This window comes from Pongo pygmaeus, chromosome 19 (genome assembly GCF_028885625.2).
Source record: "Pongo pygmaeus isolate AG05252 chromosome 19, NHGRI_mPonPyg2-v2.0_pri, whole genome shotgun sequence".
In the NCBI taxonomy this organism is placed as follows: Eukaryota; Metazoa; Chordata; class Mammalia; order Primates; family Hominidae; genus Pongo; species Pongo pygmaeus.
The window spans coordinates 82,713,337-83,001,694 of NC_072392.2; the positions used below are offsets into that span (position 1 = coordinate 82,713,337).

The 288,358-nt window shown below is 41.7% G+C and overlaps 6 protein-coding genes and 1 non-coding gene across 17 annotated transcripts; 3 read left to right on the top strand and 4 right to left on the bottom strand.

Moving 5' to 3' along the window:
- Window positions 1–12,685: 12,685 nt before the first annotated feature.
- MILR1 (mast cell immunoglobulin like receptor 1) lies at window positions 12,686–42,812 on the top strand. 4 transcript variants are annotated; one of them, XM_054459251.2, is made up of 10 exons: window positions 12,686–12,896; window positions 12,989–13,030; window positions 16,325–16,594; window positions 21,130–21,414; window positions 24,633–24,743; window positions 29,231–29,320; window positions 30,221–30,277; window positions 30,373–30,441; window positions 31,561–31,641; window positions 40,072–42,812. In XM_054459251.2, exons 1-9 carry the CDS (start codon window positions 12,797–12,799, stop codon window positions 31,611–31,613), a joined length of 1,077 nt encoding a protein of 358 aa, XP_054315226.2. In that variant the 5' UTR covers window positions 12,686–12,796; the 3' UTR covers window positions 31,614–31,641; window positions 40,072–42,812. The 4 variants fall into 4 exon arrangements, with proteins under 4 accessions (XP_054315226.2, XP_054315227.2, XP_054315225.2 ...); XM_054459252.2 differs by lacking the exon at window positions 40,072–42,812 and adding an exon at window positions 32,367–32,505 and having other exon boundaries at window positions 12,700–12,896; XM_054459250.2 differs by lacking the exon at window positions 40,072–42,812 and having other exon boundaries at window positions 12,700–12,896; window positions 31,561–32,460.
- A 3,860-nt stretch (window positions 42,813–46,672) lies between these two features.
- POLG2 (DNA polymerase gamma 2, accessory subunit) lies at window positions 46,673–66,843 on the bottom strand. Of its 2 annotated transcripts, XM_054458015.2 has the most exons (8): window positions 65,478–66,843; window positions 61,894–62,020; window positions 61,666–61,771; window positions 59,814–59,987; window positions 54,745–54,885; window positions 51,952–52,032; window positions 49,326–49,426; window positions 46,673–46,876 (listed from the first exon to the last, which is right to left on the bottom strand). In XM_054458015.2, the coding sequence occupies exons 1-8, from the start codon at window positions 66,037–66,039 to the stop codon at window positions 46,711–46,713; spliced, it is 1,458 nt and encodes a 485-aa protein (XP_054313990.2). In that variant the 5' UTR covers window positions 66,040–66,843; the 3' UTR covers window positions 46,673–46,710. The 2 variants fall into 2 exon arrangements, with proteins under 2 accessions (XP_054313990.2, XP_063512375.1); XM_063656305.1 differs by lacking the exons at window positions 46,673–46,876; window positions 49,326–49,426 and adding an exon at window positions 50,120–50,474.
- Window positions 60,534–60,969, top strand: LOC129017434 (ATP synthase subunit f, mitochondrial-like). The gene has a single exon (XM_054458017.2). It carries the CDS (start codon window positions 60,544–60,546, stop codon window positions 60,808–60,810), a length of 267 nt encoding a protein of 88 aa, XP_054313992.2. The 5' UTR covers window positions 60,534–60,543; the 3' UTR covers window positions 60,811–60,969.
- A 1,870-nt stretch (window positions 66,844–68,713) lies between the features above and the next one.
- DDX5 (DEAD-box helicase 5) lies at window positions 68,714–75,397 on the bottom strand. Its single transcript, XM_054458014.2, has 13 exons — window positions 75,190–75,397; window positions 73,787–73,952; window positions 73,332–73,428; window positions 73,091–73,224; window positions 72,911–72,976; window positions 72,534–72,675; window positions 72,292–72,452; window positions 72,031–72,203; window positions 71,541–71,651; window positions 71,260–71,321; window positions 71,107–71,166; window positions 69,646–69,870; window positions 68,714–69,420 (listed from the first exon to the last, which is right to left on the bottom strand). Exons 1-13 carry the CDS (start codon window positions 75,231–75,233, stop codon window positions 69,017–69,019), a joined length of 1,845 nt encoding a protein of 614 aa, XP_054313989.2. The 5' UTR covers window positions 75,234–75,397; the 3' UTR covers window positions 68,714–69,016.
- A 106-nt stretch (window positions 75,398–75,503) lies between these two features.
- CEP95 (centrosomal protein 95) lies at window positions 75,504–107,955 on the top strand. 5 transcript variants are annotated; one of them, XM_054458010.2, is made up of 20 exons: window positions 75,504–76,230; window positions 77,692–77,820; window positions 79,243–79,350; window positions 83,299–83,409; window positions 85,775–85,880; window positions 88,400–88,515; window positions 90,478–90,603; window positions 92,716–92,909; window positions 95,797–95,909; window positions 96,098–96,227; window positions 97,134–97,287; window positions 99,322–99,461; window positions 100,954–101,046; window positions 101,878–102,010; window positions 102,828–102,997; window positions 103,108–103,182; window positions 104,575–104,727; window positions 106,607–106,753; window positions 107,045–107,116; window positions 107,610–107,955. In XM_054458010.2, the coding sequence occupies exons 1-20, from the start codon at window positions 76,212–76,214 to the stop codon at window positions 107,784–107,786; spliced, it is 2,466 nt and encodes an 821-aa protein (XP_054313985.2). In that variant the 5' UTR covers window positions 75,504–76,211; the 3' UTR covers window positions 107,787–107,955. The 5 variants fall into 5 exon arrangements, 4 of the variants coding, with proteins under 4 accessions (XP_054313985.2, XP_063512374.1, XP_054313988.2 ...); XM_063656304.1 differs by lacking the exon at window positions 101,878–102,010 and having other exon boundaries at window positions 75,513–76,230; window positions 100,954–101,050; XM_054458013.2 differs by lacking the exons at window positions 107,045–107,116; window positions 107,610–107,955 and adding an exon at window positions 105,215–105,273 and having other exon boundaries at window positions 75,513–76,230; window positions 106,607–106,686.
- TRNAT-AGU (transfer RNA threonine (anticodon AGU)) lies at window positions 100,828–100,901 on the bottom strand. The gene has a single exon. It is a non-coding gene; the product is annotated as a tRNA-Thr (tRNA).
- A 4,730-nt stretch (window positions 107,956–112,685) lies between the features above and the next one.
- On the bottom strand, window positions 112,686–230,732 carry SMURF2 (SMAD specific E3 ubiquitin protein ligase 2). 3 transcript variants are annotated; one of them, XM_054458018.2, is made up of 20 exons: window positions 230,509–230,590; window positions 182,242–182,299; window positions 175,187–175,225; window positions 166,891–166,999; window positions 161,955–162,088; window positions 159,593–159,658; window positions 154,596–154,680; window positions 151,908–151,991; window positions 149,250–149,452; window positions 146,954–147,038; window positions 140,410–140,568; window positions 130,734–130,929; window positions 129,465–129,568; window positions 127,014–127,128; window positions 125,231–125,409; window positions 124,258–124,395; window positions 121,038–121,158; window positions 117,030–117,231; window positions 115,688–115,763; window positions 112,686–115,372 (listed from the first exon to the last, which is right to left on the bottom strand). In XM_054458018.2, the coding sequence occupies exons 2-20, from the start codon at window positions 182,297–182,299 to the stop codon at window positions 115,273–115,275; spliced, it is 2,253 nt and encodes a 750-aa protein (XP_054313993.1). In that variant the 5' UTR covers window positions 230,509–230,590; the 3' UTR covers window positions 112,686–115,272. The 3 variants fall into 3 exon arrangements, with proteins under 3 accessions (XP_054313993.1, XP_054313994.1, XP_054313996.1); XM_054458019.2 differs by lacking the exon at window positions 182,242–182,299 and having other exon boundaries at window positions 230,509–230,642; XM_054458021.2 differs by lacking the exons at window positions 175,187–175,225; window positions 182,242–182,299 and having other exon boundaries at window positions 230,509–230,732.
- Between the last annotated feature and the right edge of the window lie 57,626 nt (window positions 230,733–288,358).

Consider the following 288,358-nt stretch of genomic DNA (forward strand, 5'->3'; position numbering starts at 1 on the left):
AAACAAAAGAGGTTTAGGCTGGGCAAGGTGGCTCACACTTGTAATCCCAGCACTTTGGGAGGCCAAGGCAGGTGGATCACCTGAGGTCAGGAGTTTGAGACCAGCCTCACCCACGTGGTGAAACCCCATCTCTACTAAAAATACAAAAATTAGCTGGGTGTGGTGGTGGGCACCGGCAATCCCAGCTACTCAGGAGGCTGAGGCAGGAGACTCACTTCAGCCCAGGAGGTGGAGGTTGCAGTGAGCCGAGATCATGCCATTGCATTCCAGCCTGGGCAACAAGAGTGAAACTCTATTTCAAAAACAAAAATAAAAATCAGCTGGATATTATGGTTGGCATCTGTAATCCCAGCTACTCGGGAGGCTGAGGCAGGAGAATCACTTGAGCCTGAGAGATGGAGGTTGCAGTGAGCCAAGATTGTGCCACTGTACTCCAGCCTGGGTGACAGAACAAGACTCCATCTCAAAAAAAAAAAAAAAAAAGAAAAAAGGAAAAGAAAATAGGTTTAATTAAGTTGCGGTTCCACATGGCTGGAAGGTCTCAGGAAGTTTACAATCATGGAAGAAGGGGAAGGTGAAGAGAGTACCTTTTTCACAAGGTGGCAGGGGTTGGGGGTAACCACCACATAATTTTAAACCATCAGATCTTGTGAGAACTCACTATCACGAGAACAGCATGGGGGAAACTGTCCCCATGCTCCAATCACCTCCTACTAGGTCCCTCCCCTGACACTTGAGGATTACAATTCAAGATGGGATTTGGGTGGGGACACAGAGCCAAACCATGTCTTTCCGTTCCTGGCCCCTCCCAAATTCCACGTCCTCTCACATTTCAAAATACAATCAGGCCAGGTATAGTGGGTCACGCCTGTAATCCCAGCAGTTTTGGAGGCCAAGGCAGGTGGATCACTTGAGGTCAGGAGTTTGAGACCAGCTTGGCCAATATAGTGAAATCCCATCTCTACTAAAAATACAAGAATTAGCCAGGCATTGTGATGTGCACCTGTAGTTCCAGCTACTCAGGAGGTTAAGGCAGGAGAATCGCTTGAACCCAGGAGGTGGAGGTTGTAGTGAGCCAAGGTTGTACCACTGCACTCCAACCTGGGCAACAGAGTGAGACACTGTCTCAAAAAAAAAAAAAAAAAGAACCACAATCATGCCTTCCCAACAGTCCCCCAAAGTCCTAACTCATTCCAGCATTAGCCTAAAAGTTCAAGTCAAAAGTCTCATCTGAGACAAGGCAAGTCCCTTTTGTCTATGAGCCTGTAAAATCAAAAGCAAATTAGTTACTTCCAAGATACAATGGGGGTACAGGCGGTGGGTAAATTCTCCCATTCCAAGTGGGAGTAATCGGCCAAAACAAAGGGGCTACAGGCCCCATGCAAGTCCAAAACCAATAGGGCAGTCATTAAATCTTAAAGCTCCAAAATAATTTTCTTTGACTCATGACTCACATTCAGGGAATGCAGATGAAAGAGGTGGGCTACCAAGGCCTTGGGCAGCTCCACCCCCCATGGGTCTGCTGGGTACAGCCCCCAGAACTGCTTTCACAGGCTGGCATTGAGTGCCTGCAGTTTTTCCAGGCACATAGTGCAAGTTGTCAGTGGATCTACCATTCTGGGGTCTGGAGGATGGTAGCCCTCTTCTCACAGCTCCACTAGACAGTGCCCCAGTGGGGACTCTGTGTGGGGAGCCCACATTTCCTCTCTGCATTGCCCTGATAGAGGCCCATGACGGCTCCACCCCTGCAGCAGACTTCTGCCTGGATATCCAAGCATTTCCATACATCCTCTGAAATCTAGGAGGAGGTTCCCAAAGCTCAACTCTTGTCTTCTGTGCACCTACAGGCCCAATACCACATGGAAGCTGCCAAGACTTGGGGCTTGCACCCTTTGAAGCAACAGCCTGGGCTATACCTTGGTCCCTATTAGCCATGGCTGGAAGTGGAGCAGCTGGGACGTGTGGCACCATGTCCTGAGGCTGCACAGAGCAGCAGGGCCCTGGGCCTGGCCCAGAAAACCATTTTTCCCTCCTAGGCCTCCAGGCCTGTGATGAGAGGGGCTGCCATGAAGATTTCTGAAATGCCCTGGAGACATTTGCCCCCTTGTCTTGGCTATTAACATTCAGCTTCTCTTTACTTATGCAAATTTATGCAGCCCAGTGGCTTGAATTTCTCCCCAGCAAATGGGTTTTTCTTTTCTACCACATGGTCAGGCTGCAAACTTTCCAAACTTTTTTTTTTTTTGAGATGGAGTTTCATTCTGTTGCCCAGGCTGGAGTGCAGTGGTGCAATCTTGGCTCACTGCAACCTCCTCTTCCCAGGTTCAAGCAATTCTCATGCTTCAGCCTCCTGAGTAACTGGGACTACAGGTGCACACCACTGCACCCAGCTAATTTTTGTTTTTTTTTTTCAGAGGCGGGGTTTCACCTTGTTGGCCAGGCTGGTATCGAACTCCTGACCTCGTGATCTGCCTGCTTCGGCCTTCCAAAGTGCTGGGATTACAGGCGTGAACCACCGTGCCTGGCCCCAACTTTCCAAACTTCTATACTCTGCTTCCCTTTTAAATATAAATTCCAATTCCAGATTATCCCTTTTTAAATGCATATGACTATATGCTGTTAGGAGTAGCCAGCCCACCTCCTGAACACTTTGCTGCTTAGCAATTTCTTACGCCAGATACCCTAAATCATATTTGTCAAGGTCAAAGTTCCACAGATCCTTAGGGCAGGAGTAAAATACCACCAGTCTCTTTGCTAAAGCATAGCAAGAGAGACCTTTACTCCAGTTCCCAATAAGTTCCTTATCTCCATCTGAGACCACCTCAGAGTGGATTTCATTGTCCATATCACTATCAACATTTTGATCAAAACCATTCAACAAGTCTCTAGGAAGTTCCAAACTTTCCCACATCTTCCTGTCTTCTTCTTGGGTTTGTTTTTGTTTTTTGAGACAGAGTCTCACTCTGTTGCCCAGGTGGGAATGCAGTGGCATGATCTCAGCACACTGCAACCTCCGCCTCCCGAGTTCAAGCAATTTTCATGCCTCAACCTCCTGAGTAGCTGGGATTGCAGGCATGCACCACCATGGCCAGCTATTTTTTTAATTTCTAGTAGAGACAGGGTTTTACCATGTTGGCCAGGCTGGTCTTGAATTCCTGAGCTCAAGCAATCCTCACACCTTGGCCTCCCAAAGTGCTGGGATTGCAGGCATGAGCCACCATGTCCAACAGTCTTCTTATCTTCTTCTGAGCCCTCCAAATTTTTCCAACTTCTGCCCATTACCCAGTTCCAAAGTCACTTCCACATTTTCAGGTATCTTTATAGCAGTACCCCACTCCTGGTACCAATTTTCTGTATTAGCCAGATTTAACACTGCTATAAAGAACTACTTGAGGCTGGCCTCGGTGGCGCATGCCTGTAATCCCAGCGCTTCGGGAGGCTGAGGTGGGTGGATCCCCTGAGGTCAGGAGTTCCAGACCAGACTGGCCAACATAGTGAAACCCCATCTCTACTAAAAATACAAAAATTAGCTGGACATAGTGGTGGGTGCCTGTAATTCCAGCTACTTGGGAGGCTGAGGCAGGAGAATCGCTTGAACTCAGAAGGTGGAGGTTGCAGTGAGCCAAGATTGCATCCCTGCACTCCAGCTTGGGCAACAGAGTGAGACTTTGTCTCAAAAAAAAAAAAAAAAAAGGACTACTTGAGACTGGGTAATTTATGAAGAAAGAGGTTTAATTGAGTCACAGTTTTGCATGGCTGGGGAAGCCTCAGGAAACTTATGATCATGCCAGAAGACAAAGGGGAAGCAAGCACCTTCTTCACAAGGTGGCAGGAGAGAGACAGGCAGGGGGAACTACCACACTGCCACACACTTTTAAACCATCGGATATCATGAGAACTCACTGTCACGAGAACAGCATGGGGGAACCACCCCCATGACCAAATCACCTTCCACCAGATCCCTCCTTCAACACTTGGGGATTACAATTCGAGATGAGAGTTGGGTGGGGACACAGAGCCAAATCATATCATTGGGTATATAAAATTTTCAAACAGCATCATCATTCGAGCTAGAACATTTTTGTTGCTTTTTTTTTTTTTTTTTTTGAGACGGTGTCTTGCTCTGTCACCCAGGCTGGAGTGCAGTGGCGCGATCTCGGCTCACTGCAACCTCCGCCTCCCGGGTTCACACCATTCTCCTGCCTCACCCTCCCGAGTAGCTGGGACTACAGGCACCCGCCACCACGCCTGGCTAATTTTTTTGTATTTTTAGTAGAGACAAGGTTTCACCGTGTTAGCCAGGATGGTCTCGATCTCCTGACCTCATGATCTGCCTGCCTTGGCCTCCCAAAGTGCTGGGATTACAGGCGTGAGCCACCGCGCCCAGCAAGCTAGAACATTTTTAAATTTTTTAACAGTTATTGTTCATCAGGGGTTGAGGATTTAACACCATGAATAATACTATTAGTATGAAGAGAAATTCCCTTTTTATGGAGACCATACATTACCCAGTGGCCATCAATTTGCAAGAATTTATTGGAAAAGTTCAAGGCCCATGTTAAGGTCTTTTGAATCATGCCAGGATTCAAAAGACCACACCATCCACTTCTTTTTCTTTTCTTTTCTTTTCTTTTTTTTTTTTTTTTGAGACAGAGTTTCACTATTGTCGCCCAGGCTGGTGTGCAGTGGCACAATCTCAGCTCACTGCAACCTCCGCCTCCCGGCTTCAAGCGATTCTCCTGCTTCAGCCTCTCAAGTAGGTGGGATTACAGGCATGTGCCACCACGCCTGGCTAATTTTGTATTTTTAGTAGACACAGGTTTTCTCCATGTTGGTGAGGCTGGTCTCGACTCCCGACCTCAGGTGATCTGCCTGCCTTGGCCTCCCAGTGTGCTGGGATTACAGACGTGAGCCCGGCCATCCATTTCTAAACATCAGCAAAACCTTGGAAAATGTGAGAATAGTGTGATTAACAATTTGTATGAGAACTTCTCTCTCTTGATAAGTATAAGTAGTTTTGTAATATAGGTCAGTTTAGTTAGAGACAAAGTGGGGGCAGTGGTGAAATCTATTTTTAAATCTTTTATTTATGTATTGAGTTATATATTTATGTTCTCCTACTGATTGTTGTTGTTTTTTAATAGAGACAGAGTCTTGTTTTGTTGCCCAGGCTGGTCTAAAAATCCTGGCTTCAAGGAGTCCTCCAGCCTCAGCCTGCCAAAGGGGTGGGATTACAGGCATGAGCCACCTTGCCTGGACAGTAAGTATTTTTTATAATACTTCTGCATTTCTCATTAGAAGTTTGTGAGAATTAAATGAGATTATCAGTATGAAGCTCTTAGCACAGCAAAAAGGAATATAGCAACTTTATTGGGTGTTACTATATTTACTGTCAGTCTTATCAATATGGTAAATTACTGCAGATCACACTAACATGGATTTGGCATGATTTTGAGAAATGTGTCAGGTCTATGGGGAAAATGTTTTCTTTTTCAATTTAAGACTTCACCTCTGGTTTATTATGCCACTGTTTTTTTTGTAGTTGTTGTTTTTGTTTTGGTTTTTTAAGATAGTGTCTTGCTCTGTTGCCCAGGCTGGAGTGCAGTGGCACAATCACAGCTCACTGCAGCCCTGACTTGTCAGGCTCAAGCAATCCTCCTGCCATGGTCTCCCAAGTAGCTGGGACTACAGGCACGTGCCACGAAGCCCAGTTAACTGTTTCAATTTTTTCAATTTTTTTTTTTTTTAGAGTTGGGGTCTCACTCTACTACCCAGGCTGATCTCAAACTCCTAGGCTCAAACGATACTCCTGCCTCCTACTCAGCCTTCCAAAGTGCTTGCATTACAGGCATGAGCCCCCACGCCCAGCTGATTAATATTATTCCACTTTTGACAAATCCATCTTCCAGGGCCTTGCTAAAGAGTTCCTAGCAATGTTTGCTAACAGCTGTAAGCGGTATTTCCCTTGGTTTCCTCTGTTGTCTTTAGATCAGATCTGCGGTCAGCAAGCTTCCTGCTTGCAGCAGAGAATTCTAGACATGTCAGCTGTTCTGAAAGGTCCCCAGTCCTCCCAGGCACGATGGATCTCAGGGGCGCCATCCCTCCCTCTGCCCAGGCAAGCATGGAGGACACGCTGGTGGGGAAAGTGTCAAAACTGTCATGCTTACAAAACCTCCAATTCCCTTTAGCAGAAATTCTAGCACTGAGAGTTATCCCATCAGAGATTAAACTTGTAGGATTCTTTCCATCCTCGCTTCTTTGCTGAGAGAAATTGCCGCTGATGTCACAGTATGAAAAGCACCATGTCATCTCTTTTAGAAGGGAAGTGCCTGAGGAGTAATTTTTACTGTAAGAGGGAATAAACGCTTTTTGTGAACTGAGGGTTACAGATGATTTGCTACCAGGCAGTGGTGGACAGGTAGGGAGGAAGTGGGATGAGGGCAGCAGGCCCCTGGTGGTGGCAGGGTGTGGCCCCTGGGGTGGCTGACCACCAGGAGGTGGGGCCTGGGGAGCCTGGAGTGAGTCAACGCTGGGGTGGGGAGGATGTCCTAGGAGAATCTGGACGGGCAGGGAACTGGCATCCCTACAGAGATGACACCTGTCTTTGGTTTTTTGTTTGTTTGTTTGTTTGTTTCGTTTTGTTTTGTTTTGAGACAGGGTCTCACTCTGTCACCCAGGCTGGAATGGAATGGCGAGATCTCAGCTCACTGCAACCTCTGCCTCCCAGGTTCAAGTGATTCTCATGCCTCAGCCTCCCAAGTAGCTGGGATTACAGGCGTGCACCACACCCAGCTAATTTTTTATATTATTTGTGGAGGTGGGGTTTCACCATGTTGGCCAGGCTGATCTCAAACTCCTGACCTCAGGTGATTCACCCACCTCAGCCCCCCAAAGTACTGGGATTATAGGCATGAGCCACCTCACCTGGCCTGACGACACCTGTCTACAGGAATGTGCAGGACCTACCTACAGGGTTAACCCTGTGTGGAGACAAGAATCAGTAACCCAGGCGACCCTGCCTGATCATAGTTCCTTTCACTTGGGAAGCCCTTCCCATCATTTCCCACCTCCCACTTCAGACTGGTGAGACTGGAATATGTGGCATTACTTTGTGTACACTTCATAGAACCAGGAGAATTCTGGATCCTGTAGAAGTGAACCAACCACAAGCTACTTCACATTGTAATTTAGGGATTCTGAGACCTCAAGTCAAGAAAGTTCTGATCGTGGGCACTGGGCAGACAGAGACAGTGGAAAAGAATTGGGAGACCAGGCTATGACTTCAGACAGATGAGGGAGTTTTGTTTGTTTTATTTTTATTTACTTATTCTTTATTTTTATTTTTCGAGACAGGGTCTCTCTCAGCCGCCCAGGCTGGCGTGCAGTGGCAAGTCATAGCTCACTGCACCCTCGACCTCCCAGACTCAAGTGATCTTCCTGCTTCAGTTTCCTGAGTAGCTGGGACTACAGGCGCACACCACCACACCCGACTAATTTTTATTTTTAGTAAAGACAAGGTCTCAGTATGTTCCCCAGGTTAGTCTTAAACTCCTGAGCTCAAGTGATTCTCCCGTCTTGGCCTCCCAAAGTGCTGGGATTATAGGTGTGAGCCACTGTACCCCACCCACACAGGGTTTGAATCCCAGCCATGCTACTTCCTAGCTGATTTTCCCCAAATGTATAATGGGGACAATAACCCTCTAGAGAATTACAGGAGATCATGAGGAAAAAGCATTTCACACAAGACCTAGTCAATACACAACAGCTGCCACTATGATTATGAACCGAAATTCATGATAAACTGCTTCTAACAATGCATGCTATCCTCAACAAAGAATGTATGCAGGGGAGGGGGTGCTAAAGACATTCCTGGGGGCAAGGACAATAAGCGGAAATTAATTATATTCATGCCTGTTGGATGTTTTCTTTGGATTTTGTATGCTGTTTCAATTTTTATAATTTTTTTCTTAAGGAAAAAAACATATTTTTTTCTTAAGGAAATAGACACTGGTCAGGCACGGTGGCTCACGCCTGTAATCCCAACACTTTGGGAGACAGAGGCAGGCGGATCACCTGAGGTCAGGAGTTCGAAACCAGCCTGACCAACATGGTGAAACCCCATCTCTACTAAAAATAAGAAATTAGCCAGGCATGGTAGCGCATGCCTGTAATCCCAGCTATTCAGGAGGCTGAAGCAGGAGAATCGCTTGAACTGGGGAGGCGGGGAGGCTGAGGTTGCAGAAGGCCGAGATTACAATATTGCACTCCAGCCTGGGCGACAAAAGTGAAACTCTGCCTCAAAAAAAAAAAAAAATAGACACTGTTGTTGCAAGCCTATGGGTTGCCTGAGGGCAAGTATAGGCTCCAGGTGGGTCTTTTGAGGAAAGAATCTTGTTTTTACCTTCCATGTAAAGGTTACTTTATCTTTCTCAATACCTCAGTGGTTTTGAACCCAAGCCTCTGGGAAATGTCCCAACTGCCTGTCCTCACTCGGTGCACCATACTACCAGGCTTAGAGGAGGCTCTTTCTCCTTACGGAGGACCAAGGAAAGATGTCAAGGTCTACCATTATCCTATCTTTCCTCCTTCTCCATAATAGGAATATTAATGTGGAAAGAAAGAATTGAAAGAAGAGCAGCCAGGCGCAGTGGCTCATGCCTGTGATCCCAGCACTTTGGGAGGCCAAGGAGGGCGGATCACCTGAGGAGTTCTAGACCAGCCTGGCCAACGTGGTGAAACCCCGTCTCTACTAAAAATACAAAAATTAGCCGGGCGTGGTGGCAGGCACCTGTAATCCCAGCTACTTGGGTGGCTGAGGCAGGAGAATTGCTTGAACCTGGGAGGCGGAGGTTACAGTGAGCCAAGATCGTGCCATTGCACTCTAGCTTGGGGGACAAGAGTGAGACTTCATCTCAAAAAAAAAAAAAAAAAAAAAAAAGAGGAGCTAGAATAAGAAAATAAAAGCTGGAGAGAATGTGGAGAAATAGGAATGCTTTTACACTGTTGGTGGGAGTGTAAATTCGTTCAACCATTGTGGAAGACAGTGTGGTGATTCCTCAAGGATCTAGAATTAGAATTACTATTTGACTCAGCAATCCCATTACTGGGTATATACCTGGAGGATTATAAATCATGCTACTATAAAGACATATGCACACGTATGTTTATTGCGGCACTATTCACAATAGCAAAGACTTGGAACCAACCAAAATGTCCATCAATGATAGACTGGATTAAGAAAATGTGGCAAATATACACCATGGAATACTATGCAGCCATAAAAAAGGATGAGTTCATGTTCTTTGCAGGGACATGGATGAAGCTGGAAACCATCATTCTCAGCAAACTATCACAAGGACAGAAAACCAAACACCGCATGTTCTCACTCATAGGTGGGAATTGAACAATGAGATCACTTGGCTACAGGGAGGGGAACATCACACACTGGGGCCTGTCAGGGGGTGGGGGGTTAGGGGAGGGATAGCATCGGGAGAAATACCTAATGTAAATGATGAGTTGATGGGTGCAGCAAACCAACATGGCACATGTATACCTATGTATCAAACCTGCACGTTGTGCACATGTACCCTGGAACTTTAAGTATAATAATAAAAAAATAAATAAAAATAACATTCTACTCTCCAGATATAGCTATTGTTAACATTTTGAGAAAATATCCTTCCAGATAGTTTTTCTCTTTCTTTCTTCCTTTCCTTTCTTTTCCTTTTCTTTTTAAATTTAGAGACAAAGTCTCATTATGAGTCTCCCAAAGTGCTGGGAATACAGGCATGAGCCACTGTGCCCGGCCTCCAGATAGTTTTTCTATGTATATAAATTATGCACTTTCTTATTAGAAAAATGATTTATGTTATTACAACTGTTAATAATACCTTTTCTCTTTTCTTAAGTATATTGTGATTCTCTTACCACATCACGAAATGTTCTTCTACATCACCATTAAAAATTCTTTTTTTGTTGTTTTTTTGTTTTTGAGACAGTGTCTTTCAAAAGTGCAGTTCTGAATCAAGGCAGCCTTGGGGTCTTGTTATTATGGCGAGCCCTCCAGTGCCAGGAGAACTGAGGTAGGAGTAAACAAGTAAACTCAGATCAGCCTTTGAAATAGAGTGTGTGAGGCCAGGTGAGGTGGCTCATGCCTGTAATCTCAGCACTTTGGGAGACTGAGGTGGGTAGATCACTTGAGATCAGGAATTTGAGACCAGCCTGGTCAACACGGCGAAACCTCATCTCTAGTAAAAATAAAAAAAATTAGCTGGGCGTGCTGGCAAGTGCCTGTAATCCCAGCTACTTGGGAACCTGGGAACCGCGGAGGTTGCAGTGGCCCGAGATGGCGCCACTGCAGCTGTTACTCAAGTTTGAAAATACTAGAAGTTGCCAATATATTTTTTTTCATTGCCAGACTTGTCTGCAATTTGTACTGGATCTGATAGAGAAACCATTTCCATGGGTCTATACAAAAATGTGGAGCCGGGGGTAGTGGCTCACGCCTGTAATCCCACAACTTTGGGAGGCCGAGGCAGGCAGATCACCTGAGGTCAGGAGTTCGAGACCAGCCTGGCCAATGGGGTGAAATCCCGTCCCTACTAAAAATACACAATTTAGCCAGGCATGGTGGCACGGACCTGTAACCCCAGTTACTTGGGAGGCTGAGGTAGGAGAATCCCTTGAACCCAGGAGGTGGAGGCTGCAGTGAGCCGAGATAGCACCACTGCACTCCAGCCTGGGCAACAGAGCGAGACTCCATCTCAAAAAATAAAAAAAGACAGAAAGAAAATGTGGGTGCGGGGAATGATTCTGTGGTTGTCTGTTCTTTTTCCAGCTGACCAGCAGTGGTAGCCAAAAAGTGACAGGATGCTGATGAAAAACATTGCAGACGTGAAGAAAAGAAAAAGTTGATGGAATTTTGCACATGTATCTGACAGTTCACCCATCCAAACTTTTATAAAGTGCTGTAAAGTTGTTGTAGTAAGGGTTGGGCATGGTGGCTCATTCCTGTAATCCCAGCACTTTGGGAGGCCACACGCAGGAGAATCGCTTGAGCCCAGGAGTTCAAAACCAGCCTGGGCAATATAGTGAGGCTTCATCTCTACGAAAAAGTTAAAAACCTAGTAGTGTATGGTGGTTTGTGCCTGTGGTCCCAGCTATTAGAGAGGCTGAGGTGGAAGGATAGTTTGATTCTGGTAAGTGGAGGTTGCAGTGAGCCAAGATGGTGCCACTGTGCTCTAGCTTGGGAGACAGAGCGAGATTCAGTATCAAACCCCCTAGCTAGAGGACGCTAGCTGGGTGACCCTGAGTCAATAAGGAGGGATTTGGTTACACCTTGGGACCTAAGGCACAGAGATGAATGTCCCAGCTCAAGGCTGCCCCAGCCATTCAACTCCTTGCTTCCTCTCTTGGTGGACCTGCCAATTCTTGCACATGTCAACCAGCTGTCTTGCCCACCTAGCCCCATAGTCATACCTTTCTATCCTTTTGGTGACCTCCACTCCATCAAGAAGTGGCTCTGCACATTCTATTTCAATTGACATTTTTTTTTTTTTGAGACAGAGTTTCGCTCTATCACCCCGGCTGGAGTGCAGTGGTGCAATCTTGGCTCACTGCAACCTCAACCTCCCGGGTTCAAACGATTCTTCTGCCTCAGCCCCCCAAGTAGCTGGGATTATAGGCACGCACCACCATGCCCAGCTAAGTTTTTTGTATTTTTACTAGAGATAGAATTTCGCTGTGTTGGCCAGGCTGGTCTCAAACTCCTGACCTCGGGTGATCCGCCCGCCTCAGCCTCCCAAAGTGCTAGGATTACAGGCATGAGCCACCGCACCCAGCCTGCATGTTCTATTTCAAAGGCTGATCTAAGTTAACTCCTACCTCAGATCTCCTGGCACTGGAGGGCTTGCCGTAATAGCAAGTCCCCAAGGCTCCCTTGATTCAGAAATCACTGAGGCAGCAGCACCTTGTATAAATATTTCTCAGACTTCACTGTGCGTAAGAATTGCTCGGGGCCCTTGTTAAAAAAAAAAAAAAAAAAATCAAAGTCCTGGACTTCAAACCCAGTAAGTCTGGAGTGGGGTCTAGGAATCAACATTTAACAAAAGCAGGCATTTTTGGCCAGGCACAGTAGCTCACACTTGTAATCCCAGCACTTTGGGAAGCTGAGGCGGGAGGATCACTTGAGCTCAGGAGTTTAACACCAGCCTGGGCAACTAGACCCCTGTCTTTACAAATAAAAATAATTAGCCAGGCCTGGTGGTGCACACCTGTGGTCCCAGCTACTCAAGAGGCTGAGGTGGGATGATCACTTGAGCCCAGGAGTTTGAGGCTGCAATGAGCTATGATTACAGCACTCCACTTCAACCTGGGTGACAGAGTGAGGCCAGTCTCAAAAAAAAAAAAAAAGCCGGCATTTTTGATACAATATTTGTACGTATCTGCTTAAGACAGTCGGTTTGCTTCCAAAGACTAAATCAAACTTCCACCAAACTCCTTTTGGCATAGACTGAGTCCAGAGCAAGGAGATCAGATGGGTTTACACAGACAATGTAACAGTCAGATTTGCTTCTTCTCTTTCCCAGCCAGCATGGGACGGTGTGGGAGTACGGGGGGAAGGGGGTGGGGGAGCGGGGAAGTGGCAATCTATCAAATATCTCTCTTCTTACAGGAACTCACAGAGGAAGACAGATTGGTAGAACGAACCAGTATTGTGCAAAGCTCGTCCAAACCCTCTGATTTCCTTAACTTGGCGAAGAAAAAGAGGAAGTTCTCCGAGCGACTCACCACTGTGATGCTACTATGCCTTCTGACCCCGTCTTGGACTTCATTTGGGAGAATGTGGAGCCATTTGAACAGGCTCCTCTTCTGGAGCATATTTTCTTCTGTCACGTGTAAGCCCCCCTTATCATTCTGAGGCTCGAACATCCAAGCCAACGCGTCATGTGGAAAGTGAGCTTTATTGTGTTCCTTTTCTCTCTTTCAGGTAGAAAAGCTGTATTGGATTGTGAGGCAATGAAAACAAATGGTAAGTTTCATTTTCTTCTTTCTTATTGAAACCATTTTCATTGAAGTGGTGAGACAGTCTGATTGCAACATAAGCGTCCATTCAAAAGTGTTTCTGAGCTTTTATGAACAACCAAAGAACAGTCTTTTCAATTACCTATCATTTAAAATAAAATGATTTTAGGGAGGGGATTGCAGCGTTTTTTTCTGAAACTCAGTGAGAAAAATATTGAAATTGTTTTCACAATGAAAGTTTTCTAACTTTCCTTGTTATTGTTGTTTTATGGTTGTTGTGTTTTAACTAGAAAGGCAACACACAGGCTGGGTGTGGTGCCTCAGGCCTGTAATCCCAGCACTTTGGGAGGCTAATGGGGTAGGATTGCTTGAGCTCAGGAGTTTGAGGCCAGCCTGAACAACATAGTGACACCTCGTTTCTTAAAAAAAAAACAAAATATTGAATTTTTGTGAAATAATTCAAGCAACACTAGAAATATACATTGGGAAGCGGTCTAACTCTGGTTCTACTAGTTACCAGCCAGCAGCCTGAGCTTATGACATACCCAGTTTGACCTTAATGTTCTTTCTTTCTTTCTTTCCCTCCCTCCCTCCCTCCCTCCCTTCCTTCCTTCCTTCCTTCCTTCCTCCCTCCCTCCCTCCCTCTCTCTTTCTTAGATGGAGTCTCGCTCTGTCACCCAGGCTGGAGTCAGTGGTGCAATCTCGGCTCACTGCAACCTCCGCCTCCCAGGTTCAAGTGATTCTCCTGCCTCAGCCTCCCGAGTAGCTGGGACTACAGGTGTGTGCCACCAAGCCTGGCTAATTTTTTGTATTTTTTGTAGAGACGGGGTTTCACATTATTAGCCAGGATGGTCTCGATCTCCTGACCTTGTGATATGCCCGCCTTGGCCTCCCAAAGTGCTGGGATTACAGGCGTGAGACACCGTAATTTCTTTCATCTGTGAAGTGGGCTAATAAAAGCACCTACCTGGTAGGCTAGTGTGCAGATCAAATGAGACAATCCCTGCTCCTCGTCACAGTGCCAGGCATATGGTAAACCATCCATAAGTGATAGCCAAGGTGGTTGTAGTTACTGTATAAAATGTAAAAGTTCTGTTACAATCCTCCTCCAATCCTTCTCCCCTTCCTACTTCCAGAAGCAGCCGTTATCAACAGTGATTTTGTATTCATTATCTTTTTTTGTTTGTTTGCTTTGAGACAGAGTTTCACTCTCGTTGCCCAGGCTGGAGTACAGTGGCGCAATCTCGGCTCACTGCAACCTCCGCCTCCTGGGTTCAAGGGATCCTCCTGCCTCAGCCTCCCGAGTAGCTGGGATTACAGGCACGTGCCACCATGCCTGGGTAATTTTTGTATTGTTTTTTGGTAGAGACGGGGTTTCACCATGTTGGCCGGGCTGTTCTTGAACTCTTGACCTCGTGATCCTCCTGCCTCGGCCTCCCAAAGTGCTGGGGTTACAGGCATGAGCCACCACGCCAGCCTTAGCTCCTCTTTTTCAATAGCTGCATGGTATTTTAAGAGTCAGCTGTGATTCATTTAACCATCCTTATTTATTGTTCCGCTTTTTGGGGGCAATATAAACAATGCTACAATAAACATCCTTGTACAAAACGTCCTTTGTGTGTGCATGAGAGCTTGAAAGCATCTCTGTAGAATGAAATTCTAGAATTGAAATTGCAAGGTCAGAGGGCATAGACATTTAAGTTGTTACAGACCCTGCTAAGTTGCCCTCCCAACAAGGCTGATCGTATCCTATCAGTCACCAACGGTGGGTGAGTTTCCCCACCCACTCCCCAACGGTGGATATAATCACTTTTACTTTTAAATTTTATTTAGGGTTTTTCTTTCTTTCTTTCTTTGAGACAGAGTCTCTGCTCTGTCGCCCAGGCTGGAGTGCAGTGGCGTGATCTTAGCTTTCCACAGCCTCGACCTTCCAAGCTCAATTGATCCTCCCACCTCAGCCTCCTGAGTAGTGCCATACATGTATGCACCACCATGCCCAGCTAATTTTTGTATTTTTAGTAGAGACAGGGTTTCACCATTTGCCCAGGCTGTTCTCGAACTCCTGGACTCAAGAGATCTGCCTGCCTCAGCCTCCCAAATTGCTGGGATTACAGGCGTGAGCCACCATGCCTGGCCAATCATTTTTAAAATTTGTGCCAATCTGATGAGTGAAAAATGATATCTCAGTGTTGTTTTAATTTGCAGTTGCCTCATTACTTGTGAAGTTGAGCATCTTTTTCATGTTTACTGGCCACAAAAGCTCTAGCATTCCTATATAAAAAAAACTTAAGGATGGCTATTTGGTTGGAAAGGTAGTTTAGGTCTTGTCTTAAAGTTGAGTTTATATGGCGGGGCACAGTGACTCACACCTGTAATCCCAGCCCTTTGGGAGGCTGAGGCAGGCAGTCACTTGAGGTCAGGAGTTCAAGACCAGCCTGGACAACATGGTGAAACCCTGTCTCTACCAAAACTACAAAAATTAGCTGGGCATGATGGTGTGTGCCTATAGTTCAGCTACTCAGGAGGCTGAGGCAGGAGGGTCAGTTGAGCCTGGAAGGTGGAGGCTGTGGTGAGTCAAGATGGTGCCACTGCACTCCAGCCTGGGCAACAGAGTGAGACTCTGTCTCAAAAAAAAAAAAAAAAAAAAAAGTTGAGTTTATATAAGACTGAGAAAATGTTAATTGTCCAGATCAAAGAGTGGGAGGAGAGTTTGTTGCATTTTTAAAAGCATTTTTGAAGAGTCTAAATCTGTCTTCCACCCAAGCCATCCATTGGTCCCAGCTATGTTTTTTTTTTGTTCTGTTTTGTTTTTTAAAAATTAGAGATGAGGTCTCACTTGTTGTCCAGGCTGTTCTCAAACTCCTGACCTCAAGTGATCCTCCCACCACAGCCTCCCAAAGTGCTAGGATTATAGGAGTCAACCACCACACCCAGCTTCAATAACTTTTTATTTATTATTATTTTTATTTTTATTTTTTGAGGTAGTCTCACTCCGTAACCCAGCCTGGAGTGCAGTGGCATGATCTTGGCTCACTGCAACCTCCGCCTCCCGGGTTCAAGCAATTCTTCTGCCTCAGCCTCCTGAGTAGCTGGGATTACAGGTGCCCGCCACCATGCCGGCTAATTTTTGTATTTTTAGTAGAGACAGGGTTTTGCCATGTTGCCCAGACTGGTCTCAAACCCATGGCCTCAAGTGATCCACCTGCCTCGGCCGCCCAAAGTGCTGGGATTACAGGTGTGAGCCACCTTGCCCGGCCAGGATCTTAACAAGGACTTTTTCTTGTGTCATTTTGTTTTTCAGAATTCCCTTCTCCATGTTTGGACTCAAAGACTAATGTGGTTATGAAGGGTCAAAATGTATCCATGTTTTGTTCCCATAAGAACAAATCACTGCAGATCACCTATTCATTGTTTCGACATAAGACACACCTGGGAACCCAGGATGGAAAAGGTGAACCTGCGATTTTTAACCTAAGCATCACAGAAGCCCATGAATCAGGCCCCTACAAATGCAAAGCCCAAGTTACCAGCTGTTCAAAATACAGTCGTGACTTCAGCTTCACAATTGTTGGTAAGTAGAGTGCCTGTTCCTTGGAGCCCCTATAATTTATAGGGTCCTTTCTGGTTCTCTGAGGGGCTCTCCATGATCCTTGTGAACACTTAAGAACCTGGAAATTATGTTACTGCGAGCTTTATTCTTTTTTTATTTTTTTTTTTATTTTTAGACCTGGTCAACAGGGAAGTATCTTTTAGCTTTTTAATTTTTGAGATCTCTATTCTTTTGTTTTTGAAACAGAGTCTCACTCAGTTGCCCAGGCTGGAGTACAGTGGTGCAATCATGGTCCACTGCAAACTCCACCTCCTGGGTTCAAGGCATTCTCCTGCCTCAGCCTCCCGAGTAGCTGGGATTACAGGCACCCATCACCATGCCTGGCTAATTTTTGTATTTTTACTTGAGACGAGGTTTCACCATGTTGGTCAGGCTGGTCTCGAACTCCTGACCTCAGGTGATCTGCCCGCCTCAGCCTCCCAAAGTACTGGCATTACAGTGGTGAGCCACTGTACCCAGTGAGTTCTCTATTCTTAATCATTCCATTCCACCTTCTCTTTCAAAGACTTTCGAACATGTCAGATAATAGTCTTATATCTTTAGGCAAAAGTCTTATATCTCAACAATAATTGTTGAAGTCTTTTCTAGAAACTTTATTCTGTGATTCCCATTGTGCGGGCAAAAATCACTTTTTTTTTTTTTTCTGAAGCCTTGGGCCCCTTGGAGAGGGTCTTCGAAGCCCCAGGCCTTTCCCACCACTTCCTTAGTGTCAGGGGCCCCATCCGCTAGCACTCTTCCTGCCCAGCCACGTCTCACTACTTCTGTGTTTTTCTGTCCCATTTTCCCACCCCAAGCCTGTTACTGCCTAGCATTAAGGGCCTCATCCGTGAAGGTGACCTTGATAATGGACTCCTGTGACAGGAGAGAAGGCTTCTAGGTAACACATGTATGTTATACCTGGAGTCTTCAAAGCATAGGGACCCTGACTTCCTGATAACTCTTGAGTGGTCCTCTATGTCTATGCTATCCAGTACGGTACTGTTTAAATTTATTTGTTTTATTTTCTTTCTTTTTTTTTTTTTTTTTTTGAGATGGAGTCTTGCCCTGTCACCCAGGCTGGAGTGCAGTGGCGCAATCTCAGCTCACTGCAACCTCTGCCTTTCGAGTTCAAGCAATTCTCCCACCTCAGCCTCCCGAGTAGCTAGGATTACAGGCATGCACTACCATGCCCAGCTAATTTTTGTATTTTTAATAGAGACGGGGTTTCACCATGTTGACCAGGCTGGTCTTGAACTCCTGACCTCAGGTGATCCACCCACCTCAGCCTCCCAAAGTGCTGGGATTACAGGCGTGTGCCACTGCTCCTGGCCAAAATTTATTTACTTAATAGCATATGTCACCCAGGCTGGAGTGCAGAGGCTACTCACAGGCAATCAAAGCCCATTGCAGCCTCAAACTCCTGTTCTTAAGAGATCCTTCCACCTCAGAATCCTGAATAGTTTGGATTACAAGCACATGCCATAATTAAAATCAAGTCAATTAAAATTAGATGAAAAAAAAATTTCACTCCACAGTCTCAGTTACATTTCAAGGCTTTGGTAGCCACACCTGTAGCTGGTGGCTGCCACATTGGACAACACAGATGTAGACCATTCCCATCATCATGGAAAGTTCTACTGGGTGACATTGCTGTAGCTCAGTGATTCTTAGCTTTTTAGGTTATAACTGTCTTAATAATCTAATGATAGCAATGAATATCTTCTCCAGAGAAATGCTCATAAAACTACATATACAAATTTCTGCATAAGGTTTTAGAGAATGCTACAGACTCCAGGTTAGAACCAATTATCTTGGCCAGGTGCAGTGTCTCACAGGAGTAATCTCAGCACTTTGGGAGGCTGAGGCGGGAGGATCACCTGAGCCCAGGAGTTTGAGACCAGCCTGGGAACTATATGGAGACCGTGTGTCTACAAAAAGTTAAGAAATATATATATGTAGCTGAGCGTGGTGGCATGTCTATAGTGCCAGCTACTCAGGAGGCTGAGTTGGGAGGATTGCCTCAGCCCAGGAGTTCAAGGCTGCAGTGAACTGTGACTGCACCACTGCACTGCAGCCTGGGTGACAGAGAGACACCCTGTCTCAAGAAAAAAAAAAAAAAATCCCAGTGATCTTTGGACATAAACTGAGTATATTCCTTGTGAAAGGAAAAGGAAGAAGGAGGGGGAAAATCCCTGCAATCATGGTACTGGAATACGATGGATTTGGGAGGGCAGGAACATAGCTGATGGTATTCTCTAGTGGTCAGACTCCTGCTGTGCTCGGCAATAAGCCCGTCAGATCATATGTTTTCTGTGCACGACCTTCCTGCAATTTGTTAGGGTAATTACACAGTCCGGTAATAAAACTATCTTGGTAGATTATAAAACTGTATCATCTTCAGTTAGGCCAGATCAATAGGCACTACTACTCCATGCAAGCAATTGTACTACTGGGTTTTTAATGAGGCCTAAAACATAGTGTTGTGCCCAACCCAATAAGGGTTGAAACTATGAGCCATAAACACAAATTCATTAATCACTGATTCACTCATCAATTTTTTTTTTTTTGAGATGGATCTTGCTCTGTTGCCCAGGCTGGAGTGCAGTGGCACCATCTCGGCTCACTGCAAACTCTGCCTCCCGGGTTCACGCCATTCTCTTGCCTCAGCCTCCCGAGTAGCTGGGACTATAGGTGTCCGCCACCACGCCTGGCTAATTTTTTTTTTTTTTTGTATTTTTAGTAGAGACGGGGTTTCACCATGTTAGCCAGGATGGTCTCAATCTCCTGACCTCGTGATCTGCCCGCCTCGGCCTCCCAAAGTGCTCACTCATCAAATGTTTAAAGAGAAAACAGGGCCGGCTGCGGTGGCTCACGCCTGTAATCCCAGCACTTTGGGAGGTCGAGTGGGGGCAGATCACTTGAGGTCAGTAGTTCAAGACCAGTCTGGCCAACATGGTGAAACCCTGTCTGTACTAAAAATACAAAAATTAGCTAGGCATGGTGGTGGGCACCTGTAATCCCCAGCTACTCGGGAGGCTGAGGCAGGAGAATTGCTTGAACCTGGGAGGTAGAGGTTGCAATGAGCTGAGATTGTGTCACTGCACTCCAGCTTGGGTGACAGAGTGAGACTCCGTCTCAAAATAGAAAAGAAAGTAAATTAAAAAAAAAATTGTTTTTAAGTGTGGACTCTTGAAGTCAGTCCTGACTCTGCCATTTACTAGCTGTGTGACCTTGGGCAAATTTCTCAATCTCTCTGAAGCACAGTTGGTTCATCTGTGGAATGGGCATGATACTATCCACACTACAGGACTGTCGTGAAGGTCAAATGAGATCATGTGACCTATCATGCCTGGCACATGATAGATACTTAACAACTTTTCTTCCTTTCCTATAATATTGTCTTATTAATGCATTATATATATATTATATATATATAATGTATAGCTGGGTTTTTCTGTTAGGTCATAGAATAAGCTATGATCTAACGGAGTGCAGCAGACCCATTTCCTGTTGAGAATTTCTCTTGAATCTAGTTAGCAGGGTTACTTCCTGCTCTTTGGAGGAAGTGAAAGATAATTGTGCAGCTGAGTTCTATAAATAAAAGTACAGTTAGAGAAAACGATATTTTGGGGGCTGGGCGTGGTGGCTCACACCTGAAATCCCAGCACTTTGGGAGGCTGAGGTGGGAAAATCACTTGAAGCCAAGAGTTTGAGACCAGCCCGGGCAACATAGCGAGACCCTGTCTCTACAAAACATTTAAAAATTAGCCAGCAGTGTGCACCTGGAGTCCCAGCTGCAGGGGAGGCTGAGGGAGGAGGATCGCTTGAGCCTGGGAGTTTGAGGTTACAGTGAGCTATAATCGTGCCACTTCACTCCAGCATGGTTGAAAGAGCAAAACCCTGTCTCTAAATAAATAAATACATTGAAAATGTATTTAATCCCAAAATGATATTTTTGGATTAAAAAAAACGCACTGTAAATTTACAAGGATTGAGAATAAAAACACTTCTTGGGCCAGGTATGGTGGCTCCTGCCTGTAACCGCAGCACTTTGGGAATTCAACGTGGGAGGATCACTTAAGGCCAGGAGTTCAAGACCAACCTGGCCAACAGGGTAAGACCCCATGTCTATAAAAAATAAACATAAAAAACCACTTCTCAACTTCATACTTAGAACTGGATCATTGACAAAATTATATTCATTATTAACAATAAATAGATTGTGAATTCTAGGAAGGGAAAGCTTGCACCCCAATTCCTCAAAGCAGAGAGATGCCCTCCACTCTCTGGCTTTCTCAGCACTGGGCTGAGAACCTCGGCTAACCCCACACTGTGCGGGTTGGCCACATGCCCATTGGCCTTTCCCAGTGGGCCGTGAGCTTCTTGACTTCTCAGGAAGGGGGTCGTTCATCTTGGTTCCACAGCCTGGAATGGAGTAAGGGTTCCACTCATATTTGTGGTCTGAGTGAGCGCACCCAGTCTGTTTATCCTTTTCATGTTCACTTTCATTCTTCCAGACCCGGTGACTGCCCCAGTGCTGAACATTATGGTCATTCAAACAGAAACAGACCGACATATAACATTACATTGCCTCTCAGTCAATGGCTCGCTGCCCATCAATTACACTTTCTTTGAAAACCATGTTGCCATATCACCAGCTATTTCCAAGTACGACAGGGAGCCTGCTGAATTTAACTTAACCAAGAAGAATCCTGGAGAAGAGGAAGAGTATAGGTGTGAAGCTAAAAACAGATTGCCTAACTATGCAACATACAGTCAACCTGTCACCATGCCCTCAACAGGTAAGAGTGACCTGAGTTCTTTCAGCCAGGTCTGAACTCGCTTCCAGAAACTGCAGCTGCTCCTCTGCCCGCACATTTCCCACCGTGGCCACCTGACCTTCCGGGTCCTTCTGAAGGTGGATTTGTCAAGGTAGAAGGATAGAAGGAAAACTAGGTCATGTGCAGTGGCTCACACCTGTAATCCCAGCACTTTGGAAGGTTGTGGCTGGCAGATCACTTGAAGGGTCCCTTTGGTAGAGTCCATGCAAACTCTCATGGGGTTGCTTTCTGCCATAAAGGAACCACAGAAAGGCCTAGAAGCTGGAGCAGGAGGGAGACCTGTGGCAAAGCTTTCTGCCCTGCCCTTCCAATTTGCATCTGTCTTGGGACTGCCAGGTCTTTTGGTTTTCTTTGTTTTTTCGTCATCTTGTATGTCTGCCTTTCTTTCTTTTCCTTCCTTCCTTCCTTCCTTCTTGTATGTCTGCCTTTCTTTCTTTTCCTTCCTTCTTTCCTTCCTTCCTTTCTTTCTTTCCCTCCCTCCCTCCCTCCCTCCTTTCCTCTCTTTCTTTCTTTCTTTCTTTTTCTTTCTTTCTTTCCTTCTTTCCTTCCTCCCTTCCTTCTTCCTTTCCTTTCCTTTCCTTTCCTTTCCCTTTCCCTTTCCCTTTCCTTTCCTTTCTTCTTTTCTTTTCTTTTGTCACTCTGTTGCCCAGGCTGGAGTGCAGTGGTGCGATCTTGGCTCATTACAACCTCCACCTCCCAGGTTCTAGAGATTCTCGTGCCTCAGCCTCCTGAGTAGCTGGGACTACAGGCACCCACCACCAAGCTTGGCTAATTTTTGTATTTTCAGTAGAGATAGGTTTTCACCATGTTGGCCAGGCTGGTCTCGAACTCCTGGCCCCAAGCGATCTGCCCACCTTGGCTTCCCAAAATACTGGGATAACAGGTGTGAGCCACTGCGCCTGGCCATCTTGTACTGATTTCTAATACCATACCCTCCTGCTTGGCTATTTATTGCTCCACTGTTAACAATGGTGAGTCCAGACTCCTGCACCACCCTTGGCTCAGGACAAGAGGGGCCCCTGGCCAAGCCCTGTGTTTGGTGGGCTCTGGTCTGGTACCTCCGGGCTATGCACCTTCCCCTAGGCTGAGGGGTTCAGGGAGCCATGGGGATGCACCCACCTGGACCCTATACTCCCACTTTTCTGCTCCACACTCTGGGTACCTGAACCCAAATCCCCTGCCCAGTCAGATCAGAAGCCATTTCCAGGGCCTGTACTAGTCTCTCCCCCAGCTCATCCTCCCGAGGGTGGCCCACAGTGAGGGTATGAGCATCCCTGGACCTGAGCCAAGGGAGCTGTTTATGGGGGGTGTGGATGGTGTTTGCACATGTGGGCTGGGGCGTCCACATGCGTGCAAGGCCCCTTAGGGTGCAGGTCAGAGCCCAGGTGGGGAGCAGGACAGCCCTGGACTTCAGTGGGTTCTGTCCGTGCTGCCACATCCTGATGCCAAACTCTGGGAAGTGAGAATTCCAGATTCAAACCTGACCTTCCGGGTCCTTCTGAAGGTGGATTTCTCAAGGTAGAAGGATAGAAGGAAAACTAGGTCGTGTGCAGTGGCTCACACCTGTAATCCCAGCACTTTGGAAGGTTGTGGCTGGCAGATCACTTGAGCCCAGGAGTTTGAGACCAGCCTGGGCAACATGGCAAAACCCCTGTCTCTACAGAAAATAAAAAAAATTAGCCGGGTGTGGTGGTGCATGCCTGTGGTCTCAGCTACTCAGAGGATGAGGTAGGAGGATTGCTTGAGCCTGAGAGGTCAAGGCTGCAGTGAGCTGTGATGGTCGTGCCCTGCATTCCAGCCTGCGTAACAGAGCGAGACCCTGTCTCAAAGAAAAAAGAAAAAGAAAAAGAAGGAAAAGAAAAACTGGGTTAGCAAAGGCACAAGGCACACTTGGACATTGACCACTTCACCCAGCCACGTCCTCAGAACAGAGCCCACGCCCTGGTATTCAGTGAGTGTGGTCCAACAAGTGAGGCAGCCTGCTGGAGTCAGGCACTTGGCTATGAGTCACGGCCCTTCCATTCACTGGCTGTGTGACCTTAGGAAAGTCATTTCACCTCCCTGAGCCTTACTCATCTCATCTATAAAATGGGAGTGATGCCAACGGGATAAATAAGGCAACACGGGCGAAGTGCCTAACAGAGTGTCTGGCCTGCAGCTAAAACTCAACAACTGGCAGTTGTTTGGATGACATGAAACGTGCTGCCAGGGCTCAGGGCCTTGCCCAGTAAACACCCAGGCTTTTCTGGGGCTCATGACCCCAGAAATGTTGCTGGTATTCGTCCTGTTAAATTTTGTGCTGCTTTTCTCTTCTTTGGATGGCCCCTGTGGAAGATGTGCTTGGTCATGACTTTTTAAACTTTATTATTTTTATTTTATTTATTTATTTATTTATTTTTTGAGATGGAGTCTCACTCACCCAGTCTGGAGTGCAATGGCACGATCTCGGCTCATTGCAATCTCCGCCTCTTGGGTTCAAGCGATTCTCATGCCTCAGCCTCCCAAGTAGCTGGAAATATAGGCACGCGCCACCAGGCCCAGCTGATTTTTATATTTTGGGTAGAGATGGGGGGTTTCACCATGTTGGCCAGGCTGGTCTCGAACTCCTGACCTCAGGTGATCTACCCACCTTGGCCTCCCAAAGTGCTAGGATTACAGGTGTGAGCCACTGAGCTCAACCTATTTTTATTTATTTATTAACTTATTTATTGAGACAGGGTCTGGTTCTGTCACTCAGGCTGGAGTGCAGTGGCACAATCATAGCTCACTGTAGTCTCCACCTCCTGGGCTCAAGCGATCCCCCTGTCTCAGCCTCCTGAGTAGCTGGGATCATAGGCACATGCCATCACACCTGGCTAATTTTTATTTATTTATTTATTTATTTTGTAGAAACAGGGCCTCACTATGTTGCCCAGGCCGGTCTCAAACTCCTGGCCTCAGGCAGTCCTCCCACCTTGATCTCCAAAAGTGCTGGGATTACAGGTGTGAGCCACCATGCCCGGTCAAGAACTTTATTGACTAATAAGTCCCATGAGTTTTAGATGTCATGACCATTTGGGAACCTGGGTGCATGTACATTGGTTAACTTGGGAGCTATCACCTTTTCTAAAACACTTACTGGCTTAATGTCATTGGAAAAGAAAATGCTATGGTCACCAATGGATGCGGTCTTCTTCCAGGCGGAGACAGCTGTCCTTTCTGTCTGAAGCTACTACTTCCGGGGTTATTACTGCTGCTGGTGGTGATAATCCTAATTCTGGCTTTTTGGGTACTGCCCAAATACAAAGCAAGTAAGTTCTTTTAGTCGCTTTACCACCCATTTTCCCATGGGTTTGGGATACAGACAGCAGGACAGAGGGTGAGGAGAAAGAGAAAAGGGGATTGGAAATAGAATAGGGAGAAAATGAAAATAGGAGGAAAAGATGAAAAAGGGGGCGGGAATGGAATAGACTTCCTGAACGGTTCATGCAGAGGGTAATTCTTTCTCCAGGGAAAGCCTTTTCTGATTGAGGGCAAGCAGAGCTGGCTTCACAGACGTGCAGCTTGTGCAGTCACACAGGGCCCTGTGCCAAGAAGAACTCCACATTTGGTATTTATTTATTTATTTATTTTTGAGACAGAGTTTTGCTCTCATTGCCCAGGCTGGAGTGCAGTGGTGCGATCTCGGCTCACTGCAGCTTCCGCCTCCTGGGTTCAAGCAATTCTCTTGCCTCAGCCTCCCAAGAAGCTGGGATTACAGGGGTCTGCCACCACACCCAGCTAATTTTTTGTATTTTTAGTAGAGACAGGGTTTCACCATGTTGGCCAGGCTGGTCTTGAACTCCCGGCCTCATGTGATCCGCCCACCTCAGCTTCCCAAAGTGCTGGGATTACAGGTGTGAGCCACTGCTCCCGGCTGCATCTTGAAATTCTTAATAATTTTTTGTACACTCTTTTAAAAATTGTTAATGGTGGTAAAATATACATAACACTAAATTGGCCACTTTAACCGTGCTTAAATGCATAGTTCGGTGGCATTAAGCACGTTCCCATTGTCATGCACCCTTCTCCACCATCCATGTCCAGAACTTTTTAATCTTCCCAAACTGAAACTCTGTCCCCATTACACATTAGCTCCCCATCCCCTCTTCCCCCGGGCTCTGCCAACCACCATTCTGCTTTCTATCTCTATTAGTTTGACTAATGTCTTCAGGACATTAATCAAAGTGACTGGCTTATTTCACTTTGATTAATGTCCTAAAGTTTCATCCATGTTGTCATATGTGTCAGAATTTCCTTCCTTGATAAGACTGAAGAATGCCCCATTGTACATAAATATACCACATTTTGTTTATCCATTTATCCCCCATGGGTACCCGGGTTGCTTCCACCTTTTGTCTATTGTTTAATAATGCTAGGAACGTGGGTGTGCAATTATTAATGTTTTTAAACAAGAGGCCCTTTTCTCTTCCTTGTATGACTGCTTGTGAAAGATGTACTTGGTCATGACTTTAAGAACTTGTGTTCCTTTATTTTTTTTCTCTCTCTCTCTTCTTTTTTTATTCTATATTAAATAGAGACAGGGCCTCACTATGTTGCCCAGGCTGGTCTGGAACACTTGGGCTCAAACAATCCTCCCACCTCAGCCTCCCAAAGTGTTGGGATTATAGATAGGCGTGAGCCACTGTGCCGGGCCAAGAACTTGTGTTCTTAATTAAACACAAGTTTAAGGCTGTGAACACTGTTTGTTTCGCACTGGGCGCTGCGAGTGGTGCGGCTGCTCCTGACTGCAAGTGCCTCAAGCGAGAGCTTTGCCTTGCGTGACTCTAGATCTGCCACATACTTAGGGGAGGCTCAGTGCATGAGGACAAACAAGCGTCATCCCATTAGCACAAAAGACACCTTCAAAAGGTTTACAATTGTTTGGGGCTGGAAGTATTAAAAATATTATGTTGGTGCATAAGTAATTGCAATTTTTGCTATTACTTTTATGGCAAAACCTACAATTACTTTTTTTTTTTTTTTGAAATGGAGTCTCACTCTGTTGCCCAGGCTGGAGTGCAGTGGTGCAATCTCTGCTCACAGCAGCCTCTGTCTCCCTGGTTCAAGTGATTCTCCTGCCTCAGCTTCCTGAGTAGCTGGGATTACAGGCACCTGCCACCATGTATTTTTAGTAAAGACAGAGTTTCACCATGTTGGTCAGGTTGGTCTTGAACTCCTGACCTCAGGTGATCTGCTCGCCTCAGCCTCCCAAAGTGCTGGGATTACAGATGTGAGTCATTATGCCTGGCCCACAGTTACTTTTGCACCAACCTAATATATACATATTCTTTCTTTCTACATTTCTATGCTTTCTAGATTTTCAATGTAAAAGTATAATCTATTCTACTACAAGATTTTTTTAAAAAGCTTTATTAAACACACCAGACTCAAAAAAAAACAAAAACAGAAACAAAAAAGCATCATTTCTCTCTTCCCCACCTTAAGTGCTACATACAGCAGAAAACTTGTCAATGTTATTAGAAGCCTCAGTTACAGCTTTTTTAAAAAAATGTTTTTTAGAGACGGGGTCTCACTGTGTCGCCTAGGCTGGTCTTGAACTCCTGGACTCAGGCGATTCTCCCACCTCAGCCTCCCAAAGTGCTGGGATTACAGGCGTGAGCCACTGCACTCAGTTTTCATTCCTCACGTCTTATGGCCACCACTGGTTAAGACTTCAAAGTGGTTTTTTCATTTGGCACATGAGTGCGGAAGGATATGAAGATTTACACAAAAGACAGTTTGGGTCTCAGCACTGGTGCCCATCAGCAAGCTGAGGGCTGTTGGACAAGCCCCTCAGGCTGTTGCTTCTGAGCCTCAGTGTTCTGAGTTGTGGAATGGGCCATGGAGATTTTGTCAGAACTGGCAAGAGAACCAATTAAGAACCATCTCCAGAGAGTCACAACTCAGAGAAGTCAGGGACTCAGTTGACATAAAACTTGAACACAGAGGTCACAAGTTATACATCTGATGCATCTTTAAGATTTTATTTTATTTCGTTTCTTTTTTTTAGAGATGGGGCTTCACTCTGTTGCCCAGGCTGGAGTGCAGTGGTGCCACTATAGCTCACTGTAACCTCCCACCTTAGCCTCCCTAGTAGCTGGGAATACAGGTATGCACCACAACTCCTGGCTATTTTTTTTTTTTTTTTTTTGAGGCAGAGTCTCGCTCTGTTGCCCAGGCTGGAGTGCAGTGGCACAATCTCCGCTCACTGCAACCTCTGCCTCCCAAGTTCAAGCGTTTCTCCTGCCTCAGCATCCTGAGTAGCTGGGATTACAGGCGCCCACCACCACGCTAGGCTAATTTTTGTATTTTTAGTAGAGATGGGGTTTCACTATGTTGGCCAGGCTGGTCTTGAACTCCTGACCTCGTGATCCGCCCACAACGGCCTCCCAAAGTGCTGGGGCTGGTGAGCCACCGCGCCTGACATTTTTTTTTTTTTTTTTTTTTTTTTTTGTGAGACAGGATCTCACTTCCATCACCCAAGGCTGGGGTGCGGTGGCGCAATCGTGGCTCACTGCAGCCTTGACCTCCCAGGCCTCCTCCTGCCTCAGCTACCTGAGTAGTTGGGACCACAGGCGCGCACCACCATGCCCGGCTAATTTTTTTTTTTTTTTTGTAGGTTTCACCATGTTTCCCAGGCTAGTCTTGAACTCCTGGACTCAAACCATTCTCCTGCCTCAGCCTCCCAAAGTGCTGGGATTACAGTTTTTTTTTTTTTTTAATTACAAAATTCTTTTTAGAGACAAGGTCTCACTATGTTCCCCAGGCTGGTCTTGAATTCCTGGCCTCAAGTGATCCTCCCACCTCAGCTTCCCAAAGCACTGGGATTACAGGCGTGAGCCACTGCACCCTGGCCCACATCGCATATGTCTTAAAAACATGTTTCTCCTTCTTAGAAAAAGTCCAGGTTCTTGCAAAAGTGGCATTAATATTTTTGATCACTGGCTGGAGCTACAATAGAATTCAGTTAGGCTGGCCGGGCACAGTGGCTCATGCCCATAATCCCAGCACTTTGATCACCTGAAGTCAGGAGTTTGAGACCAGCCTGGCCAACATGGTGAATCTACTAAAAATACAAAAAAATTAGCCAGGCATTGTGGCGCATGCCTGGAATCCTGTCTACTCGGGAGGCTGAGGCAGGAGAATCGTTTGAAACCAGGAGGCGGAGGTTGTGGGGAGTGGAGATTGCACCATGGCACTCCAGCCTGGGCAACAGAGCAAGACTCCATCTCAAAAAAATACAAAAATTAGCCGGGCACGGTGGTGCACCACTGTAATCCCAGCTACCCAGGAGGCTGAGGCAGGAGAATCGCTTGAACCCAGGAGGTGGAGGTTGCAGTGAGCCGAGATCACGATGGTGCCACTGCACTCCAGCCCAGGTGACAGAGCGAGACTCTGTCTTAAAAAAAAAAAAAAGAAGAATTCAGTAGGCACTTTACACTCTCTTGAAGATATTACAAAGCTTCCACAGACTATTCTTTTCAGCAAAGGAAAGAAAATAAATCTGGCTAGTTCAGGCAAAATCTGATAGGCAAAGCATGTTCCTCTGAAAGCCAGAAAAATAAATCAGAACAGCCCCTGGCTTGGAGAAGCCGTGTCTAGACTCCCTGTTGAGTCTATAGTTTTCCTTTGTTAGACAACAGTTTGGGCCATTGGAGCAAGTCACTCTTTGTTTCAGAACTTTGGGGGAATTCTGCTCCTTGGCCGAGGAGATGAGAATTGGTTTAATTTGATGATTCTGTACCAATTTACGTAGGAAAAGCTATGAGAAATAATGTGCCCAGGGACCGTGGAGACACAGCCGTGGAAGTTGGAATCTATGCAAATATCCTTGAAAAACAAGCAAGTAAGAGAACTTTGTTGCGTGTTTTGAGTGGTTTCAGGTTTTTGTCTTTTTATTTTGTTAAGGTTGTACAGACATACGGGAGTGGGGGGTGGAGCAAAAGGGATAGAGTTCAGTGTCTATTGATGCCCAGTCCCACTTTCTAGGGGTAATAACCAGTTTTTTAAATCTTTCCACAGATATTCTGTGTGTATAATAAACAAATGGTAGTGATTGTAGCATATTGTAGGTATGACTTTCTACACCATGATTTTGTTTTTTTTTCATGTAACAGCGTATCTTGGAGATCTTTCACATCTGTTCAGAATGACCCACACTGTGTTTCACAGTTTTTCATGGTCACCTCTCAAAGCAGGCATTGCATATTGCTTTGTAGTAAACAAGACCCAGCGCCTTGGCTGATGTATTAGTCCATTCTCATGCTACTATAAGGACATACCTGAGATGGGGTAATTTATAAAGGAAAGAGGTTTAATTGACCCACAGTTCCACAGGGCTTGGGAGGCCTCAGGAAACTTACAATCATGGTGGAAGGGGAAGCAAACACATCCTTCTTCACAAGGTGGCAGGAGAGAGAAGAATGAGAGCCAAGGGAAGGGGGAAATCCCTTATAAAACCATCAGATCTTGTGAGAACTAACTCACTGTCACTAGAAGAGTATGACAGAAACCACCCCCATGATTTAATTATCTCCACCCGGTCCCTCCCATGACATGTGGGGATTATGGGGACTACAATTCAAGATGTGATTTGGGTGAGAACACAGCCAAACCCTATCATCAGCTGACAATGGAACAATCCCAGCCAACATGGCCACATTCCAGACGCATTGCTGAGCAATTTACTGAACTTTTCTAGCACAAACGCCACCAACCCCCAATTTATGTCATTCTCATTTTACAGAGGAGGAATCTGTGCCAGAAGTGGGATCAAGGCCGTGTGTTTCCACAGCCCAAGATGGTGAGCATGTTCTTCAGAGTCTATCCTACTGCCCTCATGCGCTTAGAAATTCAGATAATTGGCCCAATAACTCCTATTCCTTATCTTTTGCCCAGAGGCCAAACACTCCCAGGAGCTACAGTATGCCACCCCCGTGTTCCAGGAGGTGGCACCAAGAGAGCAAGGTGAGCCACAGGTTGGGATAAGAGGTACTAGTGAAATGAGACAGGTGGTCCGTCTGATGTCATTATATTCAGGGGCTTCAGGAGCCCGTTAATGGGGTGGATGGGAGCAACGCAGGCACACCGCAAGGAACCAATGGCAACCAGCACCCCAGCTCCTAAAAAATCTCATCAGGAGATGGAGGGTGAGGAAGAGGGAAAGATGTGGTGGGGGAATGTCATAGAAAAAAACCCAGAGAGGAGGATACAGGATCACTACTCAAACATTTCCTTCCTTCCTTTCTTCCTTCCTTCCCTCCCTCCCTCCCTCCCTCTCTCTCTTTCTTTCTTTCTCTCTCTCTTTCTGTCTCTATTTTTTCTTTCTTTTTCTCTTTCTTTTCTTTCTTTCTTTCTTTCTTTGTCTTTCTTCTTTCTTTCTTTTCTTTCTCTCTCTCTTTTTTCTTTCTTTTCTTTCTTTCTTTCCTGCCTTCCTTCCTTCCCTCCCTCCCTCCCTCTCTCTCTTTCTCTTTCTTTCTCTCTCTCTGTCTCTATTTTTTCTTTCTTTTCTTTCTTTCTTTTTCTCTTTCTTTTCTTTCTTTCTTTCTTTCTTTCTTTGTCTTTCTTCTTTCTTTCTTTCTTTTCTTTCTCTCTCTCTCTTTTTTTCTTTCTTTTCTTTCTTTCTTTCCTGCCTTTCTCCTTTTTTTTTTTGAGACTCTCACTCTGTTGCCCAGGCTAGAGTGCAGTGGCACAATCTCAGCTCACTGCACCCTCTACCTCTTGGGCTGAAGCAGTCCTCCCACCTCAGCCTCCTGAGTAGCTGGGACTACAGGTGTGCACCACTATGTCTGACTAATTTTTTTTTTTTTTTGGTAGAGACAGGTATCTTGCTATATTGCCCAAGCTGGTCTCGAACTCCTGGGCTCAACCAATCTTCCTGCCTCGGCCTCCCAAAGTGTTGGGATTACAGGCATGAGGCATTATGCCCAGCTAACATTTTCAAGAATAAATTATTTAACACAGTCCAGGAAAAAATTACTTAATACCTGGTTCTGTCAGTCCACCCAGCTACTAGAAATAGGATTTTTAAAAACAGCCTTGCTGGTCACATATCCTAAGTAAATTATTTTCCCTCTTATATTTCAGAAGCCTGTGATTCTTATAAATCTGGATATGTCTATTCTGAACTCAACTTCTGAAATTTACAGAAACAAACTACATCTCAGGGTAAGATGCTTTTTATGAAGCTGATTTGCGTGAACAAAAAGCAAACTTGAGGCCGAGGCAGGTGGATCACTTGAGGTCAGGAGTTCGAGACTAGCCTGGCCGACATGGCAAAAACCCCATCTCTATTAAAAATACAAAAATTAGCCAGGTGTGGTGGTGTGTGTGTGTAGTCCCAGCTACTCGGGAGGCTGAGGCAGGAGAATCACTTGAGCCCGGGAGGCAGAGGTTGCAGTGAGCCAAGATCGTGCCACTGCACTACAGCCTAGGTGACAGGAGCGAGACTCCATCTCAAAAAAAAAAAAAAAAAAAAAAAGATATTGATGTTCATTGATGTTCATGATTTAGCTAGCCCTCCAGATTTAGCTAATGCCAAAGGTGTGCCTTGATGTGCTGCCTTTCCCGGTCATGTTCCAGGGAGAGAGCCCACGGAGTTGAATTGTGGGGAGGGAGAATGTTTTAGTCCCCTAGGGCTGCTGCCACAAATGACCACAAGTTGGTGGCTTAGAGCAACCATTTCACAGTTCTAGAGGCCAGAAGTCCAAAACCAAGGTGTCTGTAGAGCCGTGCTCCCTCCAAAAGTTGTGGGGAGGACCCTCCTTGCCTCTTCCAGCTTCTGGAGCTCCAGACATTGCTTGTGGTTGCCTCCCTTCAACTTCTGCCTCTGTCTTCACGTGGCCTTTTATATTCTCTCTTGTCTCTCTCTCTTTTTTTTTTTTTTTTTTGAGATGGAGTCTCACTCTGTTGCCCAGGCTGGAGTTCAGTAGCGCGATCTCGGCTCACTTCAATCTCCACTTCTCCAGTTCAAACGATTCTCATGCATCAACCTCCTGAGTAGCTGGGATTACAGGCACCCGCTACCACGCCCAGCTAATTTTTGTATTTTTAGTAGAGATGGGGTTTCACCATGGTGGCCAGGCTGGTCTCGAACTCCTGACCTCAGATGATCTGCCTGCCTCAGCCTCCCAAAGTGCTGGAACTATAAGCCTGAGCCACCGTGCCCGGCCCTGAATCACTTTAGTAAATAAAGGGTCTCCCAGAATAAATTCATCTGAACATGCATCCTTCTCTGAGCCTTCTGACTCTTCAATATTCTGCTCACACCTGTCTGGCATCTCCATGATATTTTCCACTGGTCAGCACTGTCCAATAGAAATATAATGTCAGCCACATGGGCACTTGGCACTCTTTCTAGTAAACACAATAAAAAAATGAAAAGATGGCCAGGCACGGTGGCTCATGCCTATAATCCCAGCACTTTGGGAGGCTGAGCTGGGTGGATCACTTCAGGTCAGGAGTTCAAGACCAGCTTGGCCAACATGGTGAAACCCCATCTGTACTAAAAATACAAAAAAATTAGCTGGGTGTAGTGGCGGGCGCCTGTAATTCCATCTACTTAGGAGGCTGAGGCACGAGAATCGCTTGAATCTGGAAGGTGGAGCTTGCAGTGAGCCGAGATTGTGCCACAGCACTCCAGCCTGGGCAACAGAGTGAGACCCTGTGTTAAAAAAAGAAAAGACAGAAAAGAAAAGAGAAAAGAAGAAAAGAAAAGAAAAAAGAAAAGGAAGGAGGAAAGAGAAAAGAAGAGAAACAGGCGAAATGAATTGGAATAATATATTTTATTTAACACAGCATATCCAAAATCCTATCATTTTAACAAGTACAACTACCCTATTTCCCTCAGAATGTAGCATTGCCTCTGGTTTGCTGTGGATCCTGTATTGGACCACTCAGCTATAGAGTCCTGTGGGATCCAAGCTTCAAGGAGACCCATCATGCATGTTTAGGGCCAGTTCCAGATGTCCTTGACATGACACTAAACCTCCATTTCCTTTTTTTTTGGAGACGGAGTCTGGTTCTGTCGCCCAGGTTGGAGTGCCATGGTGCGACCTTGGCTCACTGCAACCTCCGCCTCCTGGGTTCAAGCGATTCTCCTGCCTCAGCCTCTCAAGTAGCTGGCATTATAGGCATGTGCCACCATGCCTGGCTAATTTTTGTATTTTGTAGTACAGACAGGGTTTTGCCATGTTGGCCAAGCTGGTCTTCAACTCCTGACCTCAAGTGATCCGCCCACCTCGGCCTCCCAAAGTGCTGGGATTACAGGCATGAGCCACCTCGCCTGGTCCTCCATTTCCTGATCTAGTCTTATATCCACGCTCACCACCTCAGCACGCTCAGACCCACGCTGCTGTGGGCTCCTCTGGCTCCTGAAGGAGTGCACCCACAGACGCTGCAGTCTTTGTGTGGCTCAGCAATTGCTGCGCACATCAGGAACTGCCTTTCCCCTGTCAGGCTCCACTGAGACCTGACCCTGGTTATTAAGCTATAGGGGAGACAAGGATGGATCTTAAAGAAGACAAGCAAAATGTAGTGAAACAAATAGAATGGTGGTTCTCAGGGGCTGGGGGCAGGGGACAACGAGGAGTGACTGGCTAACGGGTACAGCGTTTCAGTTTGGGAAGACAAAAAAGTTCTGGAAAAAAGATGGAAGGTGGTGATGGTTGCACAATAATATGAGTTTTTTTGTTGTTGTTTTTTGAGACAGAGTCGCTCTCTGTTGCCCAGGCTGGAGTGCAGTGGCAGGATTTCGGTTCACTGCAACCTCTGCCTCCTGGGTTCAAGCGATTCTTGTGCCTCAGCCTCCCAAGTAGCTGGGATTACAGGCACCCACCACCATGCCCAGCTAATTTTTGTATTTTTAGTAAAGATGAGGTTTCACCATGTTGGCCAGGCGGGTCTCAAACTCCTGACCTCAGGTGATTGGCCTGCCTTGGCCTCCCAAAGTGCTGGGATTACAGGCATGAGCTATTGCGCCCGGCAATATGAATGAATGTTTTTAATACCATTGAATTACACACCTAAAATTGGTTAAAATGGTAAAAAATTTTATGTTATGTATAACTTACCACAATAATTTAAAAAATATTGTGAAGCACCTGCCTCATGTGAGGTCTTCTAATAAGAGGGGCTGTTCTCCTTCTCAAGAGAGCTTGCGGGCATTGGGAGTTTCATATTCTCAAATGTCCACATCCCAAGGCCTACCCCACCCCTGTCAGTGTCAGAAGTTAGCAGAGCAGAACTGCTAGATGTGCTCATTCCATCTCCTCCATGGTTGCCCCACCCTTTCGATCAGATCCTGGAATTGGCTTTCAGCACAGCCTTCTGGCTGGCTGTGATAAATGAGAGTGGCTTAAACCCTGTCCTCAGGGTTTCACAGCTTGCCCTGAACCCGTAGCCTCTCATTTCCTCCTTGCAAAGCTTTTTTTTTATTTATTTATTTTTTATTTTTATTATTTTTTCTTTTTTAAATTATTATTATTATACTTTAGGTTTTATGGTACATGTGCGCAATGTGCAGGTAAGTTACATATGTATACATGTGCCATGCTGGTGCGCTGCACCCACTAACTCGTCATCTAGCATTAGGTGTATCTCCCAATGCTATCCCTCCCCACTCCCCCCACCCCACAACAGTCCCCGAAGTGTGATGTTCCCCTTCCTGTGTCCATGTGTTCTCATTGTTCAATTCCCACCTATGAGTGAGAATATGCGGTGTTTGGTTTTTTGTTCTTGCGATAGTTTACTGAGAATGATGATTTCCAATTTCATCCATGTCCCTACAAAGGACATGAACTCATCATTTTTTATGGCTGCATAGTATTCCATGGTGTATATGTGCCACATTTTCTTAATCCAGTCTATCATTGTTGGACATTTGGGTTGGTTCCAAGTCTTTGCTATTGTGAATAATGCTGCAGTAAACATACGTGTGCATGTGTCTTTATAGCAGCATGATTTATAGTCCTTTGGGTATATACCCAGTAATGGGATGGCTGGGTCGAATGGAATTTCTAGTTCTAGATCCCTGAGGAATCGCCACACTGACTTCCACAGTGGTTGAACTAGTTTACAGTCCCACCAACAGTGTAAAAGTGTTCCTATTTCTCCACATCCTCTCCAGCGCCTGTTGTTTCCTCACTTTTTCTTGCAAAGCTTCTAAGGCAGCTAAGAGAAGCCAATTAACTTCACAATCCACATAATTAGCATTGCCCCAAACCTTTCAAGTGCTGGAATGCTGGCGTCCACTAGTGCCTCATTTCTTTCTAAACCTCATTCCACATGGCAAGGGAAGGTCTTAGGAATTATGGAGCTGTGGCGTGCTAAGGGTTCTCACTGCCTACCTATCACCAGCAAGGGAGTCCTTGTTGCCATCCATCCCTAGGGGGTAATTTTGTTCCCTGAGGCTGCTTTCTAGGGCCTTCTGGTCCCTTGTTTTATCCTGGACTAGACCTGAAAGCAGAGCCTGAAATAAGGCCTTCTATGCAAATCATTTATGTAGGAGGTGGCCCTAGGAAGCAGGCCCAATGCGCCACGGGAAAAACCAGTACCAGGGTGTTTTGCTGAGTTGAGCACTGTGGTGGGCAGCTGGACGTGAGCCCACTGGAATCTTCTGAAGAGCCCAAGAGCCTCTTCTCAGTATTGTCCACTTGAGGATTGATAATGAGAGGCATTTATCCATTGGTGTCCAACCCTCACTGGTTGAGGATCACCCCAGGAAGCGACACCTCCCCCACTTCTAGACTAGCATGTGGGTATTCCAAGCAGGCTTACCTCAGTGTCTCACCCCAGGCACTGCAAACACCCCAGGACAGAAAGTGAACATGTGTATTGTGCAATTGAAGCAAGACACTATCAGTGCAAAATGAGTAGACCCTCAGATGCTGCTGGGTCAGAGGGAAGGCCCAGGGATATGACACAGGACACAGAGGTGGCAGATACACCACCTCCCAACATTTCCTCTATCACAACAACTACAACAATGGCAACAACAGGGGTGGGTGTGGTGGCTCACACCTATAATCCCAATACCCTGGGAGGCCAAGGCAGAAGGATTGCTTGAGCCCAGGAGTTCAAGACTAGCCTGGGCAACTTGGCAAAACCCTGTCTCTACAAACAATACAAAAATTAGCCAGGCGTCACTGCCACTAAAATTAGCATGTCTGTAGGCCCAGCTACTCAGGAGTCTGAGGTGGGAGGACTGCTTGAGCCTGGGAGGTCGAGGCTGCAGTGAACCGTGACTGTACCACTGCACTCCAGCCTAGGCAAGAGAGTGAGGCCCTGTCTCAATAGATAAATAAATACATTAATTAATTAATTAAAAATGACAACAATAATATCTGATATGTATTGAGCTTATAGCATGTTCCAGGTACTGTTATTAAGTGCTTTGTGTACCTGTCCGCATATAGTCCCACAATACCTCTTTGGGGCAGGTACTCTTTTTTTTTTTTTTTGAGATGGAGTTTCACTCTTGTTCCCCAGGCTGGAGTGAAATGGCGCGATCTCAGCTCACTGCAACCTCTGCCTCCTGAGTTCAAGTGATTCTCCTGCCTCAGCCTCCTGAGTAGCTGGGATTACAGGCACATGCCACCACACCTGGCTAATTTTGTATTTTTAGTAGAGACGGAGTTTCACCATGCTGGCCAGGCTGATCTCGAACTCCTGACCTCAGGAGATCCACCCGCCTTGGCCTCCCAAAGTGCTGGGATTACAGGTGTGAGCCACTGCGCCTGGCCTGGCCTGGGGCAGGTACTGTTATTTCCCTCTTTTCATACAAAAAGAAACTGATGCACAAGGTCATTCAGCTAACACCTGTTGGAAACAGGAAAGGGACTCAGATCTGAGTGACAGCAGAGCCCACACTTCTTTTCCTCTTTTTTTTTTTTGTGAGACGGGGGCTCACTCCCTTGCCCAGGCTGGAGTGCAGTGATGGGATCACAGCTCATTGCAGCCTTGACTTTCCAGGCTCAAGCAATTCTCCCACCTCAGCCTCCTGAGTAACTGGGACCACAGATGCACGCCACTATGCCTGGTTAATTTTTGTATTTTTGTAGAGACAGGGTTATGCCATGTTGGCCAGGCTGGGCTCAAGCAATCCTCCCACCTCAGCCTGAAGCCCAGGCTTAAGCTACTGGGCTCAAGTAATCCTCCCATCTCAGCCTCCCAAAGTGTTGGGATTACAGGTATGAGTCACCATGCCGGGCTAAGCCCACACTTCCAACCACTACCTTGTTAACATTGCAGATGGACACCTGGATATTCAGGGCTTATCTGATCAGAAAAGTCATCAGATCAGAATTATCAAGATCAGCAAGGATGCAGGGACCTGGGGCCCACACATGCTCACTGAAGATGCCCCTTTGTCAAGGGGCAAAGCCAATGGGAGGAAAGTGGGAGAGAGATCAGCCAAACAGGCAGAAGGAAGCACCGTCATGAGTTGCTTAATGACAGAGATAGGGTCTGATAAATGCGTGTCATTAGGCAATTTCACTGTGTGCACATCAGTGTATTTACACAAACCTAGTTGATGGTAACCTATTGCTTCTAGTCTACACACCTGAAAGCACGTTACTGTACTGAATACTGGAGGCAATTGCAGCACGATGATATTTTTGTATCTAAACATAGAAAAGGTGCAGTAAAAATATGGTATTATTTTAGGGGCCACTGTCACATACCTGGTTTGTGGTTGACTGAAACGTTGCTATGCAGTGCGTGACTGCCTCTGAAAAATGCATGCAGAGGAGGAATGGGCATTTGGGCAATGGTTATGGACAAGGAGGTAGATTATGTGGGTGTTCAGGCCTGTAGGCAGGATTCATGATTGTGTGAGGCCAGGGGACGTCCAGGCAGGCACAAGAACATATGTTGGCACATACAGGCCCTGGCCAGGTGGTAGAATCTTTTTTTTTTTTTTTTTTTTTTTTTTTTGAGACAGAGTCTCTCTCTGTCGCCCAGGCTGGAGAGTGCAGTGGCGTGATCTTGACTCACTGAAACCTCTGCCTCCCAGGTTCAAGCGATTCCCCTGCCTCAGCCTCTCGAATAGCTGGTATTACAGGCATGCACCACCACACCTGGCTAATTTTTGTATTTTTTGATAGAGATGGGGTTTCACCATGTTGGCCAGACTGGTCTCGAAATCTTGAGCTCAAGTGATCCACCCACCTTGGCCTCCCAAAGTGCTGGGATTACAGGTGTGAGCCACCGCACCCGGCCAGGTGGCAGAATCTTGACTCCGAGAGAGTTCTGACAAAAGAAATAAAATATCATCGCCTTGAAATAATATTTAGCATTTTAAAGGTAAGCTTTCTCCATTCACACTTTTGACACCAAATGTGTGGGTTTTTTCCACACCAGAAATCAATTCTCCAACTCTCTGGACACCAATAATTCAATCCTGACATTAACTATCAGGAGTTACTATCAGACCCCATAGGTTAACGGCTCAGTCCTACAAGACTGACCCCCAACTCAGATGCCAATCACAAGTCGAGGCCTCACATACTTCTGACCTACCACCCCCTCCTTGGGCTGGATAACTTGCTCAAATGGCTTGCAGAACTCAGGAAACCAGTTTCATTACTACTACTGGTTTATTATAAAAATGTAAAGACCAGGTGTGATGGCTCACGTCTATAATCCCAGCACTTTGGAAGTCCGAGGCAGGTGGATCACTTGAGTTCATGAGTTTGAGACCAGCCTGGGCAACACGGTGAAACCCTGTCTCTATTAAAAATACAAAAATTAGCCAGGCATGATGGTGCACACCTATGGTCCCAGCTACTCGGGAGGCTAAGATGAGAGGATCACTGGAGCCCAGGAAGTCGAGGCTACAGTGAGTCGTGATCCCGCCACTGCACTCGGGCCTGGGTGACAGTGAGACCCTGTCTCAAAAAAACAAACAAAAAGGCATAAAGGATGCAGATGAGGAGGTGCACAGGGCGAAGTCCAGAAGGGTCTCAAGCACAGGCGCTTCTGTTCCCGTGGCATGGGGAGTGCCACCCTTGGGGCATGCGGATGCATTCACCAGCCCGAAAGCTCTCCCAGCCCTGTGGTTTAGGGGATTGGGGGGTTTCACCATGTTGGCCAGGCTGGTCTCGAACTCCTATCCTTAGATGATCCACCTGCTTCAGCCTCCTAAAGTGCTGGGATTACAGGCCTGAGTCACTGCACCTGGTTGACTGTTTCTTTACTTTGTGGCCCAACAATATATTCCAGGTTCATCTTGTCCTTGTCTTGACCCAGCTCTGGAGTCAGCTGTATTTCCAGGAGCTCTACTTCCTTTAAGAAGAGCTCTGTATTTAGAAACTGGGGCCTGAGTGCGATCTTGGCTCACTGCAACCTCTGCCTTCCGGGTTCAAGCAAATCTTCCACTTCAGCCTCCCAAGAGTAGCTGGGACTACAGGCACACACCACAACGCCCAACTAAATTTTGTATTTTTTGCTAGAGACGGGGTTTCACCATGTTGGCTAGGCTGCTCTTGAACTTGTAAATTGTATTTTGATTTTATATTGTTGTTATGTAGAAATAATCTTTTTGGTTGATTCTGTGTCCTGCATCCTTGCTAAATTCAATTTTAATACTATCTGTAGATTTTCTTACAGTCTGGAGACCAGAAAACTACTGTTGTGACTGTTGTGTTGTTGCCTCTGCCACAGCTGCCTCACACCCAGAAACAAGCCCACAGTGGAGGAGGAGAGCTTTGCCACTGCAGACATTTGCTTCTCAGCCACAACATTTTGCTTTCCAAACCCCAGCCTGGGCACCTCATTGGTGGAAGATACTCACATCCCTGATCCCAGGAATACAGTGACTATAATTTTTTAGGTTTCTGACCCCACCAAATAGGAGGATGGTTAAGATGTGGCATGAAACAGCCCATTAAAATATCTACCACACTAGCCAAAATATCAATCAAGAGTGAGGGTAATACACATTTTAAAGCAAAGACTGAGAAGGTTATCCAATCACACATTCTCACTGAAAGAACTACTAAGAACTAAATGATGTACTTTATGAAGAAGGAAACTGAATACAGAAAAAGTGTGTAGGATTCAAGAAGCATATGAGGAAACATAAATGAGAGAGTTGCATAAGGTTCAGAAACATTATAAATTTATCATTATTTTAAAAATGTGGGCCGGGCATGGTGGCTGATGCCTGTAATCCCAACACTTTGGGAGGCCGAGGCTGATGGATCACTTGAGCACAGGAGATCAAGACCACCCTGGGCAACATGATGAAACCCCGTCTCTACTAAAAAATAAAAACATTGGCTAGGTGTGGTGGTGCATGCCTGTAGTCCTAGCTACGCAGGAGGCTGAGGTGTGAGGATCACTTGAGCCTAGGAAGCAGAGGCTGCAGTGAGCCGAGATTGCACCACTGCACTCCAGCCTGGGTGACAGAGCAAGACCCTGTGTCAAAAAAAAAAAAAAAAGGCATGGTATTTGTATATGATTGAACAAGCAGAACAATGGAACCTGGGAGGTCAAGCATTTTAAAGGTAAGCAGCAAGTCCGGATGTAGTTCTAAATATATATAGTAACTTAGTATAGGATAAATACGGCATCTTAAATCAATGGGAAAAAGATGGATTATTCAACATATTGTAAAAACTTGAGAATCACATTAAAAAAGTTGGACCCCTACCTCATTCTTTACAACAAAATTAATTCTGATAGATGCAGTCACAGAAGTGCTAGAAGAATATGTGGGGGATTTAAAAATAATCTTGAAGTGGGGAGGACTTTTATAGGTATGACTCACAATCCAGAAGACATAAAGGATTGTTAAATTTAATTAGATAAATCATTTAGTTAGATGAAACATTTTAAAATTACATTTAGAAATCATAAACTAAATCTAAAGAATAACTAGGGGCTGGGCGCAGTGGCTCACGTCTGTAATCCCATGGGGCAGGTGGAGCACCTGAGGTCAGGAGTTTGAGACCAGCCTGGCCAACACGGTGAAACCCCGTCTCTACTAAAAACACAAAAATTAGCTGGTGTGGTGGCACATACCTGTAGTCCCTGCTACTGGGGAGGCTGAGGCACGAGAATTGCTTGAACCTGGGAGGTGGAGGTTGCAGTGAGCCAAGATCGCGCCACTGCATTCCAGCCTGGGCGACAGAGCAAGACTCCATCTCAAAAAAAAAAAAAAAGAATAACTAGGGAGAAAACACCATGATGTGTTGCATAATAACATTTCAGTCATTCATGGACCAAATATAAGACAGGGGTCCCATAAAACTATAATACCATGTTTTTACTGTACCTTTTCTATGTTTAGACACATTTAGATACACAAATACTTACCATTGTGCTACAATTGCCTAGTGTTCAGTAGCATGCTGTACAGGTTTATCTCTAGGAAGAATAGACTATCCCACACACCCTAGGCGTGTAGCAGGCTATGCCATCTAGGTTTGTGCGAGTACACTCTATGCTGTTGAAACAGTGACTTCCACTGTTAAGCGATGCATGACTGTAGTTTGAGCCCAGGTCTCAGATATTGTATGAAGTTTCATAATATTATGAGCTTTTACAAATCATTAAGAGAAAGACCAATAATCCAGTAGAAAACTGGGAAAAGGTGGCATCTGCAGGGTAACACCAGGGCAGCACAGAAATCTTGCTGGGATGAGGAGCTGCAAACATGTGTGGTCGACTTTTTGGCCTTCTGCCTCTTCTACTCTCAGGGATGGGGGATTACGACCTAAAGAAGTTGTCTTTTCTCAGTGTTACTTCTCCCTAAGGATTTAAAGGGGAGACTTGGCCAAAGGAATGATCAACAGTGGATTTGAGATGCCTGGAGCTTATTTCCTTCTTTCTCCTTAACTGTCCTGGAAGGAAATGGACTAGTGCCTTACCTCTGACTCTTCCGCAGCACACACCCACCACCAGAGACAGTAACTGAGATCTGCAGTAGCACAGAAATTTACAGGTTAGAAAAATTAGACACCTAAGGATTTCATGACTCCAGACCTGTTTCCTTAGCATGATACCACACCAGTAGGAGAAATACAACTTAAAAAATTTCTTTGTAAATAAATTCTATAAAATTTTGGGTAAAAATTTATCATAAAAAAATTATTAAAAGCAATTGGGTTGGAAGGAAGTTCTGTCAAAATACAATCCAGGTGTGCAGTTCTCTGATAAATTTGGCAGTGGTTACTACTGAGGCAGTCTTTCAAAAAAAAGCATAAGAGGACTTTAAGGGGTGATGAAAATTTTCTACATTGCCTTTGTGAAGATGGTTACACATTTGTCAATACTCATCAATTTGTACATTTAAAAGAGGTAAATTTATTGTATGTAAATTGTATCTTAATAAAACTGATTAAAACAGACATACAAACCCCAGACCCTCTGCAGTCCTGAATTTGAATGGAAAATATTGGTGTGAACTCATAATTTATTTTTTGTTATTATTATTATTATTTTGGAGATGGAGTCTCACCCTGTTGCCCAGGCTGGAGTGCAGTGGCACGATCTCGGCTCACTGCAACCTCTGCCTCCCAGCTCCAAGCAATTCTCCTGCTTCAACCTCCCAAGTAGCTGGGATTACAGGCACCTGCCACCATGCCCAGCTAATTTTTGTATTTGTAGAAGAAATGGGGTTTCACCGTGTTGGCCAGGCTGATCTCGAATTCTTGACCTCAAATGATCCACTCGCCTCGGTCTCCCAAAGTGCTGGGATTACAGGCGTGAGCCACTGTGCCTGGCCTTATTTTTTATTTTTTTTGAGACAGGGTCTTGCTCTGTTGCCCAGGCAGGAGTACAGTGGTGTGATCCAGGCTCCCTGCAGCTTCGACCCCCCAGGCTCAAGCCGTCCACCCCGATCAGCTCCCCAAGTAGCTGGGACTATAGGCCTGAGCCACTATGCCTGGCTAATTTTCAAAGCTTTTTGTTTTAGAGATGTGGTCTATGTTGCCTAGGCTGGTCTCAAACTCCAGGGCTCAAGTGATCCTCCGGCCTCAGCCTCCAGGGCTCAAGTGATCCTCCGGCCTCAGCCTCCCAAAGTATTGGGATTACAGGTATGAGCCACCACATCTGACCAATTTTTTTTTTTCAGGGAGGAAATACACACTCTCCTATATTTGCTAGCTCTTAATACTGGAAAGGCCTAGCAACAAAGACTGCCTTCTATCAATGAGCATTCCTAGTATCCAAAGTATGCTGTCCACTTTTTTTCCAATAAAAAAAAAACCCCAGAGCTCCTTGGAATAACATGGAAATATACAATCTCTACAGTAGTTATTAGATAGCAAGGAAATTATCAAAGACTAGTAAGGTGTGTCAAAAAGACTTGAGGCTGGCCAGGCACAGTGGCTCACACTTGTAATTCCAACACTTTGGGAGGCTGAGGCGGGCGGATCACCTGAGGTCAGGAGTTCGAGACCAGCCTGGCCAATATGGTGAAACTTTACTAAAAATACAAAAAATTAACCAGGTGTGGTAGCAGGCGCCTGTAATCCCAGCTACTCAAGAGGCTGAGGCAGGGAGGCTTGAACCCGGGAGGCAGAGGCTGCAGTAGGCCAAGATCGCGCCACTGCACTCCAGACTGTGTGACAGAGCAAGACTGTCTCAAGAAAAAAAAAAAAAAAAAAAGACTTGAGGCCAACTTGAAGAGGTTCCCATTGGCCAAAGATGGGACAATTTGAGCATCAAAAGGAATAATAACTTTAAATAATCCAGCATTTATCCTACCTTTCCCATACCTCTAAGTAAGCAAATACTCGGTGAGAAGCTTTTCTTCATAGAAGTACTCTAGCAAATGGCCAGGTGCAGTGGCTCATGCCTGTAATCCCAGCACTTTGGGAGGCCGAGGCGGGCGGATCACCTGAGGTCGGGAGTTCGAGACCAGCCTGACCAACATGGAGAAACCCCATCTCTACTAAAAATACAAACAAAATTAGCAGGGCATGGTGGCACATGCCTGTAATCCCAGCTACTCGGAAAGGCTGAGGTAGGAGAATCACTTGAACCTGGGAGGCAGAGGTTGCGGTGAGCTGAGATTGCACCATTGTACTCCAGCCTGGGCAACAAGAGCGAAACTCCATCTCAAAAAAAAAACCCCAAAAAAAAAAACCCAAAAAAAAGTACTCTAGCAAACAAAGAAGGAAGATAGAATATCACCATTTTGCAAGCTTTAAAGCTTTAATGAACCCACCACTTGAGGTATTAATCAATGGTTGCTGGCAACCCCAAAAAAGAAACAACCAGACACTACTACCACTTCCTTTTTTTTTTTTTTTGAGACAGCGTCTCACTGTGTCACCCAGGCTGGAGTACAATGGCGTGATCTCGGCTCACTGCAACCTCTGCCTCCTGGGTTCAAGCGATTCTCCTGCTTCAGCCTCCCAAGTAGCTGGGATTACAGGCGCCCGCCACCACGCCCAGTTAATTTTTTGTATTTTTAGTAGTTTCACCATGTTGGCCAGGCTGGTCTCGAACTCCTGACCTCAGGTAATCCACCTGCCTCGGCCTCCCAAAGGGTTGGGATTACAAGTGTCAGCCACTGGCCAACTCAGTGCTATTCTTATTTCATCTCCTACCACTTAAAAAAGTTTTTTTTTAAAGAGAATTATAAAGCAAGTCTCAGATACCATAAACATATGTATCTGTCAGACAAGGATTTTTTTAAAAAGAAAAATATAAACATACTACCACTATCATACCTGAGAAAATTGTAAGTAATTCCTTGATATCATGTAGTATTATTTTTTTAATGTGATAATAGTGTGGTTATTAACAAAAGATCCTTAAATATTTCCAGATTAAATGGTATCTGCTATCTGCCTTGAAATAATATTCAAGGAGGCCAGGCGAGTTGGTTCATGCCTGTAATCCCCATATTTTGGGAGGCTGAGACAGGAGGATCACTTGAGCCTAGAAGTTTGAGACCAGCCTGGGCCACATAGTGAGACCCTGTCTCTTAATTAATAAATAAATGTAAATAAATAAATTACTGATATAATATGGAAGGGTGGTATTAGTGGATGAGGTGGGACTGGCCAAAGGTTGATTGTTGTTGGTGCTAGACGATCAGTACATAGGATTAGTACAATTATATGTCTGCTTTTAAAATTCTCCATAACAAAAAAAGCATAAAATAACCAAAACAAGCCTGGGTGCAGTGGCTCAAAATTGGTTATCCCACCACTTCAGGAGGTCAAAAAGCAGGAGGACTACTTGAGGCTCGGAGTGAAAGACCAGCTTAGCCAACATAGTGAGACCCTGTCTCTACAAAAAAAATTAAAATTAAAATAAAAAAAAAAGAAAAACCTACCAAGTAAAATCAATTAAGATAAGTTAGCCAAACTTTTGAAATATTTTACAGGAACTATCAGTTGGAATTTTTGTCAAGTTGGTAACAATGGGATATTTTACATAATCATATCAACACATAAAAGTTAAAAGATTTCTTATAAACATAGATATTAGACAGGAAACAAACTGCAATAGATGACATCTAACATATATTTTAGTTGCTTTTCAAAAATCCATAAATACTCTAAGTTTTAAAAGTTTAGTTTTAGGTTAATTTTTGATATCTGACAGTATAAATGTGGCAGATTCCATAAAGACTTTTTCCTTCCTGGTAACAAAGCCCATTTCTGAGAGAGTAAGATACTATTGCAGCCTCAAGGCATAAATTGCGTTTGATCTAAATCAGATCATTTTCATTCCCTTGCATAGTGATTTAGTTTTGACCAAAGAGATGTAAAGACATCTTCCGACTGGGATGTCTGGAAAAGTTTTTACTTTCCTAATTTAAAAGGGAAGAGTCTTGGCTGACTAGCTCTTGTCTCTTCAACTTTTCTCCTAACTAGAATGATAATTAGGCTGGAAATACAGCAGTCACCTATGATCCTGAAGCAACAATTATAAAGATAAACACCAGTGTACTAAACATGGCAGAACAGAAGGGAAGTGCCTGGGTCCCTAACTATAGAAACAGTAATACTAGCTTTGGACAGTCTACCCTCTAGAGTTCTTGTATATGAGAAAAACAAACCCCAATTTGCTTAATCCAGTATAGTAGATTTTTGTTTCTTATAGCTGAACATATTCCTGATACAATGAAAGACATCAAAAATATAAACACTGAATGAAAGCAAGCACCACAAATGTCCACTTCATAAGTGCAAAGGGGCTAGAAATAAATCTAAGTGAACATAAGACAACCAAATTAGGAGAGAAGAACATTTATTACACAAATATAAAAATCTATACATTCTTAGCTGATGATATATACTTAATCAAAAAGTCTTTTAATTTGGATATATGCATCATTTCCTTCATTGTGGTGTCTCTGCTTCTCAGATGTATTAATCCATTCTCCAAAGTAGTTTCAGTAATCAAAACTGTGAAGAGGATACTCATTTCATCATACCTAAGAAAAAAGTAGTTAAAGACACATGAGCACAAATGTAAATGATAAATTCCTCCACGTTGCCAGATGTAATTCAGTGTTCATGCACTCTCAAGAGTCACAAACTCAGGGCTTGAGAGTGGACCAAAAAAACCCAACATTTTTAAAGTTTCTGAGTCGTATTTAAAGTAAAATTTTCAGACAGTTTCTAACTTATTGCTAGAGCTGAAAAGTCATAAAAGAAAACAAAATCTGAGAATAAACACTGGTAACTCAATACATCATTTGGGGTGATATCACAGATGAATCTCATAATAACCTCAGCCTTTTGGTTCTTGGATGCAATCCAAGAACAATTATTTTAGACTGAAGTCTCTTACAATAAACAATATTACAATAAAGATGCAATTCAGTATAACAAATTACACCAAAATCATGTTTCATTTATTACTGAGTATGCTAGCTTATAGCTTCCAGTTCAGCAATAACCAAACATATAGACACACGGCTGACCTTCTGTATGCTTATCAAGTCACACTATCTCATTACTGTTTATTTCCTTTGTAGGACTCCATCAGAAACTTTTTATTTCTCTGTTTATTTATTGCCTATTTTGTCCTACTAGAATATAAGCTTAACAAGAATAGTATGGCCGGGCGCGGTGGCTCACGCCTGTAATCCCAGCATTTTGGGAGGCTGAGGTGGGCGGATCACGAGGTCAGGAGTTCGAGACCAGCCTGGCCAACATAGTGAAACCCCATCTCTACCAAAACTACAAAAAATTAGCTGGGCGTGGTGGCAGGCACCTGTAATCCCAGCTACTCGGGGGGCTGAGGCAGGAGAATCGCTTGAACCCGGGAGGCGGAGGTTGCAGTGAGCCGAGATCACACCACTGCACTCCAGCCCGGGCGACAGTGTGAGACTCTGTCTATTAAAAAAAAAAAAAAAAAAAGTAAATTTTTCTATCTTGTTCACTACTATATCAAAGCGCATAAAACATAGTATGTGTTTAATACTATTTTCATAAAAATATCCTGGGACAATAAAACCTTTATCATATAAAGAACAACTGCAATTTGATAATGTCCACATGGCTCAAAGGATAAGATTTTAGAACCTGAGAGGACAAGAAAGTTCAAATGCTGCCCCTTCATTTTACACATAATAAAACCATTAGATGCTCTAATTATAGAAAACTACTTTTCTTTGGACATCATCTGAAAGGTGTTTTTTTTTCTTTTTTGAGAAGGAGTCTCGCTCTGCCGCCCAGACTGGAGTGCAGTGGCTTGATCTCAGCTCACTGCAACCTCTGCCTCCTGGGTTCAAGCAATTCTCCTGCCTCAGCCTCCCAAGTAGCTAGGACTACAGGCACAAGCCACCATGGCCGGGTAATTTTTTGTATTTTTAGTGGAGACAGGGTTTTGCTATGTTGGCCAGGCTGGTCTTGAACTCCTGACCTCAGATGATCTGCCCGCCTCGACCTCCCAAAGTGCTGGGATTACACGTGTGAGCTACTGCGCCCGGCCTGGAAGGTGTATTTTAACAAATTTTCAGAGAACTGAAGATCAAAACACAATGCTTCACAACTTTTCACCCAAAAGATACATATTCAATGCAAAAAGTTTTAAAAAAATAAGAAGAATGGATTAGTTTATTTAAAAACAACAATTAATGAAATAGCATGGGGTAAGACTAGACACAGCTCAATTAGGAGATGATTTCAATAATCTAGGCAAGAGATATTGGTGACTCTAACTTGGGTAGTGGCAGTGAAGACAGAGATGGATTTGAGATATATTTAGGAAGCAAGCTGACAGCATTTGGTGATAGACTGGATGTAGAGAATAAGGAAGAGGGAGGAGTTAAGGATGATAGCCAGTTTCTCTGTCTTGAGCAATTGGGTGAACAGAGGTGCCAATCCCTTAGAAGACTAGAATAGACTATCCCTCCAGAATATAATTCCCTTCCACTCAGTCTCAGAATGGACCACAATGCCAGCAAAGAAAGGCATTCCACTCATATTCCTTCAGTCTTGATTCAACACATGCTTTCCACATACATACTTTCATCCATAAATGGATAAGCTGAGGTATACATACTTCATGACATTTAGTCTTGGAACTGCACATAGCATGTGCTCAAACATACTTGCTGCATACTGTTCCCTGCTAAGGCAATTAACTAAGTACACATAATTCTGTAAAAGGGAAAGTGAGGAATAATTTAAATTATTTTTTATATATAAATTTAGAAGAGATGTTTCTGTAATTCATAAACATAATAAAAAACTCTTGAATAAATACACTCTTTAATGAAAATACAATTCTTACTTTAATTCTGTAAAAGGGAAAGTGAGGAATAATTTAAATTTTTTTATATATAAATTTAGAAGAGATTTGTTTCTGTAATTCATAAACATAATAAAAAACTCTTGAATAAATACACTCTTTAATGAAAATACAATTCTTACTTTGAATAAAGTTGTTCCAATGAGGACTGCATAGTTTCCAAATAACCAGGCCACACAGAAATCCCATTTTCTAGTAACTCATTAAATAGCCCTTGACAAACCTAGAAAGAAATAGAAAAACTTCAAATATGAAAGAAATAATGGTAGGTAGAATGATTATTCTATTTTTGTGAAGCCACAAATCACCCTCTTCAATCTCTAAAATGGGTATGTTTCTTTAATTATGTGATGCTAATAATAACTTCCATATCATATACTTTATAAATTGTATACTTCTTCTGAAAATGAAGTAATTAAGCATAGCAAAGCTGAGTACTAAATGCCAATCTTCTGAGAAATTGCATACCAAGTAAGAATTTTTATTACCCTTAGTATCATTCAAAACACAAACAAAATCAAAACGATTCTGTCAGAAAAAAACCAGGAGATCCAAAGGGCTGTATGAACTCACAGCCCTCATCTGAGAGGTGAGACCTGAGCCCTAGGTTATACCACCAAGTCAGGAAGAGGCAGAAGAGCCAGGAAAGAAAAAGGATGAGGAAAAGGAGAGTGGTACTCCAGAAGCCAACCACGGAAAATGTTTCAAGAGACTGATCGACCAATTTCACTGGAATGCTGGAGACAAAGCTTGACTGGAAATATAGAAGTAACGATGAATAAATGACACAGTAAACTTTACTGTTTTCTTTACAAGCAATAGGGAGGCAAAACAAAGCAAAATTTAAAACCCCCTTAACAGTCTAGCACCAACAGTCCAGAGCAGGGTTCCTCACCCTTGCACTGCTGACCCAGGGTGTTCAGCAGCATTCCTGGCCTCCAGGAGAGGCCTGCAGCACCCTCCCACTCTTAGGACAACCACAAATCTCTCCAGACGTTATTAAATGGTGACTGAGCTACAGCATCCTAGGAGCTTTCTAGCTTATAAGGGTATTAGGGAAGCTTCCATACCCTGGGAGAAAATGTGGGACATAAGCCATTATCTTCTCCTTCTTTGAGCTCACTATCTCCCATCTTCCCAGACCTCTCCACAAAAGCCAGGGTCAGAAAGCTGGGGGACTCTCAAAGTCTTTAAATCTTTTTAGTGTCCGCATTCAGGTTTGGGCTGGGTCTCAATCACCCAGACAGAAATGATGACTGCTGAAGGAGTCTCTGGAACGAAATGAAAGCCATCCCCCATGGCCTTTCTTAAGAGTATTTAATCATTAGAACAAATTAGAAAAATCAAAATAAAATTATAGATCTAGAATATCTGAATATAGTCAGTTACCAAAAGTGTTAAGTTCAAAGGGGAAAGGCTACGCACGGTGGCTCACGCCTGTAATCCCAGCACGTTGGGAGGCCGAGGTGGGCGGATCACTTGAGGTCAGGAGTTGGAGACTAGCCTGGCCAACATGGTGAAACCCTGTCTCTATTAAAAATACTAAAAAAATTAGCCAGGTGTGGTGGTGTGTACCTGTAATCCCATCTACTAGGGAGGCTGAGGCAGGAGAATTGCTTGAACCTGGGAGGCAGAGGTTACAGTGAGGCGAGATCGTGCCACTGCACTCCAGCCTGGGTGACAGAGCAAGACTCCGTCTCAAAATAAATAAATAAATAAATAAAAAGTTCAAAGGGGAAAGAAAGAATTCATTAACATGTGTACAAATATTTTAATTACTATGTCTACTCACTCACTAAAAAGTGAAACTATGAATGGGCATGAACAGCAAACCCACTGAACTATATTCAGCTTCTTTAACACACTTCAAAATTATATATAATCACGGTACTTACCCACAGTTCATTATTTAATTAAAGCTTTTTTTTTTTTTTTTTTTTTTTCTGAAGCAGGGTCTTGCTCTGTCACCCAGGCTGGAGTGCAGTGGCGCCATCTCAGCTCACTGCAACCTCCACCTCCCAGGTTCAAGTGATTCTTGTGCCTCAGCCTCCTGAATAGCTGGAATTACAGGCACACACCATTATGCTCAGCTAATTTTTGTATTTTTAGTAGAACCAGGTTTTGCCATATTGGCCAGGCAAATTAAAACCTTTTTTTTTTTTTTTTTTTTTTGAGATGGAGTCTCTCTCTGTCGCCCAGGCTGGAGTGCAGTGGTGTGATCTCAGCTCACTGCAACCTCTGCCTCCTAGGTTCAAGTGATTCTCCTGCCTTAGCCTCCTGCTGGGACTACAGGCGCATGCCACCACGCCCAGCTAATTTTTGTATTTTTAGTAGATGGGGTTTCACCATATTGGCCAGGATGGTCTCGATCTCTTGACCTCGTGATCCACCCGCTTTGGCCTCCCAAAGTGCTGGGATTACAGGCGTGAGCCACCGCGCCCGACCTAAAACATTTTAAAAAGCAAATGAATCAAAATAAAATTTTAAATGGCAAGCTATCAAGTTTACTTAGAGTAAGGGTTAGGTTGAGCATCCCTAATCAGAAAATCCGAAATCCAAAATGCTCCAAAACCTGAAACCTTGAGTTCAAAGGAAATGCTCATCAGAACATTTACGATTTTGGATTTTTGGATTAGAAATGCAAATATACCAAAAATATCCGAGATCCAAAATGGTCCTGGTCCAAAGCGTTTTGGATAGTACTCAATCTGTAATTAAAATCATGACATTTAAACTCATTTAACTCACCTGTCTTAGTTCCAATGTGGGGCCTCTTCCTACATCCAAAGCAACCTTAATAGGGGCTAAACAAGGGTGAAGTTTAAGTACCTAAGGCAATTAAATGGGGGAAAGAGAAGACAGGAAAGGGGAAAAAGCATAGTTTGTTTAAATATAACACAAGTATTAACAAACAGTTTCTTAATAGTTATAATTTTCTGTGTGAAAATAGAAGTTAGCTGAGGTCATAAAAACACCATGTAGTAACATACTCAGCTGCCCCCCAGATTTCTCCACTTAGATGTTTGGCAGAAAGAAATTAATTTGGCCAGGCATGGTGGTGCATGCCTGTAATTCCAGCACTTTGGGAGGCTGAGACAGGTGGATTCCTTGAGCTCAGGAGTTTGAGACCAGCCTGGGCAACACGGTGAAAACTTCTCTCTACCAAAAAAATACAAATAAATTAGCTGGGTGTGGCGCATGCCTGTAGACCCAGCTACTCAGGCAGCTGAGAGGGGAAGAATGCTTGACCCGGGAGGTCAAGGCTGCAGTGAGCCAAGATCGTGCCACTGCACTCTAGTCTGGGTGACAGAGTGAGATCCTGTCTCAAAAAACAAACAAACAAACAAAAAAAACCAAATTAACTTGAGACCCTCCCATTTTCTGACAACTCCCTCAGTCAAAATGCTTCTTTCAGCATCACTTTGGACCCTACCAGCCTGGACCACGTGGCTTACTATTTCAACTTTCTCTCTCTTGTCAAAACCTACTGCTCTTCTCTTTTTATATATATTTTTTTGAATTAAAAAAATTTTTAAATGAAATTTGCTTTTTTTTTTTTTTTTTTAAGGGTCTGGCTCTGTTGCCCAAGCTAGAATGCTCCACTCACTGCCTCACTGCAACCCCCGCCTCTGGGCTCAAGCCATCCTCCCACTTCAGCCTCCTAAGTAGCAGGGACTACATGTGCATGCCACCACGCCCAGCTAGTTTTAGTATTTTTTTGTAGAGATGAAGTCTTGCCATGTTGCCCAGACAGACTGGTCTCGAACTCCTGACCTGAATGATCCACCCACCTTGGCTTCCCAAAGTTTTGGGATTATAGGCATGAGCCATTCAGCCCAGCCTTCTCTTCTCATTCATTAATCTATCCAACAAACATTTTAATGCCTCTGATACCAGGAACAGTTCCAGGTGCTAGGGGTAAAAATCTCTGTCTCTCATGGCAGGGAGAAAGACAATAAAAATAAGTAAATAATATATGTGAAGGTAGTAGGTGCTAAAAAAGGAAGAAGATGGAACATGCTGGCAAGGGGCAGGCTCGGGGAGGTTTTCAGCAACTTTAAGGTGGTCAGAAAAGGTCCTCTCCCTATGGTGACATTTGAGCAAACACTCGAAAGGTGGGGGGACAAGATGTGGATGATGGAGAAAGAGCACTCTAGGCAATGGGGAATACAAATGACAGGGCTCTGAGCTGGCAGCATCTCCAGCATGTTCTAGAAATAGCAAGGTCAGTGCTGCTGGAGCAGACTGAGTGAGGTGGAGAACAGCAGATCAAAAAGAGGGCTTCGGTTTTTCCTGAGTGAGATGAGAAGCTTCCCTGGAGTGTTCTGAGCAGAGGAGCAACACAACATGCACCTTTTAACAGGGCCACTCTATCGGGGGAGGTGGGGTGGCGGTGGCTTATAGCAGGGTGGTAGCAGTAGACAGGCTAGGAAGTGGTCAGACTCAGGATATGTTTTGAAGTTAGAGTCAAACAGGATTTGCTGATGGTTTGGAAGTGGAGTGTAAGAAAAAGAAAGGATTCCTTTGTTAGCTGCACACCATTTATAAACCCCATTCCCCAGAACAATTCTATAATCAGACTTCTCTATGGCTATAGCAGGCTAAATGAACACTGTATAATAAATCACTTAACTAAGCAGAGTGGTTTTCTACAAACTCATGGTTCCCAATCCCAGCTGAATACTCAACATTATTTGTTAAAACTTTTGATGTGGGGCAGCTTCCTTTTATGTTCAAAGGGTATATGACTACTCCCCACTCGTGCCATTTAAACCCCCACTCTTCCACATTTAAACTAATAGTGCCTCCTAACTCCCTGAGAAAATAGAGGGTATCAGTAAAATGTCCTTCAAAGGCCAAAAAGCTCAGTAGCCTTTTTATATCTCACTATCCTTTTTTTTCCTTCCCTGCTGTTTCAAATAGCTCCTTTTCAGGAGATATTTGGGCTCTTGATCCCATCCTGACCCCTCCTGTTTCCTTCATCTTGCCCCATTAATCATTTCTTTTCTCTCCTATAACTTCAACTTCTCCTCTCGATTTTCTGACCCATGAACATGCTCCAAGTGCATGTTCATGCACTAAAATCAGCTTTTCCAGGCCCACATCTAGCTCCTCTGATCCAGGAACCAGCCATGTGGCACAAGACCAGAAGCCAGATACCTGGGGCAGAGAGGTCAATAGCACAGGTCTCCCTGATCAGGTCTTTCTTCCTCCTATGTACCAATGTTTCAGCTTCTGATACAAATGGAAGCTCCCAATGGAAAGGTTTAGGGGTAGGAGTCATAGAGACAGCTGTCTGTTCACAATTAAACAGAAATGCCTTTGGGATTACTTATTAGGGATGCCTTGTTCTATTTTGTGAGAACCTGATTCTTATTCCTGTGGCCAGATTCTAAAAAAACTGAAAAATACTTAGACTACATGCACTAAATTTATTATTCAGAGTTTATGTTAGAAACCAAGCACACTAACATTAAGAAAACAAACAAACAAACCCATATTTTTAGTTTCCCAAGTCTATCTCTGAAATATCAACAGCACCTTTCTATGAAGATTTTTCTTTCTTGTAAAGGAGTTCTCTGTCAGCTGGAGAGAATCATAGAGGTAGGCCAGCATGCCTCGGTCTAGGTCCCCATTTACAGACAGAACACAAGGAACCACATTTTTTCGTCCATCTCGGCCCTTCACAGAAAAACAGAAGAAAAATAATCATTTCACAGAACTTTTTTTGTTTTTGAGACAGAGTCTCATTCTGTCACCTGGCCAGGCTGGAGTGCTGTGGCATGATCTCAGCTCCCTGCAACCTCTGCCTCCCAGGTTCAAGTGATTCTCCTGCCTCAGCCTCCCAAGTACATATTTAAGACTTACACAATCAGAATACAAAAGTAAAGTTTCATTTTACAAAGCACCCACTCTGTACCAGGCCTGTGGTAGGCACTGGGCCCACGAAGACGATAAAGATGCATTCTCTTCTCTCAGTGAGCTCAGTGTTCCATCAGCGAGGCCCAAATGTGAATTTTAAAACTATGGTGCTTGGTTGGGCTCTATCCCAGAGATTCTGAACAAACTCAACTGGAGTGGGACCTAGGCATCAATTTTTTCAATAGCCCTACAGACTATTTTTTTAATGCTTCCGAGCTCAGAGTTAGTATTCAGAAAGGTAACACTTTTTTTTTTTAAATACAGACGGAGTCTCGCTCTGTCACCCAGGCTGGAGTACAATGGCGCGATCTCGCCTCACTGCCAACCTCTGCCAGCCGGGTTCAAGTGATTCTCTTGCCTCAGTCTCCTGAGTAGCTAGGACTACAGGCGCACACCACCACGTCTGGCTAATTTTTTTCTATTTTTAGTGGAGACGGGGTTTCACCACGTTGGCCAGGTTGTTCTCAAACTCCTCACCTCAGGTGATCCGCCCACCTCACCCTCCCAAAGTGCTGGGATTACAGGCGTGAGCCACTGCGCCCGGCCTAGAAAGGTAACACTTTTAAGTAAAAATTGTTTGCTGATTATTCAGAAGAGGCCTTAGGGAAAAAAATGGTGTGCTTTAGGGAAAGGGGTTTGGAGTATAATTTTCTGAAATGTAAAGTTATTTTCATTAAAAAAAAATCTTTTAAAAACTTACTTTTTGCATTAAAGCCATAATTATGAAAACAAACTACATCACAGTACATGATATGAATTAAGTATCGATAAACAGACTGACTTCTCTAAACTGAAGAGGAATCATTTCAAATTTCTTAAAAATTTCAATCCTAGAAATTTTTTAAGTTTTGGATAAAAACAGTTCCACTTTCATCTTTCTTTTTTTGTAAATCATTGTTCACCTGGATATTCATGTAATTTTTAAAAATACTTAAATAACCACCTTTGGCTACAGTCACAGAACAAAAAAAAAAAAAAAAAGAAAAAAAAAAAGAGAGAAAACCCCACAAATTTAAATCCTCAGCTTCTGTTAATTATTCATGATCAACCACAGTCTTCATTAATACATATACGTACTGACATTTTAAACCTATTTGAATTGCATATGATACTTTAAAGATTCACAAGAATTTGCCCTCAAAGGAAGTAAACTTTCGATACCTGGGACTCTATTCTACCAGTTGTATTTCACAGTTATAGATAGAACTGATAGTTAATAAGATAAACTGGGCTGGGAGCAGTGGCTCATGCCTGTAATCCCAGCACATTGGGAGGCCACGGTGGACGAATCACTTGAGTTCAGGAGTTTGAGACCAGCCTGGCCAACATGGTGAAACCCCATCTCTACTAAAAAGACAAAAATCAGCTGGGAGTGGTAGTGCATGCTTGTAATCCCAGCTACTCGGCAGGCTGAGGCATGAGAATCACTTGAACCCAGGAGGTGGAGGCTGCAGTGAGCAGACATTGTGCCACTACACTCCAGCCTGGCTGACAGAGTGAGAAACCATCTCAAAAAAAAAAAAAAAAAAAAAAAAAAGACAAACTCAAGTACTGAAAGATTCTGTGGTGCGATTTGAATCAAACAAAATCTAAATCTGAATCTTTATGAAGAATGCTTTAGGCCGGGCACAGTGACTCACTCCTGTAATCCTAGCACTTTGGGAGGCCAGGGCAGGAGGATCACTTGAGCCCAGGAGTTTGAGACTAGCCTGGGCAATATGGCAAGATCCCATCCCTATTTAAAACAAACAAAAAAGATTGTTTAATGTTTTCTAATTTTTTGAAAATTGGATATCCAACAATGTCAGGATATCTGGTGGCAACTCTTCCAACAATATCTGATTTCTCACACCATCCAGAATAAATTCTTTTCTATCCTAACTGTTCTTCAGCCTTTATTGGTCTGCTTCACTGTTCTCTAAAAAATATATTTGGACATTAACTATAAAATCAACTAAAAACAGATACAAAATGGCCTAAGAGGCTGGGTGCAGTGGTTCACGCCTATAATCCCAGCACTTTGGGAGGCTGAGGCAGGAGGATCGCTTGAGCCCAGGAGTTCAAGACCAGCCTGAGCAACACAGCGAGACCCCATCTCTATTAAATAATTTTAAAAAAAGAAATGGCCTCAGAAACATTTTAAGAAAGCATACTAAATGACAAAAATTCTACTTCATATTTTATAACATGTTCAACTAATGATGAATAATTTTGTGAACTCTGGAAACAGAAAAGGAACAATGTCATGGAAGAGAAAAATTTCTGCAATAGGAAAACTCTTCATTAGTGAAAATGATACCAATAAAAGAACAAAATAATCTGGGCATGGTGGCTCACACCTGTAATCTTAGCACTCAGAAAGGCAGACGCAGGAGAACAGCTTGAGCCCAGGAGTTCAAGACCAGACTGGGCAACATAGTGAGACCCCATTCTTCATACAAAAGAAAAAAAAGAACAAAATAAGACACTAATAGCCACAATACAAAAATCATCTTTAAATCCCTAGTCACAAGGTTGAGCTGTTCTTTAACTATGATAATTAACCAGTAAGTTTCATTTGAGAGCTGAATACCCCAAAATGAAGTGTGATGGTGGTAGAATTAAATGAAAATGTTCACCAGTTAAGCCTTCTAGTTTTTCATTAGTTATTCATATTTAAAAATTCCAGCCTGGTCAATATGGTGAAACCCTGTCTCTATTAACAATACAAAAATTAACCGGGCGTGGTGGCGCACACCTATAGTCCCAGCTACTCAGGAGGCTGAGGCAGAACTGCTTGAACCTGGGAATCGTGACACTGCACTCCAGCCTGGGCAACAGAGTGAGACGCCGTCTCAAAAAATAAAAAAATAAAAATTAATCTACTTTCTACTCATTATATATAAACTCCTATGTTTTTGCTATATATCTTTTCTTTTCTTTTTTTTTTTTTTTTTGAGACATGGTCTCATCCTGTTGCACAGGCTGGAGGGCAGTAGCACAGTCTTGGCTCACTGATGATCCTGGAACAATATATTGCTACAAAAGGTAAAGAAGTGCTCGTCAAGACAATGATGGAAATATGTCAAAAGGACACTGGCCAAGTCTAGGACAATTTGACCATCAAAATAAATAATGACAGTAACACACTGTAACCCTCTGAGAAAGTAATCTGTGAAATACCAATTTAAAAAAAAAATGGGGGAGAAGGAAAAGCTCTACAGTATATTACTGACCAGTAAATCTAGAAGGAATGATGGAATTTGGTTTAAAAAAAAAAAAAAAAAAAGGGAAGGTGAAAAAAACACCATTGGCAAACCTCATTGTAGTAACTGATTTGAGCAAGAATCATCAAGGGATGCTGCAATCAGTAAGGCAAAATTTGGTGACATGGCCAAACATGGTGACTCATTCTTATAATCCAAGCATTTTGGGAGGCTGAGACAGGAGGACTGCTTCATCCCAGGAGTTCGAGACCAGCCCGGGCAACAAAGCTAGACCCCATCTCTACAAATATTAAACCATTAGTCGGGCATGGTGATACATGCTTGTAGTCCTAGCTACTTGGGAGGCTGAGGCAGGATTGCTTGAGCTCAAGAGTTTGAGGTTGCAGTGAGCTATCACCCACCGCTGTGTTTCAGCCTGAGTGACAGAGTGAGATCGTGTCTCAAATAAAGAAAAAAAATCACCATTTGGCAAACCTCACATTAATAACTGATCTGGGCAAGAATCATCAACGGATGCTGCAACCAGTAAGGCAAAATTTGGTGACAAAGAAATTATCTGCATCATCTTAAAGTATCTGCCCACAACACTTATTAATTACTAGTTACTTTTTTTGTTTGTTTGTTTTTTTTGAGACAGAGTCTCGTTCTGTCGCCAGGCTGCAGTGCAGTGGCACGATCTTGGCTCACCGCAACCTCCACCTCCTGGGTTCAAGTGATTCTCCTGCCTCAGCCTCCCAAGTAGCTGAGACTATAAGGGCAAGCCACCACATCCAGCTAATTTTTGTATTTTTAGTAGAGACGGGGTTTCACCACATTGACCAGGATGGTCTCAATCTCTTGACCTCATGATCCTCCCACCTCGGCCTCCCAAAGTGTTGGAGCCACTTTGGGCTCCACGCCTGGCCGTTAGTTAATTAATAAGTACAAACTATTTATTAGCTTTACACTGGAGAAATCTAGTAGACACCATCTTAACTAAATGATAAAAGTTAACATCACCAGTAACACTCCTCATATGACACACTGAGAAGACAGCTTCTCAGTACTACCACTTCTGTAGTACTCCCGACAAAAATACATAAATCACGTGGAAACAGCAGACAGATCCCAGCCAAGGCATATTCTACAGATTAACTAGACTGTACTCTTCAAAAATGTCAAGGTCACGCAAGACAAGAGGAATTGTTCATTTGAAGGAGTGTAAAGGCATATGACAACTACATGAAAGATAAGATCTTGGACCTAAAAAGGCCATTATTGAGATAATCAGTTCAATTTGTAGGGCTCTGTGGCAATAGTGGATTACTGTTAATTTCCTGATTTTGATGGTTGGATTGTAGTTTTGTAGGTGAGTGTCTCTGCATCTGAAAAATACACAATGAAGTATTAAGACACCATGTTTGCACCTTATTCTCAAATGGTTCGGAAATGATTATAGAGAATCTGGGTAAAAAATACATAGGAGCTCCAGGTAAAACATACATGTAATTTAGACACATTGCCAGGATACATGTGTAAAAGTTCATGATCTCCTAAGTTCCACAGGGTTTCTATTAGCTCCTTTCCCCAGGGAAAATTGTAGTAAAGTTTGTTTCCTTTCCGGCCTTCTTCATCCTGACAGTCACTGCTGCTGAAGTTAGATGGACTCATGGCAAACTGGAAAAGAAAATTTAAGTTTGTCTTAACATATTTAAATAAATGCTAATTTAACTCCCATAATTATCTGTTAAGAATTTAAATTGTCCAATACTTTTTATTCAGCAAATGTGCGAAACTAGTCAAGTCCCAAATACAAATTTTAAAATCTATTCTAATTTACATTTTTTTTTTTGAGATGTGTCTCATTCTGTTGCCCAGGTTAGAGTGCAGTGGCTAGTCACAGATACAATCATAGCTCACTGCTGCCTCCTACTGCTGGCCTCAAGCAATCCTCCTGCCTCAGGATTCAGAGTAGCTGGGACCACAGGTTGCTGAAATTTAATTTTTAAAAAGTGAAAATACTGGCCAGGTGCAGTGGCTCACGCCTGTTATGCCAGCTCTTTGGGAGGCTGAGGCAGGGGGATCGCTTGAGCTTAGGAATTCGAGACCAGCCTGGGTAACAGAGCAAGACTTCATCTCTACAAATAATAAAAGAAGTTGCAGTGAGCTGTGATTGTGCAACTGCAGTCCAGCCCAGGCAAAAGAGTGAGACTATGTCTCTAAAAAAACCAAGATGGAGTCAGTTGTACCAGTGAAGGACAAGAAACTTCTGGAGGTCAGACTAGGGGAGCTGCCAAGCTGGATCTTGATGTGGGACTTCAGCCCTAGTGGCCTTGATGGAGCGTTTCAAAGAGGTTACTACTGGTACTACAACAAGTACAACAACGTGAAGAAGGGGAGCATCTCGGGGTTTACCATTGTGCTGGCAGGGTACATGCTCTCCATCTACTGCCTTTCCTACAAGGAGCTCAAGCACGAGCGGCTACGCAAGTACCACTGAAGAAGACACGCTCTGCACTCCCCCAACAACCTTCTTGGCTGGAGCCCCTCCATAAGGAACACAATCTCGATTGTTGCTGAATCCTTTCATATCCTAATGGAAATTAACCTCCAAATAAAAGATGACTGGTACTTGTGGAAAAAAAAAAAAAAAAAGACAACAAAAATAAAATAAAAAGTGAAAATACTGAGTATATTGCTTAACATACTGTTTTTTAGTAGGAAAGAATTACAGAGAAAAAACTGTTGATGTTATCCAGCCTTTTATGGCCAATGAAGAAGAGGGGAAGTTAACCATGACTAAAGTGGGATAAAGAAGAAAGTATCACATAGTCCTCATTCTTACCCTTCTGTGAAGTTCTTGATGACTCGTGATTATTTCATACAGTTTAAATGGGTATTTGGGGATGTTTGAGTCGGGAAGTGGTAACATAACACATGGCAAGACAAAAATGCTTACTTCAACTCTTTTTTTTCAGTGAGTACTAAAACTTGATCATCAATTACAGAGCCATTTTGACTAATATGGAAAGTTCATGGAGGCAGGTAGCAAAGGCTGAAGCTGTGACAATGGTCAAGGGTCAAACTCTACATCAGCCAGGAATGCTAGGTGAGGGCTTTGAATTTTACCTTACACAGAAATGCTTATTAACAAACACATCTGAGCCCAACAAATGTTTTTACCAAAGTAACTTTGTAATCTAGAACAAGAAAATCGTTACAAAGAGTTTATTTGTATGATATATTAATAGCTACATACATCAAATAAAATTTCCTGTATGTCAGAAGAATTACCACTGACACATTAAGACAATTTATCTATTAACTATTAAATTAAAGGTAATTATTGCAGTACCTTTCTCCACCACTGGAGTCGATGACGTAACCAGAAATCAAGCCACTGGTTTGAAGTTCTTGCAGGAGTAAACCATACTAATGAAGCTTCAGTCTTCTCACCAATTCTTTAGATATAAAACATATCAGGAAGTTAGCTTATCTGAAAATTATATAATTTATCCCAAGTGGAAATGACTGGTTTTTGACTATTTAAATATAAGGCCAAGTTATTTGCCACTTTTTATACCTTTTAACACCATTTGGTATCTGCTTAGTGTCAAAAACAGGATGAAAACACACTCCAATCTGAGCAAGGCCATAAGGTAGCCTCTTGTTTACCAGATCCAGGCAATTAACATAGTGTTCCAAGGCACCTGTCAAAAGATAAATCAATCATTGTATACATCTAGTCCACAAACCCAAATCATTTTTGTCAAGACACATTAATAGTAGTAATAATGTTAATACGGCAATACAAATATTAATGGAGCTATAAAGACAGATCTTGGCCGAGCTTGGTGGCCAAGCCTATAATCTCATGGGATTTGGGAGGTCAAGGTGGGCAGATTGCTTGAGCTCAGGAGTTCTGAGACCAGACCGGGCAACACAGCAAAACGCTATCTCTAAAAATATACAAAAATAAGCCAGGCATGGTGGTGTGTGCCTTGTAGTCCCAGCTACTTGGAAAGCTGGGAGGTGGATCACTTTAGCCTGGGAGGCCGAGGTTGCAGTGAGCTGGGATGGTGCCACTGTGCTCCAGCCTGGGCAACAGAGTGAGACCCTGTCTTTAAAAAATAAAAAAAAATTAAAAAAAAAGAGAGATCTTATTGATCACCACTTAATTCTAGGTAGTTTCACCCCGACTTTTTAGTTTGAAGATTTTCTTTTTTTTTGAGATGGAGTCTCACTCTGTCGCCCAGGCTGGAGTGCAGTGGCAGGGTCTTGGCTCATTGCAACCTCTGCCTCCCGGGTTCACGCCATTCTCCTGCCTCAGCCTCCCGAGTAGCTGGGACTACAGGCGCCCACCACCACGCCTGGCTAATTTTTTTTGTATTTTTAGTAGAGACGGGGTTTCACCGTGTTAGCCAGGTTGGTCTCAATCTTCTGACCTCATGATCTGCCTGCCTCGGCCTCCCAAAGTGCTGGGATTACAGGCATGAGCCACCGCGCCCGACAAAGATTTTCAAATCTATAAGAAAGTTGAAAAAATAAACATCCATATACAATGAACACTTGTATACCCTTTACCTAGATTCATCAATTATCAACATTTTGCCACATTTTTTTCTTGTTCACTCCCAAATACTGCAGCATACATCTTCTAAAAATAAAAATATTTCCTATATACCATTATAACACCATAAAAAGTTAACCATAATACCACAATATAATCTAACATATGGCTGATACTTTTTTTGTTCCAATTTTCACCCCAAATATTTTTTACTGTTCTCTTTCTTTCCAGTTAAGATTCATGTACTGCATTCTGAGTAGGTTTCTTTCATCTCTTTGAATCTAGAACATTTCCCCTGCCTCCTCTCCCCCTTAATTTTGCTATTAATGACACTGACTTTTGATGTGAGTCCAGGTTAGTCATAGATTGTCTCACATTTGGGATTTGTCTGATTGTTTCCTTATGATTTAATTTCGGCTAATCATTTTTAGCAAAATACTACATAATAGATGTGTGTATCTTATTGCATTATAACATGAGGAACATGTTATCAAATTATTCCACTACTGATGACACCAAATTTGATTACTTGGTTAAGGTAGTAAATATCCACTCCCCAATAATATCCTGCTCCCCAACAGTATTTCACCCAATATTTTAGAATCCATTGATGACTGTTGCTTGAATCAATGATATCGGGGTTTGCAATATCATGAAATGGTGAATATTGTAATGTATCTTTCCTTTTACATCTATTTCAGAGCTTCTGTAAAAACATAACCTTTCTCTACCTCTTCCCCCCGCCCCCGACCTCTAGGCTCAATTATTCGTTTTTGATTAATACTATTGACTCTTAGATTTTAGTCAATGTGTTATGATCCATTACCATTAATATGTATCTTAATGTTCAATTTGTCCTAGATGTGGCCAGTGACAACCCTCCTCAAGCCAGCATCTGTGACCTTTTTATATGACCCATTAGTCTTCAAGCAATTCTTTGCTTTTTAGCACCATAAAGTGTTTCAAACTCACCTTGTACTTTCCCTAACCCCAGACCCAGAATCAGCCATTTCTCCCAGTACTGGTTCATCTTAGAAACCAAGATCTGGAGGCCGGGCGCAATGGCTCACGCCTGTAATCCCAGCACTTTGGGAGGCCGAGGCGGGTGGATCACAAGGTCAGGAGATGGAGACCATCCTGGCTAACAAGGTGAAACCCCGTCTCTACTAAAAATACAAAAAATTAGCCAGGCCTGGTGGCAGGCACCTGTAGTCTAGTCCCAGCTACTCGGGAGGCTGAGGCAGGAGAATGGCGCGAACCCGGGAGATAGAGCTTGCAGTGAGCCGAGACTGCGCCACTGCACTCCAGCCTGGGCGGCAGAGCGAGACTCCGTTTCAAAAAAAAAAAAAAAAAAAAAAAAGGAACCAGGATCTGGGCACTAGGTGTTCTCATTGCTACTGAGGGTCATTGCTTCTAGGAACTTTAAACGAAGAAAGTTAGGAAATCTATTTTTAAAAATCATGAGGCTGGGCACTGTGGCTCACACCTGTAATCCCAACACTTTGGGGGGCCAAGATGGGCGGATTGCTTAAGCTCAGGAGTTCAAGACCAACCTGGACAACATGGCAAAACCTCATCTCTACGAAAAACACAAAAATTAGCTGGGTGTGGTGGCATGCGCCTGTAGTCCCAACTACTTGGGAGGCTGAGGTGGGAGGTTCACTTGAACCCAGAGGTCGAGGCTGCAGTGAGCCATGATCACACCACTGCACTCAAGTCTGGGTGACAGAGTGAGACCCATATTCAATTTTAATTTACCAATTCATATTTAACTTACCAATTCATACTTAATTTACCAATCCATATTTAACATTAGTTTATACGTACCTTCTTTTACATATTATCTCTTCTTTTACAATGAAAATCTTGGTTCCTAATAACAACTAACCCAACTATTTGAATTTTTTTTTTTTTTTGAGACGGAGTTCTGCTCTTGTCACCCAAGCTGGAGTGCAGTGGTGTGATCTCGGCTCACTGCAACCTCTGCCTCCTGGGTTCAAGCGATTCTCCTGCCTCAGCCTCCTAAGTAGCTGGGATTACAGGCGCTCGCCGTCACGGCCGGCTGATTTTTGTCTTTTTAGTAGAGACGGGGTTTCACCCTGTTGGCCAGGCTGGTCTCGAACTCCTGACCTCAGGTGATCCACCCGCCTCTGCCTTCCAAAATGCTGGGATTACAGGCGTGAGCCACTGTGCCCGGCATTCATTTATCCTATGATATACATGAAATAGTTTCAGAATTATAATTTCAACATTTCTACTTAGAATAAATCTAAGAAAAGTTCAAAATGTCTTTTTAGTTCCTTATGCACTTAGACTACATTGCACTAAATGACAGCACTGTGTTCAAAAGTTGCCCCGTGAAATTGAGAGCGTTCCCAGGTCCTTCGGACAGATTCTTTAAGGAACAGCAATGATTCCATGGACCAATTTTCTCCAGGGTAGAGCACTATTAATATACTCGACTCCTTCAAAAAGATGAGAACTAGCTAACTTCCTTGCATGGGAATAAAGGGCCAGTTGCAATCCCCAAGATCCAGCAAGGCTGCCTCGCCTTTCCACCCGACACCTGTTTTGAAGCATGAAATCGTGAAGCATACCGTGAAGAAGGCTCTCCCGTAGTTTCCCAGAAGTTTTTAATACGTTCTCAAGAAATGCTACTAGCTGTTCCTTACTCAGCTCTTTGTCTTGCAAGATTTCGCGTAGAGTTTCTGCAGAAACTAACCTGAAGGCACTGTCCCCGGGTAGCAAAGGGCCTGGTTCGTGGTGGAGGGCGTCCACCGGGAATACCTGCTCCCTGAACACCACCACCGAGGTCCACCATTCTGCGGCCAGGTTCTTCCGCAACTCTACGCCCAAGGGTCCGAAGCCGGGGTGGCACCCACTCAGAAGAGAATCCCGGCTAAGCTGCTGCTTGCTTCCACTTAGGAAATGCCTTCTCTGACAGATCTCTAACAGCGCCTCGCTTCCCTCTCCAGACCCGGGGGCTTCTGGGTGCTCGCCGTTCCCCTCGAGCTCCGCGTGCGACTTCACGTGCCCTCCTTTGGGGCTACTCCTTTCCGTCAACAGCTTCGGCTGCCCCGCATCTACTCGACCCCCAAACCCAGACAACAGGCACCTGCAGACCTTATGGCAGGCCCTGACGGCTACACGAGAGCGCATCTCTCTCCGAAGTTAAAGAGCACACACTCCCATCACTCAGCGGATCCCAACAAGCCGCCACTACCGTTAACAGAATCCCGGGAGGCCAGGGCGCAGGCGCAACGGAGGTGAGCGTGCTTGCGGACGGCAGGCCCCACCCCGGAAGCGCATGTCCGCGTTCCGGCCGCAACCGTTCCCCCGCCCACCATGGCGGGCGCCGGTTCGGGTGGTTCTCTACTAGCTTGCCGTTCGCGTCGCGCCCCTCCCCTCACATTGATCTTTTTATTTCCTCGTAAGCACCAGTAAAGGTTATTCCCACCTATTTATAACCGTGCTGTAGCCACTTGAGTCACTTCCTTCTGCCACTGTTTTGCAGTCCGGAAAATTAAAATACTTCAGTGTTATCCAAATCACCTTCTATATACACCTCAATCAAGCACTTTTAGACTAAATTTGGCATTTGGTTTCCATTTAAACAGTTTTAGTCCTTTACGATGGTTTGTAAGCCCAGGCCTTCTTAACTAGGCAAATGCTGCCGCCAGGTGGCCTAGGCCTAACCCCAGAGCCGTTGACTTGACGCTTAAGCTCCCGGGGAGGGGGGCGGTAGGCTTTGTGACTAGAGTAGTGGTACAGTCACTTTAAATATTGCAGTGGCTTCCAAAGGTCAGTCCCCAGCCAGCAGCATCTGCCTCACCTGGGAATGCACTAGAAATAAAGCAAGGGGCCCAGGCACGTCTTAAACCCTCCTGGTGACAGACAAAACCACCTACGTGTAATTTCTTCCAGGGCCCCCTTCTATGGGTTCATCAAAACAATGAGACTCGTGACTGTTTTATTAAGAGACTCATGATTACATCGCAGGTTTCTGATTTTACAATTTCTATTTAAATAGGTCAAGACCTTAAGAACCGCCCAGAAAGTGGAAGAGTGGTATACCCAAAATGAAGAGGAGTTTGATTCCAAAGCCCATGATTTCTTATACCAGCCTCAGTTTCGGAAACCTTTAAAGAGGTTCAGTAGAAAGGAACAATCTCTATTTCACTGTGAGACTACCAACTACCTTATTAAGAGGGGGTAACAGCTTAGCAATTTAGTCGATGTAATTTAGGAGTAAAATTTTTTTGTCATTAGTAAAGTGCTGTACCAGGTTCAGGAAATAGTTCAAGTGTATACAACAGTTTAAAAAAAGGCCAGCTAGAAAGTCCAACAGTATTGCTGGAAAGCAAATACATTAATTAACTGCAAAGCTAGGTACTACTGCCAGGTGTTTTCCACATTCAGGAACTCACACCAGGTAAAAGGCCTATACGCAAATAAATAAAAAGAGAGAATGGGAAGAAAAATCACATTTATTAGTTAAGACGACCACAGGCTGGACACAACACACATGCTAAAAAGTGGACTGTCTTTTTAAACTTCCAAGGTAAATAGGTAAATGTTTTCCACAGCCCCACAATCATTTCAGTGTTTACAAATTAAAAGACCCACGGTTAAGACATTAAACAGTAAAATATGTAATAAATGCTCCAACCTACCCTCTCCCCCGAAAGCTGCTTCTAAGTTTAAAACCATGAATTTGACTAACCATGCCATTGAAAACCATCCAGGTTACTACAGGCTGAATTAGTTTTCAATGTCTAAGTCCCAGAAATATCACTCCCTATCCCAGCCCTAGCAAATTCTAACTTTACATTTGACATAAGGCATTAACATCAATTAAAGCCTCAGTTTAATAATCAGAATTTAAATGAAGTCTCCTGAAGACCTCTCTTCTGGCAAACACACATGAATCAGATGCTGGGAAAACATTCAGACCCACTTCTAGCTATTACTGAAATAAATGATTAGAAATTTACGTTGGTGAGCCGAAGTTAAACCTAAAGCTATCCCCTGGATCTTTCTATATAAACCCATGTTGAACCTACCATGAAAACTTTTATTCACTGTGCTTTTGGTTATGTTGCCTCCTGATTAGTCATTAATTTTAATGAGGTTTTTTCCTTGTGTTGAGTATGAATAGACCTTACAGTCTGAGGATCTCTAGAATTCCCTGAATTATTGGAAAGACATTCATGACTCCCAGTGTGACTAGTTTAGCGCCCCAGGGAGCCTGTGAAAACTAGAATCTACAAGTAACCTGCACTAAGAATGTTGTGCAAATTCAGTTAAGGAGACTCAAGCTTAGCTCCTGGCCCTCTTAAAGGGCTAATGTGTCTTTCACAGGTTTGTTCAACATTTCAGTAATTCACAGTATAGCCAAGAGCATGAGTATAAATCTCTTGAAAAAGCCAGTTATTTGGAGCTTTTTAAATTATAAACTTTGCAAAACAAAGTCACCCACGTTCTCACATTATATAGATGACTTTGTATCTATTTTACTATTTTCTCATTTAACCATACTAGCAAATAAGGAAAAAGGCTATTAAATGACTCCCCTGATGTTGGGAGCTGACAAAGCTTTTATGCAATTTAGCCTGTAACTAAAAATTCACCTTTATCAATTCATTCTGACTCCTGCAATATGAATAGCTCATTATAAAGAAGGGCCTTCTGATTCCCCCTGCCTCCCAAATTAAATAAAAAGGAGCAGTCATTTGCTTTCATGGGAAAAAAACAAAACAAAAAAAACCCAGACCATCTAAGCAAAGTTTTACATGACATTATATATATAAAATAAAGTACAATTTCCACTTAATTCAGTCTTCAAATATTTTTTATTGGAAGGCCATGCATTGCCTTCATTTATTGTATTTCAAATCACTGTACATTTACTTTTGTGAAAACACTGCCTGCATTTTCTAGTACAAAAAAAACCTAAAAATTGTTTCAGGAATGTAGAGAAATATCCAACTTAAATAGCGAAAAAGTGCACCATAATTACTGCTGCACTGCAGTCATTTCTGCAATTCCCATGTTTCTTAAATAACTATCTTGTCAGATAACACACAATATAAAGAGCAATTATGAAAAACAGACATTTACATATACTTCTAAAGTCTTATTGAGAATATCCTGTTGGCATTGGATAACCAATCATAGGTGCGGCTGCAGTAGCAGGATATGCATATGCCTGTTGGTTCATACCATTGTGCATATTTGGAACATTACTTCCGTATTGCTGAGTGCTATCATAACCATTCTGGTAAGTCCCTGTTGGATTACCAGTCCTAAAACTGGTCTGTATACCAGCAGACACAAAATTACTTCCAAAGCTCCCATTGGTGTAATTTGCAGCACTGTAAACACCATTCTGAGTTTTTGCCCCAAAATCTCTTTTAAGCAGGCTAGAGTAACCTCTGTCATAATTTTCCCTGTCTCTAAAGGTATTAAATCCACCCCTTTTGCCCGCAGAGTATCTGTCCCGACGGTCATCCTTCATGCCTCCTCTACCCCTGGAACGACCTGTCAAGAAAAAAATAATTGCAAATTGATCAATTATGTCTATGACACAAATCATTGTGGACAGAAAGAAACAGATCTATTCATGGTAGGCGTGAAATGTTTTTACAATTTTTCAGCTTAAATTTTCACATTCAAGGTTTTACTCACCCTCCAATACCATTTAAATGGATTTGTAGACAACGATGTGACTCATAACTACCAACATTTCCTATCAGTCATCCTTACCTGAACCTCTGTCTTCGACCAACTGAAGCAACTTGGGATTAATTGCTTGATTAGCTTCACGAAGCACAGAGATAAGGTCGCTCACTTGCTTTATGTTATTAGGTGTAAAGAAAGTGTATGCTGTGCCTGTTTTGGTACTGCGAGCAGTTCTTCCAATTCGATGAATATAATCCTCTGAGGAGTTAGGGTAGTCATAATTGATGACAAATTTCACATCTTCCACATCTGTAAGGTGTTGCAGTGTGGCAAAATAGCAATGTACGGAGTTTTGCACACCACAACAGCCAGACCAAAAATAAAAAGTTAGACAATTGTATTCCCAAGAAGGTACGGGCTGCAAAAAATACAGTTAAAATGGTTATCCATTTCCTGTAGGAATACCATTGAGGTTGAAAAAAGAAAAAAAAGCACATGTCATCTGTATAATTCATCACCCACCCAGTGACAGACCCTGTCAAAAGGAATGTGTATTCCCTAAACACATTCCCAAATCAGCAAGTTCCCTTACAGATCATCAAGTGACATCTGAATGCTTCTGCGCAGTAGGGCCACTTAAAGTTTCACAGCAACCTCTTCATGTGCTCATTTTGAGGACCTTGAAACAAAAAAATGTACAAGGTCCTTTGCATTACACATTCATCAGAAGTTCAAAATTCTGGCCACACTGCTTGTCTTGCCAAGACCTTACAACCGCAGCTGCAAGAAAACATACCTGTCCCCCAAAAGTTGTTTTTATGCACTGTGTCTCGTCTAGGCAAGTGCTTCCAAGAAGCCAGGATTCACTTGAGAATTGTGTCTCTCTCTGGCAGGTCTCGACATGACGACTACTGTGTAGGTGAGGGAGGAACTTTCAAAGCACTTTCTTTTCCCACTTACTATGTGTGAGAAGTTGCTCCTGCTCTAGATCTCATGTGCCAGTACTCACCAATTTGTAAAAGGCTTAGTACCTTTTAAAGCTGCTCTCTCCATTTCAAACTTGAACAAAAATTTCATTGAACATTGAAGTTTGGAAATATTTCTTCGACATTTCAGCAAACTCACTGAAACTCAAAGACCCACAGATCACAGTGAACAGTTTGAAACAAGGCTGTACCATGGCAGTCATGCAAAGCATGGGACAGAAGAAATACCACGGCAGTGAACTGTGAGGATAACTTCCATTTTTTCCCTCGGAGAGAACAGTTTACGGGGCAGAGGTGATATGTTCTGCCTTTTGAAGATTACTGGCACACGTTCAGCTTTTTCACCTCTCTAATCGACTGGAAGCAGCCAGCCGATCACTAGTCCTCCATCCCCCTCGAGTCCTCCGATTGTCATGCCTAGGCCTTGCCACAAAGACAGCACCTTTATGTGAAAAAAACTTAGAAAAAATGCAGGTTAAAGAAAGCAATAAACTTTCTTTAAAAAAGTTAAATGGAGATCTTCTGGGAAACCAAGCCATGAATGCGAGTTTGTACTAACCTAGCCCTCTGGAGGCCACATCTGTAGCAATCAGAATAGGAGCTTTTCCATGTTTGAATTCTACAAAGGAAGGCATATACATGATCAATTATCTGAGCAAAATTCTAGCTAGGTTAAGTAAAGGGGAAAAAATACTTCATTTGAAATATTTACCATTTAGAACCCAGTCACGCTCTTGTTGACTCTTGTCACCATGGATACCCATGGCAGGCCACCTAAGTTAAAAGACAAGTTGTATTATTAAACTCACATTGAAAACCTCGGACTCCAGTGCTTGACCACTTTTGGTCACAGATCTCTTTAATTTCGCCAGAAATGAAAGAGAATTAAATTCACTATCAGATATGAAAAAAATCCACTGCTCGTGATCCAAGTTTGCCCTTTCCTAAGCTCAGTTCTAATAAATCTGCTTCAATGGAGGAGCTCACACATACCCATCTCTCCTCATTTTTCTGGTAAGCTCATCACATCTTCTTTTGGTTTCCACAAAAACAATGGTTTTATTCTCCTTCTCACTCATGATCTCTTCCATTAGACGAATAAGTCTAATAATAGGAGAGAGAAAGGAAAAATCCTGAGTTTTAAAAGACCATTGCTAGGGGCACACATTTATGGTCAGCAAAACATTAAGTTCAATTTACATGGCTGGAAGTCAAAGAGGAAACGCCTGCTAATCCACTTATCGAGCAGTTCGACCCTTGGTCCTTAAGTCAACCAGGGGACACATGAATTCCTTCTATAGGAAAGCTATAAATGGTGACAGCCATTATTTGAAGGATTCAAGAAATTTTCAGAAGGATTAATAGGCTAACTAAACGAAATTACACCAACCGAAATAACCGAAAACAACTCACCAAACAATGATCCCTCAATTTTACAGCAAAGTTGTTAGGAAGCGAATGTAACAGAGTTAATAAAACTTACTTTTCATCCTTTTCTACATCATGACACACATCCACAATCTGAAGAATGTTGTGGTTTGCACTCAGTTCAAGTGCACCAATGTTTATATGAATATAGTCTTTCAGGAAATCTTCAGCAAGCTGTCTTACTTCTTTTGGCCAAGTCGCACTCCACATTAGAGTTTGCCTATCAGGCTAATAGATTTTGGGGGGAAAAATTAGTATCAGACTCTAAGAGTGAAAACAGAATTCAGTTTGACCACATATTTCAAAGGACACTTACTCTTATTTGATCCACAATCTTCCTTATTTGGGGTTCAAAGCCCATATCAAGCATTCTATCTGCTTCATCAAGGACAAGGTAGGTTGTTCTTCTCAGATTGGTTTTCCCACACTCTAAAAAGTCAATCAGTCTTCCAGGTGTTGCAATACAGATTTCCACACCTTTAATTAAACACGTAAGCGTAACTACAATACCTAGGATATTTAGCACCAATGACAAATAAAACCCTTTTCGTTACATACCTCTCTCCAAATCACGTATTTGTGGTCCCTTAGGAGCACCACCATAGATACAAGTAGACTTCAAGCGACATGCTCTACAATATTCAGCAGCTACTTGCTGCACCTGTTGGGCCAGTTCCCGAGTTGGTGCCAGCACCAAACACTAAGGAAAGAGAAACAGCTTTCAGCACAAACCTGAGTACTAGTTTTAAACCGCTAACTTATTAGTTATGCTAGCAGATCCTTTCTTCATGTGTTGTCCAATACCCAAAGCAGCTCCAGCTGAACAGGCTGAGCTAACCTCTGTATAAAACCACCACAAACGATTACATCTTTAGCTATGTAGTCTAAAATCTGTACATTATGCTTCCAATAAAAAGTTAAAAATATATACTTACAATAGGCCCATCGCCCCTCTCTAGGAATGGCTGATGATTGATGTGGACAATGGCAGGAAGCAAATACTATTTGGGGTGAAGGTGGGGACAAACAGAAACCACATTAAAATACTCGTTTTTAAATTACCATTACATTTTCTTGCATATATCAGATCAACTCAAGAGTTCTCCCAAACTTACAGACAATGTTTTCCCAGATCCAGTCTGTGCCACTCCAACCATATCCAATCCACTTAGAGCAACTGGCCATCCCTGAGCTTGAATAGCAGTGGGTTCAGTGAAATTCTGTCTTGCAATAACATCCATGACATTTGCTATAATTAGTGACAGATATTTAGTAAAAATTAGTGATGCCAAGAAAAAGAAGGGGTAGGTGGAAACAAAAACACAGGGGTAGGTAGAACTGAAAAGTAGCACTTACCAGGGAAATTGGCTTCATAAAAATTTAGAACTGGCTTCGGGCAGTTGTGACCTCTAACCGTAATTTCCTTGCTTCTTCTGTATGTTTCCACCTCTTGCTGCAAAATAAATTATAACAGTCTTAAAATTTATGACAACCACCCCTAGCTAAATAGCTAATTGATAAGCCCCTAACTTCATAATTTAGTAACTAAAGTAGCCTTCATTTTAATCTGGACCCACCTATGAACACCCTATTACGACAGAAAAAAATTTATTGCTACCTAATTTAACTAAAAAAAAAAAAAAAAACCCAAAGCCACCTATTTCCAAAAGTGAGTCACACCTTTCCCAATTATGAAGTCAGAAAATGTAAATCTACCAAAATTGAGTTATTTGCAAAACACCTGTCAGAATTTCATTTACTAGAATCCATGATCGAGTTACAGCCTGATGAAGCCACATGAATTTACTCACTGCTGTGCGCCTAGCCAAATCAGGGTGCTCTTGATAAAAATTCTTCTCAAATTTGGGCAGCTCATCAAGATTCCACTTCTTTTTAACTAATTTTTCCCCAGGGTTTCCAAACTTCTTTCCAGATAAGGGCCCTGCCCTACTTCCTCCAAATCGAGGTGCACCAAACCTGGAATGAAGAAAAAACGTTATTCACATTTTCAAATGGCTATACCTAGGTTTCTGTATAGATTTGTTTGCCATCCATTGGCACAAGCTAAAGACCACTGAAAACAGACTTCGAAAGGTAAACCTAGCACTGTCCTTAGTGAAAATCTGTCTCTCTCTCTCAACAGCCACAGTTAACATTTCCCGTAGTCCCCAATACATGTAAACAGCCTGGGATCATGTAAACAGCCTGGGATTTATCATGTCGGAAGCCGGGGATTTATCATGTCGGAAACTTGTCACCCAGACGCCAGAATTTGGGATCATACACTACTTCTTGTGGCTACTATAATCTTCCCTACCAGTCTAGCAATTCACTATCAGGTATAACAAGGCTACATTAACCGAAGAGCATCACAACGATGTTACTCATATAGCCATTTTCAAGCCAAACAGCTTTAGTGGTAAGAACCTAGACAGTACAGACAGCGATAACAGAACAAGGGTTTTCTCAGAAACACTTCTGCTAGCAAACCGAGCTGGGGGGACGCCGCGGTAGAGCTCAGATCAACGAATCAAAATTATATAACGCAGGAAAAAAGAAAAGGAGGAGCCGGCGACTACCGGGGGAGGAGTCCCGGCCCGGGCGGAGCCGGCCGGGCGGCGTTCCCGCTGGGGCGGCGCTTCCCCCTTTGTCTCGCATTTCTCTCTGCGCCACATTTTCTCGACGCTGCCATTTTGAGCTCCTCCGCCGGGCGGGGTAACAAAGGCGCCGCCGCCATGTCCGAGGCCGGCATTTTGTACCCGCGACTCAGCCACATGGCTCCTGCCGGCCGCCCTCCTACCCCAACAGCACCAGTGGCTTTGGAAGTGGTCCCCTCGCTCCCACAGACTGCCCGGCCACCCCAAAAACACCTCTCGAAAGGCCGCACCTAACAGATGTTCCTTCGTCTGCCTCAAAGCGTCGCGCTTTCATCCGCACAATACGCTCCCTGAGTTCCCTCAACAGCTACCAAATGGCAGCCGCCCCGACGGCTCCCCGATCCCCACACAAAAAGCAAGCTTGAAGACACTACACCGTCAAATCTCTTCCGATCGCTGTTACGTGAATATCAAAATGGCGCAAGCCTTCGGGAAAGGAGGTCCCAAGATAGCCCGGAAAAGCCGAGTCCAAGCCGCAAAGCCCCCGCCCGCCGCCAGCCTGACCCGCCCTCCCATCCCCCACCCGCCAGGCCTGACAGCTCGGCTCCCAAACTCACCCTCGGTCCCGGCCGCGGTCTCGGTCACTCGAATAACCCGACATGGCGTCAATGGTTGCGGTTGGGGTGGAACGAAGTATATAGAAAAGCGTGCGACGAGTCGCTGGAAATGGCCTAGACGACGGCGAAGCCTTGCGGGGGCGGCAGCAGAGGAGGGACGGCGATGACACCAGCAGAAGCAGCACAACTAGAGACCGGTAGAAATGAATGAGGTGCCGGCCGCTTTCCGGCAGCCGCTTTTATAGTCTGGACCGCCTCCTACGCCGCAAGGAACGCTGGGAGCCGCTCTATGACCTAATCGCCCCGCCCCTCGCGCATAAGCCGCAACGCCGGCCGGCGTTCCAGGATCGCCGCGCTTTCACCTCTCCCCGCGCCACTCTCTCAGGTCAGGGCCCACCCACCATTGGAATACCTCATTCTGCACTCTCTTGACCTCACCTTCTTCTCGTCTTTCCACACCTCTAGCAAGCCACCCCGCCCTTTCCCAAGCCCAGCCCCGCCCACCCTCGCCACTCGGAGATGTTTACGTCTCCAAAGAGCCCTCACGCCTGTAACCAAAAGAGGGGGGAGGCGGGGCCTGGCGTTGTCACGTGACTGTACTACCCTGGACCGCCGGGAGAGCGGGCCGCACTACTTCCCCGTTCACGTCGGCGGAGGGATACACAACGAAATAGCTCACCGGAAGTGCGCTGTCCGCACTCCGGAACCCGCCCGGGCTTTCGGCTGATTTGGACCGTCCGACCCGCGGGTCTGATAATCCTCTGACGGGTTTTGGTCGGCGGAGAATGGTCTCTAAACTTCCCAAACCGCCTCCGTGGCACGTGCTGTGAAAGGAAGTGCTCCTCTGATGACCAATCAGCGGCGAGAAGCTCTTTTAACGTCCCTCCCTCTTTCACTCCTCCTTCCCTGCGCTTTGGTTCGTGCGCCCGCGCCCCAGCGTCGGGTCTGCGTGGATCGGCCCTTCCAGGACACCGTCGCCTGCCCGGCCGCGTCGGAGTCCGGCGGCGACCTGCCTTCGAGACATGGCAGGTTCGGAGGCTGGTGAGTGTCTCCCTGGGGTCCCAGTATCTGTGGATTGAAACCGTCCACCTCCAGGGAGGCCTCGGGCTAGCCCGGACTGGGTCTGGGCTGTCGGCGGGGCTCGGGACCTTCAGACGCCGCGTCCCGGTGGCGGGTTCTCTGGATAGGGTCTGTCAGCTTCACCCCCTCTACGCTTCGAGGCCGTGGAACAGCAGTATGCTGTGGGAGAGAGAGAGGCACTGGGGCGAGGCCGGTAGGACACTCGGGTCCTGGCTGCAAAAAGAGCGGTCAGAAGGGTCGTCCCCGGACTTGTCTTTCTGTGGGGCGCGTAGCCGCTGTCCGTGTGCCCTCCGCCCTTGCACTATGGGCCCTGAGGTCGTACCTGCTTTTGTATTGGTCTTTAAAGGAACAGCATTCTTAAGGTTTATTCATGCCCCTGCCACAGTAGAATAGTTGTGCTTTTTTCTCTTCAGTGCCCTCTAGAGTCATGGACTTTGTCTAGCACCGTTTTTGAAGAGCGAATTAATTTGGTTGTCTAGGACGCTTTCATCCTTTTCACAAGGACTGCGTACAAACCAGTTGTCATGGTTTGGCCAGCTGTGAGAGAGGGACGTGGGGAGGGGGATTATGTGCATGGAAAATACACTCTTATTCGTTTCCAGAACGTTACGTGTCCAGAACATAGTGGAGATGTTTGTTTCTAATACCGATTGAAAGTGCTTTCCTACCAATCGCCAGCCATTTCAAGGAACAAGTATTTTAAGCTTTCTAAGTTACTTTTGGTAGAGAAACCGTCAAACTTTGCAAATCCCAGCAATATCTAGGGGAGAGGAGAATGTGGTACGCAGGAAACGTCAGCAGTATTGATAATTCTGAGCTTCATGTACTTCCCATATTTTCTTTCATATAGATCGATATAATAAAAAAGAAAAACTAACATGCATTAGCGTTGATGTTGTCATTATACCAGTTCTTAACAGCCTAAGTTTAATCACCACTTTTTCGGGCACCAGAGAAATCCTGACTTGCAGAAGATAATTGGGTAAACACAAGACCAATGCTATTGGGAGTGCGAAGCAACATCCATTAATGAGTTTCTAGTAACCTCGGATTATCATTAAACTGTTGTTTATGACATAATATTCCTGTTTACTTGTAAATATGTTTTAATTAAAAACACCCATGTAAGGCTTATATAAGTAACTTAAGATTTTAGGCTGCAACAGTAACGATTGAATTTGCAGTATAGTTTTGACTATATAGAAATTACAGCACTCTGGAATTCATCCCAAGAAATTAAATACATCTTTTTAAAAATCATGCCTAAAGGGTCTTTGAAATTCTATAACAATCAAATTCCTTATCTTCTGCAAAGTTCAATGTCTGTTTTTGTTGGGGGGGAGGTTGTTGGATTTTTTAAATGTGTGTGTGATTTTTTTCTGGTGGTGTTTAAGACTGATCTTTCCCCCTTTTTCCCAACAGAGTGGGTAACCATTGCCAATAACCTTCTTTTTAAGTGTCACATACATCTGAGAATACATGAACTTCAAGACTGTGATGCTAATGTTTTTATTGCTCTTTATCAGTCTATTTTGGGAGAAAAGGTACCAGGTAAGAATACTAAAAGCAGGAGTAATTTTGCCTATATCTTAGGCCAAAAGTTTTTAGTCCTTTAGTTAGATTCTTTGGTATTTAAAAAATTTCATTTTGTTTGTCTATATCTTTTTTTAATATTGCATATTAAATTATATTAATATACAATATTAAAATATTGTATATTAAATTGTATTTAATATTGCATATTGTATAATTATAATATTGTATTCCTTAAGGAATACCCTGTGGAACCCACTCATAATAATGGCCTTGAGCAGATCAGTTTGAGGGCTCCTGATAATCACGGCTTAACCTAATCATGGCTAATGCCTTGTGAAAGTTGCATCCTTTCTGTAAATGTACCTTCAAAGGTTGTAAAATTGAGTGGAGCATGGGAATTTATTGGATCCTGTTACTTAACCAGTGCTAGGGATAAGAATTGATGTTTGTAGATGATGAACCTAATTTACCAAGACAGTTAGTAAGCACATATGTCCTTTCATCTTGCTCACCATCTCACTATGTTCAAGACCAGGGTGGTACCAACTCAGCTTGTGATCCTCCCCTGTCTACCTCCCAAAGTGATAGGATTACAGGCATGAGCCACCACGCCCAGCCTGTGCTGACCTTTTAAATCTTTATACCAATAATTCTAGTTGGCTATTCAAAAGGACATATAAGGGCGGGGCATGGTGGCTCACACCTGTAATCCCATTACTTTGGGAGGCTGATCACTCGAGGCAGGTGGATCACCTGAGGCCAGGAGTTCAAGACCAGCCTGGCCAACATGGCAAAACGCCATCTCTGCTAAAAATACAAAAATTAGCCAGGCATAGTGGTGCACATAGTGGAGGCTGAGGCAAGAGAATTGCTTGAGCTGGGGAAGCGGAGGTTGTAGTGAGCCAAGATCACGCCACTGCATTCCAGCCTGAGCGATAGAGCAATAGAGCGAGACCCTGTCTCAATAAATAATAAACATAGATATGTGTATATATAAGAACCCTCCTTGAATGCCTGTTGTGTTTTTTTTTTTTCTTCGTAGAAAGTTGCCCATAGTTATGGGTTAAAGTATCATGTCTTGGCTCCCTTATTAGACTATTAGCTGTCTTTGAATTTAGGGACCACTTTATCTTCCTTAACATGGTGCTTCTTGTAGAGCATGTTCATATATATCTCTCTCTATATATATGGTGTAATATTCAACCGTATTCAACCAGTCCAATATTGATAAGTCGGTTCAATCAATAAACACTCAACCAATAAAGATTCTGCTGTGTAGAGTTCAGGGTTTATTAACTTTATCTGTACCTTACAGCATGTTCTGTTTGGGCAGAGCCTCTGTAGCAGTTGAATATATTCAGTAGCCTGGTGAGAGACAATGAGATGAAAACTTGGCCTCTCATGGATACAAAATTATGTGATTTTTTTCCCCCACAGACCTCATAGCTATTCCTAGGAGTCAAGAGGATGATGCACACAATGTGCAAGCAGTAATTGATTCGCTGGCCTTGGATTACTTGCAGGTCAGCTTGTCTCACATAACAGGTTTGTATATATATAACTATCACCTAATTATGCATTTTAGTAAAAATAATTGTTAGAACCGTAGACATTGTTTACTTAACCAAATGAGTGAGCTTATGGAGTAGACCAAATTGTAAGATTGAGCTAAGACAATCAAGTGATAGAGGTCATGTCGATGCATGAGAACTTTTCCAGGAGAGCTGAACATTGATTTTGCAATTGATCTGGGTCTGAAACATAAATATCTTAGCTGGTAATTTGAGGTGTGTTTTTTGTTTTTATGTTATGTTGTTTTATTTATTTTTATTTTTTGATTCAGAGTCTCACTCTGTTGCCCAGGCTGGAGTGCAGTGGTGCAATCGCGGCTCACTGCAGCCTCAACCTCCCAAGCTCAGGTGATCCTCTCACCTCAGCCTCCCGGGTAGCTGGGGCTACAGGTGTGCACCACCATGCCTGGCTAATTTTTGTAAAGACAAGAGTTTCACCATTTGCCCAGGCTGGTCTGGAACTCCTGGACTCAGGCGATCCACCTGGCTCCACTTGCGAAATTGCTGGGATTACAGGCCTGAACCACTGTGCCTGGCTGTTGGGGAACCTGCCCCGATAGCTACGTAGGTTCTTTTCTATTTTCCCTAAGCGTCGGCCGGTTTGAGAAATAAAGGGACAGAGTACAAAAGAGAGAAACTTTAAAGTTGGGCATCTGGGGGAGACATCACATGTCGGTAGGTTCCATGATGCACCACAAGCTGCAAAAACCAGCAACTTTTTGTTAGGGATTTTCAAAACGGGAGGGAGTATACGAATAGGGTGTGGGTCACAGACATCAAGTACTTCACAAGGTAATAGAATATCATAAGGCAAATGGAGGCAGGGTGAGATCACAGGACCACAGGACCAGGGCGAAATTAAAATTGCTAATGAAGTTTTGGGCACCATTGTCATTGATAACATCTTATCAGGAGACAGGGTTTTGAGAGCAACCTGTCTGACCGAAATTTATTAGGCGGGAATTTTTTCTTCCTAATAAACCTGGGAGCGCTATGGGAGACTGGGGTCTATTTCACCCCTACAGTCTATAGACCATAAAAGACGGCCATGCCCGGGGGCAATCTATAGACCTACACCCAGGCGTGTATTCTCTTTCCCAGGGATGTTCCTTGCTGAGAAAAAGAATTCAGCGATATTTCTCCCATTTGCTTTTGAAAGAAAAGAAATATGGCTCTTTTCTGCCTGGCTCACTGGAGGTCAGAGTTTAAGGTTATCTCTCTTATTCCCTGAACAATTGCTGTTATCCTGTTCTTTTTTTAAGGTGCCCAGATCTCATATTGTTCAAACACACATGCTCTACAATTTGTGCAGTTAACGCAATTATCACATGGTCCTGAGGCGACATACATCCTCCTTGGCTTACGAGATGACAGGATTAAGAGATTAAAGTAAAGACAGGCCTAGGAAATCACAAGGGTATTGATTGGGGAAGTGATAAGAGTCCATGAAATCTTTACAATTTATGTTTAGAGATTGCAGTAAAGACAGGCATAAGAAATTATAAAAGTATTAATTTGGGGAACTAATAAATGTCCATGAAATCTTCACAATCCACATTCTTCTGCTATGGCTTCAGCCGGTCCCTCTGTTTGGGGTCCCTGACTTGCTGCAACACCTGGCCATATTGTTTTATTTTAAAGCATACTATTCTACTTGTTTGTGATAGCTAAAAATTAGAAACACCTAAATGTCCATTAGTAGGGATTGGTTAAATAAATCATGATAGCTGCATACAGTGGACTGCTCTGTGGCTCTAAAAGTTGATTGAATATGCTCTTTGTGCACAATGTTCCGTGTTAGGGGAACAATCTCTAGCATATGTGATGTGAGAAAAATGTAGTACAATTATAATGGTAATGTGCAGAGTAGTATGCTAGTGTTTGTAAAAACAAAGGTGTGCAGAAATTTGCAGTTGTTTGCAATCAGAAGAACTCTCTAGAAGCATATACAAGAAACTTGTAATACTGATTGCCTCCAACAAAGGGAACCTCAGGGTTGCAGGACAAAGGGACAAGAACTTTCAGTGCATACTTTTTGCACTTTCTGAATTTTGAACCATATTATCTATTCAGAAATTTTTTACTGTAATTAAATCTCCAAAATAAAGTATACTATGCTGTATTCTAAAACCAAACATACCAAATATATTTATAAATCACTATATTATGTGTATTTCATTTATGTTTAGAAATGAAAGATTATTCCAGTAAGTTATTTCAAGCTTATGAATAGAGGGAATATTGACGATGTGAAACTATAATCACAAAAAGAGGATTTATACTGTTGATTTATTCTTTGATAGTTGTAAAAGGAGATAAACGTTAATCAGGATAAGTCCTGATTTACATCTCTTAATTTGATACAAGAACAAATTTTTGCAAAGAGAATAAAATACTCTTCTGTCTTAAGTTTTTTAATGCAGTTCTAGGTGAGTCAGTGGGTAAATCAGTTTGGAGATAATTTGAGGGATACTCCCATAGTTTCCCTCTTTTTTTTGCAATTTGTAATTGCTTTATCACCCAAGTAGGACAAGTTCTGGTATTTGTGCTTGTTAAACATACTATAGCAGGGTTATAAACATATATGTTTGTAAAGCTCTTTAATGCAGGGCTGTCTTTGACAGATTACACCCACTCCATGAAAAATTGTAAAACAGTTTCTCCTGCAGCATGAAGCACTGCATTCTGGCTGGCAGTCTTAGTTGCTAGGTTGTCAGTATACTCCCCATCCTAGAAACTGAAAAGTTTTGAGGATGCTCTTGGGATATACTTAGGTATTTTTAAGCCAGAAAAACACGTCCAAAACCAAGATTTCTGGTTCATTGTTTTAAATGAAAAAAGTGTCAAACATTGTCGTTACTAGTAGTAGTATAAAATGTCAAATTTCTGGTTTAGGTTTGTTTAGCATCATGGCTGAGGTTACGAATGGCTAGATTCTCCCAAATGTCAAATTTTACACTGCTTTTCCCATATTGGTGTGAACTCATGAGAATGCCAGGCATGATCTCCCAAAGGACAATCAGAGTATCACAAGAGTTAAGTACTATCTATACCTGAGGTTGATTTGGAGTCCATTTCAGGTGACATTAAATATGTCAAGTTTCCATGCTTTTTGCCAACCCATTTCTATTCAACATTTCAACCTAAACATTTATATTAAAAATCTGTCATGGAGCAGGTACTGTGCTAGGGACTGTGCTATGATCTATGAGTGTAAGTTATGAGTATGAAGTGGATATGGTAAGAGATGTAGCTAGAGACGCTGAAAATGGGGTGAGATTTAAAAAGGTTTTATGTGCAGGGCTTATATTTCAGAAAGGGAGCCAGGGAAAGGATTTTAATCAGAAAAATGGTATGATCTACACAAAATGAGGAGTTAACAAATATGGGGGGTTATGGTGGAGAACTCAGGAATTTCCGATGAAAGTATCCCAACAAGTTTATTGTTTTTTTTGTTGTTGTTTTGATGTTACTCTGCTGCTATAATCTTTTGAACACACCACCAGTTAGAAAATGGTGGGAAAAAGTGTTCTCTCCTGCCACTTTTTCCCACCAATCTGGTAAAGTTCTGTTTAGCTGCAATATATTTTGGTATAAATCTTACTAGAGATGTTTTCTTAAATCCAATTAGTTTGTTCTCCAAAAAAGGAAGGAATATGCCAGTGAATTATTAGACACCATATTTAAAGCTTCCCCCTTTTTTTCTTCAAATATAATCAGGCAGCAGGAAATTGGTGTTTTTAATATTTATAATTGTTTCACCTGTATTCTTTTTTTTATTTAATCTCCAAGGAGCTGTAAGTTGGTATATATCGCCTGTATTCTTAAATGGCATTTTCACAATGTTGTATCCAATTTCAAGATTATGAAGCTTTCAGATTTCATGGTTAAATTTTTTAATAGCTCTATATTCTGTCTCCAGGAGAAAATATAGTGAAAAGAGATAAAGAATCTATTAAGAATCTCCTGGAAATATTTGATGGTTTGTTGGAGTATCTTACAGAACGCATCAGTGAAACATCTCATGAGAAAAGTAAGTTTAAGAATGGAAATTTGGTTTGGTTTACCTTTTATGATATGTCCCTTTTGCCTTTTATCTTTTTGTGTATTTTTCTTCATAGGAAGCAGATTCACTAATACAGTATACCCGATAACTTTACTTGTAAATTTCAAATTCTTATTGTTCCAGCTGGTTGGAAATTGTCTTAGACTGTCATCATGTTCTTTATCAACTTGGATGTTGCTTATAAATTACTTTAAAACTAATTTATACTAGAAAGGTAAAGTTCTGGCTAGATTATTTATTGTCCTATGATTGCATAAAATTTCTTACTCCAAAATTTCGTGTTTCAGAACTGCTATTTATGGTAAATATTTGGATGTTACTGAGGCATCAACAGGAAGAATTGGTGCATTTGTGTCTTTAGCCTGCACTTAACATTTGTGACAGCCTAAATATTTCAGATATTTGTCATTGCAAAAAGTAAAAGAACTTCACTGTCTTAATAATTTGAGATTAAGTAAATAATGCTGTTGGTCATGAATAGAATAATATATTACCTGTTCTTATGTTGAAAAGTTATCAAAAATAAATTTTCAGCAGCAACCACAATTTACATAAATTCGAATACAAATTAAGACAAAAAATTGGAGTAGGCTCATCCTTCTTCATTCTTACTTTGTTTATGGTGAGACCTGTGGTTATAACATTTGAAATTAATCTTGAAGTCTTTAGTTAGAGATAGTTTCCTACCTTTAATTGTTACTAAACTGTTTAAAAGCTGGGAGGGAAAATTGAAAAGTCTGCCACACTGGACATTTCTTTGTTTCAAAGATTGAGTGTTTATACGCGTCTGGGTACTCTGGGAGGATTCCAAGCTGCTTGTCATGTTGATGCTCTCAAACCTGTACTTGAGTCAGGGAGACAGCCATAAATACATACAATAAAAGCATAAAGGGGGAATTAGAACTAGGGGAGAGTATTGACAGGTGGAACTCACCTAATTCAAGGCTACCAGTAGGTATTTGTATGCTGTGTACCTTTTTAGTCTTTTTAGTAACAGGGTTAAGAGGTAGAAAACAACCTCTAAGTAAAGAGATTGAGATTAATTTGAAATGTAAAGAGAGCAGCAGTTTTTACAGTTTAGTGCTTGCTCGCAGGAAGGGGAGGGATGGTAGTGCCTGGCTAATGATATGGCAGTGGGGATGAAGAGAGGAGGGGGCAACTGAGAGATACTTTTATGTGAGTCTGGTGGTGGTGAAAGACCGAAGGATATTCCCAGGGGAGATCAGCAGTATGTGGTGAGGTACTGGGGAAGTTGTTCAGATAGGCTTCCCTATATGACAGTACCTTAGCTGGATAGCATTTTCTTACAGTCTGCTTCTCATCTTTGCAGGTCTAATATATACTTACCTGGCAGTATTGCCTAGAGCTGATCAGATTCTTCAAAATGCCAGTTAATAGTAATGGGAAACAAATCTTTATTATCACTAATCATATCAGCTGTGCAGGGCAGCTTCTACCTGGGACCTGAGCTAGCATTATCATTTACCACTAAAGAAGGAGGGGTTCGAAGGAAGACCATGGGTTCAGTGCTGGCTTCTGCCTCTCACTATATGACGGCAGTTCTCTAAGCCTGTTTTCTCATCTGAAATTATTTCATGGTGGTTGTGAAAGTTAAGTGAGTAGATGTGTAAACAGTTGAGCACACAGCCTAGCTCAGAGTAAATGTGTAATAAATGTTAATTGATGTTATTGAAATGTTGCTTGGTGAATATGGAAATAGAAAAAAATGAAGGTGGGTGTTTGAATGGTGAATCTCTAGACATGGGCATGAGAATATCCAAAGGGGTAAATCTGAATCATGGGAGGTTTCACCTACATATGTTTTGAAATTATTTCCCTAGTGAGTTATAGCTACTGGTGAAAGTATGTATTCTTCAAGTATGGTGGGGTGGAAAAAAGACTGATGGTCTTAAGAAAAATTTCATCCAAGCCCTGATACAGCCTGACTCAGCCTAAGGCATGATTATCTTGGAGCTTGCATTACGTTGACACAATCATGTTTTCTGTCATCTTGATATACCTCAGACATCCTTTACAGATGGAGAGGTATAAAAATATTGAATGGACCTGCCACTAACTTAAAAAATAAAACATTGCTCATACAACTGTAGACCCTGTTTTTAAAGCAATATTCTTGTTTCTTTGTTACTCGAATAATACATGCTCATTACAGGTGAAGATTTGGTTCTTTCTGATTGCACTTCCACAAGAACCCTGTTTACCATGGCAAGTTAGGGGTGCCTCACTGTCCTTACCTCTCCCTGCCTCTTACATAGAAAAAGTAGTATTCACTTAGGGGTTTTTTGGTATTGTTTTTATCTGTTCTGAACAGGTGAAACTGAACAGTATTTTAAAGAATCCGATCGAGGAGAACGTTTGGAAGAGCCAGAAAGTACTAAAGAATCTAAATCATCATGGAAAAGAGTTTCTTTTGGGAGGTAGCACTCAGTGTCTCTGAATTTAATGAAAACAAGTTACGCTTTTTGGACTAAGAATTAAAATCGCACATAATATACCAAGATGACACCAAAAAAAGCTAATGTGAAACTTCTACTAACTTCTCATATTTTAAACCTTCCTGAGGGAGTTTTAAGAACCTTGAGTTACATATAATACCTAAATCTCAGTATCAACTACCTACTCATTTTTATATTTTTCTTTTTTTTTCTTTTTTGAGACGGAATCTCATTCTGTCGCCCAGGCTGGAGTGCAGTGGCATGATCTCGACTTACTGCAAACTCTGCTTCCCGGGTTCAAGCGATTCTCCTGCCTCAGCCTCCTGAGTAGCTGGGATTACAGGAGTAATCCTGAGTGGCTGGGATTACAGCCACCATGTCTGGCTAATTTTTATATTTTTAGTAGAGATGGGGTTTCACCTTGTTGGTCAGGCTAGCCTTGAACTCCTGACCTCAGGTGATCCACCTGCCTTGGCCTCCCAAAGTGCTGGGACCAGGCATGAGCCACTGCGCCTGGTCCCTGTTTTTCTCTTAGTCATCAAAGTAGGTCATCATCTTTGCAAAAAACTTGCAAAATAGAAAAAGCACGAAAAAAAATCTATTCCGAACTAAATAACTCCTGTTAACATTTTGTTAAATTTTTTAGTCCTTTTTACTATGTTTTTTTCTTTTTTGGATTTAGTCATATATCTATATAATTTTGTTGCCTGCCCCTCACCCTTGCTTTTTTAATAAAGAGACAGGGTCTTGCTCTGACACCTATGGTGGAGTACAGTGGCGTGATCAGAGTTCACTGTAGCCTTGAACTCCTGGGCTTAAGCCCAAGTAGCTGGGACCACAGGTGTGTGCCACCACACCTGGCTAATTTTTCTCTTTTTTTTTTTTTTAACAGAGATGGCATCTTGCTATGTTGACCAGGCTGGTCTTGAATTCCTGGCCTCAAGCGATCCTCCTGCTGCAGCCTCCCAGAGTGCTGGGATTATAGGCATGACCCACCTCACCGGGCTCGTTTTTGCATTTTTAAACTTAACATTAAGTGTTCTCAAGTTGCTAAATTTTTTTTTTGAGACAGAGTCTTGCTGTGTCACACAGGCTGGAGTGTGCAGTGGCACGATCTCAGCTTACTGCAACCTCTGCCTCCCGGTTTCAAGTGATTCTTGTGCCTCAGCCTCCTGAGTAGCTGGGACTACGGGCGCACGCCGCCACGGCTGGCTAATTTTTGTATCTTTTAGTAAAGACGAGGTTTCACCGTTTTGGCTAGGCTGGTCTTGAACTCCTGACCTCAAGTGATCCGTCCGCCTCAGCCTCCCAAAGTGGTGGGATTACAGGTGTGAGCCACTGCGCCCGGCCTCAAGTTGTTAAGTTCTTTATAATAATTTGTAATCACTGTATAACATCATTCATGTGGATGCTTCATAAATTACTAAGCCATTCCTCTAAAGTAGAGAGTTTTTTTTAATATTATAAAAAACGTGATACTTAATGTTTATTCTTTTTTTCCTCCTTACATCTTGAGGCTAGATTCAGAGTAAGACAGTGTAAATGTTTTAAGGCTAATAGTAAAAGTTGCCAGACTGTTTTCCAAAAAGGCCATGACTGTACATTTACCAACAGTATAGAAATGCTGGGTTACAGGACCCTCATGAGCCAATATCATTGATCATTTTTACAGTTTTTAAACTTGTGCTTCTTTCATAGACAAAAATGTATTGTCATGACAGGTTTGATTGCACTTCTTGCTAACTAGAGGTTGAACATAATGCTATATGTTCATGGTTCGAAGAGCACAGGCAATGCCTTCTTTTTTAGGTATAGTACATTGTAAAAAATGTGTCTCAGAGGAGACCATCATAAGATGAACATCTTTTTTTTTTTTTGAGGCAGAGTTTCGCTCTTGTTGCCCAGGCTGGAGTGCAGTGGTGCAGTCTCGGCTCACTGCAACCTCTGCCTCCCAGGTTCAAGCGGTTCTCCCACCTCAGCCTCCAAAGTAGCTGGGATTACAGGCGCCTGCCACCACGTCCAGCTAATTTTTTGTATTTTTAGTAGAGATGAGGTTTCACTATGTTGGCCAGGCTGGTTGTGAACTCCTGACCTCAGGCAATCCACCTATGTCTGCCTCCCAAAGTGCTGGGATTACAGGCGTGAGCTACCATGCCCAGCCTGATGAACTTCTTTCTATAAGATTTTTAAAGTAACAAAATGAGCGCAAAAGTGAAACAATTGAAGGATATTTAATGCAAAATTAGCATCCCACCCCCTTCACTCCCACACCCTAGAGTCACCAGTATTTGCTGTTCTCCTATACGTTTAATCATTGACGCTTTATATACAGCTATTTCTACCATTCATATATCAGTCAAAATAAAACATAAGCAGCAAGACATGCTAAGGAGCAAAAGAGAGAGTCTTTTCCTTTTTCTGCACCCAGCAGCTCTCCAGGTCCTCAGGGGAAGGGCCCTCTGGTCAGGCTGGGCCCTGAGTGAAGGAGGGAACTTTTTCAGGTGCTCCTTGTCTTCTGAGACGTTGGGCCCCTCTTGGGATGGAGATGAAGCAGAATCCACTGGTGAAATCATTAGACTTGGAGACACAGCGCACACCTTTTCTCTAAGAAGTAATGGTGAGTAGTTAAACCTTAAGTATCAGTTATTCAACATACAACTATAAAAATGTAAATGGTATGTAGGACTGTTTAAAATTGAGAAGAATAGAGCGCTAACTGGACATGGGATTTGAAATTCCAGAATATCCCACTACCCATTAAATATGAACACTTATCTGAAGTCACAGTCATATGGGCAGGTAAGTCCAAGGCAAATAAGTGTATGCAAGGTTATCAGGCAATTTGTGGTTCCTGATACCCTGGGAAGAGAATTATGGATGCAGCTTATAGTCTGGTCACGCTTTCAGAGTATTCCTTAATTGTAGTTTCCTGAACTGGTGGTTGACTCACTTTTTTCATTGTTTCAACCAATAAGTTCGTATATGCAGTGGCAATTTTTCTTCTAGGCTTCAGGCCAGATTTCCAACAGCCTATTGCTTGCACACAGTAGACCTGGATATCTTTCAAGCCCCAATTTTGAGCCTCCAACCTTGCCCTCCTCCAATCATCCTACTCCATCCTGCCCACCTTGGCTTCATAAATTACTAAACCAATATATGGACCACAAGTCTTGGAATGTTCTCCCTTACTTTTGGTTCCTGGCAAACTCACCCTCCCGCAGACCAAAAAGCTATGCTTGCCATTGGGATAAGCACAGAAACGGAAGGACCAGAGTCAAGTGTGGATATTACAAGAATGTTTCTTGAAGGAAGAGAATCAGATGGATTGATTGGGAATGGAAGGGATGGTGGTTGCAGAAACGGGTTCTGTGATGTCAAGTGCTATGTAAAAAAGATGTTACTGTAAAATGAATTACTTATTTTAACATTATAAGTAGAGAGGGGAATTGTGTTTAAGAGTAATGCAATTAAGGCAAAGGAAAAAAGATTCAGAGAGGTGTTTGGGTTTGATGTGATAAAAGGGCTTATGGCAGCTTCCTTTCATATTGAGATTTAAAGTGTCAGATAACTATCATATACATTCACAGGTATCTAATTTAAGCTTCAATATATGGACCATAGTCTTTTTTTTTTTTTTTTTTTTTGACACCAGGTCTTGCTCTGTCACCCAGGGTGGAGTGCGGTGGCGCAATCTCGGCTCACTGCAACCTCTGCCTCAGCCTCTCAGGCAGCTGGGATTACAAGTATGTGCCACATGCCTGGCTGATTTTTGTATTTTTAGTAGAGATGGGGTTTCGCCATGTTGGCTAAGCTGGTCTCGAACTTCTAACCCCAAGTGATCTGCCTGCCTTGGCCTCCCAAAGTACTGAGATTACAGGTATGAGCCGCTGCGCCTGGCCTGGACCATGAGTCCATGTTTCTAGTACTAGCTAAGATCCTAACTCTGGTGTTTATTCATACCAAGACATGTCCATAAAACAGCCAGCATTTCCATAACCCTGGCATCTATTTTTCTAAAGCAAAATAATGAAACATTGTATGAAACTTTGCTTTTAAATTGTATAAATGATCCTTGGTTACAAAATGGCATCTTACTTTCTGATAGCAATTAAAAATAATTGATATTATGGCCGGTCACAGTGGCTCACGCCTGTTATCCCAGTACTTTGGGAGGCTGAGGTGGGCGGATCACCTGAGGTAGGAGGTCAAGACCAGCCTGGCCAACATAGTGAAACACTGTCACTACTAACAATACAAAAAATTAGCCAGGCATGGTGGCGGGTGCCTGTAGTCCCAGCTACTCCGGAGGCTGAGGCAGGAGAATTGCTTGAACCTTGAAGGTGGAGGTTGCAGTGCAGCAAGATCGCGCCATTGCACTCCAGCCTGGCGACAAGAGGGAAACGCTATCTGAAAAAAATAATAATAATAATTGGTATTTTGAGCAGTTGGACCAACATTATTTCTTTCAACATTATTTAATATTTCTGTTTCCTGAGTACAAAACTCTTGGCTTTTAGTATAGTGTTCAGCAAACTATTTTGATAGTTAAAAATTTTACCTTTAATATTTTCTTTCCTAGGTGCTCAATGTCCTAATGAAATGCTGTCTAAAAAAGCCTTATCCTCACCAAGTTCTAAATCACATGAAGATATGTTGTACCCTCCTAGTGTTTTGTCCAAGAATAGGACATCCTTTGTTGAAGACAGTGAGTTGTAACGGATGTTAGTTCTTTACTGCTGATGATCATTCTTGGGGCAATTGTTGTTGCTATTAGCCTTTTTACTTTTATTGCTGTATATGAGATCCTTTTTGGTCTTACATGATCTTACTTGTAAATGTTTGCTATTAATTATGGTATCTGAATTCTGCTTAACATGGTCTTTGGTTGCATATTTTTGCATCCACTATTTTATTATCTAAATTCTCACCACTCACCTTTTTTTTTTAATGGGACAGAGTCTCTGATACATTAGTACGTCTATTGGTGGTCTTCATATTATATATATATAATATATATAGTATAGATATACTATATTTATAGTATAGATATACTATATATATTATATACTATATATAGTATAATATATAGTATATATATTATATACAGTATATATAACATATAGTATATATAATATAGCATATATTATATATAGTATATATAGTATATATACTATATATAGTATATATACTATATATAGTATATATACTATATAGAATATATATACTATATATAGTATATATACTATATATAGTATATATACTATATATACTATATAGTATATATACTATATATAGTATATATACTATATAGAATATATAGTATTCTATATATTACTATACTATATATACTATATATTACTATACTGTATATAGTATATATAGTATAGTATATATGTATATAGTATATATGTGTATATGTATACATATATGTATATATGTATACATATGTGTATATATATGTATACATATGTATATGTGTATACATATATGTATATACGTATATACATATATGTATATACATATATACATATATGTATATACGTATATACACATATGTATATAGTATATATAGTATAGTATATATGTATATAGTATATATAGTATAGTATATATGTATAGTATAGATATTATATATATTATATATAGTATAGTATATATAATATATATTTAATATATAGTATGTATATAATATAGTATATTACATATAGTATATATAGCATATATAGTATATTACATATAGTATATATAGTGTATATATAATATATATACACAATATATAGTATATATAGTGTATATAATATATACACAATATATAATATATATACTATATTACATATACTATATATTATATATAAGTATATATGTAATATATAGTATATATAATATATAGTATATATATAATATATATACATATATATAATGTGTATATATATATATAACAAAGTATAGTAATTGGAAAAACATTCTTTTTTTGTTGTTTCGAGACAGAGTCTACCTCTGTTGCCCAGGCTGGAGTGCAGTGGCATGATCTCGGCTCACTGCAACCTCCGCCTCCTGGGTTCAAGCAATTCTCTAGCCTCAGCCTCCCAAGTAGCTGGGATTATAGGCGCTTGCCACCACGCCCAGCTAATTTTTGTATTTTTAGTAGAGATGGGGTTTCACCATGTTGGCCAGGCTGGTCTCGAACTCATGACCTCGTGATCTGCCTGCCTCAGCCTTCCAAATTGCTGAGATTACAAGCGTGAGCTACTGCACCCAGCCTGGAAAAATCATTCTTGTTTCTTATTATCATCTCTGGAATTTTCATAAGGTAGTAATACATAAAAATATTACTGCCTAACTGGTTTTGTAACATGTGGATGAACCATAATTCACATAACAAAACATTCTTCAAGCCATTTAAGTTGCTTCCAGTTTTTTATTTTAAAGTAACTTTCAGGGAACAGTTTTATGATAATAACATTAAAATTACATCCGGGGCCAGGCATGGTAGCTCACACTTGTAATCCCAGCACTTTGGGAGGCTGAGGCAGGAGGATCACTTGAGCCCAGGAGTTCGAGACCAGCCTGGACAACATAGCGAGACCTCATCTTTTCTTTTTTAAAAAATTAAAAAAAAATTACATCCTAGTTTAATTAGATCCCTGTGTGCTGAGGCTACATCCCTGGTTTAATTATTTTCTTATGTGCTTTGTCTTAAGTTTAAAAAATATTTCTAATGTATGTGAACATGTTTATATAGGTATGTATGTATGTATATAAGATGGTTTATTTCTTAGAATTGCGTCGTAATATCCACTTTAATTTGTCTTACTAGCGGAAACCCTTTCTGTGAGTGGGATTCCAAATGCTAGGAAGCTAGGGGAGCCTATCCGAGCAGCTATTCCTTTACATCCACCCTACCACCCTTCAGAGCCTCGAGCACCCTGCCCCATAGGAAAAGAATACTTGCATTCAAGTCACTGCTCCCCAGCCGTAAATTCTACTGGAGAGCATACGGAATTTTCTGGGGTAAGTGGAAAAGCTTACTTTCAGTTGGCTAGAAGTACACGTGTATGTGTGTCTGTGTGTGTGTTGGTAATTGATTAGAAGGCTGTGTGTGTGTATGTGTATTGGTGAAGTCTTTATTCTTTGTCAAGGAAGCCCCTATATTTAAAGAAGTCTCTGCTAGAATTGTCAAGCATATTGCACTAGTCAAAGCATTGTACTCCTTAAAATTTGCCTCTGTATACACCTGCACATTCTTGTTCTAGGAAGACAGGAGAAAAGCGAATGCATATAAAGAGAAATAATAAGAGCCAACACATAGTGAATGTTTATTTTGTGCCAGGCACAGTTCTGGATACTTTAGGGGTATTGAATAATTTACTGCCCATAACAACTCTGGAGTAGCTACTATATTTATTTATTGTTGGGAAGCTGATGTAGAGAGGGCAAGGTTGCACAGCAGTTACAGAGTCAGGATTTGAACTTGGACATTCTGGCTTCAGAGTCCATATTGTGTCTGTAATTTAATAATTTCAAATTTAGAAAACACAGAGTGGAAAAGAAAATATCCATGCATATTCCCATTATCCAGCATGAACCACTGTTAACATATTGGCCTATTTGCTTCAATTGCAGTGAGCCAAGATCGCGCCACTGCGCTCCAGCCTGGGTGACAGAGTGAGACTTCATCTCACAAAAAAAGAAAGAAAGAAAAAAAAAACCTTTTTTATATAGTCATCCTGTCCTTATCTTTCTAAAAAGAACAGGACTGGGTTCGGTGGCTCATACCCATAATCGCAGCACTTTGGGAGGCTCATGTGAGTGCCAGAGTTTGAGACCACCCTGGGAAATATAGTGAGACCTTGTCTCTACTAAAAATAGAAAATTAGCCTGGAGTGGTGGTGCATGCCGGTGATCTTAGCTACTTAGTAGGCTGAGGCAGGAGGATCACTTGAGCCCAGGAGCTTCAGTGAGCTGTGACCACACCACTGCATTCCAGCCTGGGCAGCAGAGCAAGACCCTGTCTCAAAAAGAAAAAAATAAGAAAAACAACAGGCAGGTATGTACAGAGGGTAGATATATAAACAGTGATACATTCTCATTATTTAAACATTCAAGCAATGCATTGAAAGTACAGAGATGAAATAAGCATTATTAACATTAGGTGACCACATTCTCAACATTCTATGCATCTAAACAGGAGAGTGATTAGATAAAAAGAGGTGTTCAAATGGAGTCATAAGATAATGTTTACTTTTGGGGGAATCGTAGTGGGGATTTTGGAGATGTTTCTGAGTTGGTAATATTCTGTTTCTTGACCTGGGTGGCAGTTAAAGTGGAGTGTTTATTTTCAAATAATTCATTGAGCTAGAAATACTTTATTTTAAAAGTTTTATAAAAATATGATTATATTTTAGTTGCTATTTAGTAAAAGGTTGTTTGTTTTATTTTTTTTGAGACAGAGTGTCGCTCTGTCGCCCAGGCTGGAGTGTTGTGGTACAGTCTGCACCCGCTGCAACCTCCCCCTCCCAGGCAAGCAGTTCTCCTGCCTCAGCCTCCCAAGTAGCTGGGACTACAGGCACACATGCCACCACACCTGGCTGATTTTTTTTTTTTTTAATATTTTTAGTAGAGACAGGGTTTTGCCATGTTGGCCAGGCTGGTCTCAAACTCCTGGCCTCATCCGCCTGCCTCTGCCTCCCAGAGTGCTGAGATTATAGGCGTGAATCACCATACCCAGCCTACTAAAAGTTATTTAATTTACTTTAATAGAAAAAGATAACGAAGTGAAATTAAAGATATCATTAAACATTAAATAAATGTCCGGGTGCGGTGGCTCACACCTGTAATCCCAGCACTTTGAGAGGCTGAGGTGGGTGGATCACGAGGTCAGGAGTTCAAGACCAGCCTGGCCAAGATGGTGAAACCTTGTCTCTACTGAAAATACAAAAATTAGCCAGGCGCGGTGGCAGGTGCCTGTAATCCCAGCTACTCTGGAGGCTGAGGCAGGAGAATCGCTTGAACCCAGGAGGTGGAGGTTGCAGTGAGCCGAGATTGCACCACTGCACTCCAGCCTGGGTGACAGAGTAAGACTCCACCTCGAAAAACAAAAAAAACAAAACAAAAAAACATTAAATGTTTCTTCATCACAAGAAGTATTTTCTAAAAGATTATCTCTAAGACCAGGAAATAAATTTAGCTGGACACGGTAGCTCATGCCTGTAATCCCAGCACTTTGAGAGGCTGAGGCAGGTGGATCACTGGAGGTCAGGAGTTCGAGACCGGCCTGGCCAACATGCGAAACAGCATCTTTACTAAAAATACACAAAAAAATTAGCCGGGTGTTGTGGCATATGCCTGTAATCCCAGCTACTAGGGAGGCTGAGGCAGGAGAATCACTTGAACCTGGGAGGTGGATCGAGCCATTGTACTCCAGCCTAGGCAACAGAGCAAAACTCTGTCTCAAAAAAAAAAAAGAAGGAAATTTAAAATGTTAAGTGTTTATATTTATATTTTGGGAGGTGTTGTCTTTAACTGTTTCAATTTTGGACAGCCTTTATTGACATCGATACAAAAGATAACCACTTGAATACTTTGTACTAGTGATAATTTTTTTGTTGCCCAGGTATGGTGGTAATCCCTGAAATTTCATATTTAGAGAACACCTGGCCTGTGTTTTTATTTGAATGGCATCCTGAGCCACACTTGTTCTCTGAGCACAAGTTTCTAGACATTGCTCCAGTCCTTTGGTGCACTGGGTGTCAATAGGGTCTTTTGACAAATGCACTTCAAAACACGGAGATTGAAGGCACGTAGCTTTGTGCCACAGTTCCTCCCTTCCTCACCCGCAGAAAGTTCATGTTTCTTATTTGTAGCTTTTTCAAATCAACTTTTTTTCTGTTTTTAATAGGATCTAGATGATAGAGTTTTCTTAATTTCCAAGTTGCCTAAAGACAGCAAACGGGAAGTATATCCAGCTCAGGTCCAAGGGCCTAGGACAAGGAAGCCTCCCAAAGGAAAAAGGTAACATTACTGCAGACTTCAGTGTTTATAGTCTGTTTGCAAAGGAATTTGAAAATGGAGGGGCATGATCTCCAAATTTAGCCGTGAAGACCAGAATGAAGTATTTGTTAAAGTTTGTATTACAGTTATTTTAAACTAAATAATAGACACCTAGCTGTTTTACTGTCAAATGGTCACTTTTATTACAGAAATGAAAACAGAGCTACAGCCTCATCCTGCAATTCACCTTTCCCCCAGAGGCCAAGAAAGAGATTAACAGAACAAGAATTACATGATGTATCAGAAAAACTCTCTCAGCGGCTCTCTGAACTAGATTGGGCAAGTCTTGTTTTTTCATCTATATTGAGATTCCCATGGGTTAAGTGAGCATTTAAGTAATCTCTCAATTGAAAGGTATTAGAAAATTAGTTGCGTCTTATTAATAGTTACTGTGAAAATGTTCTGTAAGTCAAGCAGGTAGAACAGGAAGTGATCTCTCAGCCTTTCATGATCTAACTAAATTTGGTGCAGATTTATCCAAATTTTATTGAATTCTGATGAAAACTAAATCATTTAACATAAACGATTGTGTTAAGCCATTTTTCTTTAGATATGTCTTTATAGTTCCCCTTTGCCGCAAAAGACAGATCTGGTATAAAATTGGATAGATCACTGATTCTCACAAAATACAGTATTACAGTTTTAAGGTATCATTGAATGAATGTTTTAAATCCCTATGTGACTTAGTCTAAAGGTTATTGAAACTTAGTGATCCATAGCACTGATATACACCTTTTTAAAACTAAACATGTATGCCAGGTGTGGTGGCTCACAACTGTAATTCCAACACTTTGAGAGGCTGAGGCAGGCGGATCGCTTAAGCCCAGGAGTTTGAGACCTGCCTGGGCAACATGGCGAAACCCCATCTCTACAAAAAATAAAAGATTAGTCAGGCTTGGTGGCATATGCCTGTAATCCCAGCTACTCAAGTGGCTGAGATGGGAGGATCACTTGAACCCAGCAGGCAGAGGTTGCAGTGAGCCCAGCTAGCACCACTGCACTCCAGCCTGGGTGACAGAGTGAGATCCTGTCTCAAAATAAAAGTAAATAATTAAACATACATAAGCATCTGAAAACTTGTTATTAGTGACTGTCAAAGGAAGCTTTTTTAAAGGTCTGCCTACTCCTATGAATTTACATTCTGCTGAAATCAGTGAAAGATGTTGAAAAGGATTTTCTCAATAGATGTTAAAAAGTGCTCTGGGTGATCGGATTAAAGAAAAGACTGACTATAAAGAAGAAAATACTGGAAATGAAGAGGTAGAGGATGGAACTGAGGAGACACTGTCTCAGCACAGTGATGGCATCGTGGAGTATGGGCCAAAGAAGTCAAGGCCAGGTATTTACCCCAGAGAGACTGAGAAGGGGGACATCCATGTGAACTACTTAGGCAGTTCCATCTGTTCTTAATAACTTATATTCTAATTTTAAATAGTTGAGAAATATATAAAAGGATCAAAAGTAATATCAAACACCTGGATCTTCCCCATCTAGAAGTAGCAGGTGTTAACAATTCTATTTGCTTTAGCCCCTTTGTGTTTAAGAAATAAAACAGTAGAAACCCCCTCTGCTCTCCCCACAGATCTCTTTTCCCCACCCTCAGTGCAACCACTATCTTAAAGTTGGCATCTTTTCTTCTGATCCTTGTTTTTATACTTTAAGAGCTCATGCATTACTTGTCTAAACATAGTATTGTTTTATGTTGTTTAAAAATTTACATACTGTATATATTATTCTGCAACTTGCATTTTTTTCTGACATTGTCTTAGAAATCTATTTATGTTGATACTTACAGATCCAGCTCATTCATTTTAACTGCAGTGTAACTGAGTTCTTACAGTGTGTCACTTTTGTGTGGGTATATATATAGCAGTATCCATTTCCCCTATTGCTGGATGTGACTGAGTTCTTAGTGTGCCACTTATGTGTGGAGATATATATATACACGCATGTGTATACATATATATATGTATGTATGTATGTATGTATGTATGTATAGTACTATCTATTTTCCCTATTGCTGGACATGTTGTTTCCAGTTTTCATTACTATAAAAATTCTACGATGAACAGCCTAGAATATGTGCAAGAGTTTCTGTGATATCTCCATCTAGTAGGATTGCTGGATCATAAGGCCTAAATTTCTTCACCACTGCCAACTTGCCCACCAAAGTGATTGCAGTGCTTTATACTCATATCAGCAGTTTCTGGTTTGCTGTGTCTTTGCAGATACTTCTACTGTTTGATATGCCATTTTTCAAATCCAATTTATCCTGCTTTCCTCCATCTAAAATCCTGCATATTTTACATTTAGTTTTATCTACTTTGGTCATCCATTGTTTCTTCAGCAATAGTCTTTTTCTGACCCAACTTCCTTAACTTTTTCAGTTTTTTTTACTCCTTCAAGAATGCTCTTTCCTTCTCTTGATTATTTCCTCTCTCTTCCCTTTAAAAGGACTCAGCTAATTTCTAGGCACCCTCATCCAGGAACCTCTTCCTTTCCCTTTTTATGTACATACACATGGTATCCTATTGTGAAAACAGGTTATAAATTAAAATATTATTTCAAGTGCGTCTTCAGCTTCTAGAGAAAAATACATCATGAGCAGCTATCATTTAAAATAGATTATGCAAGTCAGTTTTTAAAAATACATCTTTGAATTTGAAATGTGAAAGATTTGAATTAAAAGCATGTGAAAAAAATAACAAGCTCAGGGAAAATTTATTTATAAAGGTACCAAACTAGCTTCCTTGGTCTTAAGGCTGTCTTGAAGTGCTTTTCCCACTGAAGTCACCCTCTTCACAACTAGCAGATCCCCAGACACACCTATAGACAATGGGATAAAAAGGTTTGTAGAAGGAAATGGTTTATTAGATCTCTTTGGCAGTGTGCAATTAGGAGGGCTAGATTGCTAAGTAGGGAAAAATTGAGACCGCTTAGACAATGCTTAACACATTAACTTTGCCTATAAGCATATATAATAAGATAGATATGTATGCTTACATCCTACCTCCTCAGGACCCAGATAGGTAAAAGGATAGCAGATGCGTGGCTCTGATAATTTACCTTTTCTCTCTTCGCATCTCCCTCTGTCACCAAGAGCACTCTCCATAGTCCTTTGTGCATAGGAGGCATTCCACGTGTTGAATATCCAAAGTTGAATGTAGAAGCTAAGTATTTGAGACAGTACACATTTGTATACATTTGTCTGTTTACTTGGTGTTACCATACCAATACAAGTTAGTTACAGGAGAGAGTCCCTTTAGCACATTCACTCATCAATCTCTTTGGATTTAGTAAAAACCAACTTTGGTTTCCAGCATAACATTCTGGCTATCAGGAACTAATGTTATATGTCTTTTCTCTGTTGCAGGACTTCCCGTGCGTAGAAAGCCACCCTACAGATCCCATTCGCTCTCTCCATCTCCAGTTAACAAACACAAACAGTTCCACGTGGAGAGAAAAAGGCAGCGCAAGCCAAGAGAAACAGATATCCGCCAATTCCGAGCACAGGTTCTTCCCCATCTCTTGACTACCATTAAGCAGCAGCCAGTACCATTTCCCCGCAGCCAGATGCTACCATGAACATGCTGTTGATTTAGGCTTAAAATACATTTAATATTCTTGAGCGGAGTGGATGATAGAGAGCTATGTGACATAGCTTATGTCCTCATTAGCATAAAATTATACTCATGAAACTCTTAAAAAAAATAACCTGGCTGGACATAGCTTGGTGTTCCAGTAGATTAAGAAAGAGGAGATCAGTGAGTTGTTATTTTCAGAGTGAGCTTCAGAGATGAAGGGAATTTGAGGTGGATTAAACGTGACAGGCCACTTGAGTTACAGAGAAGATGAAATCAAGTACCCAAGACAGGAATGAGAGGAGGTGGTTGGGATTCAACAACAAGGAGACTGGTATGATTACCTAGGAAGACTTTCCACTGTGGAATGTGGATTTTGAAATGTAGCATGGATTTAGAACACTTATTTGCAGTAGTAGGTTTTATAATGCGGTAGGATTTATAATGGTGAAAAACTAAAACTAATTCAGATGTCTTACACTCATTTGTAACTCAGCATGTAACTTCCACTCAGGAGAGTATCAAAATGATTGCAAAAACTTGAGAACAGAAAAAAAGCGTGATGTAAAATTTCATTTTATGTCCCAATTATATATGTTAAGTAATGTAGATTTGTGAGCTAGGTGCAGTGGCCCTGCACTTTGGGAGGCTGAGACAGGTGGATCACCTGAGGTCAGGAGTTCGAGACCAGCCTGGCCAACATGTTGAAACCCCATCTCTACTAAAATACAAAAATCAGCCAGGCATGGCAGTGCACACCTGTAGTCCCAGCTACTCGGGAGGCTGAGGCAGGATAATCACTTGAACTCGGGAAGTGGAGGTTGCAGTGAGCCGAGTTTTTGCCACTGCCTCCAGCCTGGGCAAGAGTGAGACTCTGTCTCAAAAAACAAAACAAAAAAACCATATATTTGTGATACAGAGTCTGAAAAGAATTTTGTAAAAAGTGAATGAGCTTGATATTTTAGGGGTGGCAGGTATCCTAGGTGAATTTTTTTCCTTCTTGTGTATTTTTTTTTTTTTCCTCAAGGCGGAGTTTTGCTCTTGCCACCCAGGCTGGAGTGTAATTGCATAATCTTGGCTTACCTCAACCTCCGCTTCCCAGGTTCAAGCAATTCTCCTGCCTCAGCCTCCCGAGTAGCTGGGATTACAGGCGTGTGCCACCACGCCCAGCTAATTTTGTATTTTTAGTAGAGATGGGGTTTCTCCATGTTGGTCAGGCTGGTCTTGAACTCCCGACCTCAGGTGATCCACCTGTCTCATCCTCACCGCACGCGGCTAAGAGCTTGGATGCTCGGTTGAGGCACCATTGGGATTCAAACTCAGGATCTCCTGTTTACTAGACAGGTGCTTTAACCAACTAAGCCATGGTGCTGCCCGTTGTGTATGTTTTCAATAACTGTAATATATGACCTTTTCCCCTTTAGGCGTTTACCGAAGCATTTGAAAGGGAACTAAGAAGACATAAAGTTCAAGAGAATATTGGACCTCTAACAATACATGAGAAGGAGGAGGAAACAGTGGGTAAAAGTCTCCACTGTAATAAATGCCATTTGATCAGATGAGTGGGAAGTACAAAGATGATCTTTTTAAAAGAAGAAGGGGCCAGCAGGGCCTTAAAGCAGAATTTCATGTCATGATACAGGACTTGCTTATTAATAAGGCATTCAGGTTGCTAAAATACGACAAGACATGGTACCAAAGAAAACTAGTGTTTTTCCCCTACTTAAAACTTCCCATCAGTTTTTAAGGGTTTATTTGACTTAGCAGTTCACCAGGGGCTTAAAAACTAGTCTAGGCTGACAAAATTAAAGAAGAGTAAGAGAAGACAGAACATCCTAGTTGCTCTAGACCTGGTTGTAAGAAACCCAAAACAGAAGTTTTCATTGCCTTTCAAAAGAATGGTTACAGAAACTAAGTGAAATCATGGGGAAAATGCTTATGCTAAAATATTCACGAACAAAACAGGATATAAAGTACAGTATGGTTACAACTAAGCATACTGCATAGTTGCCTGAGAATTTTTTTAATCTACATGGAAAAAGAGAAGTACATCGAAACATTAATAGTTAAAAAAAAAAAGATTAATAGTGGTTGTATTTAGAGTGTGGGACTATGGTGACTGAAACTTGAAAAAGATTCAGTGCTTTTTCAAATTCCAAGGGATGCCAGAGGCCAAAAGATGCCTTTAACTTAGAGTAAATGAATATTAACCGGATTTTACGAATTTGAAGTAAGGTGGTTTGGCTGGGGAGTAGTTAGCTGTTTTTGTCAATATGTAATATTTAAGATGATATATGAAAGAACTATTAGACCTTTTATTTTTATTCTGTTTTATATCTGCTTCTAAGGAAAAAATATACAGAGGAGAAGCTGTTCGTAAAGGAACTCCAGAATGTAGTCAGCCCTGGAAGATTTACTCTAGAAAAACCACAACTCAGAGTCCAAGAGGTGGCCTCCCAAAGCCAAATAAAGCAGTTCCAAGTAAGACCCACAGAACTGTAGTTTATGGAAAACTGGCAGCCTTTGAAAGCATGTGCAACATTCCAAGGACACAGTACTGAAAGCTAACATCCACCAGTTAGCCGAAGAAAGGTTTTTTTTTTTTTTTTTTTAAATCACTGCCATGTGGCTGGTTTTCCGTAGAGGGCTAAAACTCTTCAATAAGGAAGTACTTTAGGGAGGACTATATATTGGTACCCAAGGAATGCCAGGACTGCCACCTGCTGCTCCAGCGTTAGCCTCACTCGTGTACTTACTCACTTTGACTGCCTTTTTGTCTATTTCTGGGAAGTTGGTAGAATGAAAGGGATGCTCCAAGGCAAGCAGACGGCCTGTCCACCTCCTGTATATTGACAGTGCCAATGAGTATAGAGTCTTGTTACAAGGAAACAAAGTAATGAGAAATGCCAGGCTTCCTGTTATACCCAAAGACTGTTGGCCCTCCTACTATATCCTTTAGACCAGAAACTTTTTCTTCTAAGCACTTGCCTACCAGGAGGGTTGAGGCGTCTTCTGTTTTACCGTACGTAGAGATTCTACCCGCAGGCACTGAAGCAGCTGAGCAATTAGGATGGACTTCCCAGGACCAGCATGGCATCAATCCAGAACTATTGAGCTTATTTTTATCCTTACCAGTAGTTGGCTTACTCCAATCAGAGGGGTAATGCAAATTATTATAAGTACATTTTTTTCAGGATCAAAACCACATCACTTACATAAGCTTTGATCTACCAGGGATGTTGGATGACAGTTCTTGTCCACAAGTCTCAAATTAAGAACATCTTATTTTACCTTGCAGTGAAAGTAAGTGAACACAGTCTCCTGCCCCTTATGCTGGAGCAGTTTCCGTTTCTCTATGTTTCTGGCCCAACATTAAGCAAAATGTGGAAACAGCAAATTGCACAGGTTGAACAGCTTAAGAAAGAGGCATGTAGAGAAAATCGATCAAAGAAGAAACTCCAAGATGAAGTAAGTTACTGTCAGTCTTAAGCATAGGAATTTAAATGAGAGAAGAGCTTATCCTTGAGAATTGAGTGAACAGCATTATTAACCTACTTAACTTCATGTCCCCCTTCAAGATAGAAGAAGCCCTAAGAAGGCATGACCTCCTTACTACCCTTGTCAAGAAAGAATATGAACATAACAAGAGACTGGTATGTCAAGAGCAAGTTGGGTATTATAATTCTGAATTTGTTATATTCATTCCCTTTATCTGTGCTAGCTGGGCAACAGTCGCACAGACCCTTAACCTCTTAACACCTGCGTGTGCAAGTGTTGCCTAGGTCTTTAATCGAAATTGATAGCCCATGCCTGTAATCCCGGCACTTTGGGAGGCTGAGGTGAGAGGATCACTTGAGACCAGCCTCAGCAACATAGTGGGACCCTGTCTTTAAAAATATATACATGGGTATGGAAAAAATGAGCCTGGCATGGTGGCATTTGCCTGTGGTCCCAGCTACTTGGGAGGCTGAAGTGGGAGGATCACTTGAGCATGGGAGGGCGAGGCTGCAGTGAGCTATGATCTTGCCACTGCACTCCAGCCTGGGTGCCAGAGTGAGACCCTGTCTCAACAACAACAAAACACACAAACCCAAAATGGGCAGGAGGAAGAGCTAGGTACTTTATATACACAGTTTCAGTTAGTCTTTATAGTAATATATTAGAGGTGTTTTCTATGAAATGAAAACCCTGAAGCTTTGAGATACTAAGTAACTTGCCCTGGGTCTCACTGATAAGCAAGGGACACAGCTGAGATTTTAATCCAGTTCTGTCTGTGGACTCCATGGACCCATCTAGGTGCCAAGTAGCTGAACTTAGTGCTGTTTGCCCTCTCCCATCCTTCTCAGGTCCCAAGTAGAGAGCTCCAGGATTTATCAGCCTCTGTTATAATTTTGACTAGGAATTGTACTTAGAGAATTACAAAGGGAGAGGATGGAGGTCAGAAACAATCTGCTAAAGGGAGAGATTTGAAAATCTTTGCCTGAGTGTGGAGTAGAGATAAGCCATGAGAACTGTAATACTGAACAGTTCCAGAAAGACATCTCAGGAACTGCAGATGGTACTTTCCTATGGAGGGAAAAAACACTAGTATCTGAAACACCTACTTAAGAGGCTTTATGTATCTGACCCCATTTTATTTTCACTCCTTTGTCAGATATTGTCTAATTTCCTTAGTTTTTGCCTAAATACTCCTGGCAGCCCAGGCTCTGCTTGAAAGTCTGGGTGTGCCATTTTCCTACTCCTTGTGAGGTGGCATCTGGGCCAGCCTGTTGGCAGCCTCCTGGTGGCATGGGGAGTGAGTCCTCAGTTCCACAGGAGTGCCCAGGATCACTGCCGCCCTCTGCTGCAGCGGGGTGTTATTGGAGCTGCTCTTCAGATTGAGGTGATGAAGCTGCCAAAGGCTGAAGGGCTTCTGGGGCCAGTGGCCCCCGACACGTGGCATACTGCCTGAAGACATTGTGATGGGGAGTGAGGCAGATGAGAATGCTGGAATCTGCATTCCTGTTGTCCTTACCCTTCTCTTCCCTCCCCTTTCCCTTTCTTAGCAAGACTTCAAGGACTGCATTCGTAGGCAAAGGTTGACCCAATCAAAGATAAAAGAAAATCGACAGCAAATAGTTCGTGCTCGAAAATATTATGATGATTATAGAGTTCAGTTGTGTGCAAAAATGATGAGAATGAGGACCCGGGAAGAAATGGTAAGTCTGACTTTTCTGTCCAGCCCTGTTAAGAAGGTGAACTTTGTTACCTTTCAGGACCACCTTCTTTGTTCGTGACTCTTGTCCAAATTTGAATCCAAAATCTAAATCGAAGTCCTATAGTGTTGGCCCTGAGTTCTGCTTGGCCGCACTTCATTTTCTTACTCCATTGTGCATTCCCGTCCATTCTCAGTCTCCGTGTCCCTCATCTTAATGTGAAGTCTTACTTCCTCCCTGCTTCCTACACATAACAGGTGCTTCTCCAGTAAAACTACTTTAGAGGTTTGGGAACATGTGAGAGACAGAAATTTAGTGTGGTAACATGACCTCACATTCCACATAAAATCAGGAATAGTGTCCAGCTGTGCTGTGAGGGGTTTTCCACAAAGGTATTTGCTATGTCATCCTAATCAGGCTGAAATGATTAACCTTTTGAGATCCCAAGCTAGCAATAAATTTCATCTGTAAAATATTTTGGTAATTATAGTTAACTAAAGACTTGGACATACTTCTAGAGGAAGATACTTGAAAGGCTTTGAGGAGAGGGTAAGTAACTTGTCTATAGCTCATGAATGTGTCGCCGTCAGAACCAGTTTTTCTATCCAGAGTTTAAACTGATGAAGGGAGGACAAGTGGGCATATCCAAGCTCTTTGAACAGTGTGTTTTCCGGTGGCCTCCCCAAATGATCACTCCCCCTCCTCAGTGATGTACATGTGTAGGTGTGGCATGTTTCTGCTCTTGGGGTTCTTACCCTATGTACGTGGCTGCTTGACAGTGCTTTTCTGAAGGCTGTAAAGAACCTCTGTGATACATGAAAAGAAAATGAACGCCTTAGTCATTAGGGAAATACGACTCAGAACCACAGTGAGAGGACAAGTGTTGGCAAGGATGTGGAGAACTTGGGGCTGTAAAATGGTGCAGCTGCTTTGGAAAACAATCTAGCAGTTCCTCAGAAGGTTACCAAAAGGTCATATAGAGTTACCCTGTGACCCAGCAATTTCACTCCTAGCTATATAATCACACAAAAAACACAAATGTTCATAGCATTATTTATAATAGCCTAAAAGGGGAAACAACCCAAAGTGTCCATCAGTTAATGAATGGATACAGAGTGTGCATTCATTCATACAGTAGGATGTTACTTGGTAATAAAAAGGAATGAAGTATTCATACATAATGCAGTATAGATGAACCTTGAAAACATGCGGAGTGAAAGAAACCAAATATGAAAGGCCACGAATTACATGATTCCATTTTTAGGAAGTGTCCAGAATATTCAAATCCATGGAGACAGAAAGTAGACAGACTGGTGACTGCTAAGGATGGGACAGGGGGAATGAGCACTAGTCAGTATACGGTTTCTTTTTGGGGTGGTAAAAATGTTCTGTAGTGGTGATGGTTGCACAACTGAGTATATAATAAAACATACTGAATTATTTATTTTAAAAGGGTAAGGCTGGGCTCAGTGGCTCACGCCTATAATCCCAGCACTTTGGAAGCTGAGGTGCAAGGATTGCTTGGACCAGCCTGGGCAACATAGTGAGACGTCATCTCTCCAAAAAATTAAAAATTTAGCCAGGCGTGGTGGCACCTGCCTATCGTCCCAGCTACTTGGGTAGCCAAGGTGGGAGAGTTGCTTGAGCCTGGGAGGTCAAGGCTGCAGTGAGTTGTGACTGCCCCACTACACTCCAGCCTGGGTGACAGAGTGATAACCTGTCTTAGAAAAAGGAGGTACATTTTATGGTATGTCAAAATATCTGAATAAAACTAGTATTTAAAAAAAAAAAACTTTGTGAAATACAATCAGTATATACCTCTAATTGGCCAAAATGATTATATTCCTCAATGACTTTATTTTTACGATTAAATAACTGACAGATATTTAAGAAACTGTTTGAAGAAGGTTTAAACATTCAAAAGCAAAGATTACGAGACCTAAGAAACTATGCCAAAGAAAAGCGAGATGAACAAAGGAGACGCCACCAGGATGAACTGGACTCCATGGAGAACTACTATAAGGACCAGGTGGGCTCCTGGCACTTGCTTACTCTGTCGTGCTTAGTCCTGACCACTTGCCCTTGTGGCAAAACTTGCTTAGTCTGTTGACAATAAACCTTGTGTTAACTAAAGTTTGCACTCTACAGATTAGAGGACCCCATTTCAAGATTGAAATTTAAGATCAAATAATACCTGACCATAGTACAGTATATTGCCCTATTTCCATTAAAATGATTTTAAGCCTGTGAACATTAAGAAATGTTACATTTGGACTACAAACATTAAATATAATATTTGTTTTTTTCTTCCTATAAACAGTTTTCATTGCTGGCAGAAGCCATATCACAGGAACATCAAGAACTTAAAGCCAGAGAAAAATCTCAGGCCCAGGTAATAATTAACAAGATAGAAGCCAAGTCATGCACTGCATGGCAATGTTTCTTTCAGCAAGGGACCTCGTACATTGGTGGTTGGAGCAATAGGCTATACCATATAGCCCCGGTGTGCAGTAGACTGTACCATCTAGGTTTGTGTAAGTACACTGACATTTTGCACAATAACAAAATCACTTAGTGATGCATTTCTTGGAACATATCTCCATCATTAAGTGACACATGACTAATTTACATTTTTAGGAAGTAGAAAACCAAATGTATTATACCTATAAAGGGAATGGAGAGAAGACTAATAAGGCAATCCATCTATGACCCAAGACGTTTTTATCCTATGATTTTAACTTTAGTTAGGTCTCTGTAAGAGCTGCTGCTGCTAAATTATTGAAAATTTTGGAGGAGTTTGATTAGCTGGAAGATGGAGAGGGAACAATAGATGAGGGCCTGGATAAATGCTGTGAACAGCAGGATGACATGCCTTCTTTTTTCAGACATTACATAAGGTGAAGAGGGAGCTGAGATCTAAGATGGAGAAGGAAATTCAGCAGCTGCAGGACATGATAACACAGAATGATGATGATGTTTTCTTCCGGGAACTGGAAGCTGAGCGCTTCAGATCTCGGCTTCAGCTGGCTTCCTTTCAGTACAGTAAAAGTCCCTCCCTATGAGGCCGGACTTGGTAACAGGTGAAGGTTCTGGAGGCCTTTACCAGCACAGAGCTAGAATTGAGCCAGTAAACAGTCTAAGCCAGAAAAATAATTTTCAAATGCTTTACCTGTATTTTCATTCCAGTACTTTTTATGATTTTTTAAATAAAAATTGTTTTTTAAAAGCTTATTGCTTTTGAATTTATGACCTGACAAACATCTGAAAAGGGGGAAATCTTCATTAGTCGTATTTGTGCTAAAGCAATTAACAAGCCTTGTGTGAGCAGCCAGCTCCTGAAGTTTGTTGCTTTAAGTCAACAAAAATAATTAAGAATTAGCACTTGAGGACAAAAAAATACTATTTCTGATTCATTAGAGAAGAAAGGTGGGTGGTTATCAGTGGTGGGCCTCGGAGAACCTTGACAGTGCCATGTATGTGTAGACTTTTCACAACATGGCTGGAAGATGAGAGACTATGCATTATGGCGGTTGGGTGCGGAGGCTCATGCCTATAATCCCAACACTTTGGGAGGCTGAGGTGGGCGGATCAGTTGAGGTCAGGAGTTCGACCTGACCAGGTTCGAAACCAGCCTGGCCAACGTGGTGAAACCCTGTCTGTACTAAAAATACAAAAATCAGCTAGGCATGGTGGCACTCAGCTGAGGCATGAGAATCGCCTGAACTTGGGAGGCGGAGGTTGCAGTGAGCTGAGATTGCACCACTGCACTCCAGCCTGGGCAACAAAAGTGAGACTCTTTCTCAAAAAAATAAAAGATAAAAAAAAATGCATTATGGTTTCTGTTGGTTGGCAGAAGATAGCAGTGAGAAGAGATGATAAAGGGTGGAAAGCCAGGCTGTCATTCAAAGACGCATTAGTGACTGAGGTGGGAAGGAGGCATGATGGGCTTCAGGTGGGCAAGAGTGCACCAGCCTCTCTCTGGTATGGAGGAATAACGAGGAAAAAAACCCACTTGGGGGTGGCGTCGTCAATGAAGAGGAAAGGCTACACTTAAGCTAGAGGAAGCTTCAGAGCGGTTGAGGATATGGGGACTTGGAAGCCAGGGAGTGGCAGAGAGAGGCTTCCATTAGAGCATAGAGAGTGCTGTAGGGATCAGTGTATGTATGATGAGAGGCCAGGAGGCATGAAGCAGTGAAAACTGACGTAGAGAGAAAAGACATCTGGATCAACTGCTGTGGTTCCAAGTGCTGAGCTCTTGGAATGGAAACTGGCAGAAGGGTGGGCCACCAGGCAGGTGGGAGCTTCCAGCGGGGAAAGGCTTGATGGACTGGGTATGTTTGGAGCACAGTAAATGACATGCAGACGCCTGTGATGTGTTGTGACAATTCAGCAAGCACAGGTGAATGGAAAGGACAGGAAATGCACAAGATAAGGCTAGATATGCAAGAGCTGGAACATAAGTTCTAAAAAATATTAAGCAGAAGATAAAGTAGATCTAGATAGCCATAAAATATTGAGTAAAAAAATTTTAGACTACAAAATACGCAGTTTTATAGAAAAAACCATGGTATGAGCGTGTATTATACACATATGATGCAGTATAAATATGATATAGAAAAGATCCGGAAGCATAGCAGGTGTGACTCTTGAGTGGTAGATTATATAATACCATTAGATCTGTTAGCACAAGCCTAACGATGCTTTTATTATGATTTTTTTTTAAATGTAAAATATTTTAGGAAGACTGAAGTTGCTAGTTCTGGTGATTGGTGGGAACTGGTGGTCTTTACCAAGCTAAAAAGTAACCAAGAATAAACAACAAAAAATAGAATTTATGAGAGAATTGGTCAGGGAAGGAATAGGATTGCTCAGCAAAGGTCAGAAAATAGGAGACAACATATTTTTGAAAAATCAAAAGCAAATAAAGATCACTTCACCAGACTAGCTTAGCAAGCAGAGGACGGTGCGATTCAAGTGCTGTGGATTGTGTGCATCAAGCCAGTCAGCTTGGAGCAGCCCAGGAAAGGTTCATCACAATCATGCATTTGGAAAGTCCTGTGGGGGGTGTTAACAGAGTGAGGTGCTTGGTATTAGAATTAAATGCCTCATCTACCATAAGGGACTAACCAGACAATATTTAAAATTAATGAAAAGCCCAGCCTGGCCAACATAGTGAAACCCCATCTCTACTAAAAATACAAAAATTAGCCGGGCATGGTGGCACATACCCTGTAATCCCAGCTACTTGGGAGGCCGAGGCATGAGAATTGCTTGAACCTGGGAGGTGGAGGTTGCAGTGAGCTGAGATTGTACCACTGCACTCCAGCCTGGGCAATGCAGCAAGACTCCTACCAAAAAAAAAAAAAAAAAAACATTAAGAATACTTAAGTGGGGAGGACAAACATCTTAGGTTCCCTTGCCCATCCCATAGACTGCACCATGGCGTGGTGGTGCCCACCTGTAGTCCCAGCCACTTGGGAGGCTGGCATAGGAGGATCAACGTGAGCCCAGGAGTTTGAGGCTACAGTGCACCATGACTGCGCCTGTGAAATAGCTACTGCACTCCAGCCGGGGCAACACAGTGAGACCACAAACACACACCCAAGTCTGGGATTCAGGGCCTTGCTGAGGTAGGGTATTTACTCATGTGCTCCCATCATGACTGACTTCTTTGCTGTACATAAATTGAGTTTTGAGCGCTTAAGTTTGAACTTGGCCCACAGTGAGACACAGACTAGAAGCATGACTTTGGAAGTTCACTTTCTAACCACCATGCAAAGCTATATGGCTATCAGCTAGTACAGAGCCAGGCATGTAGTAGGAGCATAGTAAATATTTGTTGAATGAGCAGCAGACAAGTCACATTTAGGGCAGATACCTTTTAAGTAAAATTTAAAATCTGGTCTGTCTAGTTTGCTACAAATGTTAACATAGGAATGTAAAGTAACACTTTTCCTGTGTGATTACCTCCTCTATCCTGTTACTAGGCTCTTGTTCTGTTGCATATATCTTATTGTATGTGTGTGTATATATATATATATATATATATATATATATGAAGGTTAACCATGTTACCCACTGTATTGATTTGTACTTTATATACCAAATGCTTACTCTATATATATATATAGAGTGTGGTTTTGCCACATTGCCCAGGCTGGTCTCGAACTCCTGACCTCGTGATCCGCCCATCTCGGCCTCCCAGAGTGCTGGGATTACAGGCGTGAGCCACTGCACCCGGCCAAAAATCTTTAATGTACTAAAACTTTATAAATTTTAGATAAACCAGTAAACACAGCAGTGAGGGACAAAGCAAAACAAAAATATTCAAAATATAAAAAAGTATATAAACAAAAGCATGCTCACCCTTTGAACTTTAATACACTGCTACTACTTACACATTTCCCAGGTGTTCCCTTCTGTTGTATCCTATGCTGTGTAGACTTACACAGACCATATTCATTCCTTTTCTATCCATAGAGTTAGCTGGATTTAGTCCACTATCATTAATACAGTAGTGAATTATAAACCTTAAAATCCACAGCTTCTAGAAAAAATACAATTGATTTCTCCTTTTCATTTTGAGAATTTTACTGCTCGACATACCAAGGTAGGGCTGGCAAATGTGAGCCCCTATCGTAGCCCTGCCCTACAGAGCAGAGATGTATTATAGCAAAGATGGTTGCAGACTGGTGACAGGACCAAGATGCTCTTTCCCACTAGCCCCTGACCCCCCTCAGAAATCCACCTATGCAGTACCCCCAACAGGTACTACCAACTGGGCAGTCACCACGGCCAGAGAAAACGGGCGCCTTCCCTGCTCTGCTAGGAGACAGAAAGGAGGCCTGAGCTCCGCAACATGACAGAGGCATCAACTCAGGATGGCATGTGTTCTTGAACTTTTCATTTTGTGACTCATGTTGTCACCCTCCATAGAGCCAACCATAAATGTTTTCAAAACGATTCATTACAAACTCAATATTCTTTAAAAACGCTGATGCTGTGACAGTGCAAACAGCATTGATTTTATTGCTCGACTTCGGCATGGGCACATACATAGTTAATTTTTAAAAACCATTTATACAGATGTTATTGATAAAGCTCATGTAACAAATGAGTGAAAATACAAAGAATATCAAAGCTAAAACACTCTGTAATAAATACAAATACAATGAAAATGATAAAACTTTGTTTTTAAAGTCAGTTTGAGAGAAGAATATTACATAAAGGGAACTAATTACACCTAGAAATAAAACAACTCAGCATTTGGAACAATCATCCTAACATGTTAAATACCACAAATGGCACCCGTTGACTGTACGCTTAGAAAACAAGCAGAAGGAGCCGCTCTACCAAACTAAGGATGGTTGGAACAGCCTCTAACTCCCAACAATCCAATCAGTGCAATGCACTGGAAATTCAAAGCCCAGATTTAGTGTTGTAAAGTAAAGCGAATTACATTGTATTTGAAAGAAGAGAATCTTGTGCTCCGGACTGTAAATACATGAAAGAAAAAAAGGCTTGGTAAAAAACCCATTCGGGGCAACAAACTATGTGCAAAACAAAATGTACACTATACACAGCACTATTTAACAACTACACCAAGATACAAGGCCCTCTGAGACAAGACTTACCTCTCTGTACTGCCTATGAGCTCTACAAAGGAATCTCTGTTCATAACTAAGCGTTCATGATGGAAAGGCAAGAGTATGAAAACAGATATCACATACCTGAAATAACAATACAGCTAGAGGGAAGACAAGAAAAAACCAGTTAAGAGGGACATGGAAATAAATATTCACATTAAACATGAGGTGCAAGTCCATGGTTCAATAACACATTGGGGGTTTTTGCTTAGCACCTATTTGGAAGTAATTGGGTAATGTAACTTTGAAATGGAAATCTAAATCATGTTTTTATATATGTTGGTGATAACATAGACTGTAGACTGTTATGGAGGGTAATTTCTTTTTTTTTTTTTTTTTTTTTTTGGGCGGGGACGGAGTCTCACTCTTGTCGCCCAGGCTGGAGTGTGGTGGTGTGATCTCGGCTCACTGCAATCTCTGCCTCCCAGATTCAAGCAATTCTCCTGCCTCAGCCTCCCAAGTAGTTGGGATTACAGGAGTGTGCCACCATGCCCGGCTAATTTTGTATTTTTAGTAGAGATAGGGTTTCGCCATGTTGGCCAGGCTGGTCTCGAACTCCTGACCTCAGGTGATCCGCCCACCTTGGCCTCCCAAAGTGCTGGGATTACAGGCGTGAGCCACCATGCCCAGCCAGTTTCTTTCTTTTAAAGCTCTATTAAGTCATTAGTATAAAGTTAAAAAGGCACTCAAAAAGCAATGGTATTTGCTTGCTTTATATTGTATATTAAAATAAGTGATAGTAGCATTTCATTATTACTGCATCCCTGTCAGTTATGATTTCTATATTCATTATGTACTTATTTTTTACTGAAAGATTTTAAAAGTAGGCACAATTACAAACTGCACTAGTGCTTTAATATAAAAGAGATGGGTCTGCAACCAATAAAGTACTATCATGACAGCTGAACATTACTGATTATCAAATAGCGTAGAAACCACTTCCATACATTTCAAGATGCTCTTCAGTACTCAGAATGCAATGTAAAAAAACAAATTGTTTGAGAGGAAAAAGGTAGGCATAAGCATATTACCACTGCACAGTTACACCTATGACTAGCTTGCTTGTGGCAGTTGAATTTGGCCAAATGAAATACATTAAAATACTTAAAAACTACACAAGTAGTTCTCAACTTTTTTAAAGCAGCAAAATCTCCACTTCTTTTATCCCATCCATTCCTCCCCGCCCCGCTGCACCCCATGAAAGCTTACTTGAAATTCCAATATACATAAGAAAAATGGGCTGTTCTGGGTAAAGGGGGTAGGGATATGGAGCCGAAGGCCCCTGCTCAAATACCAACTAGGCCCTCCCCCTCGCTCCCTCTCATTGCCCCTCTTCTCTTAAACCATTACTCCTAAGGCACCCCTGAGGAACCCTTTGGCTCCAGGAACACAGACTGAAACCCACTCCATCACATGAAACAGAACACAGAGGACCTATTTACTTGATAACTTTAAATTTTGCAGCTTAATTATCTCATGAAAATTTGCTTCTTTCACATCAATGTAAAAAAACCTGATAGTGCGTATTTTTGATGGTTGAATTTAAAAATCCAACTGTGATTTCAGATTTTTTCAATCCCTCACCCCAGAGTTTTCGTTGCTTCTGGATCATTCAACATGCCACACACCTTGAAAGCTAAATCTGGACGTTTCAAAATCAGATGCTGATCTTCAACACCAAGGGAAGTGGGATTCCCTTACTGCCAAAATGAACTCTTCAAAGTAATTTATGCCACAGACTTAGAATCACTGTCCATACTACCGCCTCTCAACCCCACTTCATTCTGTTAGGTAAAAGCAGGATTTTCTAAGCTTATTAATAATCTTTAGAGCAAAATTCTTCCTTTTTCATAATTTTAGTCAATTAAAATTATGAGCAGTTAATGCTTTAGGATGGTTTTGTTAATGGAAACTTACATTGTAGTTAAATACAATATAAACTAGGTGCACTTGTCAGAGACTTTGGTTTATAGGAATAGTCCATATATTAAAGATAAGCTGACCCAGCAAAATAACGAAAATCCCATCCCATCCACATGCTCTGAGAAGCTATAAAAATGCAGTATTTTAAGATTAAAAGTAAATCCAAAATACCTAATCATATTGACTCAAGATAAAAACATTAGGTTTTTTTTTTTTTTAAAGAGTCTCTTAAAAACAGGGAGCCCCTGAACACATCTTATTGTCACAAATAAATGACTAAGTTTAGACTAAATGGATGCATTAGGAATTTGACAACCAAAATTATATAGCTGTATTCCAGGAAATCCGTTCTTGAAAAATGTAAAAAAGACCCACTTAGACTAGGTTGAAACATATAATGCAAAATATAATGCTCTGCTATAGAAAAACACAAACATGTAAATGGCTTAATTTCTTAAAGATGATTCTTTTAGCCAATTGTTTACAAAGGTAGAATAATTCAAAATAATTTTATTTTTTTACAAAGAGCAAGTACAGGAGCTGTTCAAGATCATGTATTCAATCAAAATGAAATGTGACTTGTACCGACTGCTGAAGTTGTCTTGATGTTTGAGAGACTTGAAATCTGTTAAGCAATTTGAATAGATTACCTTTTATAAAAATAGTAGTAGTCTTTAAGTGTAGAATACTGCCTAACTCTGGAAATGTAGGAAAAGTCAGCATTCTTTAGGTTCAAGATATTAAGTTTAAATAGCAGCTGAATGTGGCCTCATGGCAAAGCATAAAGACCTTTTTTTTCCTTGAAAAGGAATTTCAAAATTGTCCTTTCCCCTCACAGTGTCCTAAAATGTGAAAAAAAAAAAAAAAAAAAAGGGGGGGGTGTTTTCCTATATTTCAGCATATTCTTTGAAACTCTGCTGAAAGGAGGCTGTCAGTCAGGGTTGTATAAATAGAGTCCTGGGTAAATCCTTGAAGCTCGTCATTCCACAGCAAATCCACATGTTTCTTCAATGGCTGTTAGCAGCTTTTCATATAGCTTTTCATAGCTTTCATAGGGCGGAATGTCTATTCGATTGAAGCTGTGAATAAGCAAATCAAATTTTATACAGCTCATTCAGAATAAGTACACTGGCCTAGCAAGTGTATACCAGTATAGCCACATCACTCTGTGTCACACAGAAAACTAAAAGGTATTTCTCTAAAACAGAGATGACCACTTTTGGGTTTTCCTACCAATTTCCGAATAATCTTAACTTTTAAATCACTTAAGTTGCTTATCATTCCCTTTAAAGGCCCATTTAACACTAGTAAGTACAATAAATAAAAAGTCAAATCTGTTTGGAACTAACACCTATGTACATGGAATGGGGAATAAAGCTATAAAAATACCTTACCAAGTGTGGGCTTTCGGCAGGTTGTTAGTGCAGGCATCAATCTGGTGTATGGTAAAGAGCCTCGGGCCTGCAGCACCTGCAAATGAAGGAAATGTGGGTGAAATCACTGCAGGTGCGTGCATTAGTCTCCAAAATCTTAGAATAAAACTGGTAAGTAAACCACAGGATCTGGGGATAGGGGAATGCTAATGAATCCACACATACTACCAAAGGGCAGCAGGAAAAGCATCTGGGTTTTAAGAGCCACAATTAACCTTGGATAAGGCTTAGATTCCGTAATATGTTCACATTTCCAGTTGAGAAAAAACTGAAGATTGAAATCTCTTTCCCAATTTCTATCTTTTATAGGAAGTCAATATCCCAAAAGCATGAGAAGAAAAGTAATCAGGCAAATCCAAGGTAAAATACATAGGCACACATTCAAAAAGATGACAACCTGATGCAAATTTAGATTTCATGACTCAAACTGGGCTGAGAGCAAAAGAGCCGTCTATAGAATCCATTTCAGTTCACACAGGCATCCCATATAAATACATGTAGCAGAAATACAACTTCACTTTATGCATCTGGGAATTGTGAGGATGAGGAGCTCTCCTTACAGAGAAGGGCAGCACAGCTGAAAGCAGGCTCTCCTCAGGAATTTCAGCGCATGCGCTGTGGGCAGCACTGTCGAATTATGTACCAGTCTCGCTTTGTATGTCCTTATTCATCACCAGCAGCTTTGAAAATGAAGTGCTTAAGAGGTAAAGGAAGCAACTGCCACCCAGTGAAGCACCACAATCATTAGCAATATTACCAGCTCCTCCCAAAATTAACCAGCTTATTCCACGGAAAACCATTCTTAAAAAAGGAATATGATTGTAAACAAATGGTCTGATGCCATGCAGTAATTAAAATACTCTGACCGAACAGATGGTTTCCATGACGATGCTGCTGTCTAATAAAAGAAAGAACTGAAAAGTAGAGGGGAGAGGCATCCCAGGCAGGTAAACGTTTCACCAGGTCGAGATGTGAACATGGAAGTGAATGACTTCCCTACGGATATGTGCAACAGAATTAAAAGTAAGGTGACCAGAAAACAAAAGGCAGAGCATCACCACGTACGGTCTCTAGCATGCGGCACTCACTACAATCAGAGAAGCCCGCAGAAAAGGCTCTTGGGAGGGGAACAAAAGAAAGGAGGGAGAAGAAGGTATCACAATGTGAGAGTCACAGATAAGAAGTGAAAAAGAGAATCTCTAAGCACATGGTTTATAAAATATCTCCACAGACCCCACGCTGACAGCCCTGCCCCCACCCCGGCCCACCTGCCGCCCAGCTTGCCTGCCCCTCAGGCTGTTACCTTGCAGTGCTTTGAAGCCCTGCAGAGGCACTCGAGAGGATCCTGTCACAAACTGAAGCAATCTTGCTCGTCGCTCTTCATCAAAAAACTCCACAGCTTTCCAGAACCATTTGACAATGTTGCTGTCTGGTGTACAGTGTTTTAACCGGGTGTTTACCTTCCAGTCATTAACATCTATCTTTCCAAGTCCACAAATAATGAGCTGTGAAAATAGTACACAGTAATGAACCTGTGGAAACCATAGCCAGGCCAAAAATTCCTCAAAAGAGAACTTTAGGTTTGTACTGCTGGCTCTCATTTGGTGGTTCCTAATTAAAGATGTACATCAGAATCATCTGAAAAGCTTTTCAAATTGACATTCCAGGTCCTAGGCTCAGAGATTTTAATTCTGTGCATCTGGGGTGACAGTTGGGATCTATATTTTAAAAAGCTCCAGAGATATATCTACTCATTGCAAACTCCCTCCCCTGGGTCTGAGAACCACAGCTGTGATAGACTTGACAGGTAAAAAATTGTGAATGTTTCATAAGTTCATAATAAAATTATAAAGCTTTAAAAAAAATGGACAGAAATTGAGACCCAAAGAGTAAATACAGTTGATATGTGCCTTCTCTGGACCTGCATCATCTACTAGTTTCAATACCTATTAGTTTTGTTGATTGAGGGCAATTCAATCAATTCCTCTGCTGTAATATGGCAGTAACATCCATTTCACTACATCCTGGGGAAGCAACCGATAATGCACAGAAACTTCAGAAATGGGTGTTGAATAAGTGATTCATACAATTTGCTTAATAATTTTTTTTTTTTTAAGACAGAATTTTGCTTTGTCTCCTAGGCTGGAGTGCAGTGGCATGATCTAGGCTCACTGCAACCTCTGCCTCCCGGGTTCAAGTGATTCTCCTGCCTCAGCCTCCCAAGTAGCTGGGATTACAGGTATGCACCACAATGCCCAGCTAATTTTTGTATTTTTAGTAGAGATGGGATTCCACCATGTTGGCCAGGCTGGTCTCCAACTCCTGGCCTCAAGTGATCCGCCTGCCTCAGCCTCCCAAAGTGCTAGTATTATAGGCGTGAGCCACTACACCTGGCCTACATTTGCTTAATAATCTTATATTGATATTAAAGCACAAAATACATGAGCACATTGATATAGACCTCTGCTAAACACATCCCGATGGAGGGTCACACAGATGAACTATATCCAAATCATTTTATACTATTAGTACATCTCCCTAGGGTTCAAGACTAACTCACCATACTAATCTAACATGTTTATAGCCGTGAATTCCATGTGTACTATAAAACATAACTTGCAAATCCTATATTTTATAGAATTAAACCCAGGATTTATAGATACAATGCTAAAATAAATGTTATACATATTGTCTTTAAAAATGGGTAGGGTGTGGTAGCTCATGTCTGTAATCCTAGCACTTTGGGAGGACGAGGCATGCAGATCACTTGAGGTCAGGAGTTCAAGACCAGCCTGGCCAACATGGTGAAACTCTGTATCTACTAAAAATACAAAAAGGTAGCCAGGCGTGGTGGCGGGCACCTGTAATCCCAGGTAAGGCATGAGAATTGCTTGAACCCAGGAAGTGGAGGTTGTAGGGAGCTGAGATCCCATCAGCCTGGGGCACAAGTGAGACTGTGTCTCCAAAAAGAAAAAAAAAAAAAAGCCAAAATAATGTTAGTCAGGTGTGACGGTGCACACCTGTAGTACCAGTTACTGGGGAGACTGAGGTGGGAGATCACTTCAGCATAAGAGTTAACAGTGAGCTAGGATCATGCTACTGTACTCCAGCCTGGGCAGAGTGAGACTCTATCTCAAAAATAAAAATAAAAAGTTTAATGATTCAGGCCTGGTGCAGTGGCTCACGCCTGTAATCCTAACAATTTGGGAAGCAGAGGCAGGCGGATTGCCTGAGCTAAAAAGTTCGAGACCGGCCTGGGCAACATGGTGAAACCCCACCTCTACTAAAAATACAAAAATTAGCCAGCCATGGTGGTGCACACCTGAAGTCCCAGTTACTCGGGAGGCTGAGGCACCAGAATCGCTTGAACCTGGGAGGCAGAGGTTGCGGTAAGCAGAGATTGTGCCACTGTACTCCAGCCTAGGCGACAGAGTGAGATTCTGTTTCCACAAAAAAAAAAAAAAAAAAGAAGAAAAAAAGAAAAAAAAAGTTTCATGACCCATTAGCAGTAGAAACTATATTAAAAATCCTAACCCTACCAAATAAAGTCTCCAGTAAGGCTTCTATGGGGTTCTGAAATAAAATCTCCAACAAAGCTTCTACAGGGTTCACTGAATTAACACCACACTGAACAGGGAGGAGGTTATCCGAAAATGATTATGGGTGTATTTAATGATATAAAAAAGGCACCTCCTAAATTCTTTTCTTCAGAGGAATGGCAGTTAGAAGGCCAAATCCTCGTTTATTGTATAAAGAGATGAAAATGCATTATATTTCAACCTTATCGGCATTCCTGCTATGTTCTCCTTCTCCTTCTAACTACTTCCTTCTGGCTATTTCACGATGAACAATTCAATCACAAAAGGAATGGGGAGAGTATTAAGTAAAACCAACCTTTTTAGATTTGTTTGCTAACAGGTCTATTAACAGATTTATTTAGAAAGGACATTGAAGGCAGTGAATAAAATCATGTTTCAAATTATTAGTAGACTCCAAATATTTGTGTTATCCCTAACTACTAAATAAATTTGGGACCTTTAATAGAATTAAACCTCATATTTTTTTAGTAGTTCAGTAGGAAATTCAGATGTATTTGTTTAAGGTCTTAATTACAAAACCATACCTGAGGTGTTTAAGGGCCAGCTTTCAAAGGAAACAAAAAACTATTAACTGTTTAGTATGGCTGTTAATCTAAAGACATTTAGAGGCCAGGTGCGGTGGCTCACACCTGTAATCCCAGCACTTTGGAAGGCCGAGGTGGGTGGATTATTTGAGGTCAGGAGTCCCAGACCAGCCTGGCCAACATGGTGAAACCCCGTTTCTACTAAAAATACAAAAATTAGCTGGATGTGGTGGTGGGTGCCTGTAGTCCCAGCTACTTGGGAGGCTGAGGCAGGAGAATCACTTGAATCCAGGAGGTGGAGGTTGCAGTGAGCCAAGATCGTGCCACTGCTCTCCAGCCTGGGCAACTCTGTCTCAAAAAAAAAAAAAAAAAAAAAAGAGACACATTTAGATTCAATTTATCCCAGGTGTTTTAGTTATTTTCTCGATGATCTTGTCTATCAAATGCTTTCTTGCAAGCTTAGTGTAAAACCAATTCAGAGTAGGCTCTTACCCAAATAAATTTCAATATGGTAGATTAATGAGGTTTTACTTAACTAAATCAGTAACCACTAAGTTAGGGAATAAACATATATTGGAAGAATGTACATATAAGTCATGAAATCTGTTTAAAATAATAAAGTACAGGATAGAAAAATAAATGAAAAATTTTCACAATATAAGAGAGATTGCTCACAGATGGGCACGGTGGCTCAAGCCTATAATCCTAGCACTTTGGGAGGCCAAGGCAGGCAGCTCACTTGAGCTCAGGAGTTTGAGACCAGCCTGGGAAACATGGCAAAACCCTGTCTCTACCAAAAAAAAAAAAAAAAAAACAAAAAAATTAGCCAGGGGTGCTGGTGCATGCTTGTAGTCCCAGCTGCTTGGGGGGCTGAAGGATCATTTGAGCCCAGGAGGTCAAGGCTACAGTGAGCCATGATTGCACCACTGCATCCCAGCCTGGGTGACAGAGTGAGACCCTGTCTCAGAAAAAAAAAGAGAGAGAGAGAGATTGTTCACTCACAGAACTTCCAAAGCATTAAAGGCCTTCAAAAGCATGAAAGACTTTTCCTGTGAATAAGAATTCTCAAGCATAGAACCATGAAACTTAGAAAGCACCAGAAATATGCTTTCCTCTAAAACTAAGTAGCAAAATAATTCCCAATCCTTCCTTGTTACACTAGTGATGTTATAATACGAATGCACTAACCTCTAACTCCTTCTCATCAAATGTCTTCAGCAGATGTTGTGGAATTACTTCATTAAATCCTTTCTGCAGAGCCAGGAATTGAGCCTCAATGCCTCGTAAAAATCTCCAGTTCACATAGAGCCTGTAAACATTAGGCAGGATTTCGTATAATCACATATATTTTCAGATCTGGTAATTATTATTATAAATCTCTACTTTAGCAACACTGCATTTTACAAGCATCTAACATTAACGATTTAGCCTCAAGTCTAAAAATAAATCTCAGACTAATGGGGATAAATGAACCCTGAGGTGTGACACAGTTCAATGTTGACGAAAAGTGGTAAACTACTAACAAAAGCAGCATCAGCACAGCAACCCTTCAAATCGGAGAAGCTCCCAGGAAACAAGACATCTACTAGAGCTGAGTCTTGATGAAATTTCTTTCTAAATTTATAGCGTACATGCCAATAACTAGAATAAAGAGCTCTTTCACTCAAAAATGACTTATTTTTCTGATTTTACTTGCAAATGTAATTTGAATGTGTTGGGTGTTTTGTTTCTATTTGAGGGAGGCCTACAGGACAAGAGGAGGTAGAGAATCCTCATACCAAAAATGAGAAGAAGAAATAGTAAAAGCCAATAGCAAGCACTTTTTGATTAAATAATCATTGTTCTCTAGAGGATATAAAAATTCTGGAAGATGTAATTTTACCAATAAAAAATGCACTAAACTACATCTATTGTGTGAATGTATGATTTATAAGTGAATTGTTTTTATTGATCTACCTACCCAAGAGAACTTCTCCATCTCATGCATCACAGAACTTACTCATCTGTCCAATTTGTTAACATTTCCCAATTTGGAGAAATGGTTCTCTAAGAAATAAGTTACTTAACATTATATCCTTTGGAGGACCATATTTTTGTTTGTTGGGTTAAGGGACAGCAAAACTGTATAACTGTAAAAGTTTTTCTTTGTAATTTTTAATCTCATAACTGTAGTTGGCAAGGGATTATTACATGCTGTAAACACGACTGAACCCTGAAGAGTGGGATCCAGGGACTGAGTAGGACAGACGAGGTCTTAAAAAGGAGACACTGCTAAGACTTAGGAAATTCTCATTTGTTCCTTTTTTATTATTTTTAATTTATATTAGATGGAGTCTCGTTCTGTCACCCAGGCTGGAGTGCAGTGGTGCAATCTCAGCTCACTGCAACCTCCACCTCTCAGGTTCAAGCAGTTCTCCTGCCTCAGGCTCCAAAGTAGCTGGGATTACAGGTGCCTGCCAACACGCTTGGCTAATTTTGGTATTTTTAGTAGAGACGAGGTTTCACCATGTTGGCTAGGCTGGTCTTGAACTCCTGACCTCAGGTGATCCACCCACCTTGGCCTCCCAAAATGCTGGGAATACAGGCATGAGCCACTGCACCCGGCCTGTTCTTTCATTTTTTTAAGCAGAAACGTAATACATACTTTCTACATACATAACAAAAAAATCAAACATTAACTATGGAGACAGTAAAATATGAAAGTCCATTCTTTTACCCTTTTTCTCCTCCCTATTTCCAGTCGCATCACCTCCACTCCCTCATCCTAGGCAAAAACTTTATTTGGTTGCAGCCTCCTGAACATCTTCAGTATAATTATAAAAAAATAGCCAGGCACGGTGGCTTACGCCTGTAATCCCAGCACTTTGGGAGGCTGAGGCAAGCAGATCACGGGGTCAGCAGTTTGAGACCAGCCTGGCCAATATGGTGAAACCCCATCTCTGCTAATAATAAAAAAATTTGCCGGGCATGGTGGTGCATACCTGTACTCCCAGCTACTCGGGAGGCTGAGGCAGGAGAATCACTTGAACCCGGGAGGCAGAGGATGCAGTGAGCCAAGATTGTGCCACTGCACTCCAGCCTGAGCAACAGAGCAAGACTCCGCCTCAAAAAAAACCAAACAAAAAAAACAAAAAAAACCCATGGATTTTGTTCCTACATAATTCTTCTAAGACTTACTTTTAAAATTTGACAGCTTATGCACTTTTAAATATCCAGATAATATTCTGTTGAATGTATAATCATTCTTCTCTAAAAACATTTTAGTAGTATAACTTTTTTTCACAAGTAGCATTTAATTGACCGTCTTTCCCCATATTTGTTCAGTTACATGTGTGTTTCTGCAGAAGAGCCCTAAACACAGAGCCGCTAGTTAAAGGGCACATGCTGCTGGTATCAAACTGCTTTCCAGAAAAGCTATGCCAGTGTTCACTCCAATCAAGTGGACCTCATATTTAAACTAGGAAACATTTTAGTAAGATTTGGGAACATAATCTATACACAAAAAGTATATCATGCAAGTTTCTGTGTACGTACAGTAAAGTTCAAGTTCAAACTCCCAAAACTGATTACCATAGTTCTATGTTTAGAGGACTTTTTATTTCTCATAAGCCAAATTAGCTGAATACATAAAAATTCCTCAATTTTTACTTTATGAAATCTGAAAAACATTTATTTACATTTATCCCTAAACTCACAATGTGCTCATTTATAAACAGGCTAAGTGTTAGTAAGATACAGCACAAAAGCCCTTCTGAATTGCCACCTGTGGTAGCTACACCACATGTGGCCCCAGTGCCCATATCTCCTGGTATTCACACCTTTGTACAGCTCCTCCTCCATGATGAAACTGGGCTGGCTGTCTCAGTTTAACCGGAAGTAGCAGAAGTCATGTTGGCCAGGACCAGGCTTAGGCCTTAAAAAGATCTAGCAGCTTCTGCTTTTGAGCTTCAGAAAGCTGGCCACCCCATAAGAAGTCTGGCTATCTTGCTGGGAGAGAGAGTGGCTATGGGGAGAGGGAGGGGTCATGGAGAGAGGTAATGGCCTTTAATATCACACAGGGAGAACATGAGAACAAGGCCCCAGACAGTGACCCCAGTCGACAGCCATGCCAGCTAGCCCTCAGCCATTTGAGTTATCCTAGTTATGAGTGAAGAGGCCATCTTGGTGTTGCAGGCCTAGCTGACATCTTGTGGAACAGCAGTGTTGTCATCCATGTTGTTCTTTTGCCCAATTTCCTGACCCATGGAATTGTGAGAAATAATAAAATGTCTGTTCTAAATAAGCCACTAAATTCTCCTGAAGGGGATTTTGTAACACTAAGTAGTACTATCTAAATATTTAAGTTTGTTCATACTAACATTCTAGAACATTTAAAAAAATTCAGCCTTGAGAACACAGGAGTGTTTACCTGACATATTCTTTTTTATTTTCTTCATTAACAGGGATACTCTTGCCATTTGGTTTAAGTTCATGCTGAATAATTTCACCGTATGCATTATGTTCAACACAGAAGGTATGGTCCAAAACACCTGTAATATCATTCTCACTGGATAGGAAAGAGGAAAATATATGTAACTGGGAAACCTAAAATACAGACCCTATAGATGTATTAATTGGTGAGATAAAACTAAGATCATTTTATAATATAACAAATGTGAGGTCAGAGTCTGCTTCCATACCACCTACCACCTAGTTCTTTCTGGACAGAAAAGTCAAAGAGCTTTAACCTTCATAAACACAGAAAACATTTAACTTCCTGAGTAATGAGAAAGAGCCTTGGTCAAAGCTGGGCCTTGCTAGAACCACCAATGTAGGACAATTTCAGTTATATTTGGCATTCTGAAGAGCCCTACTCGGTACTGTACTCCAAGGGGCCAAGTGCCTGTGTATCCCTAGTGAGAAAGCTACTGTATACTTTATAAAAAATAAACATTGCCAGTGTATCTTCACAAAATAACGACCTCTTGCAAAACAGAATCAGTTCTTAGCTTAAATTCAACAGTTAGTTCTTACTGTAAAAGTATGGTTCCAACAATCGCCACTTCATTAAAAGCAACAGTAGCAAGAATTTGCTATTCTAACACATGCAGGTTTGGAACAGAATTTGCATCACACTGAGGAAATAATTATATAAAGTACTTTTAAAAATAGAATATACTAGTTGTTTTTTCCTTTTTAAAGTAGTAACACTTGCTAAGTTTAAGGAATTTGAAATGTATAAAGAAGCTACAGAAAGGGGGAAATCATATGCGATCCTATCACTCAAATAACCACTCAATATTTTCTGTGTAATTTTTTTAAGTACATCAGTTTTGAAACATATATTTTTTTTAAAGCTCAGAGTTTAACTATAATGAAAAGATAGAAGACTCAATACATACAGTATCCACACTAAACTGTTATGAAGATCCGGATCTACTAACTCCATGTCATCCAAAGTAATTGACTTCCCAAGCAATTGCTTATAAAAAGGCAATGTGAAACCACCATCAATATAATGTCCATGAAACACAGCCATTCCCATTATTCGTCCAACAAAGTGGAAATAGGATAAATGTTCCTGAAATTGAAAACAGTATATATACTCAAGTTAGACACTACCCAGGAAAATTTTAATAAAAATGAAATATTTCAGCAACATTAATTTTTTTGAGAATAAGCATAAAATTTTTACTCTTCAATATAGTCAGGAGGCAGTGTTTCTCTAGGGCATGCTCAGGAGTCTCTAGATCACCAGAGAACAGCATATCACACAGGGTAATATGCCCTTTTCTCAGGGGCCAGTCATTTTGTAAATTTTATCTTTTAGAAATTAAGTCCAAACTATGGTCCCAGAGCTTCATTCAACTACTTGCAGATCCTTTTCTCTTCCTTCTCTCACCTCCTGCTGAGCCCTCTGTCATGAAAAAAAATCTTTCAATCCTAAACCTCCCTACTTCCTTGACCTAACCAGAAATTAAACATCAAAACACCACAGATTTAAGAGCACAGACTTGGTGTCAGACTTGAATTAGAATCATGATTCTGCTAGTCAATGGCATATGGACAAATTAACCCCTGTAGGACTAACTGTCCACATCTGGAAATATGAGGATAATAACAGTATCTAAAAAGCATCTCTATGAGGAGTAAAATGAGGTGATGTTTGAAACCCATGGAACTGGACCTGGCATGTTGTAAGCAGTTAATGAATGTGGGCTATTGTTACTACAGGGGCAGTAGTGGGCCCTCCAAAAAGAATCTTCACCTCAAAATCCTCCCTAAATAATTTCCTGAAACAAATCTAACATTTCTACCCTTTTATATATATTTGGTCTTTCGTCACAGATTGTTTTGTTAGATGTTTGTATTTTAAAATTCTTTTACCTCTCTATTTACTAAGTAATCTTTTAAGCTCGTCTTTAAACTTTTTATCTTAAGTTTTTGTTTCTTTTTTAAAAGTAACACACACACACGCACACACACATATATATTTACCAAAGTTGCATTATACTATTTGATAGCCTTCATTTCACTTAACACATCATAAACACCATCTTTCCATATCATTAACTATTATCCCACATTATCATTTTAGTGGCTGTATAGTATGCCCTTATATGGAAAGACAATATAAAAACAATACATTAGTAATAACTGCTAACTTCTGTTGAGTGCTTAGTGATGTAGTTGATAGAGTTGTAGAATGAATAACGTACAGCACTGTGCTAAGTGCTTAATGTGCAGGGTCCCATTTCATTCTCATAACCCCTCTTTGAGGTACAAATGTATTTATTAGCAATGACAAAACTGAAGCTTAAGTCCATGAACTTGCCCTGAAAGGTCACAAAGCTAGTAAGTGATGAGACCATGACATGTCTAATTCCAGAGCCTATGCCTTTAATCATCTGCATTATTCTGCTTCATGTCATAATTTAATCAGTCCCCGCTCCTGAAGACAACTATATTGTTTTCAGTTGAGTGCTACTATAAACAATAAACATCCCTGTTTCCAAATTGGTGCATATATCCATAATCATCTGCTTGGGAAAATTTTATAGAAGAGGAATTGCTGAGTCAAAGGGCACAACTAAAACAAGGACAAATAATTTCTATATAATAAACTACATTAACATGTAAACATGAAAAGCATTATAGGTCACAATTCACATCATAACTTCATACCGGATTAACTGCAGAATCAGGATTGATCTGCAATGTATAAATATCATCTCTTGAATATTGGAAGAGGCCGTAGTATGGATTCAACATTTCATGTGACAAGAGATACAACCATTCCCTAGAAAACAAGATATGACCAAGGAATTTTTTTGTTAATATATACATTTTTATTAAGATATGCCATTAATTCATCATTTTAGCAAATAATTTTTTAAATTAATAGAAGGCAAAAAAGCACTAACTACAGTTATATAAGATCACATTGGAAAAATCTACCAAACCCAAATAGCATATAAAAATTCTATTATATTGAAGTAACATCTCACTCAAAATTTAGGCAATTTTATTATATTTTAGCATCAAAGAGTATAAAAGTATTATCCAACAGTTCAGCTACTCACGAGATGATATAGTCCAGTGGTCTGTTACTTTTAATTGCCAAATAAATTTGTAATCCATAATAAACATAAAACAAAAGGAAGAATATGGTTTTATTTCAAAATGTCCATGTGAGGCTGGGGATGGTGGCTCACACCTGTAATCCCAGCACTTTGGGGGGCCAAGACAGGTGGTTCGCTTGAGCTCAGGAGTTTGTGACCAGCCTGGGCAACAAGGCGAAATTCCATCTCTACAAAAAATACAAAAATTAGCCAGGTTGATGGCAAGTGCCTATAGTCCCAGCTACTTGGGAGGCGGAGGTGGGAGGATTGCTTGAGCCCTGGAGGTCGAGGCTGCAGTGAGCTGAGATTGCACCACTGCACCCCAGCCTGGGTTACAGAGTGAGACCCTGTCTCAAAGGAAAAAAAAAAAGTCCACGTCATCTCTACTATCCTGGTCTCCTCCTATCATGACCAGTTTATACAGACATATAATATAGTATTGATTTACTCTTCATTTTGGACAAGGGTATATTTTGTTGTAGTATTGAGTAAGGACATTTCATTGTCCATTTCATTATCATTCACTGTATAAACCCTAAAACATACCATGATAAAAATGTAAGTGGGCAAGGATTGCAAGGCATTTGGTGTAGGTATGGACTCAAGGGCAAACGTGCATTCTTGGGGTATGTTCCATACCACTTCTTGACTTCAAATGTAAATCAACGTTTTTAAAACCTGGAATAAAAAGTACTTCCACCTTGAATTTATTAAATCCTTCAAATTTTTCAAAGTATAAAAGATAATTTGTTACTCACTTTGGAAATTCACTAGTCTAGGACTTAAGAGATGTAGTTCTAGTCTTAATTCTTGTCATTCCTCAGCTAGGGAAGGTTATTTAAATGATATATTTTGGTATTATAGATTAAACAGATTGAATAATATTTTTGAGCAAATGCAGAATAGTATTAAAACTAGCTAAAGGAAAATGTTTCAAAATTCTATGTGATGGAGTCTAAATTAAATTACTACCATTATGTAACATTTGAAAAACTACTCTAGAGATTAAAAAAAGAAGTAACATCTCCACATAAGCAGCCTTCCCAACATAACGCTCATCTGATGTGTCTTGTGTTTTTGGTGTATGTGTTTTTTAAAAAGAAAATCCAAATTTTTGTTTTGTTTTACCAAGTATTTAGAACACAAATAAGAGCAGAACTCAACTACTTTGAGATTCTACTATGGAATAAAGTTCAGAAAAAGCAGATCACTGTCACATTCCATTTATTCTGCTCAAACCCTGACAGTAGTAAGGTTAAAAAACAAAAAACGGGGCTGGGTGCGGTGGCTCACGCCTGTAATCCCAGCACTTTGGGAGGCTAAGGCAAAACCCCATCTCTACAAAAAAAAAAAATACAAAAATTAGCCGGGTGTGGTGGCTTGTACCTGTAGTCCCAGCTACTCAGGAGGCTGAGGTGGGAGGGTCTCTTGAGCCCAGGATGGGGAGGTTGCAGTGAGCTGAGATGGCACCACTACACTCCAGCCTGGGTGACAGAGGGAGACCCTGTCTCCAAAAAAAAAAAAAAAAAAAATCAATTTGACTTGACCTGTGAGTTACAAATGTAGCAGAAGCATTATACCTTCTGTACTGAAACATTCTGAGGACCATGTATACACACATGCATGCATACACATTCATTTAACAAGGAAAAAAGGCATAACAATGGAAGCAAAGAGAATCAATATTCAGTTCAGGTTATATATCATTTAAATCTCAAAACTGTTCCTGACAATGTAAAGCAGAGGCAATAATGTACTTAAGGAGAGAGATGGAGAAAACAGGGCCTGCAGTCTCATGGGACTCAGATGATCTATTGGGGAGTTCTAAAATACTTGTCCAGTAGCAGTACTACCCTAACCTCATTATGAATATATCTATTAGGATATCCTCAGTAATACAAACATTAGGGAATACCAAAAAATAAATGTCAACGAGAAAGTTACACCACAGGAAGTATCTTAAATTTGTAAGTACAAAGATCCGTATGTCATAAGCTGGCAAGCAAGTCCTTACCTGGCAACCCCTCCATAGTCAAGGCCTTCTTCTCCACGAAATTTTATCATTAATCGCTTCCAGAGATCTTTTGGTCTCATTTTCATGACCTGTCGATATGATTCCTGAAAAAAATAATTTTTAATACACTATTACTATTAGGTCCTTTTAGCCTATTACTTAATCTCTCCCTGCCAATCCATCCAAAAAACTCAAGTCTAAATAAGGTGAAATTTGGCCAGGTGCAGTAGCTCACACCTGTAATCCCAACACTTTGGGAGGCTGAGGCGGGAGGATCACCTGAGGCCAGGAATTCTAGATGAGCCTGGGCAACACAGTGAAACTCTGTCTATACAAAAAAATTCTTTCTTAAATAGCTGGGCATGGTGGCATGCACCTGTAGTCCTAGCTACTTGGAAAGCTAAGGTGGGAGGACTGCTTGAGCCCAGGAGTTCAAGGCTACAGTGAGCTATGATCATGCCACTGCACTCCAGCCTGGGTGACAGAGCAAGACCTTGTCTCTTTTAAAAAAAGAAAAAGAGGCCAGGTGCAGTGGCTCATGCCTGTAATCCCAGCACTTTGGGAGGCCGAGGCGGGCATATCACGAGGTCAAGAGATCGAGACCATCCTGGCCAACCTGGTGAAACCCCATCTCTACTAAAAATACAAAAATTAGCTGGACGTGGTAGCGTGTGCCTGTAGTCCCAGGTACTCAGGAGGCTGAGGCAGGAGGATCGTTTGAACCCAGGAGGCAGAGGTTGCAGTGAGCTGAGATTGCGTCACTGCACTCCAGCCTGGCGACAGATTCCGTCTCAAAAAAAAAAAAAAAAAAAAAAGAGAGAGAGAGAGAGAAATTAGCACTCTCAGTATTCTTGGAAAAGAGCATAAAACAAATTTCTAATTTTTTTTTTTTTTGAGATGGAGTTTCGTTCTTATTGCCCAGGCTGGAGTACAATGGTAGAATCTCGGCTCACTGCAACCTCTGCCTCCCAGGTTCAAGTGATTCTCCTGCCTCAGCCTCCCGAGTAGCTGGGATTACAGGCATGTGCCACCATGCCCAGCTAATTTTGTATTTTTAGTAGAGATGGGGTTTCTCCATGTTAGTCAGCCTGGCCTCGAACTGCGACCTCAGGTGATCTGCCCACCTCAGCCTCCCAAAGTGCTGGGATTACAGGCGTGAGCCACCGCACCTGGCCAATTTCTCTCTAATTTAAAATAAGGTTTGTATTAGCAAGCAATGGGTTTCTGGAAAAAAAAAATAATAAAACAAAATAAGGCTCGTAAATTTACCTCAAAAATCTCTTCCCTGGAAACCTCAATGCGGCAGTGACCTGCTTGAGGCTGTTGTTGGGAAAGTTCTTGCCGCAAAATTTTTAGTTTCTGAACCAGGTCTCGCTTGTACCTTGGGACTGTCAAACATTCTGTGTCATCAGGACATAACGATACCACTTGCTGTTGCTGTTGGTCTTTCAGTTGGTTCTGCCGACTAGAAGTAAACATAGACGTTATTATTAAAGTATATCGAATTTTAAAAATTGCAATTATAGATTTAAAATAGCATCATATTATAAAGCAAGTCTAGCTCTATCATTTTCCAAGCCTTAGTAGAACATATACTTGGCTTGACATTTTTTGGCAGCAATAAACCAGCTACAAAGTTTATTTCTCATAGTCCACATAAACGGACAGAATTGGATAATGGAATTTTATCCATAAAGCTTTATGCAGCTTCTGAGGACAAATTTTTCCAACATAGCTTCCATTTTCCCCTACAGAGTTTACCATCACCCACTTTAAAATTCAGGCATGTGCCAAACACTGCTTCTTATCTAGAATCTTTCTTTCTGGAAGAGCCAAACAGGAGTCTGAATGGCAGCTTGGCAGGGATCCCTTCTTTTTATACACCAGGCCAAATATTATACCTAAAACATATGACCACACAAAGAAAATACACCTTTGTTAAAAATGCCAAGTCAATATTAACTACTCTTACAAATACTATAATAAACATTTTTTAACATACACACAAAATCAAAATAGATTATTGTGTACATAAATGCATTCCATAAACAACTGTATAATCTTATTTTTTTAAATGAACTTGGTATATTTCACATCAGATACAAAAAGTAACTCAAAATGGACTGCAAACATCAATGTAAAATCCAAAGCCATAAAACTTCTAGGCACAGGAGAAAATTTGTTATGACATACATTAGGCAATGAATGATTTCTTAGATATAACACCAAAAGCACAATCCATGAAAGAACAAATGGATAAACAGAACATCCATTTTTAAATTTTTTTTAAAGAGGCAGGGTCTTGCTATATTGCCCAGGCTGGCCCTGAACTCCTGGCTCAAGTGATCCTCCTGCCTCAGCCTCCTGGTAGCTAGAACTACAGGCACCCAATACCACCCTCAGCTTAAAGAAAATTGCTGCTCTTCAAAAGACACTGTTTAGGAAAACTAAAAGACAAGTCAAGTCACAGACTAGGAAAATTCCTTTGGAAAGCATATATCAGATATGTAATATCTGAAGAAGCTCAAAACTCAACAAAAAACTGAGCTGCTTGATTTGGGAGGGCTGGGGCCATGGCAAAAGATTCCGACAAAGAAGCCATTCTACTCCTAGGTTATTTATTTAACCAAGAGAAACGAGGGCATATACATACAAAGACTTGCACATAAATGTTCATAATAGTTTTATCTGTCATAGCGAAAGACTGGAAACAACCCAAATGTCCATCAGTAGATAAATAATAAACTGTGGCATACACATACAATGGAATACCACCACCAATAAAAAGAAATGAACTACATAAAAATGATGAATCTCAATACTATGTGAGTAAAAGAAATCATACTGCATGATTCCATTTATCTAGAAAATGCAAACTAATATACTGACAGAAAGCAGGTCAGTAGTTGGCTGGAGATGGGGTGTTATGGGTTGAACTGTGTGTCCCCCAAAAGATATGCTGAAGGCTCAACATCTGGTCAACCTGTGGATTTGACCTTATTTGGAAATAAGGTCTTTGCAGATAAAATCAAGGTAAGGTAAGATCATACTGGATTAGGATGGCCTTAAATCCAAAAACTGATGTCTTTATAAGAGGGAAATTAGGATACATACATATAGGAAAGAAGACTATGGGAGGACAGAAGACAAAGACTGGAGCAATTTGTCTACAAGCCAAGGAACACCAAGGTTTCCAGAAACCACTGGAAGTTAGGAGAGAGGCATGGAACAGACTCTCTCTCAAAGCCTCTGGAAGGAACTCATTATCACTCACTACAGTCAGCCCCTTACCCTGTAGCTCTGCCTCCAGAATTGTGAGAGAATGAATTTCTGTTGTTTTAAGCCACCCAGTTCATGGTATTTTGTTACAGCAGCCCTGGGAAACTAACACAGGGTGGAAGTCCCACAGGGAGGGACAGAAGAAATCACAAAAGGGCAAGAGAAAACTTTTGGGGGTGGTGAATATGTTCACTATCTTCACTGTGGTGTTGGTTTCATGGTGTGTATCAAAACTTAAACTGTGCTGATTTTAAAAAATTCAGCAGATATCAGGCCTCTTCACAAAGCCTCCTGTGAAAGACCAAGCCATGCAAATGGAAAGGTGGCTTAGAGCTGAAGGACAAAAATGGACACAGGAGAAAATCCTTCTGGGATGCGGGCAGCTAGCCTGGAACTATTGTTCCTGATGCACTCAGGGAAAAAAAAAAAATTTAACTACCGAATAAAGCAGCCTGTCTCTTCAGGTGTGCTAGGGTGCAAGGGACAGTTCTGTAAGGGCTGATGTGAGAGTGCAGGCCAGGAAACAGTGGGGGTGCTGGTCTGCTATCCTTTAGGGCCTCTGCCAATGTCTAAAGACTTTATCAAACAAGCAAATGATTTTCTTGAAATCAAGTAGATCTGATAAGCAGGGAAAAGACTCAAATTGTAATCCCCTTGCCCATAAGTCACCTTTTTCTTTAAAAAGAAAAGCTTCCTTTAAGGGTATAAGGCAGAATATCTTCATGCAATGCCAGTCAAAGGAAGGGAAATAAGTAATTAGTGTTACTGGAATCAAAACAGGAAGGGAAAAAAAAACCTCCATAGTCAGACTGGGTGGATTCAAATCCCAGCTCTAGCACCTTTTATGCACCTCTGGACAAGTTCTGTAACTGCTTGAGGCCCCATTTTTCTCACTGGTGAGAAAGAGGTAGCCCAGGATTGCAATGAAGATGACATGGGCACTCAGAGCATGGTAAGTGCAAAATAAATATCAGTTACTATAGCTACTATTAAGATAGTTACTGAGTTACAAAAACATGCTTTTCAAGCAAAGGAAATGAAAAAAAAAAACTGACTAAAATGCTTTCTTAGAAGAATATGCTTCCTTGGCAAAGTTATTTATTAAACCCCAATGACAATGTTTTGCAATAGTTTAACAACACTGCATCCTGTCACTGACAGATTAGATACTGAGGTCTCACAGAAACTACACCATCTTCAGAACATGAAAAATGCCCCCCTTGGAAGAGAATAATGGCAGTAATATTGCAGGAGGGATTTGTATAAAAGGGCTAAGGAAGATTTATGCATCTGTGTAAGAAAGGCTTTTTTTAAGTCAAAGCGGATATCCTAAAAATGTACATTTATATACAATAGGCCCAGGATACACTTCGAAGAGGTAACTTCTTTTGTTGCTTCTTCCCAAAATATTAATTCTCAATTCTTCTCAGTTTGAGTACCACGTTCCTCTCTAAAACACGATTTGTCCCACGACATTTTTGTCTGGCTCAGATAAGCAGGGTCTCAATCTGTTGCCTAGGACGAAGTGAAGTGAAGTGCAGTGTGACGATCATAGCTCACTGTAACCTCCAACTCCTGGGCTCAAAGGATCCTACCACCTAGCCTCCCAAAGCACTGGGATTACAGGCATGAGCAACATGCCCAGTTCCTCTATCTGATTATAATGTATTGCCTTTCTCATTTCCTAAATGCTGAAACAGTAAAAAAAAAAAAAAGCTAGCTAAAAAAAGTCATCTAAAAATATTTTGGATTACATAGCAATATAATCCAATCATAGCACCCTAAAATTCAAAATAAGGGCTAAACTAATTTCATCACTTCAGAATTAGCCTAATAACAATAATCTATATTCTAATGACATTTTTGCCAAAAAAATTTCCAGGAGAGAAAAACAATAAAAACCATAATAGATGTGCCAAATAAGGTAATACTATATTTGACGGCTCATAGACATTGACTCAAAACTCCGTTAACACTCGTCTAAAGAAAAACCCCCAAATTTAAAAATCTTTAAAAAATAGAAATAAAACATTAATAGAAAAAAGATACTTCTATCCAACATATCCTGATATGTAAAGATTAATAAATTAACTGTTATAATTTAAAATTAGTGTCTTATGAATCTTTTAAAAACTACAATTTTAAGGTTAAAATTGTTTCTTATATATCTCAATAAATTGTTTCACATATAAATTATGTACTACATTACATAGCTGAATAAAAACTAATTTATCACTTTAAAGTTAATTTATGATAGAAACTTTAATGCTGCAAATAATTTTTATTTATTTTATATAATGCAACATGAATATAAACCCCAGGGAGGATCTATCAGGTTAGAGACTTTACTGAACTAGTAGCTGGAGTTGTGAAATCCTGTCCTTACAGAAGAAGAAGAAAAAAACAAAACAAAACAAAAACGGATGTAGAAATGCTTAAGCTTTCTGGTGTTTTTTTTTTTTTTTTTTTTTTTGAGACGGAGTCTCGCTGTGTTGCCCAGGCTGGAGTGCAGTGGCACGATATCGGCTCACTGCAACCTTCGCCTCCCAGGTTCAAGCTATTCTCCTGCCTCAGCCTCCCGAGTAGCTGGGACTACAGGTGCCCGCCACCACGCCCGGCTAATTTTTGTATTTTTAGTAGAGACAGGCTTTCACCATATTGGCCAGGCTGGTCTCAAACTCCTGACCTTGTGATCCACCCACCTCGGCCTCCCAAAGTGCTGGATTACAGGCGTGAGCCACCGCGCCCCGCTGACAGAGAGTTTTTTTTTTTTTTAGATAGAGACTCTGTCGCCCAGGCTGGAGTACAGTGGCACGATCCCAGCTCACTACACCCTCTACCTCCCAGGTTCAAGGAATTCTCATGCCTCAGCCTCCCGAGTAGCTGGGATTACAGGCATGCACCACCATGCCTAATTTTTTTGTAGAGACAGGTTTTTGTCATGTTGGCCAGGCTGATCTCCAACTCCTGGCCTCAAGTGATCTACCCGCCTCGGCCTCCCAAAGTGCTGGGATTACCAGTGTGAGCCACCATGCCCAGCCTTAAGCTTTTTCATAGCACAGAGGAACAAATTAATACTAAAATACAAAAATGTTCAAATGAAAACTTTCTATTAGGAATATGCATAAAACTTCCAGGTAATGCAAATGCTGGCCATATTAATGGAAACTAATCAACAAAATTGGAAAACTAACAATTGTAAGAAAACTAGTCAAATGTTCTTCAAGTTACTTCCTGTCATCTACTCCAACAAACAGAAAAGACCACAGACATTTCTAATCACCCCACCTGTAGTTCTTCCTTCAGAACATTATTTTTCATTCAGTTATTTAATACAACTAACTATTCAGCAAAAAGATGGAAGATCTATAACTGTTCTACTGAAATATTTTACCAGCAACATCAAGGCAAACATCTATTACCTAAAGCAGGGATGTCCAATCTTTTGGCTTCCCTGGGCCACACTGGAAAAAGGAGAACTGTCTCGGGCCACACATAAAGTACACTAACAATAGCTAATGAGCTGTTTAAAAAAATCTCATAATGTTTTGTTTTGTTTTTGAAACAAAGTCTGGCTCTACCACCCAGGCTGGAATGCCGTGGTGTGATCTTGGCTCACTGCAACCTCCACCTCCCAGGTTCAAGCAATTCTCCTGCCTCAGCCTCCTGGGTCCCAACTAGCTGGGATTACAGGCACCCGCCACCACACCTGGCTTTTTTTTTTTTTTTTTTTTTTTTGAGACGGAGTTTCGCTATGTTGCCAGGCTGGAGTGCAGTGGCGCTGTCTAGGCTCACTGCAATGTCCGCCTCTCTGGTTCAAGCGATTCTCCTGCCTCAGCCTCCTGAGTAGCTGGGACTACAGGCATGCACCACCACACCCAGCTAATTTTTTTGTATTTTTAGTAGAGATAGGGTTTCACCATGTTAGCCAGGATGGTCTCGATCTCCTGACCTTGTGGATCCACCCGCCTCGGCCTCCCAAAGTGGTGGGATTACAGGTGTGGGCCACCGCGCCTGGCCTAATTTTTGTATTTTTAGTAGAGAAGGGGTTTCACCATGTAGGCCAGGCTGGTCTCGAACTCCTGACCTCAGGTAATCCACCCGCTTCGGCCTCCCAAAGTGCTGGGATTACAAGAGTTGAGCCACTATGCCTGGCCCACATAATGGTTTTTAAGAAGGTTTACCAGTTTGTGTTGGGCCACACTGAAAGCTGTCCTGGGCCCAGCCTAAGGGCCGTCAGTTGGACAAGCCTGACCTAAAGGGATGATCCTGGAGGCAGGAGGTAAATAAAGTACAACCACCTCTTGGAGGTTTCCTGGGCCTCTGAGAGAGCCATACTGGCTCTTCATTATCACTGTATATTTGTCAAGTACTTTGGGTATGTTACATACTAAAGCAGCAAAAATAAATGGGATACGGGTCTTCTTCTTAAGTAATTCAAAGTCTAGTAGGGGAAGCAGAAAGGTAACAAACAATTAAGATACAAAAGTAAAACAAAAGCCCTCTGTAGAGTGCGCCAACATCTTTTATTCCTTATCATCTCCCCAAATTCCAATTTGCTGCCCCTATATGCCCTTTAAAAAAACCCAGGCCAGGCACAGTGGCTCACACGTAATCCCAGCACTTTGGGAGGCTGAGGCAGGAGGATCACTTGAGGCCAAGAGTTGGAGACCAGCCTGGCTAACACAGTGAAACCTCGTCTCTACTAAAAATACAAAAATTAGCTGGGCGTGGTGGCGCATGCCTGTAGTCCCAGCTACTCAGGAGGCTGAGGCAGGAGAATCGCTTGAACCCAGGAGGCGGAGGTTGCAGTGAGCTGAGATCGCACCACTGCATCCAGCCTGGGCAGCAAAGCAAGACTCCATCTCAAAAAAAAATCCAGAATTAGGCGTGGTGGCTCGCGCCTGTAATCCCAGCACTTTGGGAGGCCGAGGCAGGCAGATTACCTGAGGTCAAGAGCTCGAGACCAGTCTGGGCAACGCGGTGAAACCCCATCTCTACTGAAAATACAAAAATTAGCTCGGCGTGGTGGCAAGCGCCTATAATCCCAGCTAACTTGGAAGGCTGAGGCAGGAGAATTGCTTGAACCCGGGATGTGGAGGTTGCAGTGAGCTGAGATTGCGCCATTGCACTCCAGCCTGGGTGACAACAGGGAAACTCCATCTCAAAAAAAAAAAAAAAAAAAAATCCATACACAAAAGTAAAGTCCACATGGATTAAAGACTTTACTGTAAAAGACAAAACTATAAATTAATATTTACTTATAGCGTGAATTTTAAAAGATAAAGATTACATTAGAAAAATGGGCAAAAAGATATAAATTAACAAAAAAGTTGATGCAGCTGGTCAATAGGCCAAAGAAAAGCTGTTCAAGCCCAATAGACAACGGCAAAAAATTGTGAACAGGACCTTCACAAAAACAGGAAATCCAAATAGTCAATAAACCTATAAAAAGGTGCTCAACCTCATCAGCAATTAGGCAAATTCAAGTTAAAGTTACAATGGGAAACCATCAAACATCATCAGAACAGCAAAAATTTTGAAGTCCAACAACAGCAAGTACTGGCAAGCTTCTGCAGCAACAGGAACTCATATATTGCCGGTAAAAGACTAAACTGGCATAGCCACTTTAGAAAAGTTACCTTTATACATTAAAGTTGAAGATAGAAATATTCTATGACATAGCAATTCCACAACCAGGCAAGCGCCCTAGAGCAGTGTTACTCAAAGGGTAGGCTGCAGATGACACTTATTTTGCTATCTAGGCTCTATAGACCCTAATGCACAGAAACAGTCCACACTTCTCTGTTTCTTCAGATACTTTTACATTAGGGCTTTCAAATACTTGCAACCTTCATTTGTAAGGAAGGTTTTAGAATCTTCTATCTACAATAAAGTAAGATCTGCTGATGTAATAAGACTGCCAGGATAATTATACATATTTTGAAGAAGGAACCAAAGATACACATTTTCAATGTTTTCTCCTATTATCCTAAAAAACTGGTAGCCAGTTCTCATTTAAATTTTTTGCTTTATTAACCTAACTCCAAAAATTAATGAAACAAGGACATTTTCAGAAGTCATTTTAAAGTATATTATTATTTTTGTTGTGTTTTTAACATTTTAACATACATAAGAACTTTACAACAAATGAATAAGACAGAGCAGGTAATGTCACCATTCATTCAGAGAAGCTAAAATGAATTATTCAGGGGTCAGAGTGAACCTTGCTCTCCAAGTTCTTAGCCTAAAATCCTTGTTGCTATACCACTCTCAGTGTTTTTGCCAGAAGTGTTGAAAAAGACACTTTTCTACTTTGCTTAGTAATGAAGTTTTCCTTTTCTCTCTTTTCCTCCTCCTGCCCCCATTCTTCAGAAGGCAATGCTAATAAGTAACAGAGTTAGAAGAAAGGAGGCAGCTAGAGAGAAAAGAAAAGCAAAGGATGCAAATAATATACACATAATATTCAGTATAGTGTCTCACAGGCAGCTGAAGCCAGAGCATCTGGGTTTCGCCCCAGACTTCACCAATGGCAACGTATGGACAGTCATGTAACCTCTATGCCTCAGTTTCCTCATCTGTAAAAATGGCAGTAGCTAACTCACAAGAGTTTTTCTGAGGATGAAATTACTAATTTGGGGTGTTTTTGTTTGTTTGCTTTTTAAAGACAGAGTCTCACTCTGTTGCCCAAGCTGGAATGAGTGGCGCGATCACAGCTCACTGCAGCCACAACCTCCTGAGCTCAAGAGATCCTCCCACTTCGGTGTCCTGAGTAGCTGGGACCACAGGTGCGCACCACCATGACCAGCTAATTTTTAAAATTTTTTTTGAAGAGAATAGGACTCACATGTTGCCCAGGTTGGTCTTCAACTCCTAGGCTCAAGTGATTCTCCAACCTCAGCCTCCCAAAGTGCTGGGACTACAGCATGAGCCACATGCCTGGCCTTACTAACATACGTAAAATATAAAGAACAATGCTTGGCACACAGTAAGTGCTACTAAAGTGTTAGCCGTTAATATAAATTATTAATAATTTTGTATTACAATGGCAACACAAAATTAGCCTGTTCAACCCCTACTTCTCCTGTCAAGATATTGCCTCTGTAAAAGGCCATCTTGAGCACCTCTAATAACCCTTTTCGTAACATTCCAAGACAGGTTCCTACTAAAAGCATAGTAGTTTTAAAATACTCATATCAGAGTAAACCTTGTCACACTCTTACATAAATTTTGCTCAATAAAAGTAAATTATAACTGATGAAAGTAGATGTTCTTTCATTTTTTTTTTAAGAGACAGGGTCTCCATCTGTCACCCAGGCTGGAGCTGGAGTGGTGTGATCATAGTCCACTGCAGCCTCAAACTCCTGGGCTCAGACGATTCTCCTGCCTCAGTTTCCCAAGTAGCTAGGACTGCAGGCATATACCACCACACCCAGCTAATTTTTCAATTTAAAAAACTTTTTTTTTTGTAGAGACGAGGTCTCACTATATTGACCAGGCTAGTCTCAAACTCCTGGCCTCAAGTGATCCTGCTGCCACGGCCTCCCAAAGCACTGGGATTAAAGGCGTGAGCCACTGTATCGAGACTCACATTTATTATTAAAAGCATCTATCTGTTTCATCATGTTTAACTCCCATTTTAACATGTATTGTTTCAAAAACTTACTTTAAAACTAAATGCAAGTTAGCAGAGAGCCGAGGATCTGTAAATTGTGTTGTTCTGTTGTTATGGTCAACGAAATAAACTCTGCCTGTTGCCGTATTACGGATCTCCCATCCAGGAGGCAATGGACCAAGCTCTTCACAATTGATGTTGCTAAGATCCCTGCAAAAACAAATATAAAATAAAAAATACCTCATTGCTCGCCCTGCTGAACCAAGCAAGTGTAAATGACACAGAACAATTCCACAAAGTCTGAGAAAATGTATTGTTTCAGAAACTTGAGATGTTCAGCTGGAATCTTTAATTCCCAATGGTTTAACAAACTTCCATCTTCAAAGCCCAATCCATAAATGGCTCAGAAAAACTTATCACATAGCCTACATTTTTTAGTAATTTCCTAGGCTTTAATGTAATACAGATTTAAATATAAAATCAATCACAATATTTGCCAACATAAACTGTATTTCAATACGTGTTTGACAGGAAATAATTTTACAGGTGTCAGTGATATAAAGAATTAAATGCTTTCTAAAATTTCCCTTCATTTCTTTCTTTACTATACCATAAAATTTGCATAAAATGTCCATCCCATAATTTTAAGCTCGCCAACAAACCAAAACTGGAAATGTTACTGAAATTATGATCCTGAAAATAATCACAGCATATTTTTAAAGAATAAACTGCAATTCTAAAATCTGTAAAGTTAGTCAGTGAAGAACCTGTTTAAGATACATTACCAAGAGTGCTCTAAGGGTTACCACTGCAATAAGAAAAGCTAAGATTTTTAATGGACCAAAGACTATTGCTATTATATTATACATTCTTAAAATACTAGTATATATAGAGAAGGATTCATAGGGCCTTAAAGAATGAGTTAAGGAGCTTCCAGGTTGGTGAACACACTGAGGTACTGGACGGTGGCCTGCCCAGAGAGGGCATGGTAGTTCCTGGCCCTCCTCCCATACTGTGTCCTAAGCATTGCTTCCATTTGGCTGTTCCAGAGTTGTATCCTCTATAATAAACTGGCAATAGAACTGCAAATTCTTATCCTCTACACTGTTAGAAAAAAATCTTTCAGTGAAGCTTCCAAAGTGTTGAAATTGCTGTTGTCATCCACCAGAAGAGAAAAGTCACTGCCCTTGGTGACATAATTGAGACTGCGTGTAACAATGTACGATATGATCAGGTCATTTCCTGCCTTAAATGAATACTTTAGGCTACCAGAGCCATCTGTAAATACCAAAGAAATGACATACTCTGAAAGTGACCAAGCAAACTCAAGCATCCAGATAGTAAAACTGTTTTTGTGGTTCTCTTTTTATTAAAAAAAGAAGAAGAAGAAGAAAATAAAAGCACCATGTTTATGTAAATTTAAATTGTAACAGATAATTATAAGTAATCACAAATTTCATCAAAACCACATTTTAAAAGTTAAACTAGAAAAGTGTTTTTCCTGAGATGACCTCTCCTTAGTCATAGTGAAACCAATGATGGGCATACACGGACCTATATTTGCCAAAGTAATGATTCTGACTTCTGCTATAGGTGTTCCAAGAGACTCCTGCTACAGAACAGCTAAAGTGTAGGAAAAAACACTATTTGAAACACTGCTAGTCTCAAAAGAGGCAAGGGAAAGTTCCAAGAATTCTCCTCAAACTTAAAAAAAAATGGAGTTCGGGGGACTGAGTAAAGATGGTACTTGAGTGGCAGATAGGCAGAGGGGCAGGCCGGCAGCAAGACTGGGATAGGAAACCTGAAGCTTCCTCCCCAAGCTGAGAACTCAGGGAGTTCAGCCTCCCAAATTCAGCCTCCCAAAGTGCTGGGATTATAGGCATGAGCCACTGTACCGGCCCCAAATAGATTTTTAATGGTTTAAAAATGAAAAACAGGAGCTGGAGGACATTATCCTTAGCAAACTAAAGCAGGAACAGAAAATCAAATGTTCTCACTTATAAAAAACTGCATGTTCTCACTTATAAGTAGGAGCTAAATGATGAGAACACACGGACACATAGAGAGGAACAACAGGTACTATGGCCTATCAGAGGGTGGAAGGTGGAAGAAGGGAGAGGATCAGCAAAAATAACTAATGGGTACTAGGCTTAGTATCTGGGTGACAGAATCATCTGTACAACAAACCCCCATGACACAAGTTTACCTATAACAAACCTGCACATGTACCCCTGAACCTAAAAGTTAAAAAAAAAATTAAAAAAAAATGAACAATTCTACTGATAAAATATAGAATTTCATTTCATGTTATTTTATTTAGAATTTTATAAATCTACAGTCATATATGGGAGAGTGCTAAAGCACTGATTAAAAGAGCAAAACACTAGAAATAATCTTTATGTCTCACTGGAAGCTGGTTAAAGAAAAATGGAATGTTATACAGTCATACAAAGTAACACAGATCTGTATTTCAAGACTACAGTCACTCAGTATTCAATATAACAAATAACAAGGCATTAATCATTGTTTTAAAGAGAAATGCAAAACATGATGAAATGAGATTTCTTGGTTAAATCTAGGTATCCTGGATATCTTTAAATAAAGTTTGTTTTAAAGAGTCTGACTTTGCAATTTTATAAATATCTTTGAATAGTGATACTCTAATAGAATCTAAATATTTATAGTATACTTTCATAAAAGATCTTCCATACAAAAGGCATATTTGCTAAAGGATCTTCCAAAACAAAAGATCTAAGTTTTTAAGGTACTTTGGGGGATACAGAATAAGAAAAATAATCCCAAGTGTTATTTCATAAAATCATCATTCAAAATACATGTCAATACTCAACACGAGATATTCTTAAAGCTTCGCAGAAATCCTTTACTCGTTAATAAAAAACTGACATGTTTCCTCTGGAATAAGAGCCTATTACCAACAGTGGTGCTGAAATCTGTCTCAATTTCAATTTCTGTTGCCAGCTTACATACTATTCTTTCAACATATAACTCAAGGTCAACTTTCTCACTATTGTAAGTCATTTAGTTAAAAAAAAAAAAAAGATCATTGTTATTCTATACATTTCCTACAAATAATTTCTAATTATTTTAAAGAAAAGCTTATTATTGACCTTCAACTAGATAAACAGAATCCAAAAAGCTTTTTACAATTTATATAATAAAACTGATTTTGAAAAGTTAGGCCCTTGGATTTTTTTTCTTTTTTTAGTAAGCTTAAAAAAAAAAAAGTAAAATTTCCTCCCCACTACTTTTTATCTATTTATTTTTTTAGAGATGGAGTCTTGCTCTGTTGCCCAGGCTGGAGTGCCATGGTGTGATCTTGGCTCAGCACAACCTCCACCTCCTAGGTTCAAGCAATTCTTCTTCCTCAGCCTCCTGAGTAGCTGGGATTACAGGCACATGCCACCATGCCTGGCTAATTATGTATTTTTAGTAGAGACGGGTTTTCACCATGTTGGCCAGGCTGGTCTCAAATTCCTGACCTCAAGTGATCCTCCTGCCTCAGCCTCCCAAAGTGTTGGGATTACAGGTGTGAGCCACCGTGCCCAGCCCCCACTACTTTTTAAAAACTAACAGCTTATATTGTCAAGACATGGAAATGGCAACCTTGATAAAGTAATGAGTAATAGCACATTCCCTTGGTTGCCATCCTCAAAGAATTCTGAGCTCTATAACACAAAGTAAGACATTTTCATAATCACAGTTTTATTTATAAATAGAGAGTATCAAAACAACCCAAGACTAGCTAGTCACATCTGTTTTTTATTCAAATACATAATAGAGTCCTGAGCATAAGCTTTAGGCAGAAAAAAAACCAACCTTCTGTGGGTTGTTTTGGGGGTTTGTTTTGTTTTGGAGGAGGGGGGCTGCTGTGCTTAACATAAAATATCCACATCCTACAAATCCTTTGTATGTGCAACATACAAAGTTGATTTAGAATTTAATTTAGAATTCAAGCTTTTTTCCAGTTGCAACTGGACTACTTGGTACTTTGCATCTGTTCATTAAAAAATAACTCAAAATAGGGCCAAGCACAGTGGCTCATGCCTATAATCCCAGCACTTTGGGAGGCCGAGGTGCACAGATTGCTTGAGCTCAGGAGTTCGAGACTAGCTTGGGCAACATGGCGTAACCCCATCTCTACTAAAAATACAAAAATTAGCGGGGTATTGTGGCGCATGCCTGTAGTCCCAGCTATTCAGGAGGCTGAGGTGGGAGGCCAGGAGGCAGAGGTTGTAGTGAGCCAGGACTGCACTGCTGCTCTCCAGCCTGGACAGCAGAGCCAGATCCTGTCTCAAAAAAGAGAGAGGGAGGGAGACAGGGAGAAAACAATGTTCCAAAAATTATGGTAAATCACTAAATTCAGTTGTGTGTCATTTCATCTTTTTGAAGTAAAAGTAATTGACATTTTGGTTAGTAAATGCAATATCTGCAGCTGAAATACACAAGTTTGGACATTTAAATTAAATTAGGGCCAGGCACAGTGGCTCATACCTGTAATCCCAGCACTTTGGTAGGTCGAGGCGAGCAAATCACCTGAGGTCAGGTGTTCAAGACAAGCCTGGACAACATGGTGAAACCCCGTCTCTACTAAAAATACAAAAATTAGCTGGGTGTGGTGGCTGGTGCCTGTAATCCTAGCTACTCAGGAGGCTGAGGCAGGAGATCACTTGAACCCGGGAGACGGAGGTTGCAGTGAGCCAACATTGCACCACTGCACTCCAGCCTGGACAACAGAATGAGACTCTGTCTCAAAAACATTAATTAATTAATTAATTAAATTACGTTGTTTTCTAAAAATGAAATTTTATTAAGGAACACATAAAAGAACATTGAATACATTTATGAGGTTAAATTTTTTAAAGATTTTTTTTTTTTTAAGCTGAACCATAATTAAGAATATCAACCTACTACCTGTTTTTAAAGGGTATGTATTCTATGTTTTTCCCCAGGTCAATTTTCTTTTTATATCCTTTTTTTTTTTTTTTTTTTTCGAGATGGGTCTCGTTCTGTCACCCAGGCTAGAGTGCAGTGGTGTGATCTCAGCTCACTGCAACCTCCGCCTCCCACCTTAGCCTCGCGAGCAGCGGGGACTACACGAATTTTCTTTCTCTTTTTTTGAAATGGGGTCTTGCCCCAGCCATCCCATTACCGGGTATATGCCCAAAGGATTATAAATCATGCTGCTATAAAGACACATGCACACGTATGTTTACTGCGGCACTATTCACAATAGCAAAGACTTGGAACCCACCCAAATGTCCATCAATGACAGACTGGATTAAGAAAATGTGGCACATATACACCATGGAATACTATGCAGCCATAAAAAAGGATGAGTTCATGTCCTTTGTAGGGACATGGATGAAGCTGGAAACCATCATTCTCAGCCAACTATCGCAAGGACAAAAAACCAAACACCGCATGTTCTCACTCATAGGTGGGAATTGAACAATGACAACACTTGGACACAAGAAGAGGAACATCACACACCGGGGCCTGTTGTGGGGTTGGGGGAAGGGGAAGGGATAGTATTAGGAGATATACCTAATGTAAATGACGAATTAATGGGTGCAGCACACCAACATGGCACATGTATACATATGTAATAAACCTGCACGTTGTGAACATATACCCTAGAACTTAAAGTATAATAAAATAAATAAATAAATAAATAAACAAAACACTTAAAAAAAAAAAAAAGAGAAATGGGGTCTTGCTCTGTCGTCCAAGCTGGAGTGCTATAGCACGACCAAGGCTCACTGCAGCTTCAACCTCCACGGCTCAAGCAATCCTCTTGCCTCAGCCTCCCAAGCAACTGGGACCACAGATGTACTCTACCACATACAGCTGATTTTTAATCTTTGGTAGAGACCGGGTCTATGTTGCTCAGACTGGTTTCAAACTCCTGGAGCTCAAGTGATCCTCATGCCTCAGCCTCCCAAAGTGTTGGGAATACAGGTAAGAGCCACTTTGCTTGGTGCCCTAGGACAAATTTCAAACTCCTAAAAGATCCATGTTTTCATTCCACTTTTTTTTTTTTTTTTTTGAGACAGAGTCTCACTCTGTGGCCAGGCTGGAGTGCAGTGGCGTGATCTCAGCTCACTGCAAACCTCCACCTCCCTGGGTTCAAGCGATTCCCTGCCTCAGCCACCCGAGTAGCCGGGACTACAGGCACATGCCACCACGCCCAGCTCATTTTTGTATTTTTAGTAGAGATGGGGTTTCACCATGTTGGCCAGGATGGTTTCGATCTCTTGACCTCGTGATCTGCCCACCTCGGCCTCCCAAAGTGCTGGGATTACAGGCATGAGCTACCATGCCCCGCCTATTCCACTTTTTTTTAAGGGGAAGCAGGGGAAGGTGGCTAGGAACTGGTGAGGGAGGGGAGAACTCAGGTGGGATTGCAGAGAAGTAGGCAGGACTTTCTACGAAATGTCAAAACTGAAATAACTATCAGAAGAGTCAAACTTTTACATAAACTATTTTTAAAAGGTAAAAATTTCTTAAAAATCAAAGAAATCCTAGGTGAAATGGCTCTTCGATGGTCTAAAGAGTGCTTAAAATACGTTCTTACCTGGGCACTCTTGGATCATGCCATGTGCTCACACCAGTCTGTGTATGTAAGAAATACACCTGGCCTTGTTGCGTTGTCCTCTGTTCTGTAAAATTAATAAATACTGATAACAAAAACATTCAGACTGTTCAGATCAAAGACAGTTATATACACGAAGATGATATACTAATAGGGAAAAATCTCCAAATGACCAATCGATTTTATTTATTATCAAAAAAGGGCTTTACAAATCATTTGTTCTGTCTCTTGGAAACAATTTTACAAATGATGAGGGCCACAGGCCAGCTATCCACAAGCAAACTAAACTTATAACGTGGCTTAAATACTAAATATGTTGCAATGGAAAACAAATCAAGATTGTCACAATACTAATAACTAAAAAATTTTAAACGATGTATAAAAGGCTCTGAGAAAGAGGCTGGCCAACATTGGGAAGATTTGAGGAGGAACTTCCAGAAATTTTCAAAGAGTTTGGAGGTTGATAAAGCTTATTATGCCTAATTTTATACCAAAACTTATGTTTTCTCTTTGCTAGACAAAGGTATATTCTCAAGATTACATTTGAGCTCAAAGAGAAGCAAAACAGATGGGATACTGGGGAGACATTCTATGTCATAAACAGACAGAGATGGAAAAATAGCCAAATTAGAAAGAAGAGGACTAAAGAGGAAGCATGCACACCGGGGAGAAAAAAGTCAAGGACAAAATGAACTCAAAATCCTTGGGAAGACAGAGGAAAGGCCAGGGTGAAGAGAACAATCTATAAAAGGGTTTCTTTATGGTGGGTTTTGTCTTTTTTTTAAAACAATAGAACCACTTTTCTTTAAACAAAATGTAATGAGAAACTTCAATACATAAAACAATAAAACTATTACTAATATTTATTAGTATAAATCTAATTTGTTTATAAACATATAATGTCAATAAATTTAAACTTTAAACTTTCACAAATTATAAACAAAATCATATTACTATAGAGGACAGCTATAATAATTTCAGCCTTGGTATCCACTCTATTTTTATGTTTTGGTTGTACAATTTTTTAAATTCAAATCACAGAAATATTGTAAAAGTATAATCACTCCCACTCTGAAGAGCTTGCCTTATAATCTCAAAGAGAAATGGCAGGAGAGTATTTCTTCTCAGGTCTGAACATTGATAATGACAGTTAAAATTTACTATGCCAGACACTGTGCCAGCATTTCACATGAGATTAGATATCATTGATTTCTTGCAACAAACCTAGATGGTTGGTGTTATTATTTTCCTCTATAGAGGATAAAATTGAGGCTCAAAGAGGTTGCATAATGTGCTCGGTGTTACATGGCAAAGCCAGGATATGAACCTAGGTCCCAGGTTTGTCTGTCTCTCAAGCCTATAATTTAATGATTGTGCTAAAAGTTAACCTTTGAGTCATAGCACAGTTAATGGGCAAATTTTTTCAAATTAAAGAGCTAAAATACATTTAAAACTAAAATAAGAATCATGCATTTGCAGAAGAGTTTTAAAATATATTTCTGAGTAAAATAAAACTTAGATGTGGCAATTCCCAATGTTGGTCATTAGGTGTCAACATCAATCCAAAGTGGTTTATCTATAGTCTGTTAAGAGGGCAAAGACGTAAGTAACCTTGGTGAGCTTTTGGCAAGGAGAGGAAGTCAAGTTCAGACTATATACAAGGATTCACAAGATGGTATTAAATTAGAAACTTCTGTATTCTATTAGGAGAAGACTCATGTTATCTTCCACATGAAATTTTATAATCTAGGATTTTATATAAGATTGTAATCATTTTATACAAACATAGAAGTGACTCAGTCATTTACAACAATCCAATCAGATAATCCAAAATTACAGACAATACAAATATATGATCAGAAATATGCCTTTGAAATTATTTCTAAATATATGTCTAAAAAAATTACATCATAGGTTGAACTTCAGATTACTGTTATCAGTAACAATACCATCTTACCTGTCTATACAGTGCCTATTTACAAAATAGTCTCACTTCATTTTGTATGCTTCTCACACTACCTTTGTTACAAACTAATCATCTCACTTCATTATAGAAGAGCACAAACGCTGAGGCTGAATGACGAGTGCAAGGTCAAACTGTTGGTTAGGTAGTCATCTACCACTTCAAAGACTTTTCAAAGTTGGGAGGTTTCATATTTATTTTCATGCAGAATCCCTAAGCTCAGATTAATAACTTTTTCAAAATATATTTTCTGACTTCCTCAGCAAGCTGAAATCAGTAAATCACATTTTATTTTTCCTTTGCTAGTTGTCATACCATAGCCTTCTGGTAGGTCTGGAGGAGTATGTAAATGTGTCCTGCTCATGTAATTTCTATGTCGTTGTGACCTGACTCTCCTCTCTGCCAGCCTGGGATCTGAAGACTGTCCACATGTTGCACCATTTGTTCCACTAATTGGAGTGTTCTCATCAACAAAGCAGCTAAGAGGTCTGCCAGGGCTAGAATATTCGGATGCCGGTCTATCGAAAATTAACAAGGAAAAGACGTTATCAATTTAGACATCAAAAGTAGACTTCTCTAGACAATATATATATATATACTACAGTAACAATCGCTTATCATATCCGAAAACAGAATGACTAATACGAGTATAATGACTTCAAGAACTCTGAGTAAAAGCAAACCTGAAGTCTCTAAGCACCAAAGAAATGCAAATGATAAGCATGTCATCAACTATGTATTTAAATGACTTTATTTTAATGACATTTGATATAAAATCTATATGTATCTGTGGATGTGAGACTGGCTTACAAAACACTGCTTGATCTAGCTATAGCCTCTCCCTCAGACCTGACTTCCCACCATTCTCCCTCCCATTCTGCTTCAGCCACACTCATATTCTTCCTGTTCCTTGAACTTGCCAAGGTCATTCCACCTGAGAGCAGTTGCTCTTCCTTCCACCTGGCATATTCTTTTCTCCTACTCTCCCTAGGCCTGGCTCTATTTTGTCATTCAAATCAGTTTTATTGCCTCCTAAGAGGTCCCTCAGACCTCCCAATCTAAAAAAGTCACCCAGTCATTTGACAATACATCACAAAAGGAAAGAAGACAGTTTGTCTCTTTAAGGGGCTTCCAGTCTACTATTGCAGATCTTTCAAAATAAAAAAATAATCAAGAGTTCATTCTTAAATTAACATGGCGGGGTATGGTGGCTCACACCTGTAATCCCAGCACTTTGGGAGACCGAGGCGAGCAGATCACTTGAGGTCAGGAGTTTGAGACCAGCCTGGCCAACACAGCGAAACCCCATCTCTACTAAAAATACAAAAATTAGCCGGGTGTGGGGGTGGGCGTCTGTAGTCCCAGCTACTTGGGAGGCTGAGGTACGAGAATTGCTTGAATCCGGGAGGCAGAGGTTGCAGTGGGCAGAGGTTGCAGTGAGCTGAGATCGTACCACTGCACTCTAGCCTAGGCAATAGAGCGGGACTCCAACTCAAAAAAAAAAAAAAAAAAAAAAATTAACATTTAAGACAACAATCATCCTTTTATACATGTAGAAATTCAAGTTAATTTTACTGGTTAAATGAGTCAGAAGGAAATGGGTGTTCAAGTGAAACCTTGAACACTGACACAAGTACATATTCATTTGTGCTCAGATATAATAAAAATGGGTACTTCAATAAATTCCTTGGCAGTTTAATACTAGAAATGCAACTTGGCAACATGAGCTAAGCTTTTACCTGAGAATTATAATGTAAAAGAGAAAACTTTGTGATCCAATGAGTTAAGCAATTAGTTCTGTATAAATAAAAGTAGGTGCAGCTAATGAAAAGAATTTGGTATTTTATGCCTAGTGCCAGTCCTGGTCAAGAGGGGGAAAACAGGCAAAACAGAACACTGCACAAGATGGCAAATTTTGTTCTCACTTAAAAGGGTGAGGAGAAGGGGATTCAGCCACATAGACTCTTTGCAGTTCCCCAAATTTATCTTGCATCCCAATGTCTTTAGACAGTAAAAGCTCCATGAAGTGACCATACCTGGCATTCTTCAAGATTTAGTTCAGATTCCTCTGTTTATCAATTTAATTCATTCGATTTTTATTTTATTTTATTTGTTTTATTTTTGAGACTGAGTCTCGCTCTATCGCCTAGGCTGGAGCGCAGTGGCGCAATCTCGGCTCACTGCAACCTCCACCTCTTGGGTTCAAGCAATTCTCCTGCCTCAGCCTCCTGAGTAGCTGGGATTACAGGCACCCACCACCACGTCCAGCTAATTTTTGTGTTTTTAGTAGAGATGGGGTTTCTCCATGTTGGCCAGGCTGGTCTCGAACTCCCGACCTCAAGTGATCCGCCCACCTTGGCCTTCCAAAGTGCTGGGCTTACAGGCATGAGCCACCATGCCTGGCCAATTTTTTTTTTTTTTTTTTTTTTTGAGACAGAGTCTCATTCTGTCACCCAGGCTAGAGTGCACTGGCACGATCTTGGCTCACTGCAACCTCCACCACCTACGTTCAAGCAATCCTCCCACCTCCACATCCCAAGTAGCTGGGACCACAAGCACATGCCACATGCCCAGCTAATTTTTTTGGTAGAGACAGGGTTTCATTATGTTGCCCAGGCTGGTCTCAAACTCCTGAACTCAAGTGATCCACATGCCTTGGCCTCCCAAAGTGCAGGGATTACAGGCGGCCTCGCAAAGTGCAGGGATTACAGGCATGAGCCACCACGCCAGGCCTCATTCAATAAATATTCATTGAGTACCACTGCAGGCCCTGGAGCTACAATGACAGCATGACCTGTCAAACAAACTGTTGAAGATCACTTTAAAAAAATAACAATGGCACCTGTTATAAGATCTACTGATCTACAACAGCAAAAACCAAGAAAAAAATCTAGTAAAGCTGACAGATAAATAGAAAAGGACTTCAGGAGGGTGGCTGGCATAGCTCATGAGAAAATATTTGTATGTTCTTACCGCGTTGGGCGCTCCCATTGCGTAGTTCTTGTTATATGGTTTAGATACTGGATTCTTCCAGAGGCAGTTCTCCTTTCTTCCCAGCTTAAATAAAAATATTGAGTGATAAGGCATTAATAGGAAACTTGGACACAGAATGTTTTCAGTGCAACAAGCAAGCCAGTAAGACATTTGCTGTTACAAATCAGGAATGCCAACCTGAAGTATCAATTCACAGAATATAGAATTTTTTCAACTTATTTTAGAACTCTGTAATATATTTTATGGGATTCTGAAGCTTCTAAAGTATTTATGCTGAGGTGTAACAAATATTTTCCATCAGCCAAACACTGAGAATTTTTAGTAATGTCAACAATACACAATTAAATTCATACTAATTACTCCAGAATATGGAAAATGGCTATACTAAAAATATATTTAGCCATAAAATCACGAGGTCTCTTGACTTCGTGATCCACCCACCTTGGCCTCCCAAAGTGCTGGGATTACAGGTGTGAGCCACTGCATCCGGCCAAAAGCTTTTCAAAGCATTTACCCAAAATAATTTTTTAAAAATCAAGACTATTGGCTGGTGCGGTGTCTCACGTCTGTAATTCCAGCATTTTGGGAGGCTAGCATTTTGGGAGGCCAAGGTAGGCAGATCACCTGAGGTTCGGAGTTCGAGACCAGGCTGGCCAACATGGTGAAATCCTGTCTTTATTAAAAATACAAAAATTAGCCGGGCATGGTGGCATGCACGTGTAATCCCAGCTACTCGGGAGGTTGAGGCAGGAGAATTCCTTGAACCAGGGAGGCAGAGGTTGCAATGAACCAAGATCGTGCCACTGAGCTCCAGCCAGGGTGACAAGAGCAAAACTCCTTCTCAAAAAAAAAAAAAAAAAAAATCGAAACAGCTACTTTCTTTTTTTCTTTTTTTTTGAGACGGAGTCTTGCTTCTTCGCCAGGCTGGAGTGCAGTGGCGCGATCTCAGCTCACTGCAACCTCCGCCTCCCGGGTTCAAGCGATTCTCCTGCCTCAGCCTCCTGAGTAGCTGGGACTACAGGTGCACACCACCATGCTTGGCTACTTTTTGTATTTTTAGCAGAGACGAGGTTTCACCATGTTGGCCAGGATGCTCTCGATCTCTTGACCTTGTGGTCCTCCCGCCTCAGCCTCTCAAAGTGCTGGGATTACAGGCGTAAGCCACCATGCCTGACCAAGACTGCTACTTTCTATCAACTCTTTATCATAATTCATTTAATGAAAAAAAGCCAAATGACTACAGAAATGTGATAATGTTAATATTTCTACAAAGATACTGGCAGAGGTTGAAGGGCTCTAAAAGACAGAAAATAAAGAGATGCTAGGGTATTTTCCCCCCTGTGATTACAATTATAGGGCTCTAAAAGACAGAAAATAAAGAGATGCTAGGGTATTTTCCCCCCTGTGATTACAATTATAGTACATAATGTAGGGCAAGTTTAGAACAATAAGCCTTATTACTGCTGGAACTCTCTCAATATTGATTAGTTATTTCATCCTAAATTTCCTTTTCAAAAATACCATAATCTATCTCATATCTGTAAAAGAGCTAACAGACATATCTAGAAGCTAAAGTGATCTATGAACAGTTAATTATAGTGATTTTTAAAGTTTAAAAAATGAGTAAATACCATAACCTGGGTATAAAATTTTGTATAAAAAATAATTGGAGTTAAAATTTAACCATTTATATACTTCAATGGATGCAATTTATTACATGTAAGTTATATCTCATCGAAGTTAGTTAAAAATACTTTGAATGTTAAAAATAAAATCAGAAAAGAGTTAGAACTAGTATCAAAGAGACCAATGATAAAAATCATGACTTTAGAATCAAGACAGGTTTGTGTGTTTTGGCTCTGCCATTTATTATGTGGCCTTAGGCAAATTACTTCTCTCTTAGTTTTTGAGGGTAACAATAATAGTAGCAATAGAAATAATAATAGCTAATTATTTACTCAGCACTTATTTTATGCAAGACACTGTGCTAAAGTGCCTTACCTGAATTATTTCATTTAATCCTCTCAACAGTTTATGAGTATGCTATTATCACTCATACTCTTTTGTAAATAAATATAAACCAAAGCACATGGAAGTTAAATAAATTAAGGTCATAAAGCCAATACACAGAAGAGTGAGGATTAGAACTCAGGTGGTCTGATTTCAGAAGCATGGCTATATACTGCCTTCCAAGATGCTATGAGAATTAAATGATACGTACATAAAGTGCTTATAACAGTATCTGCCATATACATGCTCAATGAAATCTTACTATGTTATTTTAATTACTATTACACAAATTATCCATCCCATCCCTCTTAAATATAGCAATGTTTCTAATTTAGCACTTGCATGGCCTGTTTTGAATAATTTAATCAAGCAACTTTTTTTTAACTAGATAATATTTACAAGAGAGTTATATTTGTCAAGAAATTTCATTTGTCTCCTAGTCAGAACTCTTAATAACCAAATTTAACACATCTAATTTGTGGCTTATTTTATAAATTTGTTGTGACAAGATCTTCCATTAATTTTACAATTAGAAGGAAAATCTACATTCAATATACAATAAACACCATTTAATATACAATAAACACCCACTTATTTCTATTCTTTTAAGGATATTATCTATATATTTCTCTAATGATTTCAGTGATGTTAGCTTACCCGTCTGGTAAATCGTTATCAAATAAACGACTGCAGTCCACAACTTGTCCTCCTGTGCCTATTCGGTCTCTGGACTGAAGACTTACTATTAAATGACAGAAATATTACTAAGATTCGTACAACTAGAAAGAACTATTATAATCAAAAATTTCTATCTTCAGAAGATATCTGGCTTAGCTTATTTTAATACTTTAGAATGAACTTTTGGTTTCTACTAAAATTTATAATTTCTTTTCCCATAGATTTTTCCCTTTAGGAGTAATATTAGAATTCTAAGGTTTTCTACACTTTATTATGTTCATGGAAGCAGCCTAATTCCTTTTTCACCATAGTAATGGTGCATAGCAGAGTCACTACTGTACTTAAGAAGAGGCATAGCTAGGCGCGGTAGCTCACGCCTGTAAATCCCAGCACTTTGGGAGGCCGAGGCGGGCGGATCACGAGGTCAGGAGATCGAGACCATCCTGGCTAACACAGGGTGAAATCCCATCTCTACTAAAAATACAAAAAAATTAGCCGGGCGTGGTGGTGGGCACCTGTAGTCCCAGCTTCTCAGGAGGCTGAGGCGGGAGAATCGCTTGAACCCGGGAGGTGGAGCTTGCAGTGAGCCGAGATTGCGCCACTGCACTCCAGCCTGGGCGACACAGCGAGACTCCGTCTCAAAAAAAAAAAAAAAAAAAGGAAGAGGCATAACATATTAAGGGTGTATGCATGTACAAAGAAGTTTGAAAAGTCCACATTAATTTGACTTTAATACTTGATCATCTGACCATCTAAAAAATACACTGGGCTGGGCGCAGTGGCTTCTACCTGTAATCCCAGCACTTTGGGAGGCCAAGGTGGGCGGATCATGAGGTCAGGAGATCGAGACCAGCCTGGCAAACATGGTGAAACCCCTTCTTTACAAAATACAAAAAATTAGCCGGGTGAGGAACTACGGGCATGGTGCCCGCACCTGCAGTCCCAGCTACTGGGGAGGCTGAGGCAGGGGAATCACTTGAACCTGGGAGGCAGAGGTTGCAGTGAGCCGTGATTGCACCACTGCACTCTAGCCTGGCGACAGAGCGAGACTCCGTCTCAAAAATAAATAAATAAATAATAAATAAAAATACACTGTATTCTAGTAAGAGGGCCATCCTGGTATTCCAGCAAGAGAGCAATCCTTGGATTGATGGAGTTTTAATTAACAGGACACCATTATCCAGTGTAGTATAAAACCACCACAAAGAACGAAGAAGCAAGAGATGTGAATTCTAGAGCAGGCTCTAGTAACTAGTTTAGCACTGTAACCTTGAACAAAACACTTAATATACTTAAGGTGTAGATAATCCCTGTCTGAATAATGAAAAAGTTACGTTAAATTATATCCCTGAAGTCCTTCTTTGCTGCTCCAGTATTGTTTAATTCTAATTCTGGTAACTCTCCCAAAAGACACAAGGAGGTATAGTCAAACTTGGCTATAAATCCAACTTCTTAAATAATAGGTCAGCACAACAAGTATTACACCTAAGGACCCTTCATTCAAAGAAGGGTGTCAAAATTCTGAAATCTTCCAGCTCTGTGAACATTTTGAAAGATCAGTTCAACACACAGCTCCTTGATATTAAGTCCCATTTAGAAGAGAGAACACTATGAGCACCTACTTGGCAAATGTAAACAAAATATTATATGAAAACTGTACTAGACAACTATATCAATCAGTTTTTAAATAGATAAAACAAGTGAAATGCGTACCAAAATACAATCACAGTAGAAACAATGTATTTTCTCATTAGCATTGTTTAGAATAATAGTAAGATTCAAAGCTAAAGAATTTCATGGGCTTCAATTTACATCTCCAGAATGCTATGTTAATAGCACAGCTATTAACTGGTTAAATGACTTACATACCCACCATGGACTATCATACAACATTAAAAATGCTACAGATTTTGCAAGCTTTAATGCAAAGTAGGAAAAAAAAAAACAAGTAACAATGCTATAGAAATGTGTTTATGGTCCAAAAGAAAAAAAAAAGATGTTTATGATAAATTTAAACCAGTTTTTAAAAATTCAGTATAATCTCATCTAAAAAAAAAATCATAAAAAAGGTATACATTCAAGTGATAACAATAATGATACATTAGACTTCCCACGCTCAAACAATGCCACCTCAGCCTCCCAATGTAGCTGAGGCATAACAGTTTTAAACAAGGAAAAAAATTTGTACTCCTTCAATCAATTATCTAAATTTGGGAGATTCTTTTCTAAAAAAGAATAAAGCAAAGTGTACAAAAATGTTTGCAAGTTTCAATGTTATAATAGCAAAAAAATTTTTTTATTTATTAAGTTGTGATATATCTATATATTTCATTCTTTAAAAATCATTAATTACAAAGATTATAAATACTAAAAATGATTATGGTTAAGTGAAAGAAAGCAAAGTAAAAAGTTAATGTTCACTAGAATTAAAGACATATACATTTTATATACATACTTATGTATATAAAAACACTAGAGGGGAATACAGTTTTTTTTTGTTTTTTTTTGTTTTTTTTTTTGAGATGGAGTCTTGCTCTGTTGCCCAGGCTGGAGTGCAGTGGTGAGATCTTGGCTCACCACAACCTCCACCTCCTAGGTTCAAGCGATTCTCCTGCCTTAGCCTCCCGAGTAGCTGGGACTACAGGCACACGCCACCATGCCCAGCTAATTTTTGTATTTTTTAGTAGAGACAGGGTTTCACCATGCTGGCCAGGCTGGTTTCGAACTCCTGACCTCGTGATCCACCCACCTTGGTCTCCCAAAGTGCTGGGATTACAGGCATGAGCCACTGTGCCCGGCCCGGGAATACAGTTTTTAAAGTTAGTCTTCTAGTGTCCTTTTCTCCATTTTCCAAAAAGTATATATACCTACTTACAATTATTTGTTAGAGGGCTCATTCTGAAAGAACTGGAACTCATTCTGTTTTTGAATGACAGAACTAAAGAATCATAATGTTTGAGTCCAGCCTGCCTCTCTCTTTATTAATGGTCCTATTATGAACACCAGATTCACATAAGAGCTTTAAATAAATACATATATACATGCATACACATACTTAAGAGTAAAACATTTGTTTTCTATGTGGTGTACTCCAGTAAGTATACTTCTAATGTCTAACAAAGTTTGCTATTTATATAAATGCAAATTCATACCTAGTAAAACCATTTTGTTACTACTAGACAGTAGTTGGCAAGCATTATGTAACATAACAAATCAAATACAGAAGGAACACTTACATGTGAAAGTGTTTTATGACTGAATTTATTTTTGCGTTTTTTTTTTTTTTTTTGCTCCCTTCTCAATCTAAGAATGACAGGAATTATCAGTCATGATGTAGTGTAGATCTGGAATCCCCAACCCCCAGGCCATGTATAGGTGGGGTATTGGTCCAGGGTTTGTTAGGGACCAGGCCGCACAGCAGGAGTGAGTGGCAGGTGAGTAGGTGAGTGAGCATTACCACCTGAGCTCTGCCTCCTATCAGATCAGTGGCGACATTAGATTCTCATAGGAGCACGAACCCTATTGTGAACCGCACACCCAAGGCCAGCTCCTTATGAGACTGTCATGCCTGATGATCTGTCACTGACTCCCATCACCCACAGATGGTACCATCTAGTTGCAGGAAAACAAGCTCAGGGTTCCCACAGATTCTACATGATGGTGAGTTGTAGAATTAGTTCATTATGTATTACAATGTAATAATAATAAAGTGCACAATAAATGTAATGCACTTGAATCATCCTGAAACCACCCCCACCCCCAGCCTGGTCTACGGAAAAACCGTATTCCATGAAAGCGGTTCCTGGTACCAAAAACAGTGGGGTGCGCTGGTATAGATACTTCCCTGGGATAACCACAATAGGGCTTTGTTATGTGGCTACTCTGATGGTTCTCTAACTATGAACCCAATTCACTGCCTTGTAAAATGAAGTACCTTCAGTAACTAAAACCTCTCTGATGGGTTCACAACAAAATAATCTTATTCTAAGTACTGTTCAATCATGAAGTGTGACATTCCTATTGAATTTTTCTTTTCTTTTTTTTTTTTTGAGACAGGGTCTTGCTCTTGTCACCCAGCTGGAGTGCAATGGTGTGATCTTGGCTCACTGCAACCTTCGCCTCCTGGGTTCAAGCGATTCTCCTGCCTCAGCCTCCCGAGTAGCTGGGATTACAGGCACCTGCCACCATGCCTGGCTAATTTTTTGTATTTTTAGTAGAGATGGGGTTTCACCATGTTGGCCAGGCTGGTCTCGAACTCCTGATTTCAGGTGATCCACCCGCCTCAGCCTCCCAAAGTGCTGGGATTACAGGTGTGAGCCACTGTGCCCAGCCACATTTTTCTTCTTTAATTTAAGAAGCCTCTAAGATGAACAGTGTCCTTCCATACTATGCATCTTGATCAAATTTCTATCAATTCTTAAGAAAGGTCTCAGCAAATTTTATATCAAGCCCTTCCCTCCAGGTCAAGTCAAGACACCCTAAATACCACATAAGGCTACTAAGTGCCTCATGAGTAAGGTAACAATTTCTCCCTTTTTCCAGTGTTACACTACCATTGCTCATTCTGTTTTTTTCAATTAGCATAGATTTTAAAGCTGTAAAGCATTAAACATTAAAACAAGTTCAATAGAATGTTCTCTTCTTACTAAAAAAAACTAGTTTGAGAATTATTTTCAGTAAACTTTAATAACATTTATAAAGTCTGAACTTAGTGCTCTACTATATTAGGATACTTTGAAAGAATTATTTCCTGAAGGATCAACAGTTCTTCACAAAACTTTTCTTTTTTTTACATTAAAGTTTTTAAAATTAAGTTGACCTGGATCCTGGATTCACTGTAACATTTTACCTGGCTCATTTAATTCAGGCCAACACAATGAAGCTACAGTTATTATACTTTGATTTAAAAGGTATTTTACACTTTAGGTCAGTTTGAATAAAACCAAAATTCATGTAACTTTAAATTCCACACTTACCTACTATCTGTCCTCTAACTGTATCATTGTCATTTGGCCCAAGTTTGCATAAATCCAACCTCTGATCTATTTGAAGTCAACAAAGAAAGCAATGAAAAAATTAGCTGGTATCAGAGATTCTAACATCTATAGAGTGACAATAAATTTCCACAATCCATTAGAAATCAAACCCATCATTTAAAGAGTTCAGATTTCAAGAACCAAACACTGGTGTTACTACACTGCCAACATGCAGTCACTTTCTCTCCAAAACTTTTAGACCACTTTAGTCTGAGTCTTAATAGTTGTTGGTCTTAAGGAATTTATTCCTGAGCCTTGGTTTTCTCACATATGACAATATGTGAATCCTCATATTTTTTTGAGGATTAAATCAGATAATTATGCCAAAGTCTCAGCATTGTGCTTGGCACATAAGTGGTCAACAAATGTTAGTTGTCATTATCATTTTTTAACTAACCATTTCAAATGACATGGACCCAAAAAAGTATTCATAAGAAGCCAAGAATAAACTGTAAAATCTTGGTTTGCATCAGTTCTGTCACTCATTCATTTAGGAGCAACTCATTTATTCTCTCAGATGCCTCATCTGTAAAAGAGATATAACACTGCCCTGACACTGAAAGTTACAGTAAGGAACAATGTCACCTAAAGTATGCTGGTTTTACTTTGATTACAGCACTTATAGCTGAATGCTTTTACAACTGTATGCCATCTGTCTACTTATCTGTGAATTGATAAATGGAGGAGACCATATCTTAGTCTGTATTTTCCACTCCAATCTGGTAGAAAACTGCATCAGGTAGGTGCTCAATAAATATTTGATAAATTCAGTATTACTGCACATCAAAAAAGTCAAATAAATTAATACAATGAAGCAGTCACAAGAAACAGAAAGAAAAATCCATGCCCCTAAACTACAGTCCCTACTATCCAACCAAAAATACAGACATTTTTCTCTTTGCAAAATAAATGGGTGCTACTAAGTTGGCTATACAGTGGATTCTGCAGAGCAACTAACTCCTCCTCTCCTATTCAGTCCTTCCAATGTGGCATGCTCCCTTTGCCAGCAGGCCTTTGCCCTTCCTTCTCAGAGGACAGAATTCATGCCTTTTTCTTCTTTATACAGCCAGGGTTTAGAACAGTAGCACATTAAGTCTTCAATAAATGTTGGGTAAATTGAACTAGGGATAATGTCAGATATTTGACCTATAAGTTTTCAGTTTGCTGAGTAATAAAACAGTTTACTTTTATATGCAATTCGTTTTTTCCAATCCCAGTGTCTTTTCTCTACTGTTGGTTACCCTGTCAGCCCAGAAATACAAGAATTTCTTAGATGCCTTTAAATATCTTGGACTAAGAACTTCTAGCTCAATTTTCTGCCTTTTTCTTTTTCACAAGGTCAATATATACCTACGCTGTGGTATCATACTACATTAAAAGAGACAATCTCTTAATATATTTAATAGTCAATGCTAAATTTACTCTTTTTTGTTTATTAATTTCCTTAGATCTTATGCGAGTTTGTTTAGCATATGCATCTGGGCTAAAATCCCATGACAATGACTAACGGTATTTTTTACATTATATAAAAAAGAATTCTATAGAAACAAACACACAAAAAAAAACCTGTTGAAAAAGGAATTCCCACTTATGTTCCAATGGAAAGACCCACCCAAAAGACTCACCTGGTTATGCTAAGTCAACTTATAAATCCATTATGAAACACTTCTAATGTCTTGATCTTGGTCTAATCTTCTAAATCCTCAGGCTGATGATAAACTCAGCTACAGTTAAGTAGTTAATACAGCTGTTGTACACTCAAAATAACGTTTAATCTTTAGCTTTTAATTTTGTCACAGCAGTTTTATGTATTATACCATTCTTACCCCTTCATAATTGCCCTTTAACTGCCAGCTTAAACACTCCAATCACCTAAATAAAAACATTTCATCCACAAATCCACCAAAACCAGAAAAGGATACTAAGAAATTTTAAAAGGCATATACATCCTGATACCTTTCTTTTTGCCATTCTGGATATCAATCATTTCTTAATACTTTTAAATTAGCTGGAAATGAAGCATCAGCTCTGATTTGGCTGTAAGTTTCACATATTTAAAACGTTTCTTTTTTTTTTTTTTAAGTCTACAAAATAAATTTAGATCAGGAATTTTTACTAATGTTTCAGACACGCACAAGAAGTTGTGTTTGAAGCCCTACCAACATACTCAAATACATATATTATTTTTAAATATATATTTGAGGACACATATATAATGCATGTATATATGTACATGCACAAATACATATACACATACACACATATATATTTTTTAATTTGAAAAGCACTCATATCTACTCACAACCAGTGTCTTTGAGGCGGTTGATGGCATTGGAAAGAAGACGAACACAACCGAGAAATCCAGCACCTTGTTTCTTATGGATCTTCTTGTGATTCCATACACTGATCGTAACTGAATCAGACTTTCCAATATACCTAAAAAACAAAACGGCTGCATGAGTAACTTGGTAGTTACAGGCAGCTGGCGTAAAATTTTACTTTTGTTCTTTATATATTCTAAAGTTACTAATATGCTTCAGAGTCTGGCTAGATTATGCAAAATATGTCTTGAGTTAATCCACAGTATTGAATTTAAATTTTTAAAAATCTTGAAAATTTTAGTATATTTTTATCACATCTGCCACTCTCAAGCTGGGCTATAATTCTAGTCAGTAAAAAGGCTATTTTAGTAGCTAGTGTCTAATAACACTAAGGGAGTTTATTAAATAACTTCTTTGCAAGAAAAAGAATCTTAAAAACTTTCATCACAGTCACATTTTAAATACATGTCGATGACATGACCTACTTTTCAAGGGATAGTGTCAAGGCTGACAGACCAAAAATCTGACCTACCTGTTATATTTTAAACTGCTGTAGAACAAAAGCTGTTTGTAACGCTTTTCCCCTGCTTCTTTCCTGTATGCAGGCCTTGAGCGAGCAGGACTCTTGCAGATTTCACTTCACTGCCTGCAGACAAGCAGAGCAGGGAAAAGCGTTACTGTACTTGTCTGTGCATAAACCTGCAAGTATGTAAAAGCTCTACCACAGCCAATTGTTAACACTGGCACCAACCCATGCAAAAAGATAATAAAATAACATGTCAGTAGAATCCTAGCTCTATTTCAATGACAATAAGAGGTCAAATTTTTGGTCCAGCAACCTTGATCTTAAAGTATCATTCAATAAATTACAATATCAGAAAAATTCACCTAGTATAGAGAAAAGCCTAAACCATTTAAGTAAGGAGTAAAGCTTTTAAATAAGTGACATGGAAGGTACACTTGAGCCCCGGGATTCAGCTGTGCCTAAAAAATGCCCACCCCGGGCTTTTAATTACGCAAATCAGTACCTTCCCTTTTAAAAAATTAAGCCAATTTGAATTTGGTCTCTGTTGCTTGCAAATGAAAAAATCTGAATTAAATATTGTTCAGTATGCATGTACCAATTTTCAAATACACCTACCAGTTCTATCTTGGCATGTATCTACTGGCAGGTAATTCCAGAGCCAGAATCAAGTATTAAGTAGCTGAATTACCCAAGCTAAACATTTTTTAAAAAGTTACATTAGGCCAGGCACGGTGGCTCACGCCTGTAATTCCAGCACTTTAGGAGGCCGAGGCAGGCAGATCACCAGAGGATGGGAGTTCAAGACCAGCCTGACCAACATGGAGAAACCTTGCCTCTACTAAAAATACAAAAAAACTTAGCCGGGCACGGTGGCATGCACCTGTAATCCCAGCTACTTGGGAGGCTGAGGCAGGAGAATCACTTGAACCCGGGAGGCGGAGGTTGTGGTGAGCCGAGATTGCGTCATTGCACTCTAGCCTGGGCAACAAGAGCAAAACTCTGTCTCAAAAAAAGAAAAAAAAAAGTTACATTAAACCAGTTGTCCAACTAGTAAGCCCGGTTTACAGGTATGCTGAAATACATATATTATTACCTCAGTCATCAGGGCAACGCACCACTGGCTTAAGCAACTTCATCTGTATAGTCCAATGTGCCATATTTTTTATGTGTACCATGATATGAAAAGGTTGGGAAGCTCTACATTAAATCATAATAAGAAATTGCTAATTACAGACCTTCTGGAATATAGCCTAACTCTGAATTACTAAAAATTATGAAATATATTGTATTAGTTAAGGGTACATATCACAAACATTCTGTCCAAATATTCCTGGGCCAGAAATGAATCTGAAATATTACCTTTTCTTATACACAGAGAAGTACATGCTCTCACTTTAATGAAACTTCATGTAATACAACATACATGGCAACATAAACAGTAAATTCCTTTTGCAATTGAAAGTTAAATAGAGGGCTCTATTAGCTTCTATTAAAACTTTGACTTACTAATACATGATTTATAAACAAGTTTCAGGATGTTTTGTCGAAAGAGAGAGAGGGAGACCTCTATAGGTGAATATAATGTTACCATATAGACCAAAATATGTACTCAGGATTTTGGGCTAAAATTTAATTATTAGATTTTATTTGTATACTTAGCCAATTAAAGGCAAGGGTTTTGCAAAATGACTTTGGAAACAATCATGAGAGATGCCTCTGATAGCCAATTAATATTAATTGTAAGATAAAACCTAATAAGCACAAGAAAAGATGTTCAACATCATTAGTCATGAGGGAAATGCACCTCAAAACCATGACCAGATACAACTTCATATCCACTAGGGTGGCTACAATTTTTTTTAAAAGAAAATAACAAGTGATAGAGGAATAAAGAAACTTCCAGTGGAAAACAACAGTCATGAAAGATCAAAATCAGGATGCCATCAGCAATACTCTAAACCTACAATTTCCAAAATGGTACCCACCAACCACGAGACCCTTGAGGACCTCAAATGTGGCTAGTCCAAATTGAGGCAAGCTGCAAAATAAACCACTGATTTTTTTTTCTTAACATAAAATGAGAAAACCGCTCATTTTTTAAAGACATAGTAAATATGTATATATACATATATGTGTAAGTAGCTCAATATTTTTATACTGACATGCTGAAAGTATTTTTGATATACTGAATTAAAATATATTATTATGCTTCATTTAAACAAACAGGGTCTCGTTATGTTGTAGCTGGATTACAGGTGCAAGCCACTATGCCCAGTTTATTATGCTTAATGTCATCTGTTTCTTTTTACTTATCTTAATGTGGATGCTAGGAAATTTAAAATTATAGATGAGCTCCCATTTGTGCCTTACATTATATTTCTATTCAACAGTATGGATCTAAACCTAGAAGATAATGGAGCAATGTAGTCAACATTTGGAGGTAAAGTGATATTTCACCTAGAAGCCTATACTCAAACCATATCAAAAGATAAGAAGTCAAAGTATATCTTCTGATCTCAACTTTCTTCCCATCTTTGTATTATTTCTCAAAATGACAATGGAAGATAAAAGTTCACCGAAACAGGAGAGTAAACAAAAAAAAAAGGAAGTCACTAAACCTAGAAGAGACAAAGGAAATTGCCAACATAACAATAAAGGCAAGTCCCAGGACAACTGCGCAGCGGGTCTTAGAGAACCATCACACCAGACTAAAGAAAGAGAACACAGACTCCCAGGAGGGGTATCTCCAAGAAGAAAAAAAGCCAATGGAATACTGACAGAACTGAATATATGGAGAAAAGATCTTTAGTTCTATAGGAGAGTCTGAGGATTATGACATACAATTTCTCATTTCTATCTAGGAGATAAATAGATAACTAAACAAATGGGAAAAGTAGCTACTAACTTCAGAAAAAACAAAAGTTGTCAAGAAAGAAAATGTAATTCTTGTACCCCTGTGACCCAACTATGGATATTTACATAATCATAATAATGTAAACATGGAACAATGGTTTAACCAAAAAGGTTCATATAATTATATTGGAAGACTAAAGAAAGGAAGGGGCTTGTGTCATGAGAATGGGGATGTTGAATACCAATTTTAAAAGCTGAACCACTGGGCTGGGCATCACAGCCCATGCTTGTAATCCAAATACTTTGGGAGGCCAAGGAGGGGGAATCTTGAGCCTAGGAATTCAAGACCAGACTGGGCAATATAGCAAGACCCCATCTCTACAAAAAATTACCTTAAAAAAAATTAGCTGGGCATGGTGGCATGCAGCTGTAGTTCCAGCTACTGAGGAGGGTGAGGTGGGAGGATCAGTTGAGTCCAGGAGTTAGAGGCTGCAGTGAGCTATGATTATGCCACTGCACTCTGGCCTGAGCAATACGGTGAGACTGTCTCTAATTTTAAAAGAATTTTTAATAATACAAAATAAAGCCAAATCATCTTCTAGGTAGGAAATTCAAAAATACCTAAAACTAGGCTGGGCGTGGTGGCTCACGTCTGTAATCCCGGCACTTTGGGAGACCGAGGCAGGCGGATCACTTGAGGTCAGGAGTTTGAGATCAGCCTGGCCAACATGGTGAAACCCTGTCTCTACTAAAAATACAAAAATTAGCTGAATGTGGTGGTGGGCACCTGTAGTCCCAGCTACTCGGGAGGCTGAGGCAGGAGAAATGCTTGAACCCAGGAGGCAGAGATTGCAGTGAGCCGAGACGGTGCCACTGCACTCCAACCTGGGTGACAGAGCAAGACTCTGTCTCAAAAAAAAAAAAAAAAAAAAAAAAAAAAATTACCTAAAACTAAAAAAAGAAAACTGTGATGCTATAAAATAAAATACATATCTAGAAACAGATGAAAATATCAGAATAAACAGCCAAAGTTATTAAAGCAGTTGCCTTGAGGATGGGAATCAGGAATGAGAATGGAGCAGGGAACTTGCTGTTTTCCAGTAAAAGCTTTATAGTATCATTTGCCTTTTTAAAAAGGTGCATATACTCCAATCGTTTAAAATAAAATTTAAAAGAAATAAACTATCCATATAAAGGCAAAAAGAAGCCTATTCAGTGCAACCCAAATTCTTATTTCTGGTTTTATAATTGGTCTAAAGTGGTCAATTAATACCTTTATTTAATTGAAAAAAGAGGTGGGGGATTGCTCTACTGTGAGCCAGTTTCATTTTGTTCTTCATGGAATTTTAGGGATACCTCATCTTTTAAAACCTGTCTATAAGCCAAAGCACATTCCCACTGGGCTTTTCTTTACCCCCTTTGTGAAGACCAAATTATACCACAGATGAAACTCAGATCATTTCCCATGATTATTTTCAAAGACTATATCAAATAATATTAATTATATGTTTCATTTCAAACTAATTGTTTAAACCTACAGGTCATAATGCTGATTCCACTTTGGATCAAGCGTATTCTTCACAGTATCTGTAGAATGGCATTGCCCAGATCCATCAACCACCACCTTAGCAAATGGATCAGGAAGTCCTGTGAAAAAAGATTTTCAAAAATTAATAATTTGACATTTAAGATAGAAGATTAATTATACAAGCATTCCATTTGCTACAAAAGATTATTCCATTCTTTTAAAAAAGTTTAACATTTAGCTATAAATGAATAGTCCATTTTTTTTAAAAAAAAAAAAAGACTAAAGTTACTTCTACATTAAATAGCAAAACTATATTTTTTCTCGTTTCTGTCTCAAAATATTTCCAGTTTAAACTACCGAAATCTAGAGGTTACCTCATAATGTGGAAGTTTTTAATAGGTTGTTACCAGCCCTCTGACCCCAGGAATGGGGTCATGAATGGTTACATGAATTCTTGTAACCATTCATGGCTTTTTCTTTCCAAATGTCTCCCTCAGTAGCTCATTTAAAGAAAAAGCTTATTAAAGGTTTTTATACAGGAACACAGGCTACAGAGAAATCAAATTAGCAAATGAGTTTTGCTGAATAACTACCAGGAAAAATGAGACTGAAACAAAAGATGTAACACTCTGCCTTAAAAGAGCTTACTATCTAATTGGAAAAATAAAAATACTATACATGAAAAACAAAAACAAAAATACTATACATGAAAAACAAAAACAAAAATACCTGAGAATAAACAAGTGCTTAGTGATACTGATTATAACGCAAACACTTATATCACTATGTTAGGTACTATTCTAAATACAATTATCCTTAATGCTTACAATAACCCTATGAGGTAGACACTGTTATTATCCCTATTTTACTGATGAGGAAACTAAGGCACAAGGGGGTCAATTAACTAGCCCAAGGTCACAGAGTAGTAAATGGCAGGGCCAGAATCTAAAGTGTAGATTCTAAACCCATGTCTGGCTCTCGACTTCATGCTCTTAACCACTATGCTGTATTTTACCTCTTATTTACTACGTGGTCCAACAGTGAGTACAAGTAAGAGCTCAGAAAAACAGGAGAAAAAGTTTGAATCTGAACAGTAAAGAAAGGGCTTTGAGGGAGGAGGGAACTCATCTGGGCTTTAAGGCAGGGGTCTCCAACCTCTGGGCCATGGGCCGGAACAGGTTCGTGGCCTGTTACAACCAGACCACAAAGCAGGAAGTGAGCAGCCGGAGAGTAAGCATTACAGTCTGAGCTCCGCCTTCTGTCAGATCAGCGGCAGCATTAGATGCTCATAGGAGCTGGAACCCTATTGTGAACTGCGCGTGCAAGGGATCTAGGTTGTGCGCTCCTTATGAGAATCTAAAGTCTGATGATCTGAGATGGAACAGTTTCATCCCAATACATCCCCTGCTCCCCATGTCCTTGGAAAAACTGTCTTGCATGAAACTGGTCCCTGTGCCAAAGGTTGGGGGCTGCTGCTTTAAAGGACATACAGGAGAAGGAGGACTTTCCTAGCAATAGGAAGAGCACCAAGGAGGGTATGACAATACAATATTTAAAAGACTTTGAAGAGGCTAACCAAAGAGCTTGTGCTAAGGTGTAAAAGTAAATACTGTTGGAAATATGACTGATCCAGTAAGAGAGGCTTAAAAGTCAGGCAACAGGGCTTGGACTGATTGAGGTAGATAACAGGGAGCCATTTCAGGTTCTTGAGCATGGCTGTAATTACAGTCCTATTTTTCTATCAGTGGTATTCAGGGCCCACTAGAAGAAAGAAAGACTATAGGCAGACCATATATGAAGCTGTTGTAATTATCCAACAGTAGGATGAAAAGACCCTGAATGAGGGAAGTCATGTGGAAAGGGAAAGGAAATGACAAGAGAGCTATTCTGAAAGATCTAATACAAATTAATAAGAAACTTGTATCAAAGATGACAATACAGTTTTCAGCCCAAAGCAATAATGAAAATGATTCTTTTGACAAAAATTTAAAAGGTGGCACTAAAAATATTAGAGAGACAAAAATGTCACTTCATGTGTTAGACATATTGGGATAGAGTAGATTTCCTGTGGACAGCTGAAAATACTAGAACAAAACAGCGTTAAGTGTTGGTGACTGGAGAAATTTTGCATGTTGGTATCAATGCTAATTTTTTTAAGATACTAATTTGCCAAGTTTCAAGGACAGACAAATCACCTATCAGTTCCCCAATTCTATGATTCTGTGATCTATCGCCTTCAAATAATAAAGGAGGACCAAAATTTAGGGGTTAAGTTTCAAAGAAACTTGGTAAGTTAGGGTATTAAATCTATTTGACTATATTGTTCTTGAAGCTGAGTGCTATGCATAGTATTTCAGTAACACCTAACCATTTATAAATGTGTTCAACGGAAGAATGTTTTTACCTCCACCCTCAATAAATGAAGTATTTCCTCCTGGGAAGAATTCACTCTATCTTGTTATTTTCACTCTACTATTTAAATAAATAAACATATAAATGTATATTTATAAGCAAAAACAAAAAAATCACATTTCTAAACTTTCCCTTTGGGTGTTATTAAACTAGTTGAAGAATTAAGTCTTTCTGGTTTCTTGCTTTTTTAAAAAAATAAAATTAAAAAGAATTAAGGACTGGCCAGACACAGTGGCTCACGCCTGTAATTTCAGCACTTTGGGAGGCTGAGGCGAAAGGATCACTTGAGCCCAGAAGTTTGAAACCAGCCTGGGCAACATAGTAAGACCACCCCCCATCCCCCACAAAATAATTTAAAAGTTAGCCAAGCGTGGTGGCATACGTCTGTAGTCTCAGCTACTCAGGAGGCGAAAGTGGGAGGATTGCTTGAGCCTGGGAGGCCGAGGCTGCAGTGAGCCATGATCAAGCCACTGCACTCCAACCTGGTTGACAGAGCAAGACCCTATCTCAGTGGAAAAAAAAATTAAGGATTAAGAAAAACAACATCTGACAAAGGACTAATCTACAAAGTACTCAAACAAATCAGCAAGAAAAAAACAAACAATCCCATCAAAAAGTGGGTTAAGGACATCAATAGACAATTCTCAAAAAAAGATATACCAACAAGATAGGCCAACGAGCATAACGAAAAATGCTCAGCATCACTAAGTATCAGGGAAATGCAAATCAGAACTACAATGCGATGCCACCTCACTCCTGCAAGAATGGCCATAATCAAAAAATTTAAAAATAACAGATGTTGGCATGGATGCAGTGAAAAGGGAACACTTTTACACTGCTGGTGGTAATGTAAACTAGTACAACCACTACAGAAAACAGTGTGGGGATTCCTTAAAGAACCAGATTCCTTAAAGAACTAAAAGTAGATCTACTGTTTGATCCAGCAATCCCACTACTAGGTATTAACCCAGAGGGAAAGAAGTCATTATACGAAAAAGATACTTGCACACGCATGTTTGTAGCAGCACAATTCACAATTGCAAAAATACTGAAGCAGCCCAAATACCTATCAATCAACGAGTGGGTAAAGAAATGTGGTGTGTGTGTGTGTATATGTGTGTGTGTGTATGTATATATATTTATAATATATAATTATAAATATATATACATATATAATTATATATACATATAATATATAATTATATAATGTGTGTGTGTATATATATATACACACATACATATACACACACACACCACATATACATATATACACCATGGAATACTACTTAGCCATTAAAAAGAAATAATCACAGCAACCTGGATAAAATTGGAGACTATTATTCTAAGTGAAGTAACTCAAGAATGGAAAACCTAACATCGTATGTTCTCAGTCACATGTGGGAGCTAAGCTATGAGGATGCAAAGGCGTAAGAATGATATACTGGACTATGGGGACTGGGGGAAAGGGTGGGGGGTAGCAAGGGATAAAAGACTATATACACTGGGTACAGTGTACACTGCTTGGGTGATGAGTCCACCAAAATCTCAGAAATCACCACTAAAGTACTTATTCATGTAATCAAACACCATCTGTTCCCCCAAAACTTATTGAAATAAAAAAATTAAATAATAAAAGAAAAACAACTTTTTCCATACAAAATGTGGCTTCCAGATCCTTAATTAAGTAGGAAAGTCACAGCCTTTTATGTTCCCTTTCTGTTAAATAACACAATAAACAAAAACACAAGTTCAATACCTTAATAAAAAAAATACATAGGTTTCAACTTAACCTGATTATATTATTCTACAAAAATTTAACTTGAGAGCCAAGTTACTCTAATGTGGTCAAAAGCTATCAGGTTTTCTGAAGTTAGTGAGACATCTAGTGGTAAACACAAAGTGGCTAGAGAACTTCCTGCATTTTAAAAAATTTCTCAGCCAGGCACAGTGGCTCACGCCTGTAATCCCAGCACTTTGGGAGGCCGAAGTGGGTGGATCATGAGGTCACAAGTTCAAGACCATCCTGGCTAACACGGTGCAACCACATCTCTACTAAAAATACAAAAAATTAGCTGGGTATGGGTGGCACACGCCTGTAGTCCCAGCTACTCAGGAGGCAGAGGCCAGGAGAATTGCTTGAACCTGGGAGGCGGAGGTTGCAGTGAGCCGAGATCGCGCCACTGCACTCCAGCCTGGGTGTCAGAGACAGACTCTGTCTCAAGGGAAAAAAAAAAAAAAATTTGTCTCAATTCTCCCCCATCATTTCTGAGACATATAAAATAGCTAAAGCTCAAAAACCTCCTTACTACACAAATGCACTTGAAAAGCTGCAAATAATAATAAAATAACATTTTCAACTCAAAAGTGTGTTACCTTCCAAAGAAAACATCTTCATTTTCAATTGGGCCAAGAAAAAAAAAAAACACACAACATTTAGCCAACCCATCTTGGTTCTAAAAGACTTCAATTTGGCCCCCTATAAAACACCTTAATACATTACCTTACACAGAAATCTTTTTTAAAATGTTGCAGAAGAACAAATCTGACACTAATGAAAACACTCCTTTTCATATAAAAAATACCCATAAAACAGATAATGAAGGCAGAGCACAGTGGCTCATGCCTGTAATCCTAGCACTTTGAGAGGCCGAGGCAGGCGGATCACCTGAGGTCAGGAGTTCGAGACCAGCCTAGCCAACATGGTGAAACCCCGTCTCTACTAAAAATACAAAAATTAGCTGGGTGTGGTGGCACATACCTGTAATCCCAGCTACTGGGGAGGCTGAGGCAGGAGAATTGCTTGAACCCGGGAGGCAGAGGTTGCAGTGAGCCAAGATCATGCCACTGCACTCTAGCCTGGGGACAGAGCAAGACTCCGTCACGGAAAAAAAAAAAAACAAAAAAAAAAAACAGATAATGAATAAATGGGTAAATATGTGATAAAGTTAATGGTAGAATCTAGATGGTGGGTCTTTACTATAAAATTATTTTATCTGTTGCTTTATGTTTGAAATTTTTCCTGCTAAAATTCTGGGGGAAAGGGGAAGTGACTTACTTTTAAAAGCCAATAAGCTTGAAAACAGTTCAAAAACATGAGTTAATAAAACTTTTCTCAACAAGGATAGCACCCAATAAACAGTATTACCTCACATACAAATTACTCTTCAAAAGACAACACATGGCAGTGTATTTTTTCCTGCGATGAAAAATATATATCTATTTCATCACCCTACAGGCATACTTTGTATTAAAATTTGCTTTTCTCATTCAATACAATTTTAACTGAATCACAAGCAAAAACTTAACTATATTTTACTATTAATAACTGCACCGATCAATAAACACACATTCATTTATATTTAATTGAAGAATTTAGGAATTACTGCCTCTGAAATTAACGTGGGCAACCCTTAACAGGTCAAAAATCTGTATAAGTATACATGTAAATCTACCACAGAATGGACCTGGGACCTTGGCCAGTGTGAACCTGGGAGGTAACTTCCATCCCTGGCTAACTCCCCTCTGAAGCCCTAAGGATTACCGTTCCTGTTTCTCTTTCCAGGCCATCAAGAGTCTCCCATTCTAAGTTTTAAAGATAATCACACTGTTTCCCCTAATCTTATCCCTAAAGCAAGTTCACACTCTTAGAATTTTTATCAATTTTTACTGCCTACACCCATGAAAAAGAGAAAAGATTTCCTTCTTTCTTTCACTTACAATTTAAGGACAAAGATCATATAAGGGATAAGAATCAGCTCTCAAAGGTTTATAAAACATTAATATATGATTCCTCTAGATATCCTAGGAAAAGTGAGGTAAGAATATCTGGATATTTTATTAGAGAAGCCGTGTCTTGGGACTCTAGAGGAAGGAAATTTGAAAAGGAAATCTGGGAGACAAAACTGAAGATTTTATCTTCAAAACCAGAGCAGATGTCTTGGAAAGTGCAGAAGCAGCTGTAAGAGCGTTCCTCTCAGCCGGGCGCGATGGTTCACGTCTATAATCCCAGCACTGTGGGAGGCCAAGGCAGGAGGATCATGAGGTCAGGCGTTTGAGATCAGCCTGACCAACATGGTGAAACTCCGTCTCTACTAAAAATACAAAAATTAGGCAGGTGTGTTGGCGTGCACCTGTAATCCCAGCTACTCAGAAGGCTGAGGTGGGAGAATCACTTGAACCCGAGAGGTGGAGTTTGCAGTGAGCCGAGATCACACCACTGCACTCCAGCCTGGGCAACAGAGTGAGACTCCGTCTAAAAAAAAAAAAAGGAAAAGTGCTCCTCTTACTTCCCTCCCTTTTCTCCTTGTCCAACCCTATTTGCCACTTTGCAGGCCCACTAGTATAAATCCTACCTTAGATCAACCTTATCAAAGGTTAAAAAAAAAAAAAAGTACACCTCAGTTAGTAGCAACAGGGATGAGGTAGGAAGTGAGCAGCAGCCTGAGAGAGACAACAGTGATTGGCGGAACAGGGAGAGATGGGGAGTTCTGTGGCCACTGGGACCTTCCACTGTGACAAGCTTCTGGGGAGAAGGCACATGGTACATAAATTTAAACTGCTTATAATTTTTGTCCTATGTTCCAAATTATCCTATTTGCTTTCTCATATAAGCAGAAAGATAACCATAAACATTTATAACTATATAGTTTTATAAGATGTTATTTTATAAACTTTAATTCAGGTTCTGCTCTAGAAAAACTCAAAATAATAAAATTTCAAGTGGAATGAATTAACTATAATTTTAAATTATATTGGCCGGGCACAGTGGCTCACACCTGTAATCCCGGCACTTTGGGAGGCTGAGGTAGGAGGATCACTTGAGACCAGGAGTTTGAGACCAGCCTGGGCAACATAGCAAGACCCTGCCTCTACAAAGAATAGTAAATAAATAAATAAATAAATAAATCAGCTGGACGTGGTGAAGTGTGTCTGCAGTCCACCCACTCAGGAGGGTGAGACAGGAGGATCCCTTGAGCCCAGGAGTCTGAGGCTGCAGTGAGCTATGACTGTGCCATTGTACTATAGCCTGGGTGACAGGGCAAGATCCCGTCTCTAAAAAGAAAAAAAATATATATGTATAGCTTATTTCTTTTAATTAAACCCCTGAAAATCATCTACTATCACATGAAATCAAACAGCACACATAGCCCATGACTTGAATTTAAAAATTTAATGAATCATCTCTATTCTAATTTCAAATGTTTTACATAAAAAATTTTGTTGGCTGAAGAAGTTTTTTTTTTTTTTACTAAAAATTATATCATTTTTAACCAATAATTTAAAGCTACAACAGAATAAAGATTGTTAATATACATGCTGGGTACTTCCCAATCCCCTCTCATAAAACTTAGTACTAAATAAAGCCAGAAAAAAAAAATCACAACAGATTGGTAAATATAATGCACATATGGGAACCAAACATCTGCTTTGGAATCTGAGAGGTAAGAGCATCTAGGATTAAATGTGGCAGAGATTTCTTTCCTACACTCTGGAAATTCCAAGCAGGCTCAATGAATCTTGAATGAGTAAAGTTTCCCATGAAATTTTCAAAAGGAAGAAAGTGTTCACAAAATAATCTCTTAAACCTTTTCTAGAATTCTAGTAGTATGCACACCTTCAATATACATTACACACATCTGCAGCTACACACCTGCATACACACTCATTCTCATAAATATGTGGCAGAGGTGAATAAAAGGAAAGGGCTAAGCCTAAAAAGCACAAAACCTTCTAAAAAAAAAATGTGATGCCAAATGGCTCTGAACCAAAGCATTCATAATAAAATAACACTGACAATATTTCTGAATAGAGAAACCCCTAAACCAGAGAATTCTGAAAACACTGTTCCCAAAGATCTACATACAATACACAAGATTTAAAGTTAATTTACTTACGGAAAAAATCCTTTTTCACCAGGTTTTTTGCACAGAGTACTGTAAAAAAAAAAAACAAAAAAATACATGGGAAAAATTAAAATGTTAAGAGTGTACTGTTACATTTTAAAACACTGAAAACAGCAGTGAATAGTTAAACCCTAACTATAGCAAGGTATGAAACATGACCACAAACTTTCGAACTAGCAAACAAAAGACAGTTGAACCAGTGGTTGCAACTTTCAATGATCACCAGTAATAGCTGAGGGCAAGAATGTTTATAAATCTGATATTCTAATAATAAGATAGAAATTCAATTCCTATCTTCCATCAAGATCTATTCTCTGAGAAACTCAGTGGCAATAGGAAAAATAGTTCAAAGGAGATATGTAAAGTCAGGTTGTTATATCTATTTTAAGGATGAAATAATTTTATACTGAAGAGGATCATAAATAAAGATAAAGCTTTCCTGATACAGATGAGTTTTTTTTTCTTTTTTTTTAAAGTAACATTCTGTTCTCCATCTAAATGCCACAGAAACTTCATGGGAGAAATCAAATTACCTTCTCCTAAATCGTCAGTTAAATGACAAGATATGTCTACTATATCTTTTAAGAATTTAAAGTTAATATATTAAAACTAGATATCCCAAATCCACATTTTCCAAGTTACTATGCATTAAATTACTTACATGGATGGATGCTCAACCTTGTGAACACACTAAAAAATATTAAATTGCCCACTTTAAAGAGGATAAATTTTGGCCAGGTGCAGTGGCTCACGCCTGTAATCCCAGCACTTTGGGAGGCCGAGGCGGGCGGATTACGACGTCAGGAGTTCAAGACCAGCCTGGCCAATATGGTGACACTGCACTCCAGCCTGGGCTACAGAGCAAGACTCTGTCTCAAAAAAAAAAAAAAAAAAAAAAAAAAAGGACAGATTTTATAGTATATGAGTTACATATCAATTTTAAAATTACTGCTTATAGGCTGCGCACAGTGGCTCATGTCTGTAATCCCAGTACTTTGGGAGGCCAAGGTGGCTGGATTGCTTGAGGTCCGGAGTTTGAGACCAGCCTGGCTAACATGGTGAAACTGTGTCTCTAGTAAAAATACAAAAATTAGCTGGGTGTGGTGGCGCACACCTGTAATCCCAGCTACTCAGGAGGCTGAGGTGTGAGAATCACTTGAACCTGGGAGGTGGAGGCTGTAGTGAGCCAAGACTGCACCACTGCACTAGTGAGCCAAGATTGCACCACTGAACTCCAGCCTGGGCGACAGAGCAAGACTCTGTCATAAATAAATAAATAAGTAAATAAATCTGCTTATAGAGTCATAAACTTAAAACTTCTTTAACTCAAACTTGATACAAGAGAAAGAAAAACACCAATTTTCATACATGTAAATTTTAGTTCACAAAATACCTATGAATGTAATGTTTGGTATTTCTATCCACTTCTACTAACAGTTTAAATGAATTACAGTTATTGGAAGTTTAGTGTATAAAAGCTCATTTGACATAAACTTGGGAATGAATCTAAATAAATATAACTAATCACTCTAAGGGTTCACATAAAAAAAACCTTTTGAAACAGATGTCATCACTAAATAAATAAAATTATTAAGTAAGCACAAGATACTGATATACTAGGCAGAGTCCCTTAGGCCATGTCTTAAGAGTTTTATTTTTAAAAACATAAAAACTCAATCAATCATGAAAACTAGGGCCATAACTAAGAATAACAAATCACAAACTAGATTTAGAGAACTACTCCCCAAACTTTTGTCATAATATAAATGGAATAGAATACTCAGGATCAATACACATGTAACACACACAAAAATCTAAATTACAATCTTCAGTTTTAATGAGTTAATAATGATTTTTTTAAACAAACCACTATCCTATGATTCATGAAGTGAAATGATTTCACATCCGACTTCAGAGAAAGAGAAAACATGAGATCTCCTCCAACTCACTGCCACCAAACCTACATATTCATTCTTTTTTCCTTCCTTCCACTGACAATGTCTACTCTCCTCTCTAAGACTATCCTCTATCTCATATCTAAACCACCATGTTCTTGGGGATCTTCACAGGTGTTATACATATCCTCTATCTTGTTCCCTTTTCTAACCACCTTGTCAGCATTTAAACATACTCAAGTCTTACCCAAGCCTCCCTTCAGCAAGCCATCATCTACCTCTTCCCTCTCATAATGAAACTTCTTCAAAGAAAATAATTGTGCAAAAATCACAAGCATTCCTATACACCAATAACAGACAAACAGAGCCAACTGCTACAAAGGCAATAAAATATCTAGGAATACAACTTACAAGGGATGTGAAGGACCTCTTCAAGGAGAACTACAAACCACTGCTCAACAAAATAAGAGAGGACACAAATAAATGGAAAAACATTCCATGTTCATGGATAAGAAGAATCAATATTGTGAAAATGGCCATACTGCCCAAAGTAATTTATAGATTCAATGCTATCCCCATCAAGCTACCATTGACTCTCTTCAAGAATTGAAAAAAACTACTTTAAATTTCATATGGAACCAAAAAAGAGCCCACATAGCCAAGACAATCCTAAGCAAAAAGAACAAAGCTGGAGGCATCACACTATCTGACTTCAAACTATGCTACAAGGCTACAGTAACAAAAACAGCACGGTACTGGTACCAAAACAAATATATAGACCAATGTAACAGAACAGAGGCCTCAGAAATAACACCACACATCTACAACCATCTGATCTTTGACAAACCTGACAAAAACAAGCAATGGGGGAAAGGATTCCCTATGTAATAAATGGTGTTGGGAAAACTGGCTAGCCATATGCAGAAAACTGAAACTGGACTCCTTCCTTACACCTTATTCAAAAATTAACTCAAGATGCATTAAAGACTTAAACATAAGCCTTAAAACCATAAAAACCCCAGAAGAAAACCTAGGCAATACCATTCAGGGGACAGGCACACACAAAGACTTCATGACTAAAACACCAAAAGCAATGGCAACAAAAGCCAAAATAGACAAATGGGATCTAACTAAAGACCTTCTGCACACAAAAGAAACTCATCAGAGTGAACAGGCACCCTACAGAACGGGAGAAAAAATTTGCAATCTATCCATCTGACAAAGGGCTAATATCCAAAATCTACAAAGAACTTAAATTTACAAAAAAAAACAACCTCATCGAAAAGTGGGCAAAGGATTATGAACAGACACTTCTCAAAAGAAGGCATTTATGCAGCCAACAAACATATGAAAAAAAGCTCATCATCACTGGTCATTAGAGAAATGCAAATCAAAACCACAATGAGATACCATCTCACACCAGTTAGAATGGTGATCATTAAAAAGTCAGAAAACAACAGATGCTGTAAAGGATGTGGAGAAATAGTAACGCTTTTACACTGTTGGTGGGAGTGTAAATTAGTTCGACCATTGTGGAAGACAGTGTGGCAATTCCTCAAGGATCTAGAACCAGAAATACCATTTGACCCAGCAATTCCATTACTGGGTATATACCCAAAGGATTATAAATCATTCTACTATAAAGACATATGCACATGTACGTTTATTATGGCACTATTCACGATAGCAAAGACTTGGAACCAACCCAAATGCCCATCAATGATAGACTGGATAAAGAAAATGTGGCACATATACACCATGGAATACTATGCAGCCATAAAAAAGGATAAGTTGATGTCCTTTGCAGGGACATGGATGAGGCTGGAAACCATCATTCTCAGCAAACTAACACAAGAACAGAAAACCAAACACCACACGTTCTCACTCATAAGTGGGAGCTGAACAATGAGAACACATGGACACATGGAGGGGAACATCACACACTGGGGCCTGTCGGCGGGTTGGGGATTAGGGAGGGATAGCATTAGGAGAAATACCTAATGTAGATGATGGGTTGATGGGTGCAACAAACCACCATGGTACATGCATACCTATGTAACAAAACTACATGTTCTGCACATGTACCCCAGAACTTAAAGTATAATTTTAAAACATTTTAAAAAAGAACTGCCTACACTTTTTGACTCTACTTCTTTACCTCCCACTAATGCCCTGATCCACTGCAATCTGGCTTCCTCCCTCACCATTGCCTCTGAACCTGCTACAAAGCCCTGGAGACCTAATTACCAAGTCCATACAATGGACATTTTTCATTCTTTATGGCACTTGACCCCCTCATGGGCATTTGCCACTGCTGACTACTCCCTCTTCTAGAACCCCTCTCTTCCAGTTCTGTTTAACACCACATTCACCTGGTTCTACATGGCATAAAACTCATTCTAAGTTCTCTTTGCCAGATCTCGCTATGCTATAAAACTTGAAGTTCTTCAGGGTTTTGCCCTAGGTTCTCTTATTTCACTCTGTAACCTGAGGATCACAGTGTCCATTTTTGTAAACCTTGCAATTATATGTAAACTGTTACATATATGTTTATTTTCTGGGGAGAGAATCCACATTTTTCCTAGGAGAGAGTTCACAGCTTAACAGATTGACAGAACTCTTCCTCTCTCTCAAAAAATAAAATCCAAAGAGCCACTTTTCCATCTATTCTCTCTGGTCTTTACCATTTACTCTATGGTTATGATGATACCTAAATTCATAAAACCCGATCCTAAGTTCTCTCCTGAACTCCAGGTCCACAAACCAAATATGCGTTCCTCCCAAAACTCACGTCTTCCCTGCAAACCTGCTCCTCCCTCCAGTTGACTTTCTTTTCAATAAATAGCCTTCCTTTCCACTCCACTACCCAAGTCAGAAATCTCCATAGCAACCTTCACTGTATTCCCTCCTGACATCCTGACAATTACAATTCTCAGCAATTCTACCTCGGAAATATCCTTCATCTGTCTACTTCTCTCTATTACCGATGCCAACACCTTAGTCCACCATCTACTGTCTAGGTAATTACAACATTCCCCTGCCTCAAAGCCTCACTTCCTTCCAGTTCTCCACGCTGGACCTGAAGTGATCTAAAAATCTAATTAAGCCTTTCCATCCATTTCCCCTTCTAAGATCCTTAAAACATTGAAGCCAAACTTATATTGGCTTCAATGCCCTTCAAGCCCTGGCTCCTGCTCACCTCTCTGACCTCGTTTTTCATCACCACAGCTCCCTTCCAGGCCCTCAAGTCTAAGATCCAGCCACACTAACCTTCACTTTCTCAAATGTATCTCTCTCACCCACAGCCTTCACGTGCCATTCTCTCTGCCTGAAACATTCTTCCTAGGCTTCTTCACCTACTCATCTCCTGGTCTCAAAAGGGAAGGATGCCTTTTAGAACATGTTTCTCTCAAGCTCTCCCTGCTTGTACTTTCACAGAAGCTCATACTTATAAACACTTACCACATTTTACTGTTCTCGTTTAAGTTTGGAATGTTGCTTATAATTGCAGAGGTGGTAAACTCCATACAGCACGAATCATGCCTGCCTCATCTCTTCCTGCACCAAGCACACATTACGCCAGGCACTTGATAGGTACTCAATAAATATCTGTTGAATGAATGAAATAGACCCTAAAATAATCTAAATAACTTCATTGAAAAGAGGGCTTTTTATACTATATAACAATGGCCAATCCTCACATAATCATAATTTTGATTTAAGAAATCTTATTTTAGGCCAGGTACTGTGGCTCATGTCTGTAATTCCAGCACTCTGGGAGGCTGAGGCGGGCAGATCACTTGAGGCCAGGAGTTTGAGACCTGGGCAACATGGCAAAACCCCATCTCTACTAAAAATACAAAAAAAAAAAAAAATTAGTCAGGTATGGTGGCACACACATGTAGTCTCAGCTACTCAGGAGGCTGAGGCATGAGAATCACTTGAGCCTGGGAGGCAGAGTTTGCAGTTAGCTGAGATCACACCACTGCACTCCAGCCTGGGCAACAGAGTGAGACATTGCCCCCCTCTACCCCTCAAAAAAATCTTATTTTTATCATTTCTTTTTACTTAAAACATACTTATCCAGTCGTGTTTAACCAATTCTTTAAAAAAAATCACAAAATGTTTAACATTCAGTTTCAAAGAACAATTGAAAAATCAAAAGAACAAAGAACTTTAAAATCAAGTTCAAAGTTTATGAGGAGAAATTACATTTTAGTAATCAAGAGATTAAGGAAAATAACATTAGTGTTCTAGAAGAAACAAGATTAACTTAAAACAAAGAAATAATATCAGGATTGGTCAGACCACTATGCTTCATGCTGGATCTAAGCAGTTCCAGCCAGCTCTTGACTAAATTACTTTCTGCCCTGGAAGCAAAAACTCTGATTTGTAACTTTTAAAAGTAAGATTGTCAAAACATGACCTGAGAACTGGTAATGCTATTTATCTGTAAAAATAAATTGTTTTCACATCCTGGAGCCTTTACTGCACTGTTCTTGTTTCTTGGGAATGTACCTTGGGGACTAGAACCACAGCCCATTGCTCTTTTCATTCTCTGTTCTAATCACAGAAGAGTGGTAAATGCTCAAAGAATCCATGAATTTCAATATGACAAACTCCTGATTATGTCACCACAGCAAATTCTCAACTAAGGAGGTATGTATCAGAATCCCCTGGAGAATGTATATACAATATTATAATTTTATATTAGAAGAAAATTAATCTATCATCTTTTGTAATAGAAACTATGGAAAGTAGAACTAAGATTAGGAATCATGGGACTAGGGAGGGGTGGCAGCGTGGAAGAAGTTTCATTTCTGCTTTCTAAATGTTTCTTAAAGAAAATAGGTAAAAATGTTGAGAAATGCTGGGCAGTAAGGGTAACAGGAGAGAAATCTTGTTAGGTGGGCGAGGCCAGAACAAAGGCTATGGGGTACAGACTTTCTCCTAGACCAGCAGTCCCCAACCTTTTTGGCACCAGGGATTGGCTTCATGGAAGACAAGTTTTCCACGGACCAGTGTGTGTGTGTGGGGGTGGGGGGGCGGGCAAGGGGGTTTTGGGAATGATTCAATCTCATTACATTTATTGTGCACTTATTTCTATTATTATTACATTGTAATATATAATAGAATAATTATACAACTCACCATAATGTAGAATCAGTGGGAGCCCTGAGCTTGTTTTCCTGCAACTAGACAGTCCCATCTGGGAGTGAAGAAAGACAGTGACAGATCATCAGGCATTAGATTCTTCTAAGGAGGCGCAACCTAGATCCCTCGCATGCGCAGTTCACAGTAGGGTTAACACTCCTATGAGAATCTATTGCCGCTGCTGATCTGAGAGGAGGCAGAGCTCAGGTGGTACTACACAATGGGAAGTGGGTGTAAATACAGATGATGCTTCACTGGCTCATCTCCTGCTGTGCAGCCCTTGGCCCAGGGTTGAGGACCCCTGGCCTAGACAGCAATCAGTATTTCAATATCTTTAATGTTTAGTAAGCTTATATATATGGAATTGAAATTATATATACAGAAAGGCACAAAAATCTGAAGTATTTGAATTAATTCAATTAATTTTCACGAATTTTTGTGTTAAAGCAAAACATTATACTGGACTACAGATATTTAGTAGGCACAAGTTAATTTTTATTAGTGCTAACTACAAATGTAGCATTACACCACCACAGTACCATGCTGCAGAATCCACTAGGGACAATGTCTCGAACAGCCCATATATTTGTACCAGATTAAGTCTGCTTATACTACTTTATCATGTTACTACCCTTCTCAAATTCCTTCAAAGCATTTCTCATTCTTAAGTCTACACTCCCAGAATCTAGCTTGTTCTAGCTATTGTACTCACTCCTTTTTCAGACAGATGGTTTGAAATGATTAGCAGAGATGATCAAAATAAGCTGACATCAGCCATATTGGATAAAGCCTCTGCATTTCACACAGATGCAGGTGTGATCATCTTGAGATACTTAGGGAGAAGGGAATACTCCTACATCATTCACTCTCTCATTCAACATTTCCTGAACACTCACTTTGTGCCAAGTGCTATGACAGTTTCTGCAGATACAAAGAAAAATAAGACATAGTCCTTTGCTCTCAGAGCTCACAGGTCAGGTATAATTCAAATACCATGTCATAAATGCCTTTATTGTTGTTTTCTCAAGATATGGTTTTAAACTTTATGGAAATCTTATATTTCATTTGAGGCAGCGATTAGAGAAAACCATTTGCAGAAGTACAGATGGCAGTAAATACTACCATTTTCATTTAGGTCAATAATTTATTTTTCTGGTAGGAAAGGAGTTATCTATATGCAACAAACCAGGTAATAGTATCAGAGTAAATTGCAGCTGTAGAAAGAGAATGCTATGCTTGTTCTTACTGAGTTGTATTCATAATGAATGGCTATCTATGCTTAATGTGAATAAAGCTCCCAACTACTTAGTATATCCTTGCCAAAAATTCCCCTTCCTCCTCCAGATTGGAGTTGCATTCCAATTACACTGCTGATTGGAATGAGACTGCTTGAGAGAAAGAAAAAAAAATACTCAGACATCCCATCTTCCTTCACCCCACAAAAAGATTTTATAATACTGTCCCTGCAACTCAAAAGTAGCATAAATGCTTTTGAACACAGATTTCTCTGCATGTTCTTTAAACTTATGTTATCATTGTAAAATAAAACTGAAATTCAGGATAGCATTCCTATACAAATTCCAGCAGGTGGCCCAGTGCTTCAGAAGAATCAACTGATGTACACCATTCCTGACCAGTGGCACATGACAGCAATTTACATCTTTCTGCTCTGAGAAACAGCCTCTATCTCAACCCCTAAACATGAAATGAAAATGAAATTTAAATGCTACAGAAAACTTCTACACAATTTTTGTATGTGTTTTAGTTATTGTTGCTTGAAACAAGAGTATTACACAGATTCACATTCAAGGTGTTATTACAAAATGTTAAAATAAGCAAATATATCACATATAATTCTATATGCATAAAAATGATCAGTTAAGTAAATGATAGCAAACAGCAAGTTGAAATATTACATAGCCATTAAAGATTATGTAAATGTATTTGTTTATTGATGGATAAGAAAATAATTTTTTTTTTTTTGACAGTCTCGCTCTGTTGCCCAGGCTGGAGTGCAATGGCGCGATCTCAGCTCACTGCAATCTCCACCTCCCAGGTTCAAGCGATTCTCGTGCCTCAGCCTCTCAAGTAGCTGGGATTACAGGCATGCGCCACCACACTCGGCTAATTGCTGTATTTTTAGTAGAGACAGGGTTTCGCCACGTTGGCCAGGCTGGTCTCGAATTCCTGACCTCAAGTAATCCACCTGCCTCGGCCTCCCAAAGTGCTGGGATTACAGGTATCAGCCACCACACCCGGCTTAGAAAATATTTTCTTAATATGCTATTAAAAGTCCTTTTACATGTAGTACATTTAATAAAATATATTTTTAGTAAAGAATATAAACATATTGGATAACACTTATCAAATATTTACTATGTGCAAGTGTACACCAACCACTCTGTGAAATAAGTAGTAGTACTACCGTCATTTTAGAGATGAGGAAACAGATTCAGGCATAGAGACTTACCAATGATTTTGCTTTTAAGAGCTAGAGTTGGCTGGGCACAGTGGCCCTGCCTGCAATCCCAGCACTTTGGGAGGCTGAGGTGGGCGGATCATGAGGTCAGGAGTTTGAGACCAGCCTGGCCAACATAGTGAAACCCTGTCTCTTCTAAAAATACAAAAAATCAGCCACGTGTGGTGGCAGGTGCCTGTAGTCCCTGCTACTCAGGAGGCTAAGAAAGAAAAATCCACTTGAACCCAGGAGGCGGAGGTTGCAGTGAGCTGAGATCGTGCCACTGTACTCCAGCCCAGACGACAGTGTGAGACTCTGTCTCAAAAAAAAAAAAAAAAGAACTAGAGCTGAGATTCCAACTCAAGTAGATTAATTCTAGAACCCAAACTCAACTACCATATAGAGTGAAACATACTCTCTCAGGCTAGTAATTCCTTTTAAAGAATCTTACTCTAGGCTGGCACAGTGGCTCATGCCTGTAATCCCAACAGTTTGAGAGGTCTAGGCAGGCTGATGGTTTGAGCCTAGGAGTTCGAGACCAGTCTGGGCAACAGGGCAAAACCCCATCTCTACAAAAATATACAAAAAAAGAAAAAAAAAATAGCCCGGCATGGTGGTGTGTGCCTGTAGTCCCAGCTACTCAGGAGGCTAAGGTGGAAGAATCACCTGAGCCTGCAGTAAGCCATGTTCACACCAGCAATCTAGCCTGGGCAACAGAGTGAGACCGTGTCTTAAAAAAAAAAAAAAAAAAAAATCTTAGTCCAGTTAAAGCAATTATTGGTGACACAAGTTCACAAAACGGTTAATTGAAAACTAGGTTACAGAAGGGTGTTCTGCAAAAGATTCAGAATTCTCCTCTTTCAACAGATATAGTAATTTACCTCAACAATCATATTAGCCCTGCTTTTATCTAAATATCTTGTCATTTAATGAAGGAATTTTAGGCAATTCATTTCATTCACGCTGCAAAACAAATTAGGCCCTTAAGTTTAACTTCATATATTCAGTACCTGGCAAGTAGTTAATCTAATTAGTATGTTTGATGATGCATTAAAAGATACAGGTTCTGAGGTAATTATCCTTACTAAGAACAGTATCAGCATTTAAACATTTCAACAAGGCAAAATTGGTTCTCAGTTAGAAAATTTATTATATTTTTACTTTTTTGAGATAATCTCACTCTGTCACTTAGGCTGGAATGGAGTGGCGCAAACATGACTCACTGCAGACTCCAGTTAAATTTTCTGGGCTCAAGTGATCCCCCCATCTCAACCCCTGAGTACCTAGGACTACAGGCGCACACCACCATGCCTTGCTAATGTCTAAAATTTTTTTTGCAGAAATGGGGTCTTGCCATGTTGCCCAGGCTCAAGCAATCCTCCTACCTCAGTCTCCCAGACTGTTAGAATTACAGGCATGAGCCACTGCACCCAGCCTCAGTTACCAAATTTAAAATGACCTTTCTAGTCCACTCATATCAAACAACTTTTAAGTAACTACTTAAAAATTTTTTTTCAACAAAGATGAAGATTTTGGTAAAGTTCTCACAAACATGCGTACTTTTTACATTAATAAAACAAGATGAGAGTATACAAATAAGCTTTTTAAACACTGAGTGCAAGTTTATGAATAATAGATCTACTTTGACATAATAAATGCAGATTTTAAAGAAATCTAGTCAGAATTATAAATTTTATTATAGTCGCAATTATAATTTTTTTTTACTTATAGTGATCAGAGGTAATTTTAAAGTAAAGCTTATCTTAACAAGCATAATAATCAAGTTCTGGTGTAAGTTCACATGTTAAAAATAAAAAAGGGCTGGGTGTGGTGGCTTATGCCTATAATCCTAGCACTTTGGAAGGCTGAGGTGAGAGAATCACTTGAGCCCAAGAGTTAGAGACCAGCCTGGGCAGTATAGTGAGACTCCGCCTCTAAAATAAATAAATATATAAATAAATAAATAAATAAAGTAAAAGCTCAGCTAAAGCCAAGCAGCACATTCAGTATGAGATAAATGTAAAACACTTGGTCTAGGTATCTGGTACATAGCAGGCACTCTATGAAAGCTATTATTTTGAGAAACTATCGGAAAGGATTTGTTATATATCTTAAACCAGTATTTCTGTGAATTCTTTATTCCTATATGAGGATGAAAATACATAAAAGTACCGTTCTCCATTCAAAAATTCACCATGACTTAAAGACCTATGCTGTGTGCAGACCAAACATTATCCTGTCTGTTGCTGCTGGAGACTCAATCACCACCTTCTCTATTGGACTCCTTCATTCAAACAGACCCACTCATAACTGATGGCTGTTCAAGAGATGAATACTGTATATTTAAATTAAACCACACAATTTACTTTCTTCATAAGGATGCCAAGAGAAGAAAATCTTATTGTAAAGTTCAAATATATACTTGCAATGAAGCCTAAACATTATTTTATATGTAGAAAAAGGTTTGCATCACTTTTTGGCCACTCCCAAGTTTCCTTCCTTTACCTTTTTTTTCTAGAGACACTTATAGAGGCAGTGTAATATAGTGTGTTAAGCTATAAGCACTATAAAAGAGTTAAATAATTAGGGTCAGAATGCATGGGTTTGAACCTGGTGCTATCCCTTATGAACTTGTGACCCTAAAAACTACTTAACTTCTCTTTGCTTCAGACACCTCATCTGTAAAAATGAGGACAGGAGGATACTAAGAGCCACCTCATGGTGTTGTTTTAAAGATTAAACAAATTAAAACACAAGAGAACACGAGACCAGTACCTGGTACACAGCAAGTGCTCAATAAACATTGGCTATTATTATTACTCAACTCTAAAATTTCTCATAAAATTAACCTACCAGGTTGCAAACACATTAAAAAAGAATATGGCCGGGCACGGTGGCTCATGCCTGTAATACTAACACTTTGGGAGGCTGAGGCGGGCGGATCATGAGGTCAGGAGACCGAGACCAGCCTGGCTAACATGGTGAAACCCCGTCTCTACTAAAAATAAAAAAAAATTGCCAGGCATGGTGGCACGTGCCTGTAGTCCCAGCTACTCGGGAGGCTGAGGCAGGAGAATCACCCGAACCCGGGAGGCAGAGCCTCCCTTGAGCCGAGATCGTGCGACTGCACTCCCGCCTGGGTGACACAGCGAGACTCTGTCTCAAAAAAAAAAAAGAAGAATATAATTTGGCAAGACGTTTGCCTTAGCCAAAACAAATACCATAGATTAGGTGGCTTAAACAGCAAACATTTGTTTCTCACAAATCAATGGAGGCTGAGAAGTCCAAGATCAAGGTGCTAGCAGAGTCAATGTCTGGTGAGGGCCGTCTTCCCGGTTTGCATACTCCCACCTTCTCCCTGTATGCTTGCATGACCCCCATCATCTCTCCCATGTCTCTTGTTATGGGGCACTAATCCTATTCCTGAAGGCTCCACCCTCATGACCTCATTACCTCCCAACCTCATTACGTCCCAAATGCCTCACCTTCAAATACCATCACATTGGGGATTAGGCTTCAACATATGAATATTGGGGGACACATTCCATTCATAGCAAAGCTTATGTACCTAGCAAGCTTTCAGTAAATGCTGTTAATTGAGTCCCAATCTGTTTCTCTAGCGTCACTCTTTTCTCAAGCTCCAAACCCACACACCCATTTAGATTCCTCACCAGCACTTCAAATTATATTTATTCAAAATGGAATTCATCAGCTTCCCTAGTGAACCTGCTCTTCCTTTTGACCTCCGTAGCGCTGTGAACTGCATCACATTTCCAATCATCCAGAAAGCAATGTCTTTATCTCTCTTCCTCTCCCTGACCACCTCACATACCTAAATCAGTTGCCAGATTATAGCCGGTTATCACATACCTCTGCTTATCTCCATTTCCAGTGTTCACATTTAAATAATACATCTAGAGTATTTTACAATGTGCCAAAAAACTTCTACATAGATTATTTTCTTTAACCCCTAAAGCTTGTGAGTTATCTAACATCCACAGAAAAACTGTAAGTGAATGTTGTGGCTCACCCCTAACTGCCACCTAGGAAAAGAGTTTAGGCATTGTGAATTCAGGCTCCATCCTATTTTTCTATAAATCCTTCACTCAAACAGTGTCAATGATTCCTGTTTTCTCTCTCATTAACCCCTAGACTGACAAGCTCATCCTCTTCCCTCAAATAAGCCCAGGACTTTTCTGCCCTTGCCTTTATTCATAATGTTCTTCCCACCTTAAATGTTACTATCCCAACCACTGGCCCTCAAAATCTTATCCATTCATCAAACTTCTGTGAAGCCTTTTCTGACTCTCCTTTTTCAGTCTGATTTTGATCTCTTCCTTCCCGTGAACCTCCAACAACACCTGAATTCTACTTGTTTTATTATAGTGCTTTCTCATTTTGCTTGTTAAAGTTATTCATGTGATGTCTTACCTCTGTCTCATTAAGCTATAAACCTCTCCTACAGTTTATTATATAATATCTTAAACATAATATGCAAATACTTGTTGAATCAAATAAATCCTCAGAAAACCACTGACGAGTTATAAGGATGTGCAAACTAAAAGGTAAAGGATACACGCAGCTCACTCCTTGCTTCCCCTAACCTAGTAAGTCTTTATGTTCAAATCAGGATGGCTTCCTTAACTATTCATAAGTACTCTGCTTACCCATTCCTTAGGGCCCAACTACTCATCTAATAACAGATCTCACTGAGCCTTCTCTCTCATTCACAATAGAAAAGTATATTGTCCCATAATGTTCTAAAATTTTATTTGCCTTGTTTCTGCAACAATGTAAACAAAGGTAAACTTCCACATCTTCTGAATTCTTCCAGACTCTGAAAAAGTGTAGTCACTCAAATACCTGATGATCTACTAAGAGAACAAAGTGCAAAGGTATGCAGCTTTCCAAATACGCTCCATTTGAAAACACAGGCCACAAGCACAAATAGGAAAGAAGACTGCAACTATAAAAAGCACTGTAGGCCGGGCGCGGTGGCTCACGCCTGTAATCCCAGCACTTTGGGAGGCTGAGGTGTGTGGATCACATGAGGTCAGGAGTTTGAGACCAGCCTGGCCAACATGGGAAAACCCCGTCTCTACTAAAAATACAAAAATTAGCCAGGCGTGGTGGTGTGTGCCTGTAGTGCCAGCTACTCAGGAGGCTGAGGCAGGAGAATCGCTTGAATCCCGGAGGCAGAGGTTGCTATGAGCCGAGATCATGCCACTGCACTCTACCCCGAGTGACAGAGCGAGACTCTGTCTCAAAAAATAATAATAGGCCGGGCACGGTGGTTCATGCCTGTAATCCCAGCACTTTGGGAGGCCGAGGTGGGTGGATCACAATGTCAGGAGTTCAAGACCATCCTGGCCAACATGGTGAAACCCCGTCTCTACTAAAAATACAAAAATTAGCTGGGCATGGTGGCACGTGCCTGTAATTCCAGCTACTCAGGAGGCTGAGGCAGGAGAATTGCTTGAACCGGGACCCGGGAGGCGGAGGTAGCAGTGAGCGAGATCATGCCACTGCACTCCAGCCTGGGTTACAGAGTGAGACTCTCTCTCAAAAATAAATAAATAAATAAATAAATAAATAAATAAAATAATAATAATAATAATAAAAAGCACTGTAGTGAGCCATCATCACACCACTGCACTCCAGCCTGGGTGGCAGAGTGAGACCTTGTCCCCAAAATAAGTGATAAATAAAATAAAAATAATAAATTTAAAAAAATGAAAAATAAAAAGCAGTGTAATTTATTAAAAAAATACTTCTATACAACTACATATTTTTGAAATAATTCCTGGGTTAATAGGGAATTCATAAATGTAATAAACTTTTTATTTTAGAATAGTTTCAGATTTACAGAAAAGTTACAAAGTTAGTACAGTGTTCCCATATATCCACACTCATTTATCCTATCACGAACATCTAACATTAATATGGGACATTTGTCACAATTAATGAACCAACACATTATTATACATTATACATTAATATTATACATTAATTAAAATTGATGTTTTATTCAGATTTCCTTACTTTTTACATACTGTAGAACACTGTAATACATTTAGTCATGTCTCCTAATGCTCCTTGTGGCTGTAATAGTTTCTCTGGCTTTCCTATTGTTTCTCAGACTTGTTATTTATGGCCTTGATGGTTTTGAGGAAAATATTGGTAAGGTATTTAGTGGAATGCCCCTTAACTGGGATTTGTCTAACTTCTCATGATTAGACGGGGTTTATGAGTTGTTGGGAGGGAGACCACAAAGGTAAAGGTACCATTCTCATAACATCATATCAAGGGTACATACTATCAACATGATTTATCACTGTTGATATTAACCTTGACCTAGCTAAAGTAGTGTTTGTCAAGTTTTTCCACTGTAAAGTTCCTCTTTTCTCCCCCTTTCTATACTGTACTCTTTGGAAGGAAGTCACTGTGCAAAACCCACACATAAGGACTAGAGAGTTATACTATACCTCCTTAAGAGTGGGATATCTACATAAATTGTTTGGAATTATTCTGCATGGGAGATTTGTCTAGCCCCTATCTAATCATTTATATCAGTATGGACTCACAAACATTTGTTTTGTACTTTGGGTTATAATCCAATACTACTTTATTTTATTGCTCAAATTTTTCCAGCTTTGGCCATTGGGAGCTCTTTCCATTGGTTCGTGTGTTCCTTTGACATACTTCCATCACTGAGGGGAAAGGAAGAGCTCTTTCTTACTGACGGAAAATGCTCTAGGCTCATTTAAGTTCCCTACCCTGGCCTCAGAATTGGTCATTTCTCCAAGCAACCCTAGGAATTGCCAAATTTAAACATCCATAAAGACCCAAAATTTTCAAATATAAACAGTTGAGCCAATGAACGCTTCAGCTCCTAAGGTCTACCTTCACTAGATCATTAAGTTCCATGATATCAAGAACTTAGCTTTGATCTCCACTGTATCCCCAGAGTCTAGAAAAAAGTGCACGGTAGGCATATTCAATAACTACTATAAACAACGAACCTCTGAGACTCCAGAAGGTGGCTCCAGATTGAGTCATAACATAACTCATCATTCCAATGGAATCTGCCTAGATTTCTCATGTTTAGACTCCTGTTCTAACACCACTATGTCTAATTCACTGCATTGTTTTACAGTAAACAAAAAGCTTCCTTTTTCCACTGCTCCTCCCTTTTATTCCATTGCAAGCCAGAAGTTTTGTTAAGTATTCCCCAGTAAAATTTCCAGTGCAAAGGAATATACATCACACTTCCTAGATTCTTTCTATAATGGCGTACTGCCATTTACATCATCCTTTTCCGAGTTCTATTGAAATTACCATTTTTAACTTGCTATGTAGAGTTTAAATGAAAGGCATAATGCCAAATCCTTATCAACATTAGCAGCAGAAGAAAAATTACTGACAAAAATCTACTGATACCAAGTTGGATATAATGCCCTCAAAACTCCTAGTTACAATGTATGTAAAAGCATCTAAACCCTACCAATATTCCTTGACAAATCTATACATAGACAGGAAAAAGCTTAAGTTAAACATAAATTGTCTTGTCTATACATATTTGATAATGTGAAGACATGGTTCCCTCCATAGCTTATCCATATACATGCAAAATAAGCTAAAATTATAATGGGGTGGTTCTACTAAACAACTTTATGATATAATTACAATATTCACTGATTTCTGATGGCTTGTTTTTCAGAGAAAGTTACCGCATGCAAAAATAAAGCTACAACAAATGACTCACTAGTGACTAAAAAGCAAGTCTGATAATCCTACAACAGAGTCCTCCTTCAACCTTAATAGGATATCAAAATGCTATAAATTATACTGCCTTAGGTCAGGCGCAGTGGCCAATGCCTGTAATCCCATCACTTTGGGAGGCTGAGGCGGGAGGACTGCTTGAACCCAGGAGTTCAAGACCAGCCTGGGCAACATAGTGAGACCTCATCTCTATAAAAAAAAAAATTTTTTTTGAGATGGAGTCTTGCTCTGTCATCCAAACTGGAGTGGAGTGGTACAATCTTGGCTCACTGCAGCCTCCGCCTCCCAGGTTCCAGCCATTCTCCTGCCTCAGCCTCCCAAGTAGCTGGGATTACAGGCGCACACCACGCCAGGCCTCTACAAAAAAAAAAAAAAAAAAAAAAAAAAATTAAAAACTAGCAAGGTTTGGTGGCAAATGCCTGTAGACCCAGCTACTCAAGAGGCTGAGGCTGGAGGACTGCTTGAGCCCAGGAGTTCAAGACCAGCCTGGACAACATGGTGAGACCTCCTCTCTACAAAAAACTTTTTAAAATTAGCAAGGTGTGGTGGCAAATGCCTGTAGTCCCAGCCACTCAGGAGGCTGAGGCAGGAGGATCATTTGAACACAGGAGGTTGAGGCTGCATTGAGCTGTGTGTTCATGCCACTGCACTCCAGCCTGGGCAACAGAGCAAGACAGGGGAGGGGAGGGAAGGGGAGGAGAGGGGGAAAGAAAATAATATTGCCTCAATAAAATATCATTTATAGAGAGTATGAGCCATAGAGGATAAGTGATCTGTGGCCACATTTGTAGTATGTGATCCTGACCCACTGGCCACTGCTAATTGGATAATAAGCAGCTACCACATCCAGTATGAGCCAGTCAGATCCTCTCTCTTGGGAATCTAGCATTCACAGCCAGTGCCTCTACAGAGAAGGAAGCATAAGCATTTAGAAAGATGGTTCTCCTGACTCTAGGGGGCCACTGGTAATAACAATCTCAGTTTCTGAGGTTTTCCAGTTTCTGGATCCTTTCTCTCCAAAGCCAGGCCACACACCTTCCCCTTTGGGTACCAAAACTATATCCTCCCAATAATTTCTCTTTTTGCTTAAGTTAGTCTGAATGGGTCGCTTTCCTGTTACTTGCAACCAAAAATGTCTGAAGATAAAGGGAATCTGCAGTGCTTACCAAAGCACAGTCATATGCCAAAAAGCACACTTAAGCAAAAATGCAAATGTGTTAAATCCCCAAACCATTAACATTTTACAAGTTAAAATGTTTTCAAATGTTAGTCCTAATCTTAAATATTAACAAAGATGACATGTGTTCAAAAAATTGCTATGCAGATAAGAACACATGAACATGCTTCTAATATACAATTCTGTATTCAACAGAGATCTCTGTTTTATGACATTAGAAAATTAACATAGTGTAGATTATGAGCCCACATATGTAGAACTGGTATTGGTTGGTGTATATCTACTCTATCACCTTAAAGTCATGGTCCTCATGGTTCTCAAACTTTAGCACATATCCTATCTCTTCCTAGAGGGCCTATTAAAATACACCGCTGAGTCCTAACTCCAGAGTTCCTAATTCAGTAGGTCTATATGGGGCCCCATGACTCAATTCCCAGTGATGCCAATGCTGCTGGTCTCAGCACCAGACTTTGAAAACCACAGCCTTAAATAATGGCTCTTTACTTTTAGGGGGATGAGATGGTGATGGTAAAGCGCTCCTTTGAAAATCTAAGAAAAACTATGTACTTAGACAACACACACACTTTAAAGGGTTTACAGAAACTCAAAAGCTCATCCACATACTCTTCCAAATGATTTTAGATTAAGAACCTCATTAAAGAACAACATAGGGGCTGGGCCTGGTGGCTTATGCCTGTAATCCCAGCACTTTGGGAAGCCGAGGCAGGCGGATCACTCGAGGTCAGGAGTTCGAGACCGAAACCCCATCTCTACTGTAATCCCAGCTACTCGGGTGGCTGAGGCATGAGAATCACTTGAACTTGGGAGGCGGAAGTTGTGGTGAGCCAAGATCGCGCCACTGCACTCCAGGCTGGGTGACAGAGTGAGACACGGTCTCAAAAAAAAAACAAAACAAAAAAACATAGGATTATACATATTCATGAAGGGTCATACATGTCCACGTAGGGTCATATATAGCCATGTTTTCCAAATATACTTTGGAATTTCTACTTAAAAGTTTTTTTATACATTCATCTTGAATTTTTTAAGAAACACAGGCTATTTCATTCAAGTTACTAATTAACACAGCGCAGGAAGATTCTGTTTTAAAAACTTACCTGGGCCAGGCGCAGTGCCTCACACTTGTAATCCCAGCACTTTGGGAGGCTGAGGCAGGCAGATCATTTGAGGCCAGGAGTTCAAGACCAGCTTGGCCAACATGGCAAAATTCCATCTCTACTAAAAATACAAAAATTAGCCAGGCGTGGTGGCGGGTGCCTGTAGTCCCAGATACTCAGGAGGCTGAGGCAAGGCAATCGCTTGAACCTAAGAGGCAGAGGTTGCAGTGAGCCGAGATTGTGCCACTGTACTCCAGCCTGCTCGACAGAGCAAGATTCCATAAAAAACAAAAACAAAAACAAAACTTACCTGAACACAATCTCACTTTGTCATTAAAAAATTGATGAAATTATAACTATAAAATAGACAAAATCTATATCTAGATTTAACAGAAAACACTTAGGAATAACATTAAACTATCACATGAAGGACATGCACGTATTCCCCTAAAAAAAACAAACAAAAACCTCTAGATTAAAGCTGATGTACAAATATGATAGGCTCCAGTCTTTAAGCCACCGCAACTGATACTGAGTGAGGACAAGCTAATCCTGCCAAGCCCTATACAAATTACAGATTCACAAACAAAATAAATGTTTTAAGCTACTAAGTTTTTTTCCTTTTTTTTGAGATGGAGTCTTGCTCCTGTTGCCCAGGCTGGAGACATAATCTTGGCTCACTGCAACCTCCACCTCCCGGGTTCAAGTGATTCTCCTGCCTCAGCCTCCCGAGTAGCTGGGATTACAGGCATGTGCCACCACGCCCAGCTAATTTTTGTTATTTTTAGTAGAGATGGGGTTTCGTCTTATTGGCCAGGCTGGTCTCGAACTCCTGACCTCAAGTGATCCGCCCACCTCAGCCTCCCAAAGTGCTGGAATTACAGGCGTGAGCCACTGTGTCTGGCCTCAAGCCATTAAGTTTTGAGACACTTTGCTAAACATTGTTAGATAATTAGAACACCTTTAGATGAGTTGAGAAACAGATTAAAACCCAGTCAAGCTGACAGTTTTCTCCATTAGACCACTTTTCAAAGTATATAGCTACAGCACTACACGCAGACCTCTCCCCTAATATCCACATCCTCATATCCAAATGACTACTAAACTCTGATAAACCCTAATCTGGCCACCTAGTCTGCTGCAGCCAATGCAGATGTAAGCAGGTGACATAATCCTAACTCAGGTATATCACATACAAAACAGAGGCAGTTAGATGTCATAATTTCATACCACATGTATGCTATAGACCATCTCCAGCCAGTTCCCTGCTTACCATCCAACAAACCCAGATATCACCAACCAATCAAGAACACTCAAAAATTTGGCTTTTCTAATATGGAAAAGGACAGTTCATGGTCTTTTGGCTTTAAAGGATCTCCATCCCTGACAGCGTGCTTAGACTTTGTGCTGGATTAGGTTTCCTGCTTGGCAATAAAGTTTTTTCACTCAGTACACAATCTTTGGTCTCCAACAGTCTTTGTACTTTAACAGTTTGGAAGTCCCACACAGATCATATGATTGAGCCATCCAATGAAGCCAACAAGCCACCAACACCTGAGAACATAGTAAGCCCTGGTTTCCATCACCTTCTGATGGTGATTCCGCTGACTTTATGAGTTTGTTCTGTTCTGTCTCACAAGTTTGTTTGAAGCCTTCTGGTTTCTTGTGGGTAGACACGGAGAGGAAATTTGGTCTCTTCCTTGAGTGATACAAAAAGAGTGGGTCTATTCTGTGTATGTTCCATTGTTAGTCCACCTATATCCTAAGAGAATACTCAGAAAACTCATCGTTTGGACCAGATTCAAAGGCTGGAGGTCCTAGACTACTGGGTCTGCCTCAACTGACTAAGTATTCTATGTATACATTTTCTATCAAATAGTGAAAGAAATCTCCTTTTTGGTATTTGTTATGGGGGTCTGTTAAGTAAAAGAGTCAAATCCTGTCAGGACTCCTGAATCTTATATGTTATTCATTATGGTCCAAATTCATATCCATGTCTAATAAGTACTATGGCAAAATTATACCAAGAATAGTTTGTAAATTACCGTGGCCACTATGGGGAACTTGCAATTTCAATGAGGGCTTACATTCCCACAATGCCTTAGAACCAAAGGAGGTAAAACCCCCAAAGCAATAGTCTACATTCTTAAACTCTCACACTAAGACAACTAATGGCTCAATAACTCAAAATTAACTTCCTTGAAGGATTCTCTATCGAGAGGTAAAGAAAGGGCAGCTCTTTCTCTGTGACTTCCTGCCTTGAAAGCTCAGCCTCTAACTCTTCTGCTAGAATCCTAATGTTCTGACTCTTCAGATGAGGACCTCACACTACTCTCACAATTGATCATCACAGGGCTCCCTCACATCTTCCTGCCTTAGATATCACGGTTCTATCTCCTCCCGTTACTGAGCACCCATGTAGTATGGGACAGACAACCCCACGATTTCCATTAAGGACTTACCCCCACCCTTCAAAAGAAAGCCAGGCTGTTGTTTTTAAACTCCAGCCCCAGGCAAAATCCCTAAACCCACTAAAAAGACCAAAAGTTTTCTGAGGAGTTTAGAAAACTTTTACATATCTAATACTCCCATGCCCACCAGAACCTCACAAACTTACTAGTTTCCCTAAGAAGGCCAAAGATGGTTCCAGAAACACGCTGGAACCCTAATGCAGATCAGGTGTCACTAATCAGAAGAGAGTTTAAGAAAAGGGTCTGTACACCTATAATCCCAGTACTTGGGGAGGTCAGGGCGGGAGGATCCCTTTAGTCCAGGAGTTTGAGACCAGTTTGAATAACATAGTGAGACCCTGTCTCTATAAAAAAAATTTTTTTTTAATTAGCCAGGCATGCTGGCGCTTGCCTGTAGTCCCAGCTACCTGGAAGGCTAAGGCAAAAGGACAGCCTGAGCCCAGAAGTTTGAGGCTGCAGTGAGCTGTGATCACATCACTGCACTCCACCCTGGACAATAGAGAGAGACCCTGTCTCTAAAATAAAACAAGTAGAAGGAAAAGTATCTGCTTCACACCATCCCCGAAGCCTTTCTTACCAAAGTAGATTACACCAAAATCCTAAATTGCAAGCAAAGTCATTTGTAATCAGAAGATTTTAGAAACTTTTAGGCAATATTTTTATAGACCTAGAGGCAGAGCTAGGCCTTTTCAGCCTCCTTTGATGGATTAAAACCAGAAATAGATTAGTGGGAAGAATGTCAGTGGATTGGCAAATAGATTATTTACATGAATTACAACAGAATATTGTCCAAGAACTCTAAACAAATTTTTTTAAAACCATATGTCTCTTCAAATTAAACAACTCATTCAAAGTCTAACAATACCTCCTATGACTGGTAGAGGAAAGAACTGTCCTGGGGGGATGTTGAATCCATAAATAATTCAGGTACTAGAAAAGTAACCATCCTTTAAGAACTGAGAAAAGATGCCAGGCACAGTGGCTCACGCCTGTAATCCCAAGACTTCGGGAGGTCGAGGTGGGCAGATCACGAGGTCAGGAGTCCGAAACCAGCCTGGCCAACACAGTGAAACCCCGTCTCTACTAAAAATACAAAAATTAGCCAGGCATGGTGGTGCATGCCTGTAGTCCCAGCTACTCAGCAGGCTGAGGCAGGAGAATCGCTTGAACCTGGGAGGCGGAGATTGTGGTGAGCTGAGATCGCACCACTGTACTCCAGCCTGGGCAACAGAGCAAGACTCCGTCTCAGAAGGAAAAAAAAAAAAAAAGTTAATACAAATTAAGCAGTTAGCAAAAATCCTAGAAGATATTTATTTGTAAGAGGCTTCTGATTTTTAAAAGTCCTCATGCCCTCATCAAGTAAAAAACCACTTCATTTGAGAGATTACCAGCTAACTGGAAATTTCTAAAAATATAAGGTCTACTCAAATTAAATGCCACAAAAGAAAAAGAACCTGTTACTCTGCAAGTGTGCAGAGAGCTAACTGGCCAAAACACAAGAAATTAGTTCCTGCCATCACACCCAAACTGGTGCAACAGGTTAGGGGTAAGCAGTAAGGCAGAACTATAATACTGTGAAACCTAAAACCTTATATTTAAAGCTCTACTGGGGACAACTACTGGGGGCAAGGGGACAAATGACAGTCCACCCAGAGGTGAAACAAATTTAGCAGAAAAAGGTTTTAAAACTATCCTTAGAAAATTATAAGAATTTTGCCTCTCAGAATTTGCCTCTCATTAGCTGAATTGATAGGGATAAGAACAAGTTCCTATACAAACTTCTTGAAAGCTCCAGCTAAGGGCTGTCCTTTATATGACTGCGGAGAACTTAAAACATATCCTTGAAGGCCCTACTTTTCAACTAGCACTCAATTATCTCTAGGGAGTCCTGGAAAAGCAACTATTAGTCAAATGCAGTGGTAAGGTCAAGTCAGAAAAGTCTGTTTCATCAGTTAGAGCACTAGTATCCTCCCTACGAGCAGCTTCATAAGAGTAGCGGGCAAAGGTTGGGTTAGTGCATAAATGAAAGGTGAAGGCCATGTGTAGTGGTTCATGCTGTAATCCCAGCACTCTGGGAGGCCAACGCAGGAGGATCACTTGAGTCCAGGAGTGCAAGACCAGCCTGGGCAACATGGCAAGACCCTATCTCTACAAAAAATCTACAAATTAGCCAGGTGTGGTGGCGCGTGCCTGTAGTCCCAGCTACTCAGGTCAAAAAAAGGGAGAGAGGGACGGGGGTGAGGTGGGGTGGAGAGGGAGGGAGGAATGGAGGCGGGGGGCGGGGAGAGAGGGAGGGAGGGAGAGAGGGAGAGGGAGAGAGAGAGAGAGAGATGAAAACAAGGATACACATCACACGAGTAGACTACTCTTTGTAAAGGTCAGACCTAAAATGAAGAAAGGCAGGGGTTAAAGAAAATGGGCTAAGAAAGGACTTTAAAGATGAGAGACACATGTGGATATTTAAATTCTGAAAGAAGATAAAAAGAGTACTTAATAGGACAAAGTTCCAGAGTCCACAGAGGAGAATTAACTAACCTTCACAGGTAAGGAACACATCTTGACTGGTCATCTTTGAAAACCAGCCCAGCTCCTAAAATCTCCTCTCTCAGAACACAAAATGCACTTAAACACCCCCTCCCAAAAAACAAAACACCATGAAACAAACAAAAAACAGAAATTTGACATGACCCTAATTCCACCTCTGCCCTCATTTTCACACTTTTTATTGGATGTAAGAAATATTTACACAATAATTAATATTCATTGAGCATTTACTACTTCTCAGACATGGTGCTTATGCACGTTATATGGATTAGCTCATTAAACACCGGAGAGGATCAGCAACATAGGGTCAGCAAAGCTGCACTTTGCTATCATATCTGCCTCTCAACATCTACTAACCACCCACCACCCTAGTATTATTCTAAGACTCTTTTTTTGCGGGGAGGGGGGGAGTGGGGGGACAGAGGCACACTCGCCCACGCTGGAGTACAATGTTGCGATCTTGGCTCACTGCCAACCTCTGCCTCCCGGGTTCAAGCAATTCTCCTGCCTCAGCCTCCCAAGCAGCTGGGATTACAATCGCTCACTACCACGCCCAGCTAATTTTTGTATTTTTAGTAGAGATGGGGTTTCACTATGTTGACCAGGCTGGTGTCAAACTCCTGACCTCAAATGATCTGCCCACCTTGACCTCCCAAAGTGCTGGGATTACAGGCATAAGCCACCAACTCTCTTTTTAAAAAGGGGTGGGTGGGAGGAAGCAAAGCTAAATTTTAATCTCCAGAAGTTTTGACTTGGCACATCAATCACAAATTTATATATTAACTCAGATGTCCGGAGCTAGACTGGCCAAAGTGTCGTGCAATCCACACCACATGGTTAATAACTGACCATGCCCCTACACACTCCTAACATCAACCCTCCCAGGAAATGTGTGTCTATTAAACCAAATCCATTTCCAACTGACTTATACTCAGGGCAGCTGTGGGAAAGAGAGATGGGCAGGAAACAAACAAACAAACAAACAAAAACTTCTCTTAATTCAAAACACATACTCAGCCTATTTGACCTAAAACCTGGTCTTAAGGAAGTTACAAATGCTTCCTATATCCTTTTTTCAGCTGAAGGGGAAAATGAGACAAGTCTTGGGGAAAAAAACTGTTCAAAGGCCTCCAGACTTCTGTCAAGAGACCTAAACAATTTAGGAAGACAGTGTAACACAGAGCTTGGAGACAGGAATAAAACACATCTGGTTTCAAATTCCAGCTTCCCACACTTAAGAGAAGAGCTGTGAGCCCTTGGACAAATGACTTAACCTCTCTGAGATCAGTGTTTTCTGATGATAATATGATAGTATTTGTACTCGCCTACTTCAGAGTATTATTTTGAGAATTAAGTGAGATGACTTAGGTAAAGAGTTTTTTTAAAACTTTGCAAATAGGATACACAGTATTTATTGTTATAACAGAAGGTAGAGGCCGGGTGTGGTGGCTCAAGTCTGTAATCCCAGCACTTTGGGAGGCCAAGGCAGGGAGATAGCTTGAGCCCAGAAGTTCGAGGCCAGCCTGGGCAACCTGGGGAGACCCTGTCTCTATAAAAACACAAAAATTAGCCAGGCGTGGTGGCACGCACCTATAGTCCCAGCTACTTGGGAGGCTGAAGTGGGAGGATGGCTTGAGCCCAGGAGGCCAAGGCTGCAGTGAGCCATGATCATATCACTGTACTCCGTCTTGGGTGACAAAGCAAGACCCTGTTTCAAAAACAAAACAAAACAAAAAAACAGATCTCTACCTATAGATTCTTCTATATCCAGGTACTGGGAGTCAATCAGGGACCCTCAAAATCAAATAGAGGAAAGAACAACTTCAAAGAGAAAGCAGAGTATAAAAACAAAAACAGAGAAAGAACACTCCCTTTCCACTTAAACCCTCCATACCCACCCCAGTATCATTCCATCCCAGGTGAAAATGTTTATTAGCTGGGTAAAAATAAATACATAAATCCCTTTACCATATATTTACAATACAATATAGTAAGAATAACCATTAAATACGTCATATTCACTTTGTTGCAAGTTTAAATTCCAGGATTCAACTAGCATCATTGGTTTGTTTTTCACATAACATGAATTATCTTACAACTTCAGTTGATTAGAGGCATTAGAGAATCAGTAAAATTCTGGTCCCTACAATTCTGAGCCTTCAATAATATGCTGAAAACACCAAACAACTTTCAATTCTAAACTTTAGAGGTAACTTATAAACACAGGCAACTACCAAGAGATTAGCCCCCCACCCCCCAAAAAAATGTTGTGAAGAGTTTTATACTCTCCATACAAAGTTACTGTAAAAACATAAAATTTATATAGGCCGAGTGTGGTGGCTCATGCCTGTAATCCCAACACTTTGGGAGGCCGAGGTGGGCAGATCACCTGAGGTCAGGAGCTTGAGAACAGCATGGCCAACATGGCGAAACCCTGTCTCTACTAAAAATACAAAAATTAGCCAGGTGTGGTGGTGCGTGCCCGTAATCCCAGCTACTTGGGAGGCTGAGGCACAAAAATCACTTGAACCCAGAAGCTGGAGGTTGCAGTGAGCCGAGATCCCACCACTGCAACTCCTGCCTGGGCGACAGTGAGACTGTCTCAAAACAAAAAACAAAAACAAACAAAAAGAGAATAACTGGCTGCTAGCGTTCTTGGAGCTAAGTAATACAAGGGGGCTGGGAGTTTCACCATTTAAAGATGTCGCAAATCCCCTCATTTTCAGCTGGGCATTTCTTTACCACCTTCCACAGCACCAGGTATTCCTGGGTCTATAGGCAGTCTGGCTTTCTCCACAAGACAAATCTTTGACTTTTTGTGAGGTTGGGTAAGAACACTCATCTGCCTGCCTAGGATGAGGCATGTACAGAACTTCTCACCGACTTTAAACCATTTCCTGCTTTGAGCTTCACATCTTGCTTGCACCCTCAGAGATACCTGGCACCTTCAATTCCTGAGTCTTTCTAGAGATAGGTGATACGAACTGGCTAGAATCATGCAGGGAATTGGTATCCACCTCTGCAGATATTTTATATTCCACTTTCTCAGCTAATTAATCTACTCCAACCACCTTCCATTTCCCTGAAGTTTTTTTATACCACTTATTTGCTGTCTCCTGTTCTTTCTGCTCTTGCAGATTTATGCTGTTTTCATTCTCTTACTTACTGTGAATGGGGCTTGGGGACAGAGCAGAAATAAACATATTTGTTCAATTCAAGCTTAAATTTTCATGCTTAAAAAGAAGACACAGTCCTTGAATGATTTTTATCTGATGCTAATATATATCCTGGGTGCATTCAGATTTCATGAAGTCTGGAGTTTACAGAGTTTGGAGGCTCCACTTTAAGAGCACAGAATTGGGTATTGACAGCCAATATTCAATTTAGAATGAGAAAATAAATCATAAATTTTAACAAACTGGCAAAAGCCACAAACATCATAACCTAATAATAATAATATTTCTTATGACAAGTTTTTTTCCCATTTATTTCCAGATAAAAGTCACATAAGGCCAGGCATGGTGGCTCACACCTGTAATCTCAGCACTTTGGGAGGCCAGGGTGAGTGGATCGCTTGAGGCCAGAAGTTCAAGACCAGCCTGGCCAACATGGTGAAATTCCATCTCTATTAAAAATACAAAAATTAGCTGGGCGTGGTGGTGCACAGCTGTAATCCCAGGTACTTGGGAGGCTGAAGCACGAGAATCGCTTGAACCAGGGAGGTGGAGGTTGTGGTGAGCAGAGATCACACCACTGCACTCTGGCCTGGGTGACAGAGTGAGACTAGGTCTCAAAATAAATAAATAAAAAATAAAAGTCACATAACATGAAAATCACCATGTTAAACTGTATAATTCTATAATTTTTAGCATAGTCACAGTGCTGTACAACCATCACCAATATAATTCCAGAACATTTCCATCACCCCAAAACAACCCCCATACTACCTGTTAGCAGTCACTCCCCATCTTCCCTCCCCCGTCCCCTAGCAACCTGAAAATCTACCTTCTGTCTGTGGATTTGCCGAGTGGAATTATACAATATGGCTTTTTGTGTCTGGCTTCTTTCAATCAACCTAATTTTTTGAGCTCACCCATACTATAGCATACATCATCAGCACTTTATTCCCTTTTATGGCTGAATAATATTCCATTGTATAGATACGCCATATTTTGTTTATCCATTCAGTGACAGACATCTGAGTTGTTTCCACCCAACTATTTTGGCTGTTATGAATAATGCTACTATGCACAAGATTTTGTGTGAACATATGTTTTCAGTTCTCTTATGTATGTACCTAGGAATGGAATTGCTGAGTCATATAGTAACTATGTTTAACTTTCTGAAAAACTGCCACAAACTGTTTAGCAGAGTGGTTGAACTACTTTACATTCCCACCAACAATGTATGAGGGTTCCAATTTCTCCACATCTTTGCTAACATTTGTTATTTTCCCATTATTATAGCCCTTCTAGTGGGCGTGAAGTAGTATCCCATTGTGGTTTTCATTTCCCTAATGATTCATGATATTGGGCATCTTTTCACGTGCTTTTTGGCCACTGATATATCTTCTCTGGAGAACTGTCTATTCAAACCCTTTGCCCTTTTTTTTGAGATGTGGTCTCACTATGCTGCCCAGGCTGTTCTCAGGGGATCCTCCCACTTCAGCCTCTCAAGTAGCTGAGATTATAGGTATGTGCCAACACACCTGGCTAGTTGCCCATTTTTTAACTGGATTGTTTGTCCTTTTATTGCTGAGTTTAAGAGTTCCTTAAGGCCGGGTGTGGTGGCTCACACCTGTAATCCCAGCACTTTGGGAGGCTGAGGTTGGTGGATCACCTGAGGTCAGGAGTTCAAGACCAGCCTGGCCAACATGGCAAAACTCCATCTCTACTAAAAATATAAACATTAGCCGGACATGGTGGTACACACCTGTAATCCCGGCTACTTGGGAGGCTGAGGCAGGAGAATTGCTTGAACCCAGGAGGTGGAGGTTGCAGTGAGACGAGATTGCACGCCACTGCACTCAGCCTGGACATCAGGGCCAGACTCTGCCTCAAAAAATAAAAAAAATAAAAAAAATTAGCTGGGCATGGTGGTGTGCACCTGTAGTCCCAGCTACTCAGGAGGCTGAGGCAGAAGAATCACTTGAACCCAGGAGGTGGAGGTTGCAGTGAGCTAAGATCATGCTGCTGCACTCCTGCCTAGGCGACAGAGCAAGACTCTGCCTCAAAAAAAGAAAAAAAAAAAAAAGAGTTCTTTATATATTCTGTATACTAGACCCTTATCAGGTACAATTTATAAATATTTTCTCCCATTCTATGAGTTATCTTTTAGCTTTCTTATTAGTGTCCTTTCGGACACAAACGTTTTTAATTTTGATAGAGTCTAGGCTGGGTACAATGGCTAATACCTGTAATCCTGTCACTTTGGCAGGCCGAGACAAGAGGATCTCATGAGCCCAGGAGTTCGAGACCAGTCTGGGCAACAGAGTGAGACCTCATCTTCACAAAAATAAATAAATAAGACTTTTGTTTAAATTGACAGAATCCAATCCAAAGTCTTGTGTTTCTATCTAAGAATTTTTTTTTTTTTTTTTTTTTTTTTTTGAGACAGAGTCTTGCTCTGTCACCCAGGCTGGAGTGCAGTGGCACGGTCTCGGCTCACTACAATCTCCGCCTCCCAGGTTCAAACGATTCTCTTGCCTCAGCCTCCCAAGTAAGTGAGATTACAGATGCCTGCCACCATTCCTGGCTAATTTTTGTATTTTTAGGAGAGACGGGGTTTCATCATGTTGGCCAGACTGGTCCTGAACTCCTGGCCTCAAACAACTCACTCCCAAAGTGCTGGGATTACAGGTGTGAGCCACCACACCCAGCCATCCATCTAAGAGTCTTATGGCTTGCATTGTTACATTTAGTCTTTAATCCACTTTGAGTTAATTTTTATATATGGTATGAGGTAGAGGTTCAACTTCATTCTTTTGCATGTGGAAATCCAGTTGGTCCAACACATTATCATTATTATTATTATTATTATTATTATTATTATTATTTTCTCATTCTGTTGCCCTGGCTGGAGCGTAATAGCGCGATCTTGGCTCAATGTAACTGCCGCCTCCCAGGTTCAGGCGATTCTCCTGCCTCTGCCTCCCCAGTAGCTGAGACTACAGGTGTGTGCCACCACACCTGGCTAATTTTTGTATTTTTAGTAGAGACAGGGTTTCGCCATGTTGACCGTGCTGGTCTCAAACTACTGACTTCAAATGATCCGCCCACCTTGGCCTTCCAAAGTGCTGGGATTACAGGTGTGAGCCACAGAACCCGGTCCCAACACCATTTTTTAAAGAGACTAATCTTTCCCCATTGAATGGTTTTGGCGCCCTTGTCAAAAAAAAAAAAAAAAAAAAAAATCAACTGACCACAAATGTATAATTTTCTTTCTGGACTTTCTATTCTATTCCATTGATCTATATATCAATCCTTACACCAGTACCACACTTTCCCATGAGTTTTTTTTTTTTTTGATGGAGTCTCACTCTGTTGCCCAGGCTGGAGTGCAGTGGCACGATCTCGGCGGCTGACTGCAACCTCCACCTCCTGGGTTCAAGTGATTCTCCTACCTCAGCCTCCCAAGTAGCTAGGATTACAGGCACGCGCCACCATGCCCAACTAATTTTTGTATTTTTAATAGAGATGGGGTTTCACTATGTTGGCCAGGCTGATCTTGCACTCCTGACCTCAAGTGATCCACCCACCTCGGTTTCTCAAAGTGCTGGGATTACAGGCATGAGCCACTGCGCCTGACCAATTTTTGTATTTTCATTAGAGACAGCGTTTCATCATGTTGGGCAGGCTTGTCGCAAACTCCTGACCTCAAGTGATCTGCCTGCCTCAGCCTCCCAAAGTGCTGGGATTACAGGCATAAGCTACCACGCCCAGTCTGTTGTTATTGATGGCTTAGAAGTTTTCTTTTAGCACAGGAACATTATCAATAAATAATGTTATATAAACTTTTAGGACTATGGTCAAACCTGGGAAAATTCTTAACAAGTCTCTTTCATTAAAGCTACAAAATCTTAAAGAATTTTCCCCAGACTGGCTTTTGACATCAAACCTTGTTTTTCCTCTATTAACCACACACTTTGGGTGCCAGATGCCATAGGACACATTCATATTGCTAGACAACCTCTAGCTACGCAGGTTTATGTCACAATGCCCCATGAGTTAGCACAACAAACAGTATTCCTAGAAACTGTTCCCATACCATGATGGCTAGTAATACCTTGACTATACACAAAGAGGCTATGAACCATGTAAACATATCCTGGCAAAATCCAACTAAATATCTCTCCAAGTCAATTTCCCCATAGCCAGACCCCAAAAGTGCCCACAGCCATTCCAATGCCACCCAACATAAGGAAGAGTGTAACAAAGGGGAAGTCGGGTAAAAAGACAGCAATCTTAGCTGACTGTGGTTTAGATAACTTATATTTGCAAATTCTTCAAAGATATGTGACCACATACTGGCAATGTTCTGTTTCTTGATCTGGATGCTAGTTATACATGTGTGTTCAGTTTGTGAAAAATCTTAAACTACACACTTATAATATTTATGAATTTTCTCATTCATATATTATATACCAATAAAACTTTTTAAAAATTAACCAAGTGAACACATTGCTAGGGTCCCTCCCAGACCCTCAGATTGGGTCTTGAAAATTAAGCTTCAGGCTGGGCGTGGTGAGTCACACCTGTAATCCCAGCATTTTGGGAGGCTGAGGTGGGTGGATCACTTGAGGTCAGGAGTTCGAGACCAGCCTGACCAACATGGGAAAACCACGTCTCTACTAAAAATACAAAAATTAGCCAAGCCTGGTGGTGCACATCTGTAATCCCAGCTACTTGGGAGGCTGAGGCAGGAGAATCACTTGAACCTGGGAGGCGGAGGTTGCAGTAAATTGAGATCGCACCACTGCACTCCAGTCTGGGTAACAGAGTGAGACTCTGACTCAAAAAAAAAAAAAGAAAGAAAATTAAGGTTCATTAGTTTCAAAGAGATAACAGCAACTGGATATCGTAAGATGTGGTGTCTAATACCAGCTATATCATGAATTACCCATGGGACTTGGAGAAGACACATATGCCTCCCTAAGCAATTTTCTCACCTAAAATGGGGAAGTTTAAGTCAGACTATAAACTCTAAGACTTCTTTCCAGTAGTCACTCAAGAAATACTTCCCAAGTACCCGTTACTGTTTGGCATCACATTAGGTAAATGAAACACGCACACAATCCCTGCCCTGTGGGTGCTCCCCATCTAATAGGGATTAAAAAACAATGAGCAGCGTTAGGTAAAAACTAATCGGAATAAATATGGATTTTAGTTAATAAAAGTGTACCAATATTGGTTCATTAATTATAACAAACATACCATACTAATGTAAGATGAGTTAATACGGAAAACTGGTTGCGGAAATACAGGAACTCTATACTATCTTCAGGTTTACAGATTTTTAGAATTACAGATTTTTCTTATCTTTAGATTTACAGGTTTTCCTATACATCTAAAACTATTCTAAAATCAAAAGTTTATTTTTAAAAAGACAGTAAACAGGTAAGTAAATGAATATTAAAAGAAATTGTGTTCGGTTCTCGGAAGTTAACAGGATATTATGGAGGTAGCATGATGAGAGTAGAGACTACTTTAGACAGACTACTTAGGAACTCTTTGAGATAATACAACTGACACAGAAAAATAAGAAGAAACAAGAGAAAGAAAATTCCTTCAAAAGAAAGAATATATATGTATAGACTCTGAGGTGGAAGAGATTGGCCTTTTCAAGAAATTAAAAGAAAATCCAAGTGACTAAAGCATAATGAGCAAAGGAAAGCCCAGTCAACAGGGGCAGATTATATAAGGTCTTGGATAAATGGTGTCTATTTCATTCAAAGTATAATGGAAAGACACTGGAGGGTTAAAGCAAGGAAGTAAAATCATCCAATTTGCTTTTTTCTTTTTTAATTCATGAAGCTATACTGTGGAGAATGGATTATAGACGGGTTAAAGAAAAACAATGAGGCTGGGCGCAGTGGCTCACACCTATAATCCCAGCACTTTGGGAGGCCGAGGCTGGCAGATCACGAGGTCAGGAGACCAAGACCATCCTGGCCAACATGGTGAAACCCCGTCTGTACTAAAAATACAAAAATTAGCTGGGCATGGTGGTGGGTGCCTGTGATCCCAGCTACTCAGGAGGCTGAGGCAGGAGAATCATCTGAACCAGGGAGTCAGAGGTTGCAGTGAGCCGAGATCATGCCACAGCACTCCAGCTTGGCAACAGAGCAAGACTCCATCTCAAAAAAAAAAAAAAAAGAAGAAAAAGAAAAACAATGCAGACCCTGTAGGGAAGCACTAACATCCTTTTATTCTTAACCCTGAATTATAATATTTTTTCAATACAAAAATCATTCCAAAAAAACATTTCAGAGAATTAAAGAATTAAATTCACATATTCATATAAATTATTTTATTCAGATAGTGTCTGCTTTTTTACCAATCTGCTTCTCTATGACCTTTATAATCCTTTATCAAAATAATTTATGGATTTTATACTTTAATAAGCTATCATAACTCTTCTAAAAGCTGCTGAAAATTTTTATGCCATTTGTTAAGTGCTCTGTAATAAAATTCCTGGAAATTCAAAGGTAGAACACAAAATAAATTATAAAAGCTGAAAATTTTTATCTATTAGATTAATATATCGAAGAATAAATAGTCCAACCCCCCAAAAAACAAAAAGTAGCAGCACCTGCTGCCACTGCCACCACCTGTGACAATTTTTTAAATGGCTGCAAATTCTTTGAAACTTCTTCTATCAAGATAATGGGAGGTCATGTTCCCTCTCCTTGAATCTAGAATAGCCTGTAACTAACTTGTTTTGTAACCAATAGAATGCAGGTAGGACTTCCTAGGCTAAGTCAGAAAAGGAGATGTAACTTTCACTTTGTTCCTTCGACAATTCCTGCTGGTGCCCTGAGTCAGTCATGTTAGCAGTGTAGCTGCCGTAAAGCTGCCATAAACCAGCCCATGTAGAGAGACCACATAGAGGCTCTGACATGACCTGAAAGTGAGAGATATGCCAAGCCATCCCCCAGCAATTCCAGTTCCAGCCACCATCTGAATTAAACACACAACAGACTCTGGGCCAAAATGACCCAATTAAGCCCCTTGCCAAATCCCTGACCCACAGAAACCATGAGATAATAAAACTATTAGTCTCACTCCAGCTGGAATGCAATGGCGCAATCTCAGCTCACTGCAACCTCCACCTCCTGTATTCAAGCAATTCTCCTGTCTCAGCCTCCCACGTAGCTGGAATTACAGGTGCATGCTGCCACGCCTGCCTAATTTTTTGTATTTTAGTAGAAACAGGGTTTCACCATGTTGCACAGGCTGGTCTCGAACTCCTGAGCTCAGTCAATCCACCCACCTCAGCCTCCCAAAGTGCTGGGATTACAGGCGTGAGCCACCACGCCCGGCCCTAGGGTCATTTTTTATGCAGCAATTCTAATAAGCCTTTTCTAGCAAATACGTAATAATTCATGTAAATAATTGGGAGGAGGAGAAGAATTTGTTTGGCTAGCAATGCAGGTCGATTTTCCAGCTTCCACCTATCTAAGGGATCTGGAAAAGCTATGTAATATAATAACTCACAGAAAGCAAGGTACATCCTCCCTAAAGTCAGCATAATTGGCCTTATAATCTCTAGATTCTTTACCTGCATCATGATTCTTCTATAGCAAAAGAGAATGGATAAATATACTTATCAGGCCACTGAGCAGTCAACTGAGAGCCTTGCACTACATAATCCTACTAAATATAGTAGTTATTTATTATGGCCTAAATTAATCCCTGGCCTCTCCTGAAACAAAATGAGTGAGCCATTTATTGCAGAAGCATCAAAACTGCCAAACAAAGCAAAAATTAAGTTTACTCTCTTTTGAACCAAGAATTATCACACATTACTACTAAGAAGGACAGACAGATATCTTAAATTATATTTATCAGCCATCCCTTTTTAAAACTTTTATTCATTTAATTAACACATATCTATTAAGCACTGTGTGTATGCAAATATTAGTATGAATGAGTCTATAGCTATAAAGAAGTTCACAGTGCTATGGAGAAAACATCAACCAACCAATTTTAAGTTGAATTTTATTTATTTATTTATTATTATTTTTTTTTTTGAGACAGCGTCTTTCTCTGTCACCCCAGTTGCAGTGCAGTGGCACACTCATGGCTCACTGCAGCTTCGACCTCCCAGGCTCAAGAGGTCCTCCCACCTCAGCCTCCCCGGTGGCTGGGACTACAGACATGCACACCACGCCTGGCTAATTTTTTTGTACGTTTTGTACAGACGGAGTTTCACCATGTTATCCAGGCTTAAGTTGAATTTTACCCTTTATTTTTTACTTGAGATAGGTTCTCACTCTATCACCTGGGCTGGAGTACAGTGGCACCATCACGGTTCACTGCAGCCTCAACTTCCTGGGCTCTAGTGACCCTCCCATCTCAGCTTCCCAAGTAGCTGGGATCACAGGCACGCCACCATGCCCAGCTAATTTTTGTTTTTTTGGTAGAGTCGGAGTTTCGCCATGTTGTCCAGGCTGGTCTCGAACTCCTGAGTATAAGCCATCCACCTGCGTTGGCCTCCCAAAGTGCTGAGATTACAGGCATGAGCCACTGCACCCGGCCTAAATTGAATTTTAAATCGATATATTAAGTAATACAATGAGAATTATGCTAAAGTAATACAGGAGAATAAATAAGGGTGTGCTAGATGTTTTGTTTTCTATTTACTCCTCCAGATCTATTCTCCATCCTTTACCCTGTGCCCTAGGAGGCTGCTGTCATGTACTACATAAACTGGGTTCTTTGTTCTCTGGCTTTAAATCGGGTTCAATAAATGAGAAGCAACAAACAGGGTCTCTCTGGACTCCCACAACTACTCTCTCCCTTTGCCCTTGCTGGGCCAAATATGGTGGAACTTCCTATCACTGCTAGTCCCTAGGTGCTGCACTATTCCTTGCTGGATTCCCGTAACCCTTCCCATACCATTGTAACTACTCCCTTCATTACACTCTTTGACCTAATTAAGAGTGTTACTTGTTTCCTATCAGGATACTAATAGAGAGGGACACCTAACTCAGCCTGGGGAAGTCTGGGAAGAATTCTCAGAGGAGATGATGCTTCAGCTACGTTTTTTGTTTGTTTGTTTTTTGAGACTGAGTCTCAATCTGTGGCCCAGGCTGGAGTGCAGTGGTGTGATCTCAGCTCACTGCAGCCTCTGCTTCCTGGGTTCAGGCGATTCTCCTGCCTCAGCCTCCTAAGTAGCTGGATTATAGGTGCGCGCCACCAAGCCTGGCTAATTTTTATATTTTTAGTGGAGATGGGGTTTCATCATATCGCCCAGGCTGGTCTCAAACTCCTGGAGTGCAGTGGCACAATCTCGGCTCACTGCAACCTCTGCCTGCTGGGCTCAAGCCATCCTTCCACCTCAGCCTCCCAAGTACTTGGGACTACAGGTGCACACCACACACCAGGCTAATTTTTGTAGTTTTTGTAGAGATGGAGTTTCACCATGTTGCTCAGGCAATCCACCTGCCTCAGCCTTCAAAGCGCTGAGATTTCAGGCATAAGCCACCGCACCCAGCCTCAGCTATGTCTTAAAACTGGAGGACCAAGCTTGGTGGCTCATGCCTGTACTCCCAACAATTTAAGAGGCTAAGGCAGGAAGATTAATTGAGCTCAGGAGTTTGAGACCAGCCTTGGCAACACATCAGAACCTCATCTCTACTAAAAATAAAAATTAAAAAAAAAATTAGCCAAGTATGGTGGCCCATACCTATAGTCCCAACTACTCAGGAGGCTGAGGCAGGAGGAGTGCTTGAGCCTGGGTGGTCCAGGCTGCAGTAAGCCCTGATCAAACCACTGCACTCCAGCCTAGGTGACAAGAGCAAGACTCTGTCTCAAAAAAAAGGAAAAAAAAAAAAAAAATGCTGAGTAGCCGGGCATGGTGGCTTACGCCTGTAATCACAGCACTTTGGGAGGCTGAGACGGGCGGATCATCTGAGATCAGGAGTTTGAGACCAGCCTGGCCAACATGGCGAAACTCCGACTCTACCAAAAAACAAAAATTAGCTGGGCATGGTGGCGTGCCTGTGATCCCAGCTACTTGAGAAGCTGTCTCATGGTGAAACCCTGTCTCTACCAAAAATATACATATACACAAAAATTAGCCAGGCATGGTGGCAGGCGCCTGTAATTCCAGCTACTCAAGAGGCTGAGGCAGGAGCCACTTGAACCCAGAAGGCAGAGGTTGCAGTGAGCCGAGATCACACCACTGCATTTCAGCCTGGATGACAAGAGCAAGAGTGTCTCAAAAAAAAAAGTGCTGAGTAGATTAGACAGGAAGACTAGATGGGGAAGGAGGAAGATGGGTAACAGCATCATCTAAGGCAACAGCACTGTCAAAAACTTGGAGATACGAGAGATTATGAAATTTAAGAAAAGACAAGGAGTTCAGAGTGGTAGAACACAGTGGTATGATGGGAAGGCCAGGGCCAAATGATAAAGAGTTTTGAGATGCTGAGGTATTTAATAAATCTGTTTTCTATAATAAATAAATTTGAAGAAAAAGAAAATTCAGAGGAAGAAAGGAGAAAGCTATAGTTTAAAAGATAATTAAGAGACATACCAACCCAATACAATGTGTAGACCTCTTCTGGATTCTGATTAAACAAACCACTTACTCAAAAAGGGAGAGGGGTATCAGGTACAGTGGTGTACAGCTGTAGTCCCAGCTTCTCTGGAGGTTGAGGCAGGAGGATAGGTTGAGCCCATGAGTTTGAGGCTGCAGTGTGTTATGTTCACACCTGTGAACAGCTAGTACACACCAGCCTGGGCAACATAGTGAGACCTTGTCCCTAAAAAAATAATAATTAAGAAAAACAGAAAAGTGGGGAGGAAGACAAGGAAGAGAATAATTGGACAAGCATGTCTTTTTTTTGTTTGTTTGTTTTTAAATTCAAGACAGGGTATCGCTATGTTGCCAGGCTGGTCTCAAACTCCTAGGCTTAACAACTTTCCTGCCTCAGCCTTCTGAGTAGCTGGGATTACAGACATATGCCACCACACCCAGGTGGAAATGCATCTCTTAATGAGATGGATGGGGTTTTCTTACTTTCAATTACTTCATGTGTCTATTAATGACTATTACTTATTGCTGGAATGAGGGTACAACATAAATTCTAATCCCATTTTTCATTTTATACATATAAATGCTAAGAAAACTTATTCACATAAGTAAGTAGATAATGAAAGAAGTTTTGTTATAGCAATGCCATTAAATTCTTTGAGTTAGATGCCAAAAAAAATTACCAAGATCTATAATTTTAAAAATTTTTCTGGGAGATGGCATTTGACTTCACTATTTCTTATAATTTTTTTTTTTTTTTTTGAGATGGAGTCCCGCTCTGTTGCCTAGGCTGGAGTGCAGTGGTGCCATCTCAGCTCACTGCAACCTCCGTCTCCAGGTTCAAGCAATTCTCATGTCTCAGCCTCCCGAGTAGCTGGGATTAGAGGCGCGCACCACCATTGCCCAACTAATTTTTGTATTTTTAGTAGAGACAGGGTTTCACCACATTGGCCAGGCTGGTATTGAACTCCTGACCTCAAGTGATCTGCCTGCCTCAGCCTCCCAAAGTGCTGGGATTACAGGCATGAGCCACTGGAATTTTTTTTTTTTTTTTTTTTTTTAATTGAGACAAGGTCTGGCTCTATCACCCAGCTGGAGTGCAGTGGCACCATCTCGGCTCACTGCAACCTCTGCCTGCTGGGCTCAAGCCATCCTCCCACCTCAGCCTCCCAAGTAGTTGGGACTACAGGTATGCACCACACACCAGGCTAATTTTTGTAGTTTTTGTAGAGATGGAGTTTCACCATGTTGCCCAGGCTGGTCTCGAATTCATGAGCTCAAGCGATCCATCCCTTCAGCCTCCCAAAGTGCTGGGATTACAGGCATGAGCCACCACTCCTGGCCCTATAAAAATTATTTTTAATGATCAGCTAAAACTTGATCAAGTCCTTCAATTTTGTTGAAAACTACAGAGTGAAATATGCCTGACTTATGACAAGATGCTACCCAGTCATCGATATCACTGCCTTCTCACCAACATTCTGATTTGTCTCTCTGGTGGTGTGGAAGGCCTCTCACCACAAAATGTACTATTTGGGATGTCTGGCCAATGTGCCTTTCTTTGTAAAGTGGAAGGTAGAAAATATGAAAGACAGATCAATTGTAGAATCTAGAAAGCCCCCTTAGAAATACCTATGGGCTTTCATTATTTTATTTCACCCTTATTGCATACACCATTAACTCTAGCACTGACTGTGGTTATTTCATCCATCAAGTCTTATCTGTTTGGTTACCTGCAAGTTCCCTGAAAGCAAGATAAAGGTCTTAACCTCTTCTTAAAATCCTCCTACATCTCAGTGTTGGTGCATGTAAGACTCCCAGCAAATGTTTACTGAATGAATATGTAAATATGAGCGTATTTCATCATTATTCTTAGTCTTCTTCCTTGCTAGAAAAAAATATAATTAGGGGTTAACTAAGCTGGAAATCAGAAGAAACTAAAAAAAAAAGAAAAAAAAAATCAGAAGAAACTGGGAAAGAGAAAACTAAAATACATGAAGCTTCAAATTTTATCACAATGAACTTTTGGTACATCTATCCTCATTTCTAAAGAACTGGAATAGAGGCCGGGTACAGTGGCTCACGCCCGTAATCCCAGCACTCTGGGAGTCTGAAGCGGGCGGACCTGAGGTCAGGAGCTCGAGACTAGCCTGGCCAACATGGTGAAACCCTGTTTCTACTAAAAATACAACAATTAGCCAAGCGTGGTGGTGGCAGGCACCTGTAATCCCAGTTACTCGGGAGGCTGATGAAGGCAAATCGCTCGAACCCAGGAGGGGGAGGTTGCGGTAAGCCGAGATCATGCCATTGCATTTCAGCCCGGGTGACAGAGTAAGACTCCGTCTAAAAAAAAAAAAAAGATCTAGGGAACAAATTTCGTCAGATAAAAGGTGCTCATTTCACTTTCACTGGTTCAGATTACCTACAAAGACACCTTGGCAGACACAGTGGCTCATGTCTGTAATTCCAGCTACCAGGCAGGCTGAGGTGAGAGGACTGCTTGAAACCCAGAGTTCAAGACCATCCTGGGCAACAGTGAGACCCAGTCCTTAAAAACTTTTTTTCTTAATTAGCCAGGCACAGTGGTGAGCACCTATTGTCCTAGCTACTCAGGAGGCTGAAGCAGGAAGACTGCTTGAGCCTAGGAGTTCCAGGCTGTAAGTGAGCTACGATCATGCCACTGCACTCCAGCCTGGGCAACACAGTGAGACCCTATCTCTTAAAAAGAAAAAAAAACAAAAAAAACAGGATCTCAATAGTAATTAAATGAGACAATAAATGAGAATATCTTAAAACCATAGAACTCTGAAAAAAATGTTAAATTATCTTCCTAACATTGACAGACTACTTAAATGTGACTGTTCTTAGATGATAATCCAGCAACAGATTTCATTCCAGTGAATGTTAGTGATCTTTATTTTGTTAAGAAGCAAAATTTGCAGAGTGTGGTAAAACAGTTCTATCCATCAAGTCAAATATTAACAAATGAACACTTCAGTCCTGTATCTTTATAACTTAATGTTGTTGAAATTACTAAGGTATAAATGTTAGTTAATTCAATAATGACATCACAAAGAGAGATCTTATTTGTTTCAACTGAGGTCCCTGAGATCACGAAAGCCTGTTTTCAATTTCATCATTCTTTAATTCACAAATGGCTCACACATGTAACTCCAGCATTCTGGGAGGTCAAGACTGGAGGACTGTTTGAAGTCAGGAGTTTGAGACCAGCCTGGGCAACATAATGAGACTCCATTTCTACAAAAAATTTAAAAATCACACCAGCATGGTGCCACATACCTATAGTCTCAGCTACTCAGGAGGCAGAGGCAGGAGGATTACTTGAGCCCAGGTGGTCAAGGCTATAGTGAGCCATAAGCCTGAGCGACAGAGTGAGACCCTGTTTCAAACAAAAACAAAAAACAAAACACACACACACACAATTTATTGAAGTACTACGTATGCAGTACTATGTTAGAGATGGTATTTTGAATGTATCAAATGCCGTTTTACTTTTCTTTAACTTAAAGTTTTTTTTTCCATCCTTCTTTCTCTACAAAATTCCCCAAGTTCAACTGTAAAAAATCTCTATCAACCTTATTTATGGTATTAGATTCATATAATTCTGAATAATCTTACCAACCAATCAGTGTTTTCTTCTTCACTGGAGGAAGAAAGTTATATGTAAAGCCTGACACAAAAATCACAAAAATAAAAACAGAACTAATTACTAATGTTTGCAACTCTACTATCTACTCCTACAACATGTCGCATTTAAAGAGTTTACATAAGAAAGCTCACACTAAAGTATGATTTTTCATTACACATTGGAGTCAAATTTTCAGTTTCTAACTCTTCAACACCATTTATTCCAAGTACACTCATTTAGACTTTGGGTTTCAGTTTTACAGGTTTTTACATACCCTGACATCTATCAGTGCGCAGAAATACCCCCATCTACTGGCAAGAGGTGATGCTACAGGCTACTTTTGAAAGCGCCAGCATGCTACAGGGGAATTTATCAAGTCATAGAGTTCATCCAAACAGCTCCCCCATCTACAATCCAACTCCAAAATCCTGAGCCATCGTCTACTTCTTACCAAACATTGGGGGATGGAAGGAACAGAGAAGTACAGTTAATCGGTTAAATGGCTGCCATATTAAGATAAAAATGGTTTATGAAAAAATATTTTTAAATATTTAAAATATTGAGGCCGGGTGCAGTGGGTCATGCCTGTAATCCCAGCATTTTGGGAGGCTGCAACGTGCGTATCACTTAAGATCAGGAGTTTGAGAAACAACCTGGCCAACATGGTGAAAGCCTGTCTCTACTAAAAATAAAAAAATTAGCCAGGCATGGTGGTGGTGCGTGCCTGTAGTCCCAGCTACTGGGAAGGCTGAGGCGGGAGAACTGCTTAAACCAGGGAGGCAGAAGTTGCAGTGAGCTGAGATTGCACCACTGCACTCCAGCCTGAGTGACAGAGCGAGACACCATCTAAAAAATAAAATATTGAAAATATTTGATTAAAATATTGAAATATAAATACCTAATTATATTTCATTATATGAATACTTCATGATATGCTGATACAAGACATTTATGCCTTTTTTCTTCTTGCCTAGCTAGGATTTCAATCCAAAATGCTTACTTTAAAAGACATGTATCATTTAAATATATATTAATCATTATTAATGTTGTACCTGCTCTTATAAAATATAATTGGTTTTCACCAATTTCTTTAAAACAAAACCTGTGGTCAAAAATGACAAAGTATGTTTACAAAAAACTTTACACCTTGAACAGTATCTTTCATGTACATTATTCCATCATATTGCTAATTATAAATAAGACTTGTCTTTTTTTTTTTTTGAGACCATGTCTCACTATGTTGCCCAGGCTGGTCTCGAACTCCTGAGCTCAAGCAATCCTCCAGTCTCAGCCTCCTAGACAGCAGGGATTACAGGCACACACCATCACATGGGTTTTTTTGGTTTTTTGGGTTTTTTTTTTTTTGGTATTTTCACACCTGGTTTTAACGCTGTCATTTTAAGCACGCATTTATAACTAAAGGCACAAGCACAGAGAAAATAAGTGATTTGCTTAGATGCACAAAGCTTATATGTGGCTTAACTAGGATATGAACTCACATTTTCTGCCTCCAATTCTATACTCTCCACAACATTCTGACTACCTCTCATAAAATGACCTCTCATAAAATGACCAGGCACGGTGGCTCATGCCTGTAATCCCAGCACTTTGGGAGGCCGAGGTAGGCGGATCACTTGAGGTCAGGAGTTCATGACCAGCCTGACCAACATGGTGAAACCTCATCTCTACTAAAAATACAAAACTAGCTGGGTGTAGTGGCAGGCACCTGTAATCCCAGCTACTGGGGAGGCTGAGGCAGGAGAACTGCTTGAACCTGGGAGGCTGAGGTTGCAGTGAGCGGAGATCATGCCACTGCACTCCAGGCTGGGCAATAGAGTGAGACTGTGTCTCAAAAAAACAAAATTACCAAGTATATCTTACATACAAAATGAGATCTACATTATGGATTTCTGCTTTGTGACAGTGCCTAGGAATGCACGGTGGTTAAAAAAAAAAAAATCTGCTGGCTGGGCGCAGCGGCTCATGCCTGTAATCCCAGCACTTTGGGAGGTCGAGGTGGGCTGATCACCTGAGGTCAGGAATTCAAGAACAGCCTGGCCAACACAGCGAAACCCCGTCTCTACTAAAAATACATGGTGGTGGGTGTCTGTAATCTCAGCTACTTGGGAGGGTGAAGCAGGAGAATCACTTGAACCCAGGAGGCGGAGGTTGCAGTGAGCTGAGATCGCGCCATTGCACTCCAGCCTGGGCGACATAGCAAGGCTGTCTCAGAAATATATATATTTTTGTGTGTATATATATATATATATATATGCTTACATTTTAATAAAAGTAAGTTTCTTCCTTTCTTTTGCCTTGTAGAAAAAATATACACATAAAGCTGGGCGCGGTGGCTCACGCCTGTAATCCCGCACTTTGGGAGGCTGAGGTGGGTGGATCATTTGAGGTCAGGAGTTCAAGACCAGCCTGGCAACATGGTGAAACCCTGTCTCTACTAAAAATATAAAAATTACACGGGCATGGTGGCGCGCACCTGTAGTCCCCACTACTCCAGAGGCCGAGGCGGAAGAATTGCTTGAACCCAGGAGGTGGAGGGTGCAGTAAGCCGAGATCGTGCCACTGCACTCCAGCCTGGGCGACAGAGCGAGGCTCTACCTCAGAAAAAAAAAAAGAAAAGAAAAAATATACACATAAAATAATGCAAGCAAAAACAGGCCAGGCGCAGCAATGGCTCAGGCCTGTAATCCCAGCACTTTGGAAGGCCAAGGCAGGGGATCACTTGAGGCCAGGAGTTCAAGACCAGCCTGGGCAATACAGTGAGGCCTCATGTCTACAAAAAATAAAAAAAATTAAAAAATTAGCTAGGCACGGTGATGCATGTTTGTAGACCCAGCTATTCAGAAGGCTGAGGTGGGAGGATCACTTGAGCCCAGTTCAAGATTGCAGTGAGCTCTGACTGTGCCACTGCACTGCAGCCTGGGTGACAGAGACCCTGTCAAAAAAATAATAATACAAGCGAAAACGATAAATACTCATAATCCAACCCACACTTACCACACCAATCACCTCCTTTCTTTTCTATGGTCACATTTTAGATATGTTTATTCTTTATATCTCACCTTTTTCCAAAAAGGTGACTGATAGCTGGTAAACAGGCAAACAGATTAAGTCATGGTTGTTGCAATCCTCTTTCATCACATCAGTAAGAGATGAAAAAGACTAATAATTTTAAAATGTAAGGTTCATAATAGAAATTCTGAAAGGAAAACTACAGGGCCCAATCTAGGCTTTTTCTGATTTCTTATATCTCCATTCATGGTACCACATAATAAAAATAATATCTGTCACAGATCAAAAATGATATTTATTGGCTGAACAAATTAAACAGTCACTCCAAAGCACTACAAGATCCTAAATCAAAGACTCAATTTGTTTGAAAGCTGCTTTATTTTAAAGCTATAGTAATCAAGACAGCATAGTGTTAAAAAGAATAAACTTAAAGGGTAGAATCACAAAGAAAACACAAGAGAGTCCAGAAATAGAATTCTATGTATACTGTCAACTGATTTGTTTGTTTGTTTGTTTTGAGACAGAGTCTCGCTCTGTTGCCCAGGCTGGAGTGCAGTGGCCCAATCTCGGCTCACCGCAACCTCCACCTCCTGGGTTCAAGTGATTCTCTTGCTTCAGCCTCCCGAGTAGCTGGGATTACAGGCGCCTGCCACACACCTGGCTAATTTTTTATTTTTAGTAGAGACAGGGTTTCGCCATGTTGGCCACGCAGGTCTAAAACTCCTGACCTCATGTGAGCCTCCTGCCTCAGCCTCCCAAAGAACAGGCATGAGCGACCGCACCTGGCCTGTCAACTGATTTTCTACCAAGGTGCCAAGACAATTCAATGGAGGAAACAAAAGTATTTTCAACAAACAGGGCTACAAAAATAGAATATCCATATGAAAAAAAAAATCATGACACTTACTTCTCACAGCATATTAAAAAACTAACTTGAAAATAAGTTTAAATGTATGAGCTAAAATTATAAATAATGCAGAAGAAAACACAGAGAAAATCTTTAGAACTCTGGGTTAGAAAAAGACTTAGGACTCAAAAAACATGAACCACAAAAGAAAAACACTGATAAACAGGTTTCATCAGCATTCAAAACTTCTCTTTGGGATGCCTTTTGGGGGGCGGCGGGGGAGCTACAGTCCGGGAGAAAATATTTGCAAAGTATATATCTCATAAAAAGCTCATATCCAGAATACATAAAGAATTCTCAAAACTCAATAAGAAAACAATCCAATTTTAAAACATGAACAAAAGATTTGGATATTCACCAAAGATTACATGGACAATAAATAAGTCCATTAAAATGTGCTTAAAACTGTAGGTTATTAAGGAAGTAAAAATTAAAGTATAATGAAATATCTGTACCTACCAATTAGAATGGCTAAAATCAAAGACAGACAGTATCAAGTGCTGACTAGGATGAGGAACTACTGAAACTCATACAATGCTGGTAGAAATGCAAAATGGTACAACTTTGAAAAAAAAAATTTTTTTTTTTTTTTTTTTTTTTTGAGACAGAGTCACCCACACTAGAATGCAGTGGTGTGAGCACAGCTCACTGCAGCCTTAACTTCCCAGGCCCAATCAATCCTCCATCAGCTTCTCGGGTAGCTGATACTACAGGCACAGGCCACACCCGACCAATTTCTGTATTTTTTGTAGAGACGGAGTTTTGCCATGTTGCCCTGGCTGGTCTCAAAATCCTGGGCTCAAGCAATCCGCCCAGCGGATTTTTAAAAAGTTAAAATGCATACTTTCTGTATGATGCAACAATCCCACTCATTTACCCAAGGGCAAGAAAAACATGTTCACAAAGAGCCATGTACTCAAATGTTTATTCGTAATGGCCAAAAACTGGAAACAACAAATGTCTGCAGATATTTATAAACGGATAAACAAATTGGTGTACAATGCAATATTCCTCAGGAATGAAAAGGAACAAAGTACTGATACCCAGCATGAATGGATCTTAAAAGCATTATGCTAAAAGAAGCCTCACCCAAAAGACTGCAGACAGTATGATTCCATTTACACAAAATCCTAGAAAAGGCAAAATTATAGTGACCGAAAACAGATCAGTGGTTGACAAGTTCTGGGTATTGAAGAAGACAACTGGCTACAAAGAGGTAAGAAAAAATGTTTTGGGAAGAAACTTTTTGGGAAGAAATGGGAAGAGCATTGCATGATTGCAATCATCCATGTGGTAATTCCTCCCTAAAAATGAATCATCAAGGTTTATTTAAAAATTTAAACTTTATGTCTGCTATCAATTTTTGTATAAAACCAAACCAAACTGCCAAACTTATCTGTTGACACTTTTTAATATAATATCAAATGTGGTTTTAAAAAAGGTAGTCAATGCCATCAGAAGCTATTCTAAAACAGAGTCGGTCTGAAACTATTCTTGTTCAGAAGACTGCTTGTATTTAAAAAATTTTTAATGAAATAAAATTTCTCACTTTGTTCAACTACTTATATGTTGGATAGAAATCCAAGAGAAAAGAAAAATTTTAAGTGTTAACATTCAACTGTAATAAGTACCAAACACTGACACCTAGAAAACTAGCCATCAGCTGGGTGCGGTGGCTCATGCCTGTAATCCCAGCACTATGGGAGGCCGAGGCAAGCAGATCACCTGAGGTCAGGAGTTTGAGACCAGCCTGACCAACATGGAGAAACCCCATCTCTACTAAAAATACAGAATTAGCCGGGTGTGGTGGCACATGCCTGTAATCCCAGCTACTCAGGAGACTGAGGCAGGAGAATCATTTGAACCCAGGAGGCAGAGGTTGCAGTGAGCCGAGATGGTGCCATTGCACTCCAGCCTGGGCAACAAGAGCAAAACTCAGTATCAAAAAATAATAATAATAAATAAATAAATATAGAGATGAGGTCTCACTATGTTGCCCAGGCTGGTCTCGAACTCCCGGGCTCAAGTGATCCTCCCATCTTGGCCTCCCAAAGTGCTGGGATAACAGGCGTGAGTCACCACGCCCAGCCAAAATTGTTCTAATCAAGCAAAAATACATATAACTGCATTCCCAAATACAAGCAATAACTAGGATTAGAAAACACAATGTAAATCACACAAATATAAATTATCTGAAATTAAATTCAAACACAGGAAGAAAATTATAAAGCTATCCTGAACAATATAGGCCAAAGCTTAAATAAATGTAAAAACATAGCATGTTCCTGGGTGAGAAAACTAAATAAACTTAGATACTTCTTTTCCCAAAGTAAAGCAATTCTAATGATAATCCCAATGAAATATCTTTTTTTTTTTTTTTTTTTTGGAGACACAGTTTCACTCTGTCTCCCAGGCTGGAGTGCAGTGGTATGATCTCGCCTGCAACCTCCACCTCCCAGGTTCAAGCGATTCTCGTGACTCAGCCTCCCCAGTAGCTAGGATTACAAGTATGTGCCACCACGCCCAACTAATCTTTGTATTATTAGTAGAGACAGGGTTTCACCATGTTGGCCAGGCTGGTCTCAAACTCCTGACCTTAGATGACCCACCCTCCTCAGCCTCCCCAAAGTCCAAGGATTACAAGCGTGAGCCACCATGCCCGGCCCCAATGAAATTTCTTATTAAACTTAACAAGTTTAATACTTATATGGAAGAAAAAAATAAGACTACCAAAACAAACAAACGAAAAGAAATTGGGAGGCCAAGGTGGGCAGATCACTTGAGGTCAGGAGTTTGAGACCAATCTGACCAACATGGTGTAACCCCATCTCCACCCAAAAAAAAACCAAAAAAAAATTAGCTGGGAGTGGTGGCATGCACCTGTAATCCCAGCTACTAGGGAGGTTGAGGCAGGAGAACCACTTGAACCCAGGGGTCAGAGGCTCCAGTGAGCCAAGATCACGCCACTGTACTCTAGCCTGAGTGACAGAGTGAGACTCCGTCTCTTAAAAAAAACTGGCCTAGTGAGAATACTAAACTAAATTATAAAGCTACAATAATAAAAACAGTATGGCACTGAACAAGAGCTATATCTGACTCTATAACTAATATAACTGAAAAGATACTACATCACTGTGGAAAGGAAGAATTGGTTAATAAATAATGACAAGATGGCTAAATAGCAATTGCAGGGGAAATAGTTTATTAAACCAGTTTAAAAAAACATTAAATATAATGTACTTATTTATCAAACTTCTTGAAAAATAAGTTCTTCCAAGTATAGAATAGGAAAAACAAAAGTTGGACAGATTTTGACTCCTAAGATAACACATTTCTACATGTCCAAACAATGACCAATATTAAAAGACAAATAATTCACCATGGAAATGTTTGTAGCAAATATGACAACAGATTAATATATTTGTAAGTCTCAGGTAGATCAATAAGAAAAACACTAAGGCTCTAACATAACTAGGACAAGGCCAAACAAGTCAATGAAAATAAATATCATTAGTAAACAGACAGGTAAATATTCTGCTTCACGAATGTTTAAATGGCGCATGCCACGAAATTAGCAAAAAATGTAAAACGCAATTAGCTTATACTTATAACAGAATAGTAAAAAGGGACATCTTTATTTACTGCTGCTCTAAATAGGCCCAACTCTTTTAAGAAGTAGCCTAAAGGAAAATTACTATGAAACCTTAAAAATATCCACACACTTGAACTCAGTAACACTATTTGTATGGAAGCATCCTAAAAAAAAAATCCTTAAAAAAAAAATCAAAGTTACCTACACCAAGATGTTTACAGCAATTATTTGTAATAAAAAATTTGGAAATAAACATTCAAACAAGAAAAAAATCTGAACGATGGTTGCTGTTGAATCTGCTTAACCAGTTATCCTAAAACCAGTCTTCATGGTTCCCATTCCAGTCCATCCTCCATATTGCTCCCAGATTGTGTCTAAACAGCAAATATATCAAAGCTTAAAATCCTGCAATGGTTCCCACCACCTTAAAAAAAATGAACATCTTGGCAAACTACAACAAGGTCCAAACTAGGTTGGTCCCTGTCTAGAGCCTCACCTCTTGCCACTCATACTCAATGCATTAGCCATAAAGAACACATGCAGAACTATTCGCAACTATTTATAGCTCTCCAGCATTCATTAAATAAAATGCCAAAAAGGTCTTAATCCATACTCACACAAGGATCCTGGCTTCATGGCACTTAAAGCATAGGAACAATAAACGCCTACCAGTGGGTTAGGTCTGGTACTAGAAGAGCTTCTTAGAGTCACAGAGGACAGTTCAACTCAGGTCAGGCAAAGTTCTAGGGATAACAGTAATCTTTGAGTTGAGCCTTAAAAGATGGGCAAGTATTGCTAGGGGCAAGGGCAATTCGAAGTGAACAGAATATGTCAATTTTATTTTTCCACACAAATTCTAATAAACTTGTAATAAGCTTTCTAGACAACTTTGGTTGTGACATGTACTTCTCCAACTTTCAGTTTCTCCTACCACTTAGAGCTACTATGAAAATTAAAAGTGATAATAGATATGAACTTAACATAGCATCTGGCACATAAACTTTCAATACATGTCAATCATACAGAAACACGTAACAATGCTGATTACAACGGCGTATTTCAAGGCTTCAGCATTCTTAGACAAAGAAAGCATCAGTAAACAAAAATGAAGACAAAGAGAAAAACTAGTAAGAACAAAGTTAAACAAACGACCTATCACCATTTAGCCAGAGTGAAATACTTCTCTCTACAGGCCCTAATGAGATCCTCACATTACATATTACAAAAAAACAATAACTTATATTCATAATTATATTGAATCATGAATAAAACATTAAGTTCTACTAAGTATGGTCTATTTGAAAAGAGGAGGACATATTACGTATTTAAGACTCTCACCAAAAAAGGCTCAAATAGGCCAGGCATGGTGGCTCACACCTGTAATCCCAGCACTTTGGAAGCCTGAGACAGGAGGATCTCCTGAGCACAGAAGTTCAAGGCCAGCCTGGGCAACCTGGAGAATCCCCATCTGTACTGGGAAAAAAAAAAAAAAGGTAACAAAATTAGCCAGTCACGGTGGCGTGGACCTGTAGTCCCAGCCAGTTGGGAAGCCAAGGTGGGAAAATCACCTGAGCCGGGAGGTCAAGGCTGCAGTGAGCCGGGATTGCTCACTGCACGCTGTTGCCACTGCACTCCAGTGTGGGCAACAGAATGAGATTCTGCCTCAAAAAAAGAAGGCTAAAATAAAAATCTTGTATGCCTAAGCATGACCCTTCATTTATCTTTAAAACTGAGTTATGTTAAATGAGATGTTAGTCTGTTGTGACAGTAACAGCTCAACCAACAAGAAAAAAGTAAAAGTGATGACTAAAATACACAGACTTTATTACGAATACCAAACTACAAAAAGGACCTTGGCATGTTCTACTGCCTGCCTGAAGAGGGTCGGACTAGAAGACAGAATTTAAGAGAAAAGGAAGGAGCTCAGCTACATTGGCTTCCTCCTCAGAAACCAAGAAAATAAAACGAATTGGGGGCATTCAGATCACTAACACTTCTAGTATATAAAGTCATTATGGGCCGGGTGCCGTGGCTCACGCCTGTAATCCCAGCACTTTGGAAGGCCAAGTCGGGCGGATCCGGATCACCTGAGGTCCGGAGTTTGAGACCAGCCTGGCCAACGTGGCAAAACCCGTCTCTACTAAAAATACAAAAAAACCAGCCAGGCGTGGTGGTGGGCACCTGTAATCCCAGCTACTTGGGAGGCTGAGGCAGGAGAATCACTTGAACCCGGGAGGTGGAGGTTGCAGTGGGCCAAGATCGAGCCATTCAACTCCAGTCAAGAGTGAAACTCCAACTCAAAAAATTAATAAATGAAGTAATTATGGTGTACAGGAATACTTAAAAACCTGTGAAATAGAATTAAGCTATAATTTTTAAAGCCTTGAATCAATAAAATATGTAGTGAAACAAGATTAAGACGCTAGTATATCTAAAGGGAAATTTTTTAAGTTAAATTTCCTTACATTATAGACAACGTTAACCTCCTTATTGCCAAGGGCTTTGAAATTAATAACATGAGAAGCAGCATACTAGAACATTATATGTATAAAAAGGTCTGAAACAAATGTTCTGGAGGAGTAATCTTATTCTACTTCTCCATACCTAAGAATTTAAAATATTAGAAATTACACTAAACTGCTTTTTCCAGCCTTTGGTTTTCAGAAACAATAATGGTATAAAAAATTATCCCAAAGTTTTTACTGTAAAGAATATTTTTCTATCCAAACCATTGGAAGAAAAGCCTGTATCAGATATAAGTATAATGATATAGACATTATACATTTTGTAATCAATGTTATAGAAATAGTAGTTGAAGTTGATAGTGTTACCATACAACCCATTTCAATGATCATATGTTAATGTGTCTTAAAGAACAGAAGTAGTAGCTTGATGGATGAAATCAGATTCTAACCCCCAACTGCCTGAGGAATCTAAAATTTGGGACCAAATTATTAAATTAGCCCCACCTTCTTAGCATTGACAAATACCAAACAGTTCACTGATTGTGGTTTTAAGAATAATATGTGGAAAGGTCTAATATCAATTGTGGGCAGAGATCTCATGGTTTAAATATTTCCTCTTCTTCAGAAAGAGTGTGTATGAGTGTGTGAGTGTGTGTGTGTGAGAGTGTGTGCATCACCATGTAAGAAATGTTTATACCTTTCAGCAAAGGGGCAATTCCACAATAAGGTTATTATCAAGTAACTAAAGTTTATACAGCATCTTGAAATCAAAGGTACTCTATAAATTTAAAATACTAATATGGTATTAACTTAAAGCAAAGAACAAAAATTTTAAAACACCTTATAGCCTAAGTGTATTGTAAACCAAATATAAATTCACTGTGGGATCTGTCTTTTTTTAAGTGATTTTTTTTCCTCTATTAGGGAACCCAGATCTAAATGAACTGTTAAACACTTAGTCTAAAGGTATGCCAAACATTTCTTAAGGTCTTAACAAAGAATCAACTTTTTTTTTTTAAACAAAATGAGGCCTAGGTTAAATATTTTATTTGGCTTCTCAAGATGGACTGAGAAGTTGGGCACCAGCTCCAGACCAATTCCTGGACGCACATCAAACACAGCCCTGTCATTTATCCAGTCAGTCAAAACAATCTTTTCCATCTAACCCTTTAATGTTTATGTCCTAAAAAGCTGCTAATTGAATCCAGCTCTTGAGATCTATTTGCTAAAATCTATACCATCTAATTTATAAATGATGAACAAAAATGGAAAAAAAAATATGTTAACTTTCCTGGCAAAACAGAAGAGACTCCACTGTAACCAAAGAAGGAAGGACAATGTTTTTAATATTTGTCAAATTTTAAGAGAAAACTATTCAGAGACAAATAGTTGTAAGAAACTCAGAGTACCTCAAACTGTTTTTACTATTAAGAGGACACAGGGTATTTAAAATTCCTCAGAAAAACCTGAAACAAAATCACTATAAAGGTAGTTCGATATTCCCCCTTCCCCTAAAATATAAGCATAATCTTTCCTCTTAATAAATTTTAATTATAAATTTTTATAATGTATCATAGGCAGTACGGAAACCACAGATAAACACTTTAAGATCTATTGAGTCATACTAAAAACCTCAACTAACCTTATCTGCAGAAAATCAAAAACCCTTTTTTTCCCCTCATTTTCTCTACATAGCCCAGAGGAAAGTAAATGGAAACAGCCTATTTCTGATGCTTTCTGCACACCTGGGATCACATGTTCTTTCCACAATCACTGACTCCAGATAGCAACAGCAACAGACAAACTCTAAAGCAACACAGATCCCCTATAAAGGTTTCCATTGACTCCTCCCAATATAAGGACACTGAATGGGGGGGAGGGGGTGGAATACAAGTATCCTCCAATCCAGGTTTTCCATTAAGAACCACTCAGTTAATGATTCCCTGCAATTTTCCCTAGGGAAAGGAAAACTGTCATGAAGGTAATATATTATTTAAATTGCAGCCAACATACATTCAAGCTAAAGTCTCAAATACCAAATTCACTGCAAGTTTTCATCTAGCAAGTTCAGCCAGTGGACTGGGATGTGACACACAGGCATTCAACTACAAAATCAGTCCAAATAAATCTCAAAGTCTAGTGTGGGCAAACATAATTACAGTTTATCTGTACACGTGCACGCACACACAAATCCTCTACGGAAAATTATCTTTCTCACCACTCACCCGAATATAAACGTGGACAATTTATCAGGGGTAAATGGTGAAGGTAGGACAACGCCGTGATTCCAATTCCTTTTCAAACCAAATACAAGTTCTCCTAAAACGGGGGTGGCATGTCCATGTAAGAATACCAAAAATGGCATTGTAAGCAAAACGTACCTGTAATGTTAAAGATTTCATGCACCTGGAAACATAAACACTTTGTAAGTGTAGTCTTCTATCTGGCAACCCCTCCGGACATTCTTTTCCATTTAGAAAAAGGAAGGGGGAGGGTGGGGAGAGTAACAGAAAGTTTGTTCGAAAGTTTGTATGAGCACATACTTAGAAATGTACCCCCCCACACAAAAAAGTGTGTTTTTAAAGCAGGTCTGGAGTTAGAAGTTAGACACAAGTTCTGCGGCCTAAAAGGAACAACCCCAAACATGCCACCCTACAATCAGACACTTCCAAGACACAGTGTACAATAAGCCCGAGCCGTCGGATCAGACAGGCACACCGGAAAAGTCAACCTGTCTCCTCTCCTCAGAGAGACATGAGTTTAAGGTGTGTGGCCCCGGCAGCGGTGGCCGGCGGCGGGGAGTAAAGGTTTTTCATGCGGGCATAACTGGGTGTGTAAGGTAACAACCGGGGAACACACACGCACACCCTCCCGTTAAGCGCTCCATCTTTAAGGAGTGTTTACTGCGCGCAGTCAGCAACCGGATTCAATAATCCTCGCCACGGGAGCTCTTCATCCCCTTCACGATCTCACCTGGGCGGTAGCCCAGGGGCTGCTCCCCGAGCCCCGGGAGGCAGCGTCTGGCTCCTTGACCAAGACTTTCCGACCTGAAATCCGCCTGCGATGCGAACCGGTGTATCCTCCCCTCCACAAAAGACCACCCCCCGCCCCGAGTCATCCTCGGCTTTTTAAAGAATATCCAAACCGGAGCAAGTCGTTTTCCAATTACTCTCCCTGAACTAGGCCTTCCCACTCCTCCGACCCCCAACTCACCATTGATCGCGACCCTGGCCCTTCCCAAGGCCACAGGCACCCCCCGCCAGCTCGCCCACCCCGCGGCTGCCCGGCCGGGCCCGCCGCCCCCCCTCACCTGTCAGGCGCAGCTTGACGGGCCCATTCCTCCGGCCTCCGGGGTTAGACATGTCCCCGGCGGCGGGGGCGGCGGGCGGGACGGGGACGGGGGCGACAGCGAGGCGCGGCGGAGTCACCACAGCGGCCGGGGCTGGGGCCCGAGCAGCCGGCGCCGCGGCCGCCACGGCCGGAGGGTCCCGGATGTGCCGAGAGTCGTCGCCATGAGCCGCGGAGGGAGCGGGACGCCGAGCTCCCCCCTCCTCCCACTTCTCCTTCCTCGGCCCGGCCGCACAACAAAGCGGCAGCCGCGGCCGCCCGCGCCGCCTCCGCCCGCCCCCCCGCCGCCTCCTCGCGGCCGCCGAGGCCTTTCCCTCCTCTCGTCTCGGCGAGGCCCAGTAGCCGACGGGGCTGGTCGGCTGACGCGGGCGGTGCTCGGCGGCGCCGGAGCAGGACTCTGGGCTCGGCCGCTTCCTCCTCCACCCGCCCTCTTGTCTGAGGGACCCGGGACCTGGGGCAGCCGCCACCGCCACTCGTCGGCTCCAGGGGGCGGGGAGGAGACGGGAGGCGGGGCCGGGGAGGGCGGGGCGAGCGGGGCGGGGCGGGGCGGGGCGGGGCCGGCGGGGGCGAGCAGAGTGCCCCGGCGGGCACCGGCAGTCAGGGAGGGTGTGGGCTGCCGCCGAGTGTCTCACGGGGAACGTTGGGAGGGAGCAGGCAGGGAGCAAAGTGGCAGCGGGCGCGGCAGCTCTGTGGCACCTGGAGGGGTTTAGTGTCCGGTCCACTTAAGGGAGAGCTTTTGTCGAAGCAGGGCCGACTGCATTTTATTAGACGCCCACTGCGTGCAGGGCGCTCCGAGAGGCTGGGGCGAGGAAGGTTAGAACCGAGTCCGCTGCCTGCCGGGAACTTGGCGTCTTTCGGGCGAGGGAAGAGACAGCATTCCCACGCCGGTGGTTCCAGCGAAGCCCCAGGAGTGCTCTGCTCCTGGTCTTGTAGTTGACACCTCCATCCGGGACTCACCTGGTGGAGGAGATCGGGTTACCTGCCGACTACCGCTCTTTTCAGGTGCAGCCAAGGATAGGGAGTTGATACGTCTTAAAGGATTAACAAGATAAACCTTGGAGAGTAATGTATGAAGAGTTGTTCATACGCTACTGTATGTATTTCGTTATCTCAGGAGGAGAAAGAAAGAAAAGTTTTTTAAAAATGTGTACCTTATCCTTTGACATTGTAACTGTACTGCTAGAAATTTATTTTTTCTTTTTTTGTTTTTAGACAGGGTCTCCCTCTGTCGCCCAGGCTGGAGTGCAGTGGTGTGAACACGGCTCACTGCAGTCTCAACTTCCTGGGCTCAGGTGATCCTCCCACCTGAGCCTCTGGAGTAGCTGGGACCACAGTGTGCACCACTACGCCCCACTAATTTTTGTATTTTTAGTAGAGACATGTTTAGTAGAGACATTTAGGTTTCTCCATGTTGCCCAGGCTGGTCACGAACTCCTGACCTCAAGCGATCCGCCCGCGTCGGCCTCCCAAAGTGCTGGGATTACAGACCTGCGCCACCGCACCGGCCCTATTCTTGACTAATAGTCGTACAGAAGATGTTCTTCGCTATATTCCATTAATAACAAAGGGGAATGAGGGAACAGCATAATGGTCTAGGAACTGCATGGTTTTTTATGCAGCCATGTAACTATTTTTATGAAGATCATATAATATGGAAGAATGTATATGTAATGCAAAGTTTAAAAACAATAGAAGTTGTATGCATATACATGCGAAAGTATCTAGCACAATGTAAACTACTAAGAACAACAGCGTGGGGGATTTTTTATGTGATTCGTTAGTTTTGCTTTAGGCTATTATAACACTAATGCAATTTTAAATGTTTTGGATTAATATATTTTAATCCTTATTCCATGCCAGTCATTTCTTTTAATACATCAGTGAACTCACTTCTCCAGATAGTTACCTCCGAGAGCATTTCATCAGTTTGGATACAGCCCTACAATTAAAAGTAATCCAAAAAAGTATATGAAGTTCTAGACATCACACTAAAAATACCACAGATTGGCCGGGCACAGTGGCTCATGCCTGTAATCCCAACACTTTGGGAGGCCGAGGTGGGCGGATCATTTGAGGTCAGGAGTTTGAAACCAGCCTGGCCAACATGGTGAAACCCCATCTGTGCTAAAAAAAATACAAAAAAATTAGCCGGGCGTGGTGGCGCATGCCTGTGGTCCCAGCAATCAGGGAGGCTGAGGCACGAGAATCGCTTGAACACAGGAGGTTGCAGTGAGCCGAGATCACGCCACTGCACTTCAGCCTGGGTGACAGAGCGAGACTCCATATCAAAAATAAATACATAAATAAATAAAAATTAAAATACCAGAGATAGCGCCAGTAATTCATTCAATAAATATTAAGTGGCCATTTTGTGCAAAGCAATGAACAAAGTCCTTTAGAAATGCTTCCTTGTACTACAAACATATAGAAATCAATGTGAACAATAGCTGCTACCACAATTTAAGAGGGCAGACAGTGGCAAAAAACTTAGCAAACTAATGTACACATTCACATTTGCCTTATTTTTACGGCACACGCTTTGTTCCCAACCACCCAACTAACATAATTTGTAGCCTTGTATTAGGTAATAGAAGTTAGGATTTCAGAACGTCATGGGAGACCTGGGGGAGACTGCTGGTTTTGAAGTTGAAAGCAGTAAATTCAAAATGTAAGTGACAGCATAGAAAAATGTATATAGGGTTAACGTGCAGAGGTTTGTATTTAGGCTTTCCTGTAAGGTTAAATCCTGTTGTTTAAAACAAATATTCAGACAAGAATAACACTTTAAAACCATTCAAGGGCTGGGCATGGTGACTCATGCCTGTAATCCTAGCACTTTGGGAAGCCAAGGCAGAGGAGTCGCTTGAGCCCAGGAGTATGAAACCAGCCTGAGCAACATGGCAAAATCCCTTATCTACAAAACATTAGCCAGGAGTGGTGGCGTGCACCTATAGGCCCAGCTACTCAGGAGGCTGAGATAGGAGGATCACCTGAGCCCATGGAGGTCAAGGCTGCAGTGAGCCGTGATCACACCACTGCATTCCAGCACCACTGCATTCCATCCTGGGCAGCAGACTGAGACTATCACACAAATAAAAAGAAAATCGATATACTGGTAATGATTTTTTTAAGCAGGTACATGGATGTTCGTTTTATTGTTTTCCTTGCCATGTTAAATATTGACATTGACTGTAAACATTTATTTTTTTAAAAGTAACTAAACGTTTAAAATGAAGTAAAATAAATGAAAAAATAGAACAGGGGCAAAGCGTGGTGGCTAACACCTGTAATCCCCACACTTTGGGAGACCAAGGTGGGAGGATCACTGGAGCCCAGGAGGTCGAGGCTGCAGTGAGCCATGATTATGCCATTGCACTCCAGCCTGGGCAACAGAGTAAGACTCTACCTGAAAAAAAACAAATGCATACAAAAACAGAATACTTGTATTAGGAAAGTCATTTTGAAGGCCTCTCTTAAGTGAGTGGCCTTATCTAGTCCAGGCTCAAATTTCAGAGATGATTGGGTTAGAAGGTTTAAAAAAACAAAAAAGTTTATGTGTTTCTCTTCCCTTGGGGATATGTTTATGTCCCCAAAGGGGGATATATGTACATTATAATGACAACATGTAGGGAATTACCAAATTAATAGCCAGAACTTGGGAAAGATAAGACGGAAAGTTAAGGGACGGGAATCTTAGGTAAAATCAATTATATACATTCAGGTGTAAAAGTCTTTGAGGAAAGGAAAATAGCATTGGACATGAAAACAGGACCATTCTTTTTTTTTTTTTTTTAGACGGAGTGTCACTCTGTTGCCCAGGCTGGAGTGCAGTGGTGTAATCTCGACTCACCGCAACCTCCACCTCCTGGGTTCAAGTGATTCTCCTGCCTCAGCCTCCTGAGTAGCTGGGATTACAGGCACCCACCACCACACCTGGCTAATTTTTGTATTTTTTTTTTTTTTTTTTTTTAGTAGAGACGGGGGTTTCACCATGTTGGTCAGGCTGGTCTCGAACTCCTGACCTTGTGATCTACCCTCCTTGGCCTCCCAAAGTGCTGGGATTACAGGCGTGAGCCTCCGTGCCCGGCAGGACCATTCTTTACACATCAAAATATTACTATGAGATTCATTCAACCACCATTTTTATTTATTTTATTTTATTTTATTTTATTTTATCTTGTTTTATTTTATTTTATTTTTTGAGTTGGGGTCTCACTCTGTCACCCAGGCTGGAGTGCAGTGGTGTGATCTTGGTTCACTGCAACCTCTGCCTTCCAAGTTCATGTGATTCTCCTGCCTCAGCCTCAGGAGTAGCTGGGATTATAGGCGCCTGCCACCACCCCCAGCTAATGTTTGTATTTTTATTAGAGGTGGGGTTTCACCATGTTGGCCAGGCTGGTCTCAAACTCTTGACCTCAGGTGATCCGCCTGCCTAGGCATCCCAAAGTGCTAGGATAACAGATGTGAGCCACCACGCCCGGCCCTGTTCTTGAAAAATAAGTAATAGTACATAAGATGTTCTTTGCTAAATTCCATTAATGACAAAAAAGAAATGAGGGAACAGCATAATGATCATAAACTGCATGGTCTTTTGGGGTTTTGTTGTTGTTTGTTTTTTGAGATGGAGTCTCCCTCTGTCACCAGGCTGGAGTGCAGTGGCGCCATCTCGGCACACTGCAACCTCCGCCTCCCAGGTATAAGCGATTCTCCTGCCTCAGCCTCCAAGTAGCTGGGACTACAGGCGCGCGCCACAGTGCCCAGCTAATTTTTTGTGTTTTTAGTAGAGACAGGGTTTCACCATGTTGGCCAAGATGGTCTCAATCTCTTGACTTCGTGATCTGCCCACCTCGGCCTCCCAAAGTGCTAGGATTACAGGTATGAGCCCCTGCGCCCAGCCAACCGCATGATTTTTTATGCAGCCATTTAACCGACAATTTTTATGAGGATCATATAATATGGAAGAATTTATATGTAATGCAAAGTTTAAAAACAGAAGAAAAGTTGTATGCATGTACATGCAAAAGTATCTAGCACAATGTAAACTACTAAGGAAAATAACAGAGTTTTTTTATGTGATTTATTAGTTTTGCTTTAGGTTGTTATGACATTAATGCAATTTTACATGTTTTGGATTAATATACTTTAATCCTTATTCCATGCCAGTCACTGCTTTTAATGCATCAGTGAAGTTGCTTCTCAGGATAGTTACCTCCAAGAGCATTTCATCAGTCTGGATACGACCTTACAATTAAAGTGATCCAAAAAATATATGAAGTTCTTGACATCGTACTAAAAATACCAGAGATAGGCCAGGCACGGTGGCTCATGCTGTAATTCCAGCACTTTTGGGAGGCTGAGGCAGGCGGATCATTTGAGGTCAGGAGTTCAAGACCAGCCTGACCAACATGGTGAAACTACGTCTGTACTAAAAAAAAAATAAACAAAAAAAAAATTAGCCAGGCGTGGTGGTGCATGCATGTATCCCCAGCCACTCGGGAGGCTGAGGCAGGAGAATCTCTTGAACCTAGGAGGTGGAGGTTGAGTGAGCCAAGATGGTGCCACTGCACTCCAGCCTGGGTGACAGAGTGAGACTCCATATCAAAAATAAATACATAAATAAATAAAAATTAAAACACCAGAGACAGTGCCAGCAATTCATTCAACAAATATTAAGTGGCTATTTTGTGCAAAGCAATGACCAAGGTCATTTAGAAATGCTTCCTTGTACTACAAATATATACAATGTGAACAATATCAATATCAATGTAATATATCAATGTGAACAATAGCTGCTACCACAATTTAAGAGGCCAGACAGTGGCAAAAAACTTAGCAAACTGATGTACACATTCACATTTACCTTATTTTTATGACACACTCTTTGTTCCCAACCACCCGACTAACATAATTTGTAGCCTTGTATTAGGTAATAGAAGTTAGGATTTCAGAACGTGATGGGAGACCTGGGGGACGCTGCTTCTTTTTTTTTTTTTTTTTCAGACGGAGTCTTGCTCTGTTGCCCAGGCTGGAGTGCAGTGGTGAAATCTTGGCTCACTGTAACCTCCACCTTCCGGGTTCAAGCAATTCCCTGCCTCAGCCTCCCGAGTATCTGGGATTACAGGCGCCCACCACCGTGCCCAACTAATTTTTGTATTTTTAGTAGAGATCGGGTTTCACCATCTTGGCCAGGCTGGTCTTGAACTCCAGATCTTGTGATCTACCCACCTCGGCCTCCCAAAGTGCTAGGATTATAGGCGTGAGTCACTGCGCCCAGCCAGAGGCTGCTTGTTTGGAAGTTTAAAGCAGTACATTAAAAAATGTAAGTGACAGCATAGAAAAATGTGTATAGGGTTAACGTGCAGATGTTTGTATTTAGGCTTTCTTGTGAGTTTAAATCCTGTTGTTTAAAACAAATATTCAGATAAGAATAACACTTTAAAACCATTCAAGGGCTGGGCATGGTGACTCATGCCTGTAATCCTAGCACTTTGGGAGGCCGAGGCAGAGGAATCACTTGAGCCCAGGAGTTTGAAACCAGCCTGGCAATATGGGAAAACCCCCTGTCTACAAAAAATTAGCCAGGAATGGTGGCATGCACCTATAGACCCAGCTACTCGGAAAGCTGAGATAGAAGGATCACCTGAGCCCATGGAAGTCAAGGTTGCAGTGATCCGAGATCACGCCACTGCATTCCAGTGCCACTGCATTCCATCCTAGGCAGCAGACTGAGACTGTCTTGAAAACAAAAAAAAAAAAGAAAGAAGGCCGGGTGCAGTGGCTCACACCCATAATCCCAGCACTTTATAATACTAACTGTAATATTTTGGTAGTTTTTTTATCAAATTGGGGAAATTCTCTCCATATACCTATTTTATCTCAATTTTATTATGAGTTGGTGTTGAATTTTGTCAAATACTTTTTTCTGAAATTAATTGACATTCTTTTTTTTCTTTTTAGCCTTTTAGTATGGTAGACTACATTGATTAATTTTCAAATATCAATGAGCTATGCATCCTTGGAATAAACCCCACTTTGTCATGTGGTTTTGTTAAGGATTTTGCATCTTTATTTATGATGTGTATTGGTTGGCAGTTTTCTCCTTTTTTGTGTGTGCTTTCTTTGGTTTTGGTGTCAGAGTAAATACTAACTTCTTAGAATGATTGAGCGATGGTGTTCTCTTCTATTTTCTGAAAGAGTTTAGGTAGAATTGGTGTTAATAATATACTAATTTTTTTTTTTTAGATGGAGTCTTGCTCTGTCACCCAGGCTAGAATGCAGTGGCATGATCTCGGCTCACTGAAACCTCTGCCTCCCAGGTTCAAGCGAGTCTCCTGCCTCAGCCTCCCAAGTAGCTGGGATTATAGGCACATGCCAGCATGCCCAGCTAATTTTTATATTTTTAGTAGAAACCAGGTTTAACCATGTTGGCCAGGATGGTCTCGATCTCTTGACCTTGTGATCCGCCCACCTTTGGCTCCCAAAGTTCTGGAATTACAGGCATGAGCCACCACGCCCAGCAGTGTTAATTATTTTTATTTATTTATTTATTTATTTATTTTTTATTTTTTTGAGATGGAGTCTTGCTCTAGCTCCAGGCTGGAGTGCAGTGGCGCGATCTCAGGTCACTGCAACCTCCGCCTCACAGGTTCAAGTGATTCCCCTGCCTCAGCCTCCCAAGTAGCTGGGATTACAGGCACACGCCACCACGCCCAGCTAATTTTTTGTGTTTTAGTAGAGACGGGGTTTCACCATGTTAGCCAAGATGGTTTCGATCTCCTGACATGATCTGTCCACCTCGGCCTCCCAAAGTGCTGGGATTACAGGTGTGAGCCACTGCGCCTGGCTGGTGTTCATTATTTTTTAACTGGTAGAATTCTCTAGTAAAATTATCTGGGACTGGAGACTTCTTGTTTGTGAATTTTTTAATTACAAATTTAATTTTCTTAATAGTCATAGGGCTGTTCTTATCCATTACATATTGGATGAATTGCAGTAGGTTATTTTCATTTTTTTGAGGAATTGGTCCATTTCATCTAAGTTGTTGAATTTATGTAGAATTAGTTTTAGTATTTCCTAATCATCTCTTTAATGTCTATAGAATATATATCCCCCATTTCTTCTTCTTCTTTTTTTTTTTTTTTTTTTTTTTGAGATGGTGTCTCACTCTGTCGCCCAGGCTGGAGTATAGTGGCGTAACCTCAGCTCGCTGCAACCTCCGCCTCCCAGGTTCAAGTGATTCTCCTGCCTCAGCCTCCTGAGTAGCTGGGATTACTGGCACCCACCACCATGCCCGGCTAATTTTTGTATTTTTAGTGGAGACAGGGTTTCACTATGTTGGCTAGGCTGGTCTCAAACTCCTAACCTCAAGTGATCTACCCGCCTCAGCCCCCCAAAGTGCTGGGATTACACGCGTAAGCCACCGCACCAGCCCATTTCATTTTATTTTGTAACATTAGTAATTTGTGTCTTTTATCCTTGCCAATTATTTTATCCTTTTAAAAAATCAAATTTTTATATTGATTTTATGAATTAGGTTCTATGTTCAGTATATTTGATATCTTCACTTGTCTTTACTATATTCTTTTTTCTTTTTGATTTTTTTCTTCTTTTTCTACGTTCTTGAAGCAGGAGCTTAGATTACTTATTATTTATTATTAGATTGTTTATTTCTAATATATACCTTAATTGCTATAAATTTCCCTCTCAGCTCCCCTTCAGCCATGTCCCACAAATTCTGTATTTTTTCTCTTCTTTGAAACTTCCTCCTTGACCATTGGATTATTTAGAAGTGTGTTGTTTAATTTCCAAGTGTTTTGATATTTTCCTATCTTTCTGTTACTGATTTCCAGTTTGATTCCATTGTGACCAGACAACAGAGTCTGCATGATTTCAAACATTAAGTGGCTATTTTGTGCAAAGCAATGAACAAGGTCCCTTAGAAATGCTTCCTTGTACTACAAATATATACGCGAGTGAGGGGTACAGCCTCCATTAGAAGCTCCCAGCTTCCTTCTGGGGCAATGGGACGCACCTCTCTCCTGCCTCCTGGGCACTCACGCGCTCTCTGGCTCTCTCTCTCTCTCTCTCTCTCTTTCTCCCTTTGCCTCCCTTTCTCTTTCTCCCATGCCCATACGATGTGAACAATATCAATATCAATGTAATATATCAATGTGAACAATAGCTGCTACCACAATTTAAGAGGGCAGACAGTGGCAAAAAACTTAGCAAATGTACACATTCACATTTGCCTTATTTTTATGGCACATGCTTTGTTCCCAACCATCCAACTAACATAATTTGTAGCCTTGTATTAGGTAATAGAAGTTAGGATTTCAGAACGTCATGGGAGACCTGGGGGAGACTGCTGGTTTTGAAGTTGAAAGCAGTACATTCAAATACGTAAGTGACAGCATAGAAAAATGTATATAGGGTTAACGTGCAGAGGTTTGTATTTAGGTTTTCCTGTAAGTTTAAATCCTGTTGTTTAAAGCAAATATTCAGATAAGAATAACACTTTAAAACCATTCAAGGGCTGGGCATGGTGACTCATGCCTGTAATCCTAGCACTTTGGAAGGCCGAGGCAGAGGAATCACTTGAGCCCAGGAGTTTGAAACCAGCCTGAGCAACGTGGCAAAACCCCCTATCTACAAAAAATTAGCCAGGAGTGGTGGCGTGCACCTATAGGCCCAGCTACTCAGGAGGCTGAGATAGGAGGATCACCTGAGCCCATGGAGGTCAAGGCTGCAGTGAGCCGTGATCACACCACTGCATTCCAGCGCCACTGCATTCCATCCTGGGCAGCAGACTGAGACTCTGTCTCAAAAACAAAAAAAAAGAAAGAAAGAAGGCCGGGTACAGTGGCTCACACCTGTAATCCCAGCACTTTGGGAGGCCGAGGCAGGCAGATCACTTGAGGTCAGGAGTTCAAGACCAGCCTGGCCAACATGGTGAAACCCCATCTCTACTAAAAATACAAAAATTATCCGGGCATGGTGGCAGGTGCCTGTGCCTGTAATCCCAGCTATTCAGGAGGTTGAGGCAGGAGAATCGCTTGAACCCGGGATGCGGAGGTTGCAGTGAGCCAAGATCACACCACTGCACTCCAGCCTGGGCCACAGAACAAGATTCCATCTCAAAAAAAAAAAAAAAGAATAAAAAGAAAATATACTGGTAATGATTTTTTTTTTAAAGCAGGTACATGGATGTTCATCTTGTTTTCCTTGCCATGTTAAATATTATTTGACATTGACTGTAGACTTTTTTTTTAAGTAACTAAATGTTTAAAATGAAGTAAATTAGGCCAGATGCGGTGGTTCATGCCTGTAATCCCAGCACTTTGGGAGGCCGAGGCTGGCGGATCACTTGAGGTCGGGAGTTTGAGACTAGCCTGACCAACATGGAGAAACCACGTCTATACTAAACATACAAAATTAGCTGGGAGTGGTGGCGCATGCCTATAATCCCAGCTACTCACGAGGCTAAGGCAGGAGAATCAATTGAACCCAGGAGGCAAAGATTACAGTGAACTGAGATTGAGCCATTGCACTCCAACCTGGGCAACAAGAGCGAAACTCTGTCTCAAAAAAAATAAATAAATAAATAAAATGAAGTAAAATAAAAGAAAAAATAAAACAGAATAGGGGCCAAACGTGGTGGCTAACACCTGTAATCTCAGCACTTTGGATGGCCAAGTTGGGAGGATCATGGAGCCCAGGAGGTCAAGGCTGCAGTGAGCCTTTATTGTGCCACTGCACTCCAGCCTGGGCAACAGAGTGAGACCCTACCCCAAAACACACACACACACATGCAAACGCAAACACACACACACACAGACACACACAGAATACTCCTAATAAGAAAGTAATTTTGAAGGCCTCTCTTAGGTGAATGGCCTCAACTAGTCCAGGCTCAGATTAAAGAGATGATTGGGTTAGACACCTTTAAAAAAAGAAAAAAAAGTGTATATGTTTCTCTTCCCTTGGGGACATGGTTATGTCCCCAAAGGGGGATATATGTACATTATAATGACAACATGTAGGGAAGTACCAAATTAATAGCTGGAACTTGGGAAAGATAAAGCAGAAAATTAACAGATGGGAATCTTATATAAAATCCATTATATGCATTCAGGTGTAAAAGTCTTTGAGAAAAGGAAAATAGCATTGGACATGAAAACAGGACCATTCTTTACACATCAAAATATTACTATGAGATTCATTCAATCACTGTTTTGTTTTGATTTGTCTTGTTTTGTTTTGATTTTTGTTTTGTTTTGAGATAGAGTCTCACTCTGTCACCCAGGCTAGAGTGTAGTAGCTCGATCTTGGCTCACTGCAAACTCCGCATCCCGGGTTCAAGAGATTCTCCTGCCTCAGCCTCCCGAGTAGCTGAGATTACAGGTGCCTGCCACCACCCCCAGCTAATTTTTGTATTTTTAGTAGAGACAGAGTTTCTCCATGTTGGCCAGACTAATCTCGAACTCTTGACCTCAGGTGATCTGCCCACCTCGGCCTCCCCAAGTGCTGGGATTACAAGTATGAGCACCAGCATTTATTAATTTATATGTTTGAGGCACTGTACTAGGCCTTGAAGTTACTGATTACTGAGATGGAAAAATTATAATAATTAAAGGACAGTCTTGTGAAAGAGAATTTTTATAAGAAAGAAGGAAGAAAGGGAGGGAAGGAGGGAGACAGGGAGGGAAAGGAAAAGAAAGGAGGAAGGGAGGGAGAAGGACTCATTAACAACCTGGACTAAATTTCATTAATGATGCTTTTTAACCAATGGCTCCCAAACCCAGGTCATCTGTGGTTGAAAAAGCAGGTTCCTAGCCCCATCCCAGACCTCTGCATCCAAATTTTCTGTGGTCAGGCTGAGAAGTATTTATAAAAGCTCCAGAGGGTACTCTGACAACCAACCAAGTTTGGGAACCGCTATCCCAGCGGTTCTCAAACTTCAGCCTGCATCAGAATCACCAGGAGAGCTTGTTAAACAGATTGCTGGGTCCCAGCTCCAGAGTTTCTCAGAGGGACAGTCTAGGGTGGGGCTCTAGAATTGCGTATCTAAGGTCCAAGGTGATGCTGCTCATCAGGGGACCACACTTTAAGAACTGCACTCCTGGCCAGGCGCAGTGGCTCATGCCTGTAAACCTAGCACTTTGGGAGGCTGAGGCGGGCAAATCACTTGAGGTCAGGAGTTCAAGACCAGCCTGGCCAACAGGGTGAAACCCTGTCTCTATTTAAAAAAAATACAAAAATTCACCAGGCATGGTGGCGTGCACCTATAATCCCAGCTACTCCAGAGGGTGAGGCAGGAGAATTGCTTGAACCTGGGAGGCAGAGGTTGCAGTGAGCTGAGATCACACCAGTGCACCTCCAGCCTGGGGAACAAAGCAAGACTCCATCTCAAAAAAAAAAAAAAAAAAAAAAAAAGGAAGATACTAAGATGCTATGCTGCTGACTTTGAAGGTAAAAGAAAGGGACATGAGTCAAAGAATGTTAGGTGGCCTCTATACACTGGAAAAGGCAGGAAACAGATTGTACCCTAGAACCTCCAGAAGGAAGGCAGCCCTGCTGACACCTTGATGTTAACCCAGTGATGCCCATTTTCAAACTTCTGACCTCCAGAACTGTAAAGGAAATAAATGTGTGTTGTTCTAAGCCAACAATAACAACAAAATGAACTGCACTCTTCTAAATTACAGTATTAAGGAAAGCTAAACTTTAAGCATTAAATGCACCTAATTGCTTTATCACAGCAACGCTTTTAGATATATTTTTGAGAAAAAAAAATGGGAGAGATAACAATTCTTAGGGAATTCACCCTTTACTCTCTTCCTAAAATGGAAATCTACTTCCAAAGTAAATGGCACATGCACATGCCTTTGATGGGTATAAAAATTGCAGAAAATCTTTTCAAATCCTTTTTATTTCCTTATGACTTCTAATTTATTTTCAGGAGAACGTTTTATCAAGTCATTGTTTTAGGTATCTGTCTCAAATATAGTGACACCACCTCTTTTATACCAATACAATTAATCCTTTCCCATAAATGACATTTAATATAACTGTCCAATGAAATGCTATAACAGCAACTCATTCAATAGCATTTTCTAAGAAAATGTTTTTTGTTTGTTTGAGACAGGGTCTCACTCTGTTGCCCAGGCTGGAGTGCAGTGGCATGATCATGGGTCAGTACAGCCTCAACCTACCAGGCTCAAACAATCCTACCTCGTCAGTTTCCTGAGTAGCTGAGACTACAGCATATGGCAACATACTCCGCTGATTTTTTTTTTTCTTTTTTGAGATAGGGCCTCACTATGTTGCCCAGGCTGGTCTCAAACTCATGGGCTCAGGCAGTCCTCCTGCCTTGGCCTCCCACAGTGCTGGGATTATAGGTGTGAGCTATTGCACCCAGCCGACCAAAAGTTTTAAACTTTTTCATTAATGTATTTTACTAATCACTTAAAGTTGTATTCTTCATGATAGCATCCGAGACCATAAGTGAAAATCTACGCAGGGTTATCAGAATATTTCAAAGCTTTTGTTTAAAACATTTTTCTGTTTTCCAGGGCTAATGTCAAAATTTGATGTGACTCTGCAAGAAAATGCTTACCATCTGTGGTTGGTATTTTTCTTCTGCTCCAGCCATTAATATATATTTTTTCATAAAAAAGTTGTTTCCAGTAATAAAAAATCTGTCTGAGGTAAGGTTATATTAATATTTGTACTCCTGCAAAGCTATTTTTGTAGTGTAAATTTCAAATTTAATACAGCTTATCCACCATAGAAGAGGCTAACATCAAGTGCTCAGCAATTTATACCACTGCTTAAAAGTTAACTTTCTTTCATTTTGAAAATATTACTAATTTGGCCAGGTGCAGTGGCGTATGCCTGTAATCCCAGCATTTTGGGAGGCCGAGGTGGGTAGATTGCTTGAGGCCAGGAGTTCGAGACCAGCCTGGCCAACATGGTGAAACCCCATCTCTACTAAAAATACAAAAATTAGCCAGGTGTGGTGGCAGGCACCTGTAATCCCAGTTACTCTGGAGGCTGAGGCAGGAGAATCGCTTGAATCTGGGAGGCGGAGGCTACAGTGAGCCAAGACTGTACCACTGCACTCCAGCCTGGACAATAGAGTGAGACTTCATCACAAAAAAAAAAAAAAAAAAAAGAAAGAAATGAAAATGAAAAGACCTTATTGTAGTCTTTTTTTTTTTTTTTTTTTTTTTTGAGACAGTCTTGGTGTGTCACCCAGGCTGGAGTGCAGGGGCAAGATCTCAGCTCCCTGCAACTTCCGACTCCCAGGTTCAAGCAATTCTCCTGCTTCAGCCTCCCAAGTAGCTGGGACTACAAGCGCCTGCCACCACACCCAGCTAATTTTTTGTGTTTTTAGTAGAGACGGGGTTTCACTATGTTGGCCAGGCTGGTCTTGAACTCCTGGCCTCATGATCCGCCCGCCTCGGCCTCCCAAAGTGCTGGGATTACGGGTGTGAGCCACTGTGCCTGGCCTGTAGTCTTAAAGTGGCTTTCTCAGCTGCCAACTCTAGGACCTCTCAACTCAGCTCCTCGTGTCTAGTTCAGTCTCCCAGTGTCCCCATCTCATGTTTTAAGGAGAGAAAATTTCACTGGCTTCTTGGTCAGCCACACACCTTTGGCTCAGTCAGTGTAGGCCAAGCTCCCTTAGTACAAACACAGCTCCCTGGGCTTATCCCTGCTGTAAGGCAGTGGTTCTCAAGGTGGGTTCTCTGCACCAGTGGCATTAGAAATGTACATTGACAGGCCCCATCCCCACCTACAGAATCAGCATCTCTAGGGATGGAGCCCAGGACACTGTATTAGAGCTACAGGCGAGGGCAGACTTCCTCAGGAAGGGATGTGTGTAGGGACTACCTTCTTACCACCCTGAGAAGGCAGAAGGCAACTGGCACGGGGGAGCCCAGATCTGCAGAGACACAGGTAGGAAATGTGACCCTAGCTTCTGTGATTGGGTGATTGGATGATTTCATCATCTTGATTTTGGACTTCCACCCTTCACCACACCTGGCCCAGGTCTTTTCAAGTAGATAAATAAATGATGAACTGAAGGCCAGGCATGGTGACTCACGCCTGTAATCCCAGCACTTTGGCAGGCGAGGCGGGAGGATCACTTGATGCCACGAGTTCGAGACCAATCAGGGCAACATCACAGGACCCTGTTGGAAATGAATTCATAGAAAGAGACTGACAAAGCAGACAAACAGAGAGAAGCTAAGAAACTTCTCACCCCTCAAGAGGGAGACAAAGAGAGTGATTGACAGATTCCCTGCCAGTTCCCCTGGCTCAGGTGTACTTCTCACACTTCATTTCCAAGAGGTCTCCCAGTGAATAACCACCCTGTCCCTTACTTAAGCAAGTTTAAGTGGGCCCCTGTTCCTTGCATTTACTTTGTCTCCACTTGAAACCCCTTTTCCTTTTCAGATCTGTCCTAAGCTCATCCTCAAAGATCCTTGATTGTCTGTGTTGCTCCTGCCCATGTTCTTCCCCAGAACTGGAGTTTTACCTGCAACCCAGCCCATGGATTGGATCCCACCACCCAGGTGCCACGCTTCTACAATCTAGAGCAGCCTAATACATATGGCTAGTGTGCACTTGAAACCTGGCTAGTGATGGGCTGCAAGTGTAAAATACACAGTGGATTTCGAAGACTCAGTATGGAGAAAAAAGCAAAATATCTTCTTAATATTTTTTATATTGATGACACGTTAAAATAATATTTTTGACATACCTATACTGGGTTAAATAAAATATAATATTGGCCAGGCACAGTGGCTCACACCTGTAATCCCAGCACTTTGGGAGGCCTAGGGTGGATCACCTGAGGTCGGGAGTTCGAGACTAGCCTGGCCAACATGGTGAAATCCTGTCTCTACTAAAAATACAAAAAAATTAGCCAGGTGTGGTGGTGGATGCCTGTAGTCCCAGCTACTCGGGAGGCTGAGGCATGAGAATCACTTGGACCTGAGAGGTGGAGGTTGCAGTGAGTCGAGATCTTGCCACTGCACTCCAGCCTGGGTGACAGAGTGCAGAGTGAGACTCTGTCTCAAAAAAAAAAAAAAAAAAATATATATATATATATATATGTATAGTAATTAAAGCTCATTTCATCTAGAAAATTTGAAATTACAAATGTGACTCTCATTATATGTCTTTTGGACTGTGGCAACCTAGAGGTAATGACCATTCACATATACACCTCCAGAATGTTTTACATAAGCTGGATTTGCCACTGGCTGGCTCTGCACTCTGCCCAACATCGGACTTTGCCTACCTCACCCCTCAGGCCTTACCTTACCCACCCAGCTCTCTAATTAATTTCTATGGCGAGGTCAGTTCAACAGCAGCTATCTCACCCTGGTGAGAATGAAACAATCTAGTGTTAAGATTTTCTTTCAGCCCCTACCACACCTACCTGGTTTTGCCTTACATTGACCATCATGTCCTGTGCCTAAGTCTTAAAACTAGACAGAGATTGTACAGCAGATTCATGTGTGCAGTAGAGAGGTGGGCTAGATGACCTCTGTTATGGGTTAAATTGTGACCTCCAAAAAGATATGTGGAAGTCCTAATCCCTGGTACCTGTGAATGTGACATTATTTGGAAATGGGCCCTTTAGAGATGTAATCAAGTTAAGATGAGGGTTTTAGAGTGAGTCCTAATTCAATATGACTGCATTCTTTTTTGTTGTTTTTTTGACAGAGTCTCACCCTGTTGTCCAGGCTGGAGTGCAGTGGTGCAATCTTGGCTCATTGCAACCTCCGCCTCCTGGGTTCAAGCAGTTCTCCTGCCACAGCCTCCCAAGTAGCTGGGCTTACAGGCGCCCACCACCACGCCCAGCTAATTTTTGTATTTTTGGTAGAGACAGGGTTTCACCATGTTGGCCAGGCTGGTCTCAAACTCCTGGCCTCAAGTGATCTGCCTGCCTTGGCCTCCCAAAGTGTTGGGATTACAGGCATGAGCCACTGTGCCTGGCCCTGTGTCCTTTCAAGAAGAGAAACATTCCATGTGAAGACAGAGACACACAGGAGGAATGCCATGTGATGACAGAGGCAGAGATTGGAGTGAAGCAGCTGCAAACCGAATATTAAGGATTGCCAGCCACCACCAGAAGCCAGGAAGAGGCAACCTAAGATTCTACCCAAAGTCTCAGAGGGAGCATGGCCCTGCTGACACCTTGATTTTGGACTTCTATCCTTCAGAACCATGTTGTTTTGTGTTATAAACCACCCAATTTGTGGTACTTTGTCTCAGGAGCCCTGGGAAATGAATACTTCTAAGTCTCTTCCATACTTTATCACATATGATACAGATAGCAAAACACATTCTGCAACAGGTTTTCATTTTTTGTTGCATTTATAATGCTGCACTTTTTTAAAAATAGAAAATCATGTAAATCTAGACCATTTTATGCACCCATTTTAACTATACACACCAGCCTGTTATATTGTGAATTCTGAGATAAAAGAGAATGTAATTTGAAGAGATTGCATATTTTCCAAAGCCAGTTTGGTGATTTAAGCACGGAAGTATTACAATTAAATGTTTGAAAAGTTATCTATGCATGTTTTGCTGTAAGACGATAGCATGAAGCAACACATCTTTTCAGGATGAGGTAGCAGCTCCAGCCCCGGGGGAAGGGAGCTGGGGCATCACTCGACTGCAACTACTTTGGACGACTGAGCAACATGAACAGGCTCAAAAAAAAAGTCATATCCAATCATCCTCAAAATACAAACTGTAGTAGCTACAACACAATTCTCTAAGGGCGAGATGGGCGGAGAAGTGGAAATATTTGTACGATGCAGTCTTTATGGGTAATGCAGAGAATATGGGCCAGAATGAGATCAACATGACTCGTAAGCCTGTGGGTCAATGTCAAACCATTGCTTAAAATTCCTCAATGGCTGCTCATTGCCCTCAGGACCCAGTCCAAAGAGCTTTGTGTGGCATTTCCAGCATTGCCGGGCCCCTGCCCACCTCCAGCCTTATTTCCTCCTCCTCTGCCCCGCCTGTACCAAAGAACTCAAGACTCTCATCTTTCAGGTTCTTTTTGTCTCGTAGAGGTCAGTTTCTCCTCTCACCTTCAGACAGTAAGTAGGCACCTGCTTTCCCATCTGTCTGGCCTATCCAAATAGGAAAGCATATAATATGAGTATTTTACATCATGTAATTGACTACTTGATTGATTCATAAATTATACTGTAGTGTGAATGTGTCTGATAATATATTACTTAGAGTTTTGTCATTTTCATTAATTTTAATTTTTTTTTTTTTTTTTTTGAGACAGAGTGTCACTGTGTTGCTCAGGATGGAGTGGAGTGGTGCGATCTTGGCTCACTGCAACCTCTGCCTCCTGGGCTCAAGGGATTCTCCTGCCTCAGCCTCCCAAGTAGCTGGGATTACAGGTACCTGCCACCATGCCTGGCTGATTTTTGTGGGGTTTTTTTTCAGTTGAGTCAGGGTTTCACTATATCGGCCAGGCTGGTCTCAAACTCTTGACCTCAGGTGATCCGTCCACCTCAGCCTCCCAAAGTGCTGTGATTACAGGCATGAGCCACCGTGCCTGGCCTCATTCATTTTAATTAATGATAGAATTTTAAATGGGAGAACCACCAGAGATCATCTACCATGTTCACCTCCCTCTAGATGAAGAAAATTAGGCTATTTTTTTTAACATCTTAAAAAACAGTCAGGGCTGGAGCCGGGCATGGCGGTGGGCACCTGTAGTCCCAGCTACTCGGGAGGCTGAGGCACGAGAATGGCATGAACCCAGGAGGCGGAGCTTGCGGTGAGCAGCCACTGCACTCCAGCAAGACTCCGTCTCACAAAAAAAAGAGAAAAGACAGGGCCGGGTGTGGTGGCTCTTGCCTGTAATCCCAGCACTTTGGGAGGCTGAGGCGGGTGGATCACCTGAGGTCAGGAGTTCAAGACCACCCTGGCCAAAATGGGGAAAACCCATCTCTACTAAAAATACAAAAATTAGCCAGGCATGGTGATGTATGCCTGCAATCCCAGCTACTGGGGAGGCTGAGGCATGATAATTGCTTGAACCTGAAAGGTGGAGGTTGCAGTGGGCCAAGATCGCACCACTGCACTCTGGCCTGGGTGACAGAGTGACACTCCATCTCAAGAAAAAAAAAAAAAAAAAAAGCCGGGCGCGGTGGCTCACATCTGTAATCCCAGCACTTTGGGAAGCTGAGACGGGTGGATCACAAGGTCAGGAGATTGAGACCATCCTGGCTAAAACAGTGAAACCCCATCTCTACTAAAAATACAAAAAAAAATTAGCTGGGTGTGGTGGCAGGTGCCTGTAGTTCCAGCTACTCGGGAGGCTGAGGCAGGAGAATGGCGTGAACCCTGGAGGTGGAGCTTGCAGTGAGCCAAGGTGGCGCCACTGCACTCCAGCCTGGGCAACAGAGTGAGACTCAGTCTCAAAAAACAAACAAACAAACGAACAAACAAACAAACAAAAAACAGTCAGGGCCAGGCATGGTGGCTCACGCCTATAATCCCAGCACTTTGGGAAGCTGAGACGGGTGGTCAGGAGTTTGACACCAGCCTGGCTGAAATGGTGAAACCCCGTCTCTACTAAAAATACAAAAATTAGCTGGGCATGTTGGTGGGTGCCTGTAATCCCAACTACTCTGGAGGCTGAGGCACGAGAATCACTTGAACCTGGGAGGTGAAGGTTGCAGTGAGCAGAGATCGTGCCACTGCACTCCAGCCTGGGCGACAGAGTGAGAATCTGTCTCAAAAAAAAGAAAAGAAAAGAAAAGACACTCAGATGCCTTTTAGAGTGTGTATAATTGTGATAATCACAGACTGTGACAATAAAGTCAATTATTGGAATACATCCTCTTCATTAGTAGGGTCTTTAAGGTAGCACCTCCCACTAAATTCCAGATAAAAACTTCAGGCCTCCCCTGAGGTAAGGCTGGACTTCCCCAGGGCCTCTGTCATGGGAGGCTCATCCCAATAAGACCAATGGCATGGAGGAAGTAAAGAAAAGACAAAGTGTTCTGTAAGCAACTGGGTACCAAGAGAAACTCTAAAGTTCACAGTGGGGAAAGTTGTTCTATCTTTCCAAGGCCTAACTGAACTAAGGGGCGGTGAGAGGTCAGAAGTATTCCATTAATTAATATCCTTGCACATGTAAGGAAACTTCAGGAGTTGAGTAAGAAGCAAACTCCCCCTGCTATTCACTAACAGCCGAATCAATGAATGTCAAGATCATTACAAAGCAATGTCATTTCATATTTTCCAAATGACAGAAGAGAATATTTCATTGCATCCATTATCTGGGAAAGCTGATACTGTAAATGTGGAGATATTTATGAAGCAAGAAGGGCCCTTTACCTACAGAGGTGCATAAACACACTCGGACTAGAATTTCTAGATTTCTAAGTAATTGCTTTTGGTATTAGACCCCCCAGTGGCCATTCCTTTATTAAAACTTGTCATTGTGTGTTTAAAATCCTATCCACTGAGTTGGTTTCAACCTTACTGGAAAGGAATTTATAAATAAATATCAAAGCACATGGTAAGGTTACATTCCTAGGAATCTATTCTAAGGAAATCATCAGAGGTCTGCACAAAGACACTGATATGGTCTGGCTCTGTATCCTCAGCCAAATCTCGTCTCGAATTGTAATCCCCACGTGTGGAGGGAGAGAGGTGATTGGATCATGGGGGCTATTTTCCCCATGCTGTTCTCATGATAGTGAGTGAATTCTCATGAGATCTGATGGTTTTATAAATGGCAGTTTTTCCTGCACTTACACTCTCTCCTGCCATCTTGTGAAGAAGGTGCCTGCTTCCCCTTCCGCCATAACTGTAACTTTCCTGAGGCCTCCACAGCCGCGCAGACCTGTGAGTCAGTTAAACTTCCTTTGTTCATAAATTACCCACTCTCGGATACTATCTTTATAGCAGTGTGAGAACAGACTAATACAGACATATACAAGCACAACAAAGTGAAAGCAATTTAAATGCACAAAAGGAGATTGGTTTTAAAATATATGGTATACTCGTATAAAAAACTATTTTTTTTTTTTTGAGACGGAGTTTCGCTCTTGTTGCCCAGGCTGGAGTGCAATGGCGTGATCTTGGCTCACTGCAACCGCCCCCATCCCCCCTCCGGGGTTCAAGCAATTCTCCTTCCTCAGCCTCCTGAGTAGCTGGGATTATAGGTGCGTGCCAAAACATCCAGCTAATTTTTGTACATTTAGTAGAGATGAGTTTTCGCCACGTTGGCCAGGGTGGTCTTGAAGTCCTGACTTCAGGTGATCCACCCACCTCGGCCTCCCAAAGTGCTAGGATTACAGGTGTGAGCCACTGTGCCCGGCCTGAAAAACTATTATGTAACCATTGAAAATAATGTTCCCAAAGACATTTTTTCTTCGTATATCTGTGTGTGTATATTTTATATATATATATTTTTTTGTTTGTTTGTTTGTTTTTTAATAGAAACAAGATCTCCCTCCATCATCCAGGCTGGACAACACTGGCATGGTCACAGGTCACTGTAACCTCGACCTCCTGGGTTCACGGAATCCTCCTGCCTCAGCCTCCCAAGTAGCTAGGGCTCCCAGCATGTGCCAACAGGCCCAGCTAATTTTATTACTTTTTAAATTTTCTTTCTCACTATGTTGCCCAGGCTGGTCTCAAACTCCTGGCTGTAAGTGATCCTCCCACCTCAATCTCCCAAAGTGCTAGGATTACAGGCATGAGCCACTGCACCTGGCCTTTCAGATATTTTTATATGAGAAAAATAAGAAGAGAATTCCTCTCCCTCTGTCTCTTCCTAGGCTCCCTAGAGAAAAGAACTACCACAAATTTGGCATGTACTCTTTCTGCGCAGGTTTTCATACTTCATTCATTTAGTGACATAAGGGAATGTTAATAATATACATATATAAATTTTTAAAAAGCAGAAAACTAAAATATATGTGAGGAACGATCCCAACCCTAATTTTAAAATAAATATGCCCATACATTTATTCATTCAAAATGATGTTTATTAAGAATATACTAGGAGTGCTGGGCTCCCACGGTGGGATTTCCAAGCCCTGCCATGGGAGACGCATGGGGACTGACAGGTTCCCAGATCCATATCCTGGCAGATGTCTCTGGCTCAGTGTACCCCATTGGCTGCCTGCCACCTTCAAGGGAGCTCTGGGATGGAAGTCCCCTCTCACGTCCCACCACCCTCCCCAGGCTGGCCTTTGAGAGGTGACCCCAGGGGAACCGCGTTGAGGCTGCTTTCAAATCCTCCAGCGAGAGTTCCACCAAATGGCCTGGGTGGACCAGATGGGACGAGACTGGACCACCCCGGACCGTGCTCTTCTTGCTGGGGGTGGAGGTGGGGTGGGTTGATGGACAGGGTAGACAGGCAGCCCCAGCATTATAAAACTGAGATGCGACTGAGCGTGGTGGCTCACGTCTGTAATCCCAGCACTTTGGGAGGCCAAGGCGGGCAGATCACGAGGTCAAGAGATCGAGACCAGGCTGGCCAACATGGTGAAACCCCGTGTCTACTAAAAATACAAAAACCAGCTGGGCGTGGTGGTGGGCACCTGTAATCCCACCTACTTGTGAGGCTGAGGCAGGAGAATCGCTTGAACCCAGGAGGCAGAGGTTGCAATGAGCTGAGATTGCACCACTGCGCTCCAGCCTGGCGACAGAGCGAAACTCTGTCTCAAAAAAAAAAAAAAAAAAAAAAAAAAAAACTGAGATGCATTCCTAGGGTGCACGGGTATGGGAGTATCACATAGGATGCCCTTCTTCCAGTCAGCCTGACTTCAGCTTCCTCAGGCATGATGACAACTTCCCATCAGAGCCTCTTTTTTCCCTTTTTCCACCACAGAGATGTGAAACATGATGAGAGGGAGAAAGAGCTCAATAAATATTGCTTATCCTCATTTGTGTAATCATCAGTGATCTACATACAGATGGGTGACTAGACAGGGATGCAAATAAAATAAAAAAAAAGAATATACTAGGTGCTGGGCACAGTGGCTCACGCCCGTAATCCCAGCACTTTGGGAGACCAAGGCGGGTGGATTACCTGAGGTCAGGAGTTTGAGACCAGCCTGGCCAACATGGCAAAACCCCGTCTCTACTAAAAATACAGAAAAATTAGCCAGATGTGGTGGGAGACGCCTGTAATCCCAGGCAGGAGGCTGAGGCATGAGAATCACTTGAAACCAGGAGGCGGAGGTTGCAGTGAGCCAAGATTGCACCATTGCACTCCAGCCTGGCTGGTGGACGGAGCAAGACTCCATCTAAAAAAAAAAAAAAAAAAGAATATACTAGTTGCTGAGCGCTGTTCTTAGAGCTTGTAATTTAGTGGAGGAAGACAGGTAACCAACAAAGAGACAATACATAAAATACGAAAGGTAAGAAGAGAATTTTCCATTGCCTTCTAGGATGCATTTTCAGTGCTGAGGTTGTCAATCACAGTGATTCTCAAGCCTTACTGAAAATGTTGAAACAGGTACTGCAGGCAATTAAAAACAAAAAGAATATGTTGAGACAAAAATTATACCCCTTTCGCATTGGACGTGGACGAAGAAGGACGGACACTACTGGGTCATTGTACTCAGTGGCGGACACTGTTTGAGAGTGGCGTCAACACCAACCAAGAGGGGCCAAGACATGGGGAGAATGAAATCTGATCTTGATTTTCCCATGGGAGGCCCTGTAGGAAGCCATTCATAAAGCCTCCACCTAGTTTGGGTCAGGTTTTCAGTCACTAGCCCATAAGAGTTCCAACTAGGCTGGGCACAGCAGCTCATGCCTGTAATCGCAGTACTTTGGGAGGCCGAGACAGGAGGATCGCTTGAGCCCAGGAGTTCAAGACCAGCCTGGGTAACACAGCAAGACCCTGCCTCTACAAGAAATAGAAAAAATTAGGGGGGCATGGTAGCACATGTTTGTAGTCCCAGCTACTTGGGAGGCTGAGGCAAGAGGATCCCTTGAGCATGGGAAGTTGAAGCTGCAGTGAGCTTGATCATACCATTGCACTTCAGTCTGGGTGACAGAGCAAGACCCTGTCTAAAAAGAGAGAGAGAGAGAGAGAGAGAGAAGAACTAATTAGTATAACCAGTGAAGCAGAATCTCTGGGTGGAAGCTGCAATCTGCATTGTTAACTAGGTCCCCATGTGAATCTTTTTTTTTTTTTTGAGACAGAGTCTTGCTTTGTCACCCAGGCTGGAGTGCAATGGTGCAATCTCAGCTCACTGCAAACTCCACTTCCTGGGTTCAAGTGATTCTCCTGCCTCAGCCTCCCAAGTAGCTGGGATTACAGGCACGTACCACCACGCCCTGTTAATTTTTGTATTTTTAGTAGCGACTGGGTTTCACCATGTTGACCAGGCTGGTCTCGAACTCCTGACCTCAAGTGATCTGCCCACCTTGGGCCTCCCAAAGTGCTGGGATTATAGCCATGAGCCACTGTGCCTGGCCTCCCACGTAAATCTGCATTGAAGAGGTGAAGAACTTGCTCCAGAATGGGGACAACCAAAAAGCAAACTTTTTCTGTAAAGGGCCAGATAATAAATATTTTAGGCTTTGTGTGCCATAGAGTCTCTGTGGCAACTACTCAACTCTGGTACTATAATGTAAATGCAGCCACAGATGAATGGGTGTGGCTGTGTTCTAATAAAACTTTGTTTACAAAAGCAGGCAGTGGGCTCGATTTGGCTCACTGGCATGGTGCCCACCCCTGCTCTAGAACTAGAGCCATAAGCAAAGAGAAAACTACCAAACCTGGAAGGGTCAGTAAGATTCAGTAAAGTATTTTTCCAAAATCTATAAAATCTGAAACCATTTAATAGTTGAAAGAAAGAAGCCAATATAATTATAAGAAGCACTCATATTTCTTGAGGGCTTACTATGTGCCAGAGGCTATGCCAAGGGATGTATCATTTAGAATGCTTTCATCTCATAGAACATCTCATATACCAAGTAGTTGTTTTTGTTTTTGTTTTGTTTTGTTTTGTTTTTTGTTTTTTTTTTTTGAGACAGAGTCTCGCTCTGTCACTCAGGCTGGAGTGCAGTGGTGCGATCACAGCTCACTACAAGCTCCGCATCCTGGGTTTACGCCATTCTCCTGCCTCAGCCTCCCAAGTAGCTGGGAGTACAGGCACCCGCCACCACGCATGGCTAATTTTTTGGCATTTTTAGTAAAGATGGGGTTTCACCAGGTTGGCCAGGCTGGTCTCAAACTCCTGACCTGAGGTGATCCACCTGCTTTGGCCTCCCACAGTGCTGGGATTACAGGCATGAGCCACCGCGCCCGGCCCCAAGTAGTTTTAAGATAGGGTTGATTCTGTGGTTGGAGTGGCAGTGCTTTCCTGATTTGTTCAAGGATACAGGTTCTTTCCACCTCATGCCTCTTCCTTTCTTGGGGCTTGAGCTTTGCCCTCAAGTCACTCCCTTCTTGACCGCAAAATGGTGACTACAGTTACAAGCCACATATCCAGAGCAAGTAGTCTTCAGAAGAAACAGATCATCTCTTCCTCTGTCTTTTTAGGATGAAGAGATCATTCCCAGAAGCTCCTCCATACCAGGATGTTTCCTTTCTGTTTTTTATTTTTTTGAGACAGGGTCTCACTCTGTTAACCAGGCTGGAGTGCAGTGTTATAATAATAGCTCACTGCAGGCTTGATCTCCTGGGCTCAAGAGATCCTCTTGCCTCAGCCTCCCAAGTAGCTGGAACTACAGGCATGTGCCACCATGCTCAGCCAATTTTTAAAAATTGTTTTTAGAGACAGGGTTTCACTATGTTGACTAGGCTGGTCTTGAACTTTTGGGCTCAAGCGATCCTCCCACCTCGGTTTCCCAAAGTGCTGGGATTACAGGCATGAGGCACCACACCTGTCCTCCCTTCATGTCTTAATGGTCAGAATTTGATCATGGGCTCACTCTCAATTATTAGAAAGGGGAATGGAATTTCCAAGATTAGTTGAGTAATCAGGAATCCTCTCCTGATCTTGGCTATGTAGAAGATATGGGGGATGGAAGGGTGTGCCTGTAGAGGCTGTATGAATATCTGAATAAAACCAGGGCTCTGGTAGGAAGAAAACATGGGGGCCAGAAATGGATATTGAATAAGCAACCAAGTGATATGACCATAACACAAGTACCATGACCAGGTGATATTAGTTTCCATGTTTTAGAGATGAGAAAATAAGTCAGAGAGGGGAAAGTGACTAGGTCAAGGTCACAAAGCTACTCAATAGAAGAGACTAGATTCAGGCCCAGGTCTGTGACTACAGTGCCCACTCCCTCAGCCACTGCACTAAAGTGCTATGGTGGGAAAGCTGAAGTCAGGAAAGAACAGAATAGCTCCAAAGCTTGCCTCAAAATCAGGTAAACTTGAGCCACTTATAAAACTGTGATGTCACTGGGCAAGGTGGCTTGCACCTATAGTCCTAGCTACTCAGGAGGCTGAGGAGGGAGGATCACATGAGCCCAGGAGTTTGAGGCTGCAGTGAGCTATGATCACACCACTGCACTCCAGCCTGGACAGCAGGGCCAAACCCCATCTCTAAAAACAAATAGGCTGGGCACAGTGGCTGACACCTGTAATCCCAGCATTTTGCAGGCCAAGGCGTGAGGATGGGTTGAGCTCAGAAGTTAGAGACCAGCCTGAGCAACATAGTGAGACCTCGTCTCTATTAAAACTTAGCCAGGTATAGTGATCTGCACCTGTAGTCCCAGCTACTCAGGAGGCTGAGGCAGGAGGATTGCTTGAGCCAAGGAGGTCAAGTCTGCAGTGAGCTATAATCACCACTGCACTCCAATCTTAGTGACAGAGTGAAACCCTGTCTCAAAAAAATAAAAATAAAAACAAACAAAAACCCTGTGATGTCACCAAGCCTCCCTAGCAGGGTGTACCGTTTAGGTTTGTTGTAGAACAAATAACCCCATAATGGAACGAGTAAAAGCAAAATAATTTCTTTAGCTCACAATTATATGGCTCAGCAATTTGGGCTGGGCTTCTGGTCTCTGCTGGACTCACTCATGCATCTTTGGTCGGCTGGGGACTGGCTGGTCTAAGGTCACCGCTGGTGGACACCTGGGCTGGTTCCACATGGTCCGTCACCCTTCAGCAGGTTAGGCTGCGCTTGTGCATATGGAGGCTGGGCAGGGTGCCAAGAGTGGGAGAGAAATATCTAAGGCGGCCAGACATGGTGGTTCATGCCTGTAATCCCAACACATTGGGAGGCCGAGGAGGGCAGATCATCTGAGGTCAGGTGTTCAAGACCAGCCTGGCCAACATGGTGAAACCCCATCTCTACTAAAAATACAAAAATTAGCCAGGCATGGTGGTGCGGGCCTGTAATCCCAGCTACTCAGAAGGCTGAGGCAGGAGAATCGCTTGAACCTGGGAGGCGGAGGTTGCAGTGAGCTGAGATCACGCCACTGCACTCCAGCCTGGGCGACAGAGCCAGACTCTACCTCAAAAGTTAAAAAAAAGAAATGCCTAAGGCCTCTTGAGGCCTTGTTTGGATCTAGGAAAAATTACTTTTCAAATAAGGACTGAAGTAAAAAAGAATTTTATTTTCTCATTCTACAGAAAGACAGATGCAACAATATTAAATGCCCCAGTCCCATGTTCTCAGTTCAGGGAGGTGTTCAATAGGTTGGTCTGTTTCACAGTCAACATCACCTAGGCTCCTCAGGGATAAGTACTCTAAACCAGAGCTAGAAGATGAGGCTAAAAAATAGGACATGGATTCAGTACAGAGAGGTGGAAAGCAGCACCATGGTCAATGGATTGAGACTGGGATAGGGCCACACAAGGAGAGCATCTGAAAGCCAAATATTTAAACCCTAAGACAAGATTCCACCCAGTCTATTTGTGCCTGCCCCAAAACCAAAAAACACATTCCATATGGCAATCAAGAGACCAAAGCATATGTATACAAACATACACATATATATATATGTTTTGTTTTGTTTTGAGACGGACTCTTACTGTGTCACCCAGGTTGGAGTGCAGTAGCACAATCTCTCCGCTCACTGCAACCTCCGCCTCCTGGGTTCAAGCAATTCTCATGCCTCAGCCTCCTGAGTAGCTGGGATTACAGGCCCACGCCACCACACCCAGCTAATTTGTGTATTTTTAGTAGAGATGGGGTTTCGTCATGTTGCCCAGGCTGGTCTCAAACTCTTGACCTCAGGTGATCTGCCCACCTCAGCCACCCAAAGTGCTGAGATCACAGGCATGAACCACCGCTTCTGGCCAGCGCCACATTTTCTACTATCCTGATAAAGTAAATATTTGTACCAAACCCCACCAAACTCGAAATGAATGGAATGTTCTTAATTTTCAAGGTGCTATCTTTAAAGGTCTTCTCCAGAATGACTTGTGATATCTTTATAGGGGCCAGGGAGTTTCCCCTCAATATCAGAATTTCTTTACTTACAAGATTCTATAATTACTTACAAGATTATAATCTTGTAAGATTATAATCTTACAATTACAAGATTCCATAATTACTTACAAGATTATAATCTTATAATTACTTACAAGATTCCATAATTACTTACAAGATTATCATCTTGTAAGTAAAGAAATTCTGATATTGAGGGGAAACCCCCTGGCCCCTATAAAGATATCACAGGTCATTCTGGAGAAGATCTTTAAAGATAGCACCTTGAAAATTAAGAACATTCCATTCATTTCGAGTTTGGTGGGGTTTGATACAAACATTTACTTTACCAGGATAGTAGAAAATGTGGCGCTGGCCGGGCGCAGTGGCGCACTCCTGTGATCTCAGCACGTCGGGAGGCCGAGGTGGGCAGATCACAAGGTCAGGAGCTCGAGGCCAGCCTGGCCAAGATGGTGAAACACTGTCTTTACTAAAAATACAAAACTTAGCCAGGCGTGGTGGTAGGCGCCTGTAATTCCAGCTACTCAGGAGGCTGAGGCAGAGACTTGCTTGAACCCAGGAGGCGGAGGTTGCAGTAAGCTGAGATCGCGGTCACTGCATTGCAGCCTGGGCGACAGAGTGAGACTCTGTCTCAAAACAAAAACAAAAACAAAAACATTGTGGTCCAATCTATATGTCTTTTTTCTGAATTCATTTGAACTCATTCACTGCTATCACTAACAGTTTAAAGGCTGGGTGTGGTGGCTCATGCCTGTAATCCCAGCACTTTGGGAGGCCGAGGCAACATGGCGAAATCCCATCTCTATGAAAAATACAAAAAATTAGCTGAGTGTGGTGGTGCACACCTGTGGTCCCAGCTACTCCAGGAGGCGGAGGTGGGAGATCACCAGATCTCAAGAAGTGGAGCCTGCAGTGAGCTGAGATCGCACCACCAGGAGTAAGACCCTATCTCAAAAAATCAAAACAAAATAAAACCAGTTTAAATACTGTATGTAGGCATTTGTATTTTGGAGTTAATTTCTTTTCTTTTTTCTTTCTTTCTTTTTTATTTTTTTGATTCAGAGTTTTGCTCGGTTGCCCAGGCTGGAGTGAAGTGTTGCCATTTTGGCTCACTGAAACCTCTGCCTGCTGGGTTCAAGCAATTCTCCTGCCTCAGCCTCCTGAGTAGCTGCAATTACAGGCATGCACCACCATGCCAGGCTAATTTTTGTGTTTTTAGTAGAGATGGGGTTTTATCATGTTGGCCAGGCTGGTCTCGAACTCCTGACCTCAGGTGATCCACCCGCCTCGGCCTCCCAAAGTGCTGGGATTACAGGCATGAGCCACTGCCCCTGGCCTTTGGAGTTAATTTCTGAGAAAAGGCAGTGGGCACAAGTAAGTTGTAGTTCATCTTATGAACTCATTCAGAAATTTACAGCCTTTTTTAAAAAACAGAGTGGGGCCTTGCTCTATTGCCAAGGCTGGGGTGCAATTGCATAATCATAGGTCACTGCAGCCTCAATCTCCTGGGCTCAAGCCATCCTCCCTGCCTCAGGCTTCCTAGTAGCTAGGATTACAGGTGCATGCCACCATGCTAATTTATTTATTTAATTATTTTTATGGAGAAGATGGAGGGAATCTAGCTGTGTTACTCAGGCTGGTCTCTAATTCCTAGCCTCAAACGATCCTCCTTCCTCAACCTCCTGAGTAGCTATTATCGGCATGAGCCATTGCCCCTGGCTGGAATTTACAGTCTTTATGTATGAATTCATGAACAGCATGAAGCTTGGCCCATAGCATTTCTGAAAGTGGAACTTGGCTCATGTGAATGCTCATAACAAAAGAGAGAGTGCCAAAACAAGCAACTTTCTCTAAATAGAGGCGAAATAATAGTCTTACAGAGTAAATCTTCACAATGCAAAAACATACAGAGTCAGTTCACTAAATGTTCTCTAAAACATGCTTCCAACATGCTGTTAAGTGGAAAAAAACCTTTATGATATAGTATTACTGTATAAATTCATCTCTTAACAGAAAAATATATTATATATGCAGATTTCAACTTTTTTTTGGAGACGGAGTCTCACTCTGTTGCCCAGGCTAGAGTACAGAGGTGTGATCTTGGCTCCCTGCAACCTCTGTCTCCCAGGTTCAAGCAATTCTCCTACCTCAGCTTCTCCCAAGTAGCTGGGATTATAAGCACCCACCACCATGCCCAGCTAATTTTTGTATTTTTAGTAGAGACGGGGTTTCACCATATTTGTCAGCCTGATCTCCTGACTTCAGGTGATCCACCTGCCTCGGCCTCCCAAAGTGCTGGGATTACAGGCATGAGCCACTGCACCCAGCCAATTTAAACATCTTAAAGGAAACACATCAAAATGTAACTAGAGGTTGTTTCTACATAGTGGGACCATGGGGATTTCTATTTCTTCTTTGGCATATTTGTATTTTCCACTTTTTTCTATAATGAACATCTATTGTTAAAACAGGTAAGATACTGAATTTTAGCAAGATAAAATATGCAAATGGAAAAGAAATAAAATAAATATACCAAATGTCAACAGTGGCCACTAGATGATGGTATCATCTGAGATTTTCCTTTTCAACTTTCTTTGTTTTTTTTTTGTTGTTGTTTGTTTGTTTGTTTTTTGAGACAGAGTCTTGCTCTGTTGACCAGGCTGGAGTACAATAGCACAATCTCGGTTCACTGCAACCTCTGCCTCCTGGGTTCAAGTGATTCTCCTGCCTCAGCCTCCTCTAGCTGGGACTACAGGTGTGCACCACCATGCCAGGCTAAGTTTTGTATTTTTAGTACAGACAGGGTTTTGCCATGTTGGCCAGGCTGGTCTTGAACTCCTGGCCTCAAGTGATCTGCCTGCCTTGGCCTCCCAAAGTGCTGGAATTACAGGGGTGAGCCACCTTGCCCAGCAAATTTTCACATTTAGCTTCGATGTTTTCTGAATTTTCCACAAAAAGCATATGTTAGAATTATATTGGTAAATATCACATATTATATCACCCCATATTAGATGAATGGGAAGAGGAAGATAAGTGATTACAGAGTTAGAAGGGTCACTTCAATAAACTAAGACTAAAAACTTCTGCATTATCATCAACTGCTATAAAGTCTTTCTTTTAAAGATGTCTAATTGTCGGCTGGGTGTGGTGGCTCACGCCTGTAATCCCAGCACTTCGGGAGGCTGAGGTGGGTGGATCACGAGGTCAGGAGTTCAAGACCAGCGTGGCCAAGATAGTAAAATCCCATCTCTACTAAAAATACAAAAATTAGCCGGGTGTGGTGGCGGGCGCCTGTAATCCCAGCTACTTGGGAGGCTGAGACAGGAGAATTGCTTGAACCCGGGAGGTGGAGGTTGCAGTGAGCCGAGATCGCGCCACTGCACTCCAGCCTGGGCGACAGAGCAAGACTCCATCTCAAAAAACAAAACAAAAACCAACCAACCAAACAAAAAAGATGTGTAATTGTCAATAGCAGGATCCGTAAATGAAGCAGATAAAGATGTGATTTGCAAGTAGCAATGACACCTTCATACTGGTCCTAATGGTAGAGGGGTTCCCTAACTCAACACTGCCCCGTTCCTGTGGTCAGAGCACCTCTCTCTGATGTCATCAGGAACAACCCCAGGCCAAATTCAAGTGAGAAAACTGGAGCTTAACAGGGGTTCCTAGGGTTACTTGGATCCAAATAATCAATTGCTGAAGTAGAAGTTGAGGGAGGTGTGAGTCAAGAACAGCCTCTGTGGAAATGACTTCAGGCTTTTAGTTGACAATGGGCTCAGTGTGAGTCATTCTAGGGACATGGGCTCTTGGCCAAAGAATTGCACTGAGGATCAAGGACATGATGGTGACCTGCTGCCAGCAGCCCAGCAGCCCAGCAGCCCAGCAGCCCACACCATAAGCAATACTTTCAGTTCTGGGTGCTTTACTGTAAAGGGACAAGGAGGAGAGGAATTAAAGTGCTTAGGGACTTCGAGTCATGTACCGCAAGGAATACTTGGAGAAGCTGAGAAAGAAAACTCAGGGGGCGGGGCGCAGTGGCTCACACCTGTAATCCCAGCACTTTGGGAGGCTTTGGTGGGCAGATTGCTTGAGGCTGGGAGTTTGAGACCACCCTGGCCAGCATGGCAAAACCCCATCTCTACTAAAAAATACAAAAATTAGCCAGGATCGTGGAGGTGTGCACCTGTAATCCCAGCTACTGGGGAGGCCGAGGCACAAGAATCGCTTGAACCTGGGAGCCAAGATTGCGCCACTGCACTCCCGCCTGGGTGACAGAGTGAGACGCTGTCTCAAAAAAAAAAAAAAAAAAAAAAGAAAAAAGAAAAAGAAAAGAAAACTCAGGGGACACTAACAGCTAGCTGCCTTAACATACCTGATAAGCTATCAAGTTCAGGTCAATTAAATTTGTTCCATGTGGCTCTACAGGAAGTAGCCAGGACCAGTGTGGTGGGGCTGCAATTGGAATTATACTGAGACAGACCTTGAGATAGGAGAAAGGATTTTTGAGTAGTTTGAAATGGCAGAAGATACACTGGTCTTGAACCTGCTCCTCAAAGTGTGGTGCAGAATTGCAGCCTGGCTTCAGAGGAAGCCCATTAGACAAGGACTAGGTCTCAGCCCCCAGCTCAGACCTACTGAATCAGTGCCTGCAGTTTAAAAAGATGCCCAGGGCCAGGCATGGTGGCTCACACCTGTAATCCCAGCACTTTGGGAGGCTGAGGCAGGCAGATCACTTGAGGTCTGGAGTTTGAGACCAGCCTGGCCAACATGATGAAACCCTGTCTCTACTAAAAATACAAAAATTAGCCAGACATGGTGGCAGGTACCTGCAATCCCAGCTACTAGGGAAGCTGGGGCAGGAGAATTGCTTGAACCCGGGAAGGCAGAGGTTGCAGTGTGCTGAAGTCGCATCATTGCACTCCAGCCTGGTCGACAAGAGCAAGACTCTTGTCAAAAAAAAAAAAAAATTAAATTAAAAAAAGATATTTTAGATAATTTTTTGTGCCTATTCTGCTATGTAGATAAAAAAATTTTTGAGACATGATCTCACTGTGTCATCCAGGCTGGAGTGCAGCGATGCCATCTCAGCTCACTGCAACCTCTGCCTTCCAGGTTCAAGTGATTCTCCTACCTCAGCCTCCCAAGTAGCTGGGATTACAGGGGTCCACCACCACGCCTGTCTAATTTTTGTATTTTTAGTAGAGACAGGGTTTCACCATGTTGGCCAGGCTGGTCTTGAATTCCTGACCTCAAGTGATATACCTGCCTCAGCCTCCCAAAGTGCTGGGATTACAGATGTGAGTCACCGCGCCTGGCCTCATGTACAAGTTTTCATATGGAAGAACTCTGCATCTTTTACATTTCTGAAAATATGTTAATGTGAAAGCAACTCTTTGAAAAAGTCACACATAAAATGTCTATTTTTTACAAATTTTTAAATTTTTATTTTTTTTGAGATGGAGTCTTGCTCTGTCGCTAGGCTGGAGTGCAATGGTGCCATCTTGGCTCACTGCAACCGCCACCTCCTGCGTTCAAGCAATTCTCCTGCCTCAGCCTCCCGAGTAGCTGGGACTACGGGCACGTGCCACTACACCCAGCTAATTTTTCACCATGTTGGCCAGGATGGTCTCCATCTCTTGACCTCATGTTCCGCCCACCTCGGCCTCCCAAAGTGCTGGGATTACAGGCATGAGCCACCACACCCAGCCTAAAATGTCTATAATTTTAAGTTCCATTATCCCGTTTCTCAGAATCTGACTCAAATAAATAACATACATGTAGAAGGTACTAGGTAGGAAGTTTCTAATCATATTATTTAAGCATCACTGTTTTTTCTTTCTTCTCCACTAAAAGGTACAAAAATAAGGGCCCACCTTCTTAATAACTGAAATATGACTCAGGGGACATCTTCCTTTTATCCCAAGAGGCTTCTCCAAAGAGAAAACTGGTCCATCTCCAAAGGGGCCCAACTAGGGATGGTTGCTGGGTTGCTCTCCCACAGGGTCATAGCTGGGAAGAGGCTGTTAGTGACTGGGGCACAGGATGGCACCCCTGCTCATTTCCACACAATGGCAGGTCCCAGGAGTTGCAGCCTCAGTCCCTCCCAGGTTCACCCTGGTGAGTCTCCCCTCCAGGCCCCTATGTCCTTCAGATGACCTCAGTGAGGATCGGCTCAGTCTACCAGACAGACTCTAATACCATTAAGCCTCATAAGGGCAGATTTTCCCACCCTCTCCCCAACAACTTTTGTGTGGTATGCTCCAAGGACCATGGGTGGTATAGCCTCACCCTTCCCCAGAACATAGGGTAACCCTTGCCTTGCATCTACCTAACCACAAAGAGCCACTCAAGGGGATCCTCTTGAAGATCAGTACCACCATTGGCAGTCTCTATTTTGAATTTGTAAAACGTAAATATGATTTGCTTTTCCATGAACAGGCAATAAATTTCACTGAATAATCAAAAAAAAAAAAAAATACAAAGGAGTAACAGTGAAAAGCCATCCTCTCAACCCTGTCTCAGTTTCCTGCTTAGAGACAATATTAGCGACTAGCCAATATTACTGCATGGAAACCAATAATGCATCACTTTTTTGCATGTTGCTTTCTTATTCCATTTCTGTGCACAGTCAGCTTTTGCAAATTGTTTGGATGCATCATAACTTACTTAAACAATCCCTGAGTAGGTTGTTTCCAGTCTTTTGCTAACCAATCAACAATGCAACAGATACCCTTAATAGGCATCACTGCACATGACAAAATGAATTACATGTATCTGTAGTATACTTTGAATTTGGGTAGATAACACCAGTTAATTTGGTCTCCATAGAGATTTAGTAACTCACCCAACTCATAGCAGGTGGAGCTGGGATTCAGACTCACGTTCTCTAGGCCAGAGTTCAGTCTCATAACCACCAAGGTAAACTGCCTTTTTGATGTTTTTTGTTTGTTTGTTTTGACACAGGGTTTCACTCTGCTGCCCAGGCTAGAGTGCAGTGGTGTGATCATAGCTCACTGCAGCCTCAAACTCCTGGGCTCAAGCAATCCTCCCACCTCAGCCTCCCAAGTGGCTGGAACTACAGGCATGCTACCACGCCCCACTAATTTTTTTTTTTTGTACAGAGGAAGGTCTTACTTGTTTCCCAGGCTGGTCTTGAACTCCTGAGCTCAAGTATTCACCCACCTTGGCCTCCCAAAGTGCTAGGATTACAGGTGTGAGCCACCGCACCTGGCCACCTTTTTGAAATTTGCCAATCTGAGATCTAAAGACTGGTACTTTTCAGTCATTTTAACGTGAATTTCTCTTACTATGAAAGAGGGTAAACGTTGTATCATAGCTTAGTTTGTTTATTTTTCTGTGAATTGTCTATACCTAGTATTTGCCCATTTTTCCATTAAATTATTGGCTTGTTTCCATATCAATTTGTAAGAATTCTTTATATATTAGGGAAACTAGTCCTTTCTGTATTCAGAATTGAAAATACTGTTCCCAGGACGGGTGCGGTGGCTCATGCCTGTAATCCCAGCACTTTGGGAGGCCGAGGCGGGTGGATCACTTGAGGTCAGGAGTTCGAGACCAGCCTGGCCAACATGGTGAAACCCCGTCTCTACTAAAAATACAAAAATTAGCTGGGCGTGGTGGCACGCACCTGTAATCCTAGCTATTCAGGAGACTGAGGCAGGAGAATCGCTTGAACCCGGGACGTGGGGAGTTGCAGTGAGTCGAGATTGCGCCATTGCACTCCAGCCTAGGCAATAAGAGCGAAACTCCATCTTAAAAAAAAAAAAAAAAGAAATACTGTTCCCAGCTTGTCTTTTGACTTAACTTATAATGGTTACTGCCATGAAGAAAATAGATTTTTATATAATCATATTTATCCATTTTTTATTTTATGGATTCTGAACTTAGTTTTATAGTTGGACAAAATTTTCATTTATGAAATAATAAAAAAACTCTCCAATGGATTTTTCAAGTATTTCATAGTTTTTCTTTTTCTTTTTTTTTTTTTTTTTGACATCTAAATATTGGGTACATCTGGAATTTGTCCCAGTGAAAGATATGTATCCAATTTTCCCCCCAGATGGCCACTCAGTTGTCTCCACACTGTTTTTTAAATTACCTATCAGTCCCATTGATTTATACCACCCTTATCATACATTAAATCCCACTGGCAATATTCAAATGATAGCTTCTTTTAAAAAATGAACAAAACGTCCTGGGCGTAGGCACCCTATTTCACTCCCTTTCTCCACTACATTTATCAATTCATATCAGGAACACCTTAAATATTTGATAACAGAGCCCAACCATAGAATTTTGGTTGAAGTATATTCTTTTACATCTCCCTGATGGAGTACTATGCAACTTTTAAAGCAAATATTATAAAGATTATGTTAAAACATGAGGGAAATACTTCTGATGAAAATATCAAGTGAAAAAGAAAGAATATAAACTTTATGCAAACCAAGAATATGACCACACTGTGAAAAAATGCACAGAAAAGAATCCCATGAGCAAAATACCAGAAGGATGATAGCGATGTTATTGGGATAGGAGATGAGAGATTTCCCTCAACTTTTTCCCTCCAAATCTTTTGTAAAGTGATGATATTGGCATAATTTTCAAATTTTCACTTTTTTTCTTTTTTGAGACAGAGTCTTGCTCTGTCACCCAGACTGGAGTGCAGCAGCGCGATCTCAGCTCACTGCAACCTCTGCCTCCTGAGTTCAAGTGATTCTCATGCCTCAGCCTCCCGAGTAGCTGGGACTACAGGTGTGTGCCACCATACCTGGCTAATTTTTTGTATTTTTAGTACAGACAAGTTTTCGCCCCATTAGTCAGGATGGTCTCGATCTACTGACCTCATGATTCACCAGCCTCGGCCTCTCAAAGTGCTGGGATTACAGCTGTGAGCCACTGTGCCTGGTCTATTTCCACTTTTTAATAATGGCATTTTGTCCATATGTGTTTTTCTCCTTTACCTCAAGAGAATTCATGAAAATGATGGTAAAGAAATAAAAAGATGGACGGGTGCAGTGGCTCATGCCTGTAATCCCAGCACTTTGGAACGTTGAGGTGGGCGGATCACGAGGTCAGGAGTTTGAGACCAGCCTGGCCAATATGGTGAAACCCCATCTACTAAAAATACACAAATTAGCTGGGCATGGTGGCATGTGCCTGTGGTCTGAGTTACTCAGGAGGCTGAGGCAGGAGAATCGCTTGAACCCAGGAGGCAGAGGTTGCAGTGAGCCAAGATGGCGCCACTGTACTCCAGCCTGGGTGACAGAGTGAGACTCTGTCCCCAAAAATAAGTAAATAAATAAATAAAAAGATTACAAATTCACAAGTCCAAAAAAGAGTGAAAGAGGAAGAGAAGATCTCATGGTTGGGAAATCCCAGCATGTTTGTGGGAGAGAGCAAGCTGATGATAGAGTGGTAACAGACACCACAGAAATGTGAAGGAAGCGACCAGAAGGCCTGGGTGGGGCGTGAATAAAGTAAAACATGTCACCTGTGGACCGGACTCCAGACCCCTTCCGGGAGACATTGCTGACTCACGGTGTGTGCCCTTGGGCCAAGACACAGAGAAGTGCTCATGCCTCTTTTCTCCCAACTGAACAAGGGACACTGTGTTTAACATCACTGGCTTCCACTTGGAGCTGTGGGGAGAGTTAATTGCTGTTTGAGAAAAGGTATATGAGCTGGTGGGATAAAAGACTTGACAGGAGGAGGGTTATTACCAGTCAAGTAACCCTTTTTTTCCTCTTTCTTTCTCTCTCTCTCTTCCTTCCTTCCTTCCTTCTCTTTCTTTCTTTCTTTTTTTTTTTTTTTTTTTGAGACAGAGTCCCACTCTGTTGCCTAGGCTGGAGTGCAGTGGCGAGATCTCGTCTCCCTGCAACCTCCACCTCCCAGGTTCAAGCAATTCTCCCTCCTTAGCCTCCTGAGTAGCCAGGATTACAGGCGCTCGCCATCAAGCCTGGCTAATTTTTTGTATTTTTAGTAGAGATGGGGTTTCACCATGTTGGCCAGGCTCATCTTGAACCCCTGATCTCAGGTGATCCACCTGCCTTGGCCTCCCAAAGTGCTAGGATTACAGGCATGAGCCACCACACCCAGCCTAAGTAACCCTTTAAACCCTCTGATCCTCTCATGCTCACAAAGGACCAGCACTCAGGTGTATAGCTAGGCAGCTACAGGTGCAGCCTGTTGCAGGCTTTGGCCAAATGCTCATCCCTGTGAAAACAGAGTAGGGATGGCCAACTGCAAAGGCATGAATGGGTGTGAGGCTCCCAGTCAAGACACCAGCCCTTATGCTTTTTTGGGCAGCTACCTCCCCTAGAGCTAGTGACATGTCCTCCTTGGTCCTCCCATCCAGTAACCTTGTTCCTCTCCAGATCTGGAGCCCTGTCTTTTTTTTTTTCTTTGGAGTCTCGCTCTGTTGCCCAGGCTGAAGTGCAGTGGCGTGATCTTGGCTCACTGCAAGCTCTGCCTTCCAGGTTCACGCCATTTTCCCACCTCAGCCTCCCGAGTAACTGGGACTACAGGCGCCTGCCACCACGCCCGGCTAATTTTGTTTTTGTATTTTTAGTAGAGACGGGGTTTCACCGTGTTAGCCAGGATGGTCTCGGCTAGTCTCGATCTCCTGACCTCGTGATCCACCCGCCTCGGCCTCCTAAAATGCTGGGATTACAGGCGTGAGCCACCGTGCCCGGCCAAGGAGCCCTGTCTTAAACTCTCACCTAGTGTCTCTTGTTGCCCTGTCTTGCTTGTAGTCATCAAGACAAGTCCAGCTTCCACACCCTGGGAGCCCCAGCGACCTAGAGTTGCTGCTCAGATTACAACAGTCTTGCCAAGATGTAGGAATGTGGTAAAAATTTAGTTATCTCCAATAAACGGATGGTGTTGGCAGATGCATCTGCTCAGGAGGGACACACACACACACACACACACACACACACACACACACACACACACACACACACACACACACACACACTCCATGACCTGGTGGGCTTGGATCCAGTCTCTTTTCTATGGCTGAGAAACCAGATGGGGCTAAAAATATTCATTCATTTAATTGATTGTTTTTAAACCTTTCTTTGAGAGAATGAATTTCTAAGCCCAGGAATGTAGCTTTGAAGACCACAATAATCATTTATTTAAAATCCACTCTAGGCCAGGCGCAGTGGCTCACGCCTGTAATCCCAACACTTTGAGAGGCCGAGGCGGGTGGATCACCTGAAATCAGGAGTTCCAGACCAGCCTGGCCAACATGGTGAAACCCCGTCTCTGCTAAAAATACAAAAAATTAGCCGGGCGTGGTGGCTGGGCCCTGTAATCCCAGCTACTCAGGAGGCTGAGGCAGGAGAATCGCTTAAACCTGGGAGGCAGAGGTTGCAGTGGGCCGAGATGATGCCACTGCACTCCAGCCTGGGTGACAGAGCAAGACTGTCTCAAAAAAAAAAAAAGGAAGAAAATCCACTCTAGGCTGGGCGCAGTGGTTCATGCCTATAATCCTAGCACGTTGGGAGGCCGAGGCAGTAGAATTGCCTGAGCTCATGAGTTCAAAACCAGCCTGGGCAACCGGTGAAACCCCATCTCTACCAAAATACAAAAAATTAGCTGGGTGTGGTGGCACATGCCTGCAGTCCCAGCTACTCAGGAGGCTGAGGCACAAGAATTGCTTGAACCCAGGAAGCAGAGATTGCAGTGAGCCGAGATTGTGCCATTGCACTCCAGCCTAGGCAACAGAGTGAGACTGTCTCCAAAAAAAGGAAAGAAAATCTACTCTATAAGTCAGAACCTGTCGCAGATCATATGAAAATATAAAGAAATATGATCCCCACCTCAGAGCTAGCTAGACTATTTATACTTCTCTTAAAGACTTAAGCATACTTTTCTTCATGAGAGAAGGAACCATCTCTGTATCTCTGTCTTATTTACTGCTTCATATTTCTTTTCTTTTCTTTTCTTTCTTCTTCTTCTTCTTTTTTTTTTTTTTTTTTGAGATGGAGTCTCCCTCTGTCGCCCAGGCTGGAGTGCAAGCGGCACAATCTTGGCTCACTGCAGCTTCTGTCTCCTGGGTTCAAGCAATTCTCCTGCCTCAGCCTCCCATGTAGCTGGGACTACAGGTGTGTTCCACCACGCTTGGCTAATTTTTGTATTTTTAGTAGAGACGGGGTTTCACCATGTTGGCCAGGCTAGTCTCAAACACCTGACCTCAAGTAATCTGCCCACCTTGACCTCCCAAAGTGCTGGGATTACAGGCGTGAGTCACTGCGCCTGGCCTGCTGCTTCATATTTTATTTCATTCGTTCAGGAAATATTTTGTGAACATCTACCATGTGCCAGGCCACTGGGATAAAACAGTGAACAAAAACAAAGTATCTATTCTCATGGACTTAGATTCTAGCGAGACAAATAGACAATAAATACGTGAACAAATAAACCCATAACATGCAAAGTGATGATAAAGCCTTAGGAAAAATAAAGAAAGGCCCGTCAGCCATGTGAGTATGTAGCAAGAAGGCATCCTCTATGAAGCAGAGAACAAGCCCTTCCCAGATACCAAATCAGCTGATGCCTTGATTTTGGACTTTCCAGCCTCTAGAACCATGCACAATAAATTCTATTATTTTTAAATTTTCTAGAAAAGAAAAATAAAGGAGGGTAAGGGACCAAGAGTGGCAGAGGACATTATTTCACATAGGTTAGTTGGGGAGACTTCTCTGATAAGGCTAAGTTTAAGCAGAGACTTGAATTAGGCAAGGGAGCAGTCTATGTGGATATCTGGGAGAAGATGGAGCTGTAAATGCAAGATCCTAGAGGAGGAAACAGCAAACAGTGTTCTGTTCGAGAACAGCAATAAGAAAAGGGTCACAAGAATGGAGTGAACAAATGAGCCACACATGGTGGCACGCGCATGTGACTACAGCCACTTGGGAGGCTGAAGCATGAGAATCACTTGAACCTGGGAGGCGGAGGTTGCAGTCAGCCAAGATTGTGCCACTGCACTCCAGCCTGAGCAACAGAGCAAGACTCTGCCTTAAAGAAATAAAACTAAATTTAACAATACAGAATGGAGTGAACAAAGTTGGAATTCAACCAGAAATATGATTAGGGAGAGGGAGTGGTATTATCATGTGCGGCCTTTTAGACAAGGACTTTGTGTAAACTTTTCATGGAATATAGCACATACAGAGAAAAGTAAACAAATTGTAAGTGTACAACTCAGTGATTTTTTTTTTTTTTGAGACAGGGTTTTACTCTCGTCACCCAGGCTGGAATGCAGTGGTGGGATCTCGGCTCACTGCAACCTCTGCCTCCGGGGCTCAAGTGATCCTCCCACCTCAGCTTCCTGAGTACCTGAGACTACAGGTGCAAACCACTGCACCTGGCTAATTTTTGTATTTTTTGTAGAGACAGTGTTTTACCTTGTTGCCAGGCTGGTATCAAACTCCTGGGCTCAAGTGATCCTCCTGCCTTGGCCTCCCAAAGTGCTGGGATTACAGGGGTGAGCCACTGCACCCGGCCTGAATTTTCACCAACCCACCCATTTAAACCATCATCCAAACCAAGCTATGAAACGCTAACAGCAGCTTGCTGGGTGTGGGGGCTCATGCCTGTAATCCCCAGCACTTTGGGAGGCCAAGGCAGGTGGATCACATGAGGTCAGAAGTTTGAGACCAGCCTGGCCAACGTGGTGAAACCCCGTCTCTAGTAAAATTACAAAAATTGGCTGGGCATGGTGGCACGCACCTGTAATCCCAGCTACTCGGGAGGCTGATGCAGGAGAATCACTTGAACCTGGGAGGCAGAGGTTGAGGTGAGCTGAGATTGAAAAAATAAATAAATAAATAAATAAATAACACTACCAGCAACCCTGGCCGGGCGCAGTGGCTCACACTTGCAATCCTTGGACTTTGGGAGGCCGAGGCGGGTGGATCACCTGAGGTCAGGAGTTTGAGACCAGCCTCGCCAACATGGCGAAACCCCATCTCTACTAAAAATACAAAAATTAGCCAGGCGTGGTGGCGTGCACCTATAATCCCAGCTACTTGGAGGCTGAGGCAGGTGAATCGTTTGAACCCAGGAGACGGAGGTTGCAGTGAGCTGAGATCACGCTACTTCACTCCAGCCTGGGCAAAAGAGCGAAACTCCGTCTCAAAAAAAAAAAAAAACAAAACAAAAAAAAAACACACATTACCAGCAACCCTGAAGCCTCTTTCACGCCTCCTGTCATTACTTGATTTTGGACTTTCAGTCCAAACTGGATCAGTTTTGCCTGTTTTGAACTTTGTGCTTATGAATCATACAGTATTACCCTTTGGTGTCAGGCTTCACTCCCTCAGTGTTATGGTTGTGAGATTTGTCCATGTTATTGTGCATAGTGATGCTTCATTTTTTTCATTGCCCTGTAATATTGCACTGTGTAAATATAACACAATTGATTTGTCCATTCTACCATGGATCAATATTTGGGTTGTTTCCAGTTTGGGGGCTATGTCAAATGCTGCGATGAGCATTCTCATTTGTGTCATTTGGAACACATGAGTGTGCATTCAGGGTGAGATTATTAGGTTTAGGTTTTACTTTTTTTTTTTTTTGGTGGGGGGGATGGAGTCTCACTCTGTCACCCAGGCTGAAGTGCAGTGGCTCAATCTTGGCTCACTGCAACCTCCACCTTCCGGGTTCAAGTGATTCTCCTACCTCAGCCTCCTGAGTGGCTGGGATTACAGGCGCCCACCATTATGCCCGGCTAATTTTTGTATTTTTAGTAGAGACAGGATTTTGCCATTTTGGCCAGGCTGGTCTCAAACTCCTGACCTCAAATGATCTACCCACCTCGGCCTCCCAAAGTACTGGGATTACAGGTGTGAGCCACCACGCCTAGCCATCTAGGTTTTACTTTGATAGATGCTACCGAACTATCTTCAGACTTTGCTTTTCAAACTGAATGAAAAGGAAAATAATTTGAAGGTTCAAAGTAGAAAAATCCCATAATCTGACTTACATCTTTAAAGGGTCACATACTATAAATTTTGAAAGATTACATTTTTTAAATTTCACCATATGAAACAAAATCCAACCTGACCAGTCCCAGCACTGAAAGCATGACTCCAGATTTGTACCTCTAGCCAGAACCTCTTCTCTGAACTACAGACCGTTATCTCCAAAGTCTGCTTGACAGCTGCACATGGATGTCCAATGGGCGTCTCCACCTTTCCATGGCCAAGAGCTTCTGATATTCTGCCCTGAGCCAATTCTTCCTATGGGTTTCCCATCTTTACTAACAGCAACTCTGTTCTTCCATTTATTTAGGCTGGAAACATGGGTATATCTTTTTCTCTATTTTCTCATGCTCCACATCTGGTCTATCAGCAGATCCTGTGAGCTCTATCTTCAGAATATTCTGGAATCACAGCTTACCACTCCCTCCCACTACCTGTCCAAACCATCATTCTCTCTCTCCTAGCCTACTGCAGTGCCCTCTTATTTTTTTTTCTCTTATTTTATTTATTTGTTTTGAGATGTAGTCTCCCAGACTGGAGTGCACTGAAGTGATCTCAGCTCACTGCAACCTCCACTGTCCAGGTTCAAGCAATTCTCCTGCCTCAGCCTCCCCAGTAGCTGGGATTACAGGTGCACACCACCATGTCCGACTAATTTTTGTATTTTTAGTAGAGACGGGGTTTCGCCATGTTGCCCAGCCTGGTCTTGAACTCCTGACCTCAAGTGATCCACTCACCTCGGCCTCCCAAAGTGCTGGGATTACAGGGATGAGCCACAGCGCCTGGCCTGCAGTGCCCTCCTAAGTGGTTTTGCTGCTCCCACATCCTGCTCTCACCCTGTTCAGGATACTATCGGTGCAGCTTCCCAAAAGATCCTGTTCAAACGTAAATCAGAGCCTGTCACTTCTCCATTAAAACCTTCCAGTGGCTTCCTGTATCATGCTGGGTGCAAACCAAAGTCCATACTACCACCCACAAATTGTAGCAAGATACTGCTCCTTTTAACCACCCTGACTTTAACTCCTGTGATGCTCCTGTCCTCACTCCATTCCAGCCGTGCTGTTCATCAAACTGGCCTTTCCCCTGTTCATCAAACTGCCCAGGTGAGCTCTTAATCTCAGGAACTTTACACTTTCTCTTCCCACTGCCTAGAATGCTCTTGCCCCAGCTAACTGCCAGCTCGCTCTCTTGCCTCCGCCAAGTCTCTACTCAAAATTTCCTTTCTCAGCAAGGACTTTCCCAGCCCCCTGGTTTGACATTTCATACTTCCCCAATGCCTGACATTACATATTGCTTTCCCAGCTTTTTTTCTTTGCTCAGCATTTATCACTATCTCACATGCTATAATTTTTATATCTTTTATCTTGTTTATCAGCTGTCCCTCCCAGCAGAACGTAATTGCTATGAGGACATTGATTTCTATGTTTTGTTTACAACCGTAACCTGGCATCCAGAACAGGGCTTGGCACATAGTAGGCACTTAATAAATATTTACTGAGTGAATGAATAGATGGATCCTTGCCCTAGATCTTCTCCTGATTACCTGTGCTTCAGAAGCTGGTGAGAAATCAGCAGTGGTTTCTAAGCACCTCCAATAAGCTGGAGTTGCCAATAGAAACATGTTCCTTCTCTGCTCTCCCTCCCTGGCGTGCAGGGACCTGGGAAAAGCGGAGATGCTGATCGATATCTCTGACTGGGAAGAAAGATGGGATTAGGTACTAGAAATAAGAGGAAGGATGTCTCCGCCCGTCTGCTCAGAGGCTGCAGTCTGCTTGGCATGCCGCCTGCTCCCAGAAACAGGATGTGTCCAGAGAGGAAGTGACTGCAGACGTGGAGTGGGGGAAAATGCCCCATGCCTGAGACAGAACACTTGAGGCTAGTCATTCTGGAGCCTTCCAAGGGTCCATTCCTGGGGGATGAGTAAAATCCGCTCCGCAGTCTCACAGTGACTCATTCTGAATGGCGGACAATCCAAAGCCCTTCCCTAAGTTAGGGCAAAAACAGGTGCTTCCTCCTCTGGGGTTCCCAGCTTGGGTGACTGATGCTGAAGGACAGAGGATGCCCACACACCTTGTTGGAGGCTCTGCAGGAACTGACAAAGAAAATAGCATGGTAGAAAATCATTTTAACCAATCTTCTCTTCCTTGACTTGAAGTCAGAAGTAGACAAGTCTAGAAGGCCATTGCCCAGGAGTTTCTTAGGAAATCCGCTTCCTGCACCTTCCCCAGTAGCGGGTAAAGAGGCAAGATCGGCCTGACCGAGCCCTGGAGCCTCAAGCTCAGGCAACCTGGCAGAGGGAACCCCCTACTTCATTGAGCTGGTCCAGCCCCAAGGCCACAGAGGTTTTTTTTGTTTTGTTTTGTTTTGTTTTTGAGATGGAGTCTCGCTCTGTCGCCCAGGCTGGAGTGCAGCGACGCAATCTCGGCTCACTGCAACCTCTACTTCCTGGGTTCAAGCAAGTCTCCTGCCTCAGCCTCACGAGTAGTTGGGACTACAGATGCCCACCACCACGCCTGGCTAATTTTTGTATTTTTAGTAGAGTGGGCCGTTCCACCATGTTGGCCAGGCTGGTCTCAAACTCCTCACCTTAGGTGATCCACCTGCCTCAGCCTCCCAAAGTGCTAGGGTTACAGGCGTGAGCCACCACGCCTGGTTTTTTTTTTTTTTTTAATTTGAGACAGGGTATCACTTTGTCGCCCAGGCTGGAGTGCAGTGGCACCATTCACCTCCCGGGTTCAAGCGATTCTCCTGCCTCAGCCTCCCGAGTAGTTGGGATTACAGGTGACTGCCACCACGCCCGGCTAATTTTTGTATTTTTAGTAGAGATGGGGTTTCACTATGTTGGCCAGGCTGGTCTCAAACTCCTGACCTCAGGTGATCCTTCCACCTCAGCCTCCCAAAGTGCTGGGATTACAGGCGTGAGCCACCACACCTGGCCTGGTCCAGCCATAAGTCTTATTTTGCAGCCCAAAGAGAGAAAAACAGTCCCTACAGACACTCCCTAGGGGCTTTGCCTTGGTGGGCTCTCAAATTTGGACTCTGCTTGTAGGCCAAAGGGCACTAATGTCATAAAACCCACATCAGGAAGCTTGCGAAGAAAAACAACTTGGCTGTTTAAGAAAAGACCCACAAACACAGTGCCGAACATGGAAATGGACAGAGGCATCGATGCAAGTTTCCAGAAGGGCAGAAAAAGCTAGAAAACTCTCCCAACACTGAGTAACCACAGCAATCTCTAGACAGGCTCTGGGCCTTATGTTTATGATGAAATGCAGGGAGCAGCTCAAAGCCTAGAATGTTATTGTGAGCATTAATATTATGTTCATAAAAGCTGTGGTATTTTTTTTCTTCTTCTCTGAAAGCCAAAGCAAGCATCTCTAAACTTGTCCTTAATAAGAGGTTAAATATAGCAGGCGGTGTCATGCCAGTATGCTGCTTCTAATTTATTTACAGAAAAGAGCTCCTATGGTGCAAGACATTCTGCAAGCTGCTTTTTTGTTTGTTTAAACAGTTGATCATGAGCATCTTTTCATGTCGGTATGTATACATCTACACGGTTCTATGTGCTTTCTGTAAACAAAGAAACTAAGGGGTCTTCCTCAGTGAAAGAGGTAGAGCTTTTGTAGGAAATAGCCTGGAAGTGGGCGTGGCCATAGAGGCCCCTGGGCCCCAGCCAGGCATCCATTCTTCCTCCCGGCTGCGGCTGCAGTGAACATTCTTGTGACCAGGAGCTCACACTTCAGCCCTTTCTCATATTCAGCAGAAACTGGGGCATCTCAAGTCTGAGCCCCACTTCCTGTTACAGCCAGAGAGCCGGGGAAGCACCACCCCTTGGCTGTCTAGAGCTCCCCCAATCCCTGCAATTTCTCCTCACCTTGCCCCAAGCTCACGTCTTCCTTTCTAGAAGCTGGAGATGAAGGCAAAGCAACCATTCTTCCTGGGAGAGTCACCAACCATCCCCGTTTGCCTGGACTAGGAGTTCTCCTGAGATGTGAGACTTCGGGTTTTAAAACCAGGACGGTCCCAAGAAAACCAAGATAGTTGGTCAGCCCACTCCCAGAACCTCCAGTTCTGGGAGGCCAATCCTGACAGAGCTGCTGGAGGTCCCCTTTTCACAGTTCCAACAAGGGTCAGGTTGGAATTTTCCAGAAGGCATACCTACAGAGATTCTCCAGCTGGGCCTGCTTGAGTCCCATGCCCACCCCAGAGAAAATCGCCAGGACAGAGAGTGGATGCAGAGGAGGCAGATGAGAACCGCCCACCAGGAAACAGGCACGTCCCATTCTACAAAGCCTTCACATGTCTGAAGCCAGCCTGACCTCTCCCCAGTTTCTCCATTTGTCCTCAAATGCAGGGCTTCCCAGGCCCTTCCCCATCTGTGGGATTAGGGAGGGGACCACTCTGGAAGGAGACCCGAGGCTTTCCCTCCCACCTGAGTGTCAGTATTCTCAGAGGAGCCAATCTGGAAACGAGATCTCAGGAGGTCTGAGGGGAGATGTGGCCAATGGGCAGGCCTGCGAGGGCAGAAGACACCGACTCCACTGCTTGGCTGTGGGAGACCCTCGGGGCCAGCAAAGTCAGGCAACCAGGACAGACTCATGTTTAAGCAAAATGTCAGGAACAATTTTCAAATAATCGACTACATTTGCTCCAATTCAGCCTTCCTACACTGCTTCAGGTAAAATGCCTCTTGCTACATTGCAACCAATGGGTCTTATTGTTCATCTGGAAAATGCACAATAAATGCATTACTTTCCCTGTATTTCCAGGCTTTCTAGACACTCTTTGGCACATGTATGGTACTTTTTTAGTTTAACAATTGGGCCCATTAATTTCAATGTAAAGGTACTTTGCAGGCAGACGCCTATAATCCCAGTACTTTGGGAGGTTGAGGTGGGCAGATCACCTGAGGTCAGGAGTTCAAGACCAACCTGGCCAACATGGTGAAACTCCATCTCTACTAAAAATGCAAAAATTGGCCGGGCATGGTGGCAAGTGCCTGTAATCTCAGCTATTTGGGAGGCTGAGGCAGGAGAATAGCTTGAACCTGGGAGGTGGAGGTTACAGTGAGCTGAGATCACACCATTGCACTCTAGCCTGGACGACAGAGCCAAACTCCATCTAAAAAAAATACAAGGCTGGGCAAGGTGGCTCACACCTGTAATCTCAGCACTTTAGGAGGCCAAGGTGGGTGGATCATCTGAGGTCAAGAGTTCGAGACCAGCCTGGCCAACATGGTGAAACCCCATCTCTACTAAAAATACAAAGTTAGCTGGGTGTGGTGGTGCATGCCTGTAATCACAGCTACTCAGGAGGCTGAGACAAGAGAATTGCTTGAACCCGGGAGACAGAGGTTGCAGTGAGCCAGGATTGCGCCATTGCACTCCAGCCTGGGCAACAAGAGTGAAACTCTGTCTCAAAACCAAAACAAAACAAAACAAAACCTCAATGTAAAGGTACTTTGCCCGCTGGGACCATGGCTGATGCCTGTAATCCCAGCACTTTGGGAGGCTGAGGCAGGCAGATCACTTGAAGTCACGAGTTCAAGACCAGCCTGACCAACATGGTGAAACCCCCGTCTTTACTAAAAACACAACAATTAGCCAGGCATGGTAATGGGCACCTGTAATCCCAGCTACTCGGGAGGCTGAGGCAGGAGAATCGCTTGAACCCGGGAGGCAGAGGTTGCAGTGAGCCGAGATTGCGCCACTGCACTCCAACCTGGGAGACAGTGAAACTCCATCTCAAAAAAAAAAAAAAAGATACTTTGCCTGAAAACATAATAACATAATGAGCATATTATTTGAAAATATCAGTAGCATACACTTTAAAAAATAAATGTAAATAAATAAGTAAATAGAGACAAAAAACAAATCTTCCATGTAGTGTTCTAGATAATTCCTGTAGATACTCCACCTCATAACTCCCACTCTTTAAACGTGGGTTGTACATGGTGAATGGCCAAAGAGGATGGTATGGAAAACGGGAAGAAAAGAGTAACTTTACAGTGGAGAAACTGACAAACACTACTCAGCCAGGTAATTAATAGTGGAGAGAGAGAGCATGTATGTCCTGTGTTTCTCAACTTTGCTGACACCCTATAGCCTTGTGGGGAGCAGTCTGGTGAAGCATAAAGATCTTGGATCTGGAGTCAGCCAGCTCTGAGCTCCAATCCTACCTCTGTGTGCTCTTGGAGCAGTCACTCAACCTCATTGAGCCTCAGTTTCTCCACCTGTGAGAAGAGGATTAGAATGCAGGGATGAGGCCAGGTGCAGTGGTTCATGCCTGTGATCCCGGTACTTTGGGAGATCAAGGCAGGAGAATCACTTGAGCCCAGGAGTTCAAGACTAGCCTGGGCAACATAGAGAGACCTCCGTCTCTACAAAAAGTTAAAAAATTAGCTGGGTGTGGTGGTGCACACCTGTAATCTCACCTACTTGGGAGGTTGAGGTGAGAGGATCACTTGAGACTCGGAGGTTGAGGCTACAGTGAGCCATGATGGTGCCACTGCACTGCAGCCTAGGTGACAGAGTGAGACTCTGTCTCAAAAAAAACAAAAAATTAAATTAAAAAACGAAAAGAATGTCTATCTGGCCCTTAGCAACCATGAGTGCTGGAGGAATCATGTTACATTTGAAGGCAGCTCCGAGGTACTGGAATGGAGTCGGGGGGCTTCGCAGAAAGGTCCTGCTGTTAACACACTTTCCCTCGGGCAGATCCCCTCATACTGCCCGGACTTTCCAGTCCTTCACTCATTCTTCACTAAAGGCTGCAAGGGGCCAGGGCGTGATGGCTCACGCCTATAATCCCAGCACTTTGGGAGGCCGAGGCAGGTGGATTGCTTGAGGTCAGGAGTTCAAAACCAGCCTGGCCAACATGGTAAAGCCCTGTCTCTACAAAAAATAAAAAATAAAAAATACAAAAATACAAAAATTAGCTAGGCATGGTGGCGTGTGCCTATAATCCCAGCTACTCTGGAGGCTGAGGCATGAGAATCACTTGAACCCAGGAGGCAGGGGTTGCAGTGAACTGAGATCGAGCCACTGCACTCCAGCCTGGACGACAGGGCGATACCCTGTCTCAAAAAATAAAAAAAAAAAGCTCCAAGGTCAAGGGCTTTTCAGACCCTCTTGGTCTGTTTGGTTAGGGGGTGTTTTCACAAAGCTTTGCCTGTTAGCTTTATGGGACCTGGAGGGCATACTTTATAGAACACTATCTTCATACCAGTGTCTCTAACCACAAACCCCAAGAGTCTGAACGTTGAGACACTCAGGAAGTTGAAAGGGACCTCTCCTCTTCAGAGGCCCGGCCCAGCTCACGGGAATGGCATGCATCAAAAGGCAGGAAGTCCCTCACAAGTCTGTCCTATCAAGCCACCAGACACTGGTTACCTTTATGTGGCTGCACAAGAGGCTGAGTTCTCAGGGAGGGGCGAGGTGGTCTGGGGCCTTCGAGCCGTGGTGGAACCCACGCCTGAGAAGTGAGGCCTGCCGCTCCCACCACAGGAAGCCTGGCCCCCACCAGCAACAGAAAGACTCAGAGCCTGGGCCTCAGTGCCCTCATGGGATAAGTGGCATTTTGGTTCCTGTTTCCTTTCCTCTCTGTTTTTCTTTTTCTTTTCATAGATTCTCCAAGCAAATATTAAACATGTCTTGCAAATCTCAGGAACCAGCACACAGAGAAACACAGAGAAGAGTAAGTGGCCTTCTTCGAAGACCTGGTTTATCAAAGGTCTGAGGCAGTCCTGATCCGCTGCTCTCCTCCTGTTGGCTGAGCCTCTCCGTTGGCTCAGTGGCCCAGGGTGCCAGCTCCCTTTCCTGGGCCTCCCGGGAAAGGGGAGGGAGAAGGTTGAGGGAGCAAGAGGGTCCCAGGGCTGCCTCTGGGCTGGCCTGGCAAGTTGCAGATCTGCCCCTGGGGATTTCCCTGCAGCCAATGGCTGTGGAAGAGGAAAGGAGAGGACCTTTCTGATGTGGTGGAGAAGCATCGTTGTAGAAGGGAGAGGAATAAGTAAAAGGTTGGCCAGGGAGCCATGGCCGGGCACGGTGGCTCCTGCCTGTATTCCCAGCACTTTGGGAAGCCAAGGTGGGCAGATCACTTGAGGCCAGGAGTTCAAGACCAGCCTGGCCAACATGGTGAAACCCCTTCTCTACTAAAAATACAAAAATTAGCCAAGCGTGGTGGTGAGCACCTGTAGTCCCAGCTACTTGGGAGGCTGAGGCAGGAGAATCACTTGAACCCGGGAAGCGGAGGTTGCAGTGAGCCGAGATTGCACCACTGCACTCCAGCCTGGGCGACAGAGTGAGTGAGACTCCCTCTCAAAAAAAAAAAAAAAAAAAAAGTAAAAGATTGGCCAGAGAGCCTTGCTGGCCTCCTGAAGGCAGCCAAACATTAAACACACCTGTGGTCACAGAGTCCAGCTTAAGGAAGAGGCAGACCGGAAAGTGAAAGTGAAGAAAGAACGGGAGGAGAGATGGGTGGGGGCGCTGATCAAGGCAGAAAAGGGAGGCAAAAGGCAACGCTCCTAGGGACAGAGAGTGTTGACATGCCAGCTTCTGTTCATTAAAACCCTGCTCTGGACCATGAACACTGCTAGGCAATTTTGTTATGACAGCTCCTTGCATCCTCCCAGCATTTTACAGCTAAGGAAACTGAAGACTGTGAGGTTAACTTCTTCACCCGAGATCCACAGCTAGGGATTAGCAGAATCAGCGTTTGAACCCGAGGCTGCCTGACTCCAATGCCACACCCAAACCGTTCCTATCTCTCTGTTAGCAGTTCTTAGTTGCTGGGGATTCAGACTCTATTTTGTTGCTTGCGTAGTTCAATACAGTTCCCCCCCACCGTGGCCACATTGCAGCCTGCAGAGGCAATAAAAAGGACGGGAAGGCATGCATTTCCTTTAAGGGCACACCTGAGGTCAGGAGTTCAAGACCAGCTTGACCAACATGGAGAAACCCAACTCTACTAAAAATACAAAATTAGCTGGGCATTGTGGTGCATGCCTGTAATCCCAGCTACCCGGGTGGCCAAGGCAGGAGAAGGCAGGAGAAACGCTTGAACCCAGAAGGCAGAGGTTGCGGTGAGCCGAGATCACATCATTGTACTCCAGCCTGGGCAACAAGAGCAAAACACCATCTCAAAAAAAAAAAAAAAAAAAAAAAAAAAATGCTGTGAATGTTGAACAGAGAATGCAACAGACAGCAAGAAAGGTTTGGTGGCATCTTCGAAGGAGCCTTCATCTCCTATACTTTCAGGGTGGATATGATGGAAGACTCAGCCCAGGGCCTCATTGTGCATGTAGGAGTTCCAAGTAAATGCTTAGGAGTGGGGACGTAGTGGGACCCTGAGATTTAGAATAGGAGCATCTAAGTGGTCACAGACAAGGCTGAGACTTTGGCACTTTTGAATTCTCAAATCCTTCAAAGCTCCCTTGTCTGTTCAGGCAGGTCCTCCCGTGTAGAGGTAACCAACTTATCCCTGCCTAAGGGACCTTCTGTGACTGCACCTAGGACAGTTGCTTCACTAAAAAGGGATGCCACGTCTTCTCTTCATTCCTCCAGCATCAAAAGGAGAGTTAGATCCCAACATAGCCCACTTGGGCAGTACAAGGCCTGCTCTAGAAAGAGAATGTCTATACACTAAAGAAGTGGCAGGACCTTGCCAATTCAAATCCACAAGGGTCTTGGGAGCACATGTGGGAGTGGATTCTAAGCATTATGTTAGCCCAAAGATGGTAAACACAAGGCTTGGCTGGGCGCAGAGCCTCGCACCTGTAATCCCAGCACTTTGGGAGGCTGAGGCGGGCGGATCACTCTTCAAACTCCTCAAACTCCTCAAACTCAGGAGTTTGAGACCAGCCTGGCCAACATGGTGAAACCCTGTTTCTACTAAAAATACAAAAAATTAGCTGGCCGTGGTGGTGGGTGCATGCCTGTAGTCTCAGCTACTCGGGAAGCTGAGGGAGGAGAATCGCTTGAACCCAGGAAGCGGAGGTTGCAGGGAGCCGAGATGGTGCTACTGCACTCCAGCCTGGGTGAAAGAGTGAGACTCTGTCTCAAAAAAAAAATAAAAATAAAAAATAAAATAAATAAATAAATAAATAAATAAAAGGCTTGATTGGGCTGAGTTCACTGATATACTTACCCAGGTTTGGGCTTTGGAGTTGGCATGAATAGTCTACAATGGCTAACTCAGACTTGACTTAATAGAGATGTAAAGTTAAAGTTCCACCACCCAGAAGCAGCGGCTTAGAGGGCAGTGAAATGGCTGCTGAAAGTTCATTTACAGGGTTAGCCTGGAGACAACACCCTGTTGGCTTCAAGTGTTGGCCTACAGGATGAAGTTATGTCTTTTAAAAGCTGATAACATTTGGAATTGTCTCCTTTAAAACTAGAAAGTGTACATCTAGATGCCGGGTGCAGTGGCTCACACCTGTAATCCCAGCACTTTGGGAGGTTGAGGCAGGTGCATCAGGAGGTCAGGAGTTTGAGACCAGCCTGGCCAAGATGGTGAAACCCCGTCTCTACTAAAAATACAAAAATTAGCTGGGCATGGTGGTGGGCTCCTGTAATCCCAGCTGCTCAGGAGGGTGAGGCAGGAGAATCGCTTGAACCCGGGAGGTAGAGGTTGCAGTGAGCCGAGATCGCGCCACTGAACTCCAGCCTGGGTGACAGGAAGACTCCATCTCAAAAAAAAAAAAAAAAATCCCATTTACAACAGCAACAACAGTTATAAAATGCTTAAGAATAAATCCAGCTGGGTGCAGTGGCTCATGCCTGTAATCCTAGCACTTTGGGAGGCCAACGTGGGCAAATCACTTGAGGCCAGGAGTTTGAGACAAGCCTGGCCAACATGATGAAACTCTGTCTCTACTAAAAATACAAAAATTAGCCAGGCGTGGTGGTGTGCACCTGTAATCCCAGCTACTTAGGAGGCTGAGGCTGAGGCTGAGGTGGAAGGACTGCTTAAGCCAGGAGGTCTACAGAGGCTGCAGTGAGCCATAATGGTGCCATTGCACTCCAGCCTGGGCAACAGAGCCAGACCCTGTGTCAAAAAAAAAAAAAAAAAAAAGTGTAGTATTTGTGCAGGGAGAAACAAAGAACCCAGTGGAAATATAACCAGAAAATAAACAAAATATAACCAGAAAATGACCCATGCCATATGAAAACAATATATGCCAGAGAAGACATTAGAGATCAGTGAAAAGAAGATAGTGGTGCTGGCCTAATTAGTTACCCAAATGAAAGAAAATAGCTTGATCCTTACTTCATAGCATACACAAAAATAAATTATAGGTGAATTGAATATCTAAATGTGGAGGCAAAACTCCAAAAATGGTTAGAAAAAATATATAGGGGATTTTCTTTATAGCAGAGTAGAAAAGAGTTTCTCAAATAAGACAGAAAAAGGATACACTATAAAATTATTTTAGAAACTTCTTACCAAAAGAAAGAAAGGAAACAAGAAGGAAAATGTAAAAGCCATAACAACAGTGAAAATAAAGCCACAGACTTTAAGATTCATTTTCAGAAAATATTTTTTAAAACTCCCATAAAATCAAGAAGAAAATAACAAACAACCCAAGTGGAAAATGGGCAAAGGATATTAAAAGGAAACTCACAGAATGGTCAAGGGCATGTGAAAAGAGCCTCCAAACTCATTAACAGGGAAATGAAACTTAAAACAACCCGGAAAGACCACTTTGTATCCCTCAGCTTGGCAGGAGCTTGAAGGACTGACAATGGCAAGTGTTGGCAAGGACACGCAGAAATGGGAACTCATACACACTGCTGGCCAGAGTGTAAATTACTACAGTCACTTTGAAGAACAATTTGGCCATAGCTAGTAAAATCAGTGGTGAACAAATCCTTCAGTCCACCAGTTCTGCTTCCGGATATACACCATAAGCTCACACACTTGCCCGAAACGGAGTAAACAACAATGCTCATTGCAACTCTGTCTGTAATAGCAAAAAACTACAAACAACTCAAATATTCATCAACAGAAAGCCAGAGAAACAAGTTGCATACAGTTGAAAAAAAAAAAGAACGAGAGCCACATATATCACTATGGATAGATTTCAAAAACAAAATTGAAAGCATGCTGAAGGTTTTTTTTGTTTGTTTTTGTTTTTTGACTGAGTCTCGCTCTGTCACTCGGGCTGGAGTGCAGTGGCGCTATCAGCTCACTGCAATCGCTGCCTCCCAGGTGCAAGCAATCCTCCCACCTCAGCCTCCTGAATAGCTGGGACTATGCCTTGCTACTTTTTTGGGTGGTTTTTTTTTTCTTTTTTTTTTTTGAGATGGAATTTCGCTCTTGTTGCCCAGGCTGGAGAGCAATGGCGCAATCTTGGCTTACCACAACCTCCGCCTCCAGGGTTCAAGTGATTCTCCTGCCTCAGCCTCCCAAGTAACTGGGATTACAGGCACCTGCCACCACACCCAGATAATGTTGTAGAGATGGGGTTTCTCCAGGTTGGTCAGGCTGGTCTCGAACTCCCAACCTCAGGTGGGTGATCTGCCCACCTCGGCCTCCCAGAGTGCTGGGATTACAGGCATGAGCCCCGCGCCTGGCTGAGATTTTTATTTTTTGTTTGTTTGTTTGTTTGTGGTAGGGACTGGGTTTCACCATGTTGATGGCTTTCTCAAAATCTTAAACACAGAGTTGCCCTATATCACCTTATGATCCAGCAATTCCACTTCTGGCTATACATCTAAGAGAATTGCAAACATACGTTTACACAAAAATTTGTACACAAATGTTCATGGCAGCATTATTCATAAAAGCCAAAAAGTGGATATTACCCAAATGCTCTTCAATTGACAGATGGATAAACAGAATGTGGTATCTCCATACATTGGAATGTTGCTTGGCAATAAAAAGGAATGAAGTACTGATCCGTGCTACAACAGGGATAAACCTTGAAAACATGCTAAGTGAAATAAGCCAGACACAAAGGACAACAGAGTGTATGATTCCATGTACATAAAACCTGCAGAGTAGGCAAGTGCATAGACACAGAGAGTAGGTGAGTGGTTGCCTAGGGCTGGGGAGGAAGGGATCAATGGGGAGTGACTGCTAATAGATGCGCAGTTTCTTTTAGGGAATGAAGAAATATTCTGAAATTAGATAGTGGTGATATTTGCATAACTCTGTGAATACAGTAAAAGTACTGAATTGTACACTTTACAAGGGTTAATTTTATGGCACGTCAATTATACCTCAATTAAAAACACACACACACATCGAGAATCTTCTGTTAAAGTTTGTGGCCTGCTCTGCCCATTTCTATATCACCTCCACCATTTGCCCCTAGGAGGAGGTTCAGAACAGCATAATGGGAGTGTGAGCTGGACACTGTTCAAATGCTTGCCCTCCTACAAAGACCCTGAGGAAATGAAGCTGCAGCCCAGTGTCAGAAATCCAGTTTTATACGCTGCAATGTGGTCATCAAGAATGTTTGCCACTTTCTCCTATAGCCAAGCAAATGTTTAATTGTAGGAAACAGGTGAGCTTCGGAGTGGCATGTGATGGTTTAAAATGTTACTTCATATTTTATTTTATTTTATTTTTTAAGACAGAGTCTTGCTCTGTTGCCCAGGCTGGAGTGCAGTGGCATGATCTCAGCTCACTGCAGCCTCTGCCTCCTGGGCTCAAGCGATTCTCATGACTCAGCCTCCTGAGTAGTTGGGACTACAGGCATGCACCGCCATACCTAATTTTTTTTTTTTTTTTTTTTCAGTAGAGATGGGATTTCACCATGTTGGCCAGGCTGGTTTTGAACTCCTGGCCTCAAGTGATCCACTCGCCTTGGCCTCTGCAAGTGCTGGGATTACATTCATGAGCCAACGCGCCCAGCCTAAATGTTACTCCATATTTTAGATCTGCTTAACTACTCTGAATTTACTTATAAGACTGCTATAGTCATGTCACAAAATCGTGGTAGTTTCTTGATAAGCAGTCATTTTTATACATTTTGTAAGCAGATCTGAATGCTGTAGTATTTCCAATGTCTAAAATATATGTAAATAAAAATATGAGGCCGGGTGCAGTGGCTCATACTTGTAATCCCCTTTGGGAGGCTGAGGTGGGAGGATCAGGATCACTTGAGCCTGGGAAATCCAAGTTGTAGTGAGCTCTTATCATGCCAGTGCACTCCAACCTGGGCAACAGAGTAAAATGCCGCAAGAGAAAGAAAAAGAGAAAGAGAAAAAGAGAGAGAGAGAAAGAGAGAGAGAGAGAGAAACAGAGGGAAGGAAGGAAGAAAGGAAGGAGACAGATGAGGGGCTAGGTGAGGTGGCTCACGCCTGTAATCCCAGCACTTTGGGAGGCCAAGGCAGGTGGATCACCTGAGGTCAGG

Coding starts and splice junctions, on each gene's coding strand:
- SMURF2 (XM_054458018.2), bottom strand. CDS start 182,299: ATGGGACTGTCTAGTTGCAGGAAAACAAGCTCAGGGCTCCCACTGATT. Junction 129,569..130,733: donor CCAGGGAAGAGATTTTTGAG/GTAAATTTACGA, acceptor TATTTTTTTCAG/GAATCATATCGACAGGTCAT. Junction 117,232..121,037: donor TTGATGAGAAGGAGTTAGAG/GTTAGTGCATTC, acceptor CTATTTTCACAG/CTCATTATTTGTGGACTTGG.
- LOC129017434 (XM_054458017.2), top strand. CDS start 60,544: ATGGAGTCAGTTGTACCAGTGAAGGACAAGAAACTTCTGGAGGTCAGA.
- CEP95 (XM_054458010.2), top strand. Junction 101,047..101,877: donor ATGAGAAGGAGGAGGAAACA/GTGGGTAAAAGT, acceptor TCTGCTTCTAAG/GAAAAAATATACAGAGGAGA. Junction 106,754..107,044: donor AGAACTACTATAAGGACCAG/GTGGGCTCCTGG, acceptor TCCTATAAACAG/TTTTCATTGCTGGCAGAAGC.
- DDX5 (XM_054458014.2), bottom strand. CDS start 75,233: ATGTCGGGTTATTCGAGTGACCGAGACCGCGGCCGGGACCGAGG. Junction 71,652..72,030: donor GATGTAGAAAAGGATGAAAA/GTAAGTTTTATT, acceptor TCCTATTATTAG/ACTTATTCGTCTAATGGAAG. Junction 69,871..71,106: donor TGTGGCCTCCAGAGGGCTAG/GTTAGTACAAAC, acceptor AACACCTTACAG/ATGTGGAAGATGTGAAATTT.
- POLG2 (XM_054458015.2), bottom strand. CDS start 66,039: ATGCGCTCTCGTGTAGCCGTCAGGGCCTGCCATAAGGTCTGCAGGTGC. Junction 62,021..65,477: donor ACGGGAGAGCCTTCTTCACG/GTATGCTTCACG, acceptor ATCTTTTGACAG/GTGCCTTGGAACACTATGTT. Junction 59,988..61,665: donor GACTCCAGTGGTGGAGAAAG/GTACTGCAATAA, acceptor TTTCTTTTCCAG/TTTGCCATGAGTCCATCTAA.
- MILR1 (XM_054459251.2), top strand. CDS start 12,797: ATGCTACTATGCCTTCTGACCCCGTCTTGGACTTCATTTGGGAGAATG. Junction 13,031..16,324: donor TGAGGCAATGAAAACAAATG/GTAAGTTTCATT, acceptor TTTGTTTTTCAG/AATTCCCTTCTCCATGTTTG. Junction 16,595..21,129: donor CTTCAGCTTCACAATTGTTG/GTAAGTAGAGTG, acceptor TCATTCTTCCAG/ACCCGGTGACTGCCCCAGTG.